A 288,358-nucleotide genomic window follows, 5' to 3' on the forward strand; every position below is an offset into this window, starting at 1 on the left:
TTGTCTGTGACCTCTGTGGACATGTGCCTGAATTCCCACCTGGGAGTGATTGGAACAGTGGGGCCAAGGTCATTGGGGGATGTTTGGTTTTTGTGGTATATGTGGCAGGATCTCTGGGGTGAGACAGTGCACTAAGTCGTGTCCGACTCTTGCGACCCCATGGACTGTAGCCTGCCAGGCTCCTCTGTCTATGGGATTCTCCAGGCAAGAATACTGGAGTGGGTTGCCATTTCCTTCTCCACATTTCAGCTTTTTTAAAATGTCATTTTGTTTTTATACCCATGCTTATGTCAGACCATTGTATTTATGTGGCAAATTAAGCTAAATTTTGTTAGTTTTCTGAAAAACTACTACAGCCTGAAAGAATGTAGCATTACTATCTGCAATAGTTTACTCTTGAGTCAAAATGCATAAAGCATAGTCCCTGTTTACAATCCAGTCTGGGAGACCTGACATATATGTGAAAGAGGGGGAGGGCTAAAAGAGTTAATTATCAAATGAGTGATAAAGTCAGATACTATAAGAACTCTGAGGAAGATGTGGTTGTTGATGGTTGCCGTTGATTGAAAAAGGCTTCTCATCATGGAATGATGGAGCAAATGGAATTGATATGATCTTTAAAGACATGATAGAATTTACATAACCAGTTAAGGACAAATAGTAAAGGTTTTGAACAGAAAACTGACATATTGAGCTTTGGGAAGATTCTCTGGTATTCGTGTGTAGGATAGTTTGATGTGAGCTGGGAACTTACTATTTATATTTGAGCCCATGTATTCCCTCAGCAGGATTCCCTAGTGACTCAGCAGTAAAGAATCCACCTGCAATGCAGGAGACTCTGGTTCGATCCCTGAGTCAGGAAGATCCATTGGAGAAGGAAATGGCAACCCACTCCAATATTCTTGCCTGGAAAATTCCATGGAGAGAAGAGCCTCATGGGCTATAGTCCACAGGGTTGCAAAGAGTCAGACACGACTCAGCAACTAAACAATGACAACAATTCCCCCAGCACAAGCAATAATACCCAGGTTACATGGTACTTTGTTCCCCACCTCTCTGGGCATGTAATACTTTCTTATGAGATGTTATAAGTCTAGAATTTGCTGTATGACAATTTTGATTCATATAAGTGATCCCTTCAAAAAATATCCATAAGCATGTCTAAAATTTAGGTTCAGTAATTATATCTTTCTCAACACTAAAATCCATGCTGACCATATTTATATTTAGGATACAGGCCCTCAAAATGGTAGTAGTAATCATAAAAATTTCCAGTTGTTGAGGATTATATGCCAGGCCCTAAATAGAGGTGCATTTTTTCAGTGAGTACTTACTGAGTGCTTGTCATGTGCCAGCTAGGCTGTTCGTCATTCTTAGGATAATCTATGAGTTAGTTATATCCCTCTAATTTTATAGATGAGAAAACTGAAGATTAAGGGGGTAAGTAGTATTTCCATAGTCACCTTGTTGATAGCTAGTACATCGTGAGTTTCAGCCCAGATCTCATTGATTCAGTAAAATGTGTCAGAGGTGAAAGTTAAAAAGTATTTGGCCAGGATGCAAGATTTCTGAACGCCTGTATCTCATATCTTCTACAGCAATATCTTTCCTTTCCCTTCCCTTCCCTCCATCCAGTCTACCCTAGCTTCATTGCAAGGGATACAGGCACAGATCCCAAAGTCAGGCAAATGTGTCTTCTTTATTATTATGGAACTTATGTCCAGAGCCTCAGTGTATGAACTAAGCAGGAGTCAGTAGCCAAGTCCCTTTCCATGGCTTGTTGTTGTTTAGTTATTCAGTCATGACCAACTCTTTTGCAATCCCATGGACTGTAGGCCCGCCAGACTCCTCCATCCATGGGATTTCCCAGGCAAGAATCTTCCTAACCCAGGGATCAAACCCACATCTCCTGCATTGCAGCAGATTGTTTACTTCTGAGCCACCAGGGGAAGTCTTTTCATAGCTTGGTGTTTCTCAAACTCTCTTCCTAAGAAACAGTTTAAAAGATGTTTATTAGAATGCCATATTAAAGTATCCTGTGACCAGAAATATCATGATTACTGCATTGCATATTTTCCTCTTGGTGTTCAAGAATGTACATTAACAGATTAAAAACGGAGAAAAGTCCCACAGGAAAAGAAAGATTGAATAAGTTTGCTAAAGACAGTTTTTCTCAAATTTGTTTAACCAAGAACTCTCTTACCATAAAATTACTAATGCGCTGCGGAATAATGTCCAATGTCCCAGTTGTCACAACGGCAGGCTTAAGCTAAAAATATGCTAAAAATAGACCCCCTCCAATCTTCCATTGGAATTAACATAGCTCCTTCACCATCTACAAAACTGAGTTTCTCTGACCCCAAACATTTTGTTTGCTCACTTTTCCTAAATGCCAGTGGTGCAGCATGGTGCATAAAGAAGATGACTGCAAGCCTCACACTCACAAAATACTACAAAACACAATTAAATTCCAGAATAAATATGACCACTACTTCACCAATTTACAGTGTAAGTATCAATTACTTTTAAATTGCATTCCCCCAACAAAACCAATGCAATCAAATAAAGCAACACTAAAATCTAGAACCACATGATTCTTAGCCAGCTATAAACGACAACAAAGAAAACAGAAGAGAGGAAAAGAGGAAAAGCTTCTTGGTTTCATCTTCAATATGATGCTAGTCAATCCTTGGCAGTTGTCTCAAGTCTCCCATCTGTGAAATTAAATTTCCCTTGGGAGAAAGAGCCCATGAGGTTAATTGTGACCCTAGAATTCCATGTCCCGAGGGGAAGGGGGAGCAGATGGGAAGTCCATCATTTGCACACACTGCTACATTGCCTCTCTCAGAGAGTACTTGAAACACTTCGATTTTCTTTGAAATTTTAGAAATTAGCCTTGGAGCACCTCCACTCATGAGTCTTTTCTGAAGCCCCATTCTCCACCCACCATCTATCCTGTATATCTCAAACCTCAAATCTTCTCTTTCTACCTGTCTTTGGTCCTTGAATTCCTAGCACCCAAGTCTAAGTTGACAGGGATCTCCCTCTTGGAAACAGCTTTCGTGCCTTCCTATGAACAAACACCCATTTATATCACGCAGTTCACACAGTCCTAATCTCCTATACTTTCCCCTGTGTTTCTTCTCCTGGATGAGATACCACAATATTGATGGCCTAGGGTTACCAAGAGGCTGCTGCCCCCGCCTTCACTGAAATTCCTCAGGCCAGTCTTTCCATCTTCCTAGCAGAGGAAGCCCTTTTTGGCCCTCATATTTGCCCCAGCTGATAAGAATCACTCAACAGTTTTCCGAACTGGACTTGCTGGTGGCGATGCAGCTTAAAGAGTCTAATGATATATAATATCCATATGCTTATATTACAACCTAGACCTGATTGCTGTTTTCACCTGAAGTCCGTAACAGAAGTCATGTGGAGAAAGCAGATAGACCCAACTCAAAATGAGAGAAGGGTAAGAAGAGCTTCATGCTTTCAAGCTTATGAAAATATTTGTCAAGTTGCCTGGAGAAAAACCATCTTTATGGTGAGAAACTCTGGATGTAGTTTATCATGAGAGTATTTTTATTTACCATTATTTGGTAACTTAATGAATAATGCTTCGATTCTTGTCTTGCAGAAAATACAAAAAGAGCTGATGAGATTCTCAGCTTTCATAACTTATTTTTGATACTTATATGTGTCCTACAGCATTTGCTGCTACCACTACATAATGAGTGGCAAGCTCAAAGCTACAATAAATTATGCATAATTTAGTCATTTGAAAGGTCTATAAATACAGTGTGAAGTGTTCAGCTTTCTACTTGGTACAACATCTGAAATCAGATTGCTCTGATGCAAATGTTTGTCTCAATATTATAATTGTGGCATGAATTCTTCTGAATTTATTTTGTTTGTGAAGAGGATTTTATTAATTAGTTACATTAGTCTCAAGGGTATTAGTTTTCTAAAGACATCAGTGTCAAACCTTGTGCAAATATAAAATAACAACTCATTTTTAAAAGAAGAAAAGTTTTAAGTGATTTATTTATCTACTTACTTTAAATAATAAATGCTGGGTCTTCGTTTCTTTGCCCAGGCTTTTGCTAGTTGCAACAAGCAGAGGCTACTCTCTAGTCATGGTGTGCAGGCATCTCATTGCAGTGGCTTCTCTTGCTGCAGAGCACAGAATCTAGAGCACAGGCTCAGTCATCATGGCGCATGGACTTGGTTGCCATGCAGCATGTGGGATCTTCCTGGACCAGGGATCAAACCTATGTCCTGTGCCTTGGCAGGTGGATTCTTAACCACTGGAACACCAGGCAAGTCCTTACTGAGTGATTTTAAAACTAGCATTTGGAGACTATGAGTACTCCTAAGAGGTATACTTTCCAAACATTTCTAGTCATTGAAAAATGTACTAAGCTTACTGTTTATACCCCATCATGGATCACAGCCTTGTCATGGTGAAGGGGCTTGCATAGCTCAAAAAAACTGTGAGCCAGCCACGCAGGACTACCCAAAACAGATGGGTCATAGTGAACAGTTCTGACAAACTGTGGTCTACTGGAGGAGGAAATGGCAACCCACTCCAGTATTCTTTCCACAAGAACCCCATGAACAGTACAAAAAAGGCAAAAAGATATGACACTGGAAGATGAGCCCCTCAGGTCAGAAGGTGTTATATATGCTACTGGGGAAGAGTGGAGGGCAATTACTAATAGCTCCAGAAGGAATGAAACGGCTGGGCCAAAGCAGAAACAACCCTCACTTCTGGATGTGTCTGATGGTGAAAGTAAAATCCAATGCTGTAAAGAACAATGTGGCAGAGGAACCTGGAATGTTAGGTCCACGAATCAAGGTAAACTGGAAGTGGTCAAACAGGAAATGGCAACAGTGAACATTGACAACTTAGGGATCAGTGAACTAAAATGGACCAGAATGGGCAAATTTAATTCAGATGACAATTGTATGTACTACTGTGGGCAAGAACCCTTTAGACGAAATGGAGTAGCCTCATAGACAACAACACAGTCTGAAATGCAATACTTGGGTGCAACCTCAAAAAGGACGGAATGATCTTGGTTCATTTCCACGGCAAACCATTCCACATCACAGTAATCCAAGTCTATGCTCCAAACCACTAATGCTGAAGAAGCTGAAGTTGACTGGTTCTATAAAGACCTACAAGACCTCCTAGAATGCACACCAAAAAAGATGTTCTTTTCATGAAAGGGGATTGGAATACAAAAGTAGGGAGTCAAGAGTAACAGGCAAGTTTGGCCTTGGAGTACAAAATGGAGCAGGGCAAAGGCTAACAGAGTTTTGCCATTGAAACATGTTTTTGCCAAGAGAACATGATGGTCAGAGCAAGCATCCCTTTCCAACAACCCATGAGACAGCTCTACACGTGGACAAAACCGAGGGTCAATACCAAAAGCACATTATGTTCTTTGCAGCCAAAGATGGAAAAACACTGTACAGTCTGCAAAAACAAGACCTGGAGCTGACGTGGCTCAGGTCATGAGTTCCTTATTGCAAAATTCAGGCTTAAATTGAAGAAAGTAGGAGAAAACCACTAGGTCACTGAAGCATGACCTAAATAAAATCCCTTACAATTATACAGTGGAGGTGACTAATAGATTCAAGGGGTTAGATCTGATAAACGGAGTGCCTAAACAGAGGTTTATAACATTTGTGCAGGAGGCAGTGACCAAACCATCCCAGAGAAAAAGAAATGCAAGAAGACAAAGTGGTTGTCTGAGGAGGCTTTATAAATAGCTGATGAAAGAACAGACGTGAAAGGCAAGGAAGAAAGGGAAATATATACTCAACTGAATGCAGAGTTCCAGAGAATAGCAAGGAGAGATAAAAAGGCTTCCATAAATGAAAACTGCAAAGAAATAGAGGGAAAAACTAGAGATCTCTTCAAGAAAATTGGAGATATCAAGGGAACATTTCATGCAAAGGTGGGCACAGTAAAGGCCAGAAAATAAAGACCTAATGGAAACAGAAGAGATTAAGAAGAGGTGACAAGAATACACAAGAAATATACAACAAGGTTTTAATGACTTGGATTATCATGATGGTGTGGTCCCTGACCTAGAGCCAGACATCATGGAATAAGAAGTCAAATGGGCCTTTGAAAGCATTACTACCACCAAAGCTAGTGGACATGATAGAATCCCAGCTGACTTATTTCAAATCCTGAAAGATGATGCTGTTAAAGTGCTGCATTCAATATGCCAGCAAATTTGGAAAATTCAGCAATAGCCACAGGATTGGAAAAGGTTAGTTTTCATTCTAATCTGAAAGCAAGGCAATGCCAAAATTGTTCAGACTACCTTACAATTGGAGTCATTCCACATGTTAGCAAAGTAATGCTCAAAGATTCCAGATATACAAGCTAGGTTTCAAAGTGGTGGAGGAGCCACAGATCAAATTGCCAACATATGTTGGATAATGGAGGAAGCAAGGGAATTCCAGAAAAATATCTACTTCTGCTTCACTGACTGTGCTAAAGTCTTTGACTGTGTGGATCACAACAAACTGTGGAAAATTCTGAAAGAGATGGGATTAACAGACCACCTTACCTGTCTCCTGATAAACCTATATGTGGATCAAGAAACAACAATTAGAACAAGACATGGCACAAATGAGTGGTTCAAAATTGGGAAAGGAGCAAAATAAGGCCTGCATATTTAACTTATATGTAGAGTACATCATGGAAATGCTGGGCTGGATGAATCCTAAGCTGGAATCAAGATTACTCAGAGAAATATCAACAACTTCAGTTATGCAGATGATATCACTCTAATGGCAGAAAGTGAAGAGGAACTAAAGAGCCTCTTGATAAGGGTGAAAGAGGAGAGTGAAAAAGCTGGCTTGAAACTCACATTGAAAAAAAAAAGCCTAAGATCATGGCATCTAGTCCCATCACTTCATGGCAAATAGATGGGAAAAACGTGGAAGTAGTGACATATTATTGTTCCTTGGGCTCCAAAATCACTGCGGAGAGACTGCAGCCATGAAATTCAAGGACACTTGCTCCTTAGAAGGAAAGTTATGACCAAGTGAGACAGCATATTGAAAACCAGAGACATAACTTGGCTGACAAAGGTCCGTATAGTCAAAGCTATGGTTTTTCCAGTAGTCATGTATGGATCTGAGAGTTGAACTGTAAAGAAAGCTGAGTACCGAAGAATTGATGCTTTTGAATTGTGGTGCTGGAGAAGACTCTTGAGAGCCCTTGGACAGCAAGGAGATCAAACTAGTCAATCCTAAAGGAAATCAACCCTGAATATTCATTGGAAGGACTGATGCTGAAGCTGAAGCTCCAATACTTTGGCCACCTGATACGAAGAGCTAACTCACTGAAAACACCTGATGCTGGGAAAGAATAAGGGCAGAAGGAGAGTTCAGTTCAGTTGCTTGCCATGTCCAAATCTTTGCAATCCCATGGACTGCAGCATGCCAAGCTTCCCCGTCTATCACCGACACCCGGAGCTTGCTCAAACTCATGTCCATCCAGTTGGTAATCCCATCCAACTATCTCAACCTCTGTCATCTCCTTCTCCTCCTGCCTTCAATCTTTCCCGGCATCAGGATCTTTTTTAATGAGTCAGTTCTTTGCATCAGGTGGCCAAAGTATTGGAGCTTCAGCTTCAGCATCAGTTCTTCCAGTGAATATTCAGGGCTGATTTCCTTTAGGATTAACTAGTTTGATCTCCTTGCTGTCCAAGGGACTCCCGAGTCTTCTCCAGCACCACAATTCAAAAGCATCAATTCTTTGGCACTCAGCTTTCTTTACAGTCCAACTCTCGTACCCATACATAACTACTGGAAAAACAATAGCTTTGACTAGATGGACCTTTGTTGGCAAAGTCATGTCTCTGCTTTTTAATATGCTGTCTAGGTTGGTCATAGCTTTTCTTCCAAGGAGCAAGTGTCTTCAATTTCATGGCTGCAGTCACTGTCCACAGTGATTTTGGACCCAACAAAGTAAAATCTGTCACTGTTTCCACTTTTTATCCATCTATTTGCCATGAAGTGATGGGACCAGATGCTATGATTTTCGTTTTTTAAATGTTGAGTTTTAAACCAGCTTTTTCACTTTCCTCTTTCACCTTCATCAAGAGGCTCTTTAGTTCTTTTTCACTTTCTTCCATTAGTGTGGTGTCATCTGCATCTCTCAGGTTATTGATGTTTCTCCCAGCAATCTTGATTCCAGCTTGTGTTTCATCCAGCCTGACATTTCATATGATGTATTCTGCATATAACTTAAATAAACAAGATGACAACATATAGCCTTGGCATACTCGTTTCCCAATTTGGAAGCAGTCTGTTGTTCCATGTCCAGTTCTAACTGTTGCTTCTTGACCTGCATGCAGATTTATCGGGAGGCAAGTAAGGTCGTCTGGTATTCCCATCTCTTGAAGAATTTTCCAGAGTTTGTTGTGATCCACACAGTCAAAGGCTTTGGCATAATCGATAAAACAGTAGTAGATGTTTTTCTGGAACTCTCTTGCTTTTTCTATGACCCAGCAGGTGTTGGCAATTAGATCTCTGGTTCCTCTGCCTTTTCTAAATCCAGCTTGAACATCAGGAAGTTCATGGTTCATGTACTTGTTGAAGCCTGGCTTGGAGAATTTTGAGCATGACTTTACTAGCATATGAAATGAGTGCAACTGTGCAGTAGTTTGAGCATTCTCTGGCATTGCCTTTCTTTGGGATTGGAGTGAAAACTGACCTTTTCCAGTCCTGTGGCTACTGCTGAGTTTTCCAAACTTGCTGGCATATTGAGTGCAGCATTATCTTTAGGATTTGATATCTTTAGGATTTGAAATAGCTCAACTGGAATTCCATCATCTCCACTAGCTTTATTAGTAGTGCTTTCTAAGGCCCATTTGACTTCGCATTCCAGGATGTCTGCCTGTAGGTGAGTGATCAGACCATGTGTGCCTGTAGGTTATCTGGGTCACTAAGATCTTTTTTGCATAGTTCTTCTGTATATTCTTGCCACCTCTTCTTAATATCTTCTGCTTCTGTTAGGTCCATACCATTTCTGTCCTTCATTGTGCCCATCCTTGCATGACATGTTCCCTTGGTATCTCTAATTTTCTTGAAAATATCTCTAGTCTTTCCCATTCCATTGTTTCCCTCTATTTCTTCACATTGATTACTGAAGAAGGCTTTCTTATCTCTTCTTGCTATTCTTTGGAACTCTGCATTCAGATGGGTATATCTTTCCCTTTCTCCTTTGCCTTGTGCTTCTCTTCTTTTCTCAGCTATTTGTAAGGCCTCCTCAGACAGCCATTTTGTCTTTTTGCATTTCTTTTCTTGGAGATGGTCTTGATCTCTGCTTCCTGTACAATGTCATGAACCACCATCCATGGTTCTTCAGGTACTTTGTCAGATCTAATACCTTGAATCTATTTGTCACCCACACTGTGTAATCATAAGGGATTTGATTTAGGTCATTCCTGAATGGTCTAGTGGTTTTTCCTACTTTCTTCAATTTAAGTCTGAATTTGGCAATAAGGAGTTCATGTTCTGAGCCACAATCAGCTCCCAGTCTTGTTTTTGCTGACTGTGTAGAGCTCCTCCATCTTTGGCTGCAAAGAATATAATCAATCTGATTTTGGTATTGAGCATCTGGTGATGTCCATGTGTAGAGTCATCTCTTGTGTTGTTGGAAGAGGGTGTTTCCTATTACAAGTGGATTCTCTTAGCAAAATTCTGTTAGCCTTTGCCCTGTTCATTTTGTATTCCAAGGCCAAACTTGCCTGTTACTCCAGATAGCTCTTGACTTCCTACTTGTGCATTCTAGTCCCCTATAATGAAAAGGACATCTTTTTTTTTTAGTGTTACTTCTCGAAAGTCTTGTAGGTCATCATAGAACCATTCAACTTCAGCTTCTTCAGCATTACATTCTGTTGGGGCATACACTTGGATTACTCTGATATTGAATGGTTTGCCTTGGAAACGAACAGAGATCATTCTGTCATTTTTGAGGTTGCACCCCAGTATTGCATTTCAGACTGGTTGGTTGATTGTAAGGGCTACTCCATTTCTTCTGAGGGATTCTTGCCCACAGTAGTAGATATAATGGTCATCTGAATTCAATCAGCCTATTCTGGTCCATTTTAGTTCACTGATTCCTAAAATATCGATCTTCACTTTTGCTGTCTTCTGTTTGACCACTTCCAATTTACCTTGATTCATGGGCCTAGCATTCCAGGTTCCTATGCAGTATTGTTCTTTACAGCATCTGACTTTACTTCCATCACCAGTCACATCTACTACTGGGTGTTATTTTCATTTTGGCTCTGTCTCTTCATTCTTTCTGCAGTTATTTCTCCAGTCTTCTCCAGTAGCATATTGGGCACCGTATCTTTTTGCCTTTTCATACTGCTCATGGGGTTCTCAAGGCAAGAATACTGAAGTGGTTTGCCATTCCCTTCTCCAGTGGGCCACATTTTGTCAGAACTCTCCACCATGATCCATCCATCTTGGGTGGCCCTACATGGCATGGCTCATAGTTTCATTGAGTTAGACAAGACTGTGGTCCATGTGATCAGTTTGGTTAGTTTTCTGTGATTGTGGTTTTCATTCTGTCTGCCCTCTGATGGATAAGGATAAGAGGCATATGGAAGCTTCCTGAATGGAGAGACTAACTGTAGGGGAAACTAGGTCTTATTCTGATGGGTAGGGCCATGCTCAGTAAATCTTTAATCCAATTTTCTGTTGATGGACAGGGCTGTGTTCTCTACCTGTTGTTTGGCCTGAGGCCAAACTATGGTAGGGGTAATTACGGTAATGGTGACTTCCTTCAAAATACTTGTGCATCACTGTATTTTATTCAGTTCCCCTGACCCCTCAGCAGGCCACTGTCGACCCACACTTCCGCCTGAGACTCCTGAACACTCACAGGCAAGTCTGGCTCAGTCTTTTGAGGGTAACAAAGGATGAGATGGTTAGATAGCATCAATGACTCAACGGATGCCTGGCATGCTGCAGTCCATGGGTTCACAAAGAGTCAAACACAACTTACTGAATGACAACATCTATTTATTGCTTCTTGTTATTATCCTGTGTAATTTGTTTTGACAAAATTGGAATTAAAGCATCTTACCTTTACGTTCACTTGTTTGGACTAAAATGTCCAAGAAATTTTAGTTTATGTTCTGATAAACAATATTTGTAACTCTTGCTTCTCTTCCATTCCTAAAAATTGTCAAACTATTGATTATGATGAATCTTTGTATAGGCAGCATTGCCTCCATTTGTTCTCATTTAGTGTATGACTTTCATTCTTGAAAGGCCTCTGTTTCATTTGTTTTTTGATTTTTTTTGTTGAAAATTCATGTTTATTGAACTTTATGTATGAAATTTTTTTGAAGACTGCATTTAAGTTTAGTTTCTTCCAGAAATTGTGGGCTTGTGTCTAAAAAATGTCTATTGGAACTGAAACCTAGAACTTTTTAAAAAATTTTCACCTTGGAATTTGGAGGAGAGGGTACGTAGATAGTATGAATTCCTGCTCCACAACCCCACTGTCGGTATTATTCATGTCAGTTTGGATCTTCCAAAAATCAAATGTCCAAACAGGATTGGACAGATAAGAAATTTATTTGAAAAACAAAAAGAAACAAAAACACTTTTGTTTTTGATAAATGGGAAGAGCCTTTAGAAGGCAGTGCCAAAAGATTTCAGATTATTGAATCATTCTGAGAAAGCCTTGGCCAAGCCAATAGGGTGTCTCTGAGCAATAGTTACCATTAGAGGAATCCCATGTTGGGCAGAAATGGCTCAGCTCAGGTTCTTCAGCCATGCTCCATCATTGACCGAAAGCAACCCTTAGGAAACATGTGTCTTAGTCACTCAGTCGTGTCCAACTCTTTGTAACCCCAAGGACTGTAGCCCACCAGTCTCCTTTGTCCTTGGAATTCTCCAGGCAATAATACCAGAGCGGGTAGCCATTTCCTTCTCCAGGGGATCTTCCCTCACCAGGGATAGAACCTGGGTCTCCTGCATTGCAGGCAGATTCTTTACTATCTGAGCCACCAGGGAAGCCCTAGGAAACACGACCTTGTCATAAATGCCACAGTGGATCCAAAGGTGCCCAGGTGGAGGCTATCAGTCAACTGAGCACCCAAACAACAGATTCTCTGGAAGATCTGAGCCATACACCTCCATGACCATCTCACAAGTGCTGGGGGAATTGTTTTTCTTATTTCATCATGATGGTGTCTCCTGAATTAGAATGGAAGAACAGCCATGCCACCTTCAGAAATTTTTGAGATGTCATCTTGGCATTGTCAAGGAAATGAAGTCCCAATAATGGATGTGAAAAATGGAACAGAAACAGGAATTGTCTTTAAGAGTCAGTGCTCAACCAGTAGACCAATTCATGGTATTGGTGAGAGCAGAGGAAAACAGAGAAAATGGTATAAGGCAGAAGTAGGTGATTACCACTTCATGCTGGGACACATGAAACAGCTTGGAAATGAAAATAGCATTGAACTAGCAAGGAACAATATGAAGCTAGATTTCCACTGGTTAGGTATGATCCAATTTTAAGTTTCTCATTTAAATGTTATTTTATCAGCCAGACTGTGGGCTAGGAAAATGTGAGCTACACACAGTTCTAAATGCAAACCTGTCATTTCTCCTTCAGTGTCCCACTCAAGGACCTAGTATATAATACAGAGAACTAAAGAGATTGTATTACACACCCACACAAAACAAAACATACAAAATATATCCTGACCCCTATATTTTCTATCTCATTTGATGGCATAATCATTGCAATCATTATTTACTCACCCAGCTAGAAAACTAAGAACTATCCTTTGCTCCTTCACGTTTACTCTACATAATTTAATCAAGTTTAAATAATTTAAATTAAATAATTTAATTTAATCTTATTAAGTGAAGTGAAGTGGCTCAGTCATGTCTGACTTTTTGTGACCCCATGGACTGTAGCCTACCAGGCTCCATCCATGGGATTTTCCAGGCAAGAATACTAGAGTGGGTTGCCATTTCCTTCTCCAGGGGATCTTCCCTACCCAGAGATCCAACCCGGGCCTCCCACATTGCAGGCAGACGCTTTACCATCTGAGCCACCAGGAAAGCCCCAAAACTCTTTTGTCTGTTCTTTCGTCCTCTTACACCTCTAATTACATTTCGCTGTGTAAAAACATCATATAGCTCCATAATACATGTAGGGCAGACTTTAGCATTCTTAATATGGCATAAAAATTCACAACCCAACATAAACTTCACTTTTCTTTGTTGAGCATCCAACACTTTTCCTTCTTTCATCTATTCAGCAAATATTTGAGTGCCTACTCTGTGTCAAGGATATATATTAGCCACAGAGTCATCTGAACTTGCCGTTCTCTTCATTAATCATGGTCTTAAGTCATTATGTCTGTATCTTTGCATGTAATACTTATATGATATTTCCGATGCCCCTAACTTCACACTCTCAATTATCCAGGACCTAATTTAAATACCACATGCTTTGTGAAAACTCTTCTAGGACTTCCTGATGGTATGTTTCTCCCTCCTCTGTGCCCCCTTAAATACTTATATATAACTTAATACAACACTTATTACAATAGAATATTCAACTACCCAATGTTTATTAAGTGTCACATGTTGTAGGAACAGACATTGAGAATATGTGGGTGAGACATGGATCCTTCTATGGAAGATGTCAGGATCCATTTGCATGTTTTTTTATTCATTTGAGGATGAGCTCCACAAGGTTCCTCCATTTCTTGGTTCCTGAAATATGACAAGAATTTGGCCATTTGATAGGCAAACAAATTATCAGGTTTGGTTCTGACTTTTTTTCCTTTTTTAAATTTTATCTTTCACATCCTTTTTTTCTGCCAGAATTGCATTCTCTTAAAGACAGGCAAAGCAAGTTTGTCCTTTTAAGGCCTAGAGATATTACTTAGGCCATTCAGTCTGCCAATTCGATTTGCCTCAGAATGTAATTTGACATTCTTCCTGTCACAAAGTGACAACTAATTCTCCCCCTCTTGAATATGGGCCAGGCTTGCAAACTTGCTCTGATTAACAGAAGGCAGCAGAAGGGACCCTGCCTAACTTCCAAGGCTAGGTTAGAAAAGGTTATAATGCTTCCACCTGGCTCACTCTTGGAACCCAATCACCACTGGGATGCTGGCTCTTACAGCCTAAGCCACCATGCTGTGAGGAAGCCAAGGAGATAAGTGGAAGGATCACATGTAAGTGTTCTGACCATAACTGCAGCCAAGGACCCCTGCTGACAGACAGCATTAAATGCCAGATGTGAGTGACCCAGCCTTGGATGACTCCAGCCCTCTTAGCTAATGCCAAATGAAGTAGAGGAGATCTGAACTGATGAGCCCTGCCAAAAAGGCAGATTTGTGAGCAAAACAAATGTCATTATTTTAAGCTGCTAAATTGGGCGATATTTTATTAGGTAGCAAAAGATAACTGGAATAACAGTGAAATAAATTACAACTTAAATGCCATGAGAAGCTCCTCAGAGAAGCTGCCAAATGGACTTTTACAAAAGCCATTTTGAGAGCTGCAAATGCAGAAAGCTCTGAAGTTGCATGGGTTCAGTCACTCCTTAAATTTGCACTTGAATTATATTACCAACAGAGTATAAGATGCATAGAGTTGATCTAAAGTTTTTCTATGTTATGTTATTTATCTTTATAACAAGCTCCCTGCTTATTTTCTTGACCTCCATGCAATCTATTCTCAACACAGCAGCCAATGTTGTATGTTTAAAACATTAGTCAGATAATGTAACTTTCTTGCTCCTTCCATAGCTTTCCATCTCACAAAATATAAAATTCAAATCATTATTATAGTTAAAAGTCTATATAATCTACCCTCCAGCTACTTTATCTCCTCCAACTCTGTCTTATTTACTCTATTTCAGCCAGTTGACACCCTTCTTGTCCCTACAACACACCAAGCACGTTTCTGGGTCAGGGTCTCATTCCCTCAGTTTATTTGTATCTGCTTCAATGTCACTTTATCAGAAAAGACTTCAGTGATCTCTCAGCTTAAAATAAAACTCCCTTCTCTCTATTAATTTGCTCCATTATATTTTTTTCTTTACTGCACTTACCTTATGTGGCATATTACTGCTATATTGCTTATTTGTTTATTTTGTGTCTCCTTTCACTAGAATATGAGCTCCATGAGGATAGGGACTTTGTTTACTACTCTATCCTCAGGTCTTTGAACAATACCTGGCACTCAGTAATTGTTGATTGTATGAATGAATGAATATTTTTGAAAAGGACAGCAAAGACATAAATGGCTTTAAATCGTAAATTATTAGATTTTTCTCAGTCAAGATTCCATTTATACTCATTCTGATTGTCACCAGACCATGAATAAATGATGTTAGTCATAGGACTTATGTTTATAGAAACACAAAGACTTGCAAAGTGATTTCTTAATAGGAAACATTGACTATGAATTACATATATAAGATGCAAAACTACAGATGTGAATTATATATATGAGATGAAATAATTACATATGCAACTTGAAAAAGCTGAGACATAGAACAGTTAATTGACAATATTCCAGAGGAGATAATAAGATTTTTTTTTCATTTATTTTATCTATCATTAATTTACTCAAATATACTTAAAATTTTGTACTACAATTAAAGGCTGAGCAGACACAAATAATGGACAGTTCCTGGAAACAACTTATAATGCTGTGGTTAGTGCTGATGTTGCTTTATCCATTTCCAGAACTCTGCATCTCTTTGCATAGATCCAGATTACTATCCGACGTCAGTTTCATGTTCTTTCTATCTGAAGAAGTTCCTTTAACATTTCTTATAGCTAAAGTCTGAAAAAGTTTGGAAATATCTTTCTTTCTCTTTCATTTTTTTTTTCTCTTTCATTTTTGAAAAAGGTTTTCAGGAGGTATAGAACTCTGGGCCGATAGTTTGTTTTTTTTTTTCTTCTTGCAGTACTTAAAAAATGTTTCTCCATTGACCTCTGGCTTGTGTACATACATAAAGATATGTATCATGCTTACAGTAAGCAAATAAACAAAAAAGCTATAGTGGCTGTATTAATATAGTAATAGCATACAGAGTAAACTTAAGAACAAAGATTACCAGAGAGGGTTCAGAGAGCTTCCTGGTTGGTGAACATGTACAGAGTCCCAGACAGTGGCACCTGGGGAGGCATGGAAGTTCTGAGCCCTTTTCCCCATACCCTGTCCTATGCCCCCATACCCTATCCTAAAGAAGATCAGTCCTGGATGTTCATTGGAAGGACTGATGTTGAAGCTGAAACTCCAGTACTTTGGCCACCTGATGCGAAGAGCTGACTCATTGGAAAAGACCCTGATGCTGGGAAAGATTGAGGGCAAGAGGAGAAGGGGACAACAGAGGATGAGATGGTTGGATGGCATCAGTGACTCAATGGACATGGGTTTGGGTAGACTCCAGGAGTTGGTGATGGACAGGGAGGCCTGGCGTGCTGCGGTTCATGGGGTCGCAAAGAGTCGTACATGACCAAACGACTAAACTGAACTGAACTGAACTATCCTATGCATATCTTTGATCTGGCTGTTCCTGAGATATAACCTTTTATAATAAACAAATATACTAGTGAGTAAACAGGTGCCTGAGTTCTGTGAGCCATGGGAACCTCTGATTTATAGCCAACTGGTCAGAAACACAGGTGATTTCCTGGGCTTGCAACTGGTGTCTGAAGTTGGTAGAAGGGGACAGTTTTAAGGAACTGAGCCCTTAACCTGTGGAAACCAATGCTCCCTCCATGTAGATAACGTCAGCATTTAGTTGAATTGCAGGACACCCAGCTGAACCTGAGAATTGCTTGGCAGCGTGAGAAACCAACACCACCACATACACACACATATTGGAATTGGGTCCAGAACCTCTAGACCACTTTGGACATCCTTTATATCTCCTCTTACGTCTTCCTGGCTCACTCTTTGTTTCCAGAACTCTTGCCACAACAAACTGTAGAAAGGTGTAGCCTGGCAGCATTTTGTCTGGGGATTGCAACCAGACTCTCTTGCTTTCTGCCAGAATTTTCTTGTCACCACACGGGATGCCTTTGGGAACCTTCTCGGCCATTCTGGTGCATCTGAAGGAACCCTTGGTAAATGGGAGGAGAGGAGTTTGAGAATAAATATCTTCCTCTTCTATCTCACCAGCAGGTAATTCTAAGGCACATTGTTTGCAGTTCTTATCGCACCTGCCACGTGGTAGAGAGAGAAAAGTCAGAGAAACTACAGCTCAGGAAAATCTTTGGTAGAGTAAGGAATGAAGATGAGAAAGAGGATAGGAGCTGGCATTCTCACTAGGCTGTGCCTGAGTTTTACACATCTTCATATCTCTCTAACGTTCAGCTGAATGTAGCTGGTTAATAATTGAGTTGAAAAAATGAATATGTGTAGGACATTAGGGGGAAAAGAATATAATATTTTTCTGGCATATATTTAACTAAATTCCTATGGACAATCTAATGTATTAGCTGTCTAGAAAAATCAGCTTTAAATTTTTCATTTAAAATTAGGAGCCTTGAAAAACACCATATGTAGTATTTGGCTTCCCATCAGAATTTTTATTGGAATAAGCCTATTATTTCTTCTACGTGAAAATTTTTATTTACATCTTCTTTCTACAAACAAAATGCTAGCAAGAGTTAGCAAGGGTTGATTGGAGGCAAGAGAAGGAGAGCAGGAGGGTTGAATAAATGCTGGCAAGGACTTCCCTCCTGCTGACTTTACTATTTTCAAAAGGCAAATGAGGAAGTATGGAATTTATTTAATGGAATATTTAATCATTTTTAAAGAGCTTATTTTTCATGTAAAAACATTGACAAGGGCTATTGACATTAATTTACTTGAATAAACGGAAACATACTGAAACTTTTATTCAAGAATGTTATAAACAATAAATTTCATGAATATTTATTGTAAAATCTACCACATTATAATTCTTTACAGTGCATTGTTCACCTAAATTTTCACTGTCATAAGTTCATAGCACAATTAGAGTCTGGAATGCCTGGTATAAATATTTTCTAAATGAATTAGAATCAGGGGTAGTTTCCCAACTGTTCTGATTCCCTCTGATTCCACCAGAGCTTCCCTTTCTATATTTTCACACCCACGGGGACTCTAGGACGTAAAGAACCCCATCTTCCAATAGAGGAAGAAGCTTACTGATGCTTTGTTAATAGGAGGAAAGTATTCATACAGTGCATTAAACTGGGTCCTCAACAAAGTCTCAGGGCAGAAGTAGATGTCTTGAGGGAGTTGGCAAGGTGCCTTGGAAGGGATCAAGTATATCTGAATATATTTTAGTCTCTTATCTTTGTTTTGGCACTAATCATGTACTTCCATCCTTGCAGGACCTTAATATTTTATTCTTAAGAGATATAGCTGAAGTCTTAATAAAACTTTCATTGATTTCTACTGTAACAGTTTCATTTTCCCCCAGATAATAAAGATAACACTGTCAACTAGATAGAGAATGAGTTAGGAAATTCAAGAAAGAAAAGCACATCGAAAGAATAGATAGCTCAGACAGTCAAAAAGTCTTAGTGTTGGAAGATGCTACAAAATAGTGGTTCCTAACTACTGGTCAGTGGGCCAGTGTGGAAGAGTGAGTTTTTAGCAACTTCTGGTTATTGAGAGAGAGAAGGAAAAAACTAGAAAAAGGAGAGCATAAAGAGGAGTCACTTTATTTACAAGATTTCTTTTGAGGTAAACACAGCAACCTAAAAAAAAAAAAAAAGAATTGTGGTTTTTGAGCAAATCTGTAAATATACTATTACTATACTGTTTACTTAACGTGAGTGAATTTTATAGTATGTGAATTACAGCTCAGTAAAGATGTTTTTTAATATTAAAATAAAAAAGAAGCAAAGAAAGATTAAATTCAAGAGTTTACTGAGCACTTACAAAGTAGAGAAATACATTGTTCTGTTTGGAAAGATGGGTGGATATTGAGGAGTTAATATAGGGTTTTAAAAATATAATGACTAACAAAGAGCCCCCCACTTATACTAACTTTGCTGGAATGCTTTCCCCATTCCTCCACCCATTCCTACTTCCTTATTCATAAGGCTGGCTCCTCTTTATCATTTGGTTTAATATCACCTTTTCATAAAAATCTTCTCTGAATGTTTAATCCAGACTAGCTATCCATTCATTCTCTATCATATACTGTATTTTAATTCTTGCACTGTTGTTTTAACTGTCTAATGCATTTATGATTTTTAAAAGATACCTCAGATGACCATTATATGTACTACTGCAGGCAGGAATCCCTCAGAAGAAATGGAGTAGCCATCATGGTCAACAAGAGAGTCCAAAATGCAGTACTTGGATGCAATCTCAAAAACGACAGAATGATCTCTGTTCATTTCCAAGGCAAACCGTTCAATATCACAGTAATCCAAGTCTATGCCCCAACCAGTAATGCTGAAGAAGCTGAAGTTGAATGGTTCTATGAGGACCCACAAGACCTTTTAGAACTAACACCCAAAAAAGATATCCTTTTCATTATAGGGGATGGGAATGCAAAAGTAGGAAGTCAAGAAACACCTGGAGTAACAGGCAAATTTGGACGTGGAATACAGAATGAAGCAGGGCAAAGACTAATAGAGTTTTGCCGAGAAAATGCACTGGTCATAACAAACACCTTCTTCCAACAACACAAGAGAAGACTCTATACATGGACATCACCAGGTGGTCAACACCGAAATCAGATTGATTATATTCTTTGCAGCCAAAGATGGAGACACTCTATACAGTCAGCAAAAACAAGACCAGGAGCTGACTGTGGCTCAGACCATGAACTCCTTATTGCCAAATTCAGACTGAAATTGAAGAAAGTAGGGAAAACCACTAGACCATTCAGGTATGACCTAAATCAAATCCCTTATGGTTATACAGTGGAAGTGAGAAATAGATTTAAGGGCCTAGATCTGATAAGTAGAGTGCCTGAGGAACTATGGAATGAGGTTCGTGACATTGTACAGGAGACAGGGATCAAGACCATCCCCATGGAAAAGAAATGCAAAAAAGCAAAATGGCTGTCTGGAGAGGCCTTACAAATAGCTGTGAAAAGAAGAGAAGCAAAAAGCAAAGGAGAAAAGGAAAGATATAAACATCTGAATGTAGAGTTCCAAAGAATAGCAAGAGGAGATGAGAAAGCCTTCTTCAGCGATCAATGCAAAGAAATAGAGGGAAACAACAGAATGGGAAAGACTAGGGATCTCTTCAAGAAAATCAGAGATACCAAAGGAACATTTCATGCAAAGATGAGCTCGATAAAGGACAGAAATGGTATGGACCTAACAGAAGCAGAAGATATTAAGAAAAGATGGCAAGAACACACAGAAGAACTGTACAAAAAAGATCTTTACGACCCAGATAATCACAATGGTGTGGTCACTGACCTAGAGCCAGATATCCTGGAATGTGAGGTCAAGTGGGCCTTGGAAAGCATCACTACGAACAAAGCTAGTGGAGGTGATAGAATTCCAGTTGAGCTATTCCAAATGCTAAAAGATGATGCTGTGAAAGTGCTGCATTCAATATGCCAGCAAATTTGGAAAACTCAGCAGTGGCCACAGGACTGGAAAAGATCAGTTTTCATTCCAATCCCAAAGAAAGGCAATACCAAATAATGCTCAAACTACCGCACAATTGCACTCATCTCACACGCTAGTAAGGTAATGCTCAAAATTCTCCAAGCCAGGCTTCAGCAATATGTGAACTGTGAACTTCCTGATGTTCAAGCTGGATTTAGAAAAGGCAGAGGAACCAGAGATCAAATTGCCAACATCCGCTGGATCATGGAAAAAGCAAGAGAGTTCCAGAAAAACATCTATTTCTGTGTTATTGACTCTGCCAAAGCCTTTGACTGTGTGGATCAAAATAAACTGGAAAATTCTGAAAGAGAAGGGAATACCAGACCACCTGATCTGCCTCTTGAGAAATCTGTATGCAGGTCAGGAAGCAACAGTTAGAACTGGACATGGAACAACAGACTGGCTCCAAACAGGAAAAGGAGTATGTCAAGGCTGTATATTGTCACCCTGTTTATTTAACTTATATGCAGAGTACATCATGAGAAACACTGGACTGGAAGAAACACAAGCTGGAATCAAGATTGCTGGGAGAAATATCAATAACCTCAGATATGCAGATGACACCACCCTTATGGCAGAAAGTGAAAGGAACTCAAAAGCCGCTTGATGAAAGTGAAAGTGGAGAGTGAAAAAGTTGGCTTAAAGTCAACATTCAGAAAACGAAGATCATGGCATCCAGTCCCATCACGTCATGGGAAATAGATGGGGAAACAGTGGAAACAGTGTCAGACTTTATTTTGGGGGGCTCCAAAATCACTGCAGATGGTGACTCCAGCCATGAAATTAAGACGTTTACTCCTTGGAAGGAAAGTTATGACCAACCTAGATAGCATATTCAAAAGCAGAGACATTACTTTGCCAACAAAGGTCTGTCTAGTCAAGGCTATGGTTTTTCCAGTGGTCATGTATGGATGTGAGAGTTGGACTGTGAAGAAGGCTGAGCGCTGAAGAATTGATGCTTTTGAACTGTGGTGTTGGAGAAGACTCTTGAGAGTCCCTTGGACTGCAAGGAGATCCAACCAGTCCATTCTGAAGAAGATCAGCCCTGGGATTTCTTTGGAAGGAATGATGCCAAAGCTGAAACCCCAGTACTTTGGCCACCTCATGCGAAGAGTTGACTCATTGGAAAAGACTGATGGTGGGAGGGATTGAGGGCAAGAGGAGAAGGGAATGACAGAGGATGAGATGGCTGGATGGCATCACTGACTCGATGGACGTGAGTCTCAGTGAACTCCGGGAGTTGGTGATGGACAGGGAGGCCTGGTGTGCTGCGATTCATGGGGTCGCAAAGAGTCGGACACGACTGAGCAACTGATCTGAATTGATTTGATTGGCTTTAAAAATTGAAATCTTATATATTCATAAGTTACTGTCCACATAAACTTGGCTTTACTATTCTGCCGACTTCACTAACAAAACTTTATTCTTCCATCTTCATTGACATGGTTTATTTTTTTAGGAAACTCTTATCCAAAAGATAAAATTACAAGCAATATTTATAAAGTGGCTTTATTGAGATATAACTTACATATCATAAAATTCACCCTTGCTAGATCTATGATGCAGTGGCACTTATATTTATGGATTTATACAAAAATCACTACAATCTAATTTTAGAATATTTTGATGACTCCAGAAAGAAACCTTGTGCCAGTCAGTACCCCTCTCCTGACAGCTTTCAGTTCAGTTCAGTTCAGTCGCTCAGTCGTGTCTGACTCTTTGCTGCTAAGTCGCTTCAGTCGTGTCCAACTCTGTGCGACCCCATGGACGGCAGCCCACTGGGGTTACCCCCATCCCTGGGATTCTCCAGGCAAGAACACTGGAGTGGGTTGCCATTTCCTTCTCCAATGAATGTAAGGGAAAAGTGAAAGTGAAGTCGCTCAGTTGTGTCCGACTCTTAGTGACCCCATGGACTGCAGCCTCCCAGGCTCCTCTGTCCATGGGATTCTCCAGGCAAGAGTACCGGAGTGGGTTGCCATTGCCTTCTAGACGGAGAAGGGAGTCAGATGGGACTCTGCAACCCCATTAATCGCAGCACGCCAGGCCTCCCTGTCCATCACCAGCTCCCGGAGTTCACTGAGACTCACGTCCATCGAGTCAGTGATGCCATCCAGCCATCTCATCCTCTGTCGTTCCCTTCTCCTCCTGCCCCCAATCCCTCCCAGCATCAGAGTCTTTTCCAATGAGTCAACTCTTCCCATGAGGTGGCCAAAGTACTGGAGTTTCAGCGTTAGCATCAGTCCTTCCAAAGAACACCCAGGGCTGATCTCCTTTAGGATGGACTGGTTGGATCTCCTTGCAGTCCAAGGGACTCACAAGAGTCTTCTCCAACACCACAGTTCAAAAGCATCAATTCTTCGGCGCTCAGCCTTCTTCACAGTCCAACTCTCACATCCATACATGACGACAGGAAAAACCATAGCCTTGACTAGACGGACCTTTGTTGGCAAAGTAATGTCTCTGCTTTTGAATATGCTATCTAGGTTGGTCATAACTTTCCTTCCAAGGAGTAAGTGTCTTTTAATTTCATGGCTGCAATCACCATCTGCAGTGATTTTGGAGCCCCAAAAAATAAAGTATGACACTGTTCCCACTGTTTTCCCGTCTATTTCCCATGAAGTGATGGGACCAGATGCCATGATCTTCGTTTTCTGAATGTTGAGCTTTAAGCCAACTTTTTCACTCTCCACTTTCACTTTCATCAAGAGGCTTTTGAGTTCCTCTTCACTTTCTGCCATAAGGGTGGTGTCATCTCATATCTGAGGTTGACAGCTGTAGGCAATCACTAATCACTTTCTGTCTCTCTTTGTTGTTGCTGTTCAGTTGCTCAGTTATGTCTGACTCTTTGCTACCCCATGGACTGCAGCATGCCTGGCTTCCCTGTCCTTCATTATCTCTGGGAGTTTGCTCAAATTCATGTTCATTGAGCTGATGACACCCTCCAACCATCTCATCCTCTGTTGCCTTCTTCTCCTGCCCTCAATCTTTCCCAGCATCAGGGTCTTTTCCAATGAGTCAGCTCTTCACATCAGGTGGCCAAAGTATTGGAGCTTCAGCATCAGTCCTTCCAATGAATATTCAGGGTTGATTTCCTTTAGGATTGACTGGTTTGATCTCCTTGCTGTCCAAGGGACTCTCAAGAGTCTTCTCCAGCACCACAGTTTGAAAGTATCAATTATTTGGCAGTCAGCCTTCTTTATAGTGCAACTCTCACATCCATACATGACTACTGGAAAAAGCATAGCTTTGACTAGATGGATCTTTGTTGGCAAAGTGATGTCTCTGCTTTTGAATATGCTACCTAGGTTTGTCATAGATATTTTTCCCTGGAGCAGTCGCCTTTTAATTTCATGGTTGCAGTCGCCATGCAGTGGTTTTTTTTTGCACATCTGCAGTGATCTTTTTCTGCATCTATAGATTGGCTTCTTCTGGACATTTCATATAAATAGATTCATACAATATGAGATCCTTTGTATCTTCTTTCTTTCATTAAAGATAACATTTTTTGAGTCTTATCCATGTTACAACATGTATCAGTGATTCATTCCTTTTTATTGCCAAATAGTATTGTGTGGATATACCAATTTTTTTTAATCCATTCAACAGTTGATGGACATTTTGATTGTTTTTAACTTTCTAGCTATTATGAATAATATCCCTATAAGCATTTGTGTAAATGTCTCTATGTGAGCATATAATCTCATTTCTCAGATTCCTAGAATTCCTAGAATATGAGAATTCTCATATTCTTTCAAATTTCTAGAAGTAGAATTGTTGGTAACTCTATGTTTAACACTGTAGGAAACTGCCAAAGTCTTTTCCAAAAAGGCTGCACCATTTTACACTCCCATCAGCAATGCATGAGTGTTCTTATTTGTCCACATCTTTGCCAACACTTGTTATTTTCTAGTTTTTTTGTTTGAGTATCACTATTCTAGTGGCTTTATTTCTTGTGATATCTTTTGTGGTTTTAATCAGCATTTCCTTACTGCCTAATGATATTGAGCATTCTTTCATGTGCTTATTGACAATTTGTGTATCTTCTTTGGAGAACCGTTTATTCAAATCTTTTGCCCATCTTTTAGTTGGGCTCCTGTCTTCTTGTCTTTTTGTTATAAATTCTATATATATTCTGGATACAAGTCCCTTATCAAGTTATATGATTTATAAATATTTTCTTCTAGTTTGTGGGTTTGTATTTTATCTTTCTTGTGGTGTTCTTTGAAGTGCAAATGTTTCAATAATGAAGTTCAGTTTATCAAATTTTTCTTTTATCACTTGTATTTTGGTGTTGAATATAAGAAATCATTGCCTAACCTAGCTAGTTTTGTAACTTTTAATTTCTAATTATTCATTGCTAGTGTATAAAACTGCTGCTGCTGCTGCTGCTGCTGCTGCTAAGTCGCTTCAGTCATGTCCGACTCTGTGCGACCCCATAGACGGCAGCCCACCAGGCTCCCCTATCCCTGGGATTCTCCAGGCAAGAACACTGGAGTGGGTTGCCATTTCCTTCTCCAATGCATGAAAGTGAAAAGTGAAAGTGAAGTCGCTCAGTCGTGTCCCACTCAGGGATCCCATGGACTGCAACCTACCAGGCTCCTCCATCCCTGGGATTTTCCAGGCAAGACTACTGGAGTGGGTTGCCATTGCCTTCTCCAAGTGTATAAAACTACAACTCACTTTTGTGTACTAATCTTATATGCACAAATCTTATTAAGTTCATGTATTAGCTCTAGTTGCTTGTTTGTAGATGCCTTCAGAATTTTAGGTAATCATGTCAGTCATGTCATCTGCAAATAAAGTTTTACATCCTTATTTTCTATCTAAATGTCTTTTATTTTCCTTTAAAACTCTTCTTCTTAATATTATTTTTTGTGCTTTTAGAGTCTAACACATGAACATGTGGTATGATTCTAACACTTGTGGTATGAATCTAACACCTGGCTGCAATTTATTCATGAATTGACTAAAGCGTACAGTCTTCCTGACTCTTCAATTTGTATACATTTTCCTTTGTAAGACACTCAGCTTTCCTTGGCACAAATTTATTGTAATGAATCAGTGGGTTTCCTGGGCAACTGGACTCAATCATTATGTGAATATTTACATGGTAAACAATATAATAAGCCAGACAGCCATGAATCTAAAATCTCCCATCATATCATCCCTATGATAGGAATGGATTTTTATATCTTTGCTGAAACAATAATTAATTACTTTCATAAGAGTTAGCTTTTGTAATCAATGGTTTACAAGAAAAGAACTTCAGAGAGCTCTAAGGAGCAAAGAGCATTTACTTCTCTTTTGCTTTAGATCTATCTCAGCATCTCAGTGCTACAAATAACATTACCTGGTACCAGACCATGGGTGATTCCAAAATGTTACCAAACTATTTGATAACTCCGCTATGTATTTTAAAGCTTTTAAAAAGATGGGAATACCAGACCATCTTACCTGTCTCCTGAGAAACCTGTATGTGGATCAAGAAGCAATAGTTAGAACCCTTTATGGAACAACTGATTGGTTCAGAATTGAGAAGGTACAACAGGGCTGTCTATTGTCACCCTGTTTATTTAGTATATACACTGAGCACATCATGAGAAATGCTGAGCTGGGTGAGTTACAAGCTGGAATCGTAGATAGGCAGGATAAACATCAACAACCTTAGATGTATAGATAATACCACTCTAATGGCAGAAAGTGAAGAGAAGCTAAAGAACCTCTTGATGAGGGTGAAGGAGGAGAGTGAAAAAGCAGCATAAAACTAAATATTAAAAAAACTTAGATCATGGCATCCAGCCCCATCACTTCTGGCAAATAGAAGGGGAAAAGGTGGAAGCTGTGACAGTTTTCTCTTCTTGGGCTCTCAAATCACTGTGAATGGTGACTGCAGAATGAAATGAAAAGATGACTGCTTCTTGGCAGAAAAGCTATGACAAACCTAGACAATGTATTGAAAAGCAGAGACATCACTCTGCTAACAAAGATCTGTATAGTCAAGGCTATGGTCTTCCCAGTTGTCACGTACAGGCTGTAAGGAAGGCAGAACACCAGAGAGTTGATGCCTACAAACCGGTGCTGGAGAAGACTCCTGAGAGTCCCTTGGACAGCAAGGAGATCAAACCAGCCAATCTTAAAAGGAAATCAACCCTGAATACTCATTGGAGGGACTGATGCTGAAGCTGAAGCTCCAGTATTTTGGTCACCTGATGCAAACAGCCAACTCATTGGAAAAGTCCCTGATGCTGGGAAAAATTGAGGGCAGAAGGAGAAGAGGGTGTCAGAGGATGACATGGCTGGATGGCATCACAGATGCAATGGACACGAACTTGATCAAACTTTGGGAGATGATGAGGGACACAGACTTAGTGTGCTGCAGTCCATGGGGTCGCAAAAAGTCAGACACGACTGGGTGACTTAACAACAACAACAGGATATTTTGGCAGAAAACAGATCATCAAATGGCCCTCAATGGCTGGTGTAGGGTTTGTGGTTCGGAAGCCTACTGGCTCTTACCTAATAAATGGACAGACACTGTACCTTGGTAAAATGATGTCAGACATCATTTGGGACTCATTTTAGACATCAATACTACCCCTTGGAGAAAGGAGTCTTTAGGTAATTAAATGAACAGAAAAAAATTAGGTTTAATTTGAGATCCAAGCCCTGTCTAATCAAGAGGAATTCTGAACTACTTTCTTTTCTTTTCAGTTCTTTTGAATACATGCTTTACCAAAGGCCCAGAAAGTTGGGAGGATTTTACGTGCTATGATTTGGAGAATAGCAGAAGCCTTAGACAATGCCATCTGGGTTACTGAACTCCTTTCTTGAGAGGTTCATAAAATTGGACAGGCAGTACTTCAGAATAGGGTCCACACAGATACGATATTAGCTTCTCAAGGGAAAACAAGTGCTGTTTTAAAGCAAGAATGTTGTGCTTACATGCATATAGATCTCTCTGGAATCTTAAATGTTATAAAAATAATCAAGGAAGTAAAAAAATCTGGGGCATCTTCACCTTGGGAATGAGATCTATTCTCTTGATTTAATTGTAGTCTTTTGATTCTTGATGAGAAGTGGACATCAAGCACTGATCATGCATTTATCTGTGATGTAGAGTTCGTATGTGTTGTCTGCAGTGTGTTCAATGATGCTGCAAAGCCAGAGTGTTATCAATAAATAATTACACTAAAACAAAACAAAAACAGCAGGGAACTCAGATATTTGTAGCATTTGGAAAGCCAAAAAACACACCAGAAATAAATGGCATAAATATATATGCAGCCAACATAGGAGCACTTAGATGCATAAAGCAAATAGTAACAGACATAAAGGGAGAAATTGATAGTAATACAATAATATTAGGGAAGTTTAACATCCAAGACAATCTACAGATTCAGTGCAATCCCTATCAAGATACCAGTGGAATTTTTCACAGAAGTAGAACACATAATTCTAAAATTTGTATGGAAACACAAAAGAACCTGAATACAGCCAAAGCAATCTTGAGAAAAGAAGACCAGAACTAGAGGTATCTTGATTCCTGACTTCAAACTAGACTACAAGGCTATAGTAATCAAAACAGTATGGTACGGACACCAAAACAGACACATAGATAAGTGCAACAGAATAGAAAGCCTAGAAATAAACCCACATTCTTATGGTCAGTTAATCTACAAGAAAGCAAGTTTATAGAGTGGGAAAATACAGTCTCTTCAGTAAGTTGTGCTAAGGAAACTGGATAGCTAATGTAAAAGAATCAAAAAAGAACATTTTCTCACACCATATACAAATATGAACTCAAAATGGATTCAAGATGCAAATGTAAGACTGGAAACCATACAATCCCTCAAAGAAAATATAGGAAGAACACTCTGATAAATCATAGCAATATTTTTGGGTCTGCCTCTTAAGGCAAACAAAACAAAAATGAAAATAAACAAATGGGACCTAATTAAACTTAAAAACTTTGGAACAGCAAAGGAAGCAAATAAAAAGGCAAACTATGGAATGGGGGAAAATTTTGCATATTATATGACCGATTAAGGGTTAATGTCCAAAGTATATAAACAGCTCACACAATTCAATAAAAAAAAGAAACAACCCAATTAAAAAATGGTCAGAAGACCTGAATAGACAAAGAAGGCATACAAACGTCCAATAGGCACATGCAAAGATATACATCTCTAATGATCAGGGAAGTGCAAATCAAAACCACAAAGAGCTATCACCTCATATCCGTCATGGCTATCATCAAAAAGACCACAAATAATATATGTTGGTGAGGATGTGTAGAAAAGGGAACTCTCATACACTATTGGTGGGAACATAAATTGGTGCAGCCTATTTGGAAAACAGTATGGAAGTTCCTCAAAAAAATTAAAATGGAACTATACAAGATGTATGAATTAAAATATTGTGATGGGAAAGAGCAGGCCTTCTATACAAAAGCTATGGGGTTAAAATATCCGTTTCTTACTGTGGCCTTGGGCAAATTACTTAATCAAATTAAATCCTGTTTCATCAACTATTAGTCAAGATTAAGTAAATCAACTTTTGGATAGTTGTAGCACAGCATTTGGAATGTAGAAAGTATTGAACAAATGTTAGTTCCCTTTCACATTTCTAATTTCCTTTCATTAGTTTGTATTTATAGAAAATCCGATTGTCATTTATAAAGAAAGCTGAGTGCCGAAGAATTGATGCTTTTGAACTATGGTGTTGGAGAAGACTCTTAAGAGTCCCTTGGACTGCATGCAGATCCAATTAGTCAATCCTAAAGGAAATCAGTCCTGACTATTCATTGGAAGGACTGATGCTGAAGCTAAAACTCCAATACTTTGGCCAGCTGATGCGAAGAACTGACTCATTTGAAAAGACCCTCATGCTAGGAAAGATTGAAAGTGGGAGGAGAAGGGGACGACAGAGGATGAGATAGTTGGATGGCATCGCAGACTTGATGGACATGAGTTTGAGTAAGCTCCGGGAGTTGGTGACAGACAGGGAAGCCATGGATGGCGTGCTGCAGTCCATGGGGTCACAAAGAGTCAGACACGACTGAGTGACTGAACTGAACTGACTGATGATTACTGTCCACATACTGAAATTTAATATCTATTACTATACAAATACCAAAGAAGATATAAGCCATTTCTGAGATACTAGAGTTGCAAACTGAAATTGGTGAAAAGAGAAGGAGGAAGAGTTAGATATAAAATGTAACATCTGACTCCCCCAAATTCTCACTATCTATTTGAGCTACAGATAGCTTGTTAAAGCTGATCTCTTTTGTGTGTGTGCTCAGTTGTGTCTGACTCTGCAACCTCATAGACTGCAGCCTGCCAGGCTCCTCTGTCTGTGAGATTTTCCAGGGAAGATTACTGGAGTGGGTAGCCATATCCCACTCCAGGGGATCTTCCAAATTCAGACTGAAGCTGTGTTTCCTGCATTGCAGGTAGCTTCCCTACCACTAGCACCACTTGGGAAGTCCTTGTGCTCAGACAGTAAAGAATCCTCCTGGAATGCAGGAGACCTGGGTTCGATTCTTGGGTCAGAAACATCCTATGGATAAGGGAATGGCTAGCCACTCCAGTATTCATGTCTGGAGAATTCCACGGACAGGGGAGCCTGGCTACAGTCCTTGGGGTTGCAAAGAGTAGGAATGACTGCGATGAACACTTTCAATCTCTTTTAGCTCTGTATGCTAACATGAATAAAATGTAGAGGTTAGCTGGTAAGGTGGAAAGTAGACAGTGAGTCACTGAGGAATTTATTGTAGGCACTGAAGGGAAGAAGAAAGGATACAGGCTAAAATCTACTTAGGAGGAGAGTCCTGAGTGACTCTAAAGTGGACCATCAGCCTAAAGGAAATGGACATGGAATGCCACATATTACCAAGAGAAGAAGGAAGGGGATGTTGACTATAAGTTTTGCCTAATTATAATTACCATTAAAAATATCCTCTGATTTAAAGTTCACAACATTTCTCAGCCATAAAAAAAGAATGAAATAATGCCATTTGCAGCAACATGGTGGACCTACAGTGAAGTAAGTCAGACAGAGAAAGACAAATATCATATGATCTTGCTTATATGTGGAATCTAAAATATGATACAAATAAAATTATTTATAAAACAGAAACTGACTGACAGACATAGAAAACAGGTTACCAAAGGGGAAAGGTAGAGGAGAGATAAATTAGAAGTTTGGGATTAAAATATACACACTATATATAAAATTGATGATCAACAAGGACCTACTGTAAAGCAAAGGGAACTATACTCCGTATTTTGTAATAACCTATAAGGAATGTACTGGAGTGGGTAGCTATTCCCTTCTCCAGGGGATCTTCCTGACCCAGGTCTCTAAGCTCAGTCTCCCACATTGCAGGCAGATTCTTCACTGTCTGAGCCACCAGAAAAGCCCCATGTCTATGTATGTGTATATATATGTATAAGCAAATCACTGTGCTGTACACCTAAAAGTAATACAACATTGTAACTCAACTATATTTCAATAAAAATTTTTAAAAATAAAGTTCACAACAAACCTGTGAGGGAGTGATTATGATTTACCTTTTTTAAAATCAATACTGATGCTCAGAGAATTGAGTTGGGTGCTTCATACTTAGCTTGTAGGTAACAGTGCTAGCATTTAAGTCTCAGCCTGTCTAGATCTAAAGTTCAGGCCTTATTATATTCTTATACTCTTTGGTGCCCTTGAAGAATTTTCCCTAAAGAACAGCCATAAAGGTCTAAGCCAAGCTTTAAGCAATTACCTAAGTGGTAATTCTATGCCCTGGACTTTTGTGAGAGTTTGATCTTCTACCTTCAAGATATACAGGTGAGAATTGGGCTCATTGTAACTAAATTTCTTTATCAATTTACTTGAGAAGTCGCTTTCCTGAAGTATTCTGGAAAGGATTAAAAAAAATCAAAGTACACAAAATAAACTGCAAACAGTTTTGATTGCCTGCAATTGTATTCAAGAATTTTTAAGATTCAGTTCAAACATGTTTTTCATGACTGATTTATTCTGGGTGATTTTACCAATGTGTATGCCTGCATTTGGAGTTACTCTTAACTGGAAAGAGGTTTTCATTTCTATGAATCAGAAGAGGCTGGCAGGCTACAGTCCATGGGGTCACAAAGAGTTGGACACAACTGAAGCAACTTAGCACACACACACTTAACTGGAAAGAGGCTTTGATTTCTGTATAAACACTCTAGGCCAAAAGACAGCAAGTAAGAAAAGCAATCCAGACAATCATTTGTTTGAAACACCAACCTGGAGAGGAGGAAAAATAAGATAAATATAACATGGCGTTCTCAGTCTCTCAGTCATGTCTGACTCTTTGCGACCCTAGGGACTGTAGCCTGCCAGACTCTAATGTCCATGAGATTCTCCAGGCAAGAATACTGGAGAGGGTTGCCATTTCCTCCTCCAGGAAATTTTCCTGACTCAGGGATCGAAGCCGTGTCTCCTGCATTGGCAGGCAGATTCTTTACCACTACCATCTCCTGGGAAGCCCAAATGTAATATTTCTTAGAACTGTATCAGAACACCCTGTTTCATATTTCCTACAAGCAATCTTTGAGCCTTTATTTCAAAAAATCATGTAGTTACCCATCAGGAACAGTATCATTCCAAATAACTGGTGTTAATAAACCTACCTATTACCCAAACAACCCTGAAACAAGAGACCTGAAATTGCTATTTCGGGTGGTGCTTCCTGCTGCCACGAGGTGGTGTGTTTGATTTAAAAGACACTCAATCAGGGTTAGATTAAAAATTTAGATCAAAACATTCATGTGAATGAGACACTGAGGAAAAGAATTATGTTTGGTAGCAAACAACAGCTTACTTTTCTTAAAATCTACTTTGATTCAAGTTCAAAATTGATGTAAAAAGTCTGGTCAGGCAAACTAATGTAAGGAACATTTTAGTATACACTGTGAAAACTCCAATCAGGAATGTATTAACATTGCTGATAGCATAGAAGATGCTTGACAAATATTTCCTGATCGTGGAGCCATACACTAATAATGGTCATATGTTTATTTTGTATGGTATTCTCATTATGACCTGTACACAAGAGGTGATCAGTTAAGTGGACTAATTCGTCTTGCAACTGTAGGATGAAAACTGTAGCACTAATGCCATGATAGATGTTAAATATATTAAATATGTTAAATATAATCTATGTTAAATAGATGTTAATATACAGGTGTTGAATATATTCCAAAGTATTCAAATATTGCTGAGATAGATAGAAAAAAAGCTTATGGGATAGACAAGGAGAATGAGAATAGAGAGGGTAAGAAAAAAATTCATTAAAGGAGAAAGTGTAAAAAAAAAATCTGAGGCATTAAATATGGAAGCAATGATACCATGATAGAGTAGGAACAGTTACACAAATTTGGAGAAAAGATATTTCTACTTCATGCTTTCAAATGTTTGTTAGAAGTTGGTGAAAAAGGATTTTGAGAATAGAGTTCCATGGTAGCCTGTATTCTTAGGAGGAATAACTGTGACATATTTTCAATTGTGCTGGCCAGTATGATAGCCATTAGCTATATGTAACTAATGAACACTTGAAATGTGGCTAGTACAAATTGAGATGTGCTGTAAATGTAAAATATATATCAAAGACAGTACAAAAAATGTAAAATGTCTCAATAATCTATTCCATGAAAGCAATGGAATAGATTATTGAGACATGTTAGATATAGTGGGTTAAATAAAAATGTAATATTTAATAATATTTATTTAATTTAAAATGTATTTAATATATATTAATGGTATGTATTTAATGTTTTATTTAATATAATAAATAGTATCAAATAAATATTTAATATCTTAGATATATTGGGTTAAATAAAATTATTACTTCAATTAACTTCACCTATTTCTTTTATTTTCTAAATTTTATTATTTGTAACTTTTGTCTGTGCCAGGTCTTTGTTGCTGCACATGGACTTTCTCTAGCTGTGGCCATGGGAGCTACTCTCCAGTTGCAGTGATGGGGGGCTTCTCACTGTGGTGGCTTATTGCATAGCACAGGCTCTTGAGCTCAGGCTCAGTAGTTGTGGCAAATGGGCTTAGTTGCCCTGCAGCTTGTGGAATCTTCCCAGACCAGGGATCAAAACCATGTCCCCTGCATTGGCAAGTGGATTCTTAATCACTGGGCAATCAGGCCGTCTTTTGATTTTTTTAAAAATATGACTAAAGTAATGCTTAAAATTCTCCAAGCCAGGCTTCAGCAATATGTGAACCGTGAACTTCCTGATGTTCAAGCTGGTTTTAGAAAAGGCAGAGGAACTGGAGATCAAATTGCCAACATCCGCTGGATCATGGAAAAAAGCAAGAGAGTTCCAGAAAAACATCTATTTCTGCTTTATTGACTATGCCAAAGCCTTTGACTGTGTGGATCACAATAAACTGTGGAAAATTCTGAAAGAGATGGGAATACCAGACCACCTGATCTGCCTCTTGAGAAATTTGTATGCAAGTCAGGAAGCAACAGTTAGAACTGGTCATGGAACAACAGACTGGTTCCAAATAGGAAAAGGAGTATGTCAAGGCTGTATATTGTCACCCTGTTTATTTAACTTATATGCAGAGTACATCATGAGAAACGCTGGACTGGAAGAAACACAAACTGGAATCAAGGTTGCCGGGAGAAATATCAATAACTTCAGATATGCAGATGGCACCACCCTTATGGCAGGAAGTGAAGAGGAACTAAAAAGCCACTTGATGAAAGTGAAAGTGGAGAGTGAAAAAGTTGGCTTAAAGCTCAACATTCAGAAAACGAAGATCATGGCATCTGGTCCCATCACTTCATGGGAAATAGATGGGGAAACAGTGGAAACAGTGTCAGACTTTATTTTTCTGGGCTCCAAAATCACTGCAGATGGTGACTGCAGCCATGAAATTAAAAGACGCTTACTCCTTGGAAGGAAAGTTATGACCAACCTAGATAGCATATTCAAAAGCAGAGACATTACTTTGCCAACAAAGGTTCATCTAGTCAAGACTGGTTTTTCAGATGTGAGATTTGGACTGTGAAGAAAGCTGAGCACTGAAGAATTGATGCTTTTGAACTGTGGTGTTGGAGAAGACTCTTGAGAGTCCCTTGGACTGCAAGGAGATCCAACCAGTCCATTCTAAAGGAGATCAGCCCTGGGATTTCTTTGGAAGGAATGATGCTAAAGCTGAAACTCCAGTACTTTGGCCACCTCATGTGAAGAGTTGACTCATTTGAAAAGACTCTGATGCTGGGAGGGATTGGGGGCAGGAGGAGAAGGGGACGACAGAGGATGAGATGGCTGGATGGCATCACTGACTCGATGGACATGAGTCTGAGTGAACTCTGGGAGTTGGTGATGGACAGGAAGGCCTGGCATGCTGTGATTCATGGCGTCACAAAAAGCTGGACACGACTGAGCGACTGATCTGATCTATGTGGCTAACATTTGTATTGGGCAGTGGTGGTCTAAAGAATTGCTGAAGAGGGACTAAACAGACTCTATACTAGAGTTCCTGAAAGGAGAAACAGACATTTGGCCTAGCTATTATTTTTTTCCCTGTCTTTTGTTTTAACATCATTGCCCATAGTAGGCTAATCAGTGGAAGACAGAAAACGTGGCATGTAAGGGATACAAGTTGAGTGGAAGTAGGGAAGCTATTTGTTTCTCCTGTTGCATAATCTCCAGAAGTACTTTTCTCTAAGGCAATGTGCTGACATTAGAATCAAGTCTATAATGATAAATAAATGATGTTGAAGAAAGAAGTGTGAAAGCAAAATTGGGAAACATAAAAGTGTTTTTACACATTTTCTCACTTCCCGGACATCTATCAACAGCCTGCTCCCTGGTCCCCTTCCTACTCCTAACACACACCCACACTCCATTTCTAGGTCAAGTATCTTATTATGAGAATATGAATAGGCCTCTATTTAGACTTTTTGAATGGTCCCTTTTAAAAGTGTATTTCTCATTATGTGACTCTGCGAGGGTTCTGAGTAGCAGGAAACTTAATATAAGTTTTGTCCCAAGATATCAGAGATGATCACTAGTTAGGGGAGCAGATAGATGCGGTGACTTTGAGTACTATTGATAGGAATTGATATGGAGTGCTTTAAGGGCAAAAAACTAGAAATTTATCTTTAAGATGAACAGATATGCAGGGATCTATCTTGGTATAAGAAGGGGAGACTGGGATCTGCCAAGAATATAATTCAAATATTTGTTTCAAGTGTGGGTAGGAGATAAGGATCAAAAAACCTGCCCCATGTAAAAGACAAAAAGGGTTAGTAGAACTTCACTATGACTAGCCCAGGGGAGGAATGAGCTGCTATAAAGGATACTTTAGTCCAACAACGTGTACTGTTACAGGGAAGTGGTAATTTAAGAATTAGTGAAATGATGCAGGGCCAAGTCTATCAGCATTATTATATAACCAAATATTGCTGCTTTTATAACTAAATAATACCATTCTATTTGTTTGTGTCTTTGGGAGTTCGACAGTCCTAACTTTGGACGCAGCAGTTTAGGGGGCAAAGCAACAGAGCTTTGTTGCTTAATAGTAGTAGAAGTCTGCTTTATGATAGTAGAAGTCTACTTAATAGCAGGGACGTATTTGTGGCTCAGCTGGTAAAGAATCCTCCTGCAATGTGGGAGACCCGAGTTCTATCCCTGGGTTAGGAAAATCCCCTGGAGAAGGGAAAAGCTACCCACTCCAGTATTCTGGCCTGGAGAATCCCATAAACTGTATATCCATTTGAATGCAGAGTTCTAAAGAATAGAAAGGAGAGAAAAAAAAGCCTTCCTCAGTGAAAAATGCAAAGAAAGAGAGCAAAACAATAGAATGGGAAAGACTAGAGATCTCTTCAAGAAAATTAGAGATACCAAGGGAACATTTCATGCAAAGATGAGCATAATAAAGGACAAAAATGGTATGGACCTAACAGAAGCAGAAGATATTAAGAAGAGGTGGCAAGAACACACAGAAGAACTATACAAAAAAGATCTTCACGACCCAGATAATCACGATGGTGTGATCACTCACCTAGAGCCAGACATCCTGGAATGTAAAGTCAAGAGAGCCTTAGGAAGCATCAGTACGAACAAAGCTAGTGGAGGTGATGGAATTCCAGTTGAGCTATTTCAAATACTAAAAGATGATGCTGTGTAAGTGCTGCACTCAATACGCCAACAAATTTGGAAAACTCAGCAGGGGCCACAGGACTGGAAAAGAACAGTTTTCATTCCAATCCCAAAGAAAGGCAATGCCAAAGAATGTTCAAACTACCGCACAATTGCACTCATCTCACATGCTAGCAAAGTAATGCTGAAAATTCTCCAAACCAGGCTTCAACAGTACATGAAAAAAAAAAAACAGTACATGAACTGTGATCTTCCAGATGTTCAAGCTGGATTTAGAAAAGGCAGAGGAACCAGAGATCAAATTGCCAACATCCATAGGCTCATCAAAAAAGCAAGAGCGTTCCAGAAAAACATCTACTTCTGCTTTATTGACTATGCCAAAGCCGTTGATTGTGTGGATCACAATAAACTGTGGAAAATTCTGAAAGAGATGGAAATACCACACCACTGGACCTGCCTCCTGAGAAATCTGTATGCAGGTCAGGACGCAACAGTTAGAACTGGACATGGAACAACAGACTGGCTCCAAACAGGAAAAGAAGTTTGTCAAGGCTGTATATTGTCACCCTGCTTATTTAACTTATATGCAGAGTGCATCATGAGAAATGCTGGGCTGGATGAAGCACAAGCTGGAATCAAGATTGCTGGGAGAAATATTAACCTCAGATATGCAGATGACACCACCCTTATGGCAGAAAGTGAAGAAGAACTAAAGAGCCTCTTGATGAAAGTTAAAGAGAAAAGTGAAAAAGTTGGCTTAAAACTCAACATTCAGAAAATGAAGATCATGGCATCTGGTCCCATCACTTCATGGCAAATAGATGGGGAAACAGTGGAAACAGTGACAGACTTTATTTTGGGGGCTCCAAAATCACTGCAGTTGGTGACTGCAGCCATGAAATTAAAAGACACTTGCTCCTTGGAAGAAATGTTATGACCAACCTAGGGCATATTAAAAAACAGAGACATTCCTTTGCTAACAAAAGTCCATCTAGTCAAAGCTATGGTTTTTCCAGTGGTCATGTATGGATGTGAGAGAAAGGTGAGCACTGAAGTATTGATGCTTTTGAACTGTGGTGTTGGAGAAGACTCTTGAGAGTCCATTGGACTGCAAGGAAATCTAACCAGTCCATCCTAAAGGATATCAGTCCTGGGTATTCATTGGAAGGACTGATGCTGAAGCTGAAACTCCAATACTTTGGCCACCTGATACGAAAAACTGACTCATTAGAAAAGACCCTGATTCTGGGAAAGATTGACAGCAGGAGGAGAAGGGGATGACAGAGGATGAGACGGTTGGATGGCATCTCTAACTCAATGGACTTGAGTTTGGGTAGACTCTGAGAGTTGGTGATGGACAGGGAGGCCTCGCGTGCTACAGTCCATGGGGTTGCAAAGAGTCAGACATGTCTGAGCGACTGAACTGAACTGTATACTCCATGGGGTCGCAAAGAGTTAGACACGACTGAGTGACTTCCACTGTATCCTACCTATTCAATCATGTACCTCCTGATGGTTGTTTTTAATTTGAAGTGCTTCAAAAGCACTAGCATGTATTTTTCTATTGTTGTTGTTTATCAGTCGCTAAGTCATATTCGACTGTTTGCGACTACATGGACTGCAGCATGCCAGGCTTCCCTGTCCTCCATTATTTCCTGGATTTGCTCACATCCATGTCCGGTAAGTCAGCTCTTCACATCAGGTGGCCAAAGCATTGGAGCTTCAGTATATTTCTACAGGAGAACCCCAATGTTGAGAAGTGTTGGTCAAAGAGTTATTTTCCAAGAGTTGTATCAGTGTATGCTCCCAGTAGATCCGTATGTACATTTTACTACTACACCCTCCTAGTACTGGATGTTGTAAATCATTTTAATTTTTGCTAATCCAAGAACAGAACATTAGTTTTGGGGTTGTGTGGCAGCACAATATTCACATCAATATATTTCAGTTAATTTAAAAAATTTATTAGCACCAGAATATCTAGTACAGTGACTGGTTTTGTTAGATTAAAATATGTCCTGTAGTGAATATTTTCTTTAAAAAGTTCTTAAGTCTGGATCTACTCAGGCTCCCTGAAATAGTCAGTGGGTACATACTGCAGATCTTCTTTGTTCATGAAATGCTATAGCATTACTTGAATAGTGTTTGTATTCAAATTCACCTAATTCACTCTGGGGAGAAAAAGGGAATAACAGTTTAAATATGCAAATAACTTGATATTCCATTCAGTAAACGCTAGCCCTAGGTAATTATACATTAAGCCTTACTAGTCTTATGAAAAAAATGTCAGTGACTTTAACGGACTCTCCACTGCTGATGAGAAATTAATCTCATTGGACTGATGGCAGGGTTGCTGGTGATAACTGTCAACATTTTGGTGGAAGAAATTGAAGTACTCATTAAGCATCCTAAAGAAGGAGTGGTTAACAAAAACTCAAGGGACAAACATTAAAACAAAACAAAACCTGACTATATAGTCTTATTTTAAAAATCGTATATGTATTCTCTCTCTCCCTCTGATTGGCTTTTTGTCTTCCTCAAACAGAGTGTGGAAAGAGGTCCTGACGGTGCCGAGGCAAGTCTCAAGAGACCTAGAGAAATTCCGTATTAAGGACCTGGAGGGTTTGTTTTTTCACTTCTGGTTACAGCTGGTGCGTACGCGAGGCGAGGAGTAAACATCCGGGCTCGCTTGGTCAGTTCTTTACTTGAAACGAAAGGAGAAATTAGGCACATTTCCCGGTGACTCAGACGATAAAGAGTCTGCCTACAATGCGGGAGACCCGGGTTCAATCCCTGGGTCGGGAAGATACCCTGGAGAAGGAAACGGCAACCCACTCCAGTATTCTTGTCTGGAGAATCCCGTGGATGGAAGAGCCAGTCCATAGGGTCGCAAAGAGTCACTTCACTTCCTTGAAGGGAAGAAAATTCAGCACGTCTCAATCCATTTCAGAAACGAGAGAACCTCACGAGCCACCGGGCAGAAATACCAATCCCGCTCCGTCACTTCTCTTCAGACCTAAGCAGGGAGATTCAAAAGAAACTGAAGCGAGGAGAACAGACGAGGAAAGCCAACGCGAGGTATTAGAACAGGGACGTGCCTCTTCTTCCGCGACTTCCGCGTCACCGCGGGCCCCGCCCTTCATGGGGCGGGGCTGAGCGTTCCTTCCGGGTTGCGGGCGGAAGTGGGAGAATTTGAATCGTGTGGGCCGTTTGGTGTAGCAGCTCGAGGATGGCGTGTGGCGCAGCGCGGGAAGGGAAAAGTGACACGGCCTCTCTGGAACTTCTGCCCAGCGCGCCTCGGTGAGTTGATGTGGAACAGCAAGATATGGAATATTCCAAGGAGAGAAGCAGGACCGTCGGATGGGTCAGGGGGTCGGGGAGACCGGACAGTACAGCGGGGGCCTCGGAGAGCCTTTGAGGTGTCTTGTAGTGGGGCCGGACGTGAGGACTTTGGAAGTTGGCGCAGGGGGAGCCTCTCCCGGGTTAGCGCTCCAAACAGATGGCGTACACACCCCAGCTCTACAATATTGGGGATTCGGAGGCCCGACCGCCCCCGAAACTTTAAACTGTCGACTTTCTGGTAATTGCAATTCAGTATTTGCGCCAAATAGGCTCGAGTACTGCAGCTTCAGCAGTAGTTATTGCTAAAGTATTACCATACCCAAAAGAATCTTCCTTTATTAAAGGTGGAAGGTTGGGAGCAGGTTTAGAATGAAGAAATGTTCTACGTTCCTTCTAAAAGGAGAAGTCTTTCTTACAGTGGACCGCAGGAAATTGGCAGTCTTTGAAATACCTGGTGGGGATTTAAATTGAAATCTGAGTATCCTTTGTATGCAAAACCCGGATATTTTTCGTGTACCGCAAAAATCCGAGACTCTTGCTTATTTAAATTGGCTGTATGGTAACAGCGGTGAGTCACAAGGGTGTTAGTTTGCTAACAATAGGGATAAGGTTTAGTTCCACAGACCTGCCTTTTCATCCCCTTCATTCATTGGCCGATTGGGTTGTTGTGGAGTCATTTCGAAAGTACTAAATTTTCTGACGTCAGGTTTTGTTTTGGGTTTTTATTTTACTTATTTTTAATGACCGACTGCCTCAAAAATCAATTCTATCTAACCTCCCAACAAAGTCATGCCTTCTGGAATAGTTTAAATGTGTACCCTACTTGTAATCTATAAGTAAGCATTTAAATGTGTAGAAATTTTATATCTTGGCTTGTTGAAAACTGTCAGACTAATTTTGTGTTGCTTTATAGGATCAGATATTTTATGCTTCTTCTAAGATTTTAACATCAAAGTATCATACCATATAAACGTATAAGTTTCTTTTAAAAAGTAGGACTTTTTCAGAATAAATATCCCTTTGTCCAGTGCTGGCTACTCCTACTCCTCCGTCCCTGCTAATGAACTTTTGTTTCATTATTAGCCAGGAAAAATAAATGTAAATATTCAGTAGTTATGGTCATTAAAATTTAAACATTAATGTAAGACTGCAGCAAGACATTAGCTGTACTTTGTTAAGGTTTGCTTAATTCAGATCTTATGATTCTACTTATTATAAGCCACCAGCAAATAGTAATTTCCCCTGTAGAATTCGTCTCTACATTTTCTGTTCCTTTTCCTTACCTGGACTCTTTGGTTTTTTTTGCTGTGTCTACCAGAATCAGTGAATTTCAATTTTTATTGTGTACACATTACCTTGAAGGATTTGTGAAGTGCTGATTCCTGTATTTCAAATCTCAGAAATTATAATCCCATAAATCTGGAGGATAGTGTTCTGTAAATTTAATTTGAAGGTTAGTAATTTTGATGAATATTTTAAAAACACTGACTTGGTCTCTCTTAGAGAAGCATTGTAATATGTTGGTTAAGGTCATGAAAGTGGACAGATTGCTTGCATTTGAATTCTGTTCTTGTGACTTTGTAGCTGTCTGACCCTAAGGCTGTTAGTTCCTTAACCTTTCAGTGCTTAAATTCCCTCAATTATAGTGGAGAAAATAGCAATATCTATCTGGTAGGACTATTGTGAGGATCAAATGAATTAAACACATTAAAATCTTAGAATAGTGTGTGGTACATAGTGAATGATACATGCATCTGCTATGATATCGAGTTACTCTAAGCATTATACGTACATTATGTCATTAATCTTCAAAATAGCATTGTAATATTTACTATTATTTTCAGATAAGAAAACTGAGCCTATGAGGGTTTTAGCAGTTTGTTCTCACACAACTAGTAAAATGTTCAAACTAGGACAAAAACTAGATTTTGTTAGAAATTTTATACTTCTTATTGATTGATTTATTGTAATGCTTCTTGCCTCTGTCCTCAATCTCTCCTTCCAAATGTTGCTCTTTAAAAAATTTCTGATGGCCTCTCATCATCTACCACATATATTTCAAATTTCTTTGCCTTTATTTTTTTTTCAAAAACCTTCTCAATCTGGTTCCAACCTCGTTTTAAGAATTATCCTCATAATTTTCTGCCATTCTTTTCCATCCTGTGATGTTCTGTGGTATTACCACGATACTCCAGATCTCTTCTATCATATTTGTGCAGTTAGTCATTGACCTTTTATATTTCTCCTTAAAATTTGACCTAGTAGGTTTCAGGTTCCTCTCTAGACTTAGCCAGTGAAGTGGTTCTTCCTCAGTGCAGTTTGTATGTGTGCTAGTGTGCTCAATTGTGTCTAACTCTTTGTGATCCCATGGAGCCCACCAGGCTCCTCTGTCCTTGGGATTTTCCAGGCAAGAATACTGGAGTAGGTTACCATTTCTTATTCCAGGCATCTTCCCAGCCCCGGGATCAAACTCAAGACTCTTGCATCTCCTGCACTGGCAGTCAGATTCTTTATCAGTGGGAAGCCCTCAGTGCATGGTTTAGTTGTAAACAAAATAGCTCTTGTCTTCTTTTGTCTTTGCAGTTCTAGGTTCAGAACAGTATCTTTATAGTCTGAAACTGTGTGTTCAGGGGGTGCTTGTTATTTTAAAAATTTTAACACATTATGTCTTATTAAGCTGAAAAAGTTAAAAATTGAAAGATGACAGAATATAATTCTGTGTAGCTGTGGTAGAGATTTTAGTGATATCATATAGTTTGTAAATTATACAACTATGGAAAAACAAGTATTGAAGTTGTAGAATTAGAAGACATTTTATGTGGGAAAAAATTTAAGATTTTTAAAAATTTCTTTAAGAGCAGTATTTGCTAATATTCACAGAACTCTGAATGCTTTATACATATTTCTCATTTAACCTTTAGAGCCATTTTATTATTATCCCTGTATTAAGGTGAAAAAACTGAGGCAACAAAAGATTTAGTAACTTTAAAAAAAAATTTTATTTTGGTTTTTTTTGCATTTAATTTCCTTCCATGCAGGATTTTTTTTTATTATAAGATATATTTTAAGTGTAATTTAAAAATTAACTTTATAACAGAGAATTAGCCTCATTTGTACACAGATGATCACTTCTACATTAATTCAGTTCTAAGTTAAGAGAATATTGGGAATTAAAAACAGAAAAGTTTGCCTTTCCTTTTTGATTTAAACAGGTAAGATTGTTACCTGACTTCATTGCTCACAGCCTTTTCTTTAGAAACCTGTCAGTGTTATAGGCACATCATTCTGATGACCAGAGAGTAAAGGTTTGGACTTAGGAGCATATGATCCCACATACCTTCTCCAGCCAAAGTAGTTATTTGAATCAGAGCTCAATGTCTGATGCAGCTAGACCATTCACATCATTTCTTGAATTTTGGAATTGGTATATCCAGAGACTGTTGAGAACCAAGGTGGAAAGGTCGTTACATTCTAAGATGACAATAAAATGATGAAGAAACATGAACAATGGACATTGAGAGCCAGAATATAGAGAGGGAGGGAAGGAAAACCTATTCACGGAGGACTAGCTGTGAAGTAAGTCAATATAAACTTATAACTTAATTGCTTTTCCTTTTAAAGATTGGATTTTTGTAAGAGCAATTTTGTTGTTGTTTAGTTGCTAAAGCATATCTGACTCTTTTGCATGGACTGTAGCCTGCCAGGTTCCCCTGTCCATGAGATTTCCCAGGCAAGAAATCTCTTGCCTCCTGCAGCCGATCTTCCTGACCCAAGGGTCGAACCCGTGTCTCTTGTATTGGCAGGCAGATTCTTTACCACTCAGCCACCTAGGAAAGCCAAAGAGCAGTTTTAGTTCACAGCAAAATTGAGGGGAAAATGATAGAGATTTCCCATGTACCGCCTTCCCCACACATGCATAGTCTCTTCCATTATAAACATTCCCCTTTAGTGTGGTACATTTGTTACAATTGATGAGCTTACATTGACACAAGGTAAAGTCTGTAGTTCACTCCATGTGATGATATGTTTGTATACAAAGGGAAACTTCAACTACCTTCAATTACAACTTTTTACAATAATGCCAGTGTCCACGTTAATTGGTATTTTGTTTGTCAAGTGAAAGTGAAAGTCAGTCATGTCTGTGCCACCCCATGGACTATACAGTCCATAGAATTCTCTAGCCAAAATCCTGGAGTGGGTAGCCTTTCCCTTCTCCAGGGGATCTTCCCAGCCCAGGGATCGAACCCAGGTCTCCTGCATTGCAGGTGGATTCTTTACTAGCTGAGCCACAAAAGAATATTAAAATTACTGAGGGAAGCACTGGTGGGTGTCTCTCTTAGTATGTAAGCTTATGTTAACTCTTAAGAGAGTTAAACCCAAACTAAATGCTAAGTCTTGGCTGGGTTTTGTATTTTTTATGCCTCTCTTTTTCTGTAGTGCTTCCAGTAGCCTAACATCAAACAACTTTTTTTGGTCTCAGATTTTCTAATTTAGCTATTTTTCTGGAATGCTGCTATTGAAATTTCTCTTACAAATGAATGGTATTTGTAGTAGTAGTAGTAGGCTTTGTAGTTTTGAAATATTTGGGGCTTATTCACTGTGGAATTGGTTTAGAACTGGTGTGGAGTTTTTCATTGAAGAATATCTCACGATCAGTTTTATTGATCCATTTTTCCTATAACTTCCTTTGCAATGATTCTAAAGTAAAATACTTTTATTCATACGCTTTACCATCTGAGCCACCAGGGAAATCCTTTATTCATTTAGTAAATATTTACTGATCATTATGCTGGGCATGGTTGGATGTTTTTGTTTTTCAAGTCTCCCATAATCTTAGTCATCATAAGGATACTTCAGGATTATATAGTGCTTTACAGTTTATATAGCTTAACAGATTCTTTAGGATGTTATGACCCTGCAAGGTAATAAATTTCCCATAAGGAAATTGAGTCCTGCTCTAAATCACACATAATTCCACAGTTCTCACTAGGGCAAGAACCCGGTTATGAATTTTTTTCCTTCCATGGTGCCTCAGTGATAAAGAATCCACCTGCCAGTGCAGTAGGTGTGGGCTCCATCCCTGTGTTGGGAAGATCCCCTGGAGGAGGAAATGGAAACCCACTCCAGTATTCTTGCCTGGGAAATCCCATGGACAGAGGAGTCTGGAGGGCTACAGTCAATGGGGTCACACAGAGGTCAATACAACTTAGTGACTATACAACATCCGCAGATGATGTTATACATCCTGTGCCTGCTTACTCAGTCGTATCTGCCTCTTCACAACCCCATGGACTGTAGCCCACCAGGCTCCTCTGTCCATGGAATTTCTCAGGCAAGAATACTGGAGTGGGCTGCCATTTCCTACTCTGGGGATCTTCCCAACCTGTGGATCAAACTCATGTCTCTTGTGTCTCCTACATTGGCAAGTGGATTCTTTATCAACTATTTCACCTTTGTTGTTGTTCAGTTGCTAAGTCATGTCCAATTCTTTGAGACCCTATGGACTGCAGCACTCCAGGCTTCCCTGTCCTTCATTATGTCCCAGCATTTGCTCACGTTCATGTCCAGTGAGGTGGTAATCCTATCTAATCATCTCAACCTCTGCCGCCTCCTTCTCCTCTTGCCCTCAGTTTTTCCCAACATCAGGGTCTTTTCCGATGAGTCAGCTCTGCATCACGTGACCAAAGTATTGGAACTTCAGATTTAGCATCAGTCCTTCCAGTGAGTATTCAGGGTTGATGTCCTTTAGGATTGACTAGTTTGATCTCCTTGCAGTCCAAGGGACTATCAAGAGTCTTCTCCAGGACCGCAGTTCAAAAGCATCAATTCTTCAGCACTCAGTCTTCTTTATAGTCCAACTCTCAGGTCTGTACATGACTACTGAAAATGCCATAGCTTTGATTCTATGGGCCTTTGTCAGCAAAGTGATGTCTTTGCTTTTTAATACACTGTCTAGGTTTGTCATAGCTTTCCTTCCAAGGATCCAAGGGTCTTTTAATTTCATGACTGCAGTCACCATCTGCAGTGATTTTCGGGCCCAAGAAAAGAAAATCTGACACTGCTTCCACTTATTCCCCTTCTGTTTGCCATGATGTGATGGGACCAGAAGTCATGTTCTTCATTTTTGAATGTTGACTTTTAAGCCACCTTTTTACTCTCCTTTTTCACCTTCATCAAGAGGCTCTTTAGTTCCTCTTCACTTTCTGCCATTAGACTGGTATCATCTGTGTATTTGAGGTTGTTGATATTTCTCCCAGCAATTAGCATTAAGTAATATTCCGTTGTCTAGGTGTACCATAGTTTATCTGTTCATCTACTGAAGGACATTTTAACTGTTTCCAAGCTGTAAGCATCTCTGTGAAAGTTTTGTTGTGAACATAAATTTTTATCTCTTTTGGTTAAATACCAAGATGCATGACTGCATAACTGAGGTAAATCCTGCTTGGCTGTGGTATATAATTCTTTTTATACATTGTTTGATTTGATTAGCTAATATTTTATTGTGGCATCTGTATTCATGAGTTTGTGTTTTTTTCTTTTGTGATGTCATTGTCATTTTGGGGGGTTTTTTTTGGTATTAGGTACATGCTGGCTTAATGGAGTAAATTGGAAGTAGTCCCACTCCTTCTGTCTTCTAAAGATATTGTAGAGAATTGGTATAATTTCTCCTTAAATGCTTGATAGAATTTTACAGTGACCCATCTGGGCCTGGTGCTTTCTGTTTTGAACGGTTACTAATTATTGATTCAGTTTCTTTAATACAGTTATATTCAGATTGTTTATTTTTTATTGTGTTTCAGCAAAAGTTGTGTTTTTCAAAGAATTGGTTTGTTTTATGGGGCTTCCCTGATAGCTCAGTTGATAAAGAATTTGCCTGCAATGCAGGAGACCACTGTTTGACTCCTGGGTTGGGATGATCCTCCGGAGAAGGGATAGGCTACCCACTCCAGTATTCTTGGGCTTCCCTTGTGGCTCAGCTGGTAAAAGAATCCACATGCAGTGCAGGAGACCTAGGTTCAATCCCTGGGTTGGGAAGATCTCCTGGAGAAGGGAAAGACTACCCACTCTAGTTTTCTGGCCTGGAGAATTCCATGGAGTCCATGGGGTCACAAAAAGTCAGATACAACTGAGCAACTTTCACTTTCATCCAGCTTATCAAATTATCAAATTTATGGCCATAGAGTTGTTCATGTATGTGTTAGTCTCTCAGTTGTGTCCAACTCTTTGTGACCCCATGGACTGTAGTCTGCCAGGCTCCTCTGTCCATGGAATTCTCCAGGCAAGAATACTGGACTATTGGAGTGGGTTGCCATTCCCTTCACCAGGGAATCTTCTGGACCCAGGGATCGAATCTGCATCTCCTGCATTGGCAGGTGGGTTCTTTACCACTAGTGCCACCTGGGAAGCCCAGAGTTGTTCATAGTATTGCTATATATATATATATATATATTTTTTTTTTTTTTTCCCAATGCCACATGGTTCTTGAAAGTTTAGTTCCCTGGCCAGAGATCAAACGCATGCTCCACTTGCTCCCTGCAGTGGAAGAGCAGATTCTTAACCACAGAACTTCAGGGAAATCCCTCCATCCATTTGCTTTTAATCTATGTTTAAAGTGGGTATTGAGATAACATATACTTAGGTCTTGGAGAAGGCAATGGCACCCCACTCCAGTACTCTGGCCTAGAAAATCCCATGAATGGGGGAGCCTGGTAGGCTGCAGTCCATGGGGTCGAGAAGAGTCGGACACGACTGAGCAACTTCACTTTCACTTTTCACTTTCATGCATTGGAGAAGGAAATGGCAACCCACTCCAGTGTTCTTGCCTGGAGAATCCCAGGGACGGGGGAGCCAGGTGGGCTGCCGTCTCTGAGGTCGCACAGAGTCAGACACGACTGAAGCGACTTAGCAGCAGCAGCAGCATACTTAGGTCTTATTTTTTAATCTACGGTGACAAATCTGTCTTCTAGTTGGTGCATTTAGACCATTGGCATTCAAAATGATTATTAATATGGATGAATTAATAAATATTAATTCATATAAATATTTGTTAATTCTACCATATTTGTTACTGTTTTGTATTTGTTGCCCTTGTTCTTTGTTCGTATATTTAGCTCCACTCTGTGGTTTTAATTGAGCATATAGAAGTTTTCATTTTACGTATTCCTGGAAACTTCTTTATATAGATGTAAATTTCTGACCTTTATCATTTTCCTTCTCTTTCAAGAGCTTCTCATAGCATACCTTGAAAGGCAGGGTCTACTGGCAACATATTCCACCAATTTTTGTTTAAGAAAGTCTCTATTTCTCTTTCATTTCTAAAGATAATTTCACAGGATACAGAATTCTAGGTTTTTTTTCCCTCCCCTCCCTGCCCCCAATACTTGAAATATTTCTCCTTTAAATATTACTCCTCTCTGTTTTTACTTGAGTAGTTTCTGAGGAGAAATTGGATGTAATCCTACTCTTGTTTATCTATTAGGTAAGATTATTTTCCCCTGTAACTTTTTTCAGGAGTTTTATTCTTTATCTTTAATTTTCTGTAGTTTGAAATAATATGTGTAGGTGTAGTTTTTGGCAGTTACCCTGCTTGGAGTTCTGCAACTTCCTGTATCTTTTGTCTGGTGTCTGCATCACTGTTATTGTTTCAAATGTTACTTCTGTTACTTTCTATCTTCTGGTAGTCCAAGAACTTTTGTTAGCTTTCTGTGGTTATCTCACAGTCCTTGGACATTCTCTTTTTATTTTTGTTGTTTTCTCTTGGTTTTTGTCCTCTTTGCTTTTTAGTTTTTAAAGTTTCTGTTCAGATATTTTTAAGCTTTTAGAGGTCTTTCCTCAGCCTTGCCCCATCTGCAATAAGTCGCCTATATATAAAGTTTAAAGTTGTGAATTTTCAAAGATTGGAATGTGTGTTTGCATGTCCAGTCACATATTATGTGTGTGGCATACGTCGTCACATGTGTGCATCCCCTACAAATGGTTGTGCCTTTGTATAGTTTTGTTGTTGTTCAATTGCTAGGTCGTATCCAACTCTTGAACTCCATGGACTGCAGGTTCCTCTGTTCTACCCTATCTCCTGGAGTTTGCTCTGATTCATGTCCATTGAGTCAGTGATGCTATCTAACCACTCATCCTCTGCCACCGTCTTCTGCTTTCGCCTTCAGTCTTCCCCAGCATCAGGGTCTTTTCCAGTGAGTCGGCTCTTCCCATCAGGTAGGTGGCCAGAGTATTGGAGCTTCAGCTTCAGCATTAGTACTTCCAATGAAAATTCAGGACTGATTTCCTTTAGGATTGACTGATGTGATCTCCTTGCAGTCCAGGGGAGTCTCAAGCATCTTCTCCTGCACCACAGTTGTAACACATCAATTATTCAGCACTCAGCCTTCTTTATGGTCTAACTCTCACATCCATACATGACCAGTGGAAAAACCATAGCTTTGATTATATGGACCTTTGTTGAAAAGGTATAGTGTTTTACTGTACAGTAATGTACTCAACATTCAGAAAACTGAGATCATGACATCTGGTCCCATCACTTCATGGCAATAGATGGGGGAATGGTGGAAACAGTGAGAGATTTTATTTTAGGGGGCTGCAAAATCACTGCAGATGATGACTGCAGCCATGAAATTAAAAGACGCTTGCTCCTTGGAAGAAAAGTTATGACCAACCTAGATGGCGTATTAAAAGGCAGAGACATTACTTTGTCGACAAAGATCTGTCTAGTCAAAGCTATGGTTTTTCCAGTAGTCACGTAAGCAGAGACATTACTTTGCTGACAAAGATCTGTCTAGTCAAAGCTATGGTTTTTCCAGTAGTCAGGTATGGGTGTGAGAGTTGGACTATAAAGAAAGCTGAGTGCTGAAGAATTGATGCTTTTGAACTGTGTGTTGGAGAAGTCTCTTGAGAGACTCTTGGACTGCAAGGAGATCCAACCAGTCCATCCTAAAGGAAATCAGTCCTGAATATTCACTGGAAGGACTGATGCTGCAGCTGAAACTCCAATACTTTGGTCACCTGATGTGAAGAACTGACTCATTAGGAAAGACCCTGATGCTAGGAAAGATTGAAGGCAGGAGGAGAAGGGGACGACAGAGGATGAGATAGTTTGATGGCATCACCAACTGGATGGACCTGAGTTTGCGTAAACTCTGGGAGTTGGTGATGGACAGGGAGACCTGGTGTGCTGCAGTCCATGGGGTTGCAAAGAATTGGACGTGACTGAGCAACTGAACTGAACTGAACTGAATGTATAGAATACAGTATTTTTATTTCAAGCCCAGGATGTCTGGAGTATTAAAGCAGTGGTGATGTAGCTGGTACTACTAAGTACTGCTAAGCTGGTACTATAGCACAAAGCAGTAATGATGGAAACAAAAGTGAAAATAATTGAAAGAGTGGAGCAAGGTGAAAAGATGGCAGATATTGCACATTCTTATAACATGAATTATTTAACCAGGCATGATTCTAAGAAACAAAAACAGGGTCATGGAACAGGTGAAGTCTGCTATGCCAATGACGTTGACAATAATATCAAAGAAGCATGGAAAAGTGATGGAGAAACTTCTCTGTGTGGCTGCAGGATCAGTGTCAGTGTCAAGTCCCTTTCAGCTGAATGCCTTTATGAAGGCAGGAAGCTCAATGCCTTTATGAAGACTTGAAGAAGAAACTGAGTGAAGAATCAGACGGCATCTTTTAATGCCGCCTTGGCTGGATTCATGGGTTCGAGGCTAGAGCCAGCCTTCATAGAGTAAAAGTAAGTGGCGAGGTGGTGAGTGCAGATACACTAGTTGCCCATTAATTTCCTGAAATACTTTAATAAATTATTGATGAAGATGCGTGTTTACCTGAGTAGGTATCTTGTGGATGAGACCAGACTGTACTGGAAGAGGATGCCAAACCGAAAGTATATCAGTAAGGAAGAAGAGTGATGCCAGGCAATAAAGCAGCAAAAAAATAGGCTAACTCTGTTGTTTGGTGTCAGTGCTTCTGGCGATATGAAGCTGAAAATTCTCTTTTCATTCAGCTAATCATTCAGAGAACCTAAGAGCCCTTAAAAACATAGCCAAGGGCTCTCTTCCTGTTATGTGGAATAGTAACCCCAAAGCCTAGGTTACACAGGCCATTTTCCAGGACTGACTCTTCCACCACTTAATCCTGGAGATAGAGAAATATTGCTTGGAGAAGGACATAGCCCATTCAACATTCTTTTGCTACTCAACAGTGCTCCAGGCCACCCTTCATTCATGATTGACTTCATCCTACCGTCAAAGGAGTGCATCTGCCACCAAATATTTTGTCACTCATCCAGCCTGTGGGCCAGGGAGTTATAGCAACTTTCAAGAAATATTTACATCACACTTCTTGTCAGGCAGTAAAGGTGGGTGATGAATCAGGAACAACCTTGTGACAGTTTTGAAAAGACTATAACATCTACAAGGCCATAAAAAACATTGACTTTGCTTGGCATGAAATTACAGCCGTCACCATGAATGGGGTTTGGAGGAACCTTTGCCTGTAGTTTGTTCATGATTTTCATGTATTTGAGAAGGTGAATAAGGAGTCCAAAGAAGTCTTCTGCAGCATATTCACCCTTAGCAAGATGTTAGAGCTAAATCTGTAAGAGGATGATTGCACTGAACTGCAGCTTACTAATGAAGGCATGATGAAATAAATAGAGGCCGAGAGAAAGGACCGAGAGAGACCAGAGGAAGAAGTAATTGAAGAATTCATAACACAGGAAATGGCAAGAGAATTTTCTTGATTTGAGGAAGCACTGTTAGTTTTTGAGGCATAGATCCCAAGTGTAGAACAGTACATGAAGGTTGTAGCCGCCGTTCAGAATGTAGCCCAGTGCTGAAACCATGTCATCTATGATGAGAAAAGAAGAGCTACTAACCAGACATCACTGAATAATTTTTTCAAGAGGGTAGATAGAATTGAATCCACCAAGGAACCAGAACCTGTGCCATCAACGTCAGGCATGAGTGAAATTGCAGCTTGCCCTACGTCTCCTACTGCTGGTGATCCTTCAGCTCTACCACCTACCACTTTCTCTTCCTCCTCTAGTCAGTAACTCATCTTGCCAGCTCACTTGATGCCATCTCCTGTGTGCCAGTTGTTGTACTGTACTGTAAGATTCAAAATTTTTATTTTTCATGTTTATTTTTTATGTGTTATTTGTGTGAAATATTTTAAACCTTCTGCAGTACAGTACTATATTACTGATTGTGTTAGTTGGTTACCTGGGCTAACTTTATTGGACTTAGGAACACACTCTCAGAATGGAACTTGTTCATATGTGGGGACTATTGAACTAGTTAGTTATTCTACCAAAGACATTCTTCATTTCCATTAGCGTTTTTGATCTCTAGCATTTCTTTCTGGTTCTTTTTTAGGATTTCTGTTTCTCTGTTTACATTGCCTATCTGATCTTGTATATTGCCTACTGTATCCGTTAGAGTCCTTAGCATATCACTCATAGTTTTTTCAAATTCTTTGTTCTAACAGGAGTGGATAAAGATGATGTGGTACATAAGTACACTAGAATATTACCCAGCCATTAAAAAGAATGAAATAATGCCATTTGCAGCAACATGGATGGATCTAGAGATTGTCATACTGAGTGAAGTAAGTCAGAGAAGGAGAAGTAATATATGACATCCCTTATATTGGAATCTAAAAAGAAATAATAAAAATGACCTTACAAAACAGAAAGAGACTCATAGACTAGAAAACTAACTTTTGGTTCTGGGGTGGAACTTTTGGTTCGGGGATGGGGTGGAAGAGGGTGGGCAATGGGAAGGGATAGTTGGGGAGTTTGGGATGGACATGTACACACTGCTGTATTTAAAATGGATAACCAATAAGGACTTAGTGTATAACACATGGAACTCTGCTCAATGTTATGTGGCAGCCCTAATGGGAGGGGAGTTTGGGGGAGAATGGATATGTGTATATGTATGGCTCAGTCCCTTTGCTGTTCACCTAAAACTATCACAACATTGTTAATTGGCTATACCCCAATACAAAATGAAGAGTTTTAAAAAATCTTGTTTTGATAAATCTATCAACATGCCTGCCTTGTCTGGTTCTGATGTTTGCTCTGCCTTTTCAAAATGTGCATTTAGCTCTTTGATATGTCTTGTAATTTTTTTCTTGATAGCCAGATATGAGGTACTGAATAAAAGGAATTACTGTAAATAAGCCATTAGTAACAAGGTGGTAAGATGTAGAAGGGAAGTGTTTTCTAGTTCTGTGATTAAGTCTCATTCTTTTTAAGGCTATGCCTCTGGACTGTGAAGTTTACAATATCTTAGTTTTCTTCTCCCCTTTTCCATGGGACAGGATGGCTAGAGTATGGTGGAGTTTGGTATTAATATTTTTCTTTTCCTGGGTCATTTAGGCTCTGATAATACACTAGCAGGTTAGGCTCTGGCTAATTAGTTTCTCCTGAGGGAAGGCCTTATTAAGAAGAACAGACTGCTTTGGTGTATTTTAAAATGGGCTTCTCCGGTGGCTCAGCATTAAAAGAATCCTGCATTGCAAGTGCCCCAGGATACATGGGTCCGATCCCTGGATCAAGAAGATCCTCTGGAGGAGGGCATGGCAACCCACTCCATGGGGAATCCCATGGACAGTGGAACCTGGTGGGCCACCGTCCATGGGGTTGCAAAGAGTTGGACACGACTGAAGCAACTTAGCATGCACTAGTTTCCCCTGAGGGAAGAAAGAACAGAGTGCTTTAATATATTTAAAAATGGTAGTTTACCCTCGCCTTGCCAGTCATAAGGGAATTTTTCTCTGATATTTACTGTGGACTTCTGGTTGCATTCCTGGTGATAATGGTGAGGGGCCCTCTGATTGTATGCCCCTTGAGTTTTTAACTCTCAAAGTTGTCCACACTGAGCCCCCAGCAATTAGTCAGTTATAGTGTAGGTTTTCCTGCCTGGATACTGGATCCCACAGCAGTTTCAGCCGGTAACTCTTTGCTCAGGTAAGCTGTGATTCCCTGTGTTCACCTCTTTCCAGTCTCAGAGGGCAGTGGTTTGTCGTTACCTCTCTTACAGAGACAAGAAATATTGATTTGTCTTTTCAACTCTTGTTAGGATGGAGAGGTGGCTTAAAAGCATCTTTCGTAGTGCTTTTCCTTTAATTTAAATAAATATCTTTATTTTTTTTAAATGGTGGTTAACTTTTAAACATCCGTCTGATAGTATAATTGTATAAAATAAAATTCACCCATTTTAAGAATATAGTTCAATGAGTTTTAGTACATGTATTTCATTATATTAATATTCCAAAATTTGTTTTATCAGTTGTCTGTTGATGGAGATTTAGGTTGTTTATAGTTTTTGGCTATTACAGATAAGGCAGCTGTGAACATTTGTGTACAGTGAACATATACCTTCATTTCTCTTTGTTGCCCATCTACCTATCATATGGTAGGTGTCCATTTAACTTTTTTTATCAAAGTGAAATTCACATTCATAAAAATAACCATTTTGTTGATTAAAGCTCTAAATGTAAGATCTGAAACTATAAAACTCCTAGAGAAAAACATAGGCAAAACACTCTCTGACATAAATCACAGCAGGATCCTCTATGACCCACCCCCAGAGTAATGGAAATAAAAGCAAAAATGAGAAATGGGACCTAGTTAAACTTAAAAGCTTTTGCACAACAAAGGAAACTATAAGCAAGGTGAAAAGACAGCCTTCAGAATGGGAGAAAATAATAGCAAATGAAGCAACTGACAAAGAATTAATCTCAAAAGCAGCTCCTGCAGCTCAGTTTGAGAAAAATAAATGACCCAATCGAAAAATGAGCCAAAGAACCAAACAGATATTTCTCCAGAGAAGACGTACAGATGGCTAACAAACACATGAAAAGATGCTCAACATCACTCATTATCAGAAATGCAAATCAAAACCACAATGAGGTACCATCTCACACCGGTCAGAATGGCTGCTATCAAAAAAGTCTACAAATGATAAATTCTGGAGAGGGTGTGGAGGAAAGGGAACCCTCTTACACTGTTGGTGGGAGTGCAAACTAGTACAGCCACTATGGAGAACAGTGTGGAGATTCCTTAGAAAACTGGAAATAGAACTGCCACATGACCCAGGATTCCCACTGCTGGGCATACACACCGAGGAAACCAGAATTGAAAGAGACACTGGTACCCCAGTGTTCTTCAGAGCACTGTTTACAATAGCTAGGTCATTGAAGCAACCTAGATGTCTGTTGGCAGATGAATGGATAAGAAAGCTGTGGTACATATACACAATGAAATATTACTCATCTATTAAAAAGAATGCATTTGAATCAGGTCTAATGAGGTGAATGAAACTGGAGCCTATTATACAGAGTGAAGTAAGTCAAAGAAAAACACCAGTACAGTATATTAACACATATATATGGAATTTAGAAAGATGGTAATGATGACCCTATATGTGAGACAGCAAAAGAGACACAAAGGTAAAGAACAGACTTTTGGACTCTGGAGAGAAGGTGAGGCTGGGGTGATTTGAGAGAATAGCATTGAAACATGTATATTATATGTGAAACAGATTGCCAGCCCAGGCTCCATGAATGAGACAGGGTGCTCAGGGCTGGTGCACTGGGATGACCCTGAGGGATAGGATGGGGAGGGAGATGGGAGGGGTATTTAGGATGGGGAGCACATGTACACCCATGGCTGATTCATGTGAATGTATGGCAGAAACCACTACAATATTGTAAAGTAATTAGCCTCCAATTAAATAAATTTTTTTAAAAAGTAACAATTTTGAAGTGTATAGCTCAGTGCCATGTATTCACACATGCACAGTGTTGTGCAACCATTACCTCTATCTAGTTCTAAAACATTGTCATCACTCCAAAAGGAAAAGTCATACCATTAGACAGTCACTTCACATTTCCTATTTTGCCATCCCTGGAAACCCCAAATCTTCTCTGTCTCTATAGATTTACCTGTTCTAGAGACTTCATATAAGTGAGATTATACAGTCAATCTTAAAGGAAATCAACCCTGAATACTCATTGGAAGGACTTAATGCTGAAGCTGAAGCTCCATCCAATACATTGGCCACCTGATGCAAAGAGCCAACTCATTGGAAAAGATTGGGAAAGATTGAAGGCAGGAGGAGAAAGGGGGCGACAGAGAATGAGATGGTTGGATGGCATCATCGACTCAATGAATATGAATTTGAGCAAACTCTGGGAGATAGTGAAGGACAGGGAAGCCTAGCGTGCTGCAGTCCATGGGGTCATAGAGTTGGACACTACTTAATGACCAGACAACAACAGTACATAAATGACTTTTCATTTCTAGTTTCTTAGTATATTTTTAGGATTCATGTATGTTGTCACATAAACCAGTACTGTATTTTCTAAAATAGCTGAATAAAATTCTGTTGTATGGATATACCACATTTTGTATACCTGTTATTGATTGACAGAGAAATGAGTTTCTGTTTTTTAGCTATTGTCTGTATTGCTGTTAGGAACATTTTTGAGCAAGTATTTGTTTGACTGTGCATGCCAAATCACTTTAATCATGTCCAACTCTGTGACCCCACGGACTGTAGCCTGCCAGGCTCCTCAGTCCATGGAATTTTCCTGGCAAGAGTACTGGAGTGGGTAGCCATTCCTTTCTCCAGGGGATCTTCCTGACCCAGGGAACAAGACCCTACATCTCCTACAGCTCCTGTGTTTCAGGCGGATTCTTTATTGGTGAGCCACCAGGAAGCCCTTTTTTTTTGAATATCTGTTTTCAGATCTTTTCAGTAAGTACAGGCTTCCCCAGCCATCTGAAAGTATAGCATTCATATGACATCTTTTGTAAGCTGAAATGGGATAGAATAAAGAACTATCTTTTTTTGTAAATGAAGATCCTTTTTGGATTTCTTTTTGGTTAACAAAAACACATATTAATGTGGGTCTTTTGTAAAAGTAAAGTGGCATAAAGGAAACTTTCCAAAACTGTACCCAGTGTGATTGTTGGGTAATGTGACAATTCTGTGATGCCTTGAGCAACTGCTGAACTACTGGTCCACAGTAGCTGTACCATTTTACATTCTCATTAGCAATGTATGAGGGTTGCAGTTTCTCCATATCCTTGCCTTTGCTTGTTTTCCTTTTATTTTCAATTATGGTAACCTTAGCACAGATCTCAAGTGTGGTATCTCATTATGGTTTTCATTTGCATATCCAAAGGTCCGTCTAGTCAAGGCTATGGTTTTTCCTGTGGTCATGTATGGATGTGAGAGTTGGACTGTGAAGAAGGCTGAGCGCCGAAGAATTGATGCTTTTGAACTGTGGTGTTGGAGAAGACTCTTGAGAGTCCCTTGGACTGAAAGGAGATCCAGCCAGTCCATTCTGAAGGAGATCAGCCCTGGGATTTCTTTGGAAGGAATGATGCTAAAGCTGAAACTCCAGTACTTTGGCCACCTCATGCAAAGAGTTGACTCATTGGAAAAGACTCTGATGCTGGGAGGGATTGGGGGCAGGAGGAGAAGGGGATGACAGAGGATGAGATGGCTGGATGGCATCCCTGACTCGATGGATGTGAGTCTGAGTGAACTCCAGGAGTTGGTGATGGACAGGGAGGCCTGGCGTGCTGTGATTCATGGGGTCGCAAAGAGTCGGACACAACTGAGCGACTGAACTGAACTGAAGGAATATGATGTTGAACATTTCTTCATGTACTTGTTGCCCATTTAATTATTTTCTTGGAAGAAATGTCTGTTCAGATCCTTTCTGTTTTTCAGTTGGTTTGGTTTTTTTTGTTGAGTTGTAAGTTTCTTATATATTCTGGATACTAGATCCTTATCAAGTCAATTAGTAAGTTCAGTCGTTTAGTCGTGTCCAACTCTTTGCAACCCCATGAACTGCAGCACGCTAGTCTTCCCTGTCCATTACCAACTCCCGGAGCATGGTCAAACTCATGTCCATTGAGTCAGCGATGCCATCCAACCATCTTATCCTCTTTTATTCCCTTCTCCTCCTGCCTTCAATCTTTCCCAGCATCAGGGTCTTATCAAGTAGTGATTTTCAGGTATCTTCTCTTTCCAATCTGCTCTTTCTTTCTTTCTGCTTCTTGTAATTTTGGTGTCATGCATAAGAAACCATTGCCAAATCCAAGGTCATGTTTTTTTCTGAGATTTTTATAGTTTTGGCTCTTACATACTAAATCTTGAAACCATTTTGAGTTAATTTTTGTGTGTAGTGTGAGATAGAGATCCAACTTCATTCATTTGCCTGTGGCTACCCAACTGGCCCAACACCATTTGGTGAAGAGACTGTTCTTTCTTCACTGAATGGTTTTGACATTTTTGTTGAAAATTAATTTATCATAGGTGTATGGATTTATTTCTTGGCTCTTAACTTTTTCTCTATGTTTTTCCTATGCCAGTCTCAGCATTTTTTTATTATGATCGTGTTGTAGCAAGTTTTCAAATTGGGAGGTATGTTCATTCAACTTTTTACATTGCTTTAATTATTCAGGCTCTCATAATTTCTTATGAATTTTAGGATCAGATTTTCCATTTCTATAGAAATGATCATTGGACTTTTATACAGATTGCCTTGAATATAGATTGCTTTGGGGAGAATGGCCATCTTAAAAATACGAAGTCTTCCAATCATGAACATAGTTCTTTCCATTTATTTGGGTTATTTCATTTCTTTTTGCAGTGGTTAGTGGCTTTCCATATATAAATCTTGTACCTCTTTGTTATATTTATTAAGTAGTTCAGTCCTTTTGATGGTATTAAAATGTTGTGGATTGTTCTTTGCTGTTGTATAGAAATTTGACTGATTTTTGTGTGTGTGTTGACCTTGCATCCTACCACTTATTTTGGATTTGTGAACTCTCAGAGTGTTTTATGAATTCATTAGGATTTCTTACATATAAGATCATGTCTTCTACAAGTAGAGCTACTTCTTGCTTTCAGTTTGAAAGTGAAAGTGTTAGTTGCTCAATTGTGTCGGACTCTTTGCAGTCCCATAGACTATAGCCTGCCAGGCTCCTCTGTCCATGGAATTCTACAGGCAAGAACACTGGAGTGGGTTGCCATTTCCTTCTCCTAGGGATCTTCCTGACACAGGAATCAAACCCATGTCTCCTGCATTGCAGGTGAATTCTTTACCATCTGAGCCACTAGGGAAGTATAGGTGTCTTTTATTTATTTTCTTGCCTAGTTATTTTGTCTAGAACTTCTAATACAATGTTGAATAGATACAGTGAGAGTGGACATCACTGTTTTGCTCTGGATCTTATGTGGAAATTTTCAGTTTTTCACCATTGAGTTTGATGTTAGCTGTGGGTTTTTCATAGATGCTCTTTATCATGCTGAGGAAATTCCCTTCTGTTCCTAAATTGATCAATGTTTTTTGTCATGAAAGAGTGTTGGATTTTGTCAAATGACTAGCTAAAGGTTTGTCAATTTAGTTGATCTTTTTTAAGAACTAATTTTTTATTTTATTCTCTGTTGTTTTTCTGTTTTTTTTTTACATTTATATAAACTCTCATCTTTATGAATTCCTTCCTTCTACTAGGTTTGGTGTCACTTCTAGCTCCTTGAGGTATAAAGTTACTCTTTGGGGATCTTCTTTTTCAATGTCTGCATTTCCAGTTATAAATTTTCCTCTGATCACTCTTTGCTGTATACTGTAGGTGTTTTTTTTGTTTCAGTTCAGTTCAGTCGCTCAGTCGTGTCCAACTCTCTGCACCCCATGAATCACAGCACACCAGGCCTCCCTGTCCATCACCAACTCCCGGAGTTCACTCAGACTCACGTCCATCGAGTCAGTGATGCCATCCAGCCATCTCATCCTCTGTCGTCCCCTTCTCCTCCTGCCCCCAGTCCCTCCCAGCATCAGAGTCTTTTCCAATGAGTCAACTCTTCACATGAGGTGGCCAAAGTACTGGAGTTTCAGCTTTAGCGTCATTCCTTCCAAAGAAATCCCAGGGCTGATCTCCTTCACAATGGACTGGTTGGATCTTCTTGCAGTCCAAGGGACTCTCAAGAGTCTTCTCCAACACCACAGTTCAGAAGCATCAATTCTTCGGCGCTCAGCCTTCTTCACAGTCCAACTCTCACATCCATACATGCCCACAGGTTTTGGTTGTGCTGGGTCTCTGTTGCTGCGCAGGCTTTTCTCTAGTTGCAGAGAGGGAGGGCTGCTCTCTAGTTGGAGTGTGCAGGCTTCTCATTGCAGTGGCTTCTCTTGTTGTGGAGCACAGGTTCTAGGATGTGTGAGCTTCCGTAGTTGCAACTCCCAGGCTCCTAGAGCTCAATAGCTGTGGCACATGGGTTTAGTTGCTCTGTGGCACATGGGATATTCCTGGATCAGGGATCAAACCTGTGTCTCCTACATTGGAAGACAGATTCCCTACCACTGAGCCACCAGGGAAGCCCTATCATAAGTTTTAGTATGTTATGTTTTTATTTTCATTGGTCTCTAAGTATTTTCTAATTTCCCTTTTGGTTTCTTCCCTCTTTTGCTCATTTAAGATTGTGTTGTTTAATGTCTGTATTTTTGAGAATTTTTCAGCATTCTTTCTTTCCTTTGCTTGTTGTCCATATTGTTGTTTCTTTCCTGGAGTGTGTGTTCCACTCCCAAGTTCGTTTTTTGACATCAATATCACCCTGTTACCAAAGCCAGATAAAGACACTATAGGAAAAGAAAACTACAGGGCAATATCCCTGATGAATATAGATGCAAAAATTCTCAGCAAAACACTCGGAAACCAAATTCAGCAGTACATTAAAAGGATCATACATCATGATCAATCAGGATTCATCTTTGTGTGTAAGAATGGATCAATATATACAAATATATAAATGTGAAACATAATACAAGTGAGTTTTTCCAGATGGTGGTAGAGGTAAAGAACCCGCCTGCCAGTGTAGGAGATGAAAGTGATGCAGGTTCGATCCCTGGGTCGGAAAGATCCCCTGAAGTAGGAAATGGCAGCCCACTCCAGTATTCTTGTCTTGCGAATCCCATGGATCAAGGAACCTGGCTGGCTACTGTCCAAAGGGTCGTAAGGAGTCAGACACAACTGAAGCAACTTAGGACAACACAAATGGAAGGAGAAATAAAAAAGTCATCTCAAAAAATACAAGAAAAACTTTTAAGAAAATCCAGCATCCTTTCCACCTATCAGAACAAGATCCAGTTTCCCCCACAGTTGCTCACATCAGAAAGCTATAAGCCTCTTATCCTCATCCCTCAGAAGGCAGACAGAATGAAAACCACAGTCACAGAAAACTAATCAAACTTACCACATGGATCACAGCCTTGTCTCGCTCAATGAAACTATGAGCCATGCTGTGTAGGGCCACCCGGGACGGATGGGTCGTGATGGAGAGTTCTGAAAAACCGTGGTCCACTGGAGAAGGGAATGCCAAACCACTTCATTATTCTTGCCTTGAGAACCCCATGAACAGTATGAAAAGGCAAAAAGATAAGATGCTGAAAGATGAACTCCCCAGGTCGGTAGGTGCCCAATATGCTACTGGAGAAGACTGGAGAAATAACTTTAGCAGAAAGAATGAAGAGACAGAGCCAAAGCAAAACAGCACCCAGTTGTAGATCTGACTGATGATGGAAGTAAAGTCCGATGCTGTAAAGAGCACTATTGCATAAGAACCTGAATTGTTAGGCCCATGACTCAAGGTAAATTGAAAGTGGTCAAACAGGAGATGGCAAGAGTGAACATTGACATTTTAAGACTCAGTGAACTAAAATGGACTGGAATGGGTGAATTTAACTCAGATGACCATTATATCTACTACTGTGGGCAAGAATGCCTTAGAAGAAATGGAGTAACCCTCATAGTCAACAAGAGTCCAAAATGCAGTACTTGGGTGCAATCTCAAAAACGAAAGAATGATCTCCAAGGCAAACCATTCAGTATCACAGTAATCCAAGTCTATGCCCCAATCAGTAATGCTGAAGAAGCTGAAGTTGAGCCATTCTATGAAGACCTACAGGACCTCCTAGAACTAACACCCAAAAAATATGTCCTTTTCATTATAGGGGACTGGAATGAAAAAGTAGGAAGTCAAGAGATACCTGGAGTAACAGGCAAGTTTGGCCTTGGAGTACAAAATGGAGCAGGGCAAAGGCTAACAGTTTTGCCACGAGAATGCACTGGTCATAGCAAACACCCTTTTCCAGCAACACAAGAGACAGCTGTACACATGGATATCACCAGATGGTCAACACTGAAATCAGATTGCTTATATTCTTTGCAGCCAAAGATGGAGAAGCTCTATACAGTCAGCAAAAACAAGACCAGGAGCTGACTGTGGCTGAGATCATGAATTCCTTATTGCCAAATTCAGACTTAATTGAAGAAAGTAGGGAAAACCACTAAACCATTCAGGTATGACCTAAATCAAATAGCTGACGATGATACAGTGGAAGTGACAAATAGATTCAAGGGATTAGATCTGATAGACAGGGTGCCTGAAGAACTATGGACCGAGGTTTGTGACACTGTACAGGAGGTGTTGATCAAGACCATCCCCAAGAAAAGAGAAATGCAAGAAGGCAAAATGGTTGTCTAAGGAGGCCTTACAAATAGCTGAGAAAAGAGGAGGAGCAAAAGGCAAAGGAGAAAAGGAAAGATATAACCATTTGAATGCAGAGTTCCAAAGAATAGAGAGGAAAGATATGAAAACCTTCCTCAGTAATCAATGCAAAGAAATAGAGGAAAACAATAGAATGGGAAAGACTAGAGATCTCTTCAAGAAAATTAGAGATATCAAGGGAACATTTCATGTAAAGATGGGCACAATAAAGGAAAGAAATGATATGGACCTAACAGAGACAAAAGATACTAAGAGGTGGCAAGAATTCACAGAAGAACTATACAGAAAACATCTTCGTGACCCAGACAACCACGATGGTGTGGTCACTCACCTATAGCCAGACATCCTGGAATGTGAAGTCAGATGGGCCTTAGGAAGCATCACTATGAACAAAGCTAGTGGAGGTGATGGAATTCCAGCTGAGCTATTTCAAATCCTGAAGTATAATGCTGTTAAAGTGCTGCACTCAATATGTGGCAAATTTGGAAAACTCAACAGTAACCACAGGATTGGAAAAGGTCAGTTTTCATTCCAGAGAAAGGCAATGCCAAAGAATGCTCAAACTACCGCACAATTGCAGTCATCTCACACGCTAGCAAAGTAATGCTTAAAATTCTCCAAGCCAGACTTCAACATGAACTGAGAACTTCAGATGTTCAAGCTGTATTTAGAAAAGACAGAGGAATGAGAGATCCAATTGCCAACATCCACTGGATCATTGAAAAAGCAAGAGAATTCCAGAAAAACATCTACTACTGCTTTTATTGACTATGCCAAAGCCTTTGACTGTGTGGATCATAGCAAACTGTGGGAAATTCTGCAAGAGATGGGAATACCAGACCACCTGACCTGGCTCCTGAGAAATCTGTATGCAGGTCAGGAAGCAACAGTTAGAACTGGACATGGAACAACAGGTTCCAAATAGAAAAAGGTGTACGTACGTCAAGGCTGTCTGTATATTGTCACCCTGCTCATTTAACTTCTATGCAGAGTACATCATGAGAAATGCTGGGCTGGAAGAAGCACAAGCTGGAATCAAGATTGCCAGGAGAAATATCAGGAGAGATGTGCAGATGACACCACCCTTATGGCAGAAAGCGAAGAAAAACTGAAGAGCTTCTTGATGAAAGTGAAAGAGGAGAGTGAAATTGTAGGCTAAAAGCCAACATTCAGAAAACTAAGATCATGACATCTTTTCCCATCAATTCATGGCAAATAGATAGGGAAACAATGTAAACAGTGAGAGATTTTATTTTGGGGGGCTCCAAAATCACTGCAGATGGTGACTGCAGCCATGAAATTAAAAGACACTTGCTCCTTGGAAGAAAAGCAATGACCAACCTAGACAGCATACTAAAAAGCAGAGGTATTACTTTGCCAACAAAGATCTTTCTAGTCAAAGCTATGGTTTCCCAGTAGTCAGTCCTGTATGGATGTGACTGTTGGACTGTAAAGAAAGCTGAGTGCCGAAGAATTGATGCTTTTGAATTGTAATGTTCTTGAGAGTCCCTTGGACTGCAAGGAGATGTAACCAGTTACTCCTAAATGAAATCAGTCCTGAATATTCATCGGAAGGACTCATGCTAAAGCTGAAAATCCAATACTTTGGCCACCCAAGGTGAAGAACGGACTCCTTGGAAAAGATTGTGATGCTGGGAAAGATTGAAGGCAAGAGGAGAAGGGGACGACAGAGGATGAGATGGTTGGATGGCATCACCGACTGGATGGACATGAGTTTGAGTAAGCTCCAGGAGTTGGTGATGGACATGGAAGCCTGGCGTGATGCAGTCCCTGGGGTCTCAAAGAGTTGGACATGACTGAGTGAATGAAATGAACTGATCATCCTTTCATGATAAAAATTCTCAACATAATGGGTATAGAAGGGGGAAGTACCTCAACATTTTAAAGGTCATAGATGACAGGCTCACAGTTTTCATTTTACTCAATGGTAGAAGGTTGAAAACTTCTCCTGTAGGATCAGAAACAGGACAGGGGTGCCCATTCTCACCTCTCCTGTTCAGTGAGTACTAGAAGTCCTAGCCAGAGCAATCAGGCCAGAAATAGAAATGAAAGCATCTATGTCAGAAAACAGGAAGTAAAAATATGTTTGCAAATAGCAGGATCTTATTTATTGAAAACCCTAAGAATTCCACCAAAAAAACTGTTAATACAGCCACTCAGAGTGAGTGGGAGTCTGGCTTACTTGATTATATTTGTTATCTATTGCTGTGTAGCAGATCACTGCAAAACTTGGTGCCTTATAAGAACAGACATTTATTATTTGTCAGTTTCTGTGAGTCAGAAATTTGGGAACAGCTTAGCTGTGTGATTCTGGCTTTGGGTCTTCCATGAAGTTGCTCTTAGGCTGTCAACCACACTGCAGTCTTATAAAGGCTTGAATGGGGCTGGATGATTTATTTCTAAAATAGTTCACATATATATGATTGTGGGTAAATGCCTCAGTTCTTTGCCAAGTGGAGCTCTCCTAGGAGCATCGTGAGTCTTTAGGACATGGCAGTAAGCTTCCTCTAGTGCAAGGGATCCGTGATAGAGAGAAGGAGGAAGTCATAATGCCTTTTATGACCTAATTACGCTTTGTCACTTCTGCCAGACTATTTGGTGGAAGTTACTAAGCACAGCCACAGTCAAGAAAAAAAAAGATTAGGCTCCAACTTTTGAAGGGAGGAGATTCAGACTGAATGTCAGTGACTGACCAAGTGGAGGTAAGCAATACAGGAGACTCAGAATATGTCTAGATAGTGGCCTTCTGGAGTTCTTCATTAAATTGTTAATGGTTTCTCAGGGAAGGGAGGAATACTTTAGTAGTATTTCTAAGACCAAGACTTGGGCTGTTACTGAGATATTTTTGTACCTAGCATTATTCTCCTCTTTTCACTTAGGAAGACTTAAGATTCATGTACTGGAAACAAAATGATAAAATCTAGTTAAAATCATGTGAGGTGTTTTTTTTTTTGAAGTTTTGTTTTAGAGACTCCTGACTGAAGTAAATCATCATTGGGATGCTGTGGATTAGGAAGAAAGCTGATGTGAACTAGTCCAAAATATGAGTCTTGTAGTACCTTTGGAACATTATCCTGTTTGGGAGTAACTTTTAATTTTTATATAATCTTAAGCTTAGAAAGGACTTCCCACATGTCTTGGATGGTAAAGAATCCACCTGCAATACGGAGACCTGGGTTCGATCTCTGGGTCAGGAAGTTTCCCTGGAGAAAGGAATGGCAACCAATTCCAGTGTTCTTGCCTGGAGAATTCCATGGACAGAGGAGCCTGGTAGGCTATATAGTCCATGAGGTCATAAAGAGTCAGACACGACTGAGAAGCTAATACAAGTACACAAGTACAAGTAAGCTTAGAAAATAGCTGTAAGAATAGTGAAAGGAACTCCTATATACCCTTTAAACAGACTCCCCAGTGTATGTTTGTGACATTTGCCTTTCACCTGTTCTAGGCCAGCTGGCCTAAAACCACCAGGGATAAACCTGTAGTGTGATTAAGTTAGGTTTGTTGACAGTGCAGTGAGAGAGATCACAGACCAGGGGAACCACAAGACTTTGCCCCAAAGAGTAAAATAGATTTCTTACAGGATTTTGTAGAAGGGTGGCACTGAAGAAAAATTTAAATGAAGTAGTGTTTTGATAGAGTCAAAGCAAAACCAAGGTTATGTGTAAAAGAATCAACATTAGGTCTGAGCTGTAAAGTGGGCTTAAGGTGGTGTTTGCTTGAAAATTACAGAATTAAGAGCTTTTTGAACATTTCTTCTCCTAAAATTGCTTACTTAGATTATCCTAGGAAGAGAAGGGTATTTCAGAAAGTTTACTTAAGTTACTTCCCATCATCTTCCCAGTTGAGAGACAAGTACTGTTCTGATATTTTTTCCCTGATAAGTTACTTTTTTAAAAAAGGTAAAGAACTTCATGTAATTGGAATAAGGTAGATAATAATAGTGTGCGGTTTCTTTGACGCAACATGTTTGTAGATTCATCTGTTTTATTGCATCCTCAGCACTTGTTACCTTTTCACTGCTAAGTAGTATTACATTTTATTAATACACTGAAATTTGCATGTCAGTTTTCTTGTTGATGGACTTGTAGGCTTCCAGTTCGGGAGTATCATGAAGACAGCTGCTATGAGCATTTTTATATAAAGTTTTTAGTCTATATGTTTGTTTATTTCTCTTGGATGTATACCTGGCTGTGAAACTCCTACATCAAAGGCTAGGTGCTTGGGTATATATGTTTAACTTTTAAGAAACAGCTAAAACTTTGCAAAATGATTATTCCATTTTACATTCCCATCAATAATTTGTGAGAATTCCTAGTTGCTTCATATCCTTTCCAATGTTTGGTATTATAGGCTTTCTAATCTTAGACATTTTTACAGGTATAAAGTAGTCTTCATAGTGGTTTTAGTTTTTAATCATCCTAATTAGCAATGATGTTGAGCATTTTTTACGTGTTTATTGGCCATTTGTATATCTTGCTTCATGAAGTGTCTGTTAATGTCTTTTGCCCATTTCTTAGTTGTTGGCTTTGTATTGTTTTAGGAGTTCTTTATGTATTCTGGGTACAAGTCTTTGCCTGACACACTTTTATAAATATTTTCTCCTAGTATGTGGCGTGCAGAATTTACCTTCTTAATGATATCTTATGATGGGTAGAATCTTTTAAATTTGATGAAGTTATTTTAAAACTTAAATAGTTTTAGCTATCACAGTAAAGTCTGTGATCCACTTGAAACTAATTTTTATTTATGGTGTAAAGGGTGAATCTCAAGTTTCCCAATTTTCCATCCAGAGATCCATTTTTTCCAGCATCATTTGTTGATAAAAGACTTCTTTTTCTCATTGTTACCTTTGTTAAAAATCAAGTGACCCGAAAAGTCTGAATCTGTTTCTGGGCTCTTTATTTTTATTCCATTGGTCTGTGTGGAATACTGTGTATTAATACATTTTGAAAAGCTGTATAGAGTACCTATTAGATTGTTGAAAACAGGAAAAACCTTTCTTGTTCATGGTTTGATAGCTCTGGAGATCTTTCTTATGACCATCATCTTGCTGCCAGTGATATTTGGAGACTTTTCAGCATGAAGCACTATATATTCCTATATATATATATATTTTTTTTTTTTTGGTGATATGTGACATTGATACTCACTTTTATTCTTTTCTATTTGTAAAGATGCAGAAACACTTGTTTAGGTCAGAGTTCTGAGGCTAGTGATTAAGAAACCTCAGGTACCTTTTTTTAAGTCTTACGGTTGTCTGAACATATATTATAAAAATCTAGACAGAACTTCATTGCAGTGTTGAACCAAGAGAGATGCCCAGGTCCTTATAGTTTGAAGGGAAAGAGGAGGACAAGACATAGCCACATAGAAATTGTGATTTCTTATAAAGAAACATTAGTTTATAATCTTGCAAGTTAACCTGTATTGTGGACCTCAATCATTCTGAATTATCAATCCAATAAACTTAAGTAAGCAGTAGTTGGAATTCATCTGCAGAGGGGAAGGGTAAGAAATTATAAGCTGGAGAAATTGAATCTCAAATATAAATCTGTTGTTGGGATACTGACTAAATATTGTTTATAAGTTAAAATTTTTATATTTATTTTAGGTGAGGTGCTGTAATCATGTGTTTATGGAATTTTCTACAGTAGATTTGTGAAACTGCTAGAAAGTTGAAAGTCTTAAGTCTGTGTTCCTGGTATGTCCTGAGTTGGGTCTCCTTTTCAGTGAATACCAGTAGTCATCTTAATCTTTTTGATAACTAAAAAACATTTCTTCCAATTTCTACACTGTCCCTAGAATTTACCACCTTTGTTGAAAATTACTGGTCTTAGATGTGGAAAGGTAAGGAAATAAAGTACTGGAGTAAGAAATGATCATGCAGCTTGTTCGTTATCATACACTGACTAAATCTAAATAAAATGGGTAATTTGAGAATTTTGAAATTAAGATGTCTGATTGTATATTCTTATTTTTTCTAGTAAAATGAATGAAAGTAAACCTGGAGGCTCACAGAATTCTAGTAAGTAATCATATTTAAAATATTTTCAAATTTAACTTAAAATATTACAATACATCATTCTTGCTTTTTTTTTAATTACAATTAATCTTTTAGACTGCTACTCAAACACTAGGAATGAATTTCCTGATCCATGCTTAGATCATGTTTCTATATACTGAAGTATAATGTTTTATGTATTAATTTCAACAAAAATCTGCTAGAAAAGGATAATTTGCCAAATTTTATTTGTATATTCTGTATTTATCAAATGTGGTTTGTATTTGAACAAAACAGTATTATTTCTTTAATAAATACGATTTTTTTTTTACCTTTTTGTGTGATTTTTCTTCTTACAAAAGATAAAATGCAAATGAGAACAGTTAATGTACAAAAGTTTAACATGAAAAGGAAAACTTGCCTGTTAGTGCTCACAACCATCTCCTCAAACAGATGTAGACTTTACTTTTAGTTGTTTTCTTCATTTATTAGTTATAAATAGTATGTATTGATTTGCTACTATGGAAGATGAAACTTTTAAATTGTTACTTTATACTCAGTTGCCACTACTTCACCTGATCTACCCTTTTTAAAATTTATTGTTTGATTGCCTCTAAAAGTATTACACTTAAAACTGAATCTTTACTCTCACTTATAGAGTACCTATTGGAGAAGGCAGTGGCACCCCACTCCAGTACTCTTGCCTGGAAAATCCCATGCATGGAGGAACCTGGAAGGCTAGAGTACATGGGGTCGCTGAGGGTCGGACACGATTGAGTGACTTCCCTTTCACTTTTCACTTTCATGCATTGGAGAAGGAAATGGCAACCCACTCCAGTGTTCTTGCCTGGAGAATCCCAGGGATGGGGGAGCCTGGTGGGCTGCTGTCTATGGGGTCACACAGAGTCGGGCACTACTGAAGTGACTTAGCAGCAGCAGCAGCATAGAGTATCTATTAACTGCCTATCATATTGGGTAAGGAAATTTATGCCCTTAAACCTCCCGCTACTTTGCTTTCCTACTTTTACCTATATACTTCTATCAGTTATGCTAATAGTTCTGAAACTTAGTAGTTCATGGGCTACCGTCTTATATTTGTCAAATGTAAATATCACCTGTTACTGTTATTTGGTTAGTATTTTTCTTAAGTTTGTCTCAGCTTTTTACTTGAATGAACGTGTTCATTTTATTACTGTAACATAACCACTATCGTTTGCTGAAGAGTTATGTGAAAGGTGTAGAATCGTTTGTAGAAGGTGGTATTAATAAATGTAATAAAGTTGGAACAATTTTACAGAATTTTAAATGTTAAAATTAATATGCAAAGTACAAATAAAATCAAAAGTAACCTACTTACAAAAATGCATGCCTGAAACCTGGTCTGTTCTGTGCCCAGGGCCTTGGTACCAGGCAAAGAGAGGAGGGAAACAGATGGAAAGCACAAGTCCATAGCATATAGCAGATGCAGCTCCATCAAGCTGTAGTGAGGGAGAGCAAATACAGGATGGATGTTTCACAATATTAAGTATTGGTTTCTTTCCAGTCCTGAAATCTATTTTGTGAGTAACCTGTTGACAGATACAGTACATTTTCAACATATAACATCCATTCTTGATTACATATTAAATAAGGTAAATAAGATTAGCTGCTGTAGTAGGTAAACCCTGAGGTTTTAATGGTTTAACATAATAAACATTTTATTACTTGGTCATGTTACACTCCAGTGTAGATTGGTTAGGGGAGATTGAAAGAGGCTTTATGTTCTATACATTTAGAGTTCATTTAGAGTTCACGTTCATTCCATCTTATATTGATTAACTGCCGTGAGATACTCAGTCTTTTCAACTAGTGATTTTTTTCCTTGTTTTGTTAGTATGGTATTAGAAATACGATGTACAAATAAATATCATAAGATAAAAAGGATTGGTAATTATATTAATAACATTCAGGTCTACCTTTGTGCATACCTTTTTAATTATGTTGCTATATATTATCTCATTTAATGCTCATTAAATCATAGTCTGAGGTAAGTGCTATTGTTGTCCTTATTTTTATAAGACGAGGAACCAGAACCATAAAGTGTTTATGTGACCTGTTCAGGGTTACACAGCAAGAGTGTAGAACTAGGTCTTCACTCAGATCTCCCTGACTCCGCGATTTGCCTTTAAAGTTTTATTATTGTGATAAAGAACATAGAATTTATCATATTAACTATTTTGAAGGGTGGCACTTCATTCAGAGTTGTGTAGCTGTTAACACTGTCTAGTTCCAAAGCATTATCCCTCCAGAAAGAAACTATCCACTAGGTAGTTACTTCTCATTTCTTCTGTCCTCAGCTTGTGAAGACAACCAGCCTACTTTTTGTCTGTCTCTATGGATTTACCTGTTTTGGATAATGTAATCTATTATATAAATGGAATCATGTAATTTGTGACCTTTTGTGCTTGGATTCTTTGACTTACCATAGTGTTTCTATGGTAACACTCATAGAAAGACTCATCTGTTGTTGTAGCATATATCAGTATTTCATTCCTTTTTATAGCTGAAAGATACTCCGTTATATGGTCATTGTATATTTGGTTAACCCATTCATCATTCATCCATCTATTTGATGGATGAATGGAAATTTGATTTGTTTTCCCTTTTTGGCTACTGTGAACAGTGCTGCTATGAAGATTAATATACAAATATTTGTTTGAACATCTGTTTTTAATTCTTTGGTATTATATATAACCAGTAGTGAAATTGTTATATAGTAACTATGTTTAACTTTTTGAAGAACTGCTCACTATTTTCCAAAGTGATTGTACTATTATTACATTTCACCTAGCAGTATATGAGGGTTTTGATTTCACTATCTCCTTGACAGCATTTGTTATTTGAGATTTTTTGTTTTAGCCATATCTTCTTCGGAGAAATGTTTATTCAGATGCTTTGTCCCATTTTAAGATTGAGTTGTGTTTTTCTTGTTGGGTTGTAAAGCTTACGAACACTAGACTCTTAAAAGGTGTATGATTTCCAAATGTATTTAACCATTCTGTAGATTGACTTTTCCCTGTGTTGATAGTTGTCTTTGATGCACAGAAGTTTTAAATTTTGATGAAGTCCAGTTTATCTTTTTTTTTCTTTTATTGCTTTTGTTTTTGGTGTCATGTGGTATCTGAAAAACTATTGCCAAACCAAGGTTTTGAAGATTTTCCCCCCCTGTGTTTTCTTCTAAGTGGTTTATAGTTTTGGCTCTTACGTTTAAGTCTTTGATCTATTTTGAGTTAATTTTTGTATAGTTTATGGAGAAGGATTCAGTTTTACTATCTTGCATGTGACTTTCCAGTTGTCGCAGCCCCCTTTGTTAAAGAGACTGTTTTTCCCCATTGAATGATCTTGGAATCCTTGTTCAAAATTTAATTGACCATTGATACCTGAGTTTATTTCTGGACTCTTTTCCATTGATCTGTATGTCTGTCCTTATGTCAGTACCACACTCTTGATTTCTGTAGTTTCATTATAAGTTTTGAGTCTTCTCTTTTTCTCTGGCTAAAGGTTTGCCAGTTTTGTTGACCTTTTCAAAGAACCAGCTTTGTTTGCATTTATTCTCTCTATTCTGTATGTCATTTATTTCTGTTCTTATCTCTATTATTGCCTTTCTTATGCTAGTTTTGGGTTTAGTATGTTCTTTTTCTAGTTCTTTATTGTTAAAATAAAGTTACTGATTGGGATCATTCCTTTTTCATATAGGCTTGCTCTATGGGTCTACAAGCCTAAAGATCAGCCAGAGGTGAAAGCTTAGAGTTCTTAGGGTCATTTCTGAGCGTGCATCCAGCCCTGGGCATGTGATGTCCTTCTAGATTCCCTCGTATATATGGGAGCTTTTCAGAGCCCTTATCTTCCCATGTATCTTCCTTTACCTAGTCTCTTCTTTCCTAGCCTTTTTGGTCTTTGCCTACTTGCCCTGTTATCCTTTGCTTCAAGCTGCTGCCTCTAGTATATTTGTCTTAAATGCTTTTGACAGTCACACTCCAGCCCTGAGAAAGTTCTTACACAGATGAAAGAAGGGCAGGCATCTGAGCCCATCCCCTGGGGAGCCACCATACATGTCAGAACACACACAATCACATTTCTCTAACAAGGTCCATATTCCCTCCTCTTAAGACAGTCCACACCGGGAGCATGGCCTAAGGAACAGTACACATTGATCCTGGGCTTAAGGCCATTGCCTGGTTGGAGAGTGAGGGATAGTAGGCAGGTAAGTTAAAATGCCACAGATCTGTCATCAAATTTTGGCAGCTTGTTTATTAAGCATTTTTCTCATTATTTCAAGTTTTTAAATCAGATTTCAGACTTTCTGAAAAGTTGATTCTGATGGGTTTGGCAGCATTATCATTGCTTTAGTGGAGAGATGAAGTTTTAGAGTTTACTAATTGGTTGTTTTCAATGAGTTGCCAATTTTGTTAAAGATTAATTTAAAAATGTAAAGTCACATTGTTTTAGCAGTAGGTATTGAAAGTCTTAGTTTACTGAAAACAATATAATGTAATTTGTTCTCAAAAAGAACTGAACACATCGTTGAGAGAAACACCAATTCCATAGGGTTTGTTTTTGTTTTTGTTTTTTTTTTTTTTGGTTTTTGTTTAAATTTTTTTATATCTATTACTTTTTTCACTGTTAGCTTGTGTTTTCTGTCGAAAAAATGATGACTGTCCTATTAAATATGGAGAAAAGAAAACTAATGAGAAATGGAATCTCACTGTACATTACTATTGTTTGGTGAGTATAATTTTTAATTAAATCCTAAAAATTTGGTATTCTTCTAAAGAAGAGAATTTGATCCTGATGGCTGGTTTCTGAGAAATGGATAAGTCATTTAACTTTCCTGGATCTCTTTTGCTATGTAAAAATAAGATTTTTCATTTATCATATTCTAAGATTCTGAAATGACTTGATACATAGTAATACTTGTCATCATTACCTACTTATTTTTGTCTAACCCTTTGGGGCCTCAGTGGAAAAATAAAATGGTTAGGTCTGTAAGGGAGTTGTTCATTTTGCAACTTTGTTGTTTACATGGCTGCTAGTGATAATTATCAGAAAGGACCTGTTTGAAGGCTCAGGAAGTAAAATAAAAGTATTTTATTTCACGGAGAACCTGAAAAGAGAAATTTTGACTGCAGGTAATAAATATTTGTGGAAAAGGAAATAGGTTAATTTATGGATCACTCAGTTGCAAGAAAAAATGATGATATATTGAGAATTGTCTCTCATTTTTTCCCCATTCCCTCTACCAACTTCTCATCTCATTGAATCTGCTTTAAGATACTAGTGGTACCGTCACTGCCTTAGCATGATGCCAAGGTTACATGAGTATATACAGTATTCCTTGGCACTTGCAATAGATATATATTGCTGCTTCACTGATTGTCCAGCTTATAAGTGAAATTTAGCAGCTTATAAGTGAATCAATTTTATATACACACACACACACACACACACACACACACACACACACATATCCACTCTTTTTTAGATTCTTTTCCCATATAGGGTACAGAGTATTGAGTAGAGTTCCCTGTGCTATACGGTAGGTTCTTATTAGTTATCTATTTTTAATATAATAGTGTGTATATGTCAATCCCAGTCTCCCAGTTTATCCTTCTCCCCACTCCCTGACTGTTCCCCTTTGGTACCCATAAGTTTGTTTTCTACATCTGTGACTCTGTTTCTGTTCTTAAGTGGTTTATGGGGCACAGAAATGTGGTATTGGCTGAGATGGGTGGTTCTGGCTTAGGGCCTCTTCTACATGAGGCTACAGTTGACATGTCAGCATGGTTTGGTCATCTGAAAGCTTGACAGGCTGGAGTATCCACCTCCAGTGGCTCACTTATGTGGCTTTTGGCCTCAGTTCTCTTGCCTCTTGGCAGGAGGCCTCAGTTCCTTACTTCCTGGGCACCTCTGTAGGGCTGCCCACAGCATGACATCAGGCTTCTCCCAGAGCAAGTAATAAAAGAAAGGGATAGATATACACCAAGATGGAACTATATGACCTAGTTTTTATAATCATATACCACTATTACTTTTCCTTTATTCTGTTAGAGGTGAGTCATGATTCTAGCTCACACTTAAGGAGAAGGAAATTAGTTCCCACCACTTTTAAGGGAGGAGTATCAACAAATTTAGGGGCGTATTTTTATTCTTACAACAGCATCCATGTTAAAACTTAGATGCTTCCTTGAGTAATACTTTAACATAAATTCTTGGTGTTTCTCTAAGGTTTGTAAACTGATCTAGGAACCTAATTACTTTGTACCAAGACTTAGGGGAACATGAAGTTGATATTCCAGATTATTTGTCTTAGAGTCATATAGGGCTTAGAGTCTTACCTGGCTTCCCAAGTGGCTCAGTGGTAAAGAATCTGCCTGCCAATGCAGGAGATGTCGATTCAGTTCTTGGGTCAGGAAGATCCCCTGGAGAAGGAAATGGCAACCCACTCCAGTACTCTTGCTTGGGAAATCCCATGGACAAAGGAGCCTGGTAGGTTACAGTCCGTGGGGTCACAAAAGAGTCAGACAGGACTTAGTGAATAAACAACAACAACACTACCGACAACACAGAGTCTTACAGTTTGTATCACAAAAGAAAACCTTTTTATATTTCTAAACAGTTCATTTTACTTTTTATGTAATAGAATTAGAAGAGACCTATTTTATTATTAGTCAGTGTGTTGGTTTTTTTTTCCCCCCCCCTGTAATTTTTAAGTAATCTATGGCCCTTTTGGGATTTTTTAAGATACACTGATTAAAATCTCTAATCACAAGTCTGAAGTATTACTGAGTTATTTAATATATTTAACTTGGTCATATCAAAATTTCCTTTATGTTCTTTCTTATTTTATTAATGAGTGTAGTAATCCCAAAACACGTTGACCCTAGTTCAACACTTACAGGACTGGTGTTTCATTGTGAACGGGAAGGTATAGTAATATTATAAATGATAATGGAATATTAGAGCTGAGACTTGGAAACAACCTAGTCTGTTGTTTTTATTTTTGTGTTTAATATTAGAAACACTGAATTACTTGCTTAGGGCTCCAGAAAGTTGGGCTCAGATCCTGGTTTGCAAGCCAGTACTTATTCACAGCCTCATGCTTTTTCTTGATTCATGTTCCCTTAATATATTTAAACTGAGGTTAAAACCTATTTTAAAAAATTTATTTTCATTAACTATAATTCAATAGATTATCTATAATTACGTCTTTTATGATTCAGAATCCAGCTAGACTTATAGTTAACCTGAAATATCACTGATAATTATCTCCATAGTATTTATTACTATTACATATACATCTTTCAGTATATGCCGCTTTTTCCCGCCTAAAACTTGATCGTAAGTGTTTATTGTTTGTCTTCCTTCCCTTTCCCTGTTATTTTCTATGATACTTTTTAGAAACCAGTTTGGTTATATAACATGTTAATATATAGTGTCTTTGAAATCAAACAATATGAGTAGCCTCTTACTTTGACTATGAAAAATAACTATTATAGGTAAGAGATACTTGAAATTAGAGTGTTTTATATCCATTTTTATTGGAATATTATAGATATATATTTTTTATTCCGAACAAGTTTCTTAGAGTTTATTTTCTAATTGAGAATATATTCATAGTTGATGTCAAGTGGAATTTGGCAGAGGGGTAAAGAAGAAGAAGGAGTTTATGGTTTTCTAATAGAAGATATCAGGAAAGAAGTGACTAGGGCTTCTAAACTGGTAAGTAAATTACTTTACTCATTGCACCATAAATATTGTCAGTATTAAGGAAGTCTTTTGCATCACATTCTGTACTAGAAATTGATAAGACATTGATTTTATGTTATTTTTGTCACAGTAAATTTTAGAACATTTTGTATTTTTTCAAATGAAAGAGCTAAACCAACCTTGGATAACATGTGTGGCAATACTGATTTCACTGCTTGTCTTCCAACCTACCCATCGTTTCATCCACTCTTACCATCAGAATTATGATCCTACTTCCACTGAATTGTTCTTCATATCTTCTATCCTGAGGCAATCCAGTTATTTACTTTTCATTCTTATGCCTCAGTTGCTGGGTTGGAGAGATAGCTTGAGATGGAAACTACACAGCTCTACAGACCAATCATTTATGGTCTCCTTCTGTCTTGTGGCTCTTCTGTGACACAGTTTGCTTATGTTCAGTGCCTTCGCCTGCTCTCCGAGATAAGTATTCTGAACTTTAACTCCTTATTCATTCAGTTACAATTTGTGAATCTTCTCTGTGATGGCTGTTACTACATGAGGGAATGGACTGTAGGTCTCCATGTGTTCTGAGTAGAAACCATGAGAGTTACAGAACGAGAAGATTGGAAGTACAGGGGCTTCTGTTCAGAGAATGGGGCACTGGAATTAACGACTTCCATGGTGGAGCAGTTTTGGCTGATGAGAGGACTCTTCATTACACTGAAGTGGAGATGAAGTGCATTGACACATTTTAATTGAGGAAGTAAAAACAAAAAGATTGTCCTATCAGTGCAGAAGTCATTTAGAATGATAACAGGAATTAAAATACAGAGGAGGGTGCCAAAGTCTGGAGGAAGTTAGGTAGGTGACATTAGGTTCTAGGACCAGATCTTTTTAAGTCTGAAGGTAGAGTAGTGGCCTACAGTCTGCAGCACAGAACTTAAAACAATGTTCTGTTTGTCCTTCTCCCTACCTCTATCTATATTTATGTCCATTCCTTGTCAAGTCTGGAAATGGAGGAGGATGAAAAAATAAGCAGCTTCATACAAGAAGTTCTATAAGGGAAGCATTCAGAGAATTTTATTTTGGTTGAGACAAAGATATGAAAGTGGTTATTTTTAAGGATATTCAAGATTCAGGGGTGTGTGTGTTAGTTGCTCAGACATGTCCAACTCTTTGCGATCCCATGGACTGTAGCCCACCAGGCTCCTCTGTCCATGGAATTCACCAGGCAAGAATACTGGAGTGGGTTGCCATTTCCTTCTCCAGGATCTTCCTGACCCAGGGATCGAACCCAGGTCTCCTGTATTGCAGGCAGATGCTTTACCATCTGACCTACTATGGAAGCCCAAGATACAGAGGAGGTAATGATAAACTAGAGGTTCTAAGGCACAAGGGGAAACCTTGGAGAAAAGGTTAAAGTGACATTTACCTATGGGCCTTGTGGGAGTATTAGTACCAAAATTTTTCAATCTTCTGGTGATAGTGAACTTGTCATGAAAGATGGCCTCTGCAGGTACTGTTTGGAAATCCTTTCTTAAGACATCATATCCTCTCTGAGTATATTGTGAACCTGTGAGAATTTCTTGATCCTGAAGAGGTGTCTCGATTTACGACCTTAAAATAGAATTCCATATGTCAGTTTACAGGGAGAGACTTAGGTTAGCAAGGTATCATTCTACAACCTGGCAGTGCTTGACAGGTGGACAGTATAATCCCTTCATCAGTGGCCAATATGATGCTCATCTCAAAGGTTCCAAGATACATGAAGTACTCTTCTGTATTTTAGTAATGATTGATTCATCTAATTATTTTTCTGTTTATATACTGTAGTGATATTTAAGTTAGAGGCAGTGGTATTTGTTTCCTAGGGCTACTATAATAGATTACCCCAAACTGGGTCGCTTAAAACAGAAATGTATTCTCTCAGAATTCTGGAGACCGGAAGTTCCAAATCAAGCTGTCAGAGGGATTGACTTCTGGAAGCTCTGAGGGAGAATTTTCTCATGCTTCTCTTCTGATGGCTGCTTCTCTTCTGATGGCCTTTGGCATTCCTTGCTTTGTGGCAGCATACCTCAATCTCTGCCTCCATCTTTATGTGGCCTTCCCCTGTGTGTCTTAAATCTCTCTCTCTTTTTACTTATAAGGACTTATAGGGACCACCTTAAATCCAGGATGAACTCATCTTGAGATCTTTAACATATCTACAAAGACCATGTTTCCAAGTAAGGTCACATTCAAAGGTACCAGGAATTAGGCCTTGAATATAACTTTTGGGGAATCACTACTTAACCTACTTACTATAGGTATCTTAACACTATTTCATTTGCTTAAGATAGAGTGATCCTTGCCAGTTTTTTACAAATTGTGTTTTAGAATTGTTTTGCTGTTGTCCTATATATAATATTTCCTAACTGTGTTTTCTGTTGCAATTTGAATGAGACTTTCATGTATAATCTTTATGTATACAAACCCTTCAGTTTAAAATATTTTAGCAGGTAGGAAGGAAAAGAAGCTTCGCTGTCTCACCCACATTAGATTAAAGATGTTTGCTTTATCAGAAATTGTTATTTGAGTGACTCTTTAGATTGGGTTGTTTCTGAGTAAAACAATTTTTTTCAGGAAATGTCTTTAATATACTATAATCACAGCTATTGTATGGGGAAAGTAATTGTCAGACTCTCCACAAAGAATATTCATTTATACCTTGGTCTTACCTATAGTACTCAAATTTTCTACATTATAATCCCTATTTTTATATTTTCTTCTAGAAATGCTCTGTTTGCAAGAAAACGGGTGCTTCAATTGGGTGTGTCGCACCCCGATGTAAACGAAGTTATCATTTCCCATGTGGACTTCAGAGAGAATGTATTTTCCAGTTCACTGGCAATTTTGCGTGAGTTAATTAACTGTCAAATATGAAAGAAGATGTAAAGGAAAAGTGGAAAATGGATATGGATCTCCCTAATTATATAATTCCTTTGTAAAATTTCTTTTCAAAGTTACACTGGGGTTATATGGGTACTTTAGAGAATTATAATATCTGTAATGGCCTTAATGATTAATATTCACCTCTAGCTTTCAGCCCTAGAATATAATATGGAAGTGTTAATTTATTCACATTCAATAGAAATTTCCATCTTATATAATTCTAGATTTTATGTTACTTTTTAGAGTTAATACTTTTCTTTCACAGGGTTATCTGTGTTCTTATTGAGTAAATTGAAGACATGTAAATTTAATGCAGTCAGAAAAATAACTACCCTGGCATGACCCTAAAAATGTTTGTTTCTTGAGTTCAGCTCTAAACATCAAGATTTTATGAATTTTGGTGTTTGTTATCATGAGTGATTTATTTCTTTTAGTCTTTGTGCCCTTGACCTATTTAATGAATTGTTCTGTATGAAAACTGCAGTGTAGAAAATGCAAATGGAAATAAATTTAGTGGGTTAAGAATAATTATTGTTTGTACTTTAGTTATTAAAATAATATTTTTAAGTATGAGTTCCTTCCTTTGATTTTGTGCAGGTTTGAGTACAAATGTTGTGTATACTAACAGTATTTCATAATTCTCAATATAGTATTAGTTATTGAAATTCTGTGAGGTGAATCTCACCACCAAAAGGTTCACATTTGAAAAATCTAGCTCTCCTTGGTTATAGATGATGAGACTGATTACAGTGGCATTTCCCCAGCCTGTTGTAAGTTAATTGTGAGAGAGACAAATGAATTTTCTCTAACAGATATGAATTGTAATGCTAGCTTAGTTGTGCTTTATAATTTATTAGATGATGTTTTTAATTAATTTACATTTTTAGGTCATTTTGTTGGAAACATCGACCTGTTCAAATAATTACATCTAATAATTGTAGAGACTCCTTACTGTGCACCATTTGCTTGGAATTTATAGAGCCTATTCCAACTTACAGCGTGTTACGAAGTCCTTGTTGTAAGAATGCTTGGTTTCATAGAGACTGTTTGCAGGTAAGATAGTTTGTAAACATTTTCTGATATAAAGTCTGTTGCTTGCTGATTTGAATTAGAATAGACATGTGTTTTAGCTCGTACTAGTAACTTTTTAAAATGGCTTTATTGAATAAAATTTTACATGTAAAATTACTCTGTTGAAGTGTACAATTAATGTTTTGGTTAAATACTTTAGATACTACCTTTTAATGTATGTTTAAACTTAAAAAATTTTGTTTTTACCCAAGGATTTTGCTTGTATATCACAAATAATAATATAGTCTTTAATTCCCAAGTTTGTTTATATGCTTAAAGTTAGAAAAACCAAGATATGTGAAATAATAAATTGTAAGCTAGGATAATTTAATGTTAAGAGGTCTATTTTTTTTAGTTTAGTAAACATTTTGTCATGCACTTCTGAGGTGGCACAGTGGTAAAGAATCTGCCTGCCAGTGCAGGAGACACAAGAGAGGCAAGTTTGATCCCTGGGTTGGGAAGATTCCCTGTAGAAAGAAATGGCAATCTGCTCCAGTATTCTTGCCTGGAAAATTCCGTGTAGAGAGGTATCTGGCATGCTGCAGTACATGGTGTTGCAGAGTCAGATACGACTGAGCCTGTGCACAAGTGCGCGCGCACACACACACACACAGAGAAACACATTATCATAACATTTGAAATTAAACTGATTACTGTCTAATGAATTGAAAATACATTATAGTTCTTTGAGAGCCACCTTGTATGTCAAACCTGATGACAAATTTTCAGGTAAATTGAATATCATAAAACTATTAAATAATCTACAGTTTCTTCAATTCAGAAGGTAGTTTAATAATCTGCAGTTTCTTCAATTCAGAAGGTAGTTTAAAATTTTAAAAAGATCCCAATTATTAATAACATCAAATATATGTAATATACATGTGTAAAGGTGTCAACTGATAGGCAATTATTGTTGATAATGCCAATGATCAAAGGATTCACTTTAATTTATACTGTTTTTAAAGTTTGGCTTTTATTATTATTTAGTAAAATGAACTGTTAAATTGATTACAAATTATCCACAGAAGTTTTTTTTTTTTTTAAGTTAGAAGATGTTGTAAATCCTCTTATATTTCAACAAAATCTTAATAGTACTAACAGTAGTCCAAGTAGTAAAGCTTTTGATTATTTTCTGTTTTTTTTTTTTTTTTTTGTATGAGCCTTCAACTCTTCTTTTTAGTATTATTCAGTTAAAAGTGGCAGGATGCAGCCTGTTTTGTTGGGTAAATAGTAGAGATTCTATTAATTCTCATGAAATAGTGTTTGTAAAAGGATCCAGAGAGTGCAATTCTAAACATCATGAAGTACTATCTTTATCTATTGAAGAAGAAGTTCACATTATGTGAGAATCTCTAAAAAGTTATTATCTTAATTAAGGGGTTATATTTGAATGACTTGAAAGTAATTGCTGTCAAATGTATCATCTTGTTAACTTTGTATAGTAGTGTGTTATTTTTCAGGACAAATAAGATTTGCCTCATTTTGTGTTAGTAATGAAACAGAGGTTTTCCATTTTGACCTAGTATTCATAGGACTTTTTGTGAACTCTGAAAGTACTAAGTTTCTAAGTCTGTCATTAAAAACTAGAAATAGTACTACTAACAAAAATGTAGGTCTACTTTACGCAGGTGTAATATAATATCATGGCCACGTGGACACCTGTATGTGATATAAATATTAACAATCATTTATTACATGTTTAGAGCATACAAGGACAGAACTTGTTCTTGAGTCATGTTTCTTGAAGAAGCTTCAGTGGCTTTACCACTCTGGTACAACTGTTAACTGAAATAGTAAATGGAGTTTACCCAGTTTAGGTAGCAATAATCATACCTAAAGAAAAAGTTTTTTTTAATCTCTGAACTCCATTAATACAAAGAGTTGAAGGAGGAACATACCTATGCAGTAGGATGAGAATTATATGTGGTTAAGCAAATTTTAAGCAAATACCAGACACTTTACCTGCCTCCTGTGAAACCTGTATGCAGGTCAAGAAGCAACAGTTAAAACTGAACATAGAACAATGGACTGGTTCAAAATTGGCAGAGGAGTACATGAAGGCTGTATATTGGCACCCTGCTTCTTTAACACATATGCAGAATATATCATCCAAAATGCTGGGCAAAATGCTGAAGCGCAAGCTGGAATCAAGATTGCTGGGATAAATATCAACAACCTCAGATATGCAGATGACACCACCCTTAGGGCAGAAAGCAAAGAGGAATTAGAGAGCCTCTTGATAAAAGTGAAAGAGGAGAGTAAAAAGGCTGGCTTAAAACTTGTCATTCCAAAAACTAAGATCATGGATCCAATCCAACTGGATTGGATCCAGTTACTTCATGGCAAACAGATGGGGAAACAATGGAAAGAGAGAGATTTTATTTTCTTGAGCTCCAAAATCACTGCAGATGGTGACTGCAGCCATGAAATTAGAAGATACTTGCTCCTTGGATGAAAAACCATGACAAACCTAGACAGCATATTAAAAAGCAGAGACATTACTTTGCCTACAAAGGTCCATATTGTCAAAGCTATGGTTTTTCCAGTAGTCATGTATGGATGTGAGAGCTGGACAATAAAAAAGGCTGAGCACCGAACTGTGGTGTTGGAGAAGACTCTTGAGAGTGCCTTGTACTGCCAGGAGATTAAACCAGTCAATCCTAAAGGAGATCAACCCTGAATATTCATTGGAAGGACTGATGCTGAAGCTGAAACTCCACTACTTTGGCCACCTGATGCAAAGAGCCATCTTACTGGAAAAGACCTTGATGCTGGGAAAAACTGAAGGCAGGAGGAGAGGGGGATGACAGAGGATGAGATGGTTGGATGGCATTACTGACTCAATGGACATGATTTAGAGCAAATTCCAAGAGATGGTAAAGGACAAGAAAGCCTGGTGTGCTGCAGTCCATGGGGTTGCAAAGAGTCAGACATGGCTGAGTGAACAACAAAAGCAAATTTTATTTGTGACTTCTACAAATGCTGTTATATTAGGATTTTGTGAGGAGAGACTATAGATTAGTATCGAATAAATTGATAGAGCTTTTCCATTCTGTATATGGAAAGAATTGTCACTATTCTTGTTCATTTTGGATTTCTCCATCATTGCTGTGGTCTTGGTATCTTTTATGTCTGCTATTTTTCTTTCTGTTTCCACTGATCAAAGATCCTTTAGGTTCAGCAGAAATTTCATTAATTTGTTATTTTCCTCTCACATGTTGTGTGTGTGTGCTACATTGTAGTTGTTTGAACCTGGATTCTTCTTTGTTCACTTCTTCCTTCACCATCCACAAATTATTCCCCAAGTCTTTTAGGTCTGCTTAATATTTTTTGTGTATCCTTTTTTGCTACCTTGTATCTTAAGCCCTTTGTGATTTCACTTCAGACAGTTTTTTTTTTTTTTATTAACTAGGCTTTTGCTGGAGCCTGCTGGCTCCTGCATGCCTTATTCCCTATCAGTTCTTCATGCTACTGACTTTGACTTATCTTTATGTTTTTATTACTTAGTTCAGTATGGTCAGCATGTAATCTTTAAGGATATTGTGATTAAGTTCCCCAATCACACGTACTCTTTTTGCCCCTGAGAGTTAATATGTGCTATCCCCTTTCCTTGATTATCTTTTATCCTATTTTCATGGCAGATCCCTATTTTTTCCAAACACAACTTTGACCTTACCATTGCTGTGACATTTTTGCCAGGCTCTTACATAAACTTCAGTACTTCTTCCTTTCTCTTACTGTATGTACTTTTCTAAAAGTACTTTTATACTGTATGCCTACTCACAAGAATTCCTTGAAACAGAATCTAAGTCATTTTATGTTTGTTTTTGGTACTGGCATAGTGTTTGGTACCTAGATAGTGGGGATTAAATATTTATTAAATAAATGTATACTTCTAGTTTTTTAAATTGAGAATTGGCTACTCTTTCTCTTGAATATCTTCTGCCTGCTGCTTCTGTATTTGTATTTGTTGATGCAGTGAGAATGGGTTTTATGCTCTTCCCTCTTGGAAAGAAAACTAATAGAGATTGAGGTAAAAACAGAACCAAGGATGCTTTATATGTATCATTTATATTTAAACATCCTTCCTAGATTAAGTAACCAAAGATTTTTACTGTTTTATTCACAGAGAGTGATGGACAACACAATTTTTGGGAACAGAAATGACATTAGATACAAAAGGTTGAGAAACACATGGGTGAGAGATGTAAAGAACAGTCAATTCATTGGCTTAATATTTTTTTCCCATTGGGAGAAATATCTCCAAATTTTAGCAGTGGGATAACTTAGTTTAACAAAGTTTATGAACCACTAACATAAATAAAAATTCATAATATATTATGTTAAAAGTAGCACATGTTCTGTTAGCTGTATAATTCATAACCTGATAATCTGTTAAATTGTTAACCATGTATTTTCTGTTTTCCACTATAGGTGCAAGCAATAAATGCAGGAGTGTTTTTCTTTAGGTGCACTTTATGCAATAATAGTGATATATTTCAGAAAGAGATGTTGAGAATGGGAATTCATATTCCTGAAAAGTGAGTTACATTTAGCCTTTTGATGAAAAGATGTTTTAAATGTAGAATTTAAAAAAAATGGAAATAGTCATTTATATTGATTAAGTACTCATAGATAAGTAGACATTTCAAAAAGGGAAATCTAAAGCCTGTCCCACCACCACTTCCTCCTCCTCCTCAGATTGCCAGTTCTTTTGACCAGGCACTGTGACTTAACTGTCTCAGTAGTTGTTAATAGTCTCTTAATAATTGTACACCTCACTTGTGTACCGTATTCATGGACTTATACACAAGTATAATAGGCTTCAGAATGGTATGTATAAATTATATGAGAATCAAGATGTGGTTTAAAGTATATGAGAAGAATTTTGTTAATATTTAAAGGTGAGAAATCCAGAAATAGTGCTACTAAACTTGAAATTTTAAAAATTGGAAGTGAAATATTAAGAGAAATAAAAGTTTCAGAAAATTTCTACTTAATTTTTCATTTAATATTTGAAATTCATTGAGACTAATGAACTATAGGATAAGATAACATTAATGGATTTACATTTTGAATTGAATGATTCTAAAAAAGAACAAATTTTATTCTTGTTCCTAAGTTTTTAACGAGTTTATTTTTAGATTGATATCCTTTTATGTAACATTTAAAGCCAAAGTCCATTTTATATATTGCTTCATTTACAGAGATGCATCTTGGGAATTAGAGGAAAATGCTTATCAAGAGCTTCTGCAGCACTATGAGCATTGTGACGTCCGAAGATGTCGTTGCAAAGAAGGGCGAGACTATAATGTGCCTGATAGGTAAATGGGAAAGTTCACTTGTACTCATTGTCCGTTTTTAAACGTTCAGGTTGAGAAAGTAGGTTTCCTAGTTAGTGAAGCATTTTGCTCTTAGGGGGTTTGAAGTTTTAATCTGAGATGAGGTATGTTTATTAAATATTTATTTGCATATGTTTACAGAGAAATTATTGCAGCTGGCATAATTGTAACTTTTATGGTATGTTTTCATGAGGCTCTGTTTTCTAGAGCTCTACTGTGGTAGCCACTAGCCACAGTTGACCAGTGACCCCTTGAAATGTGGCTGTTCCAAATTGAGAGGTACTGTAAGTGTAAAATACACAGTGAACACTTAACATGTATCTTAGTTTGCTAGGACTGCCATAACAAAATACCGCAAACTGGGTGACTTAAACAACAGAAATATGTCTTCTCACAATCCTGGAGGCTCGAAGTCCAAGGTACAGGTACTGGCAGGTTTGATTTCTGTTGAAGCCTCTGTCCTTAGCTTGCACGTGGCTTCCTCCTAGTTGTGTCCCCCTCTGTGTCTTAACCTTTTCTTCTTATTAGGACACCAGTCATTGTATTCGAACCCCACCCATATGACCTCATTTTATGTGCCAGATCTTAGCTGTGTAATCTTCTATAGTTAGTTGTGGCATGCGAACTCTTAGTTGTATGTAGCATGTGGTATTCAGTTCCCTGACCAGGGCCAACCAGGGCCCCCTGCATTGGGAGCGCAGCAGAGTCTTAGCCACTGGAGCAGCAGGGAAGTCTCCATAATTTTCTATTTGATAGTCCTATCTCCAAGTATAGTCACATTGTGAAGTACTGGGTGTTAGGTCTTCAAAATATGAATTCTGGGAGTAATGTAATTCTGCTTTTTTAAGAAAAAAAAAAAAAAAAAGACCTTAAAATATCTTGTCAATAATTTTTTAAGTTGACTACATCAGACAAAATGATTATATTTCAGAAATATTCAAATCAATTCACTTGTTTCTTTTACCTTTTTAAATCTGATTACTGGGAAAGTTTAACATATATATGATTTACATTATATTTCTGTTGTATGACACTGTTCTAGAAGTTAAGAAACTAGATTAATCTATCAGTATTTGTTTTAGATCACTGTAAAAAAAAAAGAAGGCTTGGTATTTGTAATTTATTGATTATTGTTTTGTAGTATCAGTGGACATTGGCTGTAATCTTGACAATCATTTTGTGCCTTCCGTGTACATACTGAGTTGTTGTTGTTCAGTAGCTAAGTCATGTCCGACCTTTGTCACCCCATGGACTGTAGCCCACCAGGTTCCTCTGTCTGGGATTTCCCAGGCAAGAATATTGGAGTAGGTTGCCATTTCCTTCTCCAAGGGATCTTCCTGACTGAGGGATCAAACCCGTGTCTCTTGCATTGGCAGGTGGATTCTTTACCTCTGAGCCACCAGGGAAACCCACACACTGTGTATAGGGTATTGGAAATCAAGAGTATTTTTATTTTTTATGAAAAAGTAACAAATTAATTTTGTTGACATTTATAAAGGAAATTTTGATACATTTTAACATGACAAACTGAAACTGTAGGTGCAGAGCACAATATTAGGAGCCTTATTTCTTATGGAAAGTGATTTTGCTAGGTGAGTTGCTACTTACTTTGCTGAAGTCTTAGCAGCTTTGGCAGGTTTCTCCTAAGAAGCTACTACTGATTCCCCATTCTGGGCTCAATTTTCGCTTCATTGTGCTTGTTACAATATAGTTGATGATATCATTTAAATCTGTCTTTGCCACTAGACTGAAGATTCACTAAGGGTTGAGATCTCATTGAAGATGTCGAGTAATGTGTATTGTTGACTAAGTTACTTGATCTGGTGACCCTGATTATTCATTTGTAAGCACTAATAATATCCCACTCAAGAGTTGTGCTGAGGCAGAGATGAGACTGTTTGTAAATGTGCTTTGTAGACAGTAACATGCTTTAGAGTTCTAAGAAGCAGTATGTTCATTAATATTGACATTTTCTAAATCCATTGTAGGTTATTTTGATTATAATTAAATTTATTTATTTTTCTTGTATACCATTGGTCACCTAATCCTTAGCTACCAAAGTCAATTTTCTTTCTGGCAGCTACTTTGCTTTTTCTCCTAGGACACAGATTCTTGCTGTCTGAATGCTTCCTTTACAACCTCACTCTCATTCTAGTGATCGGAAGGTAATTTTGCTGAAAGCCAGCATGGTGTAGTGGTTAGGAGCATGGTCTGAAGCCAGGTAAACTGGATTGGAAGCCTCACTCTGAGACTAGCAGTGTCTGTTTGTTTGGGCATGTAATTTACATCTCTGCTTTGGTTTCTTCTTCTTTAAAAGGTGGTAACTTTTTTCCAGCCTTCTAAAATTGTGAGGATTAAACTTTACATGTAAAGGATGAGAACTGGGCCTGGTGTATAAGCACTTATGTTAGCTGTCATCTTTCTTTCTCTTCATCCTTTGTTGGCAGGACTATCTGGGGAAGAGGGGAGACATAGAGATGACACAACCCTATACAGCCATTTCCAGAGATTTGTCCACACGCTAAAAGTCAGACATGACTGAGCGACTTCACTTTCACTTTTCACTTTCATGCATTGGAGAAGGAAACAGCAACCCACTCCAGTGTTCTTGCCTGGAGAATCCCAGGGACGGGGGAGCCTGGTGGGCTGCCGTCTATGGGGTCGCACAGAGTCGGACACGACTGAAGTGACTTAGCAGCAGCAGCAGCAGAGGAAAAGTTCTGCAGCTACCTTTCTGATCACCCATGTGTCCACACATTCAGGGAGTACATCCATCCCCATATAGACAGATGTACTCATAACCAAACAGAGAGGAGTCTGCACAGCATAACCCACAGCCATATAGAATATGTGGATGCAGACTGGCACACGTCACAATGCAGTGGGGAAAACACTGGGAGTGGGGGCTGGCAGGGAACAAATAGAGAATATGAATGTAGGTCAGGTACTAAGTCTGAATCTTAGTGAGCTACAAAGTATCTGAGGTATCTGAGCAAGCTTATTATAGGAAATAATTCCTTACCTTGAATAGGAAAGATAGTATTTTAGGTAAGACAGTGTATTTACTGAATGCTTCTTCCTTATCAGACACATTGACATAGCAGTCTCCCTATATAGCATAATCATCTCCAAGTATAAAAGAAAATTTTTTTCTTCTCAGTCATATTCTTTACAGTGCTTATATTCTTGGATATATGTGCATGTTCACATTGTTATTTAGCTTACCTATTTTTAGATAGAGAATATTGGACTTTCTTGGTGGTCCAATAGTTCAGAATCCGCTTTGCAATGCAGGGGACACTGGTTCTATCCCTGGTCCAGGAAGATCCCACATGCCTTAGGGACAACTAAGCCTGTGTGCCACAACTACTAAGCTCATGTGTAGCAACTACTGAAGCCCGTGAGCCCTAGAGCCCATGCTCTGCAACAAGAGAAGCCTCCTGAATGATTAGCCCATGCACCACAACTGAAGAGTAGCCCCCACTCTTCACAACTAGAGAAAACCTGTGCACAGCAATGAAAACCCAATGCAGCCAATAATAAATAAACAAAAATAAATATTTTTAAAAAGAGACTATTCAAAGAGGGAGATTACAAATGTAATAAATGAAATAGGAAAAAAAGCGCTAGGAAAAAGTAATACAGTATCAAATCAGATAATTTTCCTTTCTTTGGTTGTGTGTGTGAGATGGACAGTGAGGCATGTGGTGGCGCTGGTTGTTGAAATTAGACAAAGTTAATACTAAATGTAAATATCTGCTTCTCTTTATGTCCTCAGCAAATGGGAAATAAAGCGCTGTCAGTGTTGTGGTTCTAGCGGAACACATTTAGCCTGTTCCTCACTACAGTCATGGGAACAAAATTGGGAATGTTGCGAATGTAGAAGTATTCTCTACAGTGCAGGTAATATTTTGTAATTTTGAACGAAGATGTCTTCATTTAAATGAATATTAAAAAATTTCCACCTGTATTCCTGTTACGCTGCATGCATGTTTACTGTGTCGCTTCAGTCGCGTCCAACTCTGTGCAACCCTATGGACTTCAGGCTCCTGCCAGGCTCCTCTGTCCATGGGATTCTCCAGGCCAAGAATGCTGGAGTAGGTTGCCGTGCCCTCCGCCAGGGTCGAACGTGCGTCTCTTACGTCTACCTGCATTGGCAGGTGTGTTCTTTACCACTAGCATCACCTAGGAAGCCGTCTGTTATGCTAACATAGGGTTTTAACTCTGTAGGTGAATTCCAGAAAGCCAAAAAACATGCATTACCCAACACTAATGTGGGAATAAATGATTGTTTGTTGGAGGAGTCTTCACCTAAATTACCCAGACAGTCACCTGGAGACCAGTGTAAAGATCTGCTGAGGTATGTATTTGGAATTGGAAAAAAAGTAAAACTTTATTTTGAGAAAATTTTAACCGGGTATGGCTCTGTATACATTTAGAGTTTTAGCTGATATTACTGTAGTTTGAAAGAGTGCTTTTCAAACTATAGTCCCCAACTTGATGTAGAAAGATGATCCATGGACATTGGCTCTAACAGGATTATTTTGAGTTCATTAATTCCAATTACAGATGGAGAAACTGAGGCAGGGAACAATTGAGGTAGTCCGTATAATTGTCTGCAAGTCTTGTTAAGACTCATTGCTCGGCCTCATGCTCAGAGGTTCCAATTCTGTTTATCTGCTGTGGGACCCAAGAATTTGCATTTCTAACAAGTTTCCAGATGCTGTACTTGTCTGGGACCACATTGTGAGAATTAATAGTATAGACTAAAAAGTACTATTTAGAGGGTTTACGAATGCTAATTAAAATATGTAATCTCTTAAAATTATAGGTCTATTAGGTAGTAAGCAGAGATTACTGTGCTCTACTTTTAAAGGAGCTAGTGAACATGAAGTAAGGTGCAGTTAAGCAAGTATGACCAGGGAAGTAAGAGTTTGAACTCTTGGCTCTTATACCTGAATGTGCTGAATTGATCAAATTTGGGATAATCATCTGTCATCATTCTTATAAATCATTTATAACATTATATGCTTTTAATTTGGTAGAAGATTGGGTAGAGGGAATCAAGAGTTTAGAACTAAGGTTATTGGTTTTTGGTTCCTATAGCAACCATTGCCTGCTTTTGGGTGGGAATTGGGGAGTTTGAAAAGACCCTGATGCTGGGAAAGATTGAGGGCAGGAGGAGAAGGGGACGACAGAGAATGAGATAGTTGGATGGCATCACCGACTCAATGGACATGGGTTTGGGTGGACTCTGGGAGTTGGTGATGGACAGGGAGGCCTGGCGTGCTGCGATTCATGGGTCAAAAAGAGTCTGACATGACTGAGCGACTGAACTGAACTGGGGAAGAACTTCCTTTTAATCTTTTCTCTATTATTTTTTTATTGGCTGTATAAGTACTGTGTCATGTAAAGTACTTTAGAGTACTTACCTCTATATCTAAATTCATGTTTTATAGGCAAGGCAGCAAATTTAGAAGAGATATCTCGACTCTAATTATAGAGTTAGGATTCCAAGTTAAGAAAAGGCCTAAAAAAGTATTTATCAACAAAGCCAATTTCTGGAATAGTGCCTTAGATGGATTCAGAAATCAAAACTTTAATCCTTCATATACAATTGAAATAGTGTATGTTAATGAAAATGATCATTTTGGAAGAGAGCAGCCTGGATCAAAGCAAGAATTCCTAAGTCTCTTAATGCAGCAACTTGAGAACTCATCATTGTTTGAAGGGTCCTTGTCAAAGAACTTGTCTTTAAATTCTCAAGGTAATTATTTTCTTTATTATTGTATATACTGAATATGGCATGTGTTAAGAAAGATAGCAGGTTAAAATTGATACTCAGTACCTGTAGTCAAAATGTATAATCACTGTTAATAAAATAATGATAAATCACAGAGAAGGGGAAAAGTGATACTTCTAAAGATAATTTTTATAGTGAACATTTTTTATTTAAGAATATCCTATAGCAGTGTCCTCCAGTGATTCCATAATTAAATGTAATTTCTTTAAAATATACTTTATATTAATTTAAATTGATTTGAATAGAATGACCAAATGTGATGAATAATTTTTTGAGCTCTTTTTGTTTATATATTTGAAATTTGCAGTTCGCATGTTTCTTCACAACCTAGAATTTGTATAACATAATTTGGGGGTCGACATATAACAGATTTTTAACATACTTTTGCTTTCAAGAATTTTTTTTTTCAGAGTTACGTATATGATACTTTTCTATCTTTACTTCTGGTGGAGAAATAATGTAATTAAAACAGGCATCTTGAAACACTGGTTAATTCTAGTGTTCTCTTTTTAGGAACTTTTATAACCCCTTTTGCTGTAATAGGAATTGGAGAGAGAGTGAGAAGACATTTCATTCAGTTGACTTCCTTCTATATTTTCTTTAGAATTTCCTCACCATTGCCTGAAATAATTGAGAAACTACCAAGGATCATTAGTACTATGAACAGTACACACAGTTTAATTCTACACTCCCTTTATTTAAAAAAAAAAAAAAAACGTTCAAGTAATCAGTGTGTTAACGCTAAGGCAGTTTTGTTATAGTGGAGAGAGTACATGGAATTGAAGTCACAAAATCTGAATTTAGTTTGTACACATCTACTTCATAGCTTCATATTCTTAGATTAATTGCTTAGCCTTTCTGTATCTCAGTTGCTTCACCTGTAATATGTGACTACTAATATGTAGTATATAAGATTATTGTTAAGGGAATTTTATTACCATTTCAGGTATTGTTGATGTTACTTATTAATAAATTACTTTGAACAAGTAGTTGAACAATTAATAAAAAACTTTTTAGAAAAAAATAAAGGAAAATTTACATGATATCTTTTTGACTTATGAAAGTAGCTAAAACATTTTAAATGAGACATTAAAAAATATTGAGAGCTATGATGATACCTTACAGTTAAGGTAGCATATACTATTGAGTTGGACACGACTGAGCGACTGAACTGAACTGAATACTGTTGAGAGTAAATTTGTACTATTTTGTATATCAGCAACCTTAAAATTGCTTATATCCTTTGAACCAGTAATATCATAGGTAGGAATCTCTCCTGATAATCAGAGATATATAAATAAGAATGTGTAACACATGTTGACTATAACATTGTGTCTCATGTAGTTGAAAAGGTCCTCAACTGGGGTAACAAGTAATAAATACATGGTTTACATTGTAGCACATCAGTAAATCATTTTTAATGCATTTGTTAACTATAGATGTGAATAATTTCAAATAATATTTTAAAAATTTGCAGTACAGTAAAGTGGAAAAACAGAAGTCAAATTATTTATGTATATATTTATATATACATGAGACATAAATATACCACAGTGTGTGCACTGTTTATTACAGAGTGGTAGGATTATAAGTGATTTTATAAAAAGATTTTTCTGTATTTACATCCTTTTCTACAACAGGGTGTTACTTTGTATTCAGAAAAAAAATTTATAGAATTGAAAATTGTATATTTTAGTTGAAATCTATATAGTATACATTATTATAGTGTCTGAATTAGGTTATTTTATGTTTGTCTAATGCTTAGATTTTTAAAATTTCTGATTTATTATGTATTACTTATATATGATGGTTATCATTTATTAATAAAAGAAGTGTATTTGATATCTTTTATCTGTATTTACAGCTCTGAAAGAGAACCTTTACTATGAAGCTGGCAAAATGGTTGCCATTTCTTTGGTTCATGGTGGTCCTTCACCTGGTTTCTTTTCTCAGACCTTATTTAACTGCCTTGCTTATGGACCAGAAAATACCCAACCAATTGTAGACGATGTTTCAGACTTTGATGTGGCACAGATTATGATCAGGGTAAGAAATGTACCTGTTTGTTCAAATATAGACTGTGTTCTAGTTATATGATAGTTGCTTCATCATATCTGACTCTTTGTGACCCATGGACTGTAGCCCTCCAGGTTCCTCTGTCCCTGGAACTCTCCAGGCAAGAATACTGGAGTGAATAGCCATTCCCTTCTCCATGCGATCTTCCTGACCCAGGGATCGAACCCAGGTGTCCTGCATTGTAGGCAGATTCTTTACAGTCTGAGCCACCAGGGAAGCCCATGTTCTAGATATATTTGAATATAAATGCTGGATCTGCAATAGAATAATAAATATTCTTTGTGGAGTGGTTAAGGGGTGTAGATATTTTTGTTTACCAGCAAAGTTAACAATCACTTAACAGATAGATATAAAGAACAAATAGCTAGAGATCAAAGTGCCATGCTTAATGTTGATAAAACCAGTTGGATAATGTGGCTTAGATCTGTGGTCAGAACGGCTTGTTAACACTACTCAGAACTAGATGGATTTATCTGCTCTGCCAGAGATGACGTAAGTCAGGTTCCTTATTGCACGGTAAAGAGCAGGTGAAAGTGCTCCTTCTTGTAGGCAGGTGGATCTGAAGAGAGGATGGTTACCAGCAGAAAACTTATCTTTTCCTCCTCAGCAGGGAGATATGAGTGATAGGTGGAGTGAAAGACCAGGCTGACTTTCTTCTCTGTGAAAATAGTTGGGGAGACTCTATGTTCCTTCCTAAAAAGTGTTGCCATTTATTAAGCCCTGTACTGCACGTGTTACCTGTACAAACTCAGTTTACTTACTGTAATACCCTGTGAGATAAGCATCTTTGCCCATGTGTTATTGGTTTAGAAACTGAGACAATGAAATCCATTCAACTTTTCTTCCCTTAACCTGTCCCCTACTAAAAATAGGCAGGGATCTAAATCTCCACATACAAAGGCCTTTCTTTCCTAATTCCGTATCTCCTCTGATATCTGCAATCACCATTGTATTTGAATTCCTTTCTGCTGTTTTCTCTAATATTCTGTTCCCTGGTACTTTTAACTACTATTGTCTTTTTAAATACTTCTTCCTACCCCTGAAACTTAGGTAATTTTAGGTAGTGTTGTCTTAACAGTCCTCCTTCTATATAATGAGAAGAAAGCATCTTCTCATTCATAACTTTTCCGATGATTTCCAGTCCTGTGTTTTTGAGCCCCCAGATTTTTAGATCCAGATAAGATCTGGCTCTTCCTACCAAATTGAGCCCAACATGTTTAAGACAGAACTTTTCCCCAGAATTTGGGTTTTTTGCCTGATTCTCATGTTCTTTTCAAGAGATTTTTTATTTCCAAGTTATTCTGGAGACAGGGTTGTTATCACTCTTCCATACTCTGTTCATCAGTTTGTGTCAAGGCATCTGTCTCTTAAGAGTGACCTTTCCTTCTTATTTCTAGTATGCTTAGTATATGAAATTTATATCTATGTTTAAACAGTTAAGATATTATTCTAATCTTCTTACTCAGGATGATTCTTTTACAAGTACAGGTTTGACCACATTGCTTTCTTCCTCAAGAATCCTAATGGATTCTCATTGCCTACTGAATGGAGTTTAAACTCTTCATTAGGGCCCTTAAGACTTCTAGTTCTCCTCATGGCTTTATTTACTCTGGTTCTTTGCCAGTGTTTCTTCATTGATTTCAGTCAACAAATGCTGTGTATTCCATACTTGTTTTAACACTGAGGATAAAGTAGTGAACTAAACAAACCCCCTGCCTCCTTAGAATTTACCTATGAGAAGAAAGACAAAATAATCAAATATGTAATAAACTGTCATGGAGTAAAATATATCATAATATAGAACAGAATAAGAAGAAGGATATCTCTTCCAAGATAATGCTTGGGGTATATAATAAGATTAGGCTAGGCTTTTGTAACAAAGAGACCCAAAAGACAAAAGCTCAAAAAAAGGCAGATATTTAATTTTTTTCTAAAATCTAGATTTTAAGTAGGAGTTGGTAAATTATAGCTGTAGGCCAAGTGTTGCCTGCTGCCTTTTTAAAGTTTTATAGGAACACAACCACACCCATTTATTATGTGTCTGTGACTGATTTTACACTGCAGTGGTGGGGTTGAATAGTTTGGGACAAGCACCATAGGCCCACAAAGCATAAAATGCTCTCTGGCCTGTACAAAAATGGCTCCTGTTTTAAAGGTACAATTGTGATACACTAGGTCACCCAGAGAATTGAATTCCTTCCTCTCGTTGTATTGGGTACAATAAAGGACAGAAACGGAATAGACCTAACAAAACATAGAAGAGGTGAAGAGTACATAGGAGACCTATACAAAAAAGATCTTAATGACCCAGATAACCATGATGGTGTGGTCACTCACCTAGAGCCAGACATCCTGGAGTACAGAGTCAAGTGGACCTTAGGAAAGATCACTCTGAACAAAGCTAGTGGATGTGATGGAATTCCACTTGAGCTATTTCAAATTCTAAAAGGTGATGCTTTGAAAGTGCTGCATTCAATATGCCAGCAAATATGGAAAACTCAACAGTGGCCACAGGACTGGGAAAGGTCAGTTTTCATTCCAATCCTAGAGAAAGGCAATGCCAAAGAATGTTCAAACTCTGAACAATTGCACTCATTTCACATGCTAGCAAAGTAATGCTCAAAATTCCCAAGATAGGCTTCAACAGTTCATGAACGAAGAACTTCCAGATGTTCAAGCTGGATTTAGAAAAGGCAGAGGAACAAGACATCCAATTGCCAATATCCATTGGATCATCGAAAAGGCAAGAGAATTCCAGAAAAATATCTATTTCTGATTTATTGACTATGCTAAAGCTTTTGACTATTTGGATCACAACAAACTGGAAAATTCTTAAAGCAATGGGAAAACCAGACCACCTTACTTGCCTCCTGAGAAATCTGTATGCAGGTCAAGAAGCAATAGTTAACACCAGATATAGAACAACAGCCTTGTTCCAAATTGGGAAAGGAGTATGTCAAGGCTGTATATTGTCATCCTACTTATTTAACTTATGTGCAGAGTACATCATGCAAAATGCTGGCTGGATGAAGCACAAGCTGGAATCAAGATTGCTGGGGGAATATCAATAACCTCAGATATGCAGATGACACCACCTTTGTGGCAGAAAGTGAAGAAGAACTAAAGAGCCTATTGAAGGTGAAAGAGGAGAGTCAAAAAGCTGGCTTAAAACTCAGCATTGTAAAAACAAAAATCATGGCATCCTGTCCCATCATTTTGTAGCAAATAGATGGGAAAACAGTGGATACAGTGACAGCCTTTATGTTTCTTGGGCTCCAAAATCACTGCAGATGGTGATTGCAGCTATGAAATTAAAAGACGTTTGCTCCTTGGAAGAAAAGCTATGACCAGCATATGCTAGACAGTATATTAAAAAGCAAGGACGTTACTTTGCCAACAAAAGTCTGTCTAGTCAAAGCCATGGATTTTCCAATAGTCATGTATAGATGTGAGAGTTGTGCCATAAAGAAGGCTGAGTGCCAAAGAATTGATGCTTTTGAACTGTGGTGTTGGAGAAGACTCTTAAGAGTCCCTTGAACTACACCAAGATCAAACCAATCAATCTTAAAGGAAGTCAACCCTGAATATTCATTGGAAGGACTGATGCTGAAGCTGAAGCTCCAGTATTTTGACCACCTAATGCAAAGAGCTAACTCATTAGAAAAGACCTGATGCTGGCAAAGATTGAAGCCAGGAGAAGGGGACGACAGAGAATGAGATAGTTGGATGGCATCACCGACTCAATGGACATGAGTTTGAGCAAGGTTCAGGAGATGGTGAAAGACAGGGAAGTCTGGCTGTGACATGGAGTCACAAAGAGTCTGACACAACTGAGCACCTGAACAACTCTCATTGTATAATCATTTAGGATATTGTCTTCATAGCTGAAATATGCTCTTAGGGGAGAAGGTGAAAGTAGAGTTCAGGGAAATTTAACACATTTTCACTCATGTTCTATTGGACAGCTCTTAGTCACATAAGGCCACATCTGGCTGTAAGGAAAGTTTTGTCATATGCCCAGCTAAAACTCAGGGTGGTGGGTTAGGAGGATGAGATAACACATACCCAACTAGTAGAGTGTGAAAGTTGCTTAGTCTTGTCTGACTGTTTGCGACCCTATGGACTGTACAGTCCATGGAATTCTCCAGGCCAGAATACTGGAGTGCGTAGCCTTTCCCTTCTCCAGGGGATCTTCCCAACCCGGGATCGAACCCAGGTCTCCCACATTGCAGGTGCATTCTTTCCCAGCTAAGCCACAAGGGAAGCCCATTACAGCATGAAGATAGTTTGAAAAGGGTACTTGGGAAAAGCTTCTGAGATCACAGTAGAGATCTGAAATAAATGAGGGAATACCTGGGAGAAGAGTTTTTTGGGAAAAAAATACCAAGGAGATTTTCCATTCATCTTTCTCCCTCTGTAACTTTGTTCAAGAGCTAACTATATGAAAGTGTCTGGCTCATAAATGGTCAAGTATTTCTTTCTTTATACTGTTGCCTCAAATACTCTTTTGAATCTATTCATTTTTATTCAAATGAAATATTTGAAATATATAAAAGTATATTCAAACTATACTTTCTCGTTCATGAAATCTCTGCAGATCATCTTTCTTGCCTCTCTAGTCTATGTACCTGTTCTATGTCAATTACTACCTTTATGTAAATAGCTTCCTATATTAAAGTGGAATTTCAACTCAAGGAACTCGAACTGGGGCTCTTTAATAACCTACAGGGGTGGGGATGGGCTGGAGGTGGGATGAAGAAGATTCAAGAGGGAGGGCACATATATACACCCATGGTTAATTCATGTTGATGCATGACAGAAATCAAACCAATATTGTAAACCAATCATCAACCAATTATAAATAAATATATATTTTTTGAATGTGGAATTACAGACTAGCTTTCTTGAGGCAGATATATACTGTATTAAAGTGGATTATCAGCTATATATGACAAACCCACAGCAAACATTATCCTCAATGGTGAAAAATTGAAAGCATTTCCTCTAAAGTCAGGAACAAGACAAGGGTGCCCACTTTCACCATTACTATTCAACATAGTTTTGGAAGTTTTGGCCACAGCAGTCAGAGCAGAAAAAGATATAAAAGGAATCCAAATTGGAAAAGAAGAAGTAAAACTCTCACTATTTGCAGATGACATGATCCTCTACATAGAAAACCCTAAAGACTCCACCAGAAAATTACTAGAACTAATCAGTGACTATAGTAAAGTTGCAGGATATAAAATCAACACACAGAAATCCCTTGCATTCCTATACACTAATAATGAGAAAACAGAGAGAGAAATTAAGGAAACAATTCCATTCACCATTGCAACGGAAAGAATAAAATACTTAGGAATATATCTACCTAAAGAAACTAAAAACCTATATATAGAAAACTATAAAACACTGGTGAAAGAAATCAAAGAGGACACTAATAGATGGAGAAATATACCATGTTCATGGATTGGAAGAATCAATATAGTGAAAATGAGTATACTACCCAAAGCAATCTATAGATTCAATGCAATCCCTATCAAGCTACCAACAGTATTCTTCACAGAGCTAGAACAAATAATTTCACAGTTTATATGGAAATACAAAAAACCTCGAATAGCCAAAGCTATCTTGAGAAAGAAGAATGGAACTGGAGGAATCAACCTACCTGACTTCAGGCTCTACTACAAAGCCACAGTTATCAAGACAGTATGGTACTGGCACAAAGACAGAAATATAGATCAATGGAACAAAATAGAAAGCCCAGAGATAAATCCACGCACATATGGACACCTTATCTTTGACAAAGGAGGCAAGAATATCCAATGGATTAAAGACAATCTCTTTAACAAGTGGTGCTGGGAAATCTGGTCAACCACTTGTAAAAGAATGAAACTAGACCACTTTCTAACACCATACACAAAAATAAACTCAAAATGGATTAAAGATCTAAACGTAAGACCAGAAACTATAAAACTCCTAGAGGAGAACATAGGCAAAACACTCTCTGACATACATCACAGCAGGATCCTCTATGACCCACCTCCCAGAATATTGGAAATAAAAATAAACAAATGGGACCTAATTAACCTTAAAAGCTTCTGCACATCAAAGGAAACTATTAGCAAGGTGAAAAGACAGCCTTCAGAATGGGAGAAAATAATAGCAAATGAAGCAACTGACAAACAACTAATCTCAAAAATATACAAGCAACTCCTATAGCTCAACTCCGGAAAAATAAATGACCCAATCAAAAAATGGGCCAAAGAACTAAATAGACATTTCTCCAAAGAAGACATACAGATGGCTAACAAACACATGAAAAGATGCTCAACATCACTCATTATCAGAGAAATGCAAATCAAAACCACTATAAGGTACCATTTCACACCAGTCAGAATGGCTGCGATCCAAAAGTCTACAAGTAATAAATGCTGGAGAGGGTGTGGAGAAAAGGGAACCCTGTTACACTGTTGGTGGGAATGCAAACTAGTACAGCCACTATGGAGAACAGTGTGGAGATTCCTTAAAAAACTGGAAATAGAACTGCTTTATGATCCAGCAATCCCACTGCTGGGCATACATACTGAGGAAACCAGAAGGGAAAGAGACAAGTGTACCCCAATGTTCATCGCAGCACTGTTTATAATAGCTAGGACATGGAAGCAACCTAGATGTCCATCAGCAGACGAATGGATAAGAAAGCTGTGGTACATATACACAATGGAGTATTACTCAGCCATTAAAAAGAATACATTTGAATCAGTTCTAATGAGGTGGATGAAACTGGAGCCTTTTATACAGAGTGAAGTAAGCCAGAAGGAAAAACACCAATACAGTATACTAATACATATATATGGAATTTAGAAAGATGGTAACAATAACCCTGTGTACGAGACAGCAAAAGAGACACTGATGTATAGAACAGTCTTATGGACTCTGTGGGAGAGGGAGAGGATGGGAAGATTTGGGAGAATGGCATTGAAACATGTAAAATATCATGTATGAAACGAGATGCCAGTCCAGGTTCGATGCATGATACTGGATGCTTGGGGCTAGTGCACTGGGACGACCCAGAGGGATGGTATGGGGAGGGAGGTGGGAGGAGGGCTCAGGATGGGGAACACATGTATACCTGTGGTGGATTCATTTTTATATTTGGTAAAACTAATACAATTATGTAAAGTTTAAAAATAAAATTTTAAAAAGTGGATTATCAGACATTTATTCAAGAAAAATTACTATTGGTGTACTTTCACTTCACTCAGGTGTACTCATGTATGAAGTGTGAGTATGAAGTAATATGTCATTTGAAATATGAAATATGTAAATTTCTTTCACAAGTAAATGCGTAAACTGGGTGTATTTTCTTCATTACAGATAAATGCTGCAGCAACTGTGGATGACTTAAACTCTTTAATACATGACTATTATAAGTACCTAGAGTTTATTGGATGTCTAAGACTTATAACATCAATAAGTGATAAATATATGTTGGCAAAAGACGTACTTGTTTATCATGTAATTAAAAGAGTCCAAGCACCTTTTGAGAGGTAAGTTGTTCATGTGCTAAAGATTCTCTCAAATTATATGTTTAAAGTGGTTAATTGTCTTATAATGTGAGACTTATTTGATAAAATTTAAGTGCTGTTTTAAAATAATGCTTTAAAACTAACCTCTTAAGGATGAATACTGTTCTTACCATTCTATGCAGAATTGCTTAAGTGTATCCTACTTAGGTAGGGTAAGTAATTATATCTCACTTATAATTTTTCTAAATCAAAATTATTTTATATCCTCACACTCTGTTATTTAATAGCAGGAAATCTAAAATATATATGAGAGTAGACAGAGTGGTACACCATGTAATCACCATTCAGATCTAACAGTTATCAACCAACTTGTGGCCAGTCTCATTTATCTAACCTTCCTTTGTTATTGATTCTGGTTTTGTTTTCAAGGAGTTTTTTAAATTTCAGTATCATTAATCTGTATACTTAATGTTTTAAGAATTGTTGCTATTCTTAGCAAATTTCAGATTGTCTCATCTTTAACCAGTATAAACCTAGTTGTGTTGTCTCTGTTTTGGTGTTGACCTTTAATGGTCTTCCTGCTATGCGGGAAGTGTCAGTTTCATTGAAACAAGGTGTTTCGGGCTCCTTTTGTACATTCTGGCCAAACAGTCTTTGTTGCTTTGAATGGGAAATGGTATTTCAAATTCACAGTCTGGATGCTTGGGGATGCTTATTTTTGTCAGGTTGGTCATTGTTTCTAGGCCTTGTCAGTTGGCTGAAAAAGAAATATAAGTTTTTTTGTTTTTATTTTAATTTTTTAATATAAAATACATCATGAGTTTATACTAATACTTCAGATTCACCACTGCAAGACTTTTAACTTTTTCTTTGTCCTGTATTGATAATCTTAGTTCTCAAAGACACTGGTGAATTAGAGTATGAAATAATTGCTTGATTTATTCCACATTTCATAAATAATAGTTGTCACAGAATAATAATACCGACATCATCATCAGTAACATATATTACTGAAATAAGGTTAAGGTTATTTTTGTTTTGGTCTAAGACTTTGAACAAAGCTAGTGGAGGTGGTGGAATTCCAGTTGAGCTATTCCAAATCCTGAAAGATGATGCTGTGAAAGTGCTGCACTCAATATGCCAGCAAATTTGGAAAACTCAGCAGTGGCCACAGGACTGGAAAAGATCAGTTTTCATTCCAATCCCAAAGAAAGGCAATGCCAAAGAATGCTCAAACTACCATACAATTGCACTCATCTCACATGCTAGTAAAGTAATGCTCAAAATTCTCCAAGCCAGGCTTCAGCAATATGTGAACCGTGAACTTCCTGATGTTCAAGCTGGTTTTAGAAAAGGCAGAGGAACCAGAGATCAAATTGCCAACATCCGCTGGATCATGGAAAAAGCAAGAGAGTTCCAGAAAAACATCTATTTCTGTGTTATTGACTCTGCCAAAGCCTTTGACTGTGTGGATCACAATAAACTGGAAAATTCTGAAAGAGATGGGAATATCAGACCACCTGATCTGCCTCTTGAGAAATTTGTATGCAGGAAGCAACGGTTAGAACTGGACATGGAACAACAGACTGGTTCCAAATAGGAAAAGGAGTTCGTCAATGCTGTATATTGTCACCCTGTTTATTTAACTTATATGCAGAGTACATCATGAGAAACGCTGAACTGGAAGAAACACAAGCTGGAATCAAGATTGCTAGGAGAAATATTAATAACCTCAGATATGCAGATGACACCACCCTTATGGCAGAAAGTGAAGAGGAACTCAAAAGCCTCTTGATGAAAGTGAAAGTGGAGAGTGAAAAAGTTGGCTTAAAGCTCAACATTCAGAAAATGAAGATCATGGCATCAGGTCCCATCACTTCATGGGAAATAGATGGGGAAACAGTGGAAACAGTGTCAGACTTTATTTTTCTGGGCTCAAAAATCACTGCAGATGGTGACTGCAGCCATGAAATTAAAAGACGCTTACTCCTTGGAAGGAAAGTTATGACCAACCTAGATAGCATATTCAAAAGCAGAGACATTACTTTGCCAACAAAGGTCCGTCTAGTCAGGGCTATGGTTTTTCCAGTAGTCATGTATGGATGTGAGAGTTGGACTGTGAGGAAGGCTGAGCGCTGAAGAATTGATGCTTTTGAACTGTGGTGTTGGAGAAGACTCTTGAGAGTCCCTTGGACTGCAAGGACATCCAACCAGTCCATTCTGAAGAAGATCAGCCCTGGGTTTTCTTTGGAAGGAATGATGCTAAAGCTGAAACTCCAGTACTTTGGCCACCTCATGCGAAGAGTTGATTCATTGGAAAAGAGTCTGATGCTGGGAGGGATTGGGGGCAAGAGGAGAAGGGGATGACAGAGGATGAGATGGCTGGATGGCATCACTGACTCGATGGATGTGAGTCTGAGTGAACTCCGGGAGTTGGTTATGGACAGGGAGGCCTGGTGTGCTGCTATTCATGGGGTCGCAAAGACTCGGACACGACTGAGCGACTGATCTGATCTGAAGACTTTGAATTCAAATTACTGTGTTTAAAGTCATTTGACATATTTATTTTCTTTGTTGTTATACTACTAACTCTGCATTTTATTTTCATTTTATTTTAAAGTTATGTAAAATCAAGTCTGTAATGAAAGTGTATTGAAAGATCTCAGCTCTTATACAAAATATATTCAGATAAGTTTAACTTTCATCCTAATCACATCTACCTTCCATCCTCATATGAAGTAATTATTACAGTGGCCTTTATTGTTTAGGCTTCCATCATTGTTTTTTAATGATAGCAGATAAATATATGAATATGTGTTATGTATCCTCATTTCTTTCATTAAATAAATAGTAACATACCATCCACCGTTTCTCCTGTTCATTATCGCTTGACCATTTATAGTCCTCATACTTTTTTTAGAGCCCTTTAGAACATCAGCAGTCTTCCAAATTCAAGTATGACATCATAAGCTTAAACAATTACAAAGGATATAATTTCTAATATATTTTTAATACTGTAATTTAAAATAACTTTTACATAACTTTAAAATGCATCCAAGTGTCTTCTGACTATGACTCATCTCAAAATTTTCTTAGTTAGAAATACTATTCATAATTATAATTAATACAATAATCCAAATATACATTTTGATAATTACTTTAAAACTTATTTGAAAGATATCTCTTAATGACATAGAAGTACAAAGGATTCTTTTACTAATAAGTAGTTCATGTACCTATGGATGAATTTTTTTCTTCGTTGCTAAGTCAGAATTCATAGCTGTTTCTTTGAGTCTTTTGTTTATTTTTATAGGGATGAGTAGTCTAGACGTCAGGAAGAGCTTTACTATCTATGTAAGTGGTGTTTAAATTAAAACCTAATTTATAAACAGGAATTAGGCAGATCTAGATAAAGAGGGCGGAGAAGGCGATGGCACCCCACTCCAGTACTCTTGCCTGGAAAATCCCATGGACGGAGGAGCCTGGTAGGCTGCAGTTCATGGGGTCACGAAGAGTCGGACACAACTGAGTGACTTCACTTTCACTTTTCACTTTCGTGCATTGGAGGAGGAAATGGCAACCCACTCCAGTGTTCTTGCCTGGAGAATCCCAGAGACGGGGGCGGCTGTTGGGCTGCCGTCTATGGGGTTGCACAGAGTCGGACACGACTGAAGCAACTTGGCAGCAGCAGATTGGATCTTGCAACATCAGGAAGGAAGAAAGAATATTGAAAAAAATGAAAGCATGTGTTTGCTAAATTATGTTTGATGGTTGAGGTAAAAATTATGACATTTGCTAATGTGGTTCACAGTGTATTTAAAATAAATATTTAGGAAATTATAAACAGCAAAAGACAAAGGGACATGAAGAGAAGTAATGTTTCTATACTTACTGGCATCAATAAATTATTACATTATAAAAATAGATACACTCAAAATGCTATAGATAAAAATGGAGTGCAAAAAAATATTCAAGTAACCGACAAGGAAAAGGAAACAAAAATGATGGTACAAGTGAAAAGTTGCTGACTGTTAAATGTTAGGCCATTTAAGACAAAACTGGTGATCCGGAAGAAAAGGATTTTCTCATTAAAGATAGAAGAGAATTGAAACATGGAGGCAGGGCAATATTATAGAAAATGCTGCTTAAGAAGTTCCACAGTTCACAGGGCTTAATATGCTGAAGTGCAGTGTACTTTGTGATGAAACTGAGCAAAAGCTGGCAGTTTTCTGAGCAAAAAGACATTGTAAAAAGGAGTGTCAGTTATACTGGAAACCTTTTTTTCAATGAAATCAACACTGAAAACAGATAACCCGAGATAATAACTTCACAGAGCTAGTTACATTATTATTCAAGAGAAAGAAGGAAATAAAGACATTTTGAGACATCTTTCTTTCTTTCCTAAAGAGATTAATAAAATACGTACTTAAGGAAGAAAGAAATTGAACCCAGAAAGAAAAAGTAAGATACAAGCAACATCAGTAAGCAAAAAAAAGAAAAAAACCTGAATAAAGACAGGCATTAGCCATTAAAAAGGAAAAAAAAAACAACAACTAAATTTTGGTAAGAAATGGTTAAAATGAAATACTAGTAAAAAGTTGATCTATAAGAAGAGAAGGGTCACTGTATTGTTTTAAGGAACTTGTATTCTTGAGGTAGTAGTGGAGAAGCATTAATTACCTTTAGATTGTTAAACCAACTATGTATCTTTAAAGGGAAAATTCTAAAATAATAGGAAGAGTATGTGACTTCCAGACCAGTTTGATGGCGGTGGGGATAGCAATAAAACATATTTAATCATAGAGCGAGCAGAAAAAGAGGGATAAAAAGAAGCAAGGAAAAACAATGTTCAAAGAAATCATAAGATAGAAGAATAATTTAAATATATAGGAGATTATAATACATGTAAATAAATTAGACTCTTGTATTAAAAGACAGAGGATCCTAAATTGCATTCTAAATAGATGGCTTCAAAGCAAAAGAAAGAAAAATTCTAATTATTTTTTCATAAAGCCTTGTCTTTAAATGACCCTAATAGTGTTAAAAACAAATTATCTTGAATTCAGCAGTCTTGAATCTATTTGTACCTAGCAACATAGCCTCAAAATTAACTAACAATTCTGAGGAGGGTTTATAAAAGGAAGCAAGGCAGGTCTAGTATCAAAAATCAAATGTTGCTTTAGTCCATTCCACTAATAGATTAAAGGAGAAAAAACAATCATCATATAATTATAGATGCAAAAAAAGCAATTGATACATTTGTACATAATTCTAAACTGACAGTTTGAGGTATCCTTATACAGATTATCTGGTAAACATTCAGTGAACATTATCCTTAATAGTGTGACAGGCATTCCTCTTAAGGCCATGACAAGCCTGGGATATATATAATTACCTCCTTCATTTCTACAATATGCTGGAAGACGTAGTAGAGCTACAGGACTAAAGCAATAAGTGAATGTTATTAAAGATTCAGAGAATTAAAATTATCATTTATAGTCTACCTGATGTTCCAGCTAAAATCGTAGAACTTCTATAAAGAGTGTAGCAAGGTTACTGTATACAAGAGGTAAAGGATTCTAAAAGGGAGATGTGCAGGTGACAAGGAATGGTAAAGAAAGAAATTGGTTGATATTAGAGTAAATATTAACTGTACAAAAAGTTAATGTTTCATTTGGGGATTTATGATACAAGGTGAAATAAAATGTTTGAGTAACATAGAGAGCCACTGGAGTTGCAAATGTCCTAGGGCCTTTGTGTTGTTCAGCAAGCAGGTAAATACTTGATTTGCTTTCGATTTTAAATATGCCAATTAAAAATTTAAATAGACGCTAAATTGGAATTAAAAAATGAACACAAAAATTTGCAGTACATAATAAAAAAGCTTTTTGAAATTCAATACAGTTTCCCAAAAGTGCTAGACCTAGTTACCTAATGTAGTAATCACTATGATTATATAATAACTAGAAAAAAAAATTACTCTCAAAGAAGCAAAATTCTGAAAAATAATTATACATTGTGGTGCCATTTATGGAAACTTTTAAAACAAAGCAATACTAGTTATTTTTTAGAGATACATGTATATTGAAACTAAAATGAAATTTAGGCTATAGTAAAAATTCAGAATAGTTAAATAGCAGTTTCAAGTAGTTTTCTTTGTAGGAGAGAAGGGAAGGTTGTGTGAATGGACAGATTTAATTGAGTGAATAGAGTATTTTACTTAATAATCTGAGCAAACAAACACAAAATGTCAATATCTTTTAAATTCAAGTGACAGTTCATGGTTTTCTCTTATTTCCTGGCTTTTGTATAAGCTTCAAATACTTAATTTTAATTAAAAGTAAAATTTTAAATATTGGGCTGAAATTTGCTTCAAAGGTTAAATGTAAGGTAAAAGTTAAAACCAAGATAGGCAGGCAAGGATTGTATTGTGGAGAACCTTAAAAGTCATGTTAAGGAGTTTTGACTTCATAGACATTGTGTATATTATTAGTTTCCTGTGGCTATTGTAAAAAATTATCACAAACTGATGGCTTTAAACAACAGAAATTTATTCTCCCATAGTTTTGGAGGCTAGAAGTCCTCGTCCTCATGTTGACAGGGCTTCATTCTGGGAATTTTGAAAGATAATTCAATCTTTGCTTCTTTTAACTTCTGGTGGTTTGTGGTTGCATAGCTCTAAGCTTCTGTGTTACATGGCCTTTTCCTCTCTGTGTTTCTTTTATAAAGACAGTTATCACTGGACTTAGGATAAGCCCAGATAATCTTGGTAAAATGATCTCAGGATCCTTACCATAATTACATCTGCCTGGACTCTTTTTCCAAATAAGATCACATTCACAGGTTCTGGGGAATAGGATGTGGATATCTTTTTTGGTGTTCACATGGAAAATCAACTTAGAGACTTAAACACTTTGTAGAAACAGTTCCTCTGCAGGTGGTTTGCAATAAGGTGGTAACTGATGTGTGGAGAAATGAACAGACAAAAAGCATTTCAGAAAAGGACATTCACAGAACTTGATAGTTGGGCGTGGAACAAGGAAGAGTTAAGAATGACATTCAGATTTATCTATACTAATAGTAATGGAGGCATTAATTGTCATTTATGGTTCTGATTTTGATAGTTGGGTAATTAGCTTTCTTTTGGACTTAATAAGTTTGGGTACTTAGAATATATGGTGCCCAGCAGTCTGTTGGATATATATTTTGGGCTGGAAATAATAGATTTTATAATAATGCACATAAACCTGCTTAAACAAATCATGGGATATGCTAAGAGGAAAGAGAAATTTGTCTTGTTACAGAACCATGAGGAACAAACAGTAACATTTAAGGGAAAACAAAGACAGAAGAAGCTTTGTAAGAGACTCAGAAGGTCTGGACAGAGAAATAAAGGGAAACCAGGAGACTGGTGCCATACATCATTCATGAACTTGGGGCAGTTACTCTGTAGAAAGGAGTGGAGGGAAGGTGAATGTGAAAAGATAAGTCTTTTACATAGATCGTCTCAAAGGAAAATAGGATTAATTTTTTTTCCTTCATTCAAAAATGGGAAAGATAAGCACTTGAGAAAGAGCTGTGCTGTTGAGGAAGAGCTTATAGAATGGAAGATGAATCTGTGTATCAGGGTTCCTGAGGAGGTGGCTAGGGAAATCGGAGACACAATAAAGGCTTCGTCAGTCTGATGGGCAAAAATGGTTATCTCCATTCTTTGCTTATTAGTGAGAATGTACATTTTTAAAAATTCATTTGTTACTTGTATTTTCTTAATAATGCATTTATATTTTGTGTATTTGGATTGTTCTTCTAGAAAACTGATTTGTATTTTTAGTACAACTAGAGAAATTAGTGTTTTATCATGTATATTAAAAATATTTTGTTTGTTTTCTCTTTGTTAATTTCTTTTTAGCAATACAAAAGTTGCATTTTTGTGTGGCTAAAATTTAGTTTCTTTGCAGTCTTTCATTTTATACTAACTAGCTTTGAAGTATAAAATTTTAGATGTCTTTTTTCTCTTAATGGAAAATTATTAGCTCAATTTTAAAATTACTCTATAAATACTATAGGCATGTAATATATTCATTTTATATTAATACATTGGCTTGTTATTGATTGAAAGTATCATGTAGTATGTCCATATTTTTTTTCTCACATCTAATTATGTAATTGTAAATGAGCTAGAAATATGTGTTCCATACATATGTGTATGAATGTTGGCTCATTATTTTTCTTCTCTTTAAGTTTTAAACAGGGTCTGAAAACTCTTGGTGTTTTGGAGAAAATTCAGACTTACCCAGAAGCATTTTTTCACATCTTCTGTCATAAACCTGAGAATCTTTCTGCAAAAATACTTAGTGATCTTTTTACAGTACACACATTGTCTGATGTACAGACTTTGGGGTTTTGGAATAGTTACTTACAGGCTGTTGAGGGTATGTAGATGTTTTATTTTCATTTAACTTAAAAATTTTGTTTTGGGATATTTATTTCTTTGAGTTTTGCTTTTCATAGTAAGACTTTCATCTGATAACTACAATACTTATTTACAAAACTTGTTTAAAACCAAGTTATGACAGTTTAAAGTGATAAGGAAAGATTATAAAGTTTATTTTTCACTTGTTTCTGTCTCATTAATTTGAGATGAGAGTCATTCTTCTTAGAAAACTTTAAATATATGGGTGATTGCCACAGCATAGGAGAGTCATCTGCTTCAAAGCTAGTCATCTACTTCATCTTTTCAAATTTTTAAGTCAAATTGAATTATTCCAAAAATGAATTGGTCAGAATATGGTAATGATATTTATCGGTGAGCATTAGCAGTGTAAATTCATTCTGTTTAATATGGTGTAAAAAAAAGCTTAACTTTTAGTTGAGAATTTTTTAACTAGCTTGTTGGGATGTTTTATACCATCTAAGTTTTCCTCTTTGCCTTTTTGAAATAGTTTATCAAATAACAAACATCTAGGAGTGGTTTAAAATTGTATATATCCCCCAAAGATTATGTTTTAAAACCTACTGAACCTCTTGGACTGTATAATTTTATTTTAAGGAAGTCATTCAAATATATGATGAGTAAGGATGGAGGAGCCTGGTAGGCTGCGGTCCATGGGGTTGCTAAGAGTCGGACACGACTGATCAACTTCACTTTGACTTTGCACTTTCATGCATTGGAGAAGGAAATGGCGACCCACTCCAGTGTTCTTGCCTGGAGAATCCCAGGGACGGGGGAGCCTGGTGGGCTGCTGTCTATGGGGTCGCACAGAGTCGGACACAACTGAAGCGACGCAGCAGCAGCAGCAGCAGCAGCAGGTCAACCAAATGATTTTATGAGTCCTACTTTGTTTGAGATTCAAATAAACATGTATTTAATATACCATTTTCCTATTACTAGACTTGACCTAGTACTTTCAGTTCAGTTCAGTTCAGTTGCTCAGTCGTGTCCGACTCTTTGCGACCCCATGAATCACAGCACGCCAGGCCTCCCTGTCCATCACCAACTCCCGGAGTTCACCCAGACTCACATCCATCGAGTCAGTGATGCCATTCAGCCATCTCATCCTCTGTCGTCCCCTTCTCCTCCTGCCCCCAATCCCTCCCAGCATCAGAGTCTTTTCCAATGAGTCAACTCTTCGCATGAGGTGGCCAAAGTACTGGAGTTTCAGCTTTAGCATCATTCCTTCCAAAGAAATCCGAGGGCTGATCTCCTTCAGAATGGACTGGTTGGATGTCCTTGCAGTCCAAGGGACTCTCAAGAGACTTAGTACTTTAGTTTGCGTCTTATGCATTTACTGTTAATGTGGGAGTCTCTGCCTTTCAACATGTCTAGTTGGGGAAGAGTCTATGATGGTAGCAATATATAATGTGGATTTATTTGTATTTTCTTTTTCTCTCTTTGTGGTATTCTTTTCAGATGGTAAATCTACAGTAACAATGGAAGACATTCTTATTTTTGCTACTGGTTGCAAGTCCATTCCACCTGCTGGATTTAAACCCAATCCTTCAATTGAGTGCCTTCATATGGATTTTCCTGTAGGAAACAAGTGTGATAACTGTTTAGCTCTTCCTATCACCAGTACATATAAAGAATTTCAAGAAAGTATGGACTTCGCCATAAAAAACACTCTAAGATTAGAAAAAGAAGAAAATTCTCACTTCATTTGACATCACCTGTTTTGAACAAAGGGATGCTTCTTTAAAAGCTGCTGTTGGTACTTTTGTTTCAGAAATCTTTCCGTCATCACTTGTGCAAACTTGGCCCAGTAAAATTTATAATATGAACATAAAGGATTGTTTTGGCCACCTAAGCTAAAAAGGATTTTTTGTTAAGGTGTACCAGTGAAAATTAATATTTTTCTATTTTTCTTGATATACATGCTTTCTAAACCTCAATATAAATACTTTTAGAATGGCTGTACAGTCTTTCTTCAAGTATAATATATGCTGTATATAAGCAGAAAACTTGTGCTCACTTTATGTAAATTAGGATTAGCTATAGGATGCCACAATGATTTTTCTGGTTTAATTATGCAATTTTCAAATTATTACTTATTTTAAAGCATTAAGTAGGAAATGAGTGATTTTTTTTTTTTTTTTATAAATCAAAGGCATATATTTTGGAGTATGTGTTATATGTATCCTCTTCTAGGATGGCACTAAATTAGTTGTTAAAAAATGTTTTTAGATCATTGAGTTATATTAAAATAGATCCACACTGCTGTTAGATTATGCCTTAAGAGATTTATTATATAAGAAAGCAGAATTGCACAAATGCTCAAATATCTATGGACATTCCATAGTCTTAAAACACTTCTGAGGTGAGTTAAAGTATAGTTGAAAATCTCTCAAGTGTCTTCTTTAAAGCCTTGGCTTTAATCATAAGATTTTGTTTTTCTTTGTATCCCATGTGTGGTATTAAACCACAGTGTATATGATCCACAGTTTAAGTTATCTGAATAGAATGATCTCTGTGGATTGCCTTTTGGTAGGTTTGGCTATTTAACAGTTATTTATTATCAGTATGGTTGTTTGATAGGTAAGCTGGAACCATTACATTATACAGCTATTTTCTTTACTTTTGAAAGATACCTGTATATATAAACAGTGTAGAAATATGTAAAAAGAACTACAAAGAATGAAAAACCCATGCTAATCTCACCATGCAGAAATAACTGTCCCTGTATATCCTTTTATTAATATAAACTCTTACATTTCCTTTCTTTTTTAACTTTATTTTCTTCTAAAAGCCAAATACCTAGAAATAAAAAGATTATGCAATAACAATTTGAAGATACATAATCTGACAATTTTACCACCATATCTGTACTTTTACAAAAGAAGAAATTGGAAAAATCTAATGTTCCTAATCTGTTATATAATATAAATGGGTTTTTCACCAAAGTAAATCGTATGAGAGATAAATTGCTTGTTTTTAAGCACATTTTTTTCTAGCTATGCAAAGCAGGTATCAGTCATCATTTTCTCATCCTCTCTGAGACAGGTCTGTAAATTACTGATATTTTTAAAGACAAATGACAGGATTGGTGTGATACTGGTAATATAAAACATAGTCCTAGTATAATTTGTTTTGTTACATTTACTAAAAGTGAAACTTTAACTTGAAGGTTTTAAAACATTAAGGCATTTTTTGTCTTGTATTGAATTCTATTAAATTATCAAAAGTAATTAAAGGATCAGTTATCCAAAAAGAAGTTTAAACTCACCATACAGGTTTTATTCCAAATGTGTTGATAAACTGGACATTTTATTTGTTAACCTACCTAGTTTTTATAAAATTTTAAAAGCCGTTAAATCAATACAAACCAGAAAACCTAATTCAAGCTATTTTCTGGTTATTTGTAGTTTGAATTCATTTAATTACAGTCATAATTAAAGCTGTTAAACGCTCACATGCTTTTGAGGTGGGGGCTGCTGATAGGGGGCAGTGTGCTTGTGTTGGCTATGATTAAAAACAGTATTTCAGTTCCTTTTATGTGTAGACAGGGCCTTAGGGATAAGGTGTTTAAATAATAATTTGGGATATTCATGTTTTAAAGGGAGGTATAAATATTCATATTAGAAAATATTTTCTGGTTTTAAGGATGTTCATCAGTATGGTTTTAGATTAATCTTTGAAAATATGTCAGAGAAACCTGTTGGTTATTTATTTTCTGCAGTGTTACTGTGTCACATGGTTGGTATTGTTTTTTTTCTATTGTTATAGCCAATACAGTTTTTATTGCATTTGATTTTTCTAAAGTAATTATGCTATAAACCTTTATAAATGTGAATATGTATTTCTTAAGTATTTCAATTGTCTAAATGCCATGTATGTTCAAGCTTGTTCTCTGTTACTCTCAATATCAAGAAAAACCATAAATTCTCCTCTTACCTATCTGCTGTTAATGGTCTTAGTTTAGTTTTCTATTCATTTTTTTTTTAAACAATTAAAAATTTTTTGGTGTGGGAACTTCATCTGAAGGCATTTTATACAGTTCTCTACTATTCTTGTACATAGTCATTTTACTATTATTTAGGGTATTTAGGGTAAAGATACCTTAAAATATCTCTTCAGAAATTAGCTCCTTTCTTTATACTCTGTAATATTTAATTTCCATATTATAAATTAGACATTATTTGTTTGGGTCAAGTAGAAAGCTTACGTTTGATTACTAACCTGAGAATTCACTTTGGCTTCTACATCATTTCAGGCTTGTAATTTTTTTCTCCTAATTATATGGAAGCTGTTGAAACTTTTTTACTCAATACTGAATGCACAGTAGAGTGTCATAGGTAAGGTTTTTTTAAGATAAGCCTTTTAAAACTGTAAAAGGCAAGTGACTTGGGCTTTTACATTCAGTCATTATAAGAAAATTATTAGAACAAGATCCTTTTTATAAATTTGTCTTATATATATATATATATATATATAGTGATTATCACATGCTTTGTTGTCACTTTTACAATAAGCTGTTGATCTAGGTTTTATGCTCTCAGTGATCCAGTGTAAAACATAAAAACGTATTGATGGATTTCTTGAATATGTATTACTCACAGTTTAGGAAAATTTGAATTGCCTTGAAGAGATCCCATTTTCAAGTTCTCATGTTGACTTTTACCTTCAAATTGCCAAACATACTCCAGTATCTACTGTATGCCAGGTATTATGTTATGTGCTAGTTTATGTCAGCCTAATTTCCCTTTTTTTTTAAGGCTTCAGAGACAACCAAAAACATGACACATATAATGAAGTTTTGTAAATAAATATGTTTATGCTACTAAATGTGAAGCTCTTACATAAACTAAATTAAGTAACTTGTTAGGATTTAACAAGGTTAAGATTCTGACAGTACTGCGTAAATAACAAGATCCTTTCCTCTCCACATTTGGTAGATCCTGCTAGCAGCTGTTGGCTAACATTTAGGAACCTCTTGAATGAGATGGTGTGAGATATTCTGTGTTAAAATTATCTGTTCCTTAATGTAAAATAATAGTTTGCAGAATAAATGTATTATTTAAGTAAAAAATCTGGATAGGCAGAGTCAGTTAAAAGACTAAAACATATTAGGTTAATTAGCTCTCGTAACAGCCCATAGTTTAATTCTTTTTTTCCAGTAACAGAATACCTTACTCAGTCTTAGCCTTATACGAAGTATTTGTTTATTGCCACTCTTCTGTGGGATTTTTTTAAGTGTTTATTGACTGTGTTACAGAATTGCTTCTGTTTTATGTTTTGATTTTTTGGCCATGAGGCATGTGGGATCTTAGCTCCCTGACCAGGGATGGAGCCCTGTATTGGAAGGTGAAGTCTTAACCACTGGACCACTGGGCAGGTTCTGGGACATACTTTTCTATACATGCTCCACACTCTGTGCACTCCTTGGTTTTGTGTGTTACTCACTCGTGTCCAACTCTTTGCAACCCCAGGGTCTGTAGCCCGCCAAGCTCCTCTGTCCATGGAGTTTCCCAGACAAGAATACTGAAGTTGGTTGCCATTTCCTTCTCCAGGGGATCTTCCTGACCCAGGAATCGAACCTGAGTCTCTTAATATCCTGCTTTGGCAGGCAGATTCCTTACCACTAGTGCCACCTGGCCAACATGGGGACATGCTCCTTCACTAAGGCATGAAATCCTTCCATTCACTGTAACATCTTGTGCTGAAAAATGTGTCCCAAGGTGTCTCAGGACTATTTCCTTGGTTAGGACAGTTTTTATAATTTCAAATGTATATACTGTACATAAATGTTAAACAGGTCTGAGTGTTTTATATCAATATGACTCTATTTGGGGAGGTATATGCTGGAGCTGAAGTAGTTAGATGATAGATTTGCATTGAAAGTAGAAGTGCCCAGTTGATCAAGATTGGGCTCTCATATTGAAGGGAAAGCCTGTTTATTTTATATTCCATAAAGACAAAAAATTAAGTAGAACTTTCCCATAGGGCAGTAACTGTCGTTTCTGTTAAATTACAACATACCTTCTTCACTGGTGATCCTAATTAGTGGTAACACTGAATAGAGAGTAAATATCACAGTTAATTTTGTAGTGAAAACCATAATGCGGTTCTTAAACAATGTAGGTTCATAATCTTTAACCAGTCTCCTTTACCAACCTGGTACACACTTTTTTTTTTAATTTACTTTAGTTGGAGTATAATTACTGTACAATATTGTGATGGTTTTTGCTATATATCGACATGAATCAGCCACGGGTGTACATGTGTCCCCCCATCCTGAATCCCCCTCCCACCTCCCTACCCACCCTATCCCTCTGGGTAGTCCCAGAGCACTGACTTTGAGTGCCCTGCTTGATGCATCGAACTTGCACTGGTCATCTGTTTTACATATGATAATATACATGTTTCAATGCTATTCTCAAATCGTCCCACCCTTGCCTGCACCCACAGAGTCCAAAAGTATCTGTGTTTCTTTTGCTGTCTTGCATGTAGGGTCATCATTACCATCTTTCTAAATTCCACATATATGCGTTAATATACAGTATTGGTGTTTCTTTTCCTGACTTCACTCTCTATAATAGGCTCCAGTTTCATCCACCTCATTAGAACTGACTCAAGTATGTTACTTTTTATAGCTAAGTAGTATTCCATTGTGTATATATACTACAACTTCCTTATCCGTCTGCCAATGGACATATGGGTTGCTTCCATGTCCTAGCTATTGTAAACAATGCTGCAGTGAACATTGGGGTACATGTGTCTCTTTCAATTCTGGTTTCCTGCGTGTGTATATGCCCCGTAGTGGGATTGCTGGGTCGGATGGCAGTTCTATTTCCAGTTTTTTGAGGAATCGCCACACTGTTCTCCATAGTGGCTTGTCATTTATAACAAGGTGGCTATAGTGGATAACTGAATTGTATAATTGGAATTTGCTAAAAGAGAACTCAAAAGGTTTCACCGAAAAATAAAAATATATGAGGTGATAGATGTGGTAATTAACTAGATGAGAGGAATTCTTTCACAGTGTATACATATTTATATCAGATCGTCTCAATGTACATTTCAGTGATCTTGCCAATTCTGTCCTTAATTAAGCTGAAAAAAAAACTATGCAAGGAAAAAGAATGTAAGGTTTGAATCTAGGGCATTCCCTAATGGCATTAAGAATGAGATCACTTGAGTTTAATAAAAATTGTTGTGAAATAGGATGGTTTTTTGTGTTTTTTAAAGCATTTTTTAAAATGCTCTTTATATAATTGTTGGGGTAGCTTAATTTCTCAAATTCAGGAAGTTTTCAAACCAGTTTTTGAGGCACAGGGTCTGTAATTTCGTATCAGAATTTGGCACAGCTTCAGAATAAACATTCAATAACTAATGCAATATCAAAAGTGAACGCTGTTGACGGTATGAGAAATGGGTTGTGTCCATTTTTAACATCCAGTTAAAAAATATGGATTGTTAGAAAGCAATATTGGATGTATTTTGTCATCACATGGTTTTAAGTGTATGTCAAGACACCTGCATTATCCACTAACGCCCCCCCACCACCACACCAAAGAACTTTTTTGTGATTTTGCATTTACAAAAAGGAGGAAAATACAAATTTCCAATTTGCACCTTCCTGACTCCTGTGTCTATGATGGCAAAACAACCCCACTCAGCTAGACTACTTTTCCTAACATGAGATTAAGAAATCTGCCTGATTAGAGCAATGCTTCAAAGCCACCTGTCTCCCAGATAAAAGCAAATGGGACACCTCTCCAGCTGCACTGGGTAAAGGTAAGGCAGCTAGCATGTGAGTGCCAGTTTTGTTCCATGAACTTCATTTACTTGAGTCCTGTGATTCTTAAGCCCCTAGATTATTACCTCAAGAGATCTGAAGGGGCTTCCCAGATGGCTCAACTGTAAAGAAACCGCATGTAAAGCAGAAGATTCGGAGACGCGGGTTCGATCCTGGTTGGGGAATGGAGGAAGAAATTCCTTCCCCTGGAGGAAGAAATGACAACCCAGTCCAGTAATCTTCTCCGGAGAATCCCATGAAGAGGAGCCTAGCGGACGCAAAAGAGTCGGACACGACTGAGCCAAACAACATAAGATATCTGTAGACGACCAAACTAACAGTCCTGCATTTAATTAGGTTTTTAGCGCTACAACACGCTATATCAGCGCAATTTAAAGCAGCTACACTTTCAGAAGTTGGGCCTTGATAGGTTAAAAATCCCTCCTGTCTGGCCGCTGTAAACAGTATCAGGTATTCAAAAGCGTCATTCTCCTATTGGGTCTCCAAGTTCAGTGGAGAGAGTTGAGGGCATGGGGCGGGCCGGCGGACCGGGGTTGGGGCGGCGGGGGGGGGGGGGGGGGGGGGGCGGGCAGTCACTTTGGAGGAGGCGGGGCCGGCCCTTTGTGGTCCCTCCCATTTGGTCTTTGCTTCCGGGGCGGTCGTACCGGCCACGTCATCGTCAGGCTAGGCTCGCCAGCCAGGCAGTGGATGGTGGGAGCCAAGATGGCGGGCGCCGCAGCAGCTAGTATCCGAGAGAGACAAACAGGTACCAACTTACTCCCTTCTCTGCGCTTTTGTGCTTGCCATGAGGACATCTTCCTCTGCTTATCGGCCTCGGTCGCGTGGCGTGCAGCTCGAAAACGGACCTCAGAGTTTAATCCAGTTCTCAGGGCATCGAAAGCCCCTCCCCTTTTGAGTTTTTAGGGAAGAGATTCCATTAGCTTGATAAGTCGGCCCTCTGATGTGGTGCTGGAGAAAGTGCTTTAGGGGTGAGTGGGTTGCTACGGTCCTGCTCTTGTGTCTTTCCTGCTGGGTCTCAGAAAGCCGTGGCGACAAGATCTGGCAGCTGGCATTTCCCGCCCTGTGTTGCCATCTATGAGGTCTTCGTGTTTGTTTCTGTGCGTGGTTCGGTTCTCTCTCATTTAAATGTTGAGAGTTGACTCTTTCGGCACTTCCACTACAATTACAAAATTTAGATATTCTTTCCAGAGCAGATTCCATTCTGCCATTTCTCTCCTATGAACTAATCTGAAGAGAGATGCCTAGTGATAATGATTTCCGCCCTTAGCACGCTGGAATGGGATGTAAGAATGGCAAAAAGAATGAATACCTTTCCTATTACTTGGTAGACCAGTGTTTTTAAACAATGCGTTATCAATTTCATGTTTAATAGAACATGCTTATATATTTATACCGTGAAAGTATGAGTAAAAAAAATACATACTGCTTCTGCACTTTTTTTTCCACCTTAGATACTGTTAGTTTTGTCATTTTTTTTTGAAACTTTGTTGACAACTTGGTTTACACCTGCTAGATACAAACTAATAGTTTATACCTGTTCGCTAATTGTCTTGATAGTTGGCAAACTATCAATTCTGAGGAGCTAACAAATAAGCCATCAAGAATTTTCAAGTTGAAAGTTGTGTCTCTCGTAGTTAAGTTCTTCTGCATATAAATCTGAGTAGGAATACAACTGGTTACAATTAATATGGTCTACAGAAAGGATTTTGGCTGTACTTGATTCCTTCCTTTGAAATTCAAAGAAACAGTAATAGATTTCAATCTGCTACTGACACTGCATAATGAGCTCTTAGATTCCTGTTCACCTTCATTTTTTTCCCCACATTACCAGGAGTGATCATGTCACATACTTGCTCAAAATCCTCTTGCAGCCTGGGGCTTCCCAGGTGGCTCAGAGGTGAAGAATCCACCTGCCCAGTTCAATCCCTGGGTGGGCAAGATCCCCTGCAGAAAGAAATAACAACCCACTCCAGTATTCTTGCCTGGGAAGCCCCATGGACAGAGGAGCCTGGCAGGCTACAGTCCATAGGGTCGCAAGAGAGTCAAACATGACTTGGTGATTAAACAGCAGCAACAACTCTAGCAGCTTCTCATTTCCATCATGGTAAAAGCCAAAGGTGGTCTACAAAGCTCTATATGATCTGCTTTCCACTCAACTTTCTGACTCACTTGCTATTACTCTCTCCTTTCCTTGAGCACACCAGAATGCACTTCAGAGCCTTTCCTTTTTCTGGAATATTACCTTCAGAGAGATCTGCATGGCTCACTTCCTCACCTCCTTTGGGATTTTCCTCAGATGTTGCTTCTCAGGAGGCCTCTTCTGACTAAACTACACCACAACCATCTCTTCTACCTGTGGTCTCTGTTTTTCTCCATAGCATTTATTGTAATCTCACGTTTTACTTGCTTTCTCCCCCCAACTAGAATGAAAGCTGCTTAATGAGAAGTAATTTTGACTGAATGTTTTGTTTAGTGCCAACAGCTGGTGCAATGTCTGGCAGATGGTAAACACTCACTAAACATTTGTTGAGTGAATAGTAAGTGTAGTTGAATGTATAGTGAATGAAGAATGCGTTCCAGGTAAGGATGAAACTGTATTAGTGAAGTCTAGGACTGCAGATAGTATGTTTGGTCATTTCAGTTAAAAGCAATGAATTTAAGCCTTTAGACTCTAATGAAAGTAAAATTGTTATTGTTATAGTCGCTAAGGTGTGTCTGACTCTTCTGTGACCCCCACGTACTGTAGCCCACCAGGCTCCTCTGTCCACGGGATTTCCCAGGCAAGAATACTGGAATGGGTTGCCATTTCCTCCTTCAGGGAATCTTCCCAACTCAGGGATCAAACCCACATTTCCTGCATTGGTAGGCAGATTCTTTGCCACCAGGGAAGCCCAAAATACATTCTTATATGTTCTTGAGCATAGACCGTTTACTTTATTAACAAATCCATGGTGTCAGAATCCCTGTTAGCAAGTTAGCCAAGGCTTACAATTGGGGAAATTCACGAAGATGGAGGTAAGAAGGCAAATGTGGGAATATCTGCTGACTAGGGCTTCTTTGCATTAGTGGAGGCCTTCTTCTGGAGAACACCATGCACCTGAAACTCATATGTAACCCAGGCTGTGAATCTTCCTAGTGGTCCTCTGTTACGAAGGTGAAATATAACACCTGTGAGCTTCTGAAGTAGGTCCAAATTATTGGCAATGTGTATTATTGTCTGGATATTAGGTACAAGCATTTTACCAAAAAATCATGTCTGTATCTCTGTACATATAAATATATTTATCACTGAAGTGCAATCTCCTCTATTATTTTACCTGCCTCCAGAAATAAGCATTTAGTAGAAGTTTTTCTAGTGGGTGAAGATGGTGTAAATTGCTACTCAGGTGATTTGAGTATTATAAATTCCTCTGGTAGGTGTTTATGTTGTAGATTATTCTCTTTTATTAAAACCTGATTCAAATGCTTTTTAAAAATCAACCAGGTAGATTTTAGGGTTCCCAGTCGTTTAAAAATTTAATAAGCTACCCTCCCTTGAATATTTGGCAATCTCAGTTTCATATGAAAGTATTGTTGTTCAGTTGCTAAGCCATGTCCGACTCTTTGCAACCCTGTGGTTGCAAACCAGTTGGAACCAGACTTCCCTGGCCTTCACTATCCCCAGAGTTTGCTCAAGCTCATGTCCATTGAGTTGGTGGTGCTGTCCAACCACCTCAATCTTTCCCAGCATCAGGGTCTTTTCCAGTTAGTTGGTTCTTCGAATCAGGTGGCCAGAGTATTGGAGCTTCAGCTTCAGCATCAGTCTTTCCAGTGAATATTCAGCGTGGATTTCCTTTAGGATTGACTGGTTTCGTCTCCTTGCTGTCCAAGGGACTCTGAAGAGTCTTCTCCAGCACCACAATTCAAAAGCATCAGTTCTTCATCACTCAGCCTTCTTTATGGTACAGCTCTCATATCTGTACATGACTAGTGGAAAAACCAAAGCTTTGACTAGATGGATCTTTGTCAGCAAAGAGGTATCTCTGCTTTTTAATACAGTATCTGCTGCTGCTGCTCCTGCTGCTAAGTCACTTCAGTCGTGTCCGACTCTGTGCGACCCAAGAGACGGCAGCCCACCAGGCTCCTCTGTCCCTGGGATTCTCCAGGCAAGAACACTGGAGTGGGTTGCCATTTCCTTCTCCAGTGCATGAAGGTGAAAAGTGAAAGTGAAGTCGCTCAGTCGTGTCTGACCCTCAGCGACCCTATGGACTGCAGCCCACCAGTCTCCTCCATCCATGCAATTTTCCAGGCAGGAGTACTGGAGTGGGGTGCCTTTGCCTTCTCCGAATAAGCTATCTAGATTTGTCATATCTTTCCTTCCAAGGAGCAAGCATCTTTGAATTTCATGGCTGCAGTCACCATCCTTAGTGATTTTGGAGCCCAAGAAAAGAAAATCTGTCACTGCTTCCACTTTTTCCCCTTTTGTTTGCCATGAAGTGGGACTGGATACCATGATCTTAGTTTTTTGAATGTTGAGTTTTAAGCCGGCTTTTCCACTCTCCTCTATCACCATCATCAAGAGGCTCTTTAGTTCCTCTTCGCTTTCTACCATTAGTGTGGTGTCATCTGCTTATCTGAGGTTATTGATATTTCTCCTGACAACCTTGATTCCAGCTTGAGCTTCATCTAGCCCAGCATTTCGCATGATGTACTCTGCATATAAGTTAAATAAGCAGGGTAACAATATACAGCCTTGATGTAGTCCTTTCGCAGTTGGAACCAGTCCATTGTTCCATGTCCCTTTTTAGCTGTTGCTTTTTGACCTGCGTACAGGTTTTCAGGGCACTCCCATCTCTCTAAGAATTTTCTACAGTATGTTGTGATCCACACAGTCAAAGGCTTTAGCATAGTCCGTGAAGCAGAAGTAAATGTTTTTCTGGAATTCTGCATTTTCTGTGATCCAATGGATGTTGGCAATTTGATCTGTGGTTCCTCTGCCTTTTCTAAATCCAGCTTGTACATCTGAAAGTTCTCATTTCACATGCTGTTGAAACCTAGCTTGAAGGATTTGGAGCATGACCTTGCTAGCATGTGAAATGAGTGCAGTTGTGCAGTAGTTTGAACATTCTTTGGCATTGGCATTCTTTGGGATTAGAATGAAAACTGACCTTTTCCAGTCCTGTGGCCACTGCTGAGTTTTCCAAATTTGCTGACATATTGAGTGCAGCACTTTGATACCATCTTTTAGGATTTGAAATAGCTCAGTTGGAATTCCATCACCTCCACTAGCTTTGTTCATAGTAATCCTTCCTAAGTCCCACTTGACTTCACATTTCAGGATGTCTGGCTCTCAGTGAGTGACCACACCATCGTGGCTATCTGGGTCATAAAGATCTTTTTTGTATAGTTCTTCTGTGTGTTCTTGCCATCTCTTCTGCTTCTTTAGGCCCTTACAGTTTCTGTCCTTTATTATGCCCATCTTTGCATGAAATGTTCGCTGATATCTTCAGTTCTCTTGAAGAGATCTTAAGTTTTTCCCATTTTGTTGTTTTCCTCTACTTCTTTGCACTGTTCTTTTAAGAAGGCCTTCTTAATCTCCTTGCTCTTCTCTGAAACTCTGCATTCAGTTGAGTGCATCTTTTTCTTTCTCCCCTGCCTTTTGCCTTCTTCTTTCTAGACTATTTCTAAGGCCTCCACAGACAACCACTTTGACTTCTTCCATTTCATTTTCTTGGGTATGGTTTTGGTCATTGTTTTCTGTACAGTGTTACAAACCTCATTCCATAGTTCTTCAGGCTCTCTATCTGATCAAATCCTTTAAATCTATTTGTCACCTCACTCTGTAATCATAAAGGATTTGATTTAGATCATACCTGAATGGCCTACTGGTTTTCCTTACATTCTTCAGTTTAAGCCTGAATTTTGCGTTAAGGTGCTCCTAATCTGAGCTACAGACAGCTCCAGGTCTTGTTTTTGCTTACAGTATAGAGCTTCTCCTCTTTGGCTGCAAAGAATATAATTCAGTCTGGTTTTGGTATTGACATCTTGTGATGTCCGTATGTAGAGTCGTCTCTTGGGTTGTTGGAAGAGGGTGTTTTCTGTGACCAATGTGTTCTCTTGACAAAACTTTTTGCCTTTGTCCTGCTTCATTTTGTACTCCAAGGCCAAACTTGCCTGTTACTCCAGATATCTCTTGACTTCCTACTTTTGCATTCCAAACCCCTGTGATGAAAAGGACATCTCTTTTTGATGGTATTTTTAGAAGATCTTGTAGGTCTTCATAGAATCATTCTACTTCAGCTTCTTTGACCTTAGTGGTTAGGGCATAAACCTGGATTACTCTGATGTTGAATGGTTTGCCTTGGAAACAAACTGAGATCATTCTGTCGTTTTTTAGATTGCACCCAAGTACTGCATTTCGAACTCTTTTTTGAGGGCTGCTTAATGTCTTAGGGATTCTTGGCTTCAGTAGTAGATAAAATGGTCATCTGAATTAAATTTGCCCATTCCCATCCATTTTAGTTCACTGATTCCTAAGATGTCAGAGTTCACTGTTGCCATCTCCTGTTTGACCACATCCAATTACCTTGATTCATGGACCTAATATTCCAGGTTCCTACGCAATCTTGTTGTTTACAGCATCAGACTTTACTTTCACCATCAGACACATCCACAACTGAGTGTCATTTCTGCTTTGGCCCAGCCTCTTCACTCTTTTGGAGCTATTTCTCAGCTCTTCCCCAGTAGCATATTGGACACCTACCAACCTTGGGGACTCATCTTCTGGCATCGTATCTTTTTGCCTTTTCATACTGTTCATGGGGTTTTCACGGCAAGAATACTGGAGTGGTTTGCCATTCTCTCCTCCGGTGGACCACAATTTGGCAGAACTCTCCACATTAATTCATCTCTCTTGGGTAGCCCTGCATGGCATGGCTTATAGCTTCACTGAATTATGCAAGCCCCTTCACCACAACAAGGCTGTGATCCATGAAGGGGACATAAAAGTATAAAAAGATTTTTATTTTTCTTAGAAAACATTTCTGCTGCTGCTGCTAAGTCGCATCAGTCGTGACCAACTCTGTATGACCCCATAGACGGCAGCCCAACAGGCTCCCCCATCCCTGGGATTCTCCAGGCAAGAACACTGGAGTGGGTTGCCATTTCCTTCTCCAATACATGAAAGTGAGAAGTGAAAGTGAAGTCACTCAGTTGTGTCTGACTCTTCGCAACTCCATGGACTGTAGCCTACCAGGCTCCTCCTTCCATGGGATTTTCCAGAAAGAGTACTGAGTCTGCTATAAATCATGAACAGAAGAGTGATAAAAACCACAAAATGCTATAACATGTAGAGCGTAACTTCTGTGATTATAGAATTGTATATTTTTTAATCAGGGTTTATTGTTTACCTACCACATCTATAGGAAAGTCTCACTAGTGGATCTGACAGGATAAACTTGCCATAGAATGACTCCAGGACAGCTAAAAAATAGAACTACTGTGTGAAGGTTTTGAACCAATTAAATATAGATGATTTTTATTTCTAGCAATACTGATCTTTTTAAAAATAATGTATATATGTATTTTTGATTGCTGCATGGACTTTTCTCTAGTTGCAGAGATTGAGAGTTGCTCTTCATTGCAGTGTGTGGCTTCTCATTGTGGTGGCTTTTCTTGTTACAGAGCACGGACTCCTAGGGTGCACAAGCTTTAATACTTGGTGCACATGAGCTCAATAGTTGGCAGTTCCCCAGGTCTCAAAGCACAGGCTCAGTAGTTACAGTGCATGAGCTTATTTGCTCTGTGGTATACGGCATCTTCCTGGACCAAAGTTCAGACCCATGTCTCCTACATTGGCAGGCAGATTCTTTACTGCTGAGCTACTAGGGAAGCCCATCAATACTGATCTTAATCTATTCATTTGCTGCTGCTAAGTCACTTCAGTCATGCCCAACTCTGTGCGACCCCATAGACAGCAGCCCACCAGGCTCCCCTGTCCCTGGAATTCTCCAGGCAAGAACACTGGAGTGGGTTGCCATTTTCTTCTCCAATGCATGAAAGTGAAAAGTGAAAGTGAAGTCGCTCGTGTCCGACTCTTAGCGACCCCATGGACTGCAGCCCACCAGGCTCCTCCATCCATAGGATTTGCCAGGCGAGAGTACTGGAGTGGGGTGCCGTTGCCTTAGCTATACAATAAACAGACAACAGCACCAGTTTATCTGTTGAGGCCACTGCAAGTTTGTGATTGACATGATTTTTTTTTTTTTTTACATCTATATAAAATGCAGTGTGGTATCATCAGGAGACATGGAAAAGGCTTCTTCCTGAACATTTTTCACATGTTCATATGGAAACAGATGCTTACCGCATGTTAGAAAATCTAGACACATGCCTTTTAGCTGTTGATCAAACTGTCTTACAAAGTCATTTGATTAATCAGTTTTTCCAGAGTGATTTGTGCATTTTGTTTTGAGGTAATAAGTAATAAATGTGGGAGGAAAGTGAAATCACAGACATTGGTAATATTTAATAAGACTGTTTTCATTTCCAGTGGCTTTGAAGCGTATGTTGAATTTTAATGTGCCTCATGTTAAAAATAGCACTGGAGAACCAGTTTGGAAGGTAAGAGACTTTTATTTTAATGGAGATTCTTTCTCTCAGCCCTTATACCAATAAAGTGATGGAGGAGATTCTTATAATACAAAGAGTAATACATTTTAGTTGTAATGTGTGAATATTTTGCTTTTATTTAACATGGCTTAATGTGAATCTTTTTTTTTTTTTTTTAATTGAAGCATAGTTGATTTGCAATATTGTGTTAATCTCAGGGGTACAAGAAAGTGATTCTGTTATATACAGAGATTTCTTTGAAATTTTCCATTATAGGTTATTACAAGATATTGAATGTAGGTCCCTGTGTTATATGGTAAATGCTTGTTGTGTATCTGTTTTATGTATACTATTAATAGTTTGTATCTGTTAATTCCATCTTGTTCTTCAAAGAGATTATAATGCAATTGATTTGGTTTAAACTTTATTCGATTATAGCCACTTTATATTTCTCTCTTTCTACGAATTAAGAGCAAATCAACTTGGTTAGTTGAATCCCAGGGAATCCCAGGGACGGGGGAGCCTGGTGGGCTGCCGTCTATGGGGTCGCACAGAGTTGGACACGAGTGAAGCAATTTAGCAGCACCTTGGTTAGTTTGGAGTATTTTGAAAACTTTTATGAGCCCCTGTAAGTCCTTTGGGTTAATGCTAATAAAGGTGATTAAAATCATCTATATTGAATTTACAGTTTAAGCTTTAGCAGGGTCCCTTGTTTTCCTCTTCCTTCCTGTTTATTTGCGGTCACCTTCCTATTGCCCTTTGCAATACTTATTATTTCTAGTGCCTATACTGCTGCTGCTAAGTCGCTTCAGTTGTGTCTGACTCTGTGCGACCCCATAGACGGCAGCCACCAGGCTCCCCTGTCCCTGGGATTCTCCAGGCAAGAACACTGGAGTGGGTTGTCATTGCCTTCTCCAATGCGTGAAAGTGAAAGTGAAGTCACTCAGTCCTGTCCGACTCTTCGCGACCCCATGGTCTGCAGCCTACCAGGCTCCTCCGTCCATGGGATTTTCCAGGCAAGAGTACTGGAGTGGGTTGCCATTGCCTTCTCTGAGTGCCTATATTGAGCATATGAATTAAATAACTTGAGAATTTATGGGGTTCATTCAGATTCGTGTCAAATTCCCTACCCATCACTTCTCTTATCACAAGATTAATAATATGGTATTGAGATGTAAAGAAGAATTTGAATTCTGCAACATCCAACCTTTTGTAACTAGAGCAGGAGGATTTTTATAAATAGTCTTTGAACTTATTAAGCATTAGTTTTGAGAGTGACTACTGTTTGAAGGTGAGAGTCACTCAGTTGTGTCCGACTCTTTGCGACCCCATGGACAATACAGTCCATGGAATTCTCCAGACCAGAATACTGGAATGGGTAGCCTTTCTCTTCTCCAGGGGATCTTCCCAACCCAGGGATCGAACCCAGGTCTCCCGCGTTGCATGCCGATTCTTTACCAGCTGAGCCACAAGGGAAGACTGATTTTTACTTCTGTCTTTAGAAAGGATATGTGTGAACTGGATAGGGGAGTGTATCTGAGTTTACTGTATGTTCAAAGTCCTTTATTATAGCTTAAGATATAATAAGCTATATCTTATTATAGTGTCTAGTATCTTATAGTCTTCAGTGTGTTTTTTAACCTAGAAAAAAGTATTTTATAAGAATTTACATAATAATTTACCTTAACCAGAGTAATAACACTTCTAAAGAATGAATTACTAGGTAAGTGGACATTTTGGTAAATAATTGTGAAAAATACTAAATTGAGGTAAGTATAAGAATTCAGTATATTAAAATAAAATGTACTCAGACTTCCCTGGTGGTCCAGTGGTTAAGACTCTGTGCTCCCACTGCAGGGGTCTCAGATTCAATCCCTGGTTGGGGAACTGACAGTCCAGTGTGGCAAAAATAAAACAAAATAAAATGTACTTCAACAGTATCTTAATATTGGGTTCTCTATTGACTGTTTATTGATAATTATATTTTAGAAACATGTGACTCTCTTTCTTTTAACTAGGTGCTCATTTATGACAGATTTGGCCAAGATATCATCTCCCCTTTGCTATCTGTGAAGGAGCTGAGAGACATGGGAATCACTCTGCATCTGTGAGTTTTAACATATTTCTAGAAATGGCATTTGTTTTCAAATATATTGTTAAAAAATATTAGCCACCCTGAAATCAAATTACTAGGGGTGTTTATTAAGAAAATAATGTTAGCTTATAGTACTTGTATATAGAAAACAGCATTTTCCCCTCTTATGTTCTCTTATTAAACCTTTTATTTCCAAAGGAAAAAATAATCCTCAGTCTGAGAATTTAAATTTTCTCTTTTTCGTCTTTTCCTACAGATTGGTTTGCTCTCTTATGTAAAGGAAAGGAACTGGTTGTCTGAAGGTCTCTTTCAGCTTTGAAATTTTTTTATTCCTTTAATTGAAATACTCTTTTTATAAGGACATTTCAATAATTGTGATTATTAATAGTAGCAGGAATATCAGCCTTGCTTGATGCTTGTATTTTCTCTCTCTAAATTGGTCCCGTATTTATGTCATATATAGGACTTATTTTTAATGTTTGTAATTGTAGTTTTACCTGTTCCTATTCTTGATCTGTATTGTCACATTATTTTAGGTAAAAAGAAATAGAAAACATATTTTTAATTTCAAAGAATCACCCCAAATTCCTAATTGGATTTACTTTCCTCCCTTTCAAAGATGAGCAATGATTCAGTTGTAAAAAATTTTATGATGTCTGATGACAGGTAGAGCTTTCTGTTTATTATTCTTTGTAGTTACACTAATACTTAGCCTCACTATGTTATTTGGCTGTCAAAGTGGTCATATATGAAAATAAAATAAATACAGTTATCAAGTAAAACTATAGTTCATTTATTTCAGTGAGGGATAAGAAAAATACACTTTTTTAAAAGAGGAATATCTAAATTGGTATATCTTTAATTTGAAAAACTTAAGTAACTGGGAAATAATGACAGTCAATCTCCAGAGGGACTTTCTATGTTGTCTTCTTAACCACTGAATTTATTTGATTACATTCCTTATGATATGACTGGTAAAGCAAATAAATTGCGTTATTTTGCATACTTAGCCTACTGGACATTTAGAGAGGACTATATTCTTGAATAGCTACTAATACTTTTATGTACTGAAGGAGTCCAATTTTATGGCATTGTAACCTATTTGCTTTTTGTTTTTTTAGGACATTATCAGTTTTCATTCTGTGATATTCTAATATGTTGAATTATAACATGCTCTTATTGGGAATGTGATTTAGATGTCCAGTGAGTAATGTATCAGAATCTGGTTAAAGTCTTAAATTCTCCAGTTTTATATTAAATATTTGTTGTAAATTAATAAGACCATTACATTAATTCTAAAAAATCATTTTAGTTTTTAATATTTATGAAATTAGAGTCTATCTTATTAATGCCATGGCATAGTTTAATGGGCACCATTTTTCTGTCAGTTTAATATATTTTAAAATTGATAGCACCTTAGGTTTGATGAAATATAATATTTGACAGATTTTTCCTTTCATTTTTATGTCAGACTTAAAATACGGATCTATTGTTGGTGATTTGTAATGCCTATGACCTGAACTGAAGTTAAGGTTTATGCCATCCTTGAAAATGATGGTGTGTTTTAAGCATTGGTTATTTTTGCTGCCTTACTGTTTAAGGCAGCAAATGAATTTTTATTTTATTTTATTTTATTTTACAAATGAAAAGACTAAAGTTTGTAGAGTTTGAGTGATTGTCCCATAATTGTATAGGTAATTAATTGCAGAGTTGTGGACAGATTGCTTGACCATTATGCTGGGCTGTTTGTCTGCTGAACCATAGTGGCTCAGAAACAGTGACTAACAAAAACGAAGCCTGAGTACTTTTAAAGAGTAACAAGATACTCTGCCAGTTGAGAGTTGTGTGTTCTTGCTGCATACATGTTGCTACTGACATGAGAATATGAAAAGATTATTAATATATAGCTACTCTGGTAAATTGCTATGCACCCTGTGTCTGACTGTTCTTCCTTTTTTGCTGGAGAATGTTTCATCAGTTACTGTAAATAATCTGCAAGTTGGTTGAAGCTGATTTGTAGAAAACAATACAGGTTTCCAGATCATGAAAAGGTGGTTGTAGCCTTTTAGATAGTTAGACAGTCAGTGTAAGGCAACAGCAACCAGTGGCTGCCAGCACATTATAATCCTTTCGATGTTAGCAGCAGCCAGACATATGGAAAGAAGTTACTGACTGTGGACTCACTGGCAGCATGGGCCTCTTTCACTCTCTTCTTCACAGAAGGATGAGTGAAATATTTGTATATATAAAAGGATATATGTAGAAGATTGTATATGGGATATTGCTTACAGAAGCATGACTGGAATATTGTAGAAATAGAATATTTCTCTTTTTTCCTGGTAAAAACATGGTAAAATCTTATAGCAGTGAATAAAGACATTTTGTCATTCATTTGCTATTGGGATATTTGAATGACTATACTCCCTGAATTGTAAAAGAAAAAGCTATCAAGATGTACAGTCTATGAGATGCTTAGCTGATCTCTTATGCATTTTCATGAAGCAATAAATAGAATGATATATATTGTCTTAAAGATTTAAGGAAGCGTTCATATATCTTCCATTTAAAAAATATATTTGATTTTATTTATAGCTAAATTTTTCATCGCTTCTAAAGATTCTAAAGACAGTTCCAGCTTTCTGTTTTCCCTTTCTTAGAGAATAGCAGTTTCCTCCCACTTACCTCCTCCCACCATATTTCTATGAAAAATGGGAATAAAATTGATTTTGAATGTGCATTAGTTCTCATTCAGAGGGAATATTGGTTGAAGAGACTCTGACCATAAGAGGTATTAGAAGTAAAGTGATTGGAGTAGAAGAAATTAAAACTGAGATTAGGATCTTACTAATAAATAATATTAACATTGATACGAGAAGAAAGCTGGGTTAAATGATTAATTGCAGTAAGAGCTTTTAGAGTACGGGTCACTGTCCTTGAACTGGTAAACTTCTAGTTTGAGAAGTAGTGTTTTTAACTATCTTTTTAGATAAGTGACTAAGAAAAAAGTAAATTTTATATTCTTTATGTCTTATAGGCTTTTGCACTCTGATCGAGATCCTATTCCAGATGTTCCTGCAGTGTACTTCGTAATGCCAACTGAAGAAAATATTGACAGAATATGTCAGGTAATATGAGTTCTTATTTTCTTGATTCTTGAAGGTGGAAACTTTTTTTTTTTTTTTCCAAAAAAATTTTTTAGATGTCCATTGTGAAAAATCAGAAATTTCCTTACCCAATTTCTCACTTTGATTTCTGAGATTATCTTTGAATATTCTGTAGACTGAAAGATTTAAAAATTTTTGACTGATTAAGCATTATATTTATTGAGAATAACTCTTGCCTTAAAAAACAGAATACCTAACTATATTAGCTTTAGTTTAAGAATAGGAATGTAATTCTAAGAATAGGAGGTCCAAGTTGGTACGGCAGCTCTGTTAGACAAAGGTTCAGGCCTCTGGTATCTTTTTGACCTACCGTCTTTAGTTTGTCATTTTCCATTGTCTTGGTTGTCGCTTCACATATACAAGGTGGTAGCTGCAATTTTAGATATGACATCTATGGGATATAGGCAAGAAGGAGGGAGAAATGGACTATGATAGCCCTGACTGTTGATTTTAATCAAGAAAACTAAGCTTTCCCAGAAACTCCCAGAAGACTTCGGTTTATGTCTCATTGCATAGAATTAACATCAGGGGAGGTCACAAAAGTTAAGCTTTAGATTAGTGTATTGTTACCCCCAGTTCAACTATCCAGTTGAGCTATTCCAAATCCTAAAAGATGATGCTGTTAAAGTGCTGCACTCAATATGCTAGTAAATTTGGAAAACTCAGCAGTGGCCACAGGACTGGAAAGGTCAGTTTTCATTCCAATCCCAAAGAAAGGCAATGCCAAAGAATGCTCAAACTACCGTACAATTGCACTCATCTCACACGCTAGTAAAGTAATGCTCAAAATTCTGCAAGCCAGGCTTCAGCAATGTGTGAACTGTGAACTTCCTGATGTTCAAGCTGGTTTTAGAAAAGGCAGAGGAACCAGAGATCAACTTGCCAACATCCGCTGGATCATGGAAAAAGCAAGAGAGTTCCAGAAAAACATCTATTTCTGCTTTATTGACTCTGCCAAAGCCTTTGACTGTGTGGATCACAGTAAACTGTGGAAAATTCTGAAAGAGATGGGAATACCAGACCACCTGATCTGCCTCTTGAGAAATTTGTATGCAGGTCAGGAAGCAACAGTTAGAACTGGACATGGAACAACAGACTGGTTCCAAATAGGAAAAGGAGTTCGTCAAGGCTGTATATTGTCACCCTGTTTATTTAACTTATATACATCATGAGAAACGCTGGACTGGAAGAAACACAAACTGGAATCAAGATTGCCCAGAGAAATATCAATAACCTCAGATATGCAGATGACACCACCCTTATGGCAGAAAGTGAAGAGGAACTCAAAAGCCTCTTGATGAAAGTGAAAGTGGAGAGTGAAGAAGTTGGCTTAAAGCTCAACATTCAGAAAACGAAGATCATGGCATCCGGTCCTACCACTTCATGGGAAATAGATGGGGAAACAGTGGAAACAGTGTCAGACTTTATTTTTCTGGGCTCCAAAATCACTGCAGATGGTGACTGCAACCATGAAATTAAAAGACACTTACTCCTTGGAAGGAAAGTTATGACCAACCTAGATAGCATATTCAAAAGCAGAGACATTCCTTTGCCAACAAAGGTTCGTCTAGTCAAGGCTATGGTTTTTCCTGTGGTCATGTATGGATGTGAGCGTTGGACTGTGAGGAAGGCTGAGCGCCGAAGAATTGATGCTTTTGAACTGTGGTGTTGGAGAAGACTCTTGAGAGTCCCTTGGACTGCAAGGAGATCCAACCAGTCCATTCTGAAGGAGATCAGCCCTGGGATTTCTTTGGAAGGAATGATGCTAAAGCTGAAACTCCAGTACTTTGGCCACCTCATGCGAAGAGTTGACTCATTGGAAAAGACTCTGATGCTGGGAGGGATTAGGGGCAGGAGGAGAAGGGGACGACAGAGGATGAGCTGGCTGGATGGCATCACTGACTCGATGGATGTGAGTCTGGGTGAACTCCGGGAGTTGGTGATGGACAGGGAGGCCTGGCGTGCTGTGATTCATGGGGTCGCAAAGACTCGGACACGACTGAGCGACTGATCTGATCTGATTGTCACCCCCAAATAAAATCTTTTTTCTTTTAGCAAGGGAGAAGGGGAAATAGATACTAGATAGGTACCTAATAGTGTCTGCAATAAGTCACAAGCTCTTTACCTTTTGACTGTTGAATCAAGTTTCTGTTTGTTTGTGAAGGTCACATATTTTGTGTCCTATATAGCTAGTAATGCCCAGCTTTCTTTTACCCTGCATAAACTCCGGTTATGCCAATTTTTGAAGAAGTACAGTTTATCAGTCCTTTCCTTTTTTCTTGTTTTTAAACAGCTTTATTGAAATATAATTCACATACCATACAATTAACCCTGTTTTAAAAAAAACAGCAAGACAGATTTTATTTGAGCCTCTGGCATTAGTGCAGAACTGAGTTCAACTCCAAATACAGCCAAGACAATTGGGGATTGATAGCCGATGGGCAGGGTGAGGGGCTCTATGGATGGGAAATTACTAAGGGGAATAATCTATTATTGAACATTTTCATCACCTTAGCTATTACATCCCCAGCTCTGAACCCCCAACCCTAAGGTACTGTTTGTTTCTGTACATTTGTCCATTCTACATATTATGAATAGAATCATGTATATTGTTTGTTGTATCTGGCTTCTTCCTCTTGGTGTAATGTTTTCAAGATTCATCTATACTGTAGTTGTATCAGTACCTCTTTCCTTTTTATTGCTGAATAATATTCAGTCATTTGGATATACCGGATTTTAACCATTTATCATCTGGGTTGCTTCCACCTTGTGGCTGTTATAAGTAATGCTTCTGTAAACATTTGTGTACAAGTTTCTGTTTTTATTTCTCCTGTGTCTGTGAACACCTAGGAATGGAACTGCTGCATCAAATGATAACACCACAGTTAACCTTTTGAGGAATTGCCAGAGTATTTTCCAAGGGGGGTTGCATCACTTTTTATTCCATCCAGCAGTGTTTGAGGGTTCCAGTTTTCTCCAGACCCTTGCCATCAATTTTTATTATTTGACATTTGATTATAGTCATTCTAGTGAGTGTAAAATGGTATCTCACTGTGGTTTTGATTTGCATTTCCCTGATGATTTATATTAAACATCTTTACATGTGTTTATTGGCAGTTTATATCTTTAGAAAAGTGTCTATTCATGGTCCTTATCCAGTTTTTAATTGGGTTATTTTTTTATTATTGAGTTGTTAAAGTACTTTATATATTTTGAATACTAGACCTTTATCAAGTATATTATTTGCAGATATTTTCTCCCATCCTGTGGGTTTTCTTTTCACTTTCTTAGTGTCCTGTGGAGCATTAAAAAGTTTTACTTTGGCTTTAAACTTAATTTTAAGTTTATTTGTTCTTAAGTTGTTTGTCAATGGTGTCATATTTAAGAAACAATTGCCGAGGCTCTGTTTGAAGATTTTTATTTTTTTGACTCTTATATTTAAGTCTTTGATACTTCTTGAGTTAGTTTTTATATATACTGTAAGATAGTTGTCCAACTTCATTCTTTTGCCTGTAATTTCCCAGTTTTCCCAGCTTCATATTTGAAGAGATTATTCTTTCCCCAATGAACAGTCTTGGCAGCTTTGTCAGAAATTAATTAAATAAACTGATTTATTTCTGGACTCTTGGTTCTTTTTCATTGATCTCTGTGTCTGTCCTTATGCCAGTACCACACTGTCTTTAGTCAGACTTTGTAACAGGTTTTGAAATTGGGAAGTTAAGTCTTCCAACTTTGTTTTCAAGATTGTTTTGCCTTTTCTGGGTCCTTTGAATTTTCATGGTAATTTTAGGATTAGCTTGTCAATTTCTATAAAGAAACCAGCCTGGATTCTGATAGGGATCTCACTAACTCTGTAGATCATTTGGAGAGTATTGCCATCTTAACAGTATTAAATATTCTGATCCATGAGCATGGATATCTTTCCATTTACTTAGATCTTTTAATAATGCTTAGTAGTGTGCAGAATGTATGTGTTCACTTCTTTCGCTAAATTTATTCCTTTGTATTTTTTAATACTATTGTAAATGGAATTTTCTTTCTTTGGCTGTGTCGGGTCTTAGTTGAGGCATGCAAGATCGTTGCATCATGGGGGTCTTTTGTTGCGATGCACAGACTCTCTAGTTGTGGCATGTGGGCTGCAGAGAACTCAGGCTTCAGTAATTGTGGCACTCAGGCTTAGTTGCTCTGCAGCATGTGGGATCTTAGTTCCCCAGCCAGGGATCAAACCCACATCCTCTGCATTGCAAGGTGGATTCTTAACTACTGGACCACCAGGAAGTCCTGGAATTACTTTCTTAATTTCATTTTTAGGATTGCTCACTGCAAGTGTATAGATACCCAGTTGACTTTTATGTATTGATCTTGTATGCTGCTTTGTTATTCAGCTTCTTTTGAAATGTCTCCATCATTCTTTGATCATTTCTTTACTTTCTGACATAATAAAATATACCAGTCTCATTTTATACTTCTCTGTCCCAGCCCAAGAATCAACCATTTGTTGGTTGCTTTTTGTGGAAAATGCTATTTAGAAATTGGTGTTTGTCTGGAGAAGGAAATGGCAACCCACTCCAGTATTCTTGCCTGAAAAAGTCCATGGACGGAGAGGAGGCTGGCAGGCTGCAGTCCATGGGGTTACATGACTGAGCACACATGCATGAGGGTGGAGGGAGATGGGTTGATAGCAATAAACCGATAGAACTTTAAAAAAAAAAAAAAAAAAAGAAACTGGTGTGATGACATCATTGCTGCTAGAATGTCACAGTTCTTAGGCCCTATCAATGGAAAGAGCTAAAAAATATATGTGTATCTATATTTAATGCTTTATATCTTCCTACTTTTCTCTCTAGATAAATAGACAGCCTTCATAATTCAGTTCAGAAGTACAGGATTCATTCTAGCTTTTCCTTTCTCCCTTTATAAATTGATCATTTCTTTCTCTGACAGTAAGAAACATGGCTCCCAATATCCTCAGTATAATTACTTATTTATCCATTCTCTCAATTCTCAGTTTTAAATCAATCTCCAGTCTTCGTTGAAATGCTGCTCTGCTCAGCTGCCTCCCACACACAGGCACCAGACTCTTTGCTTTTCATATTTCAGCATTTTCAAAAATCATATGTATCTTAAAATTGATGGTGTGTTTTAGAATTTTATTGGCAGCATTAATTCTTCCTTAGTACTATGGAAAACAGTGGTACCTGTTAAAATTGACACTATATTAGATTTGAAACCATATACATATTTAAATATGAGTTTAAGAAGATAAGTAAATTTGATTTCAGAACTGACATAACTATAAATGATGCTATTTTTGGATGATCACGAAGGAATACTTCTAAAATTGATCATTAGAATGATAACATTTCTGTGTACAATCATCACATGACTAGAACAGTAGAAGGTGGTGTCTGCCACATATAATAAGCATTTAAACTATGTAAGAAGGCAGAAATCCTGGAGTAGGTAGCCATTCCCTTCTCCAAGGAATATTCCCAACCCAGGGATCCTGAACCCAGGTCTCCTGCATTACAGACAGATTCTTTACCATCTGAGCCACCAGGCAAACCCTTTAAGAAGAACATAGGTACGCTATGTGAAAGCAGTTTTGTGCATTATTTTAATGAATAGGATTTTATTGATAATATAACTTTAATTATTAAAATATGTTTCAGTTATATCTGGTAACCAAGTAACCAGCACCTCTTTATAAATTTGTTTTCCTGGGATACTTTTTTTCTATGCTTTGTGTAACCTGTCTTTTGAACATGTATATTATCCTCAGAAACCTTGCTCTTATTGCAGCTAAAAGATTTTTAATTTGTCATCATCCTTTATACTATCCTGTAAGAATGAAGTATTCATTGTATTCATAGGATCTTCGAAATCAACTCTATGAATCATATTATTTAAATTTTATTTCTGCTATTTCAAGAAGTAAACTGGAAGATATTGCAAATGCGGCATTAGCGGCTAGTGCAGTAACACAAGTAGCCAAGGTAAGATTTTGGTTGGCTGACATTTTGTTAATGTAAATTTAAGTAATAATCTGAAACCTATAGATCAGCATAGGCGTCTCATTTCAAAAGATCAGAGCAACCTAAGAAATAGACTCAAAATACTTCTCAAAAGAGTTTTGATAATGTAAATTATCTTCAACTTGGACTAGGCAAAATAAACCAAACTAAAGGAACTTATTGATTGATTAATTTGAAAGACAAAAAGCTGAATCATTTTTTGTTTTAGGCTGGGATTTGTATAATCCTTTTAGCTCAGCTTAGAAACAGTTTGACAGTTGTGTTGTCATAAGTTATACTCAGACTGTTTTGACACTGTTTTATATATAATCACTGTGTTGCTGCTGTTGTATAGTCACTGTTATGTCTAACTCTTTGCAATGCCGTGGACTGTTGTCCGTGAGGCTCCTCAGTCTGCGGGATTTCCCAGGCAAGAATACTGGAGTGGGTTACCATTTTCTTCTAGGAGATCTTCCCGACCCAGGGAATGAACCTGTGTCTCCTGCATTGGCAGGCAGATTTTTTACCACTGAGCCACACTAGAGTCACCATACTATCTTCACATATTTTTTTAGTTAGGAGAGAGTATCCAAGGAGGCTGCATTGCATGTTATAAGAAAGAATTCACAACAGGCCAGCAATTCTATATCATAGTGATTTTTTGTCATGTTCAGCTCAATTGTAAATAAATCTATATATTCTTGGTTGTACCCCTGGTTTGGTTTTGTTTTGTTTTTTGGTTGTAGCCCTGTTTTGCCCTTTTGTTTCTTGAATTTGGACAAGGTATAGCTGAAAATTCTGCAAAATGATGTAGGGCAAATAAAAGACTAAAGAACCATGCTTTTAATTCCCATTCTTTAACAGATTTTTCATTCTTAGTCCACTACTACTTCTGATTAGTTCTTGAGGCTTATGTCTTATTATTCTTTCTGTTCTAAAATTTATCGTTAGTGTCACATGAAATGATAGGTACAGTCTTTTATTTAACTATATTTAACATATCTCAAATAGTTTTCTTAGTTTTTCTCCTGATTTGTACTTCTGTAAAAACAGATCACAATGTAAAACCAGTTACTATGACTTTCTTAGGAAAGTGTGATTAAAATGAATATAAAAGTTAAAATTGTTTCTCTTCAAATTGATATCTATTCCTATTCCCACCACAATTTTTTAAAAAGTTTTATATATTAAATTCTACTTTCTGAAAATGCTACTGTCCTTGAAAATTTATTGCCTAGTCTTGTTTTCTTAATTGTTTTTTAATGTTAACTTCTCATTTTTGCCCAGTTAGGCAATCTGCAAATGGTATAATTTTTAGTTATTGAATATAATTAAAATTTTTTAAATTTTACCATTGGTAGGTTAAATCAAATTAAATGTGTATTCAATACTATAAAATTGATTTGAAAACCTTTTCTTTTGTTTCTAGGTTTTTGATCAGTATCTCAATTTTATTACTTTGGAAGATGACATGTTTGTATTATGTAATCAGAATAAGGAGCTTGTTTCATATCGTGGTATGTAAAAATAAGAATATTGTAATTCATTGTTAACAAAATGAACAGTGTACTATAAAAGAAAAAAACAGTGAACATGTTTAGCGCACTCCAAAACCAGCTTTGTTTACAGCACGTAAAGAAAACAAGTCTCAGACTGAATTCTGTCACATATAAACAACATTTACTAAATCTGTTTAGTAAAGCTCAGTGAAGCACAAATTATCTGACATTTTAGGTACCCCACAGCAAATTGCATGAATATTTCACTCATGGCAAGTAAGATAGTATTTTAGCAGTAGGATTCAGTTAATCTTTTAGTACTTTGATCTCTGAAAAAGAACAAGTTTACTTTGCTTCTCTGTGCAATAGTTTCCAAGTCTGTAAAACAGGAATAATAATACTATCTACCTCAGAGTTTTTGTGGGAGTTAAATGCATTCTTGTATGTTAAATGCCTGGAAAAGTTACTGACATTATTGTAAGTGCTCAGCAAAGGTTGATTATATTGTCAAGGTCAGACAACAGAGAGTCAGCAGCTACTAAAGTCCTATTATGGAATGATGTATAAGTACCGTTTTCAAGTAGAGGTTGTTGTGCTATGCTGTGCATAGATGCTCAGTCATGTCTGACTCTTTGCGACCCCATGGACTGAAGCCCGCCAGGCTCCTCTATCCATGGGAATTCTCTAGGCAAGAATTCTGGAGTGAGTTGCCTCCTCGTGGAGGAGGAAGATCTCCTCCAGGGGATCTTCCCAACCCAGGGATCGAATCCAGGTGTCGCCCGCATTACAGGCAAATTCTTTACCATCTGAGCCACCAGGGAAGCCCTGTTCATGCAGTAGTAGGATTGAGTACTGGTATTTGATCAAATGCTATCTAATCCTCTCTGAAGTTTGTATTCCCAATTTTGATAAACTGACCATTTCTTGGATGTAGATTAAAATTAACACATGCACACACATACACACACAACATCCATACCACATTTTATTGTGTGTTGATTTTTTTCTTTGTAAAAACACTTACTGTGAGATCTACCTTCTTAACATTTGTTAAGTATACAATACAGTATTGTTGACTTTGGTACAGTGTTGTATGGCAACTCTCTAGAACTTACTCATCTTGCTTTGTGCCTGTTGATTAGTTGTGTCAGACATTTTAAGGACAATTACAGCATATAGAGGATGTGATTAGCCAATTCATTGAAATCATTAATTTGGTACTTAAGGATTGAGATGTTTGGGGATGACTAGCGTTTAAGGGGTACTAACACAGGGAGTATGTCCTTCCCATGGTGGCATTTGGAAATGTGTAAGGACAGTTTTGATTGTCACAATTACTACTAGCATTTAGTGAGCAGGGACTTGCGATGCTAGGTGTTCTGCAGTGTTTCAGCCATACTCACACAGAAAATTGTTCTGCTCAACATGCCAGTTGTATCCTGTCGTATAACAGGGAACCAGGTGGTAAACTCCAAAGAGAAGAGAACATGAATCTTTTGGTTTTACCTCGCTCCATAGCATACCTTCTTGTTGAAATTAAGCAACATCTCCAAATGGGTGTAAATATTTGCTGAATTGTCCATGTAAGAGATTTTTGACAGTACTGTAGTTATTTATAGACATCTATTTACGTTTTACTGACCTTTAACTTAATTAACTACTGAAGTTGCTAAGTTTAAAACTAGTTTCCCTTCAACCTTTAAGCTAAAATTGTAAATATTGTTACAAAATTTACAAATATGGCTTTGTGAAAACAAGGACCTTTTCTTAATTCTTTGATCAATTGGCTCAGGTTGAACCAACTAAATTCTAGTTTCATTTAACAGACTTAGTCAGCAAATTTAATTTGTTACATTCCTTTAAACACTTTAAATTGCACTTGTAAATTCAGCATATTAAATTTTAAATATTTTTTAATTGATGTATAGTCGATTTACAATATTATATGTTACAGGTGTATAATGCCTCACAATTTTTAAAGATTATATTCCATTTATAGTTTGTATAAAATATTGGCTATATTCCCTGTATTGTATAGTATATCCTCGTAGCTTATTTTATCTTGACTTATAATAATTTGTACCTATTAATCCCTAACCCTAGGTTCCCCCCTTCCCTCTCCCCGCTGGTAACCATTTGTTTGCTATCTGTAGCTGTGAGTCTGCTTCTTTTTTGTTATATAACTAGTTTGTTGTGTTTTTTAGATTTCACATGTCAGTGATGTCATGCAGTATTTGTCTTTCTGTCTGACTTATTTCATTTAGCATAGTACCCTCCAGGTCCATCTGTGTTGCTGCAAATAGCAAAATTTCATGATTTTTTTTTTATGGATGAGTAGTTTTAAGTTCTTCAGGTACCAGACCAGGCAACTTTATAAATCTAACAAACAAAATCTGCCCAAATATTTAAATAATTATTTAAAATAGTTAAATTTATAGTGAGTCTAAATTCATTAAACATTCACGCTTATAAATGTATTCTTATATCTGTCAACTTAAAAAATCACGTATGAAAGTATTACTGAATTTAAAGTATAAATTTATTAATTTTAAAGTATAATCACATGGTTAATTGTTCAGATTTCAGTAGTATAATTATAATGGTAGTGATAGATCATTCTCTACGCTCTCTACAATATAAGCTCATGTACTCCTCAGAATAACTTAATGAAGTTGTATATTAATATTATTTCTATTTTCTAGATGAAAAAAACTGAGGCATAGATATGAAGAAGCTTAATAAGGAAATAGCAAAACCAGGTTACTACACCCAGGCAATCACTCAGAGTTAGTGCTCTTTCTTAATCATTATGTAGTTTTGTGCCAAATCCTCTGAAACATTACAGGTGCTTTAAGTAGTTATTTTAAACAGATTGTTCCTAACATAAATCAAGTATATTGATACCATGGATTGAGTCTGTATCACCTGTTTTTTGTGGATTAGGAATTTATTCAACAAAGGATGCAGTGTTACCACCTCAGTTAGACTTAGGCTAATGTCTCAGACAAACCAAGTAGCTGTTGACAATGAGTTGAACTTAGTGATGGACAGTGCTTTGACTGTTGAGGTCAGTTGTTTCAGAGGTGTGGGACTAGGGTATAAGACCTGAAGACTGGAGGTTTCCTACCAATTTTTACCTGAACCAGTGATTAATTTTAAGAGTTTAGTAAAAATAAGGGATAAAATCCTGGTCACTTTTTTCTCCTTTCCCTGTGTTGTTTTAGCCATTAACAGACCAGGTGTCAGAAATAGAAACTGTTGTGGCCACTATAGTTGCCAGCCTTTTTTGCTTTTTTGTTTACACTGGGTTAGTGTGCCTTGAATTTATATAATTCACATTATGCCATTTCTGTCATCTGATTTGAATGGATGGCAGCCTGCAGTACTCAATAGCAGTATGTTTCCTCATCTGAATTATAAAGTCTTTTTTAATTTTTATGTTCTCTGCATGTACCATACTTTCTTTGAATGCTTTGATATGTCCAATTGGATTAATGTTTCCTCTCATGCTGATCACAGGTCATACTAAATTTTATATTTGTTTCCACATTCAGGTTGCTCGGAACCTAAAAATAGTATATAAATAATATTTTAGTCCAGTCAGTCATTTGACGAATAATTACTGAGCATCTACTTGTCAGACATTGGGCCTGCAAACTCAGAGAGTGGGGAAGATATATAAGGCAAGGTCTTTGACTGTCAAGGAAAGTCTTCACAGTGATGTTTCATAAAGTGTAGCCACGGCAAACTGTTTTTCAGATGTGGAAACCATGACGTAGTAAAGTAGTAAGGACAGCAAAGTCTCTGGTTGTCTGTCTAGTGAGTAGACTTGCCATCTCTTTCTTTATTCTTCCCCCTTTATTCCTCCCCCCCTTAGTCTCTTCAGTCATGTCCGACTCTGTGCGACCCCATAGATGTCAGCCCACCAGGCTCTCCCGTCCCTGGGATTCTCCAGGCAAGAACACTGGAGTCGGTTGCCGTTTCCTTCTCCATCCCTCCTGGCTAGGGACCGTTATTCTATCCTTTTAAAAACATTTGAAATGTTGGCTGTTAAAGTTCCAAGACAGAAATGGGACAAAAAAAGAAAAAATGTGTAGTCCCAGGAATCCTGAGGTGTTTGTCAAAATTGCAGATTTCCTAGAATTATCCCAAATCTATTCAATTGAATCCCTGAAGGTGAGGACTTAAGAATCTTTAATAACTTCCAAAGAAACTTCTTTCTCTTCTCTCATATTCTTAGAGTGATTCTTATACTCACTAAAGTTTGAGAACCACTTAAGTACAGTAGTACATCAGAAAAGAAATTCATACAATTTGTTACAAGACAAAGAAAATATACGTGATGTTGATCTTGCCATAATTGATTTGCATTGGCCTTTTCTAGCAGTATTAGATAATAAAATCTGTAGTTTCTTGAGGTCATCTAACATTTGTGAATAAAATTAAGGAATACAATATTTATTTTCCTCTTTGCTCTGGCAAAAATTTTGTGTAATATATGTGGTACTTTTTTCTTTTTTCTTATTAGTACTCTAATACGATACTATTAGAATACTAATTAGATACTATTAGATACTAATGAGATATTTGTTAGATACTTATTAGTATTAGATATTAGTATTAGATACTATTAGATACTAATAAAAAAATACAATACCACTTATTACTACTACCGATATTGAGGGTTTTTTTTGAGGTATTATAATTTTTAGTGGATATTTGTTCACTTAAAATTTAAAACAAAAAAGGTTTTACTTGTTTGAAGATTGTAAAGATTGTAAAACTGCCTACTGATATGTGCTTAGTAATAATCTTAAGAGTTTAGTAAAAATAAGGGATAAATTCCAACTTTTTTCTCTTTTACCTTTGTCGTTTTAGCCATTAACAGACCAGATATCACAGACACGGAAATGGAAACTGTTATGGACACTATTGTCGACAGCCTCTTTTGTTTTTTTGTTACACTGGGTAAGTTTTCAAATCTTTCTTTCTCCAAAGTAAACAAATTATTTAACAACTCATTTTAACCTGTTTCACTGTAATGTGATCCCTTATGATCTGTTTGGATCTGTATAGGCCCTCTCCAGAGTTGGGATAAAACATACATTCCATACTTTATTAAAACCACAATTATTTTAATAATTTGATGTCGATCAAATTATTAAAAGAACTTAGCAGCTCTCTTGAGTTGTTGCCTTAAGACATCTTTGGTAATTGTGACTTTCTGATACATTGGTTTGCTGGTGGCTTCACCTGTGTGCCTGTTAAGTTTTCTTTTAATATATCATTTTGAAAAATTTCAGATACTCTTCTGATTAGAGAGATACATGCCTTTTAACCATTAAAGCAAATTCCTAAGGCTCCAGAAAACACTGAATTTGTATAACCTACTAATCTTATGTATTCTTGACTTTAAACATTTCTTTGGAATATCTCAAGTTACTTATAGCTACACTGTGTTTGATATCTACTATATGACTTTATTCTTCACTAATAATGGATCTGAATATTGCTTACATGTGAAATCTAGAAAAATGGTACAGATTAACTTATTTGCAAAGCAGAAATAAGAGTCACAGATGTAGAGAATAAGTTTATGGTTACCAAGATAGGAGAAAGGGGGTGAGTTGGGAGATTGGGATTGACATATATAAATATACACACACATACACATACACACACTATGTATAAAATACATAACTAATGAGAACCTACTGTATAGCACAGTGAACTCTACTTAATGACCTGTGGTGACCTAAATGGGAAAGAAATCTAAAAAAAGAGTAGCTATATGTGCATATATCTGATGCACTTTGCTGTACAGCAGAAACTAACACAACATTGTAAAGCAACTATACTCCAACAAAAAAAAAAAACCAGAATGGATCTTTATAGAAACCTTCTAATTGCAATTTTAATTCTAATTTTGCAGACACTGAAAACCTTTCAGTTAAAATGATTCTTGCACTAGGTTAATAAAATTTGTCTCCATTTCAGAAATGAGAAAATTGAGAGATAGATGCATAACATACAGACAAAAGTTTGATAAGAATTTGCATACAGATTTTGGGGCTTCTCCTTTCTGTGATTTTTTTACCTTTAATTTCCAGCCCTAAACTCCAGGCTTTGGTTCCCCAGCTCAGTGAGTTTTCCGTTTTCTGCTTGAGCTCTTTCTCCTGTGTGCCATGTAAACTGAAAAGTACCCTCAGGAGGAAAGCTGGTTAAAAGTCTCTCTTGGTTTTTAAGCATTTTTCTTTACAGAGTTTTACCCTCCTTCACTTTCTACTTGCTGTCGATTGTTCTCAGTACCTTCAAATGGGATTGTTGTTGGGTTTTGTTTTTTAAAGAACACACATGCATACCACTTTTTGTCATTAAACAGACATAGTTAATCTTTCTGTTTTTGCTGTCACACATATTTTCCAGAATTTCACTGATTGCTAGAGTTATTGTGGACATATCTAATTCTTAATGGAGAGTATTTTGGAATGCTGGAATCAAGAGGATTAACTTTATCTATTTCTAATATTGAATTTTCTTAGGACAGACATAAAAATAGCTTGCCATCAGAAGAAAGCAAAGTTTTAAAAAAATGTACTAATATCTCATGTTTTTACTTTCACAATTGGCTGAGCATTCTTTGTATAGAATCTAAAATGCAAAAAATTTCAGCATATAAATATTACAGTGTTCTTAGTTTGTTTTATGAGATTTTGCAATTTGATTTTTTTGGTCATTTTAGGATTTCAGCCTTCTGTAAAACTTGGAATAATAGAAATTAAGAAGTCTAAAATGAGTTGGTTTGATAATAAATTGAGGCCAACTTTTAGGAGCATTGTATTAATACATTATGCAAAGTGTGTTTTCTACCATCTTTTTAATTAGTATTTTTTAAAAAGACTAATTTGTAATACAAAAAAATAACAACCAAACTATTAAACTCTTTTCAGTCAAGTATTAAAGTGAACCCAGTGGGTAGAGAATAAATTTTTTTGAAACTGCCTATAGGGTATCAAAGTGCTGATTTAGTTAGTCCATTGAAAAGATAGGGTCACACTGATTGGCCCCTACAATATAAAGATCATCTTTTTCTGACTCTCTGATGTTGTCTTCATTATGAGAAAGTCCATTTCCTCTCAAAATTATAAATCCTTACATGTGTATAGCCTTTTACACATCTTTTATATATTATTTGATGCCAGTGTATTTTATAAGTATTATAATTCAGAGCTGAAATCGTTGCTAACGTCTGTTATTCAAATAGGTGCTGTCCCTATAATCAGATGTTCAAGAGGAACAGCAGCAGAAATGGTAGCAGTGGTGAGTTCATGCAAATACCCATTGGAGATAAATAATACTGTGTCAGTTGTGTTCCTTACGTCCTCAAGTGTTTTTGTTAATATTAAGTATGTATACTAGTTATGGGTTCTGTATTAAGTGCCAAAGGCAAATGTTGTTTTGTTTTGTTTTTTCAATAACATTGGGATTCCACCAAAAATAGAAAGTAATCATTGTGATCTTATGATGGAGTAAAATTATTTACTCCAATGTGAATTTGCTCTACCAGCCCTGTTTCTTTTTTACTGAAATATATATTTCTCATTTACATTTGTCTAAGTAGTATTTTATACTTACTTGATTGCCCTAATCATTTACTATATACTTAATGTCATTTAACAAACATTTGTTAGCAATTATAGTCATTTTTTAAATGATGAAGTATATTTTGTTTTCTCTTAATACTTTCATTCAGTGTAAAATGAGCATTCAAAAATTGCTTTAAGGATTAAAAAATAAATAAGAGATTAGAGAAATTGTAGAAGTACTGAAAAGAAGGTAAATGGTATGGAAAGATGGAAGAAGATACACAAACATTTTTGGGTTTTATTAGTCCAGATGAATCGTTGACAACTAGAGAGCTGGTTTCTTTCACATATTCCATTTCTATTCTGGAGCCTCTTGTAGCCACACTGTTTAGACAGCTTCCTTGGTACAGCAGAGTTATGCTTTGGGAGAGAGGGTGAGTCATTACCTAAAGTAAAAATCATCAACCAAAAGTGATTGTTAGTGAGATCTGGTCTGAATCACAGTAGAAATAGCATTGGTCTTTTCAAGTCCAAGTTAGGATGATATTGTATAATAAATAAGCTAAAATGTTAGAATTACTGTTTTATAAAAGAATTCTAAATTTCTTAGTTTAAAATTAAGAGTACATTGTGTACTACCCTATATAAAGTTCTCTGAATTATTCTTTAAGAGTTAATGTAAAATTTCGTTTTTCAGAAACTGGATAAGAAACTTCGGGAAAATCTGAGAGATGCAAGAAACAGTCTTTTTACAGGTGACACTCTTGGAGCTGGCCAATTCAGGTATTATGTTAGTTAATACACTCATGAAAATGAGGGGTTTTTGGTTGTTTTCCTTGTCTGATAGAATATCCTTATACTGGAAAGTCAAGATCAGGGTTTTGACTCAAATTGTTCTTAAAAATACAAATGTAATATTGTATTTAATTTACCTTCTTTTGTTGGAATTTTCTATTTTGCATTTTTATCATCTTTTATAGGATAAATTTTTCTGTTTAACAGTACCTGTGCCTGGTAGATGTTCAGTAAACATTTACTGAATGAATGAATATAGATTTCCCAGTAAGTTAATATTATACTGTGTGTAGAAACATAAAAATCAACCACAATGTAAATATATAATATTAAAGATAAAAGTTTTGCTTTGTTAAAAAAAATGCATATTTTTCTGTTTATATGGCTCTGACCAAAGCCACTTTCTTTTAATTATCATTTAGCGTTTTAGTAATAGAAAAAAGTAAGTGGAAAACTTGTAATGCCTATGTCAGTTTCTACCTGGAAACCAGTTAGTAGACAGGTAGAAACTGACATAGGCAAAAATGGTAAAAATGGAAACCAGTTAGTAGACATTTTTACATTAAAATATCAACAAAGTATTTTTGTCTTTGTTACCATGTCTAGCATAAGTAGATAATACCAAAGTTATTGATGGCTCTATTATTATGGAATAGAAATACTCTTTTAAAGACTACCCATTATAGTGCATGTAACTTGATTATTAAAAATAATGGACAATAGTGGGGTGAAGAAATAAACCCATGCCATTGGCCAGAAATTATTTCAAGGGGAATAGACAGTATTTTGGAAAATTGTTACCCCTCATCTTAGGTGAATTAATAAATAAAGCCTGTGAAAACTGCCTTCCAGGAATTACCATTTTATGGTAACCTTGCATAGACTTCAAGTCAATTTGATGGCTCCTGCAGTCTTATATACTATTCCTATAGTTTGGAGTTAACACCAACATTGTGTTTCAATTGTTTGTTCAGCTATTTCACTTCCTGTGTTAAACTGTTCTTCAGTTTTACTACTCTTTCTAAATATTCTTCTAAATATTTTTTATTAAGTAGAGCAGAGATATCAAATTCTCATCTAATTTTTTTTTTCAACAGAAGCAACCACTGTAGCATACCTTATTGAATAGTTCCTTTTTTATTGTGCTCTGGTATAGGCCTTAGAAACTAATATAAAGGCTCTGTTTTATTTAGATAATTTTTTTTTAGTGTATTCACAAAATCATAATATAATTGTCTTATTTTTAGTTTGTTATATGCATTTCTAAATTATTTGAATTGGGGTCAGTAGCCTTGTTGGGGAGAAGGGCATGGTAACCCACTCCAGTATTCTGCCTGGAGAGTCCCATGGACAGAAGAACCTGGCGGGGTATAGTCATGGGGTCGAAAAAGTCGGACATGACTGAAGCAACTTAGCAGGCAGGCAGGCAGGCAGCTTTGTTGGATTATTGTTAAATGTATTTAAATCCAGTTGTAGCTAATGATTCTCACCAAGAATTTGGTAATGTCTAGAAACATGTCAGTTGTCACAACTGGGTAGATGCTACTGGAATCCAGGGGTGCATTGTGGGATGCTGCTGTACATTTGACACTACAGAAGACAACTCCCCATGATAAGGAATTATTTAGCCCCAGATGTCAATAGTGCTGAGTTAAGAAACCCTGCCATGTAGGCTGTGTTCCCTGCCCCCCACCTAGCTGGGGAATAATAAAGGATAGTAGGTGGTGGTAAGGGTGCTACTCCTGCCTTTTTATCAACAAGTCTTATAATTAGTGCAGTTGGGAATTCACTGTCTTATACCCAGTAGGGAATAATGGGTTACTGAAATGATCAGAGGTCTCTTGCAGGAGAAAATATATATGGTAAATATAATCAGGCAGCTATGCTTATTGAAAATTGATGTGTACTCTTGATACAGTAGTGTCTCTAAAGCAAAAACTCTGACTTTTGGAGACACATGATAACCAGATGACTTTGTGCCTCAATTTGCTTTGAAGGTCATTTATTTTGCATCTAGATGATAATGATAGAGTTAAATAATACTTGAAGTGTATGGTAAGTGAATAATTATATAATTAGTTACTGTTGTTGCATGGTTTTAGTTTCATGTAGTGGGATAGGGTTTTTGTGAGGCTCTTCTCTTGAGTCTGCTTTTTTGAATTTGTGTTTACAGGAAAAAAAAATGGAATTTGTAATTTATGAAACTGTTGAACATTTGTATAAATTTGTAAGATCCTACTGTCTGTAATTGTTTTTCCTGAAGTTGACAAAGAGTTTTCATTTTTTTCCTCCAAAAATGTAAAATATAAATCTGAGTAGAAGCAACTTATTCTTTCTTTAATAACTATAAAATTATTCTGTAGAAGCATTTGTATAGATTTTTTTCCTTTAAGAAAGTTGACTAAGACATAACCTATATCATACATGGGCTCTAGGATAGCCCAAAGCACTACTTGTTTGTACTTGAAAACTTTTTAGAAAGAAAAGTATTATGGAATATCAATATTAACATACTTATTGTTTATATCAAAATGACAGTACACTGAAAGTATTAGAAGAATTTAGATGTATACACTGGTATCAATAGTTACATAATTTTTTTAATATATTTACAGCTTCCAAAGGCCCTTATTAGTCCTTATTGACAGAAACATAGATTTGGCAACTCCTTTACACCATACTTGGACATATCAAGCGTTGGTGCATGATGTACTGGTAAGAGACTAAATATACCATTTTCTGCTAACATGTAGTAACATTCAGTGGTCTCCTTAACTTAAAATTAACATCTGCTGCTGCTGCTAAGTCGCTTCAGTCATGTCCGACTCTGTGCACCCCATAGACGGCAGCCTACCAGGCTCCCCCGTCCCTGGGATTCTCCAGGCGAGAACACTGGAGTGGGTTGCCATTTCCTTCTCCAATGCATGAAAGTGAAAAGTGAAAGTGAAGTCACTCAGTCGTGTCCGACTCTTAGCGACCCCATGGACTGCAGCCTACCAGGCCGCTCCATCCATGGGATTTTCCAGGCAAGAGTACTGGAGTGGGGTGCCATTGCCTTCTCCAAAATTAACATCACAACTACAGAAAACACAGATGAGAATGATGCAGCCAAGAAATAGAAACAAAAAAAGGAATGGAATTTGGAATTGCTGGATGTAGAGGCTGGAGAATACTGAAACCTTGAGGTTTAAAGTTCCAAATTTATAGTCTTTATATTACAAGATAAGTCAGTGGTATTGTTGAAATGATGGGGGAAGAAAGAATGGAGGAAGATGAGTGGCTGGACTTTTTTTTAATTTTTCATAATGAGTAAGTAAATAAATTTGTTCTCCCTGGGGAGAAAACCTGTTTGTTTATTTTTTTTTTTTCCTTTTTCCCTGGGAATCTGTTAAGCCTCATTTTATGATAAAAATAAATAGTATTTTTTATATTACATTGTATGTTTTCTGAAGTAATTCCACATAGGTAATTTCATGCTTGAAACTAAAATCTTTATTTATACACGCATATATTCATCTACTAAATATTATAAACAGCATGTGATATACACAAATAAGTAAAAACAGCCCTAGTCTCAAAGGCAATGTAAAGAAAAGATGTACACAAGTAATTTCTGTATAACACACTATATAAAAGGGCCAGAATTGTCCCCGTTTGTAAGATAGAAAAATTGAGACACAGAAGTTAAAGAGTTTGAACCCAAATTATTGACTCTGCCAAGATCAGCACTCTGTAATTTACTAAATCCTAGCCCAGGCTTCTAGGGAATACGGTATTAAATTGCGTCATTATTGCAAATGTTGCCTGAAAGGTCATATAGAAAGGAAATGAAAGACATGGAAGATATGGTTTTGGTTTAATGGTTTATTTCTTTAAAACACAGACTCCAGCTGTAAGAGATGTTAAGATTACTGATGGAAATTGGCAGTTCTGTGCACTTCTGTATCCTAGAGTCCTTTGCCACTCTGGACTCTAGGATAAGTGTTAATGATAGTGGTCAGCTCTGATTCAGTAGAGAAAATGGGAAGAATCAAAGGGATGCTGAATTCAACTCTGAGTAGCAGAACACGGAAACTAATTCTCATGAATCAGTAAGAGGCTGAAGAACTACTATTGCAGTACCTACTCTTTGACAGAACATTCTAGACCCTTGTTTTAGCAGTAAAGCAAGTGAAAATATTCCTTTCTTCTTGTAGCATTCTTCCTTGTAGGAGAGACAAGCAATAAATAAAATATGTAATATTTCATAAGGTGAAAAGTAATCTGCAGAAAAGTAAAGTAGGTAATGGTGAACAGGTGCGCAGTTTTAAAATAGGGAAGACTTCACTGAAAAAGAGACATTTGAGGGACAATCTAAAGGAGAGAAGATACTAACTTTATGTAACTGTATGGGATGGTTACTTGCATTCTAGGCAGGATGCCTGATATCTTTAAAATACGGCAAGGCAGCCAAAGTGGCCAGAGCAAGAGAGGCAGGGGAAAGTAGCAGGAGATGGAATAAAACGGAACACAGGATGCAGTGTAGCATAAAGGCCACTGTAAGGATATTGATTTTTTTTTTTTTTTAATATTGTCCGTCTTCCTTCACTGGGTCTGTGTTGCCGCATGTGAGGTTTCTCCAGTTGTGGCGAGTGGGGAGCCAGCGGTGTGCAGGCTTCTCATTGTGGTGGCTTCTCTTGTTGCAGAGCATGGGCTCTAGGGCACGCGCGCTTCAGTTGTTGCAGCACCTGGACTCAGTAGTTCTGGCACATGGGACCTAGTTGGCCAGTGGCATGTGGGATCTTCCTTGACAACCTATGTCCCCTACATTGGCAGGTGGATTCTTAAGCACTGGAACACCAGGGAAGTCCAGGATATTGATTTGAGGAAGTGGAGAGCCAGGTACAGTTTTGAGTAAAGGAGTGACATCTGATACACATTTTGAGAGTATCATCCTATCCTAACTACTATTTTCCATACAGTGTAGTGGGAAGACCAGAAGAGACTTTTTGGCCAACCTAATATATTGAAAGACTCCTTGGGGCCATAGAAAGGGTCAAGAAGATCAGTTCAGAGTTGCAGTTATCTTAAGAGATGGTAGATAATATAAAGCATCAAGACAAAAAACAATCTGGAGAGGTTGCATATCTCTCTCCCTTTGAATAGAAAATGGATTAATAAGTAAGTATGCATGTCTACCAAAAAAAAGAGAGAGATGGTAGAGGTATACAGCAGGATGGAAGTGGTGATGGTTGTGATAGTCTATTCAGTTCAGTCCAGTTGCTCAGTCGTGTCCGACTCTGTGACCCCATGGTCTGCAGCATGCCAGGCCTCCCTGTCCATTGCCAACTCCTGGAGTTTACTCAAACTCGTGTCCAGTGAGTTGGTGATGCCATCCAACCATTTCATCCTCAGTCATCCCCTTCTCCTCCTGCCTTCAATCTTTCCCCGCATCAGGGTCTTTTCAAATGAGTCAGTTCTTCACATCAGGTGGCCAAAGTATTGAAGTTTCAACTTCAGCATCATTTCTTCCAATGAATATTCAGGACTCATTTCCTTTAGGATGGACTGGTTGGATCTCCTTGCAGTCCAGGAGACTCTCCAAGAGTCTTCTCCAACACAACAATTCAAAAGCATCAATTCTTCAGTGCTCAGCTTTCTTTATAGTCCAACTCTCACAACCATACATGAATACTGGAGAAACCACAGCTTTGAGTAGATGGACCTTTGTTGGCAAAATAATGTTTCTGCTTTTTAATATGCTGTCTAGGTTGGTTATAACTTTTCTTCCAAAGAGCAAGTGTCTTCTAATTTCATGGCTGCAATCACCATCTGCGGTGATTTTGGAGCTCAAAAAGATAAAGTCTGACACTGTTTCCACTGTTTCCTCATCTATTTGCTATGAAGTGATGGGACCGGATGCCATGATCTTAGTTTTCTGAATGTTGAGTTTCAAGCCAACTTTTTCACTCTCCTCTTTCACTTTGATTAAGAGGCTCTTTAGTTCTTCTTTGCTTTCTGCCATGAGAGTGGTGTCATCTGCATATCTGAGGTTATTGATATTTCTCCCAGCAATCTTGGTTCCAGCTTGTGCTTCTTCCAGCCCAGTGTCTCTCATGATGTACTCTGCATAGAAGTTCAATAAGCAGGGTGACAATATACAGCCTTGACATACTCCTTTTCCTATTTGGAACCAGTCTGTTGTTCCATGTCCAGTTCTAACTGTTGCTTCCTGACCTGCATATAAATTTCTCAAGAGGCAGGTCAGGTGGTCTGGTATTCCCATCTCTTTCAGAATTTTCCACAGTTTATTGTGATCTACACAGTCAAAAACTTCGGCATACTCAGTAAAGCAGAAGTAGATATTTTACTGGAACTCTCGTGCTTTTTCGATGATCCAGTGAATGTTGGCAATTTGATCTCTGGTTCCTCTGCCTTTTCTAAATCCAGCTTGAACATCTGGAAGTTCTCGGTTCATGTACTTGTTGAAGCCTGGCTTGGAGAATTTTGAGCATTACTTTGCTAGTGTGTGAGATGAGTGCAGTTGTGCGATAGTTTGAGCACTCTTTGGCATTGCCTTTCTTTGGGATTGGAATGAAAACTGCCCTTTTCCAGTCCTGTGGCCACTGCTGAGTTTTCCAAATTTGCTGGCATATTGAGTGCAGCACTTTCACAGCATCATCTTTTAGGATTTGAAAGAGCTCAACTGGAATTCCATTCCATCATCTCCACTAGCTTTGTTCATAGTGATGCCTCCTAAGGCCCACTTGGCTTCGCCTTCCAGGATGTCTGGCTTTAGGTTGGTGATCACACCATTGTGATTATCTGGGTCATGAAGATCTTTTTTGTATAGTTCTATGTGTATTCTTGCCACCTCTTCTTAATATCTTCTGCTTCTGTTAGGTCCATACATTTCTGTCCTTTATTGTGCCCATCTTTCCATAAAATGTTACCCCTTGGTATCTCTAATTTTCTTGAAGTGATCTCTAGTCTTTCCCATTCTGTTGTTTTCCTCTATTTCTTTTCATTGATCACTATTAAATGTAGAGTAATAGAATTGATTGATGAATTGTGTGTGAGATGTAAGAGAGAAGAGCCAAAGATGATGCCAAAGTTTTGGTCGTTGTGATTGAACACTATTGAGACGGGAAGGATGTGGAAGAAGCAGTTTTGGGGGGAAGATCAGAGGTTGAGTTTTGGACATATTAAATGTGAGGTGCTTATTAAAATACTGAAGTATAGCTAATATCATTAAGTAGTTAGGTAGTTGATATTGGCTATACTTCAGTATAGGAGTCTGAAGTTAAGGAGAAACGTCTAGAGAAATAAATTTAGAAGTAGTTCATATACAAGTGGCATTTAAAACTAGGAGGTAAGATGGGATCACCAAGGGAATGACTATAGATAGACGAGAGAAGAGGTCTAAGAACTGATCTCTGAGGGTTTTCAAACATCTTAGAGATGGGAGTGGTGAATAGGATTTTAATGATGTTATTCATTTATGTATTTTGGCTGTGCTAGGTCTTCATTGCTGCATGTTTTCTTTAGTTTTGACAAGTAGGGGCTACTCTCTAGTTGTGGTGCATGGGCCTCTTGTTGCTGGGCATGGGCTCTGAGGCATGCGGGCATCAGGAGTTGTGGCTCAAGGGCTCAGTAGTTGCTGTTGCTCCTCCAGAGCAGAGGCTCAGCAGTTGTGGTGCACCGGCATAGTTGCTCCATGGCATTTGGGGTCTTCCCAGACCCGAGATTGAACTTGTGTTTCCTGCATTAGCAGGAGTATTCTTTACCAATGAGTCATCAGGAGAGCCCCCCAGAAAGATTTTTAAATGAGAAGTACATCATGTTTATGTATTCCCCATTGGTGAATGATAGAAAAGTTGATTGTAGAGATAAGAGTGTCCTGTAGGTCTGAAGGAGGCATTAATGACCAGAAGAACTACAGACCAGGATTTCCCAGCCTTGACATTTATTGACATTTGGGGCCTGATAATTCTTTGTTGTAGGGGGCTTTCGTATGCTTTGTAGGATGGTTAGCAGCATCCCTGACCTCTACCCTCTAGATACCAATAGCAGCCCTTAGTTCTGACAACCATTGTCACATATACCCAGAGGCCAAAGAAGGGCAGAATTGTTTCTTAAGAACTATTGTTACAGGCTGATGATGGGAGCTTCAGAGCTGGAGTTGTTTTAGGGAAGAGGACTCGTGAAGAGTCTGGGAGTAACAAGGAAGACACCCAGCCCGATCCTGAGTCCAGTAGTATGAGATGTGTGACAAGTAAAAAAGAAGGTGATTGCTATCTGAGAAGGCTACAGGGGATTGCCAGTTATAGTTCAACTAGAGCAAGAAAGTACAATGGAGGTTGAGAATATATGTTCAGAATAGGAGACTTTGCTGATGACTTTGCTGATGACTGAGTACAAGTTCTAGAGGTTAGACAGAATGGTTTCAGGAATCCAGTAAGAATGAGAGATGGAATCTGAAAGGGGATAATATAAAGACCCAAAGGATTGATGGACATGATGAGGTAGTTTTGATAGTCTCAAATTAGCTTTAATTGGTGGGACCCTGACTGTTGGGTGGCAGCAAGGGTCTTAGAGCATATAGTTCAGAGGTCACATATTCACTCCTGCCACTGGTGTGTGGAGGCTGTATAGAGTATCGAACTTGAAGCGTTCCTGAAGGAAATGAAAGTATGTGCTGCTCTGAGTAAAGGAAATAAAATGTGTGTAGAGGTAATTGCAATATAAAGGAATAAGCTGAGTCCCCACTGTCAGTAGCGAACTTCAGAAACACAAGTTACAGCAGACATTCCTGCAAACTAGGCAAGGCTTATACTGGTTTTGAGATTTTTTTGCTGTTCCAGAATGAAATGCGAATAATAAGGAATATGAAATGAGTTTTTCTGACTGATCTTTATACTAGTTTGTTTTAATGCTTTACATTTTATTACCCTTGTAATCCTTATGAGATAGAATATACTGTTAATAATTTTTATTTTCTACTCTTTGAGGTTAAAATATACTTTAAAAATACAAGATGGTAGAAGTATATGATAGGGACTTGGGGGCTTTGTTCTTATCTTCACAGAATAAAAAGTTGGAATCCATGTATTTCCAAGGAATTCAATTCAACTAATACTATGTGCCTCCTCTGTACCAGACACTGTGCTGGTCACTGCGATTTAAGGAAAACCAAGCGGGCATGATCTCTGCCTACGTGAAGGTTAGAATAGATGGGTTGTAAATAACCTCCATGCAGCCCATTCCAATAGAATGTATTCCTGCAGATATTTGAGTTATTGGTATTCTTATTTTGTGTTATAAATAATAGAGAAGTGAACATCTCTAGTTAACTTTCTTTCTGAGGCTAGGTTCTCAGATTCCGTATTACTCTTTAAGGCGTCTTTTCTCAGTAACACAAATGGTCTTATGAAAATACTCTTTGGAAAAAAAAAAATACTCTTTGAAAAAAATTGTTTATAATAACCTGTACGACTTACATTGACTTAATCCTGTTTGTTAATTTTAACACATTTTGTAGATATGAAAAAACTACAACTGAGATAGCATAGCCAATTGTAACCAAAGCTTTTTGTTATTGTTGCTGTTGATGATTGTTAAAAACCACAGCTTATGAAGTTTCCTCCAAGCTTTTAAACTCCTTAATAGTTATACTCTCTACCTCCACAAGATGGAGCAAGAGTTCTAGATGAGAATTTCAAGTTTAACTTGAAATTGGAACTTGCTTTTTATATTAAATATTTCTGCCTGAAAATCCAGAACATTGGTAATATTTATATATCGGACCCTGGAAACTACTATGAAAATTCATGCAGCTTCTCTGTGTATCAGAGGATAATTGTTGTCATTTAATATGGGAAAGACACTCTTCTGATGAAAAACTTGGCAGCGTGCCTTTCCTTTATCAGGATATAAGAAGCAAAATTAGTAATTAGAAAGTCATGATTCCTTTTTATTATGTCTTGGTTGCAGTGGCTATGGTTTTGATTGTTGAACTGCAGTGAGTAGTTTTAGGCAAATGTAATGGACATTATTTCATCACAGTGTCTTGTCCTTTAGTTGGTCTTTGTTTTTCTTCAAATCTTGGGTGCCCTTTTTTTGAACCTTTGGCCCTCCACTACTGACTCATTAGATCAGAATTTATACTAATATACATAAGGACTTTAATAAAGTTCATTTTGTTCGTACCACTCAAGAAAAGGAAGTCATTTCCAAGTTAATATATAATAAAAGGGTATTAGAAAAACATTTTACAACCACTCATTTTCTTTTTTTTAATATAAATGTATTTATTTTAATCGGATGCTAATTACTTTACAATATTGTAGTGGTTTTGCCATACATTGACATGAATCTGCCATGGGTGTATACATGTTCCCCATCCTGAACCCCCCTCCCACCTCCCTCCCCCTACCATCCCTCTGGGTCATCCCAGTGCACCAGCCCCAAGCACCCTGTCTCATGCGTTAAACCTGGACTGGTGATTCGTTTCACATATATTATACATGTTTCGATGCCATTTTCCCAAATCATCCCACCCTCGGCCTCTCCCACAGAGTCCAAAAGACTGTTCTATGCATCTGTGTCTCTTTTGCTGTCTCACATATAGGGTTATCATTACTATCTTTCTAAATTCCATATATATGTGTTAGTATACTGTATTGGTGTTTTTCTTTCTGGCTTACTTCACTCTGTATAATAGGCTCCAGTTTCATCCACCTCATTAGAACTGATTCAAATGTATTCTTTTTAATGGCTGAGTAATATTCCACTGTGTATATGTACCACAGCTTTCTTATCCATTCATCTGCTGATGGGCATCTAGGTTGCTTTCATGTCCTGGCTATTATAAACAGTGCTGCGATGAACATTGGGGTACACGTGTCTCTTTCAGTTCTGGTTTCCTTGGTGAGTATTCCCAGTAGTGGGATTGCTGAGTCATATGGCAGTTCTATTTCCAGTTTTTTAAGGAATCTCCGCACTGTTCTGTATAGTGGCTATACTAGTTTGCATTCCCACCAACAGTGTTAAGAGGGTTCCCTTTTCCTTACACCCTCTCCAGCATTTATTGCTTGTAGACTTTTGGATAGCAGCCATTCTGACTGGCGGGAAATGGTACCTCATTGTGGTTTTGATTTGCATTTCTCTGATAATGAGTGATGTTGAGCATCTTTTCATGTGTTTGTTAGCCATCTGTATGTCTTCTTTGGAGAAATGTCTATTTAGTTCTTTGGCCAATTTTTTGATGGGTCCCTTATTTTTCTGGAATTGAGCTGCAGGAGTTGCTTGTATATTTTTGAGATTAGTTGTTTGTCAGTTGCTTCATTTGCTATTATTTTCTCCCATTCTGAAGGCTGTCTTTTCACCTTGCTTTTAGTTTCCTTTGTTGTGCAAAAGCTTTTAAGTTTAATTAGGTCCCATTTGTTTATTTTTGCATTTATTTCCAATACTCTGGGAGTTGGGTCATAGAGGATCTTGCTGTGATTTATGTCAGAGACTGTTTTGCCTATGTTCTCTTCTAGGAGTTTTAGTTTCTGGTCTTACATTTAGATCTTTAATACATTTTGAGTTTATTTTTGTGTATGGTGTTAGAAAGTGTTCTAGTTTCATTCTTTTACAGGTGGTTGACCAGTTCTCCCAGCACCACTTGTTAAAGAGATTGTCTTTTCTCCACTGTATATCCTTGCCTCCTTTGTCAAAGATAAGGTGTCCGTAGGTCCATGGATTTATCTCTGGACTTTCTATTTTGTTCCATTGATCTGTATTTCTGTCTTTGTGCCAGTACCAAGGCAGGTTGATTCCTCCAGTTCCATTCTTCTTTCTCAAGATTGCTTTGGCTATTTGAGGTTTTTTGTATTTCCATACAGATTGTGAAATTATTTTTTCTAGTTCTGTGAGAAACACCGTTGGTAGCTTGATAGGGATTGCATTCAATCTATAGATTGCTTTGGGTAGTATACTCATTTTCACTATATTGATTCTTCCAACCCATGAACATGGTATATTTCTCCATCTATTTGTGTCCTCTTTGATTTCTTTCACCAGTGTTTTATAGTTTTCTATATATAGGTCTTTAGTTTCTTTAGGTAGATCTATCCTAAGTATTTTATTGTTTTTGTTGCAATGGTGAATGAAATTGTTTCCTTAATTTCTCTTTCTGTTTTCTCATTGTTAGTATATAGGAATGCAAGGGATTTCTGTGTGTTAATTTTATATCCTGCAACTTTACTATATTCATTGATTGGCTTTAGTAATTTTCTGGTGGAGTCTTTAGGGTTTTCTATGTAGAGGATCATGTCATCTGCAAACAGTGAGAGTTTTACTTCTTTTCCAATCTGGATTCCTTTTATTTCTTTTTTTGCTCTGATTGCTGTGGCCAAACTTCCAAAACTATTTTGAGTAGTAGTGGTAAGAGTGGGCACCCTTGTCTTTTTCCTGACTTTAGGGGAAATGCTTTCAGTTTTTCACCATTGAGGATAATGTTTGCTGTGGGTTTGTCATATATAGCTTTTATTATGTTGAGGTATGTTCCTTCTATTCCTGCTTTCTGGAGGGTTTTTATCATAAATGGTTGTTGAATTTTGTCAAAGGCTTTCTCTGCAGCTATTGAGATAATCATATGGTTTTTATCTTTCAATTTGTTAATGTGGTGTATTATGTCGATTGATTTGCAGATATTGAAGAATCCTTGCGTACCTGGGATAAAGCCCACTTGGTCATGATGTATGATCTTTTTAATATGTAGGTGGATTCTGTTTGCTAGAATTTTGTTAAGGGTTTTTGCATCTATGTTCATCACTGATATTGGCCTGTAGTTTTCTTTTTTTGTGGCATCTTTGTCTGGTTTTGGTGTTAGGGTGATGGTGGCCTCATAGAATGAGTTTGGAAGTTTACCTTCCTCTGCAGTTTTCTTGAAGAGTTTGAGTAGGATAGGTGTTAACTCTTCTCTAAATTTTTGGTAAAATTCAGCTGTGAAGCCGTCTGGTCCTGGGCCTTTGTTTGCTGGAAGATTTCTGATTACAGTTTTGATTTCTGTGTTTGTGATGGGTCTGTTAAGATTTTCTATTTCTCCCTGGTTCCATTTTGAAAAGTTGTACTTTTCTAAGAATTTGTCCATTTCTTCCAAGTTGTCCATTTTATTGGCATATAGTTGCTGATAGTAGTCTCTTATGATCCTTTGTATTTCTGTGTTGTTTGTTGTGGTCTCTCCATTTTCATTTCTAATTTTGTTGATTTGATTCTTCTCTCTTTTTTTCTTGATGAGTCTGGCTAATGGTTTGTCAGTTTTATTTATCTTCTCAAAGAAACAGCTTTTGGCTTTCTTGATTTTTGCTATGGTCTGTTTTGTTTCTTTTGCATTTATTTCTGCCCTAATTTTTAAGATTTCTTTCCTTCTACTAACCCTGGAGTTCTTCATTTCTTCCTTTTCTAGTTGCTTTAGGTGTAGAGTTAGGTTATTTATTTGACTTTAAGGTAAGACTGTATTGCTATGAACCTTCCCCTCAGCACTGCTTTTACCGTGTCCCATAGGTTTTGGGTTGTTGTGTTTTCATTTTCATTCGTTTCTATGCATGTTTTTATTTCTTTTTTGATTTATTCTGTGATTTGTTGGTTATTCAGCAGCGTGTTGTTCAGCCTCCATATGTTGGAATTTTTAATAGTTTTTCTCCTGTAATTGAGATCTAATCTTACTGCACTGTGGTCAGAAAAGATGCCTGGAATGATTTCAATTTTTTTGAATTTACCAAGGCTAGATTTATGGCCCAGGATGTGATCTATCCTGGAGAAGGTACCATGTGCACTTGAGAAAAAGGTGAAATTCATTGTTTTGGGGTGAAATGTCCTATAGATATCAATTAGATCTAACTGGTCTACTGTTATCATTTACAGTTTGTGTTTCCTTATTAATTTTCTGTTTAGTTGATCTATCCATAGGTGTGAGTGGGGTGTTAAAGTCTCCCACTATTATTGTATTATTGTTAATTTCCCCTTTCATACTTGTTAGCATTTGTCTTACATATTGTGGTGCTTCTATGTTGGGTGCATATATATTTATAATTGTTGTATCTTCTTCTTGGATTGATCCTTTGATCATTATGTAGTGTCCTTCTTTGTCTCTCTTCACAGCCTTTATTTTAAAGTCTATTTTATCTGATATGAGTATTAGTACTCCTGCTTTCTTTTGGTCTCTATTTGCTGGAATATCTTTTTCCAGCCCTTCACTTTCAGTCTGTATGCATCCCTTGTTTTGAGGTGGGTCTCTTGTAGACAACATATATAGGGGTCTTGTTTTTGTATCTATTCAGCCAGTCATTGTCTTTTGGTTGGGGCATTCAACCCATTTACATTTAAGGTAATTATTGATAAGTATGATCCTGTTGCCATTTACTTTGTTGTTTTGGGTTCTAGTTTATACACCCTTTCTGTGTTTTCTGTCTAAAGAAGATCCTTTAGCATTTGTTGGAGAGCTGGTTTGGTGGTGCTGAATTCTCTCAGCTTTTGCTTGTCTGTAAAGCTTTTGATTTCTCCTTCATATTTGAATGAGATCCTTGCTGGGTACAATAATCTGGTCTGTAGGTTATTTTCTTTCATCGCTTTAAGTATGTCTTGCCATTCCCTTCTGGCCTGAAGAGTTTCTATTGAAAGATCAGCTGTTATCCTTATGGGAGTCCCCTTGTATGTTATTTGTTGTTTTTCCCTTGCTGCTTTTAATATTTGTTCTTTGTGTTTGATCTTTGCTAATTCGGTTAATATGTGTCTTGGGGTGTTTTGCCTTGGGTTTATCCTGTTTGGGACTCTCTGGGTTTCTTGGACTTGGGTGACAATTTCCTTCCCCATTTTAGGGAAGTTTTCAACTATTATCTCCTCAAGTATTTTCTCATGGTCTTTCTTTTTGTCTTCTTCTTTGGGACTCCTATGATTCGAATATTGGGGTGTTTAACATTGTCCCAGAAGTCTCTGAGGTTGTCCTCATTTCTTTTAATTCTTTTTCTTTTTTCCTTTCTGCTTCATTTATTTCTACCATTCTATCTTCTACCTCACTTATTGTATCTTCTGCCTCCGTTATTCTGCTGTTGGTTCCCTCCAGAGTGTTTTTGATCTCATTTATTGCATTATTCATTATATATTGACTCTTTTTTATTTCTTCTAGGTCCTTGTTAAACCTTTCTTGCATCTTCTCGATCCTTGTCTCCCGGCTATTTATCTGTAACTCCATTTTGTTTTCAAGATTTTGGATCATTTTCACTGTCATTATTTGGAATTCTTTATCAGGTAGATTCCCTATCTCTTCCTCTTTGGTTTGGTTTGGTGGGCATTTATCCTGTTCCTTTTCCTGCTGAGTATTTCTCTGCCTTTTCATTTTGTTTATATTGCTGTGTTTGGGGTAGCCTTTTCATATTCTGGCAGTTTGTGTTTCCTCTTTATTGTGGAGGTTCCTCGCTGTGGGTGGGGTTGGATGGGTGGCTTGTCAAGGTTTCCTGGTTAGGGAAGCTTGGGTCGGTGTTCTGGTGGGTGGAGCTGGATTTCTTCTCTCTGGAGTGCAATGAAGTGTCCACTAGTGAGTTTTGAGATGTCTATGGGTTTGGTGTGACTTTGGGCAGCCTGTATATTGAAGCTCAGGGCTATGTTCCTGTGTTACTGGAGAATTTGCATGGTATGTCTTGCTCTGGAACTGGTTGGTCCTTGGGTGGTGCTTGGTTTCAGTGTAGGTATGGAGGCTTTTGATGAGCTCCTATTGATTAATGTTCCCTGGAGTCAGGAGTTCTCTGGTGTTCATAGGTTTTGCACTTAAGCCTCCTGCCTCTGGTTTTCAGTCTTATTCTTACAGTACCCTCAAGACTTTTCCATCTCCTTTCAAAGACAATGGGCTGCCTTTTTTGGTGTCTGATGTCCTCTGCCAGCATTCAGAAGTTGTTTTGTGGAATTTGCTCAGCATTCAAATGTTTTTTTTGATGAATTTGTGGGGGAGAAAGTGGTCTCCCTGTCCTATTCCTCCACCATCTTAGGGCCGCCCCCCCAACTCATTTTCTTAAGCTTCAATGACATTTCTGCATTTGGCTGATTGTCTCTTTGTGGGGTAAAATTTAACTTTATTTCTCTTTTCTCCAATATTTCCTATAAACTGATAGATCTAGAGACTTAATTCCTTCCAAAATAAAAGTTACTTTTACTTTGCTTGGCTTTTTTTCTCATGTGGATATAATTCTCAGCTCTGCATAAATAGGTGTTACATATATTACCCAAATGTAATTTTTTACTATTGGCTCTATTTCTCTTGGACTGCTTTAGCTTGTGAAAGAAAAAGACCACCAAATACTTATCTGTGTTTTTAGCACTTCCCAGTGGAATTTCTTTGTTTTTTTTTTTCCCAGTGAGATTTATTTCTGTCTGCTGATTTGGCATACCATTGTCCAGTCTTCTAAGTCAAGAGAATATGAATATCAGTAGAAATAGATTAGACTCTGCCATGTTAAAACTAATTTTGTTGTCTTTTATTTGTGTATAAATGTTCAGTTTCTTTAACATGATTGAATACAGCACAGAATATTCTGATTTCCCAATTTTCAAGGCTAAAATTACTTTTCCTAATTTGCCTGTCTATTATTGCAAACAGTGGGAATGTTCTGCTACTATTATTTCTCAAAACTTTTAACTTCTTTTATTCTTTTAGCATTTTGTGTTTTAAGTATTTCATCAATAGTTTGGTATAATAATATGCTTTCCTATTTTTAGAGCACTAATTTTGCTAACAGATTACTGTGATTTTGAGTGTACTGTATCATCCCCATGGAAATAGTACTTCACTAGAAATTCTAGTTCATAAAGCTTAGCTCTTCAGAAATGTTTCTCTTCTTCATTATCTTTGTTTTGTTACATAACTTTTAAAAACAAAGGATCTTCTCAGATGTAGCTATTAACATCTATTTATTGTGCTTCTTCCTATATGGATGATTTGTTGTGCAAAGGTGAGGTTAATATATGGATTGAGAAAGGGAATTAAATAGGGTTATATTGTGTTATGTTTATCCTATGATAATTTAAAGAGTCTATAGGAAAGGCATAATACCAACAAGTTGAAATATAGTATACTCTTCTTTGTCAATAGACTTATTACTTTACTAGCAGTTAGATGTCGACATATTTCACACTCTGGTTTTTTATGTAATGGGGAAAATGGCTAGGAAGTAAGCTACTATAACAAATTTATTCATGAAAGTTATAAGGAATGGTCTAAGGCTATAAACACAGTATTAATGACCTTTTTCTATCAAGAGGAAATTAAATTGTATTGACTACATTTAATTTGCTAAGACCTGGAAGCTTAATCATTAAGCACTTATAACTTAGAATTAAGATGATTTTATCACAGTCATGGTAGATAATTTCTCCATATGAATTCTTTTGCTTATCATTCATTTACTCACTTATTGATGTCCATGTTTTCTCTAGTTCACTATTCCTCAGAATAGAGTTGAACCATAAAACATTGCTATTACATGAAGGAACTAAAAAGCAAACTTCATTAATTTTGTATGTTTGTTTTTTGAGAAGGGAGGAGAAGAAAATCAAACCTCAAGTAAGTAAAATTATGCCTACACAGAAAAGCTTAGCAACCATTAGTCTGACTGCTCTTAGAATTTATGTGAAAGGGAATGCTGTTATTGTTGGAACTTCTGTTGTAATTTTTTTTTAATGCAGTTCATCAAGTAACAGATCAGGCTATTAATATCCTGTAAGAATTTAAAAATTACATTTAAGATTATGTTTGTTGTTGGAAACAATTCAGCATCAATAAACCAGGTCAAATAAATAGAGTCAAATATTCAACTACTATGTAGACATGATAAAAATAAGATAGATGTATATATTCAGAGAAGAGCTCTAAATACATTATTAATTGAGAAAAGTGAAATACTAAGTATGTATCATATAATCTCATTCTTTACAACTTAAGGGATATTTGTTTACTGACATATGCAAAAATATTTTACTAGTAGGATACACAAGAACCTTAACAAGGTTTTATGTATTTTTTGAATTGTAATCATATGCATCTACTGCTTAATTAAATACATACACAATTAAAAGTACCTCTATGTAGTAAAACATTGGAAGAAGGTCTTTTAAATTTCAGAATCTGTATTTTGTCCTTGGAAATAGTAGATAAGGCAGCAATAATCTGTGTTATTTTTATTGTTGTAGGAAATGTTCTTAAACTTAGAAAATTGTTACTTAAAACAGGATTACTCTTTCCTAGGATTTCCACTTGAACAGAGTTAACTTGGAAGAGTCTTCAGGAATGGAGAATTCTCCAGCTGGTGCTAGACCAAAGAGAAAAAATAAGAAGTCTTACGATTTAACTCCAGTTGATAAATTTTGGCAGAAACATAAAGGAAGGTAAATAAGAAAAACATTGATAAGTAAGAGATTCAACCTCTAAAAAAATGCAAAAATATCACCTGACTTAATGAATTTGATTAAAAAAAAATCAAAACCGGTCATAGTGGTTCATCTACACAGTGAATAAGAACTGTAAATTAAATAGTCTGAGGAGCTGTGTCTTTATTGCTTACTTTCCTAGTTCTTAAGTTGTTTTTGTTGTTTTGTGGGGACCACTTCCCTTTAAAATAAGTCCATTCCATATGATTTTGTAGATTTTATATTATACATAGTCTTTCTAAATTTCGTTTCTGTCCCCATTGACCCTCTGTAGCACTATTTCTGCCTTTTATTAAGATTGGATTCAGCAATCGGGAAACATCAAGGTGTGATTTACCCTTTTTGTTTCATGCTTGCCTTCGGACAAACCCAATTTTAGCTATCTGTGAAGAAAATACTTAAGCCTGAAAACCAGTTTTATTCAAAGTACATTAGGAATAACAGGTGAAAAAATTGTAGCAATTTGCCATTTGATTTATTATAGGCGGGTATACAGATCCCATGTGTTGCTGTGATCCCTTAATTGAGGGTATTTCATGAGCTCAGTAACTGCTGTGTAAGTTATCTAGTGGTATTATGGCTAGAGGAATCTTTCTAAACAAACAGAAAAATCATTCCTCTGAGAGAAAAAGGTTGCTCATCAACAATTGTGGAAATACAATGTTACTTATTATAATTTGGACTGTTTCAACTGCTACAGTATATATAGTAGCATCTGTCTATGCATCTCTATATATCTGTGTCCTTGATATTGCTTTCTTTTTGGTCTATGTTTAAAGAGAAGTAGGATGTAGACTTGGTTCAACATAATTGGGCTTTTTGTATGTTTTATTTCTTTTTATTTATACCTTTCACTCTTTTTTTAACACTGGAAAATCATACTGCTATAACAAATAGTTTTAGTGTGTCTTCAGTGAAAAGTCACTGTCTTTCCCTCTCTCTGACTAATGCAGTTTTGGGTACTGTTGTAATTTTCCTTATTTTATATGGTTTTCTTCTCTTTGAAATCCCATTGTCTACATTTCCTTTTAGAATAGTAAAGTACAAGAATTTACATTATTTATCAAGGATGCAAGATATTTTAAAGTTAACTTTCCCTAATAGACAAACAAAAGCTTAAATGAAAACAATTTTATTCACATATGGAAATTTTGAATATTTTCCTTAGGCCATATGTTTAGGAACAATCTAAGAGCATGAACTTTGAATAGTATGAACTTTAATTTTTTGTTAGGTAGAAATAGCCCTCACTTTGAATATCATGCAATGATGGTAATATGGGCACAGACACTGGGAGACAGCACAGAGTTAGAAACAAGTGACCTAAATCTCTCTAGTCTTCATTTTCCTCATCAGTAAAATGTGGGATGATAATTCTACCTCTTGTCCTATTTGAGAAGGTTGTTGTGAAGATTGACATAATATAAAGAAGTAACTTGCCCCAAATGACCCAGCTTTCATTGGTAAAAGCAGAATAAAAACCAGTTCTGGCAGATTCCAAAGTCCCTCGTCTTAACTGTCAGTACTATGTGTTTACCTTACAAAACTGTGGTCAGAATTAAATGAGACAATAGAGACAGATTCTTAGCATAGTATTTGGCATATAGCAGCAATAGTGGTGGTGGTGGTGGTGGTAGTCGCTCAGTGCTGTCTGATTGTGACCCCTCAGACTGTAGCCCGCCAGGTTCCTCTGTCCATGGGATTTTCCAGGCAAGAAGACTGGAGTGGGTAGCCATTCCCTTCTCCAGAGGATCTTCCCAACCCAGAGGTCTAACTCAGGTCTCCCTGCATTGAAGGCAGATTCTTTACTGTCTGAACTATAGGGAAGTCACTTAACTCCCTTGGCATACAGTGATCTCTCAGTAAATGCAGGCAGTGATCATTGTGTCAGCCCTGAGACCTAAAGGTACTAGAAATTTTAAGGATGAGCCGGAACATTTTACCTGCTCGCTGCTATCTTTTGCCAACAGACTCCTCTGGACCTCAGTTAGGGCCTGCATTTGTCATGTAAAACTGGACTGTGTTCCTCACAATCGTTTCAGATTTTGTCATTTCTTTGCTGATCATTAATGAAGTGTTATCAGAGTGGAGGAATGGGGAAAAGTTTTTGTTTTATTGCTTGATGAGAAGTGACCATTTCTTCCTTAAAAGAGAGAAAGCTTCTGGCCTCCCCTAAGGCTGTAGATGAAAAATACTTACGTTAGGAACTATTTCATGGTCAACACATACTCATCTAGATACATTCAGGATTAACACTGCATGATAGTTTCTACCTGAGTTGGTCAGTGATTGCAGATGAGTTGTATCTGAAGTCTATGGAAATTGCTGCTAAACTGTACATACTGAGGAGATATCAGGGATTGGGCCAACAAAACTGGCCTACATTCTGTTCTTACCAGTGGTGTTCTTACCAGGTTTACAGATTTGAAAGGTTTTTTCCACAGCTACCTACATGTAATATTTTGTGATACATGTTTGTAGTTACATGGACCCTTTGGCACTATGGGTTGTAATACTTAGTTGGTCTTTGATGTACCATGGCTTCTCTTCCTTTGTTTCTCAGTCACTTAAATATCTTTTTATTTTTTCTAATAGCTAAAGGTGAAGAAAAATCGATACAGTTAGTGAAAAGAATAGAAATAAAATTTAAATTTGTTTACATATATAAGTATTATGATATACATTTTAAAGTAGTATTTAGAATGTAAATAGATATCACAAGAAAATGTACTTTGATTTATCCTGATGTTTTCTGCCTATGTTGTATATAAAATATATGCAAATATAAATAAGTACACTTAAAATAATCTTCATTGTATATGTTTCAAAATTCACACAAAAGTCAATCTTTTAATCTTATACTCATAATTCCTCTTCTGGAAAACTGTTTTAGTCCATTCCCAGAAGTTGCAGAATCAGTTCAGCAAGAACTAGAATCTTACAGAGCACAGGAAGATGAGGTTAAACGACTTAAAAGCATTATGGTAAGATTCTGTTTGCTTTCTTGGAAATACAAGGGAAGCAGGAGGACATCTGGAAGGAGAAAGAGGTTAACTTTTTTCCTTTATAAAAATTCAAGACCTTTCATTGCTTTAATGACAAAAAAAATTGTTCTCATAAAAGATTGTTACATAAAAGATTTTTTTTTTAAAGAAATCTTAAGTTCTGAGGAGTAGAGGGAACATTTTTTAAAAAACTAATACAAATTTATGATTTGAAAAAATATATGTGAGTTTATTTAGACATGTATGTTCCAGTGCTGCTCATTTTACTATACTTTGATCGCACTTCAAATTTCAGCTCTATTTATTACTATATGTAGTGACCTGTGGCAGGTCTCTGGACCTATTTCTTTATCTGAAAATGCCAGATGCTTCCTTTTTAGTCATCCAACCATTCATTAGATTGGTGGTGACTAGAACTTTTCTATAACTGTCAAAAATGCAGATGCTTGCTCCTTAAGAGGGGAAGAATTTTTATTCTATTATTTTATTCTATTCTATCTAATATTCTATTATTTTATTCTATTATTCTGGGTGACCTAAATCTTGCTACTGTTTATCAGTGATCCTAGGAATAGATTGATGAAAATCAGTACTTTGGCTTGGGATTTTTGAGTAGTTACTGGGACCTCTTTTTCCTTCCCAGGGACTAGAAGGTGAAGATGAAGGAGCCATAAGTATGCTTTCTGATAATACTGCTAAGCTAACATCAGCTGTTAGGTAAGTAAGCAGTATATCTTCTTTGAAGTCTTTCTGTTGATATGATTTATATTGGACATTAAAAAAATCGATAAATATTTTTCATGATAGGGAATAGAAATAGCATATACTGCTAAGTCCAAAGAACTAAATTGTATTTTTACTGTATTCAAGCTGACTTGAGTTCCCTCCGTTATTTTTTTAATTTTTTTATTGAAGGATTGCTGCTTTACAGAATTTTGTTTCCTGCCAGTTACCAATATGAATCTTTTATATAGCAGATCATTTGTTTCTTTTACTAGTTAGAATTGTGTAATGGGAGTAATTTTGTCACTGAGATAGTATTGATGATAAGGTAAAATGAGTTATTGTTAGTTTTATCATTGCTGCTGTTACTATGTTAGCTAAAGTTTAAGCAGTATCTTTTGGATACTTTAAATACCATCAAGGAGAGTTTCATGTTTTAGAAATATAGGTAAAATTTTCCCATTAATCTGATTTTATTCTAACCTCCAAGTTTTGGAATTAGAAAGTGAAATGATAGAATGATGATATTTGGGAGGCAGATTATTTTAAAATAAGAAGCATTTCAACTGTATTAAAGTGGTAAATATTGTATATGTTCAAACCTAGAGATTAAGTTCAGTTAATAGTTTAACATGTAATTTTGGCCCTGTTTTACTATTCCAAGTTTCCTCAGAGGAAACACCCAGGTTTGCATTTTATTAAAATTTATGTCATTTCCTTAGAAAATTTAACGGTTAATTTTCAATTTTTTGATACTTGTAGCTCTTTGCCAGAACTCCTTGAAAAAAAAGACTTATTGATCTCCATACAAATGTTGCCACTGCTGTTTTAGAACATATAAAGGTAAATTTAACTTGTCCCTCCTTACAATATAGCTACTAATTTTGTAGGTTTTAGACTTTTTAAGATGCTTATTCAGTGTCTCATTGAGCCCTAACTGTAAGCTTGAGTTATAATTAGTGAAGGCAGCATTATTACCTTCATTTTTGCACATGAGGAAACCAATCCAGGAAGGTTAGTGATTTGCCCAAGGTCACACATTCAGTGAAGGAAACTTAGCACCTTTGATATTTTTATTATGTTTCACTGCCTTAGTAATGCCTCTACAGATGTACCACTTTGTTAATAATAGATTTGTATCTAAACATCAGTAATTCAGGTTTAGACACCCCTTTACTGTAGTACTATCTGAAATATGTTGATAACATCCCATAATGAAATGCAACTTGGTTCTGAACATTTTAGTTTAAGATTAGTCTGTTAGCCTTATAGCTTCTTACTGTCTCCCACTATACTTTGATTTTGAAACAAATGTATTGGATAATTCTATATGTTGTTTGTCATAATTATTTTTTCTCATTACTTTATTCATAACTCCATATCAGTTTGATTTAATCCATTCATTAGTATTCTATTGTCATTTATTCTCCGGACATGGAACTGAATTCCAGTGACAGACTGGTGATATACCAGAATGTAGTTACTACTGACCCCTGCTTTCCATTTGAGATGATACATTTGAAAAAGTAATGTAAAACTGAATATACTTGCTATCTATCAAACATGTTGATAACAACTTATATTTATGGAAAAGGGGATTAAACATTTTTTAATGATTTTAAAAGTCTTAGAGCACTAGAAAGGAGCTAATATAGATAGATTTCATCATTGTAGATCATAGAATTTAAACCTGCATAATTTCTATTAAGCTGACACCTGATTTTTTTCTTTGTTCCACTTCTTGATTTTGATCTTGCTATTTGCATATACCTACAGGAATAGAAATATAATTGTGCCATCTGTAGATGATATCTGATGATAACTTCCATATGTTGCAGCTCTGTAAAGTGGAAAAAGGCTGCTCATTTTTTTTTGCCTGAGGTCATTGTCTCCAGTGAAGATAATACATATAACTGGTGGAATGTAACAGAGCTATATTCAGTGATTTCCTTCACTCAGAAGAGACAGGCTTTGCTTACAAAGCTAATATAAAAAGTTAAACAAAACTATGTTGTATTAAAACAAAATATAAGTTCTAGTTTACATCGGCTAAACTATAGTTTTGTAATCAAGATCTTCTTATCTATTAAACCAATGCTCTTTGAGTACATGCTGTTTGTTTATGACCGTTGTTAATAGTTTATGTGTTACTTTGAGATTTAAACAGTTTGTGGACTTTTTTTTACTTTAGTTTTTTCAGGGTTTTTGGTTTTTCTTTGGAGGGGGCAGTTCTCACAGCTGTAAAATCAGCAAAGTGCTAAACTCAGCTCCTACTTCAAAACTGAGTTGTGTAACCCAAAGTATTTAAAAACATTATCATACCAATGGAAAGTGCACATTTTCATCTTTTTCATAAAACTTTACAAACACTATCCTGCCACAAATTTACATGAATATACTCTAGATCAAAGACTATGGTTTATGGTTTGAGAAAATTCTGGATAAAGTAGTTTACTCAATTGTGTTTATTAAATGGCTCTGTGGGATTGTGCTGGGCCCTAGAGATTCCATGGTAAACAAGATGGACAAGTTCTTTCTTCTCTTGAAGCTAATCTTATATTGACAAAAAGCAAAGTAAGCGATTAGAAAGCATGGCATTTAGGTGTAAAAACAGCAAAATAGGGTGATAAGAGGTAATAGACAGTGGCTCAGAGGGCTGTTCCAGGGGAAGTGAAATTGCCTTTGATGAGGTGACGATTGAGTTGAGACCTGAATCACACAAAGGAGCCAGTTAGTGAAAATCTCTGGGCCACCCATTTCAGGCAGAGGGAATAAGTGCTGCAAAGGCCTTAAGGCGAGAACAAATTTACTATTTTAGAGGACCTAGAAGATGACTAATGTACTGATAGTGAGGAGGGAAAGAGTTGATAACACTATTGGATCAAGAGAAATAGGGATTTAAGTATGATGGAAGTCATTGGAGGTTACTGCCATGATTTGATTTATGTTTCAGCTAGAGAATGGTCCGAGGAGTGTTGAGGAATGGATGAGTTCTGGAAGATGGCTATTATACCTGTCTAGGTGGAGAACGGTGTTTTTTAAGGAAAAATTTACCTATGAAATTCTTTATGATGCTTATTTACAATTTTATATGAGCTGTGAATCAGTTTGTCCTAATGGATGCCATCTGTCTGATAAATTTTATTATGTCACCATGCCTGACCCAAAATTTCCTCTTTCAGACCTGGTTGCTTGTCTCTCTATAAAAGAACTTGTTTCTTCCTGGATTGCTAATAAGCAGATCATCTTATACTAAGAAACTAACTTGTCATTCAGGGTGTTAAGTAGTTATATATAAAAATTACATAGTTTGAAATAATTTTTGTGCTATAACTCAAGGAAGACACCGTTTTCCTAATAGGATCTGATATAAAGAAACTATAAAGGACATTATATAAGGTCGTTTACTTGCAGAGGGAAAATTTCATGTATAAGACACCATGTTCCTTGTTGGGCCATTCTAGGAAACCCAATTAATACCAGAAGTTTTTTTGTTTTTTAAATCATAGATACAGGAGCATATTTATTTTAAATATTTGTGTATAAATTATAATTGTATTTATTAAGCCACATACTCTGAGTTATCCTGATATTAGAAATTCTGTTAGTATAGAAAAATTGCAGTGTTTTTTGAGAAGAGTCCTGTTTTTTGTTTTTTTTTTTAACTTTGGTTTTGCGATACATCAACATGAATCCGCCTCAGGTATACACGTGTTCCCCATCCTGAACCCTCCTCCCTCCTCCCTCCAAATACCATCCCTCTGGGTCATCCCAGTGCACCAGCCCCAAGCATCCAGTATCGTGCATCGAACCTGGACTGGCGAAGAGTCCTGTTTTAATTAAAACGTCTATTCTCCTATGTCAAAGCTAGCAAGTAAATTGTGTTGCTTCCAATTTTTATCATTACTCATAGTTATAAAATTTTTCTTATAGTTTTTATAATTATTAAATTTCCAACTTTAAAATATTTACTTCAAAGTAATACATTTATTTGTGCCATTTTTATGTTACACCATCTGCCTCTGGGTATATAATGTTAACAATAATTTAAAAAATATTTTTCTCCAATATCTCTTACTCTTTACTAGAATTTGTTGACCATCTGGGCTTCACTTCTTTGTAAACATTCATTCACCTAAGCAGTAAATATTTATTTACTTATTGTTGTTGTTATTAGCAAGAACATTATGACTCTTCATGCAGAGATCTCAGAACACATCTCTTGCTATTTGTCTGTATTGCAGTTTTGCGTGTTTCTTATTTTGGGATGTTTAGTTTATAGCTGCTGCTTATATTTCTTTAGATCATTTTCTAAAGCAGAATACTAGAAGAAATTAATCTCTTTAGAAGTCCTGGCAGTTACCCAGCAGTTGATGTTTGGCAGCACAGCAGTTTGTGACAACTTTGACAGATATTACCACGTAAATTTATTGATATTCTAAAGATTTTAGTGGCTTGAGTAGTCAACTTTGGTTTAATAGGTTAAGAGTAAATTGTGAATTGTGAAGGAACTTTCCCTGCAGCAGACAGATTCTCTAGTTGTGGCATGGGAGCCTAGTTGCTCCAAGGCATGTGGGGTCTTAATTCCCCACCAGAGATCTAACCTGTGTCCCCTGCATTGCAGGGTGGATTCCTAACCGCTGGATCACCAGGGAAATCCCAGCAGTTTTTTCATTTCTAATACAAATAAGATTTTACCCCCACTTGTTGGTTATTAGGGAATGGATTCTGAGATTACTTAAATTTGTAGACAGATTTCAGTATATTTTAATGATTACTGTCTCAGCTGCATAGCCAGCCAGAATTAATTATTCTCTAGCATCAGAAACCTAAGAAAAGGAAAAGTCTCCTACATGTATGTCAGAGAAGAAGAAAGAGAAATGGCATACATGCCCTTTCCCCTAGTGCTCCCACCTGAGAAGAAGAGCTCTCACATCTGAATGCTCCTTACTGAGGTAGCTGGCCAAGAATAAGCGGTTAATAAGCTCTTGTGGATTATTGGTGCTGGATCTTCATTTCTGTTTTGCTGCTTCCTGTGGAGAAAGTTAAGAGGTACTGAGTTAGGTCTAAAGACATCCTCTGATCAAGCAAACATGTACCGACTTAGCTCTGTACACACTGAGCAAGACTTAGCTCTTGCTAGCAATGCTAATTTTAACTAGAGCACCTCCTTCAGGGGACTTATTCTTCTCTGGTCCAACTTCTTTATCTTTCTTAGGGGAAAATAAGCTTTCAAAATAAAGTAGAAACTGAGCTGATCAGCACATCAAATTAACCAATGCCCTTTATTCCCTCGGAAACAGTGGTTGCTGACCACATTATTGCCATGCTAACATGTGACATCTAGTGTGTTTGCAAGTTGAATTTTTTGTATTTGATTCCAGTCTATTTATGTCAATGGTATGAGTAGGAAAAGAGGTTTGTTTCTCTAAAACTAAGTTACCTGCCTTAGACTCAGTGAAGGTGGTGATTTAATTATTACTTAATTTAGTAGCTGTGGCAGGGAGCAGACAACAACTGTAAAACATTGAAAAATCTTGAAAGTACTAGAATTGCTTTATGTTGTAATTGTAAACATTTATAAATTTTTGTATCTCGCGTCAAAGAAACTTGAAGTTATAGCTGATACTTAAACATCTGCATTATGCAGGAAAGAAAAAAATTTCAGTCCATGAACCTCAGTGCTCAAGGGAACGGTCTTGGGTCTACCTCAAAATTGACAGACAATTATATGTTTTAGATCTTAAGTTAAATTGTAGTGTTTAAACATGTATATACAGCCAGGTCCTTTTTTATTTTTTCTTTTGGCTTTGCTGGGTCTTCATTGATGCTTGCAGACTTTGTCTAGTTGTGGCATGCGGGGGGAGCTTCTTTCTAGTGGAGGTATATGGGTTTCTCATTGTGGTGGATTCCTTTGTTACAGAGCATGGGCTCTAGGGCGCACAGCCTTCAGTAATTGTGGCACAAGAGCTCAGTCATTGCAGCTCACAGGTTGACCCATGGGATGTAGAATATTCCCGGATCAGGGATCGGACCCATGTCCCCTGCTTTGGCAGGCAGATTCTTAAGCACTGGACCACCAGGGAATCCCCCCCCCCCTTTTTTTTTTCTTTGCATTAACTGACTTTGATTAACTGATCACTGCTCTCCTGATCACTATAGGGAAGAAATTGTACTGTCCTGTAAATCAGAACATTTCTCTGTCTGGATTTTGACTAATCTGTTTTAAATTATCTTTTATCCAGTACACTACTGAGTGAATGTTTATATGACCTTGCTGTCTTTTCTTCAAGGCAGGAGAAAATATATCCTATAGCAGGAAGTCCCCAATGGACAGACTATCACTATCTTCTACCTCTTTTTATCCCAAATAAGATTAGTCATTATCAGAACTTAAAGAAGTTTTCTTTACTCCAAATATGACCAAAGACAACTCTTCAATGTGTGAAATGTCTTTTAGTTTCTCATGCTGAGTTTCTGGAGACTTCTTCCACATCTTCAAAAAACGAAGTGTGGAATTACCTTTCTCTTGCTCTTTGCTCACTTTTCCACCATCAGGTTTCATGAAGATAAAGCTTTGTCATTAGCAAGACTCAATAGATTCATAAAGGTTAAGTTCAAAGAATTAAACACTTCTCACAACTCAGTAGAGAAAATGCACAGCCCAATTTTTAAAAGGGCAAAAAATTTGAACAAAGATTTGACTGAAAAAGATATCCAAGTGATGAATAAGTTCAACATCAACAATCATTAGAAAAATAACAAACTAAAACCATAGTGAGATACCTCTGCATATCTATCAGAATGTCTAAAATTTAAAATATTGATCATGTCAGCTTTTGGCGAGGATGCAGAACTAGAACTCTCATATTTTGCTGGTAGAAATGTAAAATGGTGCACCCACTTTGGAAAACAGTATCTCTGTTTCTTAAAATGTTAAAGACAAATCCATCATGTGCCCCAGCCATTCTACTCCTAAGTGTTTACTCAAGATAAATGAGAGCAAATATGTTCATTATACATGAATATTCATAGCAGCTCTTTGTCATAGCCCCAAACTGGAAATCAGTCAGATGTCTATCAACAGGCTAATTGAGTAAACAAAGTCCAGTATATCTATACAATGGACTGCTGCTGCTGCTGCTAAGTCGCTTCAGTCGTGTCCGACTCTGTGCGACCCCTGAGATGGCAGCCCACCAGGCTCCCCCGTCCCTGGGATTCTCCAGGCAAGAACACTGGAGTGGGTTGCCATTTCCTTCTCCAATGCATGAAAGTGAAAAGTGAAAGTGAAGTTGCTCAGTCGTGTCCGACTCTTAGCAACCCCATGGACTGCAGCCTACCAGGCTCCTCCATCCATGGGATTTTCCAGGCAAGAGTACTGGAGTGGGGTGCCATTGCCTTCTCCAATACAGTGGACTACTATTCAACAATTAAAAAGGCGGTACTATTAATACATACAACAGTATGTACTCAATGAATCTCAGAGTAATTACACTGAGTGAAAGAAGCTACATACAGAAAAAAAGAGCATGTTGTGTTTATAGAAAATTCAGAAAAATGCAGGCTAATCTATAGTCACAGAAAATAGGACGTGAAGAATGGTGTTGGAGAGTGAGAGGAGAGTATTTACAATGAGAGAATTTCCTTAACTGATGTGAATGATATGTTCACTATCTGGATTGTGTATACGGTTTCATGGGTATATACTTATGTTAAAACTTAACCAAATTCTGTGTTTTATATGTTATTTTACTTTGATAAAAGTGAAAAATATAATGCTTAGGGTTCACCTACTTCAGATCATCTATAAATAAGAAAACAGATTTTTATTAAGTCATTGAGAAAAACCAAAGACTAATTTTGGTAATGTGAATTTTTGGCTTTACAGCTTACATGACATATAATAGCAAGAAACAGAGGATATGCTACATAGTTTGTGAGTGGGTAAACCTGGGAGGTTTTTTTTTTGTTGTTTTGTTTTTTTACAGTCTTTTCCCTTATAAGAATATGCTGTAGGTTAAACACAGAGAGTAGAAGCAGACTTGTGATGAACAGTCTCAGATGTTTAAAATAAAAGGAGGACAGATGCATTCCTTAACTTTTTTAAATAGATATCTCACATTTTATTTATTTATACCTTGACTTGTTCTACAGAATTTAAGGTCACTTACAATGACAGCACATAGAATAACAGAATAGAGAATAATTCATAAGCACCAGGGATATACAAATCAGACTAGAAAGTAGAAAATCAAACATTGCCATTATAATTCCTCAGTCCTGTGGACCCCATTTTCCAGAGTCCTTCACAGACCTTCTGAGGAACTTAGGACCAGAAGGAGCCTTGGGACAGAGTTCTTAGCAGAGTCCACAAGATAGTAGTGAGGCTGCTGCTTCTTTGGTCAAATAAAGTTAGAAGGAAAATGTGCTGTGTCTTCCTCTTGGAGATTCATAATGCAGCGTAATATATGCATTTTAAAAGCATTCAAAAAAACCTTAAAACTGTTGACTCTGGAACACTTTTAGGGGTTATTTCTTAACCAACTGTAAGAACTAGCACCCTGCAGAACATATTTTGTGAAATATTCTTCATTTAATCAGTGAAGGAAATATACCTCTTACCTCCAAAAAAGGTAAACTATTCCCTAGTCAATGGCAGAGTTGGAACTCATACCTGAAACTCTTTGTATTTTGTATTTTGTCTTGAAAGTTTTTTTTGCTATGCTATTATCATTGTTATTCTGTTTCAGTCCAGCTCAGTTTATCAAGTAAAGTCAAGAACACCTCATTTAAAGAAATGACTTAAAGAATTTTGCATTCTTTTACTTAACTCCTTCTGATAGTGCCATTTTGGCTTTCTTTCCTCTGTACTTATTGATCACCTATAATGTACAATTCTGTAGATGGTCCTTATTTTAATCCAGTAAAAACATTCACATCTTGATTGTTATGTGAATTCACCACAAATTCACCACATATATGTAAATTATGTGTATTACCCAAAAAATAAATATATACTAATTGACAAATATACTTTCTTTCATAAAGTATATACAAAGGAAGCAATAAACTGTTCTTGAGGAAAATGTAATTTTCCCTACTCTTTTTTTTTTCCCCCCCTACTCTTTATCTATGGTGTATATGGAATCTGACCTGGATTTGAATCTCAACTCTCTACTTCTGCTCTGGTAACCTTGAATAAATTTATGTTTCTTTGTGTCTGTTTCTTCATCTTTAAAATGGGACTAATAATTCCTAGTTTATAGTGTTGTCTGGAGAATTAAGTGAGATAATCTGATTTTGTAGCTTTTAAACCCTGTTCTCTGGTACCCTAGACTCAACAGAGACATTTAATTGGTCACTTGTATCTATTTTATGTTTAGGGTTCTGCAGAAGATTTGGTTTGAGAAAGAGGGTCCTGAGGTTCTGTTTAGAAACATTTGAAAGCCATAGCTGTAAGTAAAGTGCCTTGCACGTACTAGATACTGAACAGATACTAGTTCTCTTATGCAGGTTAGAAGATCTTTACTTCATTCCTTTCCCTCCCCCATGAGGCTCCTTCCCAGTCAGTATACTGAAATGCTACATGATTTTTATTTAACTCCTTTATGGAAATATAGTTCACATACCATACAATTCACCTTTTTAAAGCATGCAATTTAGTGGTTTTTTACTATATTCAGAGTCACACAACCATAATCACAAGGCAATTTTAGAACATTATCACCTTCAAAAGAATGTCTACCCATTAGCCATCAGATTAACTTGTTTTTTAATTCTGCTTCCATTGTTCATTAGAAGTTAAAATGTGGATAAGTTAACACATCAAGAAGAGCAAAATGAGTCTAAGTGAGCCACCTTTCTTCATTTATGTAGGTACACACGTTAGATTCCATTATAGCATTTAGCATACTGAATTTTATCTATTAAATCACTAAAGCTTGATTCTCTGCATTTTTCACTTCTGGAAGTTCATTTATCTACTTTCATAACTTTTAAAGATGATTACTTGATCTGTATATGTCTTGCTCTTAGCTTAGAAATTTGACATATATTTTGTTGCAAGACAGGTGCTTTGTTAGACTCCTAGGGTTAAACAATTAATTAGAAACATTCTAGGAAGTGTATAGTTCTAGAAGGGTATGTAAACCAAAGAGAGTAATGTGGTGTAATCATTGCTGTTATGGAGAAGTGTACGAAGTGCTGTCAGTACACACTTAAGGGCTTAATTAATTCTCCCAGTGAAGAAGGAGATTGGAAAGGAGCAAGAAAGGGAAGAAACAGAGGTTTAAGAGTTATAGAGAAGCTGCAAAGATGCTGGACCTTGAAAAATTAGTAGAATTCACTGGGCAGGTGATGGAGGAGAAATGCATTCTAAAAAAGCTAAGAGAATAATTCAAGCCCAAGCCTTGAGGATTAAAGGCATTCACTACTTTTAATGAAAAGTCAATGAGTTAATTGATGTGACTGGAGGGAACTGAACCTGGTGAATAGTGGTAAAACAGAAAAGTTGGCTGGAGCAGATTATGAGGCCCTGAAAGTCAGCCTAACACCTTATTTTATCTCCTTCCCCCTTCCATTCTTGGCTTTATTCTACAGATAATTAGGCTTTCCCAGTCCATTTAAGTTAACATAGGGCTTCCCTGGTGGCCTAGATTGGTAAGTAATCCGCCTGCAATTCAGGAGACCTGGGTTCGATCCCTGGGTTGGGAAGATCCCCTGGAGGAGGGCATGGCAACTCACTCCAGTATTTTGCCTGGAAAATCCCCATGGACAGAGGAGCCTGGCGGACTGCAGTCCATGGGGTCACAAAGAGTTGGACGCAACTGAGTGACTAAGCACACACAGTTCCTACTACCGTCATTTTATTTCCCAGGAATCTTTGACTTTTTTCACTATTTTCCTTCCTACGCACATTCTCATGTTAGTTATTAAGTATACGTCTCTTTGTTTCCATTCCCACAGTCACCACCATGGTCACTTTCCTAGGATCTCCTTTCTGTTACTTTTGTTCATTTTTGATACTGCATTTTTCCATTCCTAGTACTTCAGCATGTATCTATATTGTTTATTCAAAGTAGCTTTATACAATAATTAAAATAATTCCTGTATCAGGGAATCTAAAAAAAATGTGGAGAGCCATTTGTAAAAAAACAAAAACTCTATTACAAAGTTTATTAACTCTTATCTCAACTTCATTCAAGGAAATTCTCCGTGTACTGGTATAAAATATATTGCTGAGTGAAAACAAGGGACAGCAGAGTATAGTATATTGCCTTTTGTGTCAGAAAGCAGAGGGATATTAGGATATAGATACTATTTGCTTACATTTGCATAGAGAAGTTGAAAAACTATAGGAGAAATAAATAGCCAAAGAAGCAGGTGGAAATGGGGTAGAAAAGGATAGGAGTGAGGACAGGTCTCAGTATATTTACCTTTTCATGTTTTGATTTTCAAGCTGAGCATTTCATCTGTTTAAAGCTCTGGCCTTGTATGCCACTGTGGAGGAGTGGGATTGAGGGGTTGATCACCTGTTGCCCCATGTATGAAATCACTGCTGAATCTGCCATTCAGATCTATCCACTCTGATCAAAGCCCTTTAACCAGGGCTTTCCTGGTGGCTCAGACAGTAAAGAATCCACCTGTAGTTGAGAGACCTGGGTTTCGATCCCTGGAAAAGGGGATGGCTACCCACTCCAGATTCTTTAGCCTGCAGAATCCCGTGGACAGAGGAGCCTGGAGAGCTATAGTCCATGGGGTTGCAAAGAGTTGGACACAACTGAGCAACTAACACACACACACACACACGGACAGAGGAGCCTGGTCAGACACAACTGAGCGACTAACACACACACACAGGCATACTCACACACATACACGATTCCTTTAAGTGAAATGAACTCTGTCTATCCATGTCCCCAAATCACTTTCAGAACAGCTCAGAATTCATCACTTCCTTCTCTACAACTGGTTAATATTTATTTCATTCTGTCATCTTAATTTAATGTTTATTCTGTATTTATATTTTGATTCTTTATTGATATCTCTGTGTTCTCATTTATTTCATGAATGATTTCTACTTAGATTGGTAACACCTTCAGTAGTAAAGCATGTTCTTGTCTTTCATCTAAAGCATAATCTAATAGATACTTCATGATTTTTATATACCTTGGGTTATGAGAAAACCTGCTGTACAGAAAAGCAAAATTTGACTACTTTTGCATTATCTAAAGTTCAAAGTATTTAGTGGGAAAATTAATGAGGAACAGTTTAAGCAATCGAAAATAATTAGGATAACTTTCTGTCTAGTTAGGATAAAAATGTATGGATTTACTCACTAAAAAGTAAACATAACTTGACCCTTGACATTAATTTGCATGAAACAGTGTTATTTATATGGTAGTTACTTATTAATACAATAATTCAGATTTGTGTGATTTTTGTCTTTGTTAACATATGACATGCAGAGTTATTCTAAATTTATAAGTCAAATATAAATGAAATAGTCAATCTCATTTTGTACATTAAGTGTATGGTTAAAAGTAAAATAAAGTAAAAGTAAATTCTACTAGGAAATCAACATTTGTTTTTAAAATTGATCATAGAAAATAGGCACTAGTAAGCAGAGAGGTTTTTAGTATGTTTTTATGGTTTAATGTTCTCTGATACTTATTTTGAAACAGGCAAGAAAACTGGATGTGTATTTTGAATATGAAGAAAAAATAATGAGCAAAACTACTCTGGATAAATCTCTTCTAGATATAATATCAGATCCTGATGGTATGTATCATAAATTTGAGGTTAATATAAGTTTTTCATCTGATGAATCCAGCCTTTCAGTTTGAGTAAAATTTGAATAGAATTATTGTTTTTCTCACAATCTTTGCTATTAATGAGATAATTAAATGAGCTATTTCCTGTTGAGAAGTTCGTAGCATGGCAGTTCCTAAATTAGAAAAATTATTTGCATTTTATTGAACTTTTCTTTGAAGGTATGCTTTATCAATGTATTAGTATATAAGCACTTTTAATATTCATTTGTTTAAAGTGATACATTTGAAGCTCAATTTCTGCTGGCTCAGGCAAGATTTGAAGGTAAAATATTCAAACCAAGCATGACACACATTCTACTTTGGTTTAACCCTATAGAGCTTCCTAAAAAGATGTATCAGTATCTAAAACTGAATTCTGTTTTAAATACTTTGGCAGTTCACTTTTAAAGAAACTCTGTAGACAATCCCTTTATCTAAATATGTGTTTGTTAGATTTTCTTTAAACAAGATATAACTATTTGTACTTGGAATATATAATCTAATTATTGTTTTCAATTACAATGATCATAAACATAGAGTTTTAGCCTCTGAAATTCTCTAAACTTTAGAGACTTGTTGATAATTTCAAAAGAGTTTTCAATTCAGATCTCAGCTCTTTTCAAAAATGAATAAAAATCACATAAGCTATTAAGCTTCTATTTTACATACAAGTTCTTCAGCTGATAATGGTTTTTGAGTTATTATTTTGGTTATGACTTTTAGATTTTATATCAAGTTGGAAGGTAATAAACAATTTTTTGAAATGTTTGTAATTAAAAGGTTCTATTCATAAAAATTTCTGAGAATCCCTATTATTGCTCACACATAAAAAGCTAGATTTGTGGGGAGAACATAACATTTTGAAGGTATGTGTACTTTACAGTGAAAAAATATGTAACATATATCTAAGTCCATCACTTCAGAGTTATTTCTTGTTATTTACAGTTTTGAGTAAAGTTTAAGCAAAAAATATGCTGATTAAAAAAACAATCAGAACTTTTTTCATTTCCCTTACTTTCTCAAACCAATTCATTTTAAAGACGTTGAGTAGAGCAGAGCAAGGTAGACGCTCCTGCACTTGGCAGTCTAGTGTCACTCTTGTTCTTTTAGTCACTAAGTCGTGTTCAGGTCTTGTGACACCATGGACTGTAGCCCTCCAGTCCTCTGTCCTTAGGATTTCCTAGGCAAGAATATTAGAGTGGGTTGTTCTTTTCTTCTCCAAGTACCGCTTTAGTCCAGAACAAGATGTCAGAACCCAAGCAGAATGAGAAGGCATCCACAAATCAGGTAGAGGGATGGTTGGTAATCTAACTGGAGGTATCAGAGTCCCAAGTGAGGTGAGCAGGGTGTCCATATGTGGGAGCAGTTTAGTCCTGGAGTCTGAGGGCCCGTATCAGATTAAGGAGGGTGACCCTGCATGGGACAAACGAGGCATGGGCTCAGATGGGGTGAGAAGTATAGCCAGGCATATGTGTGTGTCCATTGTGGGGAATCAGAACCAGATTGGAGTGAGATGACATCTCTGCAGGCAAGCAGACAGTAGCAGAGTTAGGATATTTGTTACATACAGGGGACTGGTTAAATAAGTAAATACATCAGATAATATAATGGGAGTGAGGTTTCAGGAGCGAGGTTTCCCATTGTCAGAGATGAAAGTTACAAATATTAAAAGGAAGAAAACTAGAATGAATCCTGTAATATTGGACTTGGAGGTGCCGACGTGGACTTGGCATTTTCACTAAATACTTGTCAAATAGAGAAGTAACTATAGATTTTATATGTGTGTGTACTCAAATATATGCATTCCCTAGTTCTGCCACTTGAGCAGGATGAGGAGCAACAGTTCTCCAGTAGTAGAACTTTTAGCTTCTGTATTCCACTTTCCACTAGGACTCATTGGTGAAATAAATGGTTGATTCTAGGAAGAGGAAGTACAAAATAAGCCTGAAACATTGTGTTGTATCAGAAAGCAAGGGAAGTACTCAAAACATGATGGAATGTGTCAAAAAGAACCCAAAAGTCAGCTTGAAGAGGCCCCCAATGGCCAGATCATGACAGTACCAAAGTAAATAATGATGATAACAGATTATAACATACTGAATGAAATAGGAAGCCATGAGTCCATGCAGATATAATTAATGAATAAATAGAAATTTTCCAGATTATGTACACAGTTTCAAAGTACCTCCCTACAAAATACTTATTACTTACAGAGGAAGAAAAATAACTTGATAGAGAAGAAGCCTGATAGATGCCTTATTAGGTAATCCCATTGAACATCACCAATAATGAGTCATACTGAAATAGTGTACCACCCACAAGATTCAGTATAAAAATACAGTATCACTTTTGTTGTATTCCTGTCAAAGATGTACAGCCTGAATCTAATCATGAGGAAATTCAGTCAAAAATTAATTGTGGAGTATTCTACCAAAAGGAAGGAAAAAAATAGCCTATAATCTTTATCAAGGCCATGAAGTCAAGAAAGACTTGAGGAACTGTTTCATACAGAAGACAACTGTGTGTAAGAGATGACAGCTCTTTGCAGCAACACATGATTCTTTTTCCCATAAAGGATATTATAGAGACAGTAGGTGAAACTTGGAGTGACATCTAAGGATTAGATAGTAGTAATGGACCAACACTAATTTTCTGATTTTGATATGTTATTATATTCTGTTATTTTGAAGTTACTGTATTTGGAGAATGTCCTTAACATTTGGGAATGGTGGGAAGGCAGTTCAACACCTTACTCAAATTTTCCAGGGAGAAAAAAAGCTCTCTGAATTATACTTAAAACTGTTCTCTGAAGTATCAAATTATTCAGTGAGGAAACTCTGCCTTTAAAATAGCAGTTGTAGTAGAAACTTGGATGTGACTGGAGGATCCAGCCTTTAGCTGCTAGCTCCAGACTCTGGAATACTCACAGTTGTAAAGGATACATTTTTCCAATTTCCATTTAGTTCCTCTGTAACTAATGTCATTATAAGCATTGCATGCCCTCCAGTTCTTAGTATCCCATGACTTAAAAACTTTAGCAGAGGTTTTAGGGCATTGACCCTGTTGGAATTATAAATATGTTTCTCCTTGTTGAAGAGTGGGAACTGTTCCTTCTCTGAGCAGAATAAGCACCCACTCTTAGAAAAGAGAGAAATATCAATAATCTCAGATATATGGATGACACCACCCTTATGGCAGAAAGTGAAGAAGAACTAAAAAGCCTCTTGATGAAAGTGAAAGAAGAGAGTGAAAAAGTTGGCTTAAAGCTCAACATTCAGAAAACTAAGATCGTGGCATCTGATTCCATCACTTCATGGCAAATAGATGGGGAAACAGTGGAAACAATGGCTGACTTTATTTTTCTGGGCTCCAAAATCACTGCAGATGGTGACTGCAGCCATGAAATTAAAAGATGCTTACTCCTTGGAAGGAAAGTTATGACCAACCTAGACAGCATTATTAAAAAGCAGAGACATTACTTTGCCAACAAAGGTCCGTCTAGTCAAGGCTATGGTTTTTCCAGTGGTCATGTATGGATGTGAGAGTTGGACTATAAAGAAAGCTAAGCACCAAAGAATTGATGCTTTTGAACTATGGTGTTGGAGAAGACTCTTGAGAATCCCTTGGACTGCAAGGAGATCCAACCAGTCCATCCTAAAGGAGATCAGTCCTGGGTGTTCATTGGAAGGACTGATGTTGAAGCTGAAACTCCAGTACTTTGGCCACCTGATACGAAGAGCTAACTCATTTGAAAAGACCCTGATGCTGGAAAAGATTGAAGGCAGGAGGAGAAGGAGACAATAGAGGATGAGATGGTTGGATGGCATCACCGACTTGATGGACATGCGTTTGGGTAGACTCCGGGATTTGGTGATGGACAAGGAGGCTTGGTGTGCTGCGGTTCATGGGGTCGCAAAGAGTCGGAGACGACTGAGCAACTGAACTGAACTTAGAAAAGGCCATGCTATATGCTGAGGATATTAAAAGCAACAGCAGGGACCCACACGTCCCTAAAACTCTGAGGGAGGGAAACCTTTCTCTCATATCTTAGGAGCCCTTACCCCAAGAGACTACAGCAGCCCTCATTCATCTTTCTTTGTCCTCTAACTGCTTTGTCATAGTTGCAGGAAATGGAACAGGGTAACTAAAGCCAAAGCTTTCTGGCTGGAGCACCAAAAAGGGAAGGCCAAGGAAACTGGAAAGTACCAGGGAGGTTACAGAAGGAAGGAAGGAGCTCAGGAAAGCAACCCCATAAAGTTGTTAATGAATTCCTGGGCTCGCCTCTGAGTTGTTCATGCCTAAATCTGATCCTACACAGCAATTCCAAGGACTGAAAGGTGAAGGACAAGATGACCTCCAAATTCCTATACTGGCCACTGGGCAGTGGGACAGAGCCGAGTAGCACTGCAGACGTTTTGAAAATAGAGTCCATGATAGAACCACAACTCACGGAGGCTGGTAGGAACTTTGGCCTGAACCCAGACAGGCTAATTACCTGTTAAAACAAAAATACCAGCTTTATCCTAGGATTTAAACAAGACCCTTCATCCTGTAACCTACTTCAGAATGTTTAAAATACTATATCTATTTGTAAACATAAGAACTTAGGACAGCCTGAGTCTTTATTACCAAGAATCATCTTTATTACCAAGTCTTTGTCATATTTAGGGAGTAAGGATAATTTGAAGATAAAAAAAATCAATGCGTCATCAGTCAGTATGTTTTGAAAAAATTATTCTTGTTTTTATTCTGTAGTGAAGTATAACAATTCTGAGTTCTTAGATGTTGGTATACACTTTGAAGTGAGAATGCATATTGGTATTTGTTGAATAGTGAAACTGAGTTACCTATGAGAACTGTCTTATCACTTTGCACCAGAGCACACCCAGTAACTGAGGGGAGAATAAAGATTCTCTGGACAGTCTCAGGCTTTGGATAATAGAAGTAGCTCAGAATACTCACTGCAAGCAAGAAATTTCTCTGAAATCTTCTATTTTGTCCTAAAATTGCAGGCAAATATAATCTGCATAATACAGTGGTATATTATACTATAGACATATGGTTTTTATAAATCTTCATAGACCTTTCAAAAGGAGGAGAAATACATATTTATTTAGTGGCTCCAATCTCAGAAGTATGACCTTGGGCTCAGTTAGATGATTTTAGCCAGCAAGGTTTCATAAACTAGTGCCTGGTGGGGCAAGCATGCAACTGGTTTCCTAGGATAGTCCCATTTTTATACCAAGTTGTCCTTGCTATGCTATGCTAAGTCACTTCAGTCGTGTCCGACTCTGTGTGACCCCATAGACGGCAGCCGACCAGGCTCCCCCGTCCCCGGGATTCTCCAGGCAAGAACACTGGAGTGGGTTGCCATTTCCTTCTCCAGTGCATGAAAGTGAAAAGAGAAAATGAAGTTGCTCAGTCGTGTCCGACTCCTAGCGACCCCATGGACTGCAGCCTACCAGGCTCCATCCATGGGATTTTCCAGGCAAGAGTACTGGAGTGGGGTGCCATTGCCTTCTCCAAAGTTGTCCTTACATAAGTATTATTTAGCATCCCCCTTTGCATTTCAAAAGGGTTGTGTTTTAGAATTATGTGATTATCCTACCTATACCATTTTTTTCTTTTTGAGTTTATATCTGAAACATTAATCTCAACATTATAGACAGTTTGGAAGATAGACTGCAGATGGTAATCCTGTAGTCCTGTAGTATTTCATCTTTTTCCATATCTGTATTTTACATGATTTTAATTTAGTGCCTGTAACGTTAAATCATTTGAATCAAGCTTATTTTGTCACATTTATGTATGCCTTGAGTTTATAGTCTTGACTATAATACATAACAACTGGAATTATGAAAGTCTTTTTTTTCCCTCATCTGTTTCCCCTTTGTAGCAGGAACTCCAGAAGATAAAATGAGGCTGTTTCTTATCTATTACATAAGTGCCCAGCAAGCACCTTCTGAGGTATGTCCTCTGTATTCAGTTATTGGGAGGAAAGGGGGATACTTACTTGTTTCAAAAATAGAAGTAAAAACCACTATGGCCAAATGATCATTTCATTCCTTCCTTTAAAAGAAAAACAGTTTCTTAAGGCTAGTTCTATTTGCTGCTGAATTTTATAGCAGTATTTGTCACCAAGAGAACGATTTACTTATGAAATATCTCACCACTTTTAAGTTGTTTGAACATGAACAGAATTCAGGTGGCCAAAATTCCTATTTCTGGAAATAACTGTTCTAAACTAAGTTAACCAAGTTTTTGCTCTACTTTTTTTCAAAGATTGAGCTTACCATTTCTCATGATGTGATGATCCTAGAAGTTCCATTTCTCTAAGCTGTAGCCACTAATACTTACAAGAAATTAAGCTTTAACTGAAAAGTTTGGTAATATTTTGCGTTGTTTAAGACTAATGTCCTTTATAAAATACAAAGAAGTCACTCGGAGGAAAATAACTTAAATTCCAAAAGTTATATAAATAATTTCGTAAGATTAAACTTCAGATTCATATCTGTCATATGATTCATGTAAAAATAGCATTGAAATTTTGTACTAAAGTAAAAAAAAAAGCTACTTTTATATTAGAATAAATTTCTAAGAATTATTGAAAAATGATTGGTTTTCCTTTCTAGATTTTTTTTTTCCCTCAGTGGAAGAGTAGATTGTGGGATATTTTGTTGTTTTCGTTTTCTTTAATGAGCCATCAACTGCTTTTGAGGGAAAAAAATTTTTAAGTGTGCAGAGGTAATTGACTTATTCTGAAGGAGAGCAGTGATTTTTGTATTGTTGCTGCATCAAAGACCTGTTCACTCTTTCTGATATTAACTTGTATAGTTTTACTAGATGAGCAACTAGCGTAAGGACCTTGGGAAAGACACCTAGAATGATAACAGCTGTTGCAAACTGCTTTCCCTTGCTGATAGCAATTATTTTTCTGATGTCTGGTGGATTGTGAGGCTTCTTTTTGTTTGACATGTTAAAACAGAAAAGTAAACCAGTATTTGCTTTAGGTCAATTCTGCTTTATACTAGGAATATGTCTCTTGACTTTTAATTTAGTTAGAAAGTTCAGTAGTCCCCCCTTATCCAAGGGAGAGATAATCTAAGACCCCCATTGGATGCCTGAAACCATTAATAGTACCAAATGCCCCCTCACTACCATATATACTGTTTTTTCCTATACATACATACTGATGATAAAAAGTTTAATTTATAAATTAGACACAGAGATGAACAAAAACGGCTAATAAAATAGAATAATTATAACAATATACCATAATAAAAAGTTATATGAATGTGGACTTTCTCTCAAAATACAGTTATTATACTCATCCTTCTCATGTTGATGATGTCAGCTGATAAAATGCCTGTGTGATGAGATGAAATGAGGTGAATGACGTAGGCATTGAGACGTAGCATTAGACTACTATGGGCCTTCTGACGTGAAGGAGAATCATCTGCTTCAGGTGATCCTGTGTCATCAAGCCATGACGATGTTGATGGTTAGATGTCAGGAGCAGAGGATGTCACTGGTTGGGGCAGGACTGAGCAGGACAGCATAAGATATCATCATGCTTTTCCAAACGGGGCACAATTTAAGACTCATGAATTGTTTGTTTCTGGGAATTTCCATTTAGTATTTTCAGACCTTTGTTGACCACAGGAGCTGGAACCTGGAAGGCAAAACTGCTAATGAGAGGTGACTACAATATAAGTTTCTTTCTAGAAAGATCTCTGTCATTAATAGGTGTGTACCTATAGCTTAAGGGATTCTAAAAATCTATCTATAGTATTTTCTTAGGAATATATGAAAGTGCAAATTGCTCAGTTGTGTCCAGCTCTTTGCTACCCCATGGCCTATATAATCCATGGAATTCTCCAGGCCGGAATACAGGAGTAGGTAGCCATTCCTTTCTCCAGAGGATCTTCCCAACCAGGGATTGAACCCAGGTCTCCCACATTGTAGGCAGATTCTTTACCAGTTGAGCCACAAGGGAAGCCCAAGAATACTGGAGTGGGTAGCCTATTCCTTTTCCAGCAGATCTTCCTGACCCAGGAATCAAACCAGGGTCGCCTGCGTTTCAGGCAGATTCTTTACCAACTGGGCTATCAGGGAAGCCCAGGAATTTATGATTTATTTATTTTTGGTAAGAATTATGTCTTTTTATAAGTAATCATTAAGAGGCTTGGGGCAAATTTTGACTATTGATGTCAGATTGAAAGTGTTAGTTGCTCACTTGTGTCTGACTCTGCAACCTCATGGACTGTAAGCCACCAGGCTCCTCTGTCCATGGAATTCTCTAAGGCAGGAATACTGGAGTGGGTAGCCATTCCCATCTCCAGGGACTCTTCCCAACCCAGGGATCAAACCCGGGTCTCCTGCATTGCATGCAGATTCTTGACCATCTGAGCCACCAGGGCAGCTCACTGTCAGATTAACAGCTCCCAGAATATGAAGCAGCTCTGATTGATGGTGAGCTTAAAAGTTTCTTTTCTTAGAAAAGTTTTATGATGGAGTTGCTGTGATAGCTCCCGTGACATAAATTCAACTGGACTTTACTCGTTAGGAAATAAAAGACTAAGAAAGAGAACTATTTAACTGTTAAAAAGTATAGATCACCTGTTGTTCAGTTAATAACTTTGGACATTTACAGTGAATATGAGATGGGACCACCTGATTCTGCAGTGATTCCCCTAAGTCAGCGTCACTGCCTTCATGTTTCCAGTTTTGAAATATTCTTGATCAATCCAGATCTTTCATTTAATGCTTATTCCAAGAACAAACAATCTATGTCAACAGTGGAGGAAAAACTGACTCTGTTGGGCTTGCTGAGGGATGACAAAACACCATACTGCTTAGGTGATTTGGGAGCCTGTTAAAGGTAATTTTCATTGTATGTGATTTTTGTCTTGGTTACTCATTTGGGTGCTCCCTTAAGGTACCACTCCACTTACTTAGGTGCTCATGCCTTTAGTCTAACTTTTTGATTAATCAGATGACAACAAACAAAATGGTCTCTTTCATGAAAGTAAAGGTTTTTGTCATATTCTTATTTCAGGCTGATTTGGAGCAGTACAAAAAAGCTTTAACTGATGCAGGATGCAACCTTAATCCCTTACAGTATATCAAACAGTGGAAGTAAGTTTTGTTTTATTCTTAAGTTCCTGTCATTTAAGAAAGTATAGTGGAAGTCAAGTTCCAAGAAAACTGGAAATGTTACCAAGAAAATTTAATAGTGCCTTATTATTTTTTGTTGTTGTTCAATGGCATAAATATGTATTTCCCCCCCACTTTTTCCACAACTTTATATAAAATAGTGCTGCCTTTTCTTTATTTGCCTTTTCTTTCTTTTTTTTTCCCTATATTTTCTTCACTGGTGTGAGATGAAAAAGTCAAAAACTGAAATGTTTTGGGTCAAATGGCTCTAAAACATTTTTAAGATGTTTTAATTTTCACTAGTAATTAGAGAACTGCAGATTAATATAATGCAAAGATTTAGAAAATGTGCCAAGGATCCAGTAAAATTGATGTGTTTATACTCCACTATTAGAAATATAAATTGTCAAAATTTTGCTCACTGGTATAAAAGGTATTTTTAAAAGAAATAGCTTTGACCTAGCTTTCTCTTAAGAATTAATCCCAAAGAAGAAACTAGAGTTACAAAATCTTAGAAGCAGGTATAATAATCAAATTTTGAAAATCAACCAGATTGTCAAGGAATAGGGTTGAAATTATATCATTTCTACAAGGAATGCCATTGAATCATTACAAATCATGTTGTGGGTTGATTCAGCAGAAGGGGGCAAAGAGGGGTGCTTGGAAGGGGCCCTCGGCTCCCCTGGAGGCAGAGAGGGCTGGGGCCTTGGTGAATGGCTTTCTTGCTGGCCACTTGCGGAATGATTAGACCCACTTCTGGAGGGTCTGGGAGAGGGTCTGGCTCCCATCCCTGAGTTCCCAGGGACTCTGCTACTTGCCCAGGCCTTGGGCATGAGTGTGATTCTCTCCTTGCCTCCATCCCGTCGCCCCCTGGGGGTTTGGATTCAGGATTTGTTCCTAGTGTCCAAAACTTTAATAAGAAACTTACAGAGGCTGATGCTTACCTACAGATCTTGATAGAACAGTTGAAGCTTTTTGATGACAGACTTCAAAACTGCAAACAAAGATGATGAACAGAGAAAGGAAATTGAAACCCTCAAAGAGACAACAAATAGCATGGTAGAATCAATTAAACACTGCATTGTGTTGCTGCAGATTGCTAAAGACCAGTATATTGCAGAGAATCATGCAGATAGAATTATAAGTACTATTAATCCTGTGGATGCAATAGTCCCTTGGAACCTGTGGTCAACACAATGCCTTCCCAGACTGTCTTACCTCCAGAACTACTCAGAGGTTCTGTAAGTCAGAGCAGCATCCATCTTCTCTACCAGTTGGACCTGTATTAGCAACCTTGGGACATTATCAGACTCCAACACCAAATAGTATAGGCAGTGGCCACTCACCACCTAGTAGTAGTCTGACTTATCCAAGCCATGTCAACTTGTCTCCAAACAAAGTCCCAGAGTTCTCTTACTCTAGCAATGAAGATGAATTCTATGATACAGATGAGTTCCATCAAAGTGGCTCATCCCCAAAACACTTAATAGATTCCTCTGGATCTATTGATCCAGTCTTGACACACAGCTGCTCGGGAAATAGTCTAAAGCACCCAGATACCACAGAATCACTTAATTCTTCCATGTCCAATGGAACAAGTGATGCTGACCTTTTCGATTCACATGATGATGGAAATGACGAAGGGAAGGCAAGGTCAGTGGAAGAGCACAAAAGCGTTATCATGCATCTGTTGTCACAGGTTAGACTTGGATCTTACAAAGGTAGTTCTTCCAACATTTATTCTTGAAAAAAGATCTCTTTTAGAAACATAGGCAGAGTTTTTTACACATCCAGACCTGTTTGTGAGTATTAGTGACCAGAAGGATGCCAGAGACCGAATGATTCAGGTTGTGAAATTGTATTTCTCAACCTTTCATGCAGAAAGAAAAGGATCGATTAACCAAAAAGCCATACAACCCCATTTTGGGAGAAATCTTTCAGCGTCAGTGCACATTACCAAATGATACTGAAGAGAGTGCAGAGCTAGTTTCAGAAGGACCAGTTCCCTGGGTTTCCAAGAATAGTGTAACATCCGTGGCTGAACAGGTTTCTCATCATCCACCCATTTCAGCCTTTTATGCTGAATGTTTTATTAAGAAGATACAATTCTGTGCTCATATCTGGACCAAATCAAAATTCCTCAGGATGTCAGTTGGGGTGCACAACATAGGGCAGGGCTGTGTCTCGTGTCTAGAGCATAATGAACATTGTATTCTCACATTCCCCGGTGGCTGCGGCAGGTCTGTCCTCACGGTGCCCTGGGTGGAACTAGGCGGAGAAAGCAAAATTAATTGTTCCAAAACTGGCTATAGCGCAAATATCGTCTTCCACACTAAACCTTTCTATGGGGCCAAGAAGCACAGAATTACCCCTGAGATTTTTTCTCCAAATGACAAGAAGTCTTTCTGCTCAATTGAAGGGGAATGGAATGGTGTAATGTATGCTAAACACTCGACAGGGGGAAATGCAGTTTTTATAGATACCAAGAAGTTGCCTATAGTGAAGAAGAAAATGAGGAAGCTGGAAGATCAGAATGAATATGAATCCCGCTGCCTTTGGAAAGATGTCACTTTCAACTTAAAAATCAGAGACATTGATGTAGCAGCTGAAGCCAGGTATAGACTTGAAGAAAGACAAAGAGCAGAAGCCCAAAAAAGGAAGGAAAAGGAAATTCAATGGGAGACAAGGTTGTTTCATGAAGATGGAGAATGCTGGGTTTATGATGAACCATTACTGAAACATCTTGGTGTTAATTAGGTTGGGAAACAGAGTTTGCTCCTGGTTCCAGGGCAGGAGGCATAATTAAGTGACAGTCTTCCTTTGGGAGAACCTGTTCACCCCCTTCTTATTGCAGTGGTTCCTATCTCAGAGATAGTAGATTTTCTGATGCAGATGAACAATTAAAGCAAGCAAAGCTTCCCTTTTTCCTGTCTGGGAGTTATAGTGTTGATTTTGGTCTTGAGAAAAACTTCAGGTTTTGAAAACAAAATGTCTGCTCCTTTTCCAAATCTCATGGTGTAAATCCCAATCTTAAACTCTGCATTCTAGTACTGCTATTGAGATGTACAACATTTGTTTCCTAGATCATATAATCTTGGGTTCTATATACACATATATATAATATAGGTGGTGCCAGATTTTTCATAAATACTCCATTTACTGTAAATATCAGTTCCTCTGAGTTTTAGAAAATTTAGCACAGTGTATTAAAATCACGTGTTAGGAAATTTCATGGTCTCACCTAAAATAATTTTTATTTTGGAATTGAACTATTATTAAATTGTATCTAACTCTGCCACAGTTTAATTATACTCAATGCTTTTAAGGCTTCATAAAGTAATTTTCCAACAACCACAAAAAAATCATGTTGTGGAAGACTTGTTCAGTGACCATCGGGAAATGGCCATGTATGTTATAAAGTGAAAATATAGTTTACTATTCAGTGATTTGTTTGATAAATAACTTCCTTTGTCTCAGTGATTAGGGACTCTTCTAAACATTAAGAATATAATAATGAATTAGCTAGGGAAGGCCTCGGCTTTCATTGAATTTACATTTGTGTTGAACAATTTGTCAACAAGCAAATGAATGAGCAGAGTTGTGTTAAACCATATTCACCATATTAAGTGATATAAATAAGTGATAAGATCTTAATTTGTTGTGGGTATTAGCTAAAATTTGTTGAGATCAGGGAAAGCCTGTGGGTAGGCAGCCCTTGAGCCAAACTTGGTTTTTATGGTGTAATCCTCTCTTACCTTTCCGTTTATCTGCCTGCATGTGCACGTGTGTGTGTATAGATATACACATATATACATATAAAGCATAACTAAAATGACATTCACTTAAATGCTAATAGTGGGTAAATCCAAGTAGTAGAATTTTTTTTTACCTTTTGGGTTCTTATTTTCCAAATTTTCTTCAGTAATACTTTTAAATTATTTCTTAAAATAATTATTTTTTTAAGAGTAGGGGATTGAATATGCTTTTTTACCTCAGCATATCAAAAAATATGCATGGTATGAGACACATACCAAATTGTTAACAGCAGATATCTCTGAATTGTGAGTTTACAAGTGCTTTTTATTATCTATACTTTTGTTTTTTCAAGTTTTGCTTTTATTTCATTGTGTTCTTATAAGAAAAAAAGTAGACAACAAACCTTAGTTTAACAGAAGGTACTGGAAACCATCTTTTCCGACTTTTATAACATATACACTTAACACATTTGGCTGTGTCGTATGTGTCGTTGTGTTTTACATTATGTGGAACTCCTTAATCAAACATTTGATGTTAAAAGAGTGAAGACAATCTTGGGCATCGTTTTACTTGGTTATAAAATATACAATTTCTGGTTCGTAACATTTTTCTTTCTCATTATAAGGGTTATACCAGTTTATTGAAGAATATTTTAGAAAACTGAGAAAGGTATAAAGAAAATAAAAATGTACCTGTAATCTCCCCATTCAAAGTCTACAAGTAACCTTTAGTGTTTATCCTTTTATGCATATTACATGTTTTTCAATCAGGAAGTCATTGTTACAGATGCAGTTTGTGTTCTAGTTTTCCATTAACTTTCATCATGCCAGTTTTTCATTGTCTTAAATACAGCGGACCCTAGAACAACCTGGGGGTTAGGGATGCCAACCCTCCACACAGTTAAAAATCAGAGTATTACTTAACAATGGGCTGGCCCTCAGTATCCCTGGTTCCTCATTTGAGGATTCAACCAACCACAGATCATGTAGTACTGCAATATGTATTTATTGACAAAAATATAAGTGGACCTGCACAGTTCCAAGCCCATGTGGCTTAAGGATCAGCTACAGTCTCCAATGGTTGTATTTAGTATTTGCTTGATATTCAGCCATATAAATGTAATACTCTTTATTTAACCCCTTTATTGCTTAGATATAACATATTATTTATATTTAGATATTGTTGTTTCTAGTGAAAAGTAAATTTTTGTTAAAGGCAGAAATTCCAGTCTACTGCTGAAAACCATTGATTCACATCCTCCTTTCTGAACAAAATTGTGACTTTTGTGTTTGAAGTTTCTCTAATGATATCAGCAAATTTTGTCCCGATTGAAATAGTGTATTTTTAGTGTTTCATCTTCAAATCTTAGTGATTTCCATTCTTTTATTTTTTACTTTCATAAGATGTTCTTGTATTTACATAGATAATTTTTTTTCCATTGACTAAAGCATTGGAAATGATTAGGAATTATAAAAGAATACTGATTTGCATAAAAATGTTTATGGCATGCTGTTAAAACATTAAAGAATAGTGTGTACAATATGATACTGATTTTGTTTTTAAATCATATATATTGTGTATACATATGTCAAAAGATTAAAAGAATATATGCCAAAATCTTAACAGTGTTTACTTCTAAGTGGTAGAGGTCTTCTAGGAGCATTGTGTTTTCTGGATTCTCTGTAGTGAACATATTCCTAGAAGGAAAATATTTTTTTTAATGCAGCTAAGTGCCATATTTTTGCCCAGCCTTCAAGAATTCTATAGCTAAAAACATTCTGTACATTTAGAAAGATCTGAAAATAAATGACTGTATGCAGTTCAATATAAAAGTGTGTATGTAACTAAAAAGGAAAATCACTGAGTAGCAGAATTAGAATAGCAATAATAAAGAAAGTGATTTTGAGCTGAATCTTAAAAGGAAATGTACAGTTTTTATTGGAGAATATACAGTGAATCTGTATCCCCAAAGGACAGGACAGCATGAATCAAGGCATGTGTCTGGGAATGTGGGAGTATGGAATGTGGAGAACAGTAAAGAGATTAATCAGTATATAATTGTTCTTTTAAAACAGAAAGTCTTTATTTCATGTTAATGATCCTTAAGTTTGAGGAACTAATAATGAATTAGTGGTTTTTAAAGAATTTCAGTGTTTTGGTAACAATTGCTCTGTACTTGAACATTATTTTTCATGGTTGCAGATTATGTAATCAGTGTGTATAATTGTGCTCATTGTATTGAAACATTGTATTAGTTGAAAAATTATTTCTTTTCAGAAACTGCATAGTAAATCTTATGATTAGTTAGTAAATTTTTAAATGCCTAGTTAGTAAATGTTTCAGTGCTGTGATACTAAATGTTAGCTCAGCTAATTAACTTTTAAATATAACTTTCTTATTTCATAGGGCTTTTGCCAAGATGGCTTCAGCTCCCACCAGCTATGGCAACACCACCACTAAGCCAATGGGGTACGTATTTTTAATAATTCTGATTGAAGAAGTCTAGTACTCCAGCCATAACTGGACTTTTATGCCTTAAAAACTGTGTGACATTTCGTGTGCAGAAAGTTTTCATTGTGATATAGAGCAAATGTCAGCATGCTTTTTGGCTTCCTTAGGTAGGTTAAATTCTAATTTTAAAATGTAAATTAATGTATTTTACATGGTAGGGCTTCGTATGCTTCCTTGTTAAGACATTATGTTTTTCGTTTTCAGAAGATACATGAATTTCTATCAGTGTTGTTGATAATACAGACATTCAAGACCTAGCTTTTAGATGGAACTAGGCATAGTGCTAAATGATAGAGAGGAAGTACTCAGGGCTGGGTGTGACTTCTGACTCCCAAAAAATCCTGTACAGTATGTGTGATTTTCAAAGGAGCTGAACAAAGTGATTCTAACTGCTCTTTTCATTACCATACTAGCTTCAAATTCCTAGCTTATTTTTTGAAGCTTAGAACAGAAACATGAAACTGGAGGAAAACAGGTTTACCCTGGCCCCACTCTGAGCTGCCGATTTTAATGAAACAATTTCCAGAAAACCAAAGCACTTGGCCTAAGGCAGGAACATGTAAGCACTTGGCAAAATGAATCCAGCTGGCCTCACCTTCAGACAGTGCTGTGCGGGTTACCACTCTTACTCCCTGAGTTACCTGGTACCTGGGAATCACCTCAGAACTAGTCAGTCCAACAGAGATTACGTTTTCTTGTTTCTGTTAAAGAAATGATTTCCATCCTGCCCATCTCCTCATTTCAGAGGGGAAGAGGACAGGATAGGGAAAATGAAAATATATTTGGAAAACTACTTCCATGTATTTAATAAAATAGGCTTTCCAGTTTTCTGTCCTAAAATCTTACTGAATCTTAAAAGCCTATTAGATTTCTTATGGACTTTGTAGTTGAGGATTTTAATAAAATGTGTTATAAGAAAATCTTGGATGATTGAAGGCCTTCCCTAGCCTTCTAATATCAAAATGCAAGATTTCCATTCTGTCCCACAAAATACCCTTTGATTCCACATAAAATACTTTTTGAACCACAAATATAAAACCAATATGATAAGTCATTTGTGTTATTTTTGTTGGTAAAATACAGACACTGGACATTCTTACTGAGTTGAAGTAAAATTCGTCGGGCATTTTGTGCTATCACATTTTTATGTGATAGATTTTGTGTGCGGGACAGAAGAGCAAACAGTGCAGGACTAGGTCTAGCAGCTGTGATACAGAGAAGGTTGTAGCTTCCGACCTGTTCAGAGACTCCCAGACATACGTGTTTTCAGTATGTCAGTGTGTTCTGAACTCCTAAAGTGAGTCGTCTTAATTACTGTCTTTGTTAAATTGAATATAGTTGATTTACAATGTTGTGTTAATTTTTGCTGTACAGCAAAGTGATTCAGTTATACATGTATATACTTTTTTTAATATTCTGGATTACTATCTTTAATACATTGTTTTAACATTAAGACAGTCAGGAAATTCAAAGAACTCTCTTTAGCTAATAATTTACCTAAATATTGATATGTAGCTAAGGCTTAGCAATTAAAATGTTCATTTTGAGGACAGCACTCTAGTTTTACATCTTATCGACTGGTCAGAATGTTTTTTTACTGTTTTATTGTTAAATAAATTTGTGGCAGTGATATCCATGGAAGTTAGACGTTCTCAGGTCACTTCTGTTCAATGAAAGCAAATGTGGTAGGCACAGTGAGCTTCATCAGCGTGTGTTGTGTAATCAGACAAGCATTTTACCTGTAGTTAATCAGACAGAGAACTTGTACTTAGTGCAGTGCTCTTCTTTTGCACCTAGTCTCTTATCACGAGTCATGAATACCGGATCACAATTTGTGATGGAAGGAGTGAAGAACCTGGTATTGAAACAGCAAGTAAGTACAGCTGTTAGAAAATACACTGGTAACTTTTGAATATAAATGTTAACAGGTTGGTTGCTTAGCTAGAGCAGCTTCTAGATGTATTCAAGCACAAAATTAGGAATAAAATGAAATCAAGGGGTCCTTTACTGGTATGTTCAAGAATATGAGAGTATTTTACATATATAATTCAGAACTCTATAATTTTATGCTTTTTTTAAAAATTTGCTCTTCTTACATTAATGACATTTTGATTTCCTTCATCAGGTTTGTGAAAATAAGTTAATTGAAAAACATGAACTTAATCCTAAAATAATGAACTGTTACATAAATGCATATATCATTTAAGTTTTAACATATATTAGAATATTAATAGTCTAAAAGCCTGTGTAAATTACAAGTATTTTAAATAGAACTTGTGTTTGGGAATAATGCAACTATGGCTTGATTTCACATTTCATTTTGGAATAATAGTTTTAAACATAAGACTTTTAATGGTGTTTATATTTCTGTTGTTTTTCTGTTTTTCTAATATATAGATATTTCTGCTTCAGAGGGATCATTAATTGCTTTGGCTTCTTTTCAAACTGAACTTGTTTTTAACTTTTTGTTACGGAATTTTCAAATACACATTAGTATGTCAGGCTCTCCTGAACCCTTCACCAAGCTTCAATACTCAACATGGTGCCATTCTTGTTTCATCTTTCCCACTTACATTTTTTTATTTGTTTTTAGGGATATTTTAAGGCAAATCTGAGACATAGTATTTTACACATAGATACTTCAGTTTGTAGTGAGAAGGATTTTAAAGGCCAATTAAGAAAAGAAATAGAATATCAGTTATTCAGATCTGAATATTGTTTACTTGTTTTCAGAATAAACTAGATCTTTGTTTCTCTGAACTTCTTCCACACTTTTTATCTTTCTTACTATATTTACCTGTGATATTTTGTATTGATGTTGTTTATATTTTCTTTTTTTCCCACTTTTATTGAGATACAGTTGACATATATTGGTTTTTGTTTTGCTTTTTTAATTTGTTTTTGGCTGTGCTGGGTCTTCATTGCTACATGCGGACTTTCTCTAGTTGCAGTACACGGGCTTCCCACTGAGGCGGCTTCTCTTGTCAAGCGTGGGCTCTGAGGCATGTGGACTTCAGTAGTTGAGGCACACAGGCTTATGAGTTGCCCCAGAGCATGTGGGAGCTCAGTTCCAAACCAGGGGAGCGAACCCATGTCCCCTGCATTGGCAGGCAGATTCCTAACCACTGGACCACCAGGGAAGCCCCAACATGTATTGTTTTACTTCTTGACAGCAAGAAATTTTTTTTCCCCATCTTTGAATTTTCCATAGCAGTGTGGAAAAGTATTCAATTTTTGTTTGAATAAGTAAATAACATTGTATTGTAAAAACCTGTAGTGTTAATGAAGAACAGTGAAAAATCTTAATTTCTTAAGATTAAATTAAAAGGCTGATTACTTCCTAACTTTCCTTCAGAGACATTCCAGATTGCATTGCTTTCTAAGTACTTGGGAACACTTTTTAGCTTAATTATCCCTCTTCGGAATTATTTTCAGTCCTTCCCCTCTGTGTCTCTTCTGGTAATAGGCCACTACTGAATACTTAATCCACTTTCTAACTGGTTCTCAGTACTTCTGTGGGTCAGTTTATCTTTATTCTCTCGGACTGCTAAAGGTGAAAAGGCATAAAAACAGGTTGGACACATTAGTGCCCAACATACTGTACTTACAGTTGAACCTAGCACTTGTTAAAAAAAAGAAGTTACGACAGTTGTTAAAGTACAGTAAGGCAGACTTTATTCAGGAGGACCACTGTGAAAGGCCAACGTTGGCGCCACTGCAGTGGGGTTTTGAAGTCTGGGAGAGAGATTGGGCTTAACTCCAAATACATCAGGGAAAAGTGGGAAATTAGAGCTCAGTAGCAGGGTGTAGGTATCGGTGGATGGAAAATTACCAAGAGAAAACATCAGGGCTAAAGGAAGATTCTGGCTAAACCAGCCTAACGGGATTCTTGATGAAGGCAGGCTAATGAAATTGGACATCTCCTGAGAGGTGGTAAAAGGTGAGGAAACTGAAAAGATGTCAAGGATGGGGAGATACCGAGGAGATGTGGGTTCTATCTGTAAACTGACTTAGCAGATTTCTTTCTAAAAGTGGATAATGCAGAGATGGACACAGAAGTCCAAAAGTCAAGGCCCAGTTGAAAAAGAGTTTGAAGAGCCTCAAAAAAGAGTATAGTCTTGTCTAGGAGAGAATCTAGTCATGCCACTCTGCTTATCATCAGCTATGGACAGAATGATTTTATATGTGAGACAGAGGAGGGACCACTAGTTTCTAAGATTCTGTCTGACTTTTGTCAGACACACTGGCTATTGTATGAGTTTGTTGTTGTTCAGTTGCCAGGTTGTGTCCTACTCTGCCTCATGGACTGAGCACACCAGGCTTCCCTGCCCCTCACTGTCTCCCGGAGTTTGCCCAAGTTCATGTCCATTGAATAGGTGATGCCATCCAACCATCTCATCCTCTGTCACCCTCTTCTCCTTCTGCCTGCAACCTTTCCCAGCATCAGGGTCTTTTCCAATGAGTCAGCTGTTTCCATCAGGTGGCCGAAGTATTGGAGCTTCAGCTTCACCATCACTTCCAAAGAGTATTCAGGGATGATATCCTTTAAGATTGACTGGTTTGGTCTCCTTGCTTTCAAAGGGACTCTTAATACCTGTGGTGGATTCATTTTGATATTTTGCAAAACTAATACAATTATGTAAAGTTTAAAAATAAAATTAAGTTAGATTAAAAAAAAAAAGTCTTTTCCAGCTCCACAGTTCAAAAGGATCAATTCTTCAGTGCTCTGCCTTCTTTATTGTCCAGCTCTCACATCCGTACATGACTACTAGAAAGACCATAGCCTTGACTATACGGACCTTTGTCAAAAAAGTGATGTCTCCACTTTTTAACACACTGTCTAGGTTTGTCATAGCTTGTCTTCCAAAAAGCAATCATAGTCTAATTTCATGGCTGCAGTCACCATCCCTAGTGATTTTAGAGCCTAAGAAGAGGAAATCTGTCACTACTTCCACCTTTTCCCCTTCTGTTTGCTGTGAAGTTTTGGGGCCAGATGCCATGATCTTAGTTTTTGTAATATTTTTTTAATTTATTTATTCTTAATTGAAGGATAATTGCTTTGCAGTATGGTGTTGGTTTCTACCAAACATCAGTATGAACCAGCCATAGGTATACTCATGTCCCCTCCCACTTGAACATCTCTCCCACCTCCTGCCCCATTCCACCCCTCTAGGTTGTTACCACGTTGGGTTTGAGTTCCCTGAGTCATACAGCAAATTCCCATTGGCTCTCTTATAATATTGAGTTTTAAACATGCTTGTCCACTCTCCTCCTTCACCCTCATCAAGAGGCTCTTTAGTTCCTCTTCACTTTCTGCCTTTAGAGTCGCACATATCTGAGGTTGTTGATATTTCTCCTGCCAATCTTGATTCCAGCTTGTAACTCATCCAGCCTGCCATTGCTCATGATGTGCTCAGCATACAAGTTAAATAAACAGGATGACAATAAACAGCCTTGTCATACTCCTTTTTCAATCCTGAACCAGTCAGTTGTTCTATACAGAGCTGTAACTATTGCTTCTTGAACTGCACACAGATTTCTCAGGAAACAGGTAAGATGGTCTGCTATTCCCCTTTCAGTGGAAACAGTAGCTGACTTTATTTTGGGGGGACTCCAAAATCACTGCAGATGGTGACTGTAGCCATGAAATTAAAAGACGCTTACTCCTTGGAAGGAAAGTTATGACCAACCTAGACAGCATATTAAAAATCAGAGACATTATTTTGCCAACAAAGGTCCATCTGGTCAAGGTTATGGTTTTTCTAGTAGTCATGTATGGATGTGAGAGTTGGACTATAAAGAAAGCTGAGCGCAGAAGAATTGATGCTTTTGAACTGTGGTGTTGGAGAAGACTCTTGAGAGTCCCTTGGACTGCAAGGAGATCCAACCAGTCCATCCTAAAGGAGATCAGTCCTGAATGTTCATTGGAAGGACTGATGTTGAAGCTGAAACTCCAATACTTTGGCTACCTGATGCGAAGAGCTGACTCATTTGAAAAGACCCTGATGCTGGGAAAGATTGAAGGCAGCAGGAGAAGGGGACGACAGAGGATGAGATGGTTGGATGGCATCACCGCTCAATGGACATGAGTTTGGGTGAGCTCCAGGAGTTGGTGATGGATAGGGAGGCTTGGCGTGCTGCGGTCCATGAGGTCACAAAGAGTCAGACACAACTGAGCAACTGAACTGAAGAGTTTTCTACAGTTTGTTATGATCCACACAGTCCACAGCTTTAGTGTAGTCAATTTCTGGAATTCTCTTGCTTTCTCTGTCATCCAGTGGATGTTTGCTATATGATCTCTAGTTCCTCTGATTTTTCTAAACCCAGCTTGAACATCTGGATGTTCTCAGTTCACTGAGAAGGCTTCACTGCTGAAGCCTAGCTTGAAGGGATTTGAACGTAACCTTACTAGCATGGGAGGTGAGGGCAATTGTCTAGTGGTTTGAGCATTCTTCAGTGCTGCTCTTCTTGGAAATTGGGATGAGGATTGACCTTTTCCAGTTTTGTGGCCACTGCTGGGTTTTCCAAATTTGCTGACATAATGTGTACAGCACTTTAATGGCATCATCTTTTAGGATTTAAATAGCTCTGCTGGAATTCTGTCACTTCCACTGGCTTTATTGGCAGCAGTGCTTCCTAAGGCCCACTTGACTTCACACGCCAGGATGTTTGGCTCTGAGTGAGAGACTACACCGTTGTGGTTATCTGGGTTATTAAGACCTTTTTTTGTATAGTTCTTCTTTCCATCTCTTCTTGATCTCTTCTGCTTCTGTTAGGTCTTTACCATTTCTGTCCTTTATTTGGCCCATCTGTGGATGGAATGTTCCTTTGATACTTCCAGTTTTCTTGAAGAGATCTCTATTCTTCTCCATTCTGTTGTTATCCTCTGTATCTTTTCAGTGTTCACTGAAGAAGGCCTTCTCTTGTTTCTCCTTGCTATTCTCTGAAGCTGCATGTAGTTGGGTGTACCTTTCCCTTTCTCCCTTGCTTTTCACTTCTGTTCTTTCCTCAGCTATTTGTAAAACCTCCTCAGACAACCACTTCGCCTTCTCGTATTTCTTTTTTGGGGGATGATTTTGTTCGCTGCCTCCTGTGCAATATTATGGACCTCTGTCCATAGTTCTTCAGGCGCTCTCTTTACTAGATCTAATCCCTTGAATCTCTTTGTCACTGCCACTGCATATTCATAGGGAATTTGATTTAAGTTGTACCTGACTGGCCTAGTGGTTTTGCCCACTTTCTTTAAGCCTGAATTTTGCTATAAGGAGGTGATGATCTGAGCCACAGTCAGCTCCCAGTCTTGTTTTTGCTGACTGTATAGAGCTTCTCCATCTTTGGCTACAAAGAATGTAATCAGTCTGATTTCAGTATTAACCATTTGGTGATGTCCATATGTAAAGTTGTCTCTTGTGTTGTTGAAAAAGGGTGTTTGCTATGACCAGTGTGTTCTCTCTTGGCAGAATTCTGTTAGCCTTTGCACTGCTTCATTTTGTACTTCAAGGCCAAACTTGCCTGTTACTCCAGGAATCTCTTGACTTCCTACTTGTGCATTCCAATCCCTTATGATGAATAGGACATTTTTTGTGTGCGTGTTCTAGGAGGTCTTCTAGGTCTTCATAGAAATGATTGATTTCAGCCTCTTAGGAATCGGTAGTTGGGGCATAGACTTGGATTACTGTGATTTTGAATGGTTTGCCTTGGAAATGAACTGAGATCATTCTGTCATTTTTAAGGTTGCATCCAAGTACTGCATTTTGGACTCTCTTGTTGATTATGAGGGCTACTCCATTTCTTCTAAGGGCTTCTTGCCCACAGTAGTAGATACAACGGTTATCCTAATTAAATTCCCCCATTTCCATCCATTTTAGTTGACTGATTCCTAAGATGTTGCTGTTTACTCTTATCATCTGCTTGACCATGTCCAATTTACCTTGATGCATGGACCTAACATTCCAGGTTCCTATCCAGTACTTTTCTTTACAGCATCGGATTTTGCTTTCATCACCAGACACGTCCACAGTGAGTATTGTTATGATATGACCCAGCCTCTTCCTTCTTTCTGGAGCTATTAGTAGTTGTCCTCTGCTCTTCCTCAGTAGCGCACTGGAAACCTTCTGACCTGGGGGCCTCTTCTTTCAGTGTCATAGACTTTTGTCTTTTTACATGGTTTATCCGGTTCTCACAAGTAGCATGCAGGAGTGGTTTGTCATTCCCTTCTCCAGTGGATCACATTTTGTCAAAACTGTCCACTATGACCCATCTACTTTGGATGGCCCTGCATGGCACGGCTCATAGCTTCACTGAGTTATGCAAGCCCCTTTGCCACAACAAGGCAGTGATTCATGATGGGGAGTCTGCGACTATGTGCAGTTGAAGAGGAGAATTCATATCTTGCTGTTGGAAGGAAATCCCAGTAGTAAAATTGCCTAAACAAAGGAATCCTTTCACAAATAACTGATGGCACGGAGAAATTACAGGCTTCAGTCTTTTCAATACCCATATTTACTCTTTGAACTTATTACCTTAGAGTCACATGATGTACATCCCTGAATGATGCCTGTAAGAAGTATCTAAACTGATTCACTTAAATATTTTCTTGTGCTAACAAAAGATTTGTTTTCTTTGAAGTTTGCAAAATATAAAAACAGATGATCCTCTGTGACCTCAAACCTTCCTGTTCTTAACATTGCATATAACATACTGCTTTGATATAGGCAGTTTTTCATTTACAGAAGTAAAATTTGAAATGATTGGTGGTTACCTGTTTCTACATCACATTTCTGTCACCACTGCTAGGAGAGAGCCAGGCCAGTGTTGTTCTTTTTTAATAGATGTTCAAAAGACTTTTTAGTTTCAGAATTCAAGGAAATATTCACTCATTTGGGGGACATTGGTTATTGATTGGGGGATAGCGGTTCATTGTAAATGTAAAATAAAAGTATTATAAAACAGTAAATTCAGTATGTTTTAACAAAATACAAGATACTCAAGGGTATATAACTAGGTTTTAAATGTTAGTTTTTCTAGGTCAGAGTATTCATCTCTGACTTATTTCAGTATGATAAATTACTAGAATTGAATTATGGAATCAAAAGGGTGAACATTTCTAATTGTCCTTGGTAAATATTACCAAATTGCTGTTCAGAAAAGATGTACCAATATGCAGTGATTTACAGTGCTTGTTTCTCTACATCCCTCCCAGACCTCAACCTGTGTGTATGTGTTGGTGTGTAATCTCTGTAAATTCAGTACTTTTAAAAAGTCTCTTGCTCTAGAAATATTTAAACACATAGCCATTTTTAAAGTTACACTGTCCTAATGTTTTAAAATTTAAAGGAACTGCTACAGGTTTTAAGAGATCTGGGGCAGGTTGGGAACTGAGAAAAGAGACATCAAAGAAGAAGACTTGTAGAGATGAATTCTTTGTTTCACGCTTGTAAAATTCTAATTTATGCCTCACATCTCTAAATACTGGTTTGGATTTTTTTTTTATCTGAATAAACATTTTAAGTTATAAAAAATATAGATAGAAATAATAGGATGTTTTGTCATGTCCAGTTTTCTAGGTCACTTTCTTCACTTTGACTTTTCACTTTCATGCACTGGAGAAGGAAATGGCAACCCACTCCAGTGTTCTTGCCTGGAGAATCCCAGGGACAGGGGAGCCTGGTGGGCTGCCGTATATGGGGTCGCACAGAGTTGGACATGACTGAAGCGACTTAGCAGCACCAGCAGCACCAGCAGCAGCAGCATCTGTAAGATGGGGATGTTGGATTTACTATGTAGATCCCTTCTGACTTAGAATTTTAAACTTTTCCAGTGACTGAAATCACAAAATATGACTATGATCATAAAAGCATTTAGGATTTTTAGAAATTAATTTTTCACTGTATTTTCTTCTCTAATGTTCATATATTTGAAATTTGAACATAGTAATCCTTAATTTAGGATATTCAGGTGTGCTTTCTACTAATAAAAATTTAGTTAGTAACCTAGATAATTAGTCCTGAATATTCATTGGACTAAAGGAAATCAGTCCTGAATATTCAGTGGAATGACTGATGCTGAAGCTGAAACTCCAATACTTTGGCCACCTGATGCAAAGAACTGACTCACTGGAAAAGACCCTGATGCTGGGAAAGATTGAAGGTGGGGAAGAGAAAAGGACGACAGAGGATAAGATTGGATGGCATCACTGACTCGATGGACATGAGTTTGAGCAAGCTCCAGGAGTTAGTGATGGACAGCGAGGCCTGGTGTGCTTGAGTCCATGGGGTCACAAAGAGTCAGACACAACTGAACTGAACCTAGATAATAGCATTTTTCATTCTATATCTGAAGCAGTTTCCAAAAACAATGAAAAACACACTTGTTGTTCAGTCGCTCAGTCATGTCCGACTCTTTGCGACCCCATAGAGTGCAGCACTCCAGGCTTCCTTGTCCATCACAAACTCCCAGAGTTTACCCAAACTCATGTCCATGGAGTCGGTGATGCCATCCAACCATCTCATCCCCTGTCTCTCCCTTCTCTTCCTGTCCTCAATCTTTCCCAGCATCAGGGTCTTTTCCTATGAGTTGGCTTTTTGCATCAGGTGCCCAGAGAATTGCAGCTTCAGCATCAGTCCTTCCAGTGAATATTCAGGTTTGATTTCCTTCTGGATTGACTGATTTAAAAACATGCTTGGGAATTTTTTAAATAACGGGCTTTCATATGAGTAAATCTCATTTATATGCCTTTTATTGAGGTACACAATTGTTTTGTGTCTTTAAGATGAGTGAACAGACCATCTGCTGAGTGAAGAAAATTATATGGTTTTGTTATGCTGTTTTCTGTCTGTTAGCTGCCACAGTTCAGTTATTTCAATTAGAATTTTAAGGATGGGGAACCTGATGGGCTACAGTCCATGGGATTGCCAAAGAGTTGAACATGAGTCAATGACTAAACAACAGTAATTATCTTGTATATAAATTATTATCAATATAAGATTGATTCTTTAAATCACTAACTCAAGGCTTCATTTAGGCTAGGTAGAGCAGTAGTTGGTGACAGAGATCTCAGAAGTTGTTTCCTGAAGTGCTCTTTCTTAAGCCTTTAAGGACACTGTGTATTTCTTTTATCATTCTCTACACTGGAAGTTTTCCTTAATATGTGACAATCTGTGAATATTGTATAACGTGGAAGTGGTTGATGACTCTTTCAGTGTTACCTGGTTGTAAAGACCAAACAAAAACATAAAGAATAGTCTCGGGGCTCTTAAACTTTTGAACTGTTCTGCTAGAGAGAAATTTTTCTAGTGTTTTTTAATGACCTGTTCACTGGTAGGCTTATTTTCAGATACACCAGAGCTATTAAATACAAAGTAAAATTTAATTTTTACTTTTATGCTAAGTGAAGTATGCAGTTTTCCAGTTATTTTTGCAAATACAGTAAAAGTAATATGAGTCTTATGGCTTTACCAATTATATAAAATCTTTAGTGAATTTTTCTCCATTGCATATACCTAATAGCATAGTACAGTTCGGAGTTAAATGTAAATTAGAGAAATAGATATAATTTTAGTAAAATGCTATAATTTATAATGTTGCCTTGCTCCAGAATTCTTTTATTATTTCTTCCTGTTTTGTCACAGAGTACTTCATCTTTTGTTGGTGTTACTAAGAATAAATATGTAACTAGTTTTCTTAAAGCATTTTTAAGATTTAAATCTGTACCCAGTTATTCTTTAGAGAAGGGTATGATTTAGACTCACATTCTTAAATGAACAAACTCAAGTTTATTTGAAACAAAACTTAAAAGGTACAATTTTGAGCTACCTTTTTTCAGATTTTAAATAGAATTCAGGAAGTACATTCAGTGAGCTTGAACATTTGGTTCTTGTGTTTATATTAAGGAGTTCCTGGCCAACAAAAATATCTAGAGTATAATGAAATAACTTTAATTTTATTTGCCTAAGATTATCTTAAAAGATTTCTACTTGCAAATCTAGAAAAAGAAAAAAGAAATGCATATTTTCTGTCTGGGCAAAGCACCGTTTTCCTTAGTGATAGTCCATTTTAGTAATAGTAAAATGTTTTATGACCTAAAGAAAGTAAAACTTGTGAAATAGTAATGTGTTATCTACTATTATGTGAATAATGAGATTTAAGGTTGCCTCTGTTGTATGAAATCTCCAAGATACAAGATGATTCTTTCCAGAATATTCTCTACAGTTCACAAAGGAAATATCAGTTCAAAGTGGGCAGAAAACCATTCCAGTAGAAATGAACTTTGAATAGGCATAATAGTCACTTAGAAAATTTTTTGTACCCGATGTGTTATATTCAAAATAATGGTTCAAATGGTTAGATTGAAATAGAACAGTACAATTTCTTATCCCAATGCATGTAAGCATGTCAGGAGGCAATCTTCTGTCAGCACCAGTATTATACATTTCATGTTCAAAGTGGAATTTGTTCTGTAAGAAGACAGTGCAGTATGTCACTGAAAATTTGAAGTCTACCTGAGACAAAATTAAAAGTTGTGTATGCATCCATTTCCCCATTTTTATGAAAGTGCACAAGTATCTTTGTGTTCTTTCATATCTTTTGTGCTCTTTGTGTATCTTTATACATACAATCAAAGATTATACATTAGATACACAAGTATACATAGATACACAAGTATCTAATGTATAATCGAAGATTATACATTAGAAATGAAAAGCTGTTAGGTCGTGTAATCTCATATATTAATATTTTTGTGAACTATGTACTGTGTTTTTAAAGAAACTTAAATATACCGAAAGGAAATGAAAAACGGAGGCAGGGTTCTTAAAAACTTACTAGTATTAAAAAAGCAGATATCCAGCAAAGTAAAAAGCCCAAATATATATTTGTACTAAACCTAGATACACCTACACATTTTTTAAGATTACATTTGGAACCTTGAGTACTGCCAAAGATATTTACATGTATGACACCATTCATAGAATACTTAATCTTAGAATGTGTTTGATTGAAAGGTAGACATACTGAACTATAGAATGATTAGGTTGTCTTGTTACTAAAGAAGAATTTTGGTGTGTCATTTCTTCTGATATTTAACAAAATACTCAATGATTTCTTCCACAGAATCTACCTGTTACTCGTATTTTAGACAATCTGATGGAGATGAAGTCAAACCCTGTGAGTAGCATATAACGTTGTACTTGTAAATTCTTGAGCATACCAAACTACCTGTACCAAAGGTGATAAGCTCAGTGTGTTGTGGGCTTCATCTCAGCAGAGTGCGTGAGGGAAAGGAAAGAGTCCACATCCTCAAACAGCAGTTTTTAGCCATTACTGCATCCACTCTGGCCGGCTCTCATGCAAAGTAAATGTAGATCATATCCTATATATATCCTAAGGAGCAAGTTTCTATAAGTAAAAGAGAACTAGTGAGCATCAGTTGGTATAATATGAAAAGTACCAGACCAGTTTAATTTTATGAAATTAAATTAGGATAGGATTGCATAGTAAAAAATTTAAGAGCATGTGTTCAGATGGCACCAAATTCTTTTGGCCTAAAAAGTAAATTGAAATTGTTTGATGAAGAGATAAATGAGTAAATATTGTTAGCATTTACTTAAAAAATGGGTTTTTGAGCTGTTTATAATTCAAGAAAGGAATGTAAAAATCATCACAATCTGTTTCATAAACCAGCCCACCATGTTACTGTGGCAACTGGAAAGAGAGTGGTTGTCTGGAATAGATCAGAACCCTGGTTTGGGTTGATCTGGGTCACTGTAGACTTGGCATCAAGACTTAGCATACCAGGCTGAGAAGCAGAGTAAGAACAGAATCTGCAGATAAATATGTCATTATTTCATATTTGTTATAACATGATTATAATAACATTAAAGAAAATAACAAAAACAAATTTTAAAATCTGTCCATGTGAAAACAAAGATACAGTGGTACAGAAAAAAAGTCCAGTAAAGGGCAGTTGCAGTTATGAAAGGAAAGAGAAAATTGTCTATAATGATAAGCTAAAAAGGAGTGGATTTTTCTAGAATCAATACAGAGAACATAGTAGACAATGTAATAACAATAGACTTTGTTATTACTGTACCCTAGAGTATATGAATAAATGAAGAGTACAGAATATATGAAGGAATGCTTCTTGAAAAGCCTTAGCGAAGTATGCATTTATGATTAATGCATTTGTGATTGTCTTTAGAGAATACTACTTTATAATAGGCAGTAGGTTTCTGGAAGATGTTATCCCAAACGATTATAAAGATTAAAAATATAAATAAATGCAAAAATTTAGATGCCAAATCCATATTTCTGCCATATGGATGGCTATTATGGGTCTTATTCACATGTGTCTCCAACTTCTATAAATTCATTTATCAGTTCTAGTGACTTTGACTTTATAACTGAAGGCACATTACCACAGGCAGATATTTTTTAATTAATTAGAAAAAGTAAAATTTTTCTACTTTAAAAGCGTTTTTTCACCCATCTGTTAAGTGGGACAGATGCCTGCACTCTCTCTTATCCCCGTCTTGTTCCCATATTGAAAAATGATTTGGAGGCATTGAAGACATTAACAATGTGTACAAAGTTAGACCTGACTAATAATCTTGAATATATTGTATCTCAAAAGCTTTAAAAATGCTGTAACCTAATTCTAGGTGCATTGTTATCACTCAGTTTACTAAGTGATCTGTGATTTGTCTTGATTGAATAAAATAAAAGGGGTTAGGCAAGATACTAGATAGGTTTCATCTACCCTTGTACACCTGGGTAGTAGTGGTTTCCTGGAACAAAGTGTTGAAGGATTATGGCATTGCATTTGGTTTTGGGCTTCCCTGGTGGCTCCGATGGTAAAGCATCTGCCTACAATGCGGGAGACCCGGGTATGATGCCTGGGTTGGGAAGCTCCCCTGGAGAAGGAAATGGCAACCCACTCCAGTACTCTTGCCTGGAAAATTCTATGGACGGAGGAGCCTGGTAGGCTACAGTCCATGGGGTCACAAAGAGTCGGACACAACTGAGCGACTTCACTTTTGGTTCAGGGAGAGTTCTGCGATTGTTAGCACTGGCCAGCACTGAGTGCAGGACTAGATAATGATAATGCAGAGTTGGTCACTGATCACCTTTGGGTAGGGTCATCCAGAAAAGAATCAAAAAACATCGCAGAAAAGAGTAAGTTCCTTTGGGTGTTTGTGCTTTGGAGGGAGAAGGAGATAGATATTAGGAAGTAATGACATTATATGCAGTAAAGCAGTACTTTCTAAATCTTTAATATCAAGAAGCTTGTCGATTATGTAGTATGGAGGCCAGCAACCCCTTATCCACAAGTTCTGAAATCCAAAAAGATTTTGTATAATTCATTTGGCAAAACCTAACCTTAACTCATATTGAGGTTCTTTATAGTTTATCATACTTTATGTTAATATTCATTTGTTTAGCTGCAGAAATATTACCATGTTAGATGATGGGGTGCTGCCCACTGGGAATACTACATTATATAGAGTTGCTATGTATGATATTATCTATCTACAGTTTTTTAAATTCAAAGTTGCAAAATATATCTAACTCCAGAGGTTTCAATTATAAAAGATTTGAACCTGTATTAGGTATTCTGCACAATCAATAAAATCATGGACATATAATAATGTAATAAAATTCTAAAAGCAAAAATACTTAAGTGCATTAGCTTATAATAGGCTTATAGGTATATTTATTTTTCTCAATTATTAAGTATAGTTCCCTGTGCTATACAATAGTTTCTTATTGGTTAATTTATATATAGTAGTGTGTATATGTTAATCCTAAACTACTAATTTATCTGCGCCCCGCCCCGGTTATAACCATAGTTTGTTTTCTACATAAAAACAGGTATACACTTGAGAAGCAGCATGCATAGTGGTTAAGTGCCGGGGCATTGAAACTAGACTGCCCAGGTTCAGATCTGGAGTTTCCACACTTGTCATAAGACTTAGGAAAGTTAGATAACCTCTCTGTATCCCAGTTTTCCCATCTGAAAAACATGGATAACAACAAGTACCTCAGAGATGACACGGGATTATGTAATTTCATCTGAGACACTTAGAATGATGTTTAATGCACAGTAAGTGTTGATGATGGCTGTTTATTCTACCAGCTTAATATTCATTAGTAGATTCATCAAGTAATCTTAAAATACTCTAAGCAAAACTTGAACTTTCTAAAGAGAAATTCCATAGTTGTGGTAAAGTTCTCTATTTTCTTAAATAGGAAACTGATGACTATAGGTATTTTGATCCCAAAATGCTACGGGGCAATGACAGGTAAGCAGCTCTTGCATAATTTGTTGTATGTTTCCTCATTCCCACCAGATATGGAAATAACGTTTACTGATTTTTTTGTTATAAATCAGTAATTGCTTATTATTAAAAATTCAAACTGTATAGAAAACTGGTAAGTAAATAACATATAGAATCTCTTTACCCAGAGGTAATCACTGGTAATTATACTTAACCCTTTGATGCTTTTCCTTCCAAGTATATATACAGAAAAAAAGTACATTAGATGCTTGTTGTTTTTAATGAAATGATGAGGGTATTACAATCTTATGTGTAGAAAAGGAGAATTTGGATATTTTGGACCAAATGAAAAAGAGGAAGGCTTTATGTTGGATACCAGTTGGTTTTTTATTGAACTCATCCATACAATCTGTGCCCCTGGGGACCATTGCTGTGAATCCTTCTTTTTGGCAGTGAAACATTCTGCAAATAATTTCTGTATTTTTTGACAAACATGGTGTGGTAAGATACTATCTTTATTATAGGTATATTTTTAGAAATTTAATTCTGGTGGTATGATAGTAGTGTATAAAATACAGAAAAAAGGATAAAATTATAGAACAAACCTTCTTGGAGGAATGGTCTTTAGCAGCAAAACTTGGGTGAAGCTTCTTTATTGCCTATACCTCATGTTTGGGATCTTTCAAACTTTGATTTATCCCAAGCTTTCAAATCTTTGTAGATAGTCAGATCGGATAATCTGGTCACTAAAAAATTGATTATTAGATTACTTTGGAAACATAAAGGTTATTCTCTTTTCTGAACTTACCAGAAATAATACCAGAGTTGCAAAAGAAGCTGCTGCTAGCAGCTGCAGCTGGTAAGAAAGAATTTGACAAAAGAATAAATTATAGAAGGAAGAGGATGAGGAGCGACACTCAGGGGCTATGGGGCTTCTTTGGTGGGTGATTAAAATGTTCTAAAATTAGACAGTGGTAATGGTTGTACAACTCGCAATACACTAAAAGACCAACCACTAATTGTACACTTTTAAATGGTGGGTTTACAACACGTTTGATGTCCTCAAGCTTACAATTTTTTCCTTCCTTATATTTCTATCAGTAGATATATTTTGCTTCTTAGAAACTTCTGAGAAATTCTTTCAATTTTCCCTATATCTAGTTTATTCATGATAATAAGAAGGAATATTAGGAGTGTTGATAAGACAGAGAAGCACAGAGTTTCATTTTTAATAGGCTCAGCTTTCTCCTGAGCTGTCTCATCACAAGTAGATCTCGGTTTTTAACAACTGGTAGTGCAGTGCTCTTTGAAGTCTCGCCTCTCCTCATGTCTGCTCTTAGAGGAACTTCAAGCACTCTAGAAGGAAGTTAAACACTGTGAGGCATTAGGCAGCTCCTGGCCCCTTTTCTGGAATTTTCACCCAGGTCACAGAAATGGGGAAAATATGGAACTGTGGAATCAGTCACCGAATCATTGAGCGGTTATAATAGCTCTTTCCCCTTGGTTGAGATTTTCAAAAATGGCTTGTGAGGAAAACCTAAGTTATCTTTGTTCGTATAGCCTATTTTAGCACTCAAAACAAATATATATTTGACTCACAAAAGCTTTGCAAATTGTCTTTATTAAAAAGAGCTCTTAGACACCAAGTATTTTTGAAGTAAATAAATATGTAATTAATATATAAAGAGGTTACAGAAAAATACAGATCCCTTCTTTCATCCCCCTTTTCCTTCCTAAATTGTTATCCTTGCCATACATGTGTTTGCATAGTTTTTCCACAAATGTAGATACCCACAAACTATAATCTGTCCAGTATGGTAAAACTTGCACATAATTTACCACTAAAGTGGGCTTCCTTGGTAGCTCAAAGAGTCTGCCTGCAGTGCAGGAGACCCCAGTTCAATTCCTGGGTCTGAAAGATCTTCTGGAGAAGGGATAGGCTACCCACTCCAGCATAGTCCTTGGGGTCGCAAAGAGTCGGACATAACTGAGCGACTTTCACTCATCACTAAAGCATGTATTTTATCAATTTACCTTACACCCAGATCTCCACTCGTTGTGGGAACTAATGCTCCATCTTTCCTATTCCCTCTCAGTCTTGTGGAATTTGAAAGTCAACAGGTTGCCTCATTCCCTTTTAGACACTGAGACATGTACCTCATTTAGCTTGTTCTCTGAATCCCACTTAAGAAGAATTATAAATACACAGATAATAGGGCATGTGTGTGTGTATATATATATTTTCCATGCCTTTTTATCCTTAAGAAAAGCTTTGGGTGAAATTTTCAGTATGGGTTTTTTATTGTTTGTTCTTACAGCTCAGTTCCAAGAAACAAAAATCCATTCCAAGAGGTAAGTTCATATAAAAATTCTCTGTCCCTAAAATGGAAGGATGAAAAGGTGACCCAGCAGTCTTGAAGGATATCTTTGTCCTATGGCTTTATGATGATTACTGTTTGGCAGTCTTGATCAATCTGATCCTGTGTACTGAAGATTCATTATAAATAACAATAAAGTCAAAGATGACTTTTAGAAAAAGCCCTATGGATTTATTTGGTATTGTTTAATTGAAAGATGAGGTTTATTTTCCTCATAATTGTTTCTGAAAAATCTCCACTTTAATACCCAATAGACATTAGAAATTTATAGACTTTAAAAAATAAATTTCTCTATCATTGAAGGAGCATCAGGCACTTAGGAAGGTTAAAAAAAAAAAAACTAACTAGCAAAATTTGTTCAGAGAAGGCAATGGCAACCCAGTCCAGTGTTCTTGCCTGGAGAATCCCAGGGACGGGTGGGCTGCCGTCTGTGGGGTCGCACAGAGTCGGACACGACTGAAGCGACTTAGCAGCAGCAGCAAAAGTTGTGGAATAGGCTCCACACTAAAAGCCATGTTGCTTGAGAGCTAAAATACTGTTCCGTTTCTTTTAACTTACCTATTTTCTTCTACTTGCATTTTTAGGCAATTGTTTTTGTGGTGGGAGGAGGCAACTACATTGAATATCAAAATCTGGTTGACTACATAAAGGTACATTTGATGTTCATATTCTTTTATTATTTGAGGTTTCACAGTTGTTCCGTGTCTTTAACATATTAGCAGTCTCTGATGGCTTTCCTGATTCTTAAATAATCCCTTTTCTAGAGGTAGTTTAAAAATCTGGCAGATAAGAAAACAATGAATATATGAGCATTTTTCCATGTCACATTCATTTTTGGCCTAAAATTTTACTTGATCTGGAAAATAACATATCTTCTTGATGTAATGTACTATGCAGCTATCTTAATTTGACTTTAAATGTTTAAAGTCTCCCTGGGTGAAATGATGTACTGAACTCCATTTACCTAAATTAAGCACTTTTCTCTCATCTTATTGACCTAAGTCAGCAACATACTTCAAACAAACTTGGAACGTCTGCTTTTTCAGCAAATAGGCACTTCAGAGGTAGCACTTTAGAAGTGGTGTGCTATTCAGAGCTAACAGCAGCAGTGACAGACAACTAAGCAAAAGAATATGAAGGGAAAGGTGTAACTTGGAGAGCAAAAACGCCATTTAAAATGCAGAGGCGACAGAACTAGTGATTGTTAGTGACATTTTATAACCTTCATTTATTCACTTAATGATTATTCCTTGTGGTCCTATATTATGTAAAACATCAATAAATACTGAAATTTTCGTACAGCAGGAGAAAAAAATACATAGGTGGATGTCACAGAGCTTCAGAATCATCAGGCACCTCCAGGGGTCCTACCTCAGTCGCAGAGAACATGCTTCAGAATGTGGACCACCACTCAGATCTGTGTACAATACCTTGGTTTCAGGGAAGCATCCGTCTTACACAGAGATGTCTTTTATACCCTTCTCTGTTCATATAGCCAGAATCGGGCTCCATGACCAGGCTCAAAGGCAAAAAGCAAGGGAACGTAACAGAAACCAGGTGTAAAACCCATGAATCTGTAAAAGTTCTGTGAACAGTGCTGACAAGCTAGTGGTGCCGGTTGTCCCCTGGTCTGTCTGTGACCCTGGGGCAGACTATGTTAATCTGTTTCATTTAGATTTGGCCATGGGTCAGCAACATGATTGGTTCCAGGTATGTACCTAAGGGTAAACACAGGGTTGCAACAGACCAGCTGAAATTAATCCTGTACTTAAATCCCATCCTTGGGTAACTTTTCTTAATTACACCTATCAGCATTCCTTCTGCATTTTTTTTTTTTTTAACACATTACAGACCAGAAAAACAGGGATAAAAACAAAAAAATAATAATCATTTGTGTAGTGTAGTGACTGAAATGCAGGTGTAACTTTAAAGAAACTTTGCAGTTTACCAGATAGTCCAGTGTAAACTTGTTTTTAATCATGCATAAACCTCGTAACTTACCCCTCACTACCACAGAAATTTTAATTTTTGTGAAATGTATTAATAAATTGAATAAATGTGACAATTAATTGTTAACTAAGTTTAGTTCTTTCCCCAATCAGTCACCTCCACCAGAACTTCAGGGTTATCAGTGGTAGATATGTAAGCCCACCAAGTTATCCTTTACTTGGTTTCAGTTTACAAAATGTTTTGTTTTAACTTGTTAATGCCTTTCACTCACCAAAACATGGTGTACAGATAGTAGGGCACATGACACTTGACCCATCAGCCATGTAACAGGTGTTTTATGTCTCTATATCAGGTATATTCTTAACAGATGATCACTTGGGTTCATATTTACACAGTGGTCTTTGGCTCTTGTGTTGAACAGATTCTTCTGTACACATCTGAGCAGCAACAATATCCTAATTTTGCCTCCCAGAAGGGGTCCTCCAGAATATATAAAACCTGTAAAATGAGAATATGTAAAACAAAAGGAAGTATTAGAATTATTCTGGGTAACATCATCGAGATATAGCACATAAGTCTAGATTAAATCTTTCATAAACCTACCAGAATCCATTTTGGGCCTTCAGCTTCAAATAAAGGAGGCTGTTTCTGCAGGTGTTGTGGGCATCTGTAAATATAGCTAAGAGTATCATTCTCTTGCTCCCAACCTTTTGCAGGGTACCATGATAATGTTAGCTTTTTTTATTATTAATACTTACCTATTGGCTCCATTTCTGAGGATCAAAACTTCTCCATCTTTCCATGTGTCCGTAATTCTTACCCAGAATTTGGCCCCTGGTTTAGGAGACCATCAGCTTCAGCACGACTCCAATCCACAGTGGCAGCGGTATGACTGCTGCACTTCCCGTTCTTCATTCCCAGTCACAGGGAGTAGGTGGCTGAGTGAGAGTTTATAAGACTCTGTTATCCACTGGTTAGTACAAATGCAGAAACCATTAATCCCAGTTTACACACAGGTGAAAAGAAGAAACTGTCCAAACAGATTCAGAGGAATTGTCTTGTCTTCATTTCATTTTTGGGTTGTTCATTGCAATTATATAGAAATCTGATTAGTTTTTGTATATTGATCTTATGTCCTGCAACCCTATTAAACTCATTTATTATTTCTGATAGTTTTTTAATGGATTTTTAAGATTTTCTATAAACAATATCATGTTATCTGTGAATAAGTATCTTCCTTATCCTTTCGGGATGTGTTTTCTTTTTTCTTGCCTACCCACCCTGGCTAGAGCCTCCAATAACAATAGAAGAGTCCAGAGCAGACTTTTTTATCTTCTTCCTGATTTTAGGGGGCAAAGCATCCTGCCTTTCACTGTTAAATTTAAGGTTTCCAATGGGTTTTTAATAGAGCCATTAATGTTTAGTAGCTACTAAGCCATATAATCTAATTATCATGAGAATTTTTGTTTTTTAATCCCATTTGGTCTTACTGTTTCCTTTGTTCTGCATAATGTTCATTTTTCTATCATTTCAGCCCCATTTAGGGGAAACTGAGCACTCTAGTAGGTCTGTGACCGCCTGCCTGCCTCATGCCTATGTAATACAGCCTCGTAGTATGAAACAAAACTTATGCCTATGGCTCTGAAAGACTTGTAATTGAGAATTACCTAATATGGCACTTGATTTATACCCATTCACAAAATGAGCAAGTACCATTTTTGTTGGGAAGGCAAAGAAAATACTATAAGAATTCTAGCTGATTTATTTGGTAATAATGTTAGTCTGACTTATAATGTAACTGCTATTTGGTATAACATTGATGTATTTGATAAAATTAATTGGATTGATTTTAACAAGATGTTTGATAATACTGATATCAGTGACCAGTTGTTCTTTTGTTGGAAGGTGATTGGCTAGGGAATAAGCTAGATTTAGTTAATAATTAATTGTTGCATTGAATCAAGGTATTGGTACATTCAAAAAGTTCAGTTTTTAATGGAAAGAAGAAATATCAAATTTGTACATAGTTTTAATAAGTTTTACACTGAAATATTACTAAACTGCAGTGTTAATTATAACTATACCTCACTAGATGACACAGAAGATTAGAGTTTTGTGTTTATCTTTGTTTTTATATTCTGTAAATGCTATAAAGGATGAAAAATGGTGACAAATAATTACAATTAAGAAAGCTTGATCAAGGATGGAGAGAGAATATACTTACATAAGCACAAGATTAATCTCAGCTAGTTAATGATACCCTGGTGCTGATGTTTGGCCAACCCTGAATGAAATGTTTTAACTAGTGTTTAAAATAGGCATGTGCTAGGGTCCAAGATAGACCAGGGGGCAACTTCTACTAGTTTGTCAGTGTTCTTTAATGGAAAACATAGATTGATGATTTCACTTGGTTGCTATCATGTTTTCTTGTTTCTGCTGTGTGACCAGAGAGGAATATAAGATCCCTCCTTGGGCAGGACTGGCGCTCCCCTGAGACCAGGGTATCCTGGTGGTTCACAATTGAAAATGAAATGTGTCTAATGTTTCCTTATGTACTCCTGCCCTCATGTGAGCATAGCCTCAAGAATCCCAGTTATATGGCCCTATTTAATGGCTGGCTACACATACCATCTCATTTTGAAGAAAAGGTGAGATGTGACTTTTGCTTTGCTTGTTCTCTCAGCGATGTTTACTCAGTTCAATATATCCCAAAGAAATGTCCTTCTCTTGTATTGCAAAGCCGTAATTCTTTTGGTTCCTTGATTAACCACATTTGGTTTGTACATTACAAAATAAAACTTACAAATTTGCCTTCAAGTTCACAATACATATAAGAATTTCAGCATTAAGAACTTACCAAAATTCTCTAGTCAAAGAGTTTTGACTGCATGTTACTGGGTGCCAACATTCTGTCAAGATTAAGGATGAAATTCATAGTTACAGAATGGAATAGGGTATCAGATCAGAAAGCTCAGCTCAGCTCAGTTCAGTCGTGTCCAACTCTTTGCGACCCCATGAATCGCAGCACGCCAGGCCTCCCTGTCCATCACCAGCTCCCAGAGTTCACTCAGACTCACGTCCATTGAGTCAGTGATGCCATCCAGCCATCTCATCCTCTGTCATCCCCTTCTCCTCCTGCCCCCAATCCCTCCCAGCATCAGAGTCTTTTCCAATGAGTCAACTCTTCGCATGAGGTGGCCAAAGTACTAGACTTTCAGCTTTAGCATCATTCCTTCCAAAGAAATCCGAGGGCTGATCTCCTTCAGAATGGACTGGTTGGATCTCCTTGCAGTCCAAGGGACTCTCAAGAGTCTTCTCCAACACCACAGTTCAAAAGCATCAAATCTTTGGCACTCAGCCTTCTTCACAGTCCAACTCTCACATCCATACATGACCACAGGAAAAACCATAGCCTTGACTAGATGGACCTTTGTTGGCAAAGTAATGTCTCTGCTTTTGAATATGCTATCTAGGTTGGTCATAACTTTCCTTCCAAGGAGTAAGCGTCTTTTAATTTCATGGCTGCAGTCACCATCTTCAGTGATTTTGGAGCCCAGAAAGATAAAGTCTGACACTGTTTCCTCATCTGTTTCCCATGAAGTGATGGGACCAGATGCCATGATCTTCGTTTTCTGAATGTTGAGCTTTAAGCCAACTTTCTCACTCTCCACTTTCACTTTCATCAAGAGGCTTTTGAGTTCCTCTTCACTTTCTGCCATAAGGGTGGTGTCATCTGCATATCTGAGATTATTGATATTTCTCCCAGCAATCTTGATTCCAGCCTGTGTTTCTTCCAGTCCAGCATTTCTCATGATGTACTCTGCATATAAGTTAAATAAACAGGGTGACAATATACAGCCTTAACGAACTCCTTTTCCTATTTGGAACCAGTCTGTTGTTCCATGTCCAGTTCTAACCGTTGCTTCCTGACCTGCATACAAATTTCTCAAGAGGCAGATAGGGTGGTCTGGTATTCATATCTCTTTAAGAATTTTCCACAGTTCATTGTGATCCACACAGTCAAAGGCTTTGGCAGAGTCAATAAAGCAGAAATAGATGCTTTTCTGGAACTCTCTTGCTTTTTCCATGATCCAGTGGATGTTGGCAATTTGATCTCTGGTTCCTCTGCCTTTTCTAAAACCAGCTTGAACATCAGGAAGTTCACAGTTCACATATTGCTGAAGCCTGGCTTGGAGAATTTTGAGCATTACTTTACTAGCATGTGAGATGAGTGTAATTGTGCGATAGTTTGAGCATTCTTTGGCATTGCCTTTCTTTGGGATTGGAATGAAAACTGCCCTTTTCCAGTCCTGTGGCCACTGCTGAGTTTTCCAAATTTGCTGGCATATTGAGTGTAGCACTTTCACAGCATCATCTTTAGGATTTGGAATAGCTCAACTGGAATTCCATCACCTCCACTAGCTTTGTTCGTAGTGATGCTTTCTAAGGCCCTCTTGACTTCACATTCCAGGATGTCTGGCTCTAGGTCAGTGATCACACCATCGTGATTATCTGGGTCGTGAAGATCTTTTTTGTACAGTTCTTCTATGTATTCTTGCCATCTCTTCTTAATATCTTCTGCTTCTGTTAGGTCCATACCATTTCTGTCCTTTATCGAGCCCATCTTTGCATGAAATGTTCCCTTGGTATCTCTCATTTTCTTGAAGAGATCTCTAGTCTTTCCCATTCTGTTGTTTTCCTCTATTTCTTTGCATTGATCGCTGAGGAAGGCTTTCTTATCTCTTCTTGCTATTCTTTAGAACTCTGCATTCAGATGTTTATATCTTTCCTTTTCTCCTTTGCTTTTTGCTTCTCTTCTTTTCACAGCTGTTTGTAAGGCCTCCCCAGACAGCCATTTTGCTTTTTTGTGTTTCTTTTCCATGGGGATGGTCTTGATCCCTGTCTCCTGTACAATGTCACGAACCTCAGTCCATAGTTCATCAGGCACTCTATCAGATCTAGGCCCTTAAATCTATTTCTCACTTCCACTGTATAATCATAAGGGATTTGATTTAGGTCATACCTCAATGGTCTAGTGGTTTTCCCTACTTTCTTCAATTTAAGTCTGAATTTGGCAATAAGGAGTTCATGGTCTGAGCCACAGTCAGCTCCTGGTCTTGTTTTTGCTGACTGTATAGAGCTTCTCCATCTTTGGCTGCAAAGAATATAATCAGTCTGATTTCGGTGTTGACCATCTGGTGATGTCCATGTGTAGAGTCTTCTCTTGTGTTGTTGGAAGAGGGTGTTTGCTATGACCAGTGCATTTTCTTATTAGTCTTTGCCCTGCTTCATTCCGTATTCCAAGGCCAAATTTGCCTGTTACTCCAGGTGTTTCTTGACTTCCTACTTTTGCATTCCAGTCCCCTATAATGAAAAGGACATCTTTTTTGGGTGTTAATTCTAAAAGGTCTTGTAGGTCTTCATAGAACTGTTCAACTTCAGCTTCTTCAGCATTACTGGTTGGGGCATAGACTTGGATTACTATGATATTGAATGGTTTGCCTTGGAAACGGACAGAGATCATTCTGTCGTTTTTGAGACTGCATCCAAATACTGCATTTCGGACTCTCTTGTTGACCATGATGGCCACTCCATTTCTTCTGAGGAATAGGGTATATTAACATATAAATACTGTATGATCACAGATGAGTCTTAAATGACAATCCATGCTGCTCACACCATATTCTACTTTCAATGTAACAAAACTGTAAATGTTTTCTTCAAGTAGTTACAGTCCTACATAGAATGTTGGCTGAAGATTTTATAATTATTGCTCCCATGAAATGGGTCACTCATCATGTTCCTTCTCTTTTCAGTGTAAATGGCACTAGAAATGTGCCTAACACATTTTGAATGGAAAAAATGTGCCCATTTCACTACTTGACTCCATGTAATTTTAGGATAGATAGGTGTACACTAAAATCCAGTACTCACCCTAAAGGGAAATAAAACCTTTAAGAATAACAAAAAGTCTTGTTATGTTTAACCCCTCTTCTTAGGAATATTGAAAATGTTACTTATTATTTGTATGTGAGTTCTGTGTTTGATTCTTTTACAGGGGAAACAAGGCAAGCATATTTTATATGGTTGCAGTGAACTTTTTAATGCTACACAGTTCATAAAACAGGTAAAGTGTACTTTTTAGTTTGTTTCTTTAACATACCTTAAGTTGCTGTTGATATTTTTCAAACGAGAGCAAGATAATCCTATTCATCTGAGCCAGCTGAAACAAAAAGCCACAGAACTAGAAGAATGTAAGGTTTTGCCATGGACAACTCTAAAGGAAACTCTTGTGTGTAATGTTATTTCCATTATCCCAAATCTATGAAAAGGTAAATTTAATTCTGAAAACTTTTAATTGGAGTAGTGTCCTTGCTTAGGCAAAATTCAGTCCAGCATTTCCTTGACATACTGTCCATATTTCTGACTTTGCCAGTCATATCACAAATTGGACTGAGAAATTGTTTCTTGGGGGATTGATACAACAGAATGTCATTCACCTTGAAAGTCAATGATGGCAGTTGCTGAGGCGTAGAAAGTCTTTACATTCTTTGACTATTGTTCCCAATATTAACTTCAGCTTTTTAAAGCTTAAACTGCCTCAGAGGCTTAGTAGGCTGACCAATAATATTTACTCACCTTTGCCTTGGCTATCATAAAAATCATAACTGTACCCTCTGCTCGTTTTTAGCACCTTTTCCCAGCACAACTTTCTTACCCACTATCATATGGTTCTTTTATTCTTAACCTTAATGCAGTAGCCCACTGGTATTATGAGAATTTCAGACATACAGGAAAACTGGAGAGAATTTACAGTGAATACATTTACATTCCCCACTAACATTTTATTGCATTTGCTTTATAAGCACCTGTCCATCTTTCCATTCTGTTCATTACTCCAGCTTAATTTCAGAGTAAATTACAGATATCAGTACACTTCCCCCTTAATACATCAGTGCCAATATCATTCACTAGATTTCATTATTTGTTTAGTTGTTGTGTTACTCTCTGGAAGTAAAATTTACAGCAGTGAAATACACATATCTTGAGTGTTCATTCCTGCCTCTGTCAGAGGTATTGTTCACCTGAGTAACCCAAACCATAGCAAGGCACAGAAGTTCACACAGAGTTCCATTATGGCCTTTGCCAGTCAGTCCTTGCTTTTAGTCAAAACTTGCTCCCAAAACATTGTCTTGATGTCTTCCCACCATAAATTAGTCTTAAATATTCTAGAACATCATAAATGGAACTTTTCTTGGTTAACTAGAAGATTCTGAATTTTGTTAATCTTTTCAATGAACTAGATGGTGTTAATGCTAATTTTCTCTATTAGTTTTCTATTCATCGGTTTCTACTTTTTATTGGATTACTTTGGGTTTACCTTGTTCTTTTACTATCTGATATTGGATAATTATTAAATCATTAACTTTAGTTTTTCATTTCTAAAATAAGCTTTGACAGCCATAAAGTTTAAAGTCTTCCCAAACACTGCTTTAGACACATTCCACAAATGTTGATATATTTGTATTATCATTTGAAATATTTTTAATTTACCTGGTGGTTTATTCTTTAGCCCTTGTAGAGAGATCTATTGTTGTTTGAAGTATTTGTGGTTTTTCTAGATAACTTATTGATTTCTAATTTAACTCCCTGGTTGTCATAGAACATTTTACATGTAAGGTAATTGTTTGAAAATTTAAATTCCTTTTATAAACCAACATATAGTCTATCTTGCTAGGCACTCCATATGAAGAACTTGAAGGAAGAGCTGTAAATATTAATTTGGTCAAAGTAGTTGATAGCATTAGTTAGATCTTCTATATCGATTTTTTTTCTGTCTAGTTCTATCAGGTATTAAAAATCTCCGTCTGTGATTGTGGAATTGTCTGTTCCTTTAGTTCTGTCAATGTTTGCTTTTAAGTTCTGTTATTAGGTACATACAGAGTTTTGATTGTTGTATATTCTGATGAGTGGGCTCTTATCATTATGCCCACATTCTACATATCTAGTAATGCTCTTTGTCTTGAAATCTACTTTATCTGATAATAAAGCTACTCTAGTCTTCTTATACTTACTGTTTGCGTCTTATAACTTTTCCATCTGTTTACTTTCAACTTGTCTGTGAATTTAAAGCATATATCTTATATATCAAGCATATTATACTTAAAGCCTATATCTTGTGTGTGTGTGTATATATATATATATCTCTCTCAAGATCCAACTATATACTGTATCTTAGAATATTGTTGGATCTTATGGGTTTTTTTTTAAACCCACAATGAACAGCCAGCCATTCTGACAGTCTCTCTTAATTGGAGTGCATTGGTCTTTAACATCTATGTAATTATTACTGTGATTGGATTTAGGCCTACCATTTTACTGTTTTCTCTGTTTCTCCTTTCTTTGTAAGACTTGAACACTTTTTAGAATTCCACTTTAATTCATTTCTGCATTATTAACTTAGGGTTGCTCTAGAAATCACATTATATATACCTTTAACTGTTAATAAACCAGTTATTATGGCACTTGTATTAAATGTGGAAGCCTTCAACCATAAATATCAACATTTATGCTGCAATTGTCATATTTTACATACATCATTAATTTTACAAAATAGTGGACAGTGTTTTTTGTGCTTTAAACAGTCATGTGTAGAATAAAGACATAAATCATTTGCATTTATATGGATATGAATTCTAGTGCTCTTTATCCCCACTTACAGATTTTAATTTCTGTCTGTTGACTGAAAAACTTTCTAGCAATCATTGTAGCTCGGGTATGCTGGCAATGAGTTCTCTTAATTTCACATATATATATACACACACACACACAATAATTGGTTTTCAATAATTTAATTACAGTGTATCTGTTTCCATTTTTATGCTGAGATTTCCTTTTTTCTGTCATTGTGAGCCTATTTTTCACTATTTCTTTGAGGATATTGTCCTAGCTGCTTTTAAAATCTGGCTATTAATTACCACACATGGATCAACTCACTATTGATCTCCATTGTCTTCCCCGCTAGAGACTGGGTCCCTGGTTTCCTGTGTCTTTGTATTTACTAATTTTATACTGTATCCTTTACATTGTTATATTTTCAAAACTGAATTGTTTCTCTAGAGTGTTGGTCAGACTCAATGTTCTCTCTTCGGCAACAGCTCAAATCTCAAGTCTCTCTCATTCATCAGTGGTTCAGGGTTTTACCACAGATTTAGGAAGAGTCTATATACAGACTTAGGGCTCCCTCACTTTCCAGTAGCGTTGCCCCCAAACCCTTTCGTCTGATTTTTCAAGCCAGAAAGACTATGTTTTCTATCCATTTTAGCAGCTAGTATAGTACCAACTGTGGCCTGCCTTCAGGCTAAGAGCCAGAGAACTCAGCCTGTGTTATTCCTTCCTTCCAAATGTTGATTCTGTGCCAAAACTCACCTTCTTTCCGTCATTCCCCATTGCCTATAGGAAGTTGGTTTTGTTTAAAATTTATAATTTCTCTCTCTTAGAGACTTGGTCCAATAGGAGTTTACCCAGCCTTCCAGAATTGAAATCCTTTTCCCTTCCTTTTAATGATCTTTAGAAATATGTTAAATATATTTCTAATTTCTTTTACAAACCTTAAAATATATAGAAAAGTGAATTGTCATCATTGAAGTCACACGTTTTTCTTTACATTTTCATGCTGAGTTAATATTTTTTAATTCTGTTTTTGTTTTCTATTACTTGAATTTGCTCCTATGTAATGTTGACACATCTTTTCACCATAAGTTTTAAATATCTATAAATCTGAAACATTTAAGTTAGTGAATACTGAGGGAAAAGGTATTATTCTAAAATACAATACAGTGCATGAAACAGCCTAAATTTTACCATGATAGAAGTGTGCATTTAAGGTGACTACAAATATGATTAACACTGAAGTTTATTTTGTGATTAAAAAAGTAATATTTATGATTTATCTTTTGTTTTAGCTGTCACAACTTGGACAAAAATAGCACAGAAGAACCGTAACAGGAGAATCTATTTAGAACTTGAATAAATGTAAAAAGTCAAAAGAGCCAGATGTTTCCTTCTCCATATCAATGTCCTAACGGTGAAACTTGGAGGTATTTGTTAATTTTTAAGGAAATTCTATACTTAATATAATGTATACTGATTAAAAAAATAAAGCATTTCAGAAATAAATTTTAACATTGTAGAACATCTGTTATTTTTTTACAAATGAGATGAAAGTACTTTGGAAAGAAGGAAAGCTCTGTCTGAATATAATGTTAAAATGCTATATAATAACCAATGTATTACGATTGAAGCTAGTGAAAGTTTAAGAATATATGTCTTATTTGATCGGTTCATGAATCTCCTACTTGTATTCATTTTAATTGTAAAATTACCTTTCCATAGTTTGTTTCCTATGTTGCCTCTAGATTTAAATGCCACTTTAATGTCCCTTCTCCCTCTGGCACACCTGTGTACATTTTATCATTTATATCTCCTTTATATAATGGCACAGTCAAACATTAACATCTGGAGCAGATAAAGACAGAACTTCTAAATATTATGTAAAAGTAAGTGTTAAATTTAGTACTCACCTTCCTCTCTGTGTGAAATGCAGCACTAAAAATGAACGCTGATTAGTCATGTATCTCAGGACAGCCGTAAGATAAAAGCAAACCTGTCTCTCCAGAGGAAACAATTGTTCCTATTACATAGGCCAGAGAGCTTTTCCTCTTAATGAGCCTCACCAAGAGGAATCTTTAGTGTTACAGACAGTTCTGTAAATCTTGTTTTATTATCAGAATGCTGTTTCTTCCTGCACTCCCACCCACCATGAGTCAGTGCCATCACACCAAAGCAAAGGTCCAGAATAATAATTGTAGATGATTGACATATTCCTGGGGTATAAATTTAAAGTATGTTCGAGCTGGTACAATAAATTACCATAGGCTGGGTAGCTTATACAGCCAACAGGTATTTCTCCCAATTCTGAATGCTGGGAATTCTAAGATCAAGTTAGCAACAGATCTGGTGTCTGGTGAGAACATTCTTCCTGATTTGCAGAGAGCCATGTATCCTCATGTGGGGATCAGAGAGCAAACTCTGGTCCTTTCGTCCCCCTTTAAAGGCACTAATCCCATCATGGGGCTCCACCCCATAACATCATCCAAACCCAGTTACCTCCCAAAAGCCCTACCTCCAAATACCATAACACTGGGGGAAGGACATTCTCTTCAACAAACTGTGCTGGGAAAATTGGACAGCTATGTGTAAAAGAATCAAATTAGAACATTCTTCAACACCATACACAAAAATAAACTCAAAATGGATTCCAGACCTAAATGTAAGACCCAATACTATAAAACTCTTAGAGGAAAACATAGGTAGAACACTTTTTGACATAAATCACACAATACCTTTTTCATTTCTTCTCCCAGAGCAATGGAAATAAAAATTAAACAAATGGGACCTAGTTAAACTCAAAAGCTTTTTTATGCGCAGCAAAGCAAGCGATTTTTAAAAAGAAAAGATAACCCACAGAATGGGAGAAAATATTTACAAATGATGTGACTGACAAGGGGTTAATTTCCAAATTTTATAAACAGCTCTTGCAGCTCAACATCAAAGCCCAATCAAAAAGTGGACAGAAGACCTAAATAGATTATTTCTTCAAAGAAGACATGCTCATGAAAAGATGCTCAACATCATTATTGTTAGAGAAATGCAAATCAAAGCTACAATGAGATATCACCTCACACCAGTTAGAATGGCCATCATCAGAAAGTCTACAAATAATAAATGTTGGAGACAGTGTGGAGAAAAATGGAACTCCTACAGTGAAGTAAGAGAAAACTATGGTGCAATATCGCCTTATATATATGGAATCTAGAAAAATGGTACAGAAGAACTTATTTGCAAAGGAGAAGCAGAATCACAGATACAGACTGCTATGTATAAAATAGATAACTAATGAGAGTCTGCTGTATAGCACAAGGAGCTCTACTCAGTGCTCTGTGGTGACCTAAATGGGAAAGAAAGCTAAAAGGAGTGGACATATGTATACATGTAAACTGATTCACTTCGCTGCACAGCAGAAATTAACATTGTAAAGCAATTATAGTACAATAAACTTTTTTGAAGTTTTGAAAAAGTATATAACAGACAACCAACAAGACCTACTATATATAGCACAGGGGACTCTGCTATAGCAAGCTAAATGGGAAAGGAATTTGAAAACGAATATATCTATATCTATATATAGATATAGATATAATGTATAACTGAGTCATTTTCTGTACACCTGAAACTTAACAGTATTAACTATACTCCAATATAAAATAAAAGTTTTTTAAAAATACCATTACATTGGGGGTTAGGGCTTCAGCATTTGATTTTGTAGGAGACATTCAGTACATAGCACTGTATCTGTCAAAGTGGCTGGCACTCAGGGCTTCAGAAGAGACCTTTATGTAAAGACAAGGCTAATTAAGATGTTAAGATAGGAGAAAAAGCAATGTCCCTGTCTCCTTAGAAATGGAGAAGTCATGCTCTAAATAGTTAACATTCAGAAATTTTATAACTACATGAAAGACAAAAGGAGGTGGTCTCTTTTTCTAGTTTACATTTAAATTGACTTAGGGTCAGAATGACCATCATTGAAAAGTCTACAAATAAATGCTGGAGAGGGTATGGAGAAAAGGGAATCCTCCTACACTGTTGGTGCGAATGCAAGTTGGTACAGCCACTGTGGAAGACACTATGGAGGGATCTCAGAAAGCTAAAAATTGAATTTCCATATGATCCGGCAGTCTCACTCCTGGGAATACAAACTGGACAAAACTATAACTCACAAAGATACGTGCACTGTATGTTCATAACAGCACTATTCACAATAGCCAAAACATGGAATAACAAAGGTCCATCAGCAGATGAATGGATAAAGAAGATGTGGCACATATACATACAAAATGAAATACTACTTGGCCATAAAAAAAGAATGAAATAATGCCATTTACAACAACATGGATGCAAATGGAGACTATCAATACTAAATGAAGTCAGTCAGAAAGAGAAAAACAAATACCATATGATATCATTTATATGCGGAGTCTATATGACACAAATAAATCTACCTGCAAAACAGAACAGACTTGCACATATTCCATCTCTTCATCCATCCATTCATTCATACAATTCCTGAGCACCTGTGGTGTGTCAGGCTTTCTGGGAGGAGGGGTCTAGTGGGGAAGCCATGTAATCATGAAAGCAGGTGTAGAGAACAGACTGTGGTTGCCAAGTGTGTTGGCAGATGGGAGGGAAGGACTGGGAGTTTGGGGTTGGTAGATTCAAGCTACCATATTTAAAATAAAAGAACAGTGTCCTAATGTTTAACACAGAGAACTATATTCAATATCCTGTGATAATAATGGAAAAGAATACTAAAAAAAGAATGTGTGTATGTATATAACTGAGTCATTTTGCTTAAATTGAAGAAAGTAAGGAAAACCACTAGGGCATTTAGGTATGACCTAAAATCAAATCCCTTATACAGTGGAGGTGACAAATAGATTTCAAGGGATTAGATCTGGTAGACAGAGGGCCTGAAGAACTATGGACAGAGGTTCTTAGTTCCTGTATACCAGTATACAGGAGGCAGTGATCAAAACCATCCCCAATAAAAAGAAATCCAGGAAGGCAAAGTGGTCGTGTGAGGAGGCCTTAACCAATAGCTGAGAAAAGAGAAATGAAAGGCAAAGGAGAAAGGGAAAGATAACCCAACTGAATATAGAGTTCCAGAGAATAGCAAGAATAAAAATAAAAAGGATTTTTAAGTGAACAATGCAAGGACTAGACATCTCTTCAAGAAAATTAGAGATTCCAAGGGAACATTTCATGCAAGGATGGGCACAACAAAGGACAGAAACAGTATGGAGCTAACAGAAGCGGAAGAGATTAAGAAGAGGTAGCAAGAATACAAGAAAAACTACCAAAAAAGGTCTTAATGACCCAGATAACTACGATGGTTTGGTCACTCACCTAGAGCCAGACATCCTGGAGTGGAAGTCAAATGGGCCTTATGAAGCATTACTATGAACAAAGCTAGTAGAGGTGACGAAGCATCACTACGAACAAAGCTAATGGAGGTGATGGAATTCCAGTTGAGCTATTTCAAATCCAAAAAGATGAGGCTGTGAAAGTGCTGAACTCAGTATGTCAGCAAATATGGAAAACTCAACAGTGGCCACAGGACTAGAAAAGGTCAGTTTTCATTCCAATCCCAAAGAAGGGCAATGCCAAACAACGTTCAAACTACCTGACCATTGAGCTCATTTCATATGCTAGCAAGGTAATGCTCAAAAGCCCAAGCTAGGCTTCAACAGTATGTGAACCAAGAACTTCAGATAAACAAGCTGGATTTAGAAAAGGCAGAGGAAGCAGAGATCAAATTGCCAACATCTGCTGGATCATAGAAAAAGCAAGACAGTCCAGAAAAACATCTGGTTTATTAAGCCTTTGACTATGTGGATCACAACAAACAAAGAGACGGGAATACCAGACCACCTTACCTGCCTCCTGAGAAACCTGTATGCAGGTCAGGAAACCAGTTAGAACTGTACATGGAACAATGGACTGGTTCAAAATTGAGAAAGCAGTTTGTGTCAAGGCTGTATATTGTCACCCTGCTTATTTAACATATGTAGAGTACATCACACGAAATGCCAGGCTGAATGAATCCCAAGCTGGAATCAAGTTACAGGGAGAAATAACAACCTCAGATAGGTTGATGATACCACTCTAATGGCAGAAAGAGAAGAGGAATTAAAGAGCCTCTTGAGGGTGAAAAAGGAGAGTGAAAATGCTGGCTTAAAACTCAACATTCAAAAAACAGGTCATGGCATCTGGTCCCATCATTTCATGGCAAACAGATGGGGGAACAATGGAAACAGTGACACACTTTATTTTCTTGGACTCCAAAATCACTGCAGATGGTGACTGAAGCCATGAAATTCAAAGACACTTGCTCCTTGGATGGAAAGCTAAACAAACCTAGACAAGTGTATTAAAAAAGCAGAGGCATCACTTTGCCAACAAAAGTCCATCTAGTCAAAGCTATGGTTTTTCCAATAGTCATGTATGGATGTGACAGTTGGACCATAAAGAAGGCTGAGCACTGAAAAATTGATGCTTTCCAATTGTGATGCTGGCAAAGACTCTTTAGAGTCCCTTGGACAGCAAGGAAATCAAACCAATCAATCCTAAAGGAAATCAGTCCTGAATATTCGTTGGAAGAACTGATGCTGAAGGTCCAATACTTTGGCCACCTGATGGGAAGAGCTGACTCACTGGAAAAGACCCTGATGCTGGGAAGATTGGAGGCAGGAAGAGAAGGGTACAACCGAGAATAAGATAGTTGGATGGCATCATCGACTCAATGGGTATTCATTTGAGCAAACTCTGGGAGATAGTGAAGGACAAGGAAGCCTGTTGGGCTGCAGTCCATGGTTTCACAAAGAGTCAGACAAAACTTAGCAACTGAACAATGAACAAGGAGGGGGTTGGGCGGGGAGGTTGGATTGGAAGTTTGAGACTAGTGGACGTAAGCTATTGTCTATAGAATGTATAAACAATGAGGTCCTATTGTATCAGTTCAGTTCAGTTGCTCAGTCATGTCCGACTTTTTGCGACCCCATGAACTGCAGCACACCAGGCTTCCCTGTCCATCACCAACTTCTGGAGCTTAGTCAAACTCATGTCCATCGAGTTGGTGATGCCATCCAACCATCTCATCCTTTGTCGTCCCCTTACCTTCCTGCCTTCAATCTTTCACAGCATCAGGGTCTTTTCCAATGAATCAGTTCTTCGCATCAGGTGGCCCAAGTATTGGAGTTTCAGCTGCAGCATCAGTCCTTCCAGTGAATATTCAGGACTGATTTCCTTTAAGATGGACTGGTTGGATCTCCTTGGAGTCCAAGAGACCCTCAAGAGTCTCCTCTAATACCACAGTACAGAAGCATCAATTCTTCAACGCTCAGCTTTCTTTATAGTCCAACTGTCACATCCAAATACATGACCACTGGAAAAACCATAGCCTTGACTAGATGGACTTTGTGTCTCTGCTTTTTAATATGCTGTCTAGGTTGGTCATAGCTTTTCTTCCAAGGAATGATCGTCTTTTAATTTCATGGCTGCACTCACCATCTGCAGTGATTTTAGAGACCCCCAAAATAAAGTCTCTCCCTGTTCACATTGTTTTCCCATCTGTTTCCCATGAAGTGATGGGACCAGATGCCGTGATCTTATTTTTCTGAATGTTGAGTTTTAAGCCAACTTTTTCACTCTCCTCTTTCACTTTCAAGAGGCTCTTCAGTTCTTTGTTTTCTCCCATAAGGGGGGTGTCACCTGCATATCTAAGGTTATTGATATTTTTCCTGGCAATCTTAATTCCAGCTAGTGTTTATCCAGCCCAGCATTTCACATGATGTAGTCTGCATTATAAGTTAAATAAGCAGGGTGACAATATACAGCCTTGATGTACTCTTTTTCCCAATTTGGAACCAATCTCTTGCTCCCTGTCCATTTCTAACTGTTGCTTCTTGACCTGCATATAGGTTTCTCAGGAGGCAGGTCAGGCGGTCTGGTGTTCTCATCTCTTGAATTTCCCCTGTTTGTTGTGATCCACAGAGTGAAAGGCTTTGGTGTAGTCAATAAAGCAGAAGTAGATGTTTTTCTGGAACTCTCTTGCTTTTTTCATGATCCAGCGGATGTTGGCAATTTGATCTGTGGTTTCTCTGCTTTTTCTAAATACAGCTTGAACATCTGGAAGTTCACAGTTCACATACTGTTAAAGCCTGGCTTGGAGAATTTTGAGCATTATTTTCCTAGCGTGTGAGATGAGTGCAATTGTGCGGTAGTTTGAACATTGTTTGGCATTGCCTTTCTTTGGGATTGGAATGAAAACTGACCTTTTCTAGTCCTGTGGCCACTGCTGAGTTTTTCAAATTTGCTGGCATATTGAGTGCAGCACTTTCACAGCATCATCATTTAGGATTTGAAAGAGCTCAACTGGAATTCCATCACCTCCACTACTTTTGTTCATAGTGATGCTTCCTAAAGCTCACTTGACTTCACATTCCAGAATGTTCTGCTCTAGGTGAGTGATTACACCATTGCAGTTATCTGTTTCATGAAGATCTTTTTTTGTATAGTTCTTCTGTGTATTGTTGCTACCTCTTCTTAGTATCTTCTGCTTCTGTTAGATATTCTCTGCTTCTGTTAGGTATGTTAGAAATTATATGGACCTAGAAGATATTAAGAATATCTTAATATGTTAATATGTTAACATGTTCTTAATATGTTAATATTCTTAATATCTTCTAGGTCCATATAATTTCTGTCCTTTATTGTGCTCATCTTTCTATTAAATGTTCCCTTGGTATCTCTAATTTTCCTCAAGTCTTTCCCATTCTGTTGTTTTCCTCTATTTCTTTGCATTGATCACTGAGGAATGCTTTCTTATCTCTCCTTGCTATTCTTTGTATAGCATAAGTAACTATATTCAGTATCCTGTAGTAAACCGTAATGGAAAAGAATATGAAAAATATATATGTATATATAATGAATCACTTTCCTATATATCAGAAGCTAATTATTGTAAATTAACCGTACTTAAATAAGAAAAAAAATTACACTGTCTGAAATCCAATCAAAACTTATCATTAAGGTTATAGGAAAAAAATCAAATTCCTTATGATTATACAGTGGAAGTGAGAAATAGATTTAAGGGACTAGATCTGATAAATAGAGTACCTGATGAACTATGGATGGAGGTTCGTGACATTGTACAAGAGACAGGGATCAAGACCATCCCAATGGAAAAGAAATGCAAAAAAGCAAAATGGCTGTCTGGAGAGGCCTTGCAAATAGCTGTGAAAAGAAGAGAAGTGAAAAGCAAAGGAGAAAAGGAAAGATATAAGCATCTGAATGCAGAGTTCCAAAGAACAGCAAGAAGAGATAAGAAAGCCTTCCTCAGCGATCTATGCAAAGAAATAGAGGAAAACAACAGAATGGGAAAGACTAGAGATCTCTTCAAGAAAATGAGAGATACCAAGGGAACATTTCCTGCAAAGATGGACTCAATAAAGGACAGAAATGGTATGGACCTAACAGAAGCAGAAGATATTAAGAAGAGGTGGCAAGAATACACAGAAGAACTGTACAAAAAAAGATCTTCACGACCCAGATCATCACGACGGTGTGATCACTGACCTAGAGCCAGACATCCTGGAATGTGAAGTCAAGAGGGCCTTAGAAAGCATCACTACGAACAAAGCTAGTGGAGGTGATGGAATTCCAGTTGAGCTATTTCAAATCCTGAAAGATGATGCTGTGAAAGTGCTGCACTCAATAGGCCAGCAAATTTGGAAAACTCAGCAGTGGCCACAGGACTGGAAAAGGTCAGTTTTCATTCCAATCCCAAAGAAAGGCAATGCCAAAAGAATGCTCAAACTACCACACAATTGCATTCATCTCACATGCTAGTAAAGTAATGCTCAAAATTCTCCAAGCCAGGCTTTAGTAATATGTGAACTATGAACTTCCAGATGTTTAAGCTGGTTTTAGAAAAGGCAGAGGAACCAGAGATCAAATTGCCAACATCCACTGGATCATGGAAAAAGCAAGATAGTTCCAGAAAAACATCTATTTCTGCTTTATTGACTATGCCAAAGCCTTTGACTGTGTGGATCACAATAAACTGTGGAAAATTCTGAAAGAGATGGGAATACCAGACCACCTGACCTGCCTCTTGAGAAACCTATATTCAGGAAGCAACAGTTAGAACTGGACATGGAACAACAGACTGGTTCCAAATAGGAAAAGGAGTACGTCAAGGCTGTATATTGTCACCCTGCTTATTTAACTTATATGCAGAGTACATCATGAGAAACGCTGGGCTCGAAGAAGCACAAGCTGGAATTGAGATTGCCAGGAGAAATATCAATAGCCTCAGATATGCAGATGACACCATCCTTATGGCAGAAAGTGAAGAGGAACTAAAAAGCCTCTTGATCAAAGTGAAAGTGGAGAGTGAAAAAGCTGGCTCAAAGCTCAACATTCAGAAAACGAAGATCATGGCATCCAGTCCCATCACTTCATGGGAAACAGATGGGGAAACAGTGGAAACAGTGTCAGACTTTATTTTTCTGGGCTCCAAAATCACTGAAGATGGTGACTGCAGCCATGAAATTAAAAGATGCTTACTCCTTGGAAGGAAAGTTATGACCAACCTAGATCGCATATTCAAAAGCAGAGACATTACTTTGCCAACAAAGGTCCATCTAGTCAAGGCTATGGTTTTTCCAGTGGTCATGTATGGATGTGAGGGTTGGACTATGAAGAAAGCTGAGCACGGAAGAATTGATGCTTTTGAACTGTGGTGTTGGAGAAGACTCTTGAGAGTCCCTTGGACTGCAAGGAGATCCAACCCGTCCATTCTGAAGGAGATCAGTCCTGGGATTTCTTCGGAAGGAATGATGCTAAAGTTGAAACTCCAATACTTTGGCCATCTCATGCCAAAAGTTGACTCATTGGAAAAGACTCTGATGCTGGGAGGGATTGGGGGCAGCAGGAGAAGCGGACGACAGAGGATGAGATGGCTGGATGGCATCACTGACTTGATGGACGTGAGTCTGAGTGAACTCCCAGAGTCGGTGATGGACAGGGAGGCCTGGCGTGCTGCGATTCATGGGGTTGCAAAGAGTCAGACATGACTGAGCAACTGAACTGAACTGAAGAGGAAAACTCTCAATAGAAAGAGACTCACACTGAGAACTGCCAGGGAAGATAGAATTAATAGACAAAACATTAAAACAATATTATAACTATATTCCATATATTCTAGAAGGTAGTAGAAAGTTTAAGCATTTTAAATTAGAGATGTAGAAGATTTTTAAAAAGGCCCCAAATGAACTTAATAGAAATTAAAAATTCAGTGTTTCAGATCAAAATCTGTTAGATATATTTGTAGGATACTAGTATTTATAAATTGAACTTAAAACTAAGATGACTTGCTTTTGTTTTTTGTTTTTTTTCAGTTTGGTTTAAACCAAAAGTCAACTTTTTAAACAGAAGTAACTCCCATATATTTTCTGTGACCACAAACTTACAGTGACAACCTTAAATCATACCTGAAGCTCTTTTACTCCAATTACCTGAGACAATAAATTCACCTTTTTAGCTTAAAACAGTTTGAGAGGACTTTCTCCATTGGCAAAGAAAGAAAGAAAAAAAATGAAACAAAAAAACAAGTCATGCAATAGTCGCTAAATTACATCAGTCTAACCAATTCTAAGAAAACACATCCTCTTTCACAGAACTGCTAAAACTAACGCTGACACCTACTAGTAACGTGGGTCTAGATTCAGGATTGAGATGTGCCTGCAGAATACACGGCACAGTCCAGGACTCCACAGTCTGCTAGATACAAGAATTCTCACTGATTTTCATGTTTGACCAGTTACCCATACTAGACCTAGAACTGTGATGCTTTGTGAGACTAAAATTTATTAAACTATTTATGGACTCTTTTTGTGTTGCTAAAATATTTTAAGTTTTAATTCTGTGAGTAATTTTTTACATTATGCAGTTTATATACAAATGGATTTCTGATCATATATCCTCTGTTTAAAAAAAAAAAAACTTGGATTAGACGATCTTCAAGTGCCCTACCTTCATTAATATTTTAACATTACAACCAAACTTAAGAGAAAAATGATTTATAAACCCGTATTCCAGTTTACTGGTAAGTTAAGCTATACTAAAAATCAGCAATGGTCAATTGTATGAGTCATACCTTATGAGAGACGGAAAAGCAAAGAGGAGGAAATTAACAGCTTTAGACTGTTATCAGACAGAACTTTGTTAAGTGTTTTAAATATAAGCTGATTTAACCCTCATAAAACCCCTAAGAAATTAGGTCATACTAGTCCTGCTTTGCAGATGAGGGAGTAAGTTCAGAGTTTAGCCACTGTCCAAGGTAATTCAATGAGTAAGTGTTGGAATTTATACTGGTCACATCTGAGACTAGAAGCTTTTCCTTTCAAGATGAGGAATTAGAGGATATTAGAAATTAGAGGACATAGAGGTTGGAGATATTCAGAGATACTTCTACCAAGTTATTTCAGCCTGATGACCTGTCTAGGTATGGTTGTCTCTTGGTATCCATGAGGGATTGATTCCAGGACCCGCCCCCCCCCTGCCAGACCCCAAAATTCCATGAATGCTCCAGCTCCTTATATAAATAAAATGGTGTGTTGTTTACATAAAACCTATGCATATCCTCTTCTATACTTTAAATCATCTCCAGAATAGTTACAATACCTAATGTAAGTGCCATATAAATAGTTGCCAGTGTGCAGCAAATTCAAGTTTTGCTTCTTGGAACTTTCTGGAATTTCTTTTTAAATATTTTTGAGCTGCAGTTGGTTGAATTCACAGATGAGGAGCCTGTGTATATGGAGGATCGACTGTGTATGTCTGCTCAATGACCAGGACTGAGTAGCAGAAGCTGGTACTTACAGTAAATGTTTGGTGGAAGATTAGGTGATAGATGGATACAGATTCTAGTCACAAACCCTCATTCACTGACTCTATTTCAAAAACCCAATGTGGCCATGCGCCCTCATTCATTCACTCAAGTAAACAAACACTTATTAAAAACCTCTTATGTGCAAAACACTCGAGATGCTAGAGTTACAAAGTCAAAAAGACCAAACCATAACTTCCCTCATTTCCCCAAAGTTTGGAGACAGTATCTTGACTTCTTCTAGCCAATGTTTAAGGAGAGAGAACACCATTTTCAGAAATGAAGTTTCTAAGTCATACTACAGGGTGGTAGGTTGTAAGAAGACCTCTCAGAAGTAAGCTAGTTCTTGTTGGATTCAATAAGACCTACTACAGGGCTTCCCTGCTGGCTCAGACGGTAAAGAATCTGCCTGCAACGCGGGAGACACGGGTTTGATCCCTGGGTCAGGAAGCTCCTCTGGAGAAGGGAATGGCTATCCACTCCAGTATTCTTGCCTGGAGAATCCCATGGACAGAGGAGCCGGGCAGGCTGCAGTCCATGGGACTGCAAAGAGTCAGACATGACTGAGCAACTAACAGACACTCACTTTTCACAGGCACCCCTTAGCACTTGAATGGGCCTCAGCTCTGTCTGCTTCCTTCAGATAGCTGCCTTTCTGTCCTGGAAAGAGAAAACCCTTCCCAGTATCTTCCTTAAATATTGCTGCTTTTTCAGGGCCAGCCAAAAACATATCTTCATTAAATAAATTAGAACACATCCATGCTATGGAACCCTGTGTAGCTGCAAAAAACAAACAGGAAAAAAACACCTCTTTGGCAGGTTAAGAATCTACCTGCCAAAGCAGGGGACATGGGTGTGATCCCTGGTCCAGGAAGATTCCACACGATGCAGAGCAACGAAGACTATGCCACAACCATGGAGCCCAAGTGCTGTAACTACCGAAGCTTGAGCACCTAGAGCCCATGTTCTCCACAAGAGAAGCCACTGCAATGAGAAAGCCGCGCACTGCAACCCAGGGTAGCCCCTTACTCGCCACAGCTAGAGAAAACCCACAGCAACAAAGACCCGGCACAACCATAAATAAATAAGTACTTTTAAACATGCAGAACACTGTATACAGCTTCTCTCTGTGTAAAAGAGAAAGTATGTACACTTACGTATTATATGTGCATACGTAGCTCAGGAAGGCTACACCGTAAATTGGTATGAATAATAGTGTCTGCTTCCTGGAAACGGTTGCTAGGGTGCAGGAATGGGAGGGAGACCGAGAGGGTTTTCACTGTCTACCTTTTATATATTTTGAACTTAGTACCATATGAGTAGTATGTATTTCATTAAAACTGGGGGGAGACCTTCTGTGGTATACCAGGAGACGGTAGATGGATTCAGCTTACACAGTCTCACTGCAAATCACAGGATCTTATAAGTTGTCATTTTATTAATACTTCCTCTGTCCACAGTATTTAACATTATTGTCTATTCCCTTCTTAAAATTCTCCTTCCGGAGCCTCCTTGACTTGAAAGTACCATCTAATGTGTAGTCTTTTCTGTCACTCCTGAAGTTGAGACACCCTAGATAAGAATCAAGGGAAGAAAGTATTATTGGCTTTGTCATAGAATACTTTGTATAGAAAGGAACAGCTGTTTTTAACCATACTTTGCCACTTGTGAAAAATCAATAACAGCTATTCAACACAACACAGGTTGATCCTAATGTCACATTAAAAATATATTAAATCTATAATTGCATTGGAGCCAGACTTCCTGAATTTAATCCCAGCCTTCTCTCTTCTTACATCTGTGACCCAAGGCAGGCTCCTTAATTTCTGTTAAGCTTCAATCTCCTCCCCGCTACAAAAGGGAAATAATTTTTCAACCTTATCATATTGTTGTGCAGATTAAATGACACAATCCATGGAAGAGCTAGTGAAGTTCAGTGCATGGCAGTTAAAACTAAGTCCCACAACCTAAGTTTCTCCAGGGCAGGACTCTATGATTCATTCAGGGGGCTGCTAACCAGTCTAGTGGAGAAGGCAATGGCACCCCACTCCAGTACTCTTGCCTGGAGAATCCCATGGACGGAGGAGCCTGGTAGGCTGCAGTCCATGGGGTCGCTAAGAGTCGGACACGACTGCGCGACTTCACTTTCACTTTTCACTTTCATGCATTGGAGAAGGAAATGGCAACCCACTCCAGTGTTCTTGCCTGGTGGGCTGCTGTCTATGGGGTCACACAGAGTCGGACACGACTGAAGCGACTTAGCAACCAGTCTAGCAGAAATCTTCCTGCCACAAGGTGCTATGAACGTCTTGGGAGTGGTTCTCACAGACAAGAACCCAGGAGGCAAGCCCTCAACTCTGCAACCTTTGGGCCCCATGTGGTTACATCAGAGACATGCCTGAGGCCTTCCTAAAGACTCTGGTGTTGCTCTGTTGCTCAAGAAGGCTGCTGTGGCCGAGACACAAGCCCTCGGGTATAGCAACCAGATTCTGTACACAGCAAAGCAAGGTTGTCTTCCCCATTCTGCACCTCTCCCAGCTGCTAAAAGTTAAGTGTCAAAGGTCCAGTTCTCCTCTGTGTGCACAATCCTATTCCTCCAGTGAGGAAGGCAAGACCCTCAGCAGCCTCTCTGTAGGCAGCAGTTCAAATATCTCCTTGAAGAACCACAACCCAAAGTTGTCCCCACACTGCAGGAACAGGAAGAGAAGGAAGTAAGTCAACCAATTTTCTTGTTCCTCAGGTGTCATCTGTGATTTTCCCTGCCTCCCTCCTGACACAGTGTCTGACGTGATCCCTCAGCATGGTTTGTGGGTGGCTAACGCATGCCAGCTGTCACCTCTCTCCTGGCTGCCCATGCGGCAAACCTGCCAGTGACTTCACCCCATGAATCTGCCTTGGCATGGGCTCTGAGTCCTAATATGACATCAAGAGGCTGCTCTTGCATCTCAACAAAGACCAGGCTTCAGCCTCACAAGCCTCGGCATTCAGGCGCCCTGAATTCACAGAAAGGTTTGGTGGCCCCAGGTCTGATGCTGACATCAAGATCCAGCCCCGGAAAGTATCCTTTGGCTCCAGAGCGCCTGGTGCTCAGGTTTCAAATAAACCACATGTGTTTAGAAGGAAAGCCATCCAAAAGTGAGAGTGAAAGGGACCACTTTGAATTTGAAGTTAGTAAAAATAAGGATAATAGTTTACAAAATGTAGAAATCAGCTCCCACATCAAGAAGACCTTTGACCTTTGTCCTAGTTATGCAAACGCCTTTCTCGGTTGATGTTTTCTTTCCTTCCTCTACCTCCTCAAAAACCCCACCTTTCATATCAGTAGGAACTCCACAGTTATTAGATTTACCCCCAAATACATCCAGAAAATAGATGCAAAGGTTAAGCAAAGTTAAAGAAGCTTTTTCCAACTGCTTTTAAATATTCCTATCGAATTCAACTTCTAACACCCACGTCCCTAAGGAGCCGCAGCGTTTGACCAGCAGACTTCAGGCTATGTCCTCAGCTCTGCCCATCAAGACTGGACATCTGCTTTTCAACAATTACAATGAAACTTTTAACTGAAAGAAAAAGAGAGGATGCTAATAAGTCAATTGAGAGCATCAGGGTTTGGGAACCGTTGCTTATTAATTCTAATAAAAACTTCTGGAACTTTAACACAGAAGCAGCTCAGGACTGAAGGGGCCCCCAAGTCATCCAGTATAATCCCCTCTATTATGCCTGCACCAACCCACCCCAACCCAGGCCAGCAGTCCTTCAGAGTCAGGAATATACCTTCTTCCTGAGGCAACCAGCCTCATCCTTGGACAGTTGAACCTGACTATAAGAAAGATCAGGAAATTCCACCTTCACAGACGCATGAGCACGGCAAACTTCTGACAGTGTGTTTCATCACCTGACTAGAAAGGTACCACCCTGGCTTGAAGGAACTACTTATCAATCAGTCATCAGAGAGCAAGTAATCCGAGAACTGCTGGGGAACACAGGAGCAGAAGGCTTCTTCAAGAGAGAAGCCTCATTAGTTCTCCATAAGTCCATTTGTGAAGACACCCTGGATCCTGACACAACGTTTATGAGTCACGTGCACTGAAAGCACATCCTCTATAGAGGAGCATGGGTACACACGAAGAGGAGCGTCCACCACGCTCATGTAATAAAGAGGTCTGCTGGCATTCCCCAAGACGAGGCATTCGCCACAAGGGGGCAAACACGAGGAAGGTCTTGTCAGCTCAGGGAGACTCAGGCATCAGACTGCAGCCCGACTGCCTCTTGCCGCCTTTTGTTTCCTCTTATGCCCCAAGTACCTAAATAAATAGGTCCTGTGGTTGTGAACAGTCACAGAGACCACAGTGGGCTCAGCATTTCACTCACTGCAAGTTTCGGTGGAGATATTCAGCTGGATATAGGAGAACAGAAAGAAGAAAATCCAAATGCCCTGGAAAAGTTCTGCCATTGTTAACAGGTCTCTATCAGAAGAAATCATATCAGCCACACACACATACACACACAAAATAAATGATAAAGATCTCTCACTTAACTCTTCCTTAAGAAATGTCTTTTTTCTTAAAAGCTTAATACAGACCACCTAGGAAGCCATGAAATATACCAATCAGGAAACGCCTTAAATGACACATTAGATCAGATGGCACTTATAGAATATTCCATCTGAAAGCAGCAGATACACTTTCTTATCAAGTATACATGAAGCATTCTCTAAGATAGATCACGTCTTGGGGCACAAATCAAGCCTCAAGAAATTTAAGGAAACTGAAATCATATCAAGCATCTTTTCCTACCACAAAGCTATAAGATTAGAAGTAATTTACGGGGTCGGGGTGGGGGGATGTAAGAAAAAAAAAAAAACCATAAACATGGAGACTAAAAGACTTCCCACGTGGTCCAGTGGTGAAAATCTACTTGCCAATGCAGGAGACACAAGAGATGTAGGTTTGATCCTTGCACCAGGAAGATCCCCTGGAGAAGGAAAGGGCGATCCACTGCAGTATTCCTGCCTGGAGAACTCCATAGACAGAGGGGCCTGGTGGCCTACCTCCATGGGGTCTCAAAGAGTCAGACACGACTGAGTGGCTGAGCACAACAACACACAGCAGAGACTAAATGATACATTACTAAACAACCAATGGATCCCTGAAGAAATCAAAGAGAAAAGAAAAACATACTTAGAGACAAATGAAACCGAATGTACGATGATCCAAACCTACTGGAAGCAGCAAAAGCGCTTCTAAGATGGAATTTTACAGCAATACAATCTTACATCTCAAACAACCAAACCTTACACCTAAAGCAACTAGAGAAGAAAGAAAAAGCAAAATCCAAATTTAGTAGAAGGAAAGAAATCATAAAGATCAGAGCAGAAATAGGTGAAATAGAGATGAAAAAAAAACAATAGAAAAGATCAATGAAACTAAAAGCTGGTTCTTTGAAAATATGAACAAAATTGGCATACGTTTAGCCAGACTCATCAGGAAAAAAAGGCAGAGGGCTCAAATCAATAAAATTAGAAATGAAGATGAAAAAGTTACAACTGACACCACAGAAATACAAAGGATCATAAGATACATCTACAAGCACATATATGCCAATAAAATGAATGACCCAGAAGAGATAGACCGATTCTTAGAAACGTACAACCTTCCCAGACTGAACCAGAAACCTAAAACATCAACAGACCAACCGATTGAAACTGTGATTAAAAAGCTACAACAAACAAAAGTTAAGGATCAGATGGATTCACAGGCGAATTCTATCAAACATTTAAAGAAGAGATAACATCTATCCTTCTAAAACTCTTCCCAAAAATTGCAGAGGAAGAAACATCCTAAGCTCATTCTATAAGGCCACCATGACTCTGATACCAAAACCAGACGAAGATACCACAAAAAAAGAGAAAGAAAATTACCGGCCAATATCATGGATGAACATAGACGCAAAAATTCTGAACAAAATATTAGCAAACCAAATCCAAGAACACATTAAAAGAATCATACATGATGATCAACTGGGATTTCTCCCAGGGGTGCAAGAATTCACTATACACAAGCCAATCATTGTGATATACCACATCAGCAAACTGAAAAGTAATAGCTATCTCACCATCTCAATAGATGCAGAGAATCTTTTGACAAAATTCAACACCTACTTATGATAAAAACTCCCCAGAAAGTGGGCAGAGAGGAACCTACCTCAACAGTAATAAAGGCCATATATGACAAACCCACATTTAACATCATTCTCAATGGTGAAAAACTGAAAGCATTTCCTCTAAGATCAGGAACAAGACAAGGATGTCTACTCCTGCCATTTTTAGTCAACATAATTTTGGAAGTCCTAGGCACAGCAATCAGAAGAAAAAGAAATAAAAGGATCCCAAATTGGAAGAGAAGAAGTAAAACTGTCAGTGTTTGCAGATGGCTTTATACCATACATAGAAAATCCTAAAGATGCTACCAAAAAACTACTAGATTGATCAGTTAATTTGATAAATTTGCAGAATATAAAATTAATACACAGAAATCTCTTGCATTCCTATATAGTAACAGCAAAACATCAGAAAGATAAATTAAGGGGAAAAAATCCTATTTACCATTGCATCTAAAAGAATAAAATACCTAGGGATAAATACCTACATAAGGAGGTACAGGTCAAGAAGCTGGACATGGAACAATGGACTGGTTCAAAATTGGGAAAGGAGTTCTTCAAGGCTGTATATTGTCACCCTGCTTACTTAATTTATAGGCATAGGACATCACACTAAATGACAGACTGGATGACTCACAAGCTGGAATCAAGATTGCCCAGAGAAATATCAACAACCTCAGATATGCAGATGATACCTCTCTAATAGGCCGAAAGCAAAGAGGAACTAAAGAGCCTCTTGCTGAGGGTGAAAGAGGACAGTGAAGAAGCTAGCTTAAAACTCAACATTTAAAAAACTAAGATTATGGCATCCAGTCCCATCACTTCATGGCAAATAGATGGGAAAAAGTGGAAACAGGAACAGACTTTTATTCTTGTGGGCTCCACTGTGGACTGGTGACTGCAGCCACAAAATTAAAAGACCCTTGCTCCTTGGAAGAAAAGCTATGACAAACCCAGACAGTGTATTAAAGACCAGAGACATCACTTTGCTGACAAAATTCCATATAGTCAAAACTATAGTTTTTCCAGTAGTCATGTACATATGTGAGAGTTGGACCATAAAGAAGGCTGAGCACCAAACAATTGAAGCTTTTGAACTCTGGTGCTGGAGAAGACTTTTAAGAGGCCTTGAACAGCAAGGAGATCAAAACAGACAATCTTAAAGGAAATCAACCCTGGATATTCACTGAAAGGACTGATGCTGAAGCTGAAGCTCCAATATGTTCACCACCTGATGCGAAGAGCTGACTCATTTGAAAAGACCCTGATGCTGGGAAAGATTGCAGGTGAGAGGAGAAGGGAACGACAGAAGATGAGATGGTTGGATGGCATCACCAACTCAATGGACATGAGTTTGGATACACTCCAGGAGTTGGTGATGGACAGGGAGGCCTGGCGTGCTGCAGTTCTTGGGGTAGCAAAGAGTCAAACACAACTGAGCGACTGAACTGATGCAAAGAGCTGACTCATTGGAAAACACCACGATACCAGGAAAGATTGAAGGCAAAAGGAGGAGGCAGCAGAGGATGAGATGGCTGGATGGCATCACTGTTATGACTCAATGGACAGGAGTTTGAACAAACTGTGGGACATAGTGAAGAACAGGAAAGTCTACATGCTGCAGTCCATGGAGTCACAAAGAGTCAGACACAAATTAGCAACTGAACAACAACAGAAAACTTTAAGATGCTGATGAAGGAAATCAAAGATGACACAAATAGAGAGATATACCATTTTCTTGGATTGGAAGAATGAATATTGTGGAAATGGCTATACAACAGATATCTATAGATATACTACAGCAATCCACAGATTCAATGCAATCCCTATCTAATTACCAGGGACATTTTTCACAGAACTAGAACAAAACAGTTCTCTGTCCATGGGATTTCCCAGGCAAGAATACTGGAGTGGGTTGCCATCTCCTACTTCAGGGCATCTTTCCAACCCAAAGATTGAACCCACATCTCTTCCATCTCCTGCATTGACAGATTCTTTATCAACTGCTCCACCTAGAAAGCCCTTAGAGGAACTCTTAGAGAAAAGCAGGCAGAACACTCCCAAACATAAATTGCAGCAATATCTTTTTTTGACTCACCTTCTAGAATAATGAAAATAACCAAATGGGACCTAATTAAATGTAAAAGCTTTTGCACAGCAAAGGAAACCACTAAAAAAAAAAAAAAAAAAAGACAACCCATAGTATGGGAGAAAATATTTGCAAACAATGCAACCAATAAAGGATTAATATCTCAAATATGCAGCCAATAAAGGATTAATATCCCAAATATACAAACAGCTCATGCAGCTTGATATTAAAAAAAAAAATCAAAAAATAAGCAGAAGATATAAACAGACCCTTCTCCAAAGAAGACATACAGGTGGCCAGAAAGCACATGAAAAAAATGCTCAACATCACTAATTATTAGAGAAATGCAAATCACTACAGTGAGGTATCACCTCACACCAGTCATAGCAGCCATCATCAAAAAGCCTACAAATAATAAATGCTGGTGAGGGTGTAGAGTAAAGAGAACCCTCCTACACTGTCAGTGGAAATGTAAATTGGTACAACCATCATGGAGAGCAGTATGGAAATACCTTAAAAAAACTAAAACTAGAACTACCATATGATCCAGCAATCCCACTCCTGGGCATATACCCAGAGAAAACCATAGTTTGAAACTATCCATGCATTCCAGTGTTCACTGCAGCAATGTTTACAATAGCCAAGACATGGAAACAGCCTCCATGCCCACGGACAGACGAGTGGCTAAAGACGCGGCGCATCACACAGTGCGTATCATTCAGCCGCAACAAAACAATGGCGTTTGCAGCAACATGGGACCTACAGATTATCATACGAAGTGAAATAAGTCAGACAGAGGAAAAGATCACATGATGTCACTTACATGTGGAATCTAACAAAAATGACACAAATGAATTGACTTGCAAAACAGAAACAGATTCACAGACCTCAAAATCAAACTTACGGTTACCAAAGGGGAGACACTGGGGGAGCCAATAAATTAGGAAGCTGGGGTTAACATACACACACTACTCTTGCTCACTGGTGAAGAATCCGCCTGTCAATGAAGGAGATGTGGGTTCAATCCCTGGGTAGGGAAGATCCCCTGAGGTAGGAAATGGCAACCCACTCCAATATTCTTGCCTGGAAAATCCCACGGACAGAGGAGCCTGGAAGGCTACAGTCCATGAGATCGCAAAGAATCGGATATGACTGAGTGAGCATGCACACATATGTAAAATGAATAAATAACAAGGACCTCCTGGATAGCACAGGGAATTCTACTCAATATTCTATAATAACCTATATGGGAAAAGAATATGAAAGGGAATGGATATATATCCATATCCATCCAAAAGTCTGTACACCAATATATTATTAATCAACTACAGTCCAATAAAATTTTTTGAAATAATTTTAATTAAAGAAAAGCCATGAAAATACCAAGTATCATGAGGAACCAGCAGGAATGCCAGTTATTTCCAAGAAAAACTGATTTCATGTAGATGTACATGCATGTAATTAAATATATATAAAATGTGTGTGTGTATATTCTGGAGATATATATCTGTACACACATATCAGATAGCATTATGGTTAATTTTATGTCAGCCTGACTCTGTCTAGGGTGTCCAGATTAAACGTTATTTCTGGGTGTGTCTCTGAGGGTGTTTCCAGATGAGATTAGCATTTCAATCTGTGGGTTCAGTAAAGCAGATTGTCCTCCCCAGTGTGGGTGGGCAGTGTGAAACAGGAAATGTATGTATCAGATCAGATCAGATCAGATCAGTCGCTCAGTCATGTCCAACTCTTTGCGACCCCATGAATCACAGCACGCCAGGCCTCCCTGTCCATCACCAACTCCCGGAGTTCACTCAGACTCACGTCCATCAAGTCAGTGATGCCATCCAGCCATTTCATCTTCTGTCGTCCCCTTCTCCTCCTGCCCCCAATCCCTCCCAGCATCAGAGTCTTTTCCAATGAGTCAATTCTTCACATGAGTTGGCCAAAGTACTGGAGTTTCAGCTTTAGCATCATTCCTTCCAAAGAAATCCCAGGGCTAATCTCCTTCAGAATGGACTGGTTGGATCTCCTTGCAGTCCAAGGGACTCTCAAGAGTCTTCTCCAACACCACAGTTCAAAAGCATCAATTCTTCAGCGCTCAGCCTTCTTCACAGTCCAACTCTCACATCCATACGTGACCACAGGAAAAACCGTAGCCTTGACTAGATGGACCTTTGTTGGCAAAGTAATGTCTCTGCTTTTGAACATGCTATCTAGGTTGGTCATAACTTTCCTTCCAAGGAGTAAGCGTCTTTTAATTTCATGGCTGCAGTCACCATCTTCAGTGATTTTGGAGCCCAGAAAAATAAAGTCTGACACTGTTTCCACTGTTTCCCCATCTATTTCCCATGAAGTGGTGGGACCGGATGCCATGATCTTCGTTTTCTGAATGTTGAGCTTTAAGCCAACTTTTTCACTCTCCACTTTCACTTTCATCAAGACGCTTTTGAGTTCCTCTTCACTTTCTGCCATAAGGGTGGTGTCATCTGCATATCTGAGGTTATTGATATTTCTCCCGGCAATCTTGATTCCAGTTTGTGTTTCTTCCAGTCCAGCGTTTCTCATGATGTACTCTGCATATAAGTCAAATAAACAGGGTGACAATATACAGCCTTGACATACTCCTTTTCCTATTTGGAACCAGTCTGTTGTTCCATGTCCAGTTCTAACTGTTGCTTCCTGACCTGCATACAAATTTCTCAAGAGGCAGATCAGGTGGTCTGGTACTCCCATCTCTTTCAGAATTTTCCACAGTTTATTGTGATCCACACAGTCAAAGGCTTTGGCATAGTCAATAAAGCAGAAATAGATGTTTTTCTGGAACTCTCTTGCTTTTTCCATGATCCAGCGGATGTTGGCAATTTGATCTCTGGTTCCTCTGCCTTTTCTAAAACCAGCTTGAACATCAGGAAGTTCACGGTTCACGTATTGCTGAAGCCTGGCTTGGAGAATTTTGAGCATTACTTTACTAGCATGTGAGATGAGTGCAACTGTGCGGTAGTTTGAGCATTCTTTGGCATTGCCTTTCTTTGGGATTGGAATGAAAACTGACCTTTTCCAGTCCTGTGGCCACTGCTGAGTTTTCCAAATTTGCTGGCATATTGAGTGCAGCACTTTCACAGCATCATCTTTCAGGATTTGGAATAGCTCAACTGGAATTCCATCACCTCCACTAGCTTTGTTTGTAGTGATGCTTTCTAAGGCCCTCTTGACTTCACATTCCAGGATGTCTGGCTCTAGGTCAGTGATTACACCATCATGATTATCTGGGTCGTGAAGATCTTTTTTGTACAGTTCTGTGTATTCTTGCCATCTCTTCTTAATATTTTCTGCTTCTGTTAGGTCCATACCATTTCTGTCCTTTATCGAGCTCATCTTTGCATGAAATGTTCCTTTGGTATCTCTGATTTTCTTGAAGAGATCCCTAGTCTTTCCCATTCTGTTGTTTTCCTCTATTTCTTTACATTGATCGCTGAAGAAGGCTTTCTTATCTCCTCTTGCTATTCTTTGGAACTCTGCATTCAGATGTTTATATCTTTCCTTTTCTCCTTTGCTTTTTGCTTCTCTTCTTTTCACAGCTATTTGTAAGGCCTCCCCAGACAGCCATTTTGCTTTTTTGCATTTCTTTTCTATGGGAATGGTCTTGATCCCTGTCTCCTGTACAGTGTCACGAAACATATGTATATATGATGTGTATTCTGCTTCCTGTTTCCCAGGAGAATTCTAATATAGGTAGATGATAGATGAATGGATGGATGGATGGATGGACAAACAAAGAGAAAAGATAAAAAGATATAACCAGAGGCCAATAATTTCAAAGCAGGCCTGGGGCATCAATAAAAATAATTTTTGTTAACAACCATTGACTAAGTATTTCTGCAACAGAAATTTATAAAGCATGAATCAGCTATAAGTATACATATATCCCCTCCCTCTTCCTTCCCCCCACACCACCCTCATCCCCTCGGGGTCACAGAGGCCCAGGCTGAGCTCCGTGTGTTATACAGCAGCTCCCCACTGTCTATTTCACACGGACTGGTGTATACCGTCAACGCTACTCACTCAATTCGTCCCAACCTCTCCTCCTGCTCTGTGTCCACAAGTCTGCTCTCTCTGTCTGTGTCTCTATTTCTGCCCTGCAAGTAGGTTCATCAGTACTGCTTAAGATTCCATATATCTGGCTGGCCAAGCATTTTACATATGTACCCTGGGGCTGCAGCTAGGCAGCAGAGCATTTACAGGTGCTGGCTGTGAAGTTAAAGCATCACCATTCAGTGATGATGGGTGCATCAGCCAACGGCTGGGTGCACAACACCGACAAGGACTCTCAGCCTGCATGGAGCACCTCCTTGGTTTCCCCCTAGCCACATGAGAGAGAAATCAATCTCTTTCCATTGCTTGAATTCTGACATGGGTAATGAGGAAGGGTGAGAGCCAAGAGAAGTTACTTGAGGAAGTGAATCCCCATTGAGTGAGGAAGAAATATAAGGAAAACAGCCCTCTGGGGACGATCTGGGAGTCCTGGAAAGGAAAGCTCTTGGGGTAAAAATAAACTGCTACTAAAGCCCAAAGTACGCTGTTACAATCACTCCATTCCAAGGAGGTTATGTGGGTGATAAAAGCTGCTACCACTGTGGGTCCTGCTATCTCCCAACTGGAAGTGGACAAAAGGGGGGAAAGTATTTTCCTTCTGGTTGGAGAGAAAGAGTTCAGCGGAAAGATGCTCAGGTGGTTGGAAGAAAGACACTAACTATCGTGTCAGAAGAACTACAGATCCACAGGAAGTAGCCTAGACAGGTGCATGACCACTTCAGCCACACTGGGGACTCCAAAATGGCACAAGGAAAGGCCAGCAAGGGTCTGCCCAGGTGACATCAGAGGTACTGAGCAGCAGACCAGGTATTTAACACTATGGTGGTGAGCCTGGAACACTCTGAATACATACTTTCTCTCTTCTGGCCTCAGTACAACTTCTTGAGACAGGTATTCATATACCCACTTTACAAGTGACAAAAACTGAGCCATCGAGAGGTTTTCTAGCATCACAGGTATAGAAAGGCAAGTCACAGTACTGAGATTAGAAGCAGAGATTATGATTTCAAAGACTCTGCCCTTCACCTCACTTTGCTGCCCATCCTCTTCTTAGCAGCATTTGGATCATCTGGATGAAGGCTCAGACAGGCGTAGGGAGACAAGGGATGTGTTAGTGTGAATTCTCTGCTATTATGGAGAGAAAGATTCATGTTATTTATGAATAGTAGGGTGTAGCCATCCCTGACCCTTGTATGGGATCTACTTCACCCCACCCTGGGCATGAGACTATGGCCAGCTGCCTTCCAGTTACAGTGAAGTGGCTCCAGCAAGACCTTGAGCACCTACCTCTTGTTTGGCTCTTTCTGAGGGAGACTGACATATTCATAGGCCATGCTACTCTGCACATATTCTACAGCACATGACCTACCACCCTGGCCATCAGTGATGAGATCGGAGTGGCTGCAACCCATAAGCTGGCACGGAGCAATCTCAGCCAAAGAAGGGAATCGTATATTGGGTGATGTGGCTGAATCACGTCTGTCTTGAGAGCTTTGCAAAAAGGAGGAGCAGTTGGTAGCAGGTGAAAAAGCAGAATGACATTCGGAGGCAGAACAAAGAGCGCTGGAGTGGCTAAGTGTGGACAATGGCAGACAGCTAGAGCTGATCGAGTGAAGTCCTGATGCCGAAGGGAAAGGACAAGATTGTGCCACTAGAGTCACGGGCATTCTGATTAACCTTACAGGGGCTGAACTATTTTCCAGACTCAAGAGACCCAGCTACAGGATGGTTCCTGGGTGTCCACAGCCCTGGCAATGTGACTACAACCTGAGTCTGTGTGAATCCCCGGGGAGGTGCCATCCATTCTGTGAGTTAGTCTGGGCGAGTTTCCAATCATGCAGCTAGCAACCACCAACACAATTATACTGCTAAACCAACAATCAATCAGCATCAGTTTATATTTCAGTAAAAGCACTGGGGGAATGGTCACTTTTTCCAATATAACCTCAAGACCCAGCAGTGACAAAGCTAGAAGCAAACAATAGCTACCGACAGCATGATTTATGGAGAGAGCATCTGGCTTGGCTTTTCCATGCTGTTACTACTGCCTTGGTGGTATTCCTGGCCCTCAACCTAGATTAAACCCCATATCTCCATCAATTTATCTGCACTCATGATCTTATTTTCTATCTGACAATGAGATTCTGACACTCCTGGGACTTTGGCAGCAAAAAAATATTGAAAAACAAAAACCCTATTACATTAGCTTCTACTGCCATCTGTCTGTGTTGGCTTTTGTCTATTTCCTTGGGCCAGTCAACAACCAAACCAAGGCAACGGTGGTTTGGCCTCCTTTCCAGGCACAAAGAACATGCCACACTAGTCAGTTTGCCACCGAAGTGTTTACTTTGTTCTGAATTTTAACAAACATGACTACTGTCCCACCTCCAAGGCACTCTGCTGGCTTCAACCAAGAATCACATTGTGCTTTTCTCAGGCCTCAGACTTTGGATGGCCGTGGGGCTAGGAAAAATCTCAGTGACCCCTTGGCCTGGACTCTGATTTATTGCCATTATTAGAAAGGCCCCAAAATATTTAAAACTGTATTTGAAGAAAATAATGTTTCAACTGTGAAACTGTTAATGTACTAATCCTAAGTTTCTGTCCGCCGTACCAGATCTTGACAACGCTGTTACAGAATCTAAGTGGTAGAAGTTTACAATATGTGAACTTACCTACTATCACAGTTAGGCGTTGCTACGCTGTGAGTCCCTCTAGTACAGAGTCAGAGTTCCATTCACCTCAGTCCTCCCATCCTGACCTGTCTCCCCTCCCCTCACCCTCAGCACAGTGCCTGACACACGAGAAAGGCTCAGAGATGATGGAATGATGGAGGGAGAGAGAAAGGGAAGAAGAGAGGGGGAAGAATGACTAAATGAACTTTGGGGCCATACATCAAAACTGTAAATTTCATACTATAAAATCTCCTGAACACATCCATCACTAGGTAAAAAGCTGATGAAGCACAAACGGCTTATCTCAGTCCAGACTTTTCCTGATCCTCATAGTCTTCTTTCAGGTCAAATTATCCTTTGAAATATGTAAATTTTGGAGTGAAAAAATATACTAAATCATCAAAGTCCTCAGCCTTTCAGCAGGACCAGAATTGACCCATCTGCATCTGTAACAATGGAGCTATTCTCTTCATGTTTTTAAGGAAATGTTTGAAAATGTCACTGGGCTGTGAAGCCTTACTGGGTATCCTCCTAAATGCACCCCCCCACCCCAAGAGTTATTCTAGAACAGAGCTATGCTAACTATAATAAGCACATGAATTACTTTTAAGCTAAAATTTAAATGTTAAATTATGTAGCTGAAACTTCAGAAAAGAGTGACTCTTACTAGCCAAACAAGCTCTATTTTAAGAATTGGCAACATCTTTATCTAGTTTTTCCATTGTGGTTGAAAATTTGTACATACTGTACTTCCAACTATTTCTCTGAAGTTCAAAATCAACATTATTAACATGCAAAATAAAAGCTAATTTTTATTGAGAATATTTCCACAGAAGTCAGATGTCTCTGAACTGGGTTTCCAACAGGACTGACCTTGGTGAGATGAACAATGAGAACGGTATAGCAGGATGACATTATACAGGTAAAGTCATCTCTAAGTTGGCAAAAGGTCAGTATAATTTACACCAAGAAAGATACCAACTCCTCATAAGCAAAGGATCACCATCATGGAATTGATATGCTAGAGAGGGGACACAAAATAAATAACAAATTAGATAAATTACCTATTGTGTTAAAAGATTATAAATTCTACTGGAAAAATAAAAAGTGCTGCAAGGTTGGGGATGAGAAGTTTGTTGGAGAGAGTAGTATTAAGTAGTCTAGGGTTGGCTTTGTTAAAAAGGTCAGAGTCAAACAAAAACTTGAAGGAGATGAAGCTCTGAAGCAATGCCATGAGATTTCCTCATAAAACGAGTCTCACCATCACGGCCCAGACATCCAGGATAAACCGGCCCTCAGGATTCTAATGGAGACATCGGGAGTGATAACAGGGAGACCGGTGAACAAGGCCAGCATTTCTCTGCTCTTCATCAGGGTGAGATGCTGGCCCTGGATTCCCAGTCACGCACACCAGAGTTGTGAGTGAGCTGGAATGCAAGCAGCTGTTCTCTGACAAAGCCCCTTGTCCTCCCTCTGCTCCTGGCTGCTTCTGTAGGAATTCTGGGGTGGTCCATTCTTATTCAATAAATTTGGATATCCATACTCTCGAGATACAGCAGCGGTGATGAAGACTGGTATCAGGTCATATTTACATATTCACAAAACTGAGTTTTGCCCTGAAAATTTCACCACGGAGCAGACTGAAACCATACCCAAATTGATAATGCTTAGTAGACAAAGTGATCATCACTCAACTCTATGTCTTGTCTGTTGGGCTGCTGTATAACAAATTATCACAGACTGGGTGGCTAAAACGATAAAACACTTATTTCTCACAGTTACAGAAACCTAGGATCAAAGTGCCAGATTAAGGGCCAGAATTAAGAAGACTGAACTGCTTCTTAATCGGCAGATGGCCACTTCTCACTGTGTCCTCATACTAGAAAGAACACAGGGAAGAAGCAAGCTCTCTTAAGTCTTTCCTTGAAAGTGAAAGTGAAAGTAGCTCAGTCATGTCTGACTCTTTGCGGCCCCATGGACTATACAGTCCATGGAATTCTCCAGGCCAGAACACTGGAGTGGACAGCTGTTCCCTTCTCCAGGGGATCTTCCCAACCCAGAAATCGAACTCAGGTCTCCTACATTGCAGGTGGATTCTTTACCAGCCGAGCCACCAGGGAAGCCCAAGAATACAGGAGCAGGTAGCCTATCCCTTCTCCAGTAGATCTTCCTGACCCAGGAACTTAATCAGTGTTTCCTGCATCATAGGCAGATTCTTTACCAGGTGAGCTACCAGGGAAGCCCCAAGTTTCTTCTTCAGTTCAGTTCAGTCGCTCAGTCATGTTCGACTCTTTGCGACCCCATTAATTGCAGCATGCCAGGCCTCCCTGTCCATCACCAACTCCTGGAGTTTACCCAAACTCATGTCCATCGAGTCGGTGATGCCATCCAGCCATCTCATCCTCTGTCATCCCCTTCTCCTCCTGCCTCCAATCCCTCCCAGCATCAGGATCTTTTCCAATGAGTCAACTCTTCGCATGAGGTGGCCAAAGTACTGGAGTTTCAGCTTCAGCATCATTCCTTCCAATGAACACCCAGGACTGATCTCCTTTAGGATGGACTGGTTGGATCTCCTTGCAGTCCAAGGGACTCTCAAGAGTCTTCTCCAACACCACAGTTCAAAAGCATCAATTTTTTGGCACTCAGCCATCTTCACAGTCCAACTCTCACATCCATACATGACCACAGGAAAAACCATAGCCTTGACTAGATGGACCTTTGTTGGCAAGGTAATGTCTCTGCTTTTGAATATGCTATCTAGGTTGGTCATAACTTTCCTTCAAAGGAGTAAGCGTCTTTTAATTTCATGGCTGAAGTTACCATCTGCAGTAATTTTGGAGCCCAAAAAAAACAAAGTCTGACACTGTTTCCACTGTTTCCCCATCCATTTCCCATGAAGTGATGGGACCAGATGTTTTCTGCATGTTGAGCTTTAAGCCAACTTTTTCAATCTCCACTTTCACTTTCATCAAGACGCTTTTGAGTTCCTCTTCACTTTCTGCCATAAGGGTGGTGTCATCTGCATATCTGAGGTTATTGATATTTCTCCCGGCAATCTTGATTCCAGCTTGTGCTTCTTCCAGCCCAGCGTTTCTCATGATTAAGTTTCTTCTTAAAAGGGCATTAATCCCCTCCATGAAGGGTCCACCCTCACAACCTAATTATCACTCTAAGGCCCCACATTTTAATACCATTAAATAGGGGATTAGTATTTCAACATATAAATTCTGAGGAAACATGAACATTTAGTTCATAACACTTAAAAATTATATTTTAACAATACTGTAAACTTAGATTAACAGCATATCTATAAATGTCTATACAGTTTGGATTTTACTACACTGCATAGATTGAGATGTTGTTTGTACTTTCAAATTTTAAAATCCTTCAGTAATGTTTACCATTCTCTTTGGGTCTCCATCAGAGGTGCCAGAGATCTGGTTAACTTTGGCCCAAACCCCAGTGCTTTAGGCTAAAATAGTAAAAAAACAAAACAAAACAAAAAAAAACCTTCTACATCTCTCTGGGTGTTCTTATAATTCACTTTCTCACTGGTTCCACATTCCCTTGTCTGCCTAAGCACCTTCTCCAACCTGTGTGTGTTCAGAGCTTAGCCCCTGCACTGGGTATGCGTGCTGAAATACAAAACGAAATTTAGCATTTTAAAGTGTTCAACTGAGTGACAGTAAGCCCATTCTTAATGCTGCACAACTTTCACCACTATCTAATTCCAGCATTTTTCATCACCCCAAACAGAAACTCCCTACCCATGAAGCAGTCAATCTACATTATACATTAACTAGGAACCAACAGTAATCTGATTTCTATCTCCATGAACTTGCCTTTCTGGTAACCTCATACAAATGGGATGAAACAATGATACCTGTGGCCTCTTGTGTCTGGCTTCTTTCACTTAGCATAGTGTTTTCATGGTTCATCCATGTTGTAGCATGTAACAGCCCTCCACTCCTCCCAGCTCCTGAGCAGTGGATTGGCCCCAGGGCGACCAGCGGCAACAGAGAGGCTGGGGAGCCATCTGCTCCTGGGCATCCTCCAACGTCGATCAGCTCCAGCCAACAACTCCACCAGGCCCCCGAGAGGCATGCTGACCACATCCTCTTTACACACACTCAGAAAATGGACAACCAGGCGCCAGGCATGTCCTCCAGCTACATGGAAGAGCTGAAGGGCATGTCCCTGCTAGTCAGAGCCTGAAAAATGTGGTCCACTGGAGGAGGGATTGACACACCACTTCAGTGTTCTTGCCTTGAGAACCCCATGAACAGTATGAAAAGGCCAAAAGACATGACACTGAAAGATGAGCCTTGCAGGTTGGTAGGTGTCCAATACGCTACCCGGGAACAGTGGAGAAATAGATCCAGGAAGAATGAAGAGGCTGAGCCAGAGCAGAAAGGATGCCCAGTTATCGATGTGTCTGGTGGTGAAAGTAAAGTCTGATGCTGTAAAGAAAAATATTACATAGGAACCTTCATGAATCAAGGTAAATTGGAAGTGGTCAAACAGGAGATGGCAAGAGTGAACACTGACATTTTAGAAATCAGTAAACTAAAATGGACGAAAATGAGCGAATTTAATTCAGATGATCATTATATCTACTACTGTGGGCAAGAATCCCTTAGAAGGAATGGGGTAGCCCTCACAGTCAACAAGAGTCCTAAATACAACATTTGGGTGCAATCTCAAAAATGACAGTATGATCTTGGCTTGTTTCCAAGGCAAACCATTCAACATCACAGTAATGTAAGTCTATACCCCAACCACTAATGCCAAAGCTGAAACTGAATGATTCCAGGAAGACCTCCAAGACCTTCTAGAACTAACACCAAAAAAGATGCCCTTTTCATCATAGTGGACTGGAATGCAAAAGTCAGAAGTCAAGAGATACCTGGAGTAACAGACAAGCTTGGCCTTGGAGTATAGAATGAAGCAGGGCAAAGTTTTGCCAAGAAAACACACTAGTCATAGCAAACACCCTCTTCCAACAACACAAGAGACAACTCTACAATGGACATCACCAGATGGTCAATACTGAAATCAGATTGATTATATTTTTTGCAACTGAAGATGGAGAGGCTCTATACAATCAGAAAAACAGACCTGGAGCAGCCTGTGGCTCAGATCATCACCTCCTTATTGCAAAATTCAGGCTCAAATTGAAGAAAGTAGGAAAAACCACTAGACCATTCAGGTATGGTCTAAATCAAATCCCTTATGATTATATAATGGAGGTGATGATTAGATTCAAGGGATTAGATCTGGTAGACAGAATGCCTGAAGAACTACAGACAGAGGTTCTTAACATTATATAGGAGGTGGTGACCAAAACATCCTCAAGAAAAAGAAAAGCAAGAAGGCAAAGTGGTTGTCTGAGGAGGCCTTACAAAAATAGCTGAGAAAAGAAGAGAAATGAAAGTCAAAGTAGAAAGGGAAAGATATCCCAACTGAATGCAGAATTCCAGAGAAAAGCACAGAGAGAGAAGAAAGCCTTCTTAAGTGAACAAGGCAAAGAAATAGAGAAAAACAATAGAATGGGAAAGACTAGAGATCTCTTCAAGAAAATTAGAGATACCAAGGAACATTTCATGCAAAGATGGGCACAATAAAGGACAGAAATGGTATGGACCTAACAGAAGCATTAGAGATTAAGAAGAGGTGGCAAGAATACACAAAAGAACTGTACAAAAAAGTTCTTAATGACCCAGATAACCATGATGGTGTCATCACTCACCTAGAGCCAGACATCCTGGAATACGAACTCAAGTGGGCCTTAGGAAGCATTACTAAGAACAAAGCTCATGAAGGTGATGGAATTTCAGCTGAACTATTTCAAATCCTAAAAGATAATGCTGTGAAAGTGCTGCACTCAATATGCCAGCAAATCTGGAAAACTCAGTAATGGCCACAGGACTGGAAAAGGTCAGTTTTCATTCCAATCCCAGAGAAAGGCAATGCTAAAGAATGTTCAGACTATTGAACAATTGTTCTTGTTTCACATGCTAGCAAGATTATGCTCAAAAATCCTTCAAGCTAGGCTTCAGCAGTATGTGAACTGAGAACTTCCAGATGTTCAAGCTAAATTTTAAAAAGGCAGAGGAACCAGAGATCAAATTGCCAACATCCAATGGATTATAGAAAAAGCAAGGGAATAAAAAAAAACATCTACCTCTGCTTCACTGACTACACTAAAGCCTTTGACTGTGTGATAATAGCAGACAATGCAAAATTCTTGAAGAGATGGGAATACTCAACAACCTTACATTCCTCCTGAGAAACCTTATGCAGGACATGGAACAACAGACTGGTTCCAAATTGGGAAAGCAGTGTGTCAAGGCTATATATTGTCACCCTGATTATTTAACTTATATGCAGAGTAGTGGTAGTAGTAGTTAGTCGCTCAGTTGTGTCGACTCTTTTTGATCCCACAGACTGTAGCTCATCAGGCTCCTCTGCCCATGGGATTCTCCAGGCAAGAATACTGGAGTGGACTGTCATTCCCTTCTCCAGAGGATCTTCCTGACCCAGGGATTGAACCCGGGTCTCCTGAATTACAGGCAGATTCTTTACCGTTTGAGCTACAGGGAAGTCCTCTCTATGCAGAGTACATCATGCGAAATGCTGGGCTGGGTGACTCACAAGCTGGAATCAAGATTGCGGGGAGAAATATCAACAACTTCAGATATGCAGATGATACCACTTTAATGGCAAAAAACAAAGAGGAACTAAAGAACCTCTTGAAGAAGGTGAAAGAAGAGAGTGAAAAAGTTGGCTTAAACTCAATATTCAAAAAACTAAGATCATGGCACCCAATCCCATCACTTCATGGCAAATCGATATGGAAAAAGTGGAAATAGTGACAGATTTTAGTTTCTTGGGCTCCAAAATCACTGTGGACAGTGACTGCAGCCATGAAATTAAAAGACGCTCCTTGGAAGAAAAGCTATGACAAACCTAACAGCATATTAAAAAGCAGAGACATCACTTTACCTACAAAGGTCTGGATAGTCAAAAATATGGTTTTTCCAGTAGTCATGTATGGATGTGAGTGTTGGACCGTAAAGAAGGCTGAGCACCGAAGAATTGATGTTTTTGAACTGTGTTGCTGGAGAAGACTCTTGAGAGTCCCTTGGACAGCAAGGAGATCAAATCAATCCTAAAAGATATCAACACTGAATATTCATTGGAAGGACTGATGCTGAAGCTCCAAAACTTTGGCCACCTGACACGAAGAGCCAATTCACTGGAAAAGACTCGGAGGGCAAGATGAAAGGGGCAACAGAGGGCAAGGTGGTTGGATGGCATCACTGATTCAATGGACATGAGTTTGAGCAAAGTACAGGAGATAGTGAAGGCCAGGAAAGCCTGGTGTGTTGGTTCATGGGGTCACAGAGAGTCGGACACGACCTGGTGACTCAACAACAGTACCTCATGCCTTTTATTTTTAATATTTATTTTTATTTCTTTATTTATTTGGTTGTGCTGGATCTTAGTTGCAGCATGCAGGATCTTTGATCTTCACTGTGGCATTCGGAATCTATAGTTTAGGCATGCAGGATCTTTCATTGCGGTATGTGATCTAGTTCCCCAACCAGGGATTGAACCTGGGCCCCCTGCATTGGGAGAATGGAGTCTTAGACTCTGAACCACTGTGGAAGTCCCAGTACTTCATTCCTTTTAATGGCTTAATAGTCTCATTGTATGGATGTACCACATTTTATGGTTTTTTTCAACATTCATATTTGTCTGAACACCTGTTTTAAATTCTTTCCTATATACATTTTTGTCTCTCTCTCTCTTTTTTGTTTAAGCTTTGTTTACTTCACTGTGGTCCAGTGATTAAGAATCCACCTTGCAGTGTGGGGGATGTGGGTTCCATGCCCTGTCAGGGAACTAAGATCCCACTAGCTGTGGGCAATTAAACCTGCTTGCTGCCAACTACTGAGCCCATGCACCACATCTAGAGTTCAGGTGCCACAACAAAAGATCCTACATGATACAATGAAGGTCTAGCATGCTGCAACAAAGTCCCAATGCAGCCAAATAAATACATTAAAAAAAAAAACCTTCTCATTCCAAGCATGATATGAAATTGTTAACTTTGCTGATGATGTGGGAGACCATGAGGAGTCGTCATGAGGTATCACATTACAAACAAGCTGCTTCCCACCATCTCTCTGGCTCCAGATCCTTGGTCTCCTGCAGGGGCCACAGACAAACCTTCCATCTTTTCACTCAGATTTGTTCTCTTCTCAATGAGGTTCCATGAGGTGAGGTCTTTTTTTTTTTTTTTTTACCCCCAAGAAACTTTGTCAAGGAAGTTCTAAACAAAACATCCCTCTTGCTAAAAGGAATTCTGCTGAATATTGTTTCTTTCTCTTGTTACATAAGGACCTTTGTAGAACTGGCATAAGGTAATAAACTGATAAACTCAAGAAGCCAGAAATCACACAACTCTCATGGATTTCCTATGATGGGGCAGCACACTCATTGGCAGCACTAATTTCTCCCCCTCAGGTAACCCATTAGTTGTGTACTAAGAGTCAATAAAATTGGGGCTTAAATCAAGAAAAGTATCTTTGGGGAATATGACATAACTGACTATAAAGCTCCCCAAGAAAGCAGTGGGACAGTCTGGCGGTTTGATCCGGGCCTAGATCCCTAACACACTTCACAGTTAGCCTCTGTCCACTCCTTGTCTTTCCCTACATAACACTCATTGGAAAAGACTCTGATGCTGGGAGGGATTGGGGGCAGGAGGAGAAGGGGACGACAGAGGATGAGATGGCTGGATGGCATCACTGACTGGATGGATGTGAGTCTGAGTGAACTCCAGGAGATGGTGATGGACAGGGAGGCCTGGCATGCTGCGATTCATGGGGTCACAAAGAGTCGGACACAATGGAGCGACTGAACTGAACTGAACCAGAATATCTAGGATCTGGCTAGAAGTAAAATGGAAGAGTTATGCAGCTTGACACAGCTGCTGGGATGGAAATGTTCCAACAATTATACATTCAACTACAAACAATCTGAACAGCGGCTGTAGTATCAAGAAATAGAACAGGGACTTCCCTGGTGGCACAGTGGGTAAGAATCCACCTGCCAATGCTGGGGACATGGGTTCAATCCCTGGTCCAGGCAGATTCTACATGCCTTGACCCAACTAAGCCCGTGCAACTACTGAGCCCATGTGCTGTAACTACTGAAGCCCGTGTGCCTAGAGCCTGTGCTTTGCAACAAGAGAAACCACCACAATGAGATGCCCGCACACTGTAATGAAGAATAGCCCCCGCTCACTGTGCAAAGCAATCAAGACCCACTGCGGCCAAAAATAAACATAAGAAAGAAACAGAACAACTTTCTAATTGAGTTTAATGAAACAAACTTGTTAACGCTGTTATATGCCAGACACTGTATGAAGCACTAGGAATATACTAAAGAATCAAACTTGGCCCATCCCTTTAAGGAGTCCCATTAGTAGACAGAGGAAGATACCCAAACAATTAAAGGATTATATGATACTGAACAGAGTTCATCAAAAGGTAGAAAAATAGAGGGAAGATGGAAGAACAAACACATGACAACAGGTGAGAGGACTGCTGATCACTGAGCTCATCTCTTCCATTTCCTTTGTTGTAGCCCTATTTCCACCCTCGCCCCCCATGACTCTCATCTGATCCTCTGGATTTGTTTGCTAACTGGCCTTCCAGCTGCTTAGGCTCTCCTCCCTGCCGACTACTTTCTACTTTGTTACCAGGTTAACATATACAATTCAAATGTGATAATAACAACCACTCACAGAGCACTTTCTAGGGATCAGGAGTTGTGTTAAGCGTTCTACATGCATTGTTTTATTCCATCCTTGCCTTACTAAATGACAATTTGCTCACCTAGAAAGGAAAGTTAGTGATAAGGAAAGTGGGAGAGATAGGATTCAAAACCAGTTGTGTCTGAACTCTGTGTTGTTCGACCTCAACTACCACCATATATTGGGCTTCCCAGGTGGCACAGTGGTAAAAGAATCTGACTGCCAACGCAGGAGATGCAGGAGACGCAAGTTCGATCTCTGGGTCAGGAAGATCCCCTGGCATAGAAAATGGCAACTTGTTCCAATACTCTTGCCTGGAAACGTGCATGGACAGAGGAGCCGGGTGGGCTACAGTCCATGTGGTCGCAAAGAGTCAGACATGACTGAGCAACTAAGCACTCACACACTACCACACACTGCCTCGTCTATCAGCCAAAATTCTTCATTACATAGAACTGATTTAAACAGAAAACAGGTTTATTAAATACAAATTAAGTGTAGTTCTGCTTCCACTGAAGATGTAGAAAATCACAAGACACCCTAACAATATAAAGAACTATAATGCAGTGTGTAAAATTTTTACTTTTGGTGACCCTATCAGATCAAAAAGGTCTGCTAAAAGCTGCAGGTAAGGAGACATACACTAAGAAAAGCCCTCCAGCATTCTGGGCCACTTACAAAGCATAAGGCAACAGCAGCCCACAAGAGGAATCTGAAGTGTGTGATATACTGAATGTAATCATAGAAACAACAAAACACGAGCCCATCTAAACTACTGACTAGACTGACTCAACCCTCCACGGCAACGGCCTAACAGAATAAAAATCATACCTGATTCTGATTTACCTCACTCCCTACCATTCTATACACAGTGTCCAGCACCCGGGGAAAATGACAAGTATTACAAAAAGCCAGAAAACATAGGCTGTTTTCAGGATACACAGCAATAAACAGAACCAGACCCCTAAGCCAGATACATGCAGTACAGCAGATATTGAAACTACTGGAAACAAATTTTAAAGTAGCTATAAGTAGTTTGTTAAAAGATCCAGTGGAAAAGGTAAACAATATGCATAAACAGATGTAGAAGTGGAAATGCTACACCTGTTTATGCAGAGAGATGGAAGTTACTTTTTTAAAGTCAAATGAAAATCCTGGGGGTGGGGAATTCTTTAATGGGTTTTCAGTTCAGTTCAGTCACTCAGTCGTGTCCGACTCTTCGTGACCCCATGAATCGCAGCACGCCAGGCCTCCCTGTCCATCACCATCTCCCGGAGTTCACTCAAACTCACATTCATCGAGTCAGTGATGCCATCCAGCCATCTCATCCTCTGTCATCCCCTTTTCCTCCTGCCTCCAATCCCTCCCAGCATCAGAGTCTTTTCTAATGAGTCAACTCTTCGCATGAGGTGGCCAAAGTACTGGAGTTTCAGCTTTAACATCATTCCTTCCAAAGAAATCCCAGGGCTGATCTCCTTCAGAATGGACTGGTTGGATCTCCTTGCAGTCCAAGGGACTCTCAAGAGTCTTCTCCAACACCACAGTTCAAAAGCATCAATTCTGCGGCGCTCAGCTTTCTTCACAGTCCAACTCTCACATCCATACATGACCACTGGAAAAACCATAGCCTTGACTAGATGGACCTTTGTTGGCAAAGTAATGTCTCTGCTTTTCAATATGCTGTCTAGGTTGGTCATAACTTTTCTTCCAAGGAGTAAGCGTCTTTAAATTTCATGGCTGCAGTCACCATCTGCAGTGATTTTGGAGCCCAAAAAAATAGTCTGACACTGTTTCCACTGTTTCCCCATCTATTTCCCATGAAGTGATGGGACCAGATGCCTTATCAGTAGACTAAACACAACAGAGAAAAGAATTACTGAACTTGAAAATAGGTACATGGGGACTTCCCTGGCGGCACAGTCGATAGGAATCCACCTGCCAATTCAGGGGATACCACTTCAATCCCTGAAATGAGAAGATTCCACATGCTATGGAGCAATTAAAGCCCAAGAGACACAATGACTGAGCTCTCACTCTAGAGCCTGTGAGCCACAACTACTGAAGCCTGCACACCCTGGAGCCCACAGGCTGCATCTACTGAACACACGTGCTGCACCCCTGAAGCCCCCGCTCTGCAACAAGAGAAACCACCACAATGAGAAGCCTGTGCACTGCAACAAAGAGTAGCCTTTAATCACTGCAACCAGACAAAGCCCAAGTTCAGTAACACAGACCCAGTGCAACCAAAAACACATGAAAAAATAAATACAATTATTTTTAAAAGAAAATAGGAATTATGCAACCTGAAGCACAGGAGAAAAAAGAGTGAAGGGGGAAAAGGTATCTAAGGTATTGTGGAATAATTATCAAATAAGAGTACTTGAAGATGCACAAATAAAAGACAAAGAATGGGGAAGAAGAAATTATGGTCATATATTTTCCAAAATTAATAAGCCACAGAACCAAGGAACTCAGAGAACTCCAAACAGAATGAATTTAAAACACACACATACACAAGCACAAACACACACCTGGACACATCAGAATTAAACTGCTGGGAAGACCTTGCTGCAATTTATGTCAAAGAGTGTTCTGCCTATGTTTTCCTCTAAAAGTTTTATAATGTCTGGCCTTACATTCCCTTTTTTCATCCATTTTGAGTTTATTTTTGTGTGTGGTGTTAGCTCTTACATGTAGCTGTCCAGTTTTCTCAATACCATTTATTGAAGAGACTGTCTTTTCTCAGTGTATATTCTTGCCTCCTCTGCCATAGACTAGGTGACATGGGTTTATCTCCAGATTTTCTATCCTGTGAATTAAACACTTAAAAGTAAGGCCAAACACTATAAAACTCTTAGAGAAAAACATAGGCAGAATACTCTTTGACATAAATCAAAGCAAGATCTTTTTTGACCCACCTCCTAGATAAATGAAAATAAAAACAAAAACAAACAAATGAGACCTAATGAAACTTAAAAGTTTTTGCACAGCAAAGGAAACCTTAAACAAAAGGAAAAAACCCACAGAGAAAATATTTGCAAATGAAGTGGCCAACAACAGATTAATCTCCAAAACATACAAGCAGTTCATGCAGCTCAATATCAAAAAAACAAACAACCCAATCAAAAAAAATGGACAGAAGATCTAAATAGACATTTCTCCAAAGAAGACATACAGAGAGCCAACAAACACATGACAAGATGCTCAACATCACTAATTATTAGAGTAATGCAAATCAAAACTACAATGAGTTATCAACTCACAGCAGTCAGAGCGGCCAATATCAAAAAACCTACAAATAATAAATGCTGGAGAGGGTGTGGAGAAAGAGGAACCCTTATGCACTATTAGTGGGAGTGTAAATTGATATGGCTACTATGGAAAACAGTATGAAAGTTTCTTAAAAAACTAAAAATAAAACTACCATATGACCCAGCAGTCCCACTACTGGGCATATATCTGAAGAAAGCCATAATTCAAAAAGATACACACACCCCAATCTTCATAACAGTACTATTTACAAAAGCCAGGACATGGAAGCCACCTAACTGTCCATCAGCAGAGGAATGGATAAAGAAGCTGTGGTACATATATACAATGAAATATTACTCAGTCATAAAAAGGAATGAAATTGGGTCATTTGCAGAGACACAGATGGCCCTAGAGTGTGTCATACAGAGTGAAGTAAGTCAGAAAGAGAAAAACAAGTACTGTATATTAACACATATATGTGGAATCTAGAAAAATGGTATAAATGTTCTTATTTCCAAAGCAGAAATAGACACACAGATGCAGAGAACAAATGTATGGATACCAAGAGGGGTGAGGGTGGTGAGAGGAACTGGGAGATTGGGACTGACACATATACACTCTTAATACTATACATAAGGTCGATAACAAATGAGAACATTATGTATAGCACAGGGAACTCTGCTTAATGCACAGTGGTGACCTGAATGGGGAGGAAGTTCAAAAGCCCACCGCAGGGCTTCCCTTGTGAGGTTCACAGTAGAAACCAACACAACACTGTAAAGCAACTATCTTCCAATAACAGTTAATTTAAAAAAAGAATCACACGGCTAGAAATCAATGGTAAAGAGAAAACCTAGATAGTAGCCAGAAAAATAAGAAAGATTATAAAATAAGGAAGAAGGATAAGATACACAGCAAACTCTAGTCAGAAAGTATGAAAGCCAGAAGACAACAGAAGTGACAGTGTGGTTTGTACTAAAAAAAAAGTTAACTGAGATTTTTATATCCAGCAAAAGTCTTTCAAAAGTAATAACTAAAGACTTTTTTCAGACAGACAAAAACAATTCTTTGCTAGCACTGATGTACTACAATTATGTTAAAGTATGTTCTTCAGGCAAAAAACCTGAAACTAGATGAAAAATTGCATTTATACAAATTGAAGAGTCCTGAAGTAAAAAAAAGGAGGTAAATTTTTTTTTAAGTTTCTTCCAATCCCAAAGAAAGCCAATGCCAAAGAATGTTCAAACTACTGCACAACTGCACTCAACTCACACGCTAGCAAAGTAATGCTCAAAATCCTCCAAACCAGTCTTCAACAGTATGTAAATCATGAACTCCCAGATGTTCAAGCTGGATTTAGAAAAGGCAAAGGAAGCAGAGATCAAATTGCCAACATCTGTTAGATCATCAAAAAAGCAAGAGAGTTCCAGAAAAACATCTACTTCTGCTTTATTGACTATGCCAAAGCCTTTGACTGTGTGGATCACAACTAACAGTAGAAACTTCTTCAAGAGATGAGAACACCAGACCACCTTACCTGTTACCTGAGAAATCTGCATGCAAGTCAAGAAGCAACCATTAGAACTGGACATGGAACAACAGACTGGTTCCAAATTGGGAAAGGAGTACATCAGAACTGTATATTGTCACCCTACTTACGTAACTTATATGCAGAGTACATCATGCACAATGCCAGGCTGGATGAAGCACAAACTGGAATTAAGATTGCTGGGAGAAATATCAATAACCTCAGATATGCAGATGACACCACCCTTAATATGGCAGAAAGCAAAGAAGAACTAAAGAGCCTCTTGATGAAAGTGAAAGAGGAGAGTGAAAAAGTAGGCTTAAAACTCAATATTCAGAAAACTAAGATCATGGCATCCGGTCCAATCACTTCATGGCAAAAAGCTGGGGAAACAATGGAGACAGTGAGAGACTATTTTTGGGGGGGTCCAAAAATCACTCCAAAATCACTGCAGATGGTGACTGCAGCCATGAAATTTAAAGACGTTTACTCCTTGGAAGAAAAGCTATGACCAACCTAGATAGCATATTAAAAAGCAGAGACAGTACTTTGCGAACAAAGTTCCATCTATGTCAAAACTATGGTTTTTCCAGTAGTCACGTATGGATGTGAGAGTTGAACTATAAAGAAAGCTGAGCGTGTAAGAATTGATGCTTTTGAACTGTGGTGTTGGAGAAGACTCTTGAGAGTCCCTTGGACTGCAAGGAGATCCAACCAGTTTATCCTAAAGGAAATCAGTCCTGAATCTTCATTGGAATGACTGATGCTGAAACTCCAATACTTTTGGCCACCTGATATGAAGAACTGACTCACTAGAAAAGACCCTGATGCTGGGAAAGATTGAGGCGGGAGGAGAAGGGGACAACAGAGGATGAGGTTGGATGGCATCTCCAACTCGATGGACATGAGTTTGAGCAAGGTCTGGGAGTGGGTGATGGACAGGGAACCCTAGCATGCTGCAGTCCATGGGGTTGCAAAGAGTCGGACACAACTGAGCGACTGAACTGAACTGAAATTACTTTTAAAACTTTTTAAAGGATTTGTTATTGTTCTTGCTGTTTAGTTGCTCAGTCATAGCCAATTCTTTTGCAACCCCATGAACTACATAGCCTGTCCACCAGGCTTCTCTGTCCACGAGACTTCCCAGGCAAGAATACTGGAGTAGGTTGCCATTTCCTCCTCCAGGGGATCTTCCGAACCCAGGGATCAAACCCTAGTCTTCTGCATTGCAGACGGATGCTTTACCTCTGAGCCACCTGGGAAGCCCTTTTAAAAGATTATGACTGTCTAAAGCATAAATATAAACTATATATTTGGGGGTTAATAACATATATAGAAGCAAAAAGTGAAATAATACTAACATATGTAAATAGACAGCCTATGGGAATTTACTGTATGACTCAGGGAACTCAAACTGGGACTCTGTAATAAAGTAGAAGGGGTGGGAAGGGGTGGGAGGGAGATTCAAAAGGGAGGGGACCTATGTATGCCTATGGTTAATTCATGTTGATGTATGACAGAAATCAAACCAATACTGTAAACCAAATTAAAAATAAATAATTTTTAAAAAGCAAACAGTGAAATAGTAACAGAAAAGATGGAAGAAAAGAATGAAAGTGTACATTATATTATTTGAAAGGCAAGTGTGGAAAGTTAAATACTATGATCCCAAGAGTAAATCTTTTTACAAATACAGGAAACTAATGAGTCATTGGGCTTCCCAGGTGGCACAGTGGTAAAAAATCAGCCTGCGAATGCAAAAGGTGCAAGAGACACAGGTTCAATCCCTGGGCTGGGAAGATCTCCTGGAGGAGGAAATGGCAACTTCGGTGCTCCAGAATTCTTGCCTGTAAAATTCCATGAACAGAGGAGCCTGGTGGGCTATAGTCCATGGGCAACTGAGCAAAGTGAGTCAATAGTAGAAACAAATGAAGTTATTTAAAATATCCAGTAACACTGAAAGAACACAGGAAAAGAGAAAAAAAAACAAAGATGGGACAAATGGAAAATAACTAGCAGGATGGTAGATGTAAATTTAACCATATCAATGATTACATACAATGTACATGTATGCGTGCTAAGTTGCTTCAGTCATGTCTGACTCTTTGAGACCCTATGGACTGTAGCCCACCAGGCTACTCCGTCCATGGAATCCTCCAGGCAAGAATACTGGAGTGGACTGCCATGCCCTCCTCCAGGGGATCGTCCTGACCCAGGGACTGAACCTGAATTTCTTACATCTCCTGCATTGGTAGGAGGGTTCCTTATCACTAGCACCACTTGGGAAGCCCATCTATAGATCACCTGCAGATAATGGGGTCAATTAATCAAGACACAACAATCTTAAATGTCACTGTACCTATTAACGCAGCCTTCAAAATACATGAGGGACAACTGATTATTGCTAAAAGGAAAAACAAACAAATTCTCAACAATATTTAAAGACTTTACAAAACATTCTTCTCTTAGTATTTGATAGAAGTAACCCCCCGCCCCCAAAAAAAGTCAGCAATGCTGAAGACTTGCACAGCAGCATCAACTAATTTGACCTAATTGGTATTAACAGAATATTGCACCCAGAAGCTGCAGAATAAACATTTTTCAAGTGAATAGGAAGCATTCATCAAAATGGATATTTTGCACCATAAAACAACTTTCAACAAATATATAAACAATGTTGAAAAACAACTTTCAACAAATATAAAAATATGAAATCACATGATGTTCTCTGAATATATTGGGATTAGATGAGAAATCAATAATAGAAAGATTCCTGAAGATTTAGAAACTAAACAACTCACTCCTAGATAACCCGTGAGCCAAAGAAGAAATCATAAGATAAATTAGTAAATATTTTGAATGGAATAAAAGTGAAAATACAGTGTATCAAAATTGGTTGAATGCAGCTAAAGCATTATCTGGAGAGGAATTTGTAGCATTAAGTGCTTATATTAGGAAAAAAGAGGAGTCTTAAATCAATAATCTAAATTTGTATATTAAAAAAAACTAAGGAAAGAAGCCTTCATTATATCAAAATAAGTCAAAGGAGCAAATGATAAAGAACAGAAACCAAAGAAATAAGAGAAAATTCATACAGGAAATTCATAAAGGTAGTTCTTTGAAAAATTCCATACATTGTATAAATCTTTAGCCAGACTAAATCAAGAAAAACAAAGGAAGATACAAATTATCAAAATGAAAATTAAAGAAGAAACATCACTACAGATCTTACAGATATTGAAAGGATAATTAGGAAAAATCTTAATCAACTTAAGGCAAAAAATTTTGATAATTTAGATAAAATGGATGATTTAAATAACATTTGAAAGTTCACTTTTTAAAAAGATAACATGAATATTTATTAAAGAGATTGGGGCCTTAGTTTTAAAATTTCTCACAAAGAAAAATTCATGCCCAGATGAGTTCACTGATGAACTATACCAAACATTTAAGGAAGAAATCATATTAACTATACACAGTCCCTTGCTAATCCATTCTATAAGGTCAGCATTGCCTTGACACCAAAACCAAAGACATTACAAGAAAACTATGAAAATTCCCCAAAAAATATTGGCAAATTGAATCCAGCAGAAAAAAATAAATAATATTACATCATAACCAAGTAGGGTCAATGCAAAGTTTGTTGAACATTTAAACCAACTTTAAAAAAAAAAATCAGTTGTCATAATTCACCATATTAACAGAAACAGAAAAATTCCATGATGATCTCAAAAAATGCTAAAAAATATTTGACAACATTCAACATTCATTCATGATAAAAGCTATCAGCAAGCTAGTATAGCTGGCATGTCTGAAACAGGCAAAGAACACACGTATAAAAACCTACAGTTAGCATCATCCTTAGTGGTGAGAAACCAAATGCTTTTCTTTCAAAATTAAGTCTGCTCCATAAAATAGACTGTATAGCACAAGGACTATATTAATTTTATCTTCTAATAACCTACAGTGGAAAAGAACCTGCAACTACACATACACACACACACACACACACATGTATATATACATACACATGCATGAGTGCTAAGTCGCTTCAGTCGTGTCTGACTCTTTACCATCCTATGGACTGTAGCCAGCCAGGCTCCCCTGACCATGGGGATTCTCCAGGCAAGAATACTGAAGTGGATTGCCATTCCCTTCGCCAGGGTATCTTTCCTACCCAGGGATCAAACCCGTGTCTCTTATGTCTCCTGAATGGGCAGGCAGGTTCTTTACCACTAGTGCCACCTGGGAAGCCTATACACACACACTTACATAAGACAATCATTTTGCTGTACATCTGAAACTGACACAGTATTGCAAATCAACTGTATTTCACACACACACACACAAAGTAGGTCTGCTCCCATCAGCAGCTCCCGTAAGTCACATGTGTACTGTTCTCTACTCAAAGGAGGGGCACTGAGTCCACATTCTTGGGGGAAACAAATCAGGCTAGATGGCACTGGAACATCCTCTTGTCAGAAAGCTATATGGCTTTAAAGAACACCAGCCATGCAAACAGGACAACCAACCTCACTCTGAAGCATCAATAACAACATGATATTTTATTATTGTCAGAATCTGGGAAAGACCGTGAGATGATGACAATCCAAAAAGGAAAGTTCTAAACAGCAGAAGTACAAAAAAGGTAGTTGAAATACACAAGAGTGATGACTGTAATAGGATACATTTAACTTTTTTATTTTAATAATGTTAACACATACGGTACTTTGCTTCTTTTATTAAATAGACATCTGCTTATGAAGTATATGTAATGGGACTTCTCTGGCAGTCCAGTGGTTAAGAATCTGCTTTCCAATGTATGGGAGGTGAGTTCAATCCCTGGTTGGGGAACTAAATTCACATATGCGATGGGGCAACTAAGCCCGCTCAATGCAACTAGAAAAGCCCGCACACCACAATGAGAAGCCCTTGAGGCACAAGAGAGAAGTCTACACGCCACAACTGGAGAAGATCCTGCACACCGCAACGAAGGCCCAGCACAGTCAAAAGTCCAGACAAAACAAAACACTGAAAATATTAGAGTATTAAAAACATAAATAAAATAAAGTATATGTACTTACTTGTTCCCACCTGGGTAAGAAAAGCAACTCACAGAACTGTGAGAAATCAACTGTTCCCAGAAAACAGGAACTGTGGGCAGAACCAGGCCTGGGTCACTCACATAAAATAAGCAAGCAGGAGGTAAGGACAACCGCATGTTCCAAGAATTAATTAGCCAACTATCCTGCTGCTGCTGCTGCTAAGTTGCTTCAGTTGTGTCCGACTCTGTGAGACTCCATAGATGGCAGCCCACTAGGCTCCTCTGTCCCTGGGATTCTCCAGGCAAGAACACAAGAGTGGGTTGCCATTTCCTTCTCCAATGCATGAAAGTGAAAAGTGAAAGTGAAGTCGCTCAGTCATGCCCAACTCCTAGCGATCTCATGGACTGCAGCCTACCAGGCTCCTCCATCCATGGGATTTTCCAGGCAAGAGTACTGGAATGGGTTGCCATTGCCTTCTCCGGCCAACTATCCTAGAGTCCTGCTAACTCCACAGACTCAATTCTTCCTCTTCCAGGAAGTAAAGCTTTCAGGTGGCCCAATAAATATAACAAAATAATGTATCAATAGGAATAAATGAATTTTCAAAGTTGCAAACATCTCCATCAGTGTATCAACCATGACAGCAGGTTATAGAATGCTGCCCAAATGAGACTGAAAGTCCGTGATTCTGAGGAAAGACATCAGATTGCAAAAAATTAAAACCTATGAGAAAGGTGTGAACTAAAACGTCTCACAGACTAAACAAAAAAGAAGCCCAACTGGTGATCCATGGCCTAGTGACAGCCCCCCTGGACCACAAAAAGCAAGTTTTGAGTCCTGACCAAGAATCAGTTGATTGAACACCCAGATCCAATATCTCAATTGGACTAGGATGATATTTCTTTTTGAGTCTAATCAGAATTTTTGAAAGCCCAGAAAAGAAAAAAAATAGTCTAGGAGGATAACAAATAAAGCAGTGATCCAAGGAAGCAGAGAGCAGGAGGTGCCAGATTTTGTGAGAACTGAAGCTTTAACAATTTGCCGTCTTTTTCTTAAATAAGGTCACACAAAGTGAGGTAAAAAAGTAAATATATATCTCAACAAAAGAAGGAGCCTTGTAAGAAGCTGTACACGCTTCACAAAAATTAAATCTGCTCTTACTGATTCAAAAATCTTTTAAGAAGAGCTCTTAGCCAAAGCAATAAGGAAATAAAATCATACGGGTTACAAAGGAGCAGATACAACTGTTTTATTCACAGTTGACAGGATTACCTGCATACATAATCTTAAAGAATCTATAAAAAAAGAGCTATAAGAATTGTTAAGTGAGTGGTGTAGCGAGGCTGCAGGATACAAAATCCATTATAAAAATCAATTGTGTATACTAGTCATGCACCACTGAAAACTGAAATTTAAAAGCTGAAATTTACAAGCATATTATAAAACATAAAAATTAAAATTATCATGAGATACAACTACACATCTACTAAATGATTAAAATTATATATGTATAAATATAACTGACACTATCAAGTGCCATAGAGGATGCAGAGCAACTTGTAATGCAAAATGGAATGACCAGTTTGGAAAAGAATCTGGCAGTTTCTTTCATAATTTAACATATACTTATTATATGACCCAGTGATTTCATTCCTAGGTATTTATCTAAGGAAAAAAAAAAACACAAATCTCTAAACAAGGACTTGTACATAAACATTCACAGCAGTTTATATATAATGAGCAGAAATTGGAAGAAACAGATGTCCATAAGCCGGTGAATGGATAAACACATAGTGATAAAACCAAATATTATTCAACAGTAAAAAAAGGAATGAATTGTTACATACAACAACATGTGTGAATCTCAAAGGCATTACACTAAGAGGGAAGAAAAGTCAGACACAAGAACCTCATACTGCATGATCCATTTATATGAGGGTTTGGAAAAGGCACACCTCCAAGGACAGAGATCGGATGGAGGCTGGGAATGGAAGAGAGGCTCGACTACAAAGAGGGCATAAAGGAACTTCATCAGGTGATGGGGATAGTCTGGATCTTGTGATATTGGTTACACATCTGAATATACTTGGCAAAACTCATTGAATTATAAACTTTAAAAGGGTATATCTTACTATCAGTTTCTTACACCTCAGTAAACATGACAAGGAAGGAAGACAGGAAAGAAGGAAGGAAAGAAGGGAAAAGAATAAAGAGGAAAGGATAGAAAGAAAACCAGGTTGGCCTGCTCACAGGAGATCTTAAAAAGATGGAGAACCAGGTTTGGAGGCTCTGTAGCCAAAACCCAAAATCACGCTGGGGTGATGGTGAGGCATCGTGGCTGACGCTGGTGGAGACACTATGGCTTCCACCACTGCCTCAGAACAGTGGACACCAGGCATTGCCCCTCAGGGGCTTGCCCTCCGCTGCCTCTGGAAATGAACAGCTCCATTTCCAGAAATGGAGTTTTCTTGGGGTCCCTGTTTCTTCATGTCATGATTCCGGTCTGGAATGGAGACATCTGATTGGCAGAGCCTAGGTCACATGCCCACTCCTCATCAGCATGGGAGACTGGCAGAGAGAGTACGTAACACTTTCAGCTTCTACAGAGATGAAGACCCTGCATTCTCAAGGTGGGGAACTCCTCTCACACAGGAAGCAGGTTCCCAACTGTCTCTCCAGCATAATTCTCTTCTGGGCAGCCAAGAAGCGTGCACTGTCTACCACACCCCCCACGTCACGACTCTGATGAAGAATTTTAGATGAATGCACAGGGCCTGTTCCTCTGGCATCAGCATCCTCTTGCCCCACTGCCTGACTGGCTCTAATCACTCAGGAGCTGTCATTGTCCCCTGCAGGTTGTTCTTTTCATGTCCTCCTTCCCCGTCTCCATCTGAGGAGCTCCTACTCATTTATCAAAGCCCACTTCAGGGAACTCTCAGCCAACTCTTAGCCTCTCTACACTCTGCTCTAGGACAGAATTTAGTAGGTATGAAATTAATGTTTGGTAGATGAGAACTGTCCTCCTCCAAAATCAAAGAAGAGAAAGATGTACTTTTAAACATAAAATAAATAACATTTAAAACTCTACTCATATAGTCAAAAGTAATAGCATAATTTTTTATGTTTTCCAGAAATTCTGAACCAACAGATGACCTTTGGCTCAATATTTTTATTCCTCACTGTGTCCTGAAGATTCTCTCTGAACAAATGAGTCGAGTTAAGACATAATCTGAAAACTCTCACTAAGCCAAGAAACACAGAGAAATAAAATACCCTCAGATCCCAAAGGGGCTCAAGACCTGTTTCAGTCTAAACCTGAAGCCAAGATGAGAAAATGGTATATAGTTGACATCTGTTGTGAAATGCTTCTCACTGATAACTAGCAAAGTCAACAATTTGATTGCAGATCCTAAATTACTCCCTGCAAAACAAACAAGCAAACAAAACACAGCTAACAGATACAGCTGACCTGAAACAGAATAATGTCTTCGTCATTTCTGTCCCCACTGACTGACCCAAACACCTGCATGAAGGGGGCAGTCCCAGGTCACAGTATTCTGGGGATGGCACCCACTGGAAGCCCCTGAGTGCCTGGTGAGGAGGCTGGGCTCCACAACCTCCCATATTTCACATCCCCTGGCCGTCACTGGTCCTCACGCTAGGTGAGAGGTCACTAACCCATCAGTGGTCCATTCCACCTGGACCCCGAGTCAGCTTTGTATTCCTCTCTCTGTTTGGACATTCCTCCCTCTACAAAGATCACTTCACAGCAATTTATTTATTCTGCCTTCCTTGTTTAAGATGGCAGCATGCCCTTTGCTCTCTTTCATCTTTGCTCTTCCCTCTATAGTAGCCTTCTGAGTACATCAGGGTTTTGAATCTCCTATTTGTGCATTTTTACATTTTCAATTCCATTTTTAAGGTTGCATGAAGTCTATTATGAAGTCCCTCCCTCCCCTCAACACATATTGAGTGTTGCCCTCTGTCAGGGTGAGCTTCAGTTATGCTAATTTCAACAATTAATAGGCTACTAGCGGAAGCTGATGGCCAATGAGCAATAAGAAAAAGGAAATCTAAATAAAAATGTGTTCAGCTCAAGCTAAATGAGTCACAGTGGGCATCCAGAGAGGCCAGGAACTGCTGCAAGCAGCCTGCCCCATCTCATTCGCTTTGGCAAAGATTAGCCCTACCTATCCCCGTCATGGGGCCTCAGGACAGCCCCCAGGGGCAAGAGAGGCCATCCCATTTACCCAGCTCCCAACAACCATTCCTAAGAACTTTCAGAGCCAAACATTTAAAAAAATTATTTTTTACACAAGGGAAACAGGCTGAAATCATAAGCAAAGGAAAATCCCAAGAGATAGGACAGCTTCCCAAACAAACTCTCTAGACTTGGGAACACGTACCATTTCCATTTTGTACGCAGAGAGAAAAACTTTTTATAACCTTACAAAAAAGTTACATAAACAACACTGTCCCCTTTGTTGGTTTCTTTTTTTAAAAGGATTGTTTTGAAAATAGATAATTTTACTGATGCAGGAGCCAAGAATTGTTGTTCTGCCTTGAGGAGCTGTTGGATGTCCCTTCTGGCAGGGCTGTTTGTTTGCCTAAGATTATGCGTGCTTGCTGGGGACATAAACATAAGCGCCTCCACGCACTTGCAATTGGACAGAGCTGCACCTGCATGGAGCTTGGTGTGTGTCAGCCCCAGAGCTCAAAGAGCACCAGCTTACTCTCACCCACTTAACTTAGAATTTCCTCAAATCAAAGCTCTCTCTTATTGAGGCTGCAAAGGCGGATGAGAGTGCAGGGTAGAGGGTATCTTTACACGCAAGCTGACCAAGTAAATGATACTCAGAAAAGAAACATACAGTCTGACAGTGTCCAGAGCAAGCAGGCAGAGAGCAGATGAGAGAAAAGGTCAGCTGCCAGGTAAAACACATCAAAATAGAACTACTTGTTTTGAGGCTAGTATTTCTGGTAAAAGGACATACCAAAAAAAAAAAAAAAGGAAGAACGCTCCAAGAGAACAGTGGTTGTAAACAAGTACACTCCACCAAAACCTGGTTCCATCCCCACTCAGTTTCAAACGAGATATTTCAGATGAACCTGCGGAAACAGTGACAGAATCCATGCTGTTCTAAAGTACAGCTGCTCTCTGCAAAATAATAGCATACAACTTAGCGGGAAGCAATCGTGAATGGTATATAAAGATTATGCTTTGGGTATGTAAGTCTGCTTGAATTAGAAGTACAGAACATCCCCTACAAATGGCTGTTCCTCAATCCAAAAACACAGAACGAGGGACTCTAAGAGAGAAGACCAAAGCTAAATTTTCCTGCAATAAGAATACATCCCATGGATGTGCTCTGAGGCAGACACCCGAAAAAAAAATTCTTCTGCTACAATCACAAACTTCTGCAGTTTCAGTTTTCTCTTTAATTATGTTCGCTCAGAATAGTAATTTTGACATTACTCTTCCCCAACAAAACGATGAAAAGAAAGTCTCTGAGAAGCTATACACAAAATATAATGCCACACAACGTTTTTAAACCCACACTGCCAGTGTTCAGTTTTTCTATGCAATATCACCTCGAAAATAACCATGTCCTGTCCTTAAATAGCGAAGCTTCTTGGGGTAGACACTCATTCACTGCCCTGATCCCTGTACCAACCACAGAGCCTGGCTCATAGTGCTGCTTAAGAATTATTATCTGAGTTATCGTTAATATGAACAAATGTAAACAAAGCTATAACTATCTACTTCCAGTGTTTGGACAATCCCTTTCTTGCAAACACTGTCAGCAGAGTAATTTTCTGAGCAGAGGCGAATATTTTTAAATTGGCACATCAACATTTAAAGAAGGAGTGAAGGGTCTGTACTTGTTGATTTACAAAAACACATCGGTTTTTACTCATTTTGAGCTGAGAATCAACTTGGGAACATGAGGAGGCAGAAATGTGGGCCTGTTGATTCTAGAGAGACCCTGCCAGTCAGCAACTCCTGCACCTCAACACAAGGGCATTCTTTGCTATTTTTCTTGGAAAACTATGAGAGCGTGCCATGAGCGTGTCTTATCGGCTTCCAGGTGTAGGCAGTCTGCCCAGCCGCTTCAAACGGGAGCAGGGACGGGGAGGGACAGCCAGTAATGGAACCCAGGATGCGCCTGCCGGGAGCCTTTTCGGATACAAGCCCCGATTATTCCCATGTCACCTGGACTGCCCACTGTTTCCTTTGATTTTTAAAAGATCCCAAGTAACACACAGAATGGAAAGTTCTGTTTACCATTACAGAGGAAACAACTGAAAACAAACAAATAGGCGGCACTATTTCTCAGTCTTTCAAACCTGTTAACCCTTGTGACCATAATGCAATCATAATGCAACAGAAAGAAGAAAAACAACTGCCCTCCAGTCGAAAGCACACGTGTCTTCTATGAGGATTTGATCCTTATGTGGCGCATGTGTGCTCAGTTGCTCAGTCTTGTCCAACTCTCCGCGACCCTATGGACTGTAACCCACCAGGCTCCTCTGTCCATGGGATTCTCCAGGCAAGAATACTGGAGTGAGTGGCTACGCCCTCCTCCAGGGGATCTTCCCGACTATCGAACTTGTGTCTTCTGCAGCTCCTGCGTTGAAGGCAGACTTTTTTTTACCGCTGAGCCACTGGGGAAGCCCCCTAAGGTGGTATTTAAAGTCTATTTTACACCGATCTGAAATCATCTACCTCTCTTCTTCGCTAGTGTTCAGGATGAACATCCCTTCCCGCATCCCCTCCCTGTGCAATAAATTTGCTGGGGAAGGATGGCATGTTTCTGACTCTTCCCTGCCCTTTGCTTTGGCCCTTATTTCTTCCAGCATTGCCACTGATGCATTGGCTTTTCTCTAGGGACTCCTCTTCTGAACGTATTATTTTTCTGACACCTTTTAAGTGGCTGTGCCCTTTCACATGGAGAGAAAGCTCTTCCTGCAGTCTCTCTCTCCAACAGTTTCAAAATCTGTAACAACCTTCTGAAAACAATATTTGCCTTGATACGTCAACAAAGTCTAGCAGTGACACACACATGGTACTGAATTTTGAGCTGATCATTCCCATGTGTGAGTTACTACTGAATTTTACTCTCCTGAGTTCTCAGAGCTGTTTTGCTAATTTCTGCAATGTTGAGATGAGTAGCCCTCCTCCAATCTCAGTTAAATTCTCAGAAGATACTGGAAGTCATTCTCCTTTCCTCTCTAACATCCCTGGAAAAAAGTCTCCTGGTTTACTTTCTCAGTATCAGTTGTTGAAAAACATCCTGTAGCTTCAGATTTCAAAACAGTTGGGCAGTGTGATATTTGCTACCTAACAGGTAGAAGAAAATGGCAAGGAATGGTATCAAGGCTTTCTGGAGATTTTTAATACAATTTCAGGACAAAACTTTGAGAGCTACTAATTAAATGTGTTCCTTTGTTCACACATTCATTCACACATATTTCAAGTGGGTATTCACTGTCTTACATTTTGCTAGGGGCTGTGGAACAGCTTCTGTGATTCATTTGCCAGCATGAAAATCTTCCCCAGCATCATCTGATTGCATGTGTGAAATTCACAGTACTCTAACTTCATCAGTACACCACCACCATGGTGTGATACGTTTTATTATCAACACAGTGCCACTGCCCTCAGGAGGACAAGTTTGCACATTTCCAGACACCAGGGACACAATCTTCACCTTTAACTACTGAGATTGTCAAGATACTCTGAAACTGCCCTGTTTTGTTGACAGTTTATAGAGTGGAATACAAACAGCTGACCCAGGCCCACTTGGGGCATCAGCTTGGTAACAGCGACTAAAGACCAATAATGGTCATGCAGCAAATACCTCATGTAAGGATTCGACCAGCAATGCTTTCTGGTAACACAGAGCTCAATGGCGCCAATCTACTCTGCCACACAGGCAGTACACTGTCCAAAATACATGGGTCATCCACAAAATATGAAGTCAAATTAAGAAGGCCAGAATTCCCCGTGAAAGGCCAGCAGACAGCATGGCTCCAGCATGGCATCAAGCTCCAGACCAACATCAACTTCTATAAAATCAGTGGCAGCATCTAACCTCTTGTGATACAGGGCAAAACTGTGACCTAGCACACACGCCACATCTGACTTTGCCAGCAGTTCCACTAGCGTCACCTTTCAGCACCCTGGATACTAGATACCAGCACAGATCCAAAGTCCCTTAAATCCTGGGATGTGATTGGTCCACCAAAATTAAAGCCACATTTTTTTACAGTGTACGCCCAAGGGTTGGACGCCAACACCATCGAATGATTCCAGCACAACCTTTGGGAAGTTAGTGGCTGGGAAAGAGCACAGGGAAGCCTTCTGGATGGTGGCTACAGAGGTAATACATATGCACACACATACATATGTGCGATTTCTAACTAGTATAACATGGATTTCACATTAACTGGGTTTTAGAACCAGAATGTTCAGGTTAGGTTTCTAGGTAGATTATTTTGGAGCAGGCGGGTAGTGGATAAATCTTAGTCTCTTACTCTACTCAATATCCTTACTCTAATACCTCCCCAAACTTCTCTGCTCCTCACGGACACAGCTGAAGAGTGAAAGCAAATACCGCACCAAACCAACAACAGTGTTGTCACATCACAAAGACAAGAGAAAATCTCTACTCTGTGATTTTTTTCCCTTGAAGAATCAGAAAAATAGTCACACACTTACTGGAACAGGGTAAGAACGCCTCTGCAATTTTCTATGTCTTCACCCAAAGGCCCTTCTGCTACAGAATGGCAAAGGAGAGAGATTTAAAACTAAGCCAGCTGAACTACTTAACTGATGAGGCATGCCCAGTGAGGCCTGCAACCTGTAACATCCAGGTGGAGGTTACAAGGAAGTTAAGGACTCTCAGCTCAGTGCAGGTAGGGATAAAAGAAAGCAAGCAAATTAGCATAATGCCCAATTGTATTCAGGTGCTCTTACTTAGGAACTTCAGTCCTTCATCAAAAAGCAAGAGGCTTTGTTTTTAAAAAAATTATTCCAACAGGGTGAAGTTCAGTTATGAAAAGAGATGGGTAAAATGGAAAGACAGGGTCACAAGTCAGTGCTTTTGGCTTGTATTAGATTCATAATTTTGGAAAACCAAGTTTGACATTTCATTACATATATCTCCAAATGATAACAATGTTAATAAGTTCACAATAAAAAAGTCCGAAGGAAGGGGTGAGCTGTAAATTCCATTAGACTTCATCTAATTCATCCACCCCAGCCTTACAGTTGGTAAGAACTGAAGCCATGTCTATGGATTAGTACAAACCACGGGCAATGCAGGCTGTCATCAAGCAAATACAGCAACCCTCAGCCTGCACAAAACCTGAGGCCCTCTGAAACAGCCTCCCCACTGCAAGGGTGCTGCCGTTTTTCCAAAACTGCATCTGGTTTGTGGAAGGCTTGAAGATGGTCCAGAGAAGAGAACAAAAGTTTCTGGAAGGACACAAAAAGGGGCCACAAAGAAAGATGAGAAGCAAATGGAAGCCGAGCAAAGAATGCTGTGGAGGAGGAGGTCGCTGGGTCACGGTTTCTCTGATAGCCCCATAAGGCAAAGATCCGCCTTGCTATGCATGTAGGGGACATGAACTTTACCATCTAAATTATTTTAAATGTGTACTTCAGCAGCGTGAAGTACATTCACATTGTTGTGCTGCCATGCGGCTGCTAAGTTGCTTCAGTCATGTCCGACTCTGTGCGACCCCATAGACGGCAGCCCACCAGGCTCCCCCGTCCCTGGGATTCTCCAGGCAAGAACACTGGAGTGGGTTGCCATTTCCTTCCCCAGTGCATGAAAGTGAAAAGTGAAGTCACTCTTAGCGACCCCTGGACCGCAGCCCACCAGGCTCCTCTGTCCATGGGATTTTCCAGGCAAGAGTACTGGAGTGGGGTGCCATTGCCTTCTCTGTGTGCTGCCATAGCTGCATCCAAAGAACTCCTTTCATCCTGTAAAATGGAAACTCTGTACCCATTAAACATTGATTTCCCGTTGCCCCCTCTCCCCAGGCCCTGGCAACCAGCATTCTACTTTCTGTCCTGTGAGCGTGCCTGCCCTAAGTACCTGACTGAGGTGGAACCGTACAGTATTTGTCTTCTGTGACTGCTTTACTTCACTTAGCATAATGTCCTCAAGCTAAAAGCCTTTTAAGAAGGCATCTAACAAGTATTTGCAGAGGATGCTGACCAGCTGTTTTCCGTCTTCCATAAGAATAAAGAAAATAACAGAAAATGAGTTTAAATGGCAGGGGTGAAAAAAGCTGCAGATGCTGGAACAAACTCATTTAAAGACTATGACTTTTCTTTGGCACTTACAGAAGTGCTATAGACAACATGTTAATATATTTTAAGTTGACTTATTTTCTTACGATAAGATCTCTTAAAATTATTAAAGTAATTGAGTCTCTGATTGTAATGATGTGGAAAGTACTAAAGAAATAGAACATACTGTCCTTTTCCTTGAAAAACACAATTTACTCCAGGAAACAGTATAACTTTCTTCTAGGTCTCATGGTATTTACCATCTCTGCCATAAATCAGGGATGACAAATACCTTTCCACCCAAGCACCAACTCATCAACTGTTAGAGACTTCCAAAAACCCTGAGATGAATTATGTGCCCAAGACTGGGCCAGAGAAAAGACACTGTAACTAGATACCGTTGTTTGGTGTAGATTAAGAAGAGACAAGCAAGAGTAAGAGTGTCATTTTCTGGCCATTCCTGTTAAAACTCTTGTACTTTGTTATGCATTACTGATTGCTTGGTGGTGGCTCAGATGGTAAAGAATCCGCCTGCAATGCAATCGAACCTGAGTTCGATCCCTGGGTCAGGAAGATGCCCTGGAGAAAGGAATGGCTACCCACTCCAGTATTCTTGCCTGGAGAATTCCATGGACAGAGGAACCTGGCAGGCTACAGTCCACGGGGTTGCAAAGAGTCGGACACAACTAAGCAACTTTCACACGTTGATTGCTTAGTACTGATCAATATTTCTCTCATGTCTGTCTCTCTAGCTAAAATGAGCTTCACAATAGTCATCAGTACTGTATCTTCCACTTATTTAGCAGGCCCACAAAAGAGCACAGTTTGGAACTGTAGAAACACACAATAATGTGACAAGAAATAAGGAGAGGGTTTTGGGGAAGATGGCAGAGGAGGAAGCACCAAGAATCTCTCTCCCCACCTAGACAACAACTGCACCAGCAGAATCTGTCTGGTATAACTATTTTGGAATCCTGGAGTATGTTGAAGGTTTGCAACCTCCAGGGGACGATGGATGGTAAACTGTGGTCCATTTCAGTCCATTGCAGCTCTGACCACAGTAGTAGCTACTTATCCCCTACCCTCAGCCATGTGTCAGGCAAGTTGTACATGTATCCCCCGAGCAGCCTGCACACAGCTTGCAGGAGTGAGGGTGAGCAAAAAGGACCTTGTCCTCCAAATATGAGTGATCTGTGTTCTGGCCGTTTGCTGACTATGTAAAGAGGTGAGCAGCTACTATTGTTGCATGACCCTGCATTGTTGCAATCCCCTCTTCCTGTGGCCCACGTGATTCCCGGGGGACTTACGGTTGGTGCCCATCCTCTTATGTCTGTCATTTTTCTTTTTTAATCCTTTTGGGAACCAGGTATTACCAAACTAGGACATTCAGGAACAACTGCATGTACGGGGGAAATGAGAAAGTGATTACAAATATCTGGGGGGAAAAAAGTGGCTGAAAACATACCAAATTTGATGAAGGATGTGAATATAAACATCCAAGTATCTCAATGACTTCAAGTAAAATGAATTTGAAAAGACCCAGACCAAGACACATTATAATCAAACTTTTGAAAGACAGAGACAAAGAGAGAATCTTGAAAGCAGCAAGAGAGAAGCACTCATTACAATCCAGAGATCTTCGGTAAGATTGTAAACAGATTTTCTCATCTGAAACTTCGGAGACCGGAAGACAGTGAGTCAATATATTCTAAGTACTCAAAGAAAAAACTCAGTCAAGAATCCTATGTCTGGCCATAGAGAACAGACTCATGGACATGGGGAGAGGGGAGGAGAGGGTGAGATGTATGGAGAAACATGGAAACTTACATTACCATATGTAAAATAGACAGCCAACGGGTATTTGCTGTGTGTCTCAGGAAACTCAAACAGGGCTCTGTATCAACCTAGAGGGGTGGGATGGCCAGGGAGATGGGAGGGAGGTTCAAAGGGAGGGGAAGCCTGGCATGCTGCAGTCCATGGGATCACAAAGAATAGGACATGACTGAGCGACTGAACTAAACAAAACCAGGTCAACTACCTCATCCATTACTCATCCACTTCTCTGTTCTCTGGATCCAATCCTGCTCTCCATCCTCTTGGCCCTTGCTCTATTAATATTCCTTCTTTCTCCTTTCTCTTCATCCTTTTCTTCTCCATTTACTCCTTCTTTGTAGTATGTGAACATGCTTTATCTCTTCTATAAGTGAAAAACAACTAACATTCCTAGGCTTATGTGCTCCCAATTCCTAGGCTATTTTCCCTCTTGTCCTTCACAGTGAAATAGAGAAAAATTGGTCAAAAATGGCTACATCATCCCTGACTCCTCTTCGGAGCTTTGCAGCCTGGGCCTTTTCTTCATGTAGCCCCTGAAACCATTTTTTGCCCTTATCACCAATTATCTACCAGTATCTAGATTCAATGTACTCTTTTCAACTCTTATAAAGCTTGCCCTCCCTGGAATATCAAATACTCTTAATTTCTTTATCATTCTTAGAATTATTTCATCTCTTGATTTTGGTTATTACATCCCCTTGGTTATTTCTCTTCCTTATTTCTCTGGCTGCTCCTTCTGACCACAGTTTTAAAATGGCTATGTCCCCTTTTCTCACTGCACAAACTCTTTCTGAGTACCCTCTTCAACAACCACAGTTTATATTTGATTACCCAACTGCCTCCCACAAAAGCCAACTGAATAACCCGTGAACTTTTACTTCAACATATCCAAAATTAAACTCATTGTCTATCTTCCCACTGTCCTCGCTTGCCACACCAATTCCTCCACACACATATACCTTATTTCCTATCATCTTGATGATTAGCACCTTCATTCACACAACTGTCCAAGCCAAAAAACTGAGAACCGTCCAGACTCCTCCCTGTTCTTTTATTCTCCCATCTTTTATTCATCCCACCCTAACCGGAACCCTAGTCACCCTACCACTGTTAAGTCTTCGTCCTTGATACTTCTCAGGCATATTTTCTTCTCCCCATTTCCCACTGTCAGTGTCCTAGCTCCAGCTTTCATCTCTCTCACCTAGACAGCAGCAACTAACCTACAACTGGTGGTCTTTCCTCCATTCTGGTTCCATCACGCCACCATTAGAACAAATATCCTAGCTCACATCTGTTCATATTGCTCCCTTGCTCAAGCTTCTTTCATGGCTCCTCACTGCATGCCTGGCAGGCCCCAGTCCACGGGGTCACAAAGAGTCGGACACAGCTGAGTGACTGACACAACAATGCTGCACACAGGACACACTTTAAACGCTTTGGAAAGGCGTGTCCTTCATGATTTGGTCTGCATATCCAGCCTTTTCGCCTGCCTCGATGCCTTTCGACTCTAAATTCCAGCACTAAGAAAGTCCTTGTCGTCTGTTAGCACCTGCTCTTCCCTCTGCCTGGACCCCAATCCCTCCCTTGTCTATCTATTACCCTTTGAATCTCAATACCAATATGAAATCCCCTCTTTCAGCTAAGATTCTTTAAGTGGAAAGAAATGCA

At 38.0% G+C, this 288,358-nt stretch overlaps 2 protein-coding genes, 1 long non-coding RNA gene and 1 pseudogene across 6 annotated transcripts; 3 read left to right on the top strand and 1 right to left on the bottom strand.

Moving 5' to 3' along the window:
- The first annotated feature begins 40,010 nt into the window (after positions 1-40,010).
- Positions 40,011-113,799, top strand: G2E3 (G2/M-phase specific E3 ubiquitin protein ligase). 4 transcript variants are annotated; one of them, XM_027520691.1, is made up of 15 exons: positions 40,011-40,141; positions 68,799-68,839; positions 73,482-73,579; positions 76,472-76,573; positions 79,333-79,457; positions 80,380-80,545; positions 84,998-85,104; positions 85,771-85,887; positions 89,684-89,808; positions 90,136-90,265; positions 91,365-91,672; positions 93,573-93,754; positions 101,162-101,334; positions 109,555-109,745; positions 111,224-113,799. In XM_027520691.1, exons 1-15 carry the CDS (start codon positions 40,071-40,073, stop codon positions 111,472-111,474), a joined length of 2,187 nt encoding a protein of 728 aa, XP_027376492.1. In that variant the 5' UTR covers positions 40,011-40,070; the 3' UTR covers positions 111,475-113,799. The 4 variants fall into 4 exon arrangements, with proteins under 4 accessions (XP_027376492.1, XP_027376494.1, XP_027376496.1 ...); XM_027520692.1 differs by lacking the exon at positions 40,011-40,141 and adding an exon at positions 52,791-52,810 and having other exon boundaries at positions 111,224-111,905; XM_027520693.1 differs by lacking the exon at positions 76,472-76,573 and having other exon boundaries at positions 40,017-40,141.
- A 4,402-nt stretch (positions 113,800-118,201) lies between these two features.
- Positions 118,202-228,499, top strand: SCFD1 (sec1 family domain containing 1). Its single transcript, XM_027520639.1, is given in 26 exon segments — positions 118,202-118,311; positions 126,097-126,167; positions 128,174-128,262; positions 131,285-131,375; positions 137,288-137,410; positions 138,858-138,945; positions 143,806-143,895; positions 146,192-146,247; positions 147,211-147,296; positions 149,924-150,023; positions 165,568-165,707; positions 168,643-168,733; positions 169,398-169,471; positions 170,240-170,256; positions 170,259-170,320; positions 182,161-182,257; positions 188,186-188,256; positions 191,348-191,427; positions 197,608-197,670; positions 199,510-199,585; positions 210,823-210,876; positions 213,958-214,010; positions 216,305-216,338; positions 216,949-217,014; positions 224,373-224,441; positions 228,280-228,499. Coding segments are annotated over 26 exon segments (1,923 nt in total). The 5' UTR covers positions 118,202-118,253; the 3' UTR covers positions 228,304-228,499.
- LOC113879367 lies at positions 191,434-194,740 on the top strand (annotated as a pseudogene).
- Positions 218,723-219,164, bottom strand: LOC113879368. Its single transcript, XR_003507301.1, has 3 exons — positions 219,073-219,164; positions 218,918-218,981; positions 218,723-218,812 (listed from the first exon to the last, which is right to left on the bottom strand). It is a non-coding gene; the product is annotated as an uncharacterized LOC113879368 (long non-coding RNA).
- Positions 228,500-288,358: the final 59,859 nt, after the last annotated feature.

This window comes from Bos indicus x Bos taurus, chromosome 21 (genome assembly GCF_003369695.1).
Source record: "Bos indicus x Bos taurus breed Angus x Brahman F1 hybrid chromosome 21, Bos_hybrid_MaternalHap_v2.0, whole genome shotgun sequence".
Lineage (NCBI taxonomy): Eukaryota > Metazoa > Chordata > Mammalia > Artiodactyla > Bovidae > Bos > Bos indicus x Bos taurus.

Excerpts from the sequence above, each read along its gene's own strand:
- G2E3 (XM_027520691.1), top strand. The coding sequence starts at position 40,071 with ATGGCGTGTGGCGCAGCGCGGGAAGGGAAAAGTGACACGGCCTCTCTG. Across the intron at positions 85,105-85,770 it reads GGAATTCATATTCCTGAAAA|AGATGCATCTTGGGAATTAG; the intron begins GTGAGTTACATT and ends CTTCATTTACAG. Across the intron at positions 109,746-111,223 it reads TTACTTACAGGCTGTTGAGG|ATGGTAAATCTACAGTAACA; the intron begins GTATGTAGATGT and ends TATTCTTTTCAG.